Source organism: Mastigoproctus giganteus, chromosome 3, assembly GCF_048544385.1.
Source record: "Mastigoproctus giganteus isolate SK-2022 chromosome 3, ASM4854438v1, whole genome shotgun sequence".
Classification (NCBI taxonomy): Eukaryota; Metazoa; Arthropoda; class Arachnida; order Uropygi; family Thelyphonidae; genus Mastigoproctus; species Mastigoproctus giganteus.
Window position 1 is genome coordinate 224,403,210 of NC_143577.1, and position 284,087 is coordinate 224,687,296.

Here is a 284,087-nt window from a genome sequence, read left to right on the forward strand (position 1 = left end):
GATGTGAAAGGAATCTCCTCTGTGGGAAGTAAATAATCTGATAAATGTTTGATTTTTTAAGTTAGGTTAGGTTTTGAAAAAGGCTTGTTGTAACTTACATTTTGGGCACTAATGTATTTAGGATAACTATAAATTTCATTTATAATTTATTTATTATTGTTTGCTATAGTGTTTTCATGGTGAAATATGCAATGAAAATTATATTTATACTGTATACATATTAGGTGTATACAAATGAATCACTTATTTCACTGTAAAAGTTTAAAAATAATAATACAAAAAGGGAAATAAATTATTTATCAATTTCTTTAATGATTTCAAACGTAAAAATACAGAAGTACACATTCCCATTGTTAAATTAGACCCATTTCACAGTTCTTGACAATAACAAATACAGTAAGCAGGCTTATTATGCGGTTGCAGTTGTTGCTATTCATTGGACATCTGTTGCGTTATTGACAAAATGCAGCTTCAAAATAAACACGGGCTCACTTCATCGGTAATAATCACACACTTGACAAGATCTCGATAACGTATGGAGACGAATGCGAAGCATTAGTATTGCAGTGCAGAAATAGTCTTGGTTAAGTGATACGGTCATAATTACAACTTGCCATTCTCGTCTACCATCTTTATGTTAGCAATAGCATGGCAGTGACGGTACAGCCCTTGGTGGAATGTACATCCTTTTTAGAGTTCCTATCATCACCATACGTGTCTCTGAGAGAGAGAGAGAGAGAGAGAGAGAGAAGCGGACACTGTCCGTTATAATTCAGCAAAGAACCAAAGTTGTAATTTGGGTACGAACCTTGGCAATTCCAAAGAGGTTATTGTCCATTTATTTGGTATCCGGATGAGACCTCTTCCAGCGGTTGAAACCTGCCAACCGTTAGTGTACGCGACACTGCTGCTGCTCCCGTCGGTTCTTTGTGGCTCTAAAAGCGCTCTCCTGTTTCACCGTCTACTCTTGCTGTCTATATATAGACGTCGACGTGTGTGACTTATGCTCCATTGCGCCGAATGAAGCTACACTGACATTCTGTAGCTGTGCTACCAGTTGGTACACTTGGAAAACATTCAGGTATGTTTTAAGTATGAAGACTGCTTACTCTTTAAACCCAATTCTGCATAATCCATTACAAAGTCGTGGGCTGAATGTGTAATGTACACATCAATGATAAAACATTCTAAATTACAACATCACAGCAACACAAATACAATACCGGTAGCAAAAATTTAAATCGGACGGTTTACTTTCTAAAATCTGTTAATACTTCCAGCAGATAAAAAACAGTATGACTACCATGCTTATAACATAATTCTATCTTCGTGGATCTCCCAGAGAATACAGCGACTCGATCTCTGACAACACTGTGATTAGAAATAGCAGCTAAGAGCTGCTGCTGCCCTCCTCCAGGGCCTGCTGACATTTTGTTACAAAAAAATGTAACAGTAGCACACTTGTAACCCTCTTGAATCTCTAAAAGATCTGTTCGTTGTCATCAGACCCTCAGAATTGTGAAGAAATCTTATTACCTAAAGTAAACGGACTTCGCATTTCACTCACTTTCTTTAAAAGCATTGCAAGCATCCGTGGCCCGACGTAGGACTGCTTCCGTGCTTTCAACTTCTTCTGCCAAAGAGGATGTTATGTCAGTATTGTCATCCCCATATTTATTGGGCGGATTTACTGTTCTGTGCATTGATTCCTCTGTAGTTGTCTCATCAATCTCATCAAGACATGTTACTGAAGAATACAATCGTGGATTGCTAGTAAAGTTCGATGATCGAGGTTTGTATGAGTGTCTCCTTTCCATAATTTCTAGATGATCCAGATCTTGATATGACATGTCAACTTGAGGGTGGTACCGAGGTATTTTTAGGTGCTCTTCCTTTGCAATGCCATTGCTAGTGCACATCGAAGGATCCACAAAATGTCCTCTGCGCTGACGCATATCTGTCATATCTACAAGTTCTTGAGACTTTCTTCTTTGAGTTCTCGGTAGGGTTGCTGTTGAGTCGATAGTTCTCCATTGATCAGTAGAGTAGCGCTTATAAGATGGATTGTACAGTTCTGAATGAGATGGATCACCGTGAATTGGCCGCGTGGTATCACGAAATGAATTGAATTGGCGAGATGGCATTGAAACTCCTTTAGATAAAGATTTTCGGTGAAGTAGCCATTTTTCTTCTTTGTCAATATCGACAATTCTGTTAGCGGTGGTTCTCGGTTCTGAGAGATCAATATCTTTGAAGGTTGACTTTTTTCTCCATGATAACCGGGTGTCATTAAACCGTGGAAAGAAACTTTTTCTCCAAATTCGTTCGCTCACCGATTCTTCTGACTCGTCATCCCTTTCTCTCGCCTTTGTTTCTTTCTTGTATTCACATTTATCACCATCTCCAAATGATTGCGCTCTTGTTGTTTGAAAAGCATATATACTTCTTCTTAGCCTTTCCTCATCCAAAGATTTCCTCTGACATTTGTCCTTGAGTGATTTAATTCTCTCTGCTAATCTGTCTATAGCTGCCGTAGGATCTTCTTTATCTGTACGACTGTTCTCATAAGAATTAACTTCATTGTCAGCTTTTCCTGCTGGATTCTGATGATCGTTCACAATCTCATCTTCGTTTGTTTCTGATTTTTTTGAGCATTCCTCTGGATTTTCTCCTTTAGAGTTATTTTCTTGGGGAATTTCTGTCGATGTTGAAAGGTGAACAGAACTGGGAGGTTGCTTCTTAAATACTTCTTCATCTCCAGGATAAAATCTTTGATTCATGACACTTCTATATCCATGAGACTGCAAAGCTTCTAAAAGACTATCGTCTGGTAAATTTTCGGTCTTCGACAAAGTTCTTTCTTGTTGTTCCCATGTGCTCATGGGACACTGGGAATAATAAACTGGTCGCGGTGTCGATGACGCAAATGATACTCTTCTCTTTGGTCCCGTAGATTCAAGATTTCCGGTGGAAGCTACCTTATTCATTCTCCATGCATCTGTTCCAAGATTTGTCATCTCAGATACATTCAGACTGCTGCCAACTGACTTTGAATATCTTGAAGGTTCCCTTAAACGTAAATATTGAGGCAAGTACGCGGTACAGGGCTTACTTCGATATGTTCTTGGTAGTGATTCAGGGTTATAATTAACGTTCATTTCTGATGTTGCTTTATGCATTGGTTTGTATTTGTGTAGTTCGTCTGAGCCCCAAGAATCTTGGTACTCAACACTATCTTGAGAACTACTGTCGTACATCACCGCCTGATTAACATCATCTTCTGGGTTTAGGGTTGTTTGGTTAACATTTCGGTCATATCCAACAAGTTCACATGGTTTAAGAATTCCGTACATAGATGATCTGCGATAGTCCTGTTTTGTAGCAAACTGATTGTGATGGTGCTTTCCAGAATTGGTTTTAGAACCGACAGTTCCACCGTCTCCTGACCGTTGGAAATAAGTTGCAGCGAAATCTTCATGTTTTGTACACTTACCCTCTCTATAAGAATTCCTTCTTGAAATTAAAGCAGAAGGAGAATAACTACCTGGAACAATGCCTTTGTAGTAATTATTCGATCTCAGAGTTCCATATAAAGATACATCAGATCCTTCCTCGCCATAGATACCCGAATCCCACTGATAAAGATCAGCAAGACTTCTGTGTCTTCCACCTTGGTGAATGTGACCTTTGTTCAATGGAAATTCTTCATAAGAAGGCCAGTCTTCAAAGAATTCTTGAGAGGGTTGATCGAAATCTGAAAGCTGCCTCGTCGGTGAATTCTTGTACTCTGTCGGATCTGCCCGTTTGTCCTCTTTACTGAGAGAACGAGTTAATGTTCTTACACTACCGCTATGAGCAGGATTTCTAGCATCCTGACTAAGTGATCTCATAAAAGATGATCTCAAAGTTGCATTCTTAAGAGCTCTTAAATGAATGTCCAAGTCCTCATCAGTGGATTTCAAGAATTGCCACAGCCCTTCGGAACCACAGAAAGCAAGGGGGGAGTTATCAAAAAGAAGGTCAAGATCGTCGTCGTTGTCCGATGAATCCTTGTCTGTAGAGTGACTGTGCCACAAGTCAGCTCGATACCAGTCTTCTGCTCTTTGGCCACGACTAGCTCTACTTGTTCGCTTAGATGCCTCCTTTCCTCTGTGTTTTTGATGGCAATGGTGGCCGGTACTTTTTTTTTGTTCAGATTTTACGCAAGACTCTGGTTCTCCTGGCCAGTTATCGAATATTTCATCAGGAATATCGTTGGATCCAGAAGAACTCTGACTATCTGACTGTTTCAGTTTTGATAAGTCATAAAGTGCATTTTTCTCATTGTTTGCTGCTTCGTTTCTGACAGTATCTTGTAATAAAGGTTTGTGTTTTCTTTCTGACTTCAACTTTCCCTTCATACCAGTAATAGTCTCTGTGTGGTACACTGCCGTTCCATCTCTGGTGAATGTAATTTTTCTGCAGGAGCGAGATATAGGAGTTGGTCCAGAGTATTCAGATAATTCTTTAGAAATGGTAGAGTTGTGTGCCGACATTGATTTATCTTCTGATTCACCTTCTGGGGAAAGCCTTTTCATGTCTGTTCCATTGTCCTGTTTCCAGCTATTCATATCTGATTCCAAACTAGATGATAAGCTACCGTTTACAAATCCTTCGTCTGGAAGTTTTGGAAAGGTTTTTTCTTGCTTTCTTATCAAAGAAATATCTTCAGGTTTTTGCTCACTAGCTTTCTCATTTCGGTTATAATCATGACCTTCGTCTCTCTTAAGAGTTGCTTCAGACAATTCTAATTCTTTGTGATGACTGGAGGGAGCTCCATCCGGAGCAAGTTCAGGTGGAGTCCAATACCCGCTTTCAGAATCTAATGAATTTCGTTTTTCCATTTCATCATTGACGGGAGAGTTAGCATTGTTACTGCGTGAATCAAAATGCATTTCTTCATTTTCCTCCTTAGAAAAACTGTCCTCAAGAGTTTCTTTATTACTTCCAGGATTTAAATAATTTGAATTTTCTGTTGGATCGCTGCATATATTAGATGAAGCATCCTTAAAATTTTCTTCTTTTTTATCTTCCTCTATATTATTAAAAGTCGACATGGAAGGAGGTGGCGGTTCTGGAGAACCAAAATGCCTGTCCGCTTTCTGAGTTTCACTATTTTCAGCGAACGTTTTGTTATCAGTTGTCTTTACATCTTCAAGCTTCTCTGAATGCTTTGGTTCTTCATCTTGTTGGATGTTGCTCGGTGGGGGTTCAGAGAGAGGAGACGTCTCTGTTATAATTTTTTGTTCTTCAGGACTCGAAATTTGTTCTTCAATCTTTGTAATTTGTTCGGTTTCACTGATTTCTTTTGTAGGCATATCAAGTATATCATCTTTTGCATCCTCGTTGCAATCTTTGTTTTCCGGCAACTTCGAAATAAGACTTTCATCAAGCGAATGTTGAGCTGCAAGTGGAGGATTTTGTATCTTTTTAAAGACTGGCCTGGCATCTGATTGTCTGCGAGGTGGTATTATGACTTTTTCCTTTTCTATTTTTATTTGTAGAGCTTTTTTAGTATCTGACACGCTTCTAATTGGAATTATGGGAATGGCAACCTTTTTATCGGGAGTCGTTTTGGGCGATTCAGAGGAAGGATTTGACTCCAAAAATTTTGGAATCTGAATTTTTCCTGGTCGACGCTTTGGAGGATTTGGCGGCTTCTTTGGCTCTGAAAACATTTCCTCGATAGATGCTTGTCTTGTTCTGCTAAGAGACCGCCTCTTTGGCCTTGCCTGCCTGCTTGAATCATCTGTTTCCTGAGCTTCGCTTTTGTCAACGTTTGCTTCTGGATACTTCTGCTCTTCTTTTGTACTAAACGTTACTACTTCCGTTTTGGGTTGACTTTCCAATTCATTTAGTTTACTCTTCTGGTCGTTTTTGACGTCTTCTTCCTTACTCTGCACCTCACTAGATGAATAATTAGTTAAGATGTTAGATTCTATTTTAGATGTTACAGGTGAGGATTCGCACAGCTGTTTAGCGCTCTTATCAAAGTCATTTGAACCACTGACCTCTGGGGAATTTGAGTGATCTACTGAAGATTTAGTGTTTGGTTGATTTGCCTCTGATTTCAAATTTCTATGATCCCTTTCAGTCCCTAAATGGTCTGGGACGGATAAAACTTTGAAACCTTTTCCAGTATGCTCACCTTCAGGTTTGGAGGCGATAATTGTATGTGTCGTTTCAGCATGCGACGCTTTTGCTACCAAAACATCGTCCATGATAGTATTATGTGAAATTTGCTGTTCAGCATTACATTCCAATGATTCAGCTAAATTTTCTAAATGTTCTTGAGTGTTACCTGAATTGTTTTTCTCAGCTTCCTTAAGTTCGGATTTTGTGACAGTTTGTGAAAATTCTTTGGTCCCAAAGTTTGAATTATTTGTTTGGTTCTTTGTTTCAAGTTCCGGTTTCAATTTTTTCTCTACCGTTGGAGGAGGTGTTTTCAGCGATGCCACACTGCCAGTTGTGCTTTCTTTCCCGCTAATCAAAATACTGTGATCCGCTTTTCTTGTAATTGTTGACGGGCTAACAGTAGATGACGTAATTGAGCTTCTGTTCACTGTATGTGAGTCTTCTGTTCGCCGAAGATCTTTTTTGATATTCGACGTATTTACTTTAACTGTCTTATCCACGGTTGCTTCATCGAAATGAGAGGAAAATTTGAACGATCCCTTAGAGGTTGGAGAAACACATTTTTCTTTGTTTTCAGTAGTCCTTTTTGTTCGGAGCAGTGGAGTGCTGCTGATTACATCAAATATGGGCACAACAAAGCATGGCTGAGGGGAAGGAACAGGCGGGGATTCGGTTAAACTATTCAGTCTAGCAGACCTGGTGGGTGTTTTTTGTGGATTTTTGTCATCCTCGCAAATGTCCTGAGAGTCATTCATCGCAGAAGTTATTGAGGATATTGCGCTCGTTATCCTTTGAATGTTTGAATCTACTTTCTTTCCTTGGTTGGATGTCGGTAGAGCTGGCTTAAATTGATTCGAAATACTTTCACGATGACAGGTTTTCATTTTCATCACATTGTCGTTGTTTACAATTTGTTGCCTAATATTGGATTCTACTTTTGAAATAACATTTTCATTGTTTGCTTTGGTTTCTTTTAAGTTCATGTCTATTTCTCCAATGAGGTCGTCCATCAGTTTTGTCACTTCACATATGACTCCAGATAACACTTCTCTTTCACTTTTCATCTGTGGCCCTTCAGTGTCTACTTGTGAACTAACCTCTTGTGCCTTCCGATCTGGATCTGAACTACAGCTTGTGGTAGAAGTTTCACTCCTCTCATGGGAGAGGTAGGGTAAATGGTCAATTTTTTGACTCTGACTGTATTCTCCTCCACTTTCTTGTAGGGTTGTTTTCGTGTTGAATTTCTGTGAAGCAACGTCGCATGGCAACACATTTTTCGACAGAGAAGAAGAAAGAGTTGCAGACTTGGAAGAAGGCATTTGGAAAACTTTTGCAACTTGGGTATGACTTTTTAAATCACTTTGCGATACAGTGGAAGAAGGCGGCGACAGGGCCACAAGAAGATCTAGACGTACAGGACTTAGGTTAGCCATATCCTCGGCGACCTGAAGAAGGGAATGCTCGTATCCACGATTTACCCACTTATCGGTGCAAACATCAACAATGGTGGCACGCTTTGCAGCATTTACAGTGAGGAGATGGTTAATGAGCCCAGATGCCTCTGAAAAATGATTAAGATTTACTTTAATAATTGTGCATAATTGATTTAAATGATATATACAAAAACTAGAATAAAATAGAATAAGAGGTTAGATCATAAAGTAATGAGACTAATTTTGTACTAGACATACCTTCAATTGGAATACATCATTGAACTTTTATATTCTTTAAAATAGCTCCAAGTGAAGTTATGCACGATGCTGTCACACTTTGAAAACATTCCTAGAACTCCTTTTTTGAATCACCTATCACATTTCTTTTAATTTTATCAAGCATAATAGAAAACTTTTTACTTTCACTGAGTTTTCAACTGAGAAAAGAAAAAGAAGTTGCGAGGGTGTGGAACAAAATATGGTGATTGATACGTGCATAATCTCATTCTTCGTCAAAAACTGTTTTCATAGGAAGGAATTATTAGGGGTTTAAAAAGGCTTACCAGATTAAAAAAAAAATAATAAAAAAAACGAGATACTTATGCCGAACCGGCAACGCAACATGGGAGACTATCGCAGGTGATTCTGTGCATTAACTTATTGCTATTATGTATTACAAACTAGTGTCTGTTAGGAACAGATGATGAATTAGTAAACATTATTTTATTATGATTGATTTTTTTAAATACTGTAATTTTAACTAGAAACTTTATCCAAAATTTTATAAGTAATATCTTACTTATAAAACAAACATTACAGATATAGGAGATTAAGTGCTTTAGTCTGAACAGTGTCAACGATTATTTTCTGTTGTGCGGTCAACTTGACCAACATGTAGTAAAATTGAAAAAAAAAAAAAAAAAAAAAAAAGAAGAAAAAGAAAAAAAAAAGAAGAAAAAGAAAAAAAAAAGAAGAAAAAAAAGTTCTACTTACGAAATGCGTGTGTAACAAAATTTTCATATGATAAATAAAACAGCATTCTCGGATAAAAACGAGACAATCTGGCGTCCCTTTTTGATCAGACCTCGCTCAAAGGCAGCAGGATCCTAATAAAAACGCAGGTCTGGTAACTCTAGGTTAAGATTCCACTTCCATTTCCATTGAAAAAGAATTGCTTAAACTGTACCCAGACTGAAATCGAAAACTGTTGGAGATGAATTCCAACGGAAAAAATTTAGAATTTTACACCTCTGTAATTAGCAACAAAATAATCCACCTCTTGCATGAATATTTCTAGTCGACGATGATGCATGTCAGAACATTTATCTTTAAATAATGTGCTCCATCATTTTTCGTAGAAACTGCGCAATACAATCAGTCTCTTACTTTATGATCACATCTTTTTAGTAATTAATTACAAATGGGTATATTTTAAATAACATCAATATCAAAATGGATATCATCACAATTATGAAAGATTTTAACTAATGACATTCTTAGTAGTAGTACACTCACTGAAAAAATTTGTACAGGATGTTCCCTCTCTACCTTGAGTTTGTTTGATTTTTGTCATAGTAACTACACTGCTTTACAAAATTAATAGAACACATAGGAAACGTCACATAACTCGTGCGGTTTGCTATGAAGCTGGACAAAATTTGGTATGATGGTGTACCATAGAATAAAAATGAAATGAAGAGACAGCGAGAAACTTCGGACAGGTATAAGGGACATTTATATGGGTTGTACAAGGATTACGAAAAAGGTCACGTAAAGAAGTTGATACAAGGTGCTCAAAAATATGGTCACATGACAGTACGGCGTATGATCCCCTCCAACGGCTAAACTTCCCTGACAGCGGTGAGTCATGTTCGATATAAGGGTGTCTGTAAGATTCTGTGGCAACAAATCCCATTCTTCCACAAGCGCAGAGAGCTCATCAAGTGACCGAGGCTGTCGGCATGAAATATAACACCCAAGGGCATCCAACACATGTTCGATCGGATTTAACTCTGTTATTGTGCTGGCCACAACAGTCGTTGGATATTTTCAGTTTCAAGGTATTCCTCCACAACTTGAGCTTTGTGTGTAGTAGCGTTGTTGTGCATGAAAAGAAAATCTGGGCCAACCGCACCCCTAAAAAAGTTGCACATAGGGTTCGACGATCTGTTCTCAGTACTTCTACGCACTTACTGTACACCCTTACAAAAACATGAAGAGGGGTGTGGCCGTTGATCATCATTCCACCCCACAGGAGAACACCGTTTCCACCGTAAGTATCCCTTTCTCTGATGTTGGAGGGATGGTACCGCATTCCTCGTTGTCTCGATTTCTACTGGATACTCGGAATTCGCATTCCGGATATATACTGTATTCGCCTTCGGCGACGCTGTTCACAATAAAAGATTCATGAAAAACATTTTGTTCTGTTAATTTTGTCGAGTAGTGTATGTTCATGAAGCGTTCAGTGTAGTGTCTAAAACTGCGTATATTATATGGTTGCATTACCTATTTTCTGGATGAAAAAGCAGAGTTTCTGGGAGAAACAACCATGCAACCTCGTCAGAGACCGGCTAAGTTGGCTGCGATGTGTAATTTACCTTGTTTCATCCATCATTACACATCAGCCAGGATACAGGTGCGACCTAAATGACGACATCTACCAAGATAGCAATTCCAGGTACCAAGGTATTACCTTCTGTGCATAGTGTATAGTGTTATTTGTAATGCGACTCCGGGGGGTTTCCCCAACTCCACGTTTAACTCTGTGATGAATACAATCATTGTTAAAGGCCAGATATTGTAGGTTAGTACCTTCTGTGTAATATGAACTACACTGTTGTTATAGGGTTTTAGGCGAATATGGTGTTATTTACAAGCAACTTAGGCAATGTTGTGCCGTATATATTATTTTGTAAATTGCGTGTGTTTTGTGGTCGATCTATTTGCTTTGCTGGACGAAAAACCAGAGTTTCAGGGGAAAAACAAATAAGACTACCTTCGCCCGAGATCGACAAACTCAGCCAGAATTCAGATGTTTTCCACCAGGTGTGGAGAGAATGGTGATTATATCAACTTTAAACTCGCGACAGCTAACCACACTAATATGAAACTTTACAATAAATAAATAATACAAATTCACTGTTACATAAAAATTTACTTTATAGTCAATTTGTAGATATTTCATTTATTTATTTTTTTTTTTTTTTTTTAGAAGAAGAATTTTTGGCACCACATCAGTGTGTTTGGTGACGTGGATAATTTATCCAGCCTGCTTGGCTTTTTTCACAGACACATCCAAATTTAAGAGTTTTTTTTTTTTTTTAATTCTTGTTCTTTAAATGTTTATATACACCGATTAGCCAAAACATTATGACCAGCAAGTCGTTATGCAAATCTAAGCAATTGCAGGTGAACTGCAGCGCGTGCGCGGATCGGGACACGGTATAAAAAACACCTGATACTTAACTCCCTTAATCAGGTTACTCTTGTTCTGCAGATAGGAAAGGCAGCGGACTTAAGCGAGTTTGACAAAGGCCAAATTGTAATGGCCAGACAACTGTGTCAGAGCATATCCGAAACGGCGCGGCTGGTGGGATGCTCACGGACGGCCGTGTTAATACCTACCAAAAGTGGTCCGAGGAGGGGAAACCCACAAACCACCGCCGAGGTGTTGGACCACCACGGCTCATCGATGCTCGAGGTGAGCGAAGGCTCTCCCGGATGGTACGTGGCAACAGAAAGGCGACTGTGGCGCAACTCGCCGGTAATTGAAATGCTGGTGATGGGAGTAATGTGTCACAACACTCGAACCCTGCTGAAAGTGTACATCGAACCCTACTGAAAATGGGGCTGCATAGCCACAGCCCGCTTCCAGTGCCCTTGCTAACCATGGTTCACCGGCGACAGCGCCGACAATGGGCACGAGAGCATCGAAACTGGATCTTGAGTGATTGAAAGAAGGTCGTCTGGTCCGATGAATCACGTTTCCTGTTGCACTATGTGGACGGCCGGGTACGTGTGCGTCGTTTACCTGGGGAAGTGATGGCGTCTGGGTGCACCGTGGGACGAAAACAAGCCAGTGATGGCAGTGTCATGCTTTGGGCGATGTTCTGCTGGGACACCCTGGGTCCAATTATCCATGTACCGGGCATTCTGACGTCTACCACCTATGCTCTGCCCAAGCCTGAAGGCTTGGGCAAAGCATAACAAACTAAAGATATCGCGGAGAAAACCAATTCGATCCTACTAAAAGGTACCCATGAGCGAGAAGACCACCCCAAATCGAGGTCTACGGTGTTGCAGTCAAACTAAAAACAGAGCTTAAATATCTAGGTTTGATCTTAGATAAAAACCTGTCCTTCACCCCTCATCTAGACCAACTTAGGATTAAGAACAGGAATTATGCTGCCCAAGTCTCAAGAGTTACCCAGAAGGACTGGGGCCTGAAGAAGAGAACGCTCACCCTCTTTTATACGGCAGTTTTCATCCCAGTTATCGGCTATGCCTCTGGACTCTGGTACAAGAAGACCAATACTGTTGTAAACAGAACATGCCTAGGAACTATCAAACGCTGTCTTCTCCTTCTGTCCTCGAGTGTCTATCGCACTGTCCACACCCATGCACTCCAGGTCCTCACTGGATCCCTTCCCCTGGACCTGGAGATTGTTCATCATGGGTTGCTCTACCATTTGGCCAAAAGAAGAGCAGTTACCTGCGCCGGTTTGACCACTGACCCAGCAAATAATAGAAACACTGAAAAGAAGAGACTTAATGAACACCTAACAGACACCTGGCAAGAAAGATGGCAGACCTCAACTAAAGGCGCTATCACCAAAAGATTCCTCCCGGATGTCAGGGCCTCTTACCCCCTCACACCTGGCTGCTTTTCACCGGAACTCTCTGCTACCTATCTCCTCACTGGACATGGTTCCTTCCAGAAAAAACTACATGACTTCGGAATTACAGACTCACCCCGCTGCCACTGGCGAGAGGATCAGACGTGGGAGCACTTTTCTCACAGCTCTGAAATCTACGAGGACTTAAGGAGGATCCAATAACGAAACTACACTTCAACTACCAAAACCAAGAACACTTTACCATACAGAAAGAAGAAACTTGCCGAGCCCTCACTCAATTTGCAATGGACCTGTTCACCAGGCAGAAAGCGCTACCACCACCATAGTATCCGAATCAATAGGTCAAAACAACCATGGCTGCTAGTTGTTGCTGGGCTTCACTGAACCTTGGATGCTAACGCCTTGGACCAAACTTACACAAGACTTGACCAACAAATCATCCGGAGTACAGAACCCAACTTGATCCCTCACATTTCGAGCAGTCGACTGGTCTCCCAACTTGGATGGGACAACACAAGCGGTGCAATCAAAGACAGGGTCCTCACATATCTTGACAGATTCCTCATCATTAACTCTTGGAACAACTTCTCCCCACTGGATGTGACACATCTCATAAAGAAGAGACCTAACATGACCCATCCACCATAGCAGCACTCACGCACCTCGAGCCTCCACTCTGATTTCCACCAAGCTGTCAGCTGCTACTGACTGGTTGTGCTGGCTGTACCTACCCTGCACTTGCGGGATATCTCTCTTTTTTTTTTTCTTTTTTTTTTGCGTGGGGGGGATGGTTTTTATCCCGCCCATCACCCCACTCTTCCCTCAGGGGAAGCATTGGGCGTGCCACATTCTCTGCATGGGCCATCTTCCCTGTAGGCCTCTTCCTTCTGTTTCCTACCCTCCAGTCTTCTGCCATCCCCCTCACTTTTCTCTTACACAACGGTTTTTTGTGGGGGGATTTCGTCCCCCTGCCACCCCACTCTTTTCTCTGGTGAGGCATTGGGCATGCCACACTGTCTGCAGGGGCCACCTTCCCTGTCGGCCCCTTCCTTCTGTTTCCTACCCTCCAGTCTTCTGCCGCCCCCCCCCCTCACTTTTCTCTTACACAACGGTGGTTTTTTTTCTCATGCGCCACAGGCCTAAATCTAAATACATCAAAATTATTGCCCGACCTATTAGGCCCTAGAAAAAGTTATCAGCGAACAGCCCTACGCTCTGTTAAAATTACAACCGTTGCTCAAGAAACAGCGATCATCTCATTCTCAAATCTGGTCCTAGCCACTGAAATCCCAGGAAAGAACGAAGGGCACAACACAATATACTGCACATGACCCCACACACCTTCAAATCTCTGGCCGGACACAATGTACTCCGCGGAGATGGGAGAAATCCCAGGAGCCGTTAGACACCAACATACCTTACACCTTACCTAAACATCATTGCTGACCAGGTACACCCTTTCATGGCAACGGTCTTCCTCTCTGGCGGTGCCGTCTCTCAGCAGGATAATGCATCATGCCACACCGCCCGGATTGTTCGAGACTGGTTCGCGGAACATGAGGAAGACTTCCAGGTACTGCCCTGGCCTCCAAATTTCCCAGACTCAATCCCATCGAGCATCTGTGGTTTATGTTGGAACAGCAACTCCTTTCTGCGGCGTCTGAACCACGGATCTTACAGGAGTTAAAGGATCTAGTGGTTACGTGTTGATACCAGATACCACAAGACGCATTTAGAAGTCTTGTAGCGTCCCTACCTCGACGGGTACGAACTGTTTTGGCTGTACGTGGAGGACCAACATCGTATAGGGGTAGGTGGTCATGATGTTTTGGCTCATCGGTGTATAATTCCTCGTTTTAATTTTCCATAAACAAAGATTTTCCTGTACATTTCGATGAACCCTATAAAAAATACGTCGGACCTTTCAACAGCAAGACACAACCAGAGACAGAGCATGAACTGCACGTTAGCTGTAAGTTATTTTCGTAACAATCTCTTTTAACAATTTTTTTAGTGTTTGACGAAAATACAGAATTTAGCAATTATTTTAAAGCTTGTACAACAGCGCAATATGGCCTAAGCAGCCCTTGCGCTAAAAATAACAACAACAGCATGTATAATACATAATTGTAAATAATAAATGCACATTACTATAATTTTCTCTTATTATACTTTTTTCCTGCTTCTCTTTTATACTGTAATAGCAATAGTAATAGTAATAGTCATATAGTGCGAGGAAGCCACAAGCTTTTGCTGCACTGGCTGGGAAAAAAAAGTAGTTAAGAAAATACAAATTATTTGCTTCCCCCTCATATAGGAAACTATCCAGTTGACCTTTGCTTTTATTTAAACTATCAGCCTCAACTACCTGCGAAGCTGACAGGTATTTGAGGCTGACAGTCTGTAGATAGAGCGCATTTAAAATCAGTTATCCGAACCAACTACTTCTTTTTGGATTTCTCTGTTGTATCAATTGTTGTCCTTGACCTAACTTTTTTTTTTTGTTACATTTTAATTTTGTTCCTCCACTCTTTTCTGTCCTCCCAGTCCCCATTCTTCAATGACCTCTTTTCCATAGCCGCCCTCACCCCCTCCATCCATATGCTTCTAGGTCTTTCTCTCTTTTTCCTTCTAGGGGATATCCATTTCATCGTTTTTTTGGTAGTCTCTCTTTCCCCATTCTTATAACATGTCTATACCATTCTAGTATTTTCTGTTCTATTCTGTCTATGGTGTTTTTTTGAACGTCCATTGCTTTTCTTATATCTTCTTTCCTGACTCTTTCCAATTTAGATCTTTGGGCTGATCTTCTCCAAAAATGCATCTCGACAGCTAGTAATTTCTTCTTTTGCCTTTCCTTTATAGTCCAAGCCTCAGATCCATATAGCAGGATACTCTGGAAAATTGCATTATATATTAATCGTTTGGTTTTTGAAAGAATATTATTGCTACATAATACTGAGTTCAACATTCCCAAGACCTTTCTTCCCTCATTAATTCTTCTTGCAATCTCATCTTCAGATGAGCCATCCATCCATAGCTCTTAGTAGGAGCAATATGGCCTTAGCTGCTAATGCTCCTAAAAACCAAATAACAAACAAACAAACAATAGCTCTTAGATATTTAAACTGCTTCATATTCTTTATTGGTGTGGTGTTCCATTTAACTGACTATCTGAAATCCTCTAGATTCTAACTGTTTCTGGTAACCGGGAGTCTTACTGTACGACAATGTTTTATTATGCACCCAGTGGGGTTGCGGCACAGTCCCGATTTACATGCAAATGGTGTCCTGCTTTATGTTAAGCGAGACAGCGAAACTTTCGCTTTCAACTTTTATTGATCAGTTTAATTTGATGAAATTAACTAGTTATTTCTATCAGTCCACATTCTAATGCCATGACTGAACAAATATTTGGTTTAATAAAGAACGTATAGCGAAGTAAAAGAAACAGATTGACTCTAATTACGTTGCAGGTGGAATTAATGGTGAAACAGTTTGATTTTACTTGTACACAGTTCAAGAAATATCTGAACACACTTATGGGGAAACAAAAACTACTCAAAATATGAAATCAAACAGTGATTTGTAGTCCAATATATAGATTTTTTATGTTTTATATTTGTATAAATTAAGTATAAATAAATCGGTTGATTACAACGCATTAATAGATACTTTGACACACACCTAATTTTTATATACTGTATTTTAATTTCAAATATTATCGCGATTCATTCCATCAGTGTGTTTTTATTGTGTGCTTTCATTGGTTAATTTCATTGTTATATTATGCTTTTATAAAAGACCAAAAATATAAATTATAAAAATATATAAAAACATCAAAAATAAATAAATTCAAATTTCTACTGTAATATGTTGTGACGTCATTGTTCGGCTTTTTAATGTATAATGCATAATTGTCCCGCTATATATATAAAATTTAAATACTGCTTCTTGTAATTTTTATATTTTGAATTTACTTTCAATTAAGTATTTTAGAGTACCACTTGAGGGAAAAATTGTCAAAATAAAGTGATCTAGTAAATATGCTAAGTTAAATATGTCGGCTTATAATAAATGAATTCAGTTGTAGATTCTCCGTTGTATTTGATTAATTTCAGGAATGGAAAAATTCTGGAATATTACCAAAATTGTGTGTTGTATAGGAGACAATGCACATTTTGAAATAAATAAGAAAAGCATCTGTTCTATATAAGAAGTTCCTAAGTGATATCAACTTCCCTGAAATTGATCTGGCAGTTTATTCAGAAGTAAACTTTTCTTAGATCTCAAGAAATTTGCCAGTTATTATCCTCTCTTTACAGAATATTTTTTTTTTTCTTACCCTTTTATCTCTGGGGTTAGTTTGATTATCAAACTGGCACAGTAAAATTGCCCGCTTCTTCTTTTTATAATAATAATTATCCTGTACAAATTGGAAAGGCAAGCAGTATGCATTAATTCCAAACGTGTGATTTAAAAATTAACGAACAAAAAATATCGATAGCAGAGCGTGGTTTCGATCCACGGACCTCTGGGTTATGGGCCCAGCACGCTTCCACTGCGCCACTCTGCTACACTTAGCACTAACCTTTATGTTAGAGCTTTTCAATATATCTTGCGTTCTCTACATATGTGGATCGGTCGATTGGTTGATAATGTTTTCTTGCCTTGTCAAATGATAATACATTATAAACCCAGTTTTTGTTGTTGTCTGGAAAAACACATGTGCCTCTTTTACCTAAAACTGATATTTTAACTGCTTCTCCGCCCATCACACTTCCCCTTTGTTTATTTTAAACTATTTTATAGATCAAATGAAAACGATAAAGTGCGTGCATTTTTAAATTTTATAAAGAATTCCGTTCACTTAAATTGATTTTTCAGATGGAAATCAATTATGGATCCGTAAAATGCATATTATCTCTTTTTAGCACAGTTTGAATTCTGATCAACAGTCATTACCAAAAATTGTAGTGATCACTCTGAAGAGTTAAGAAATTCCTAATTGCCAGTGTGTTACCACACATTGTAATACACAAGAACAAATACTGTATAACATTTTCCCTATGCCGTTTAATCTTACTCTCCTAATCCCAGAGCGTTAATTTTGTTTTTCAAACCCTAGATCATTTAAACTAGAACCGAAAACACCACAGTGAATTATTATTATAGAGTATATTTTGAATGCTGTAGTGTCAGAGGCGTTTTAAGAACTCTCGGGCCCCCGGAGAATTTCCAAATGTGGTCCCTATTCAGTTTAAATTTTGTTTTAATTTTTTTCTGGGTCTCTCTTAGTCGCATTCCTAACCCTAAGTGGGGGCCACCAGTAGGCCGAGGCCCCTGGCGTCCGCCGGGTGCGCCCATGCGTTAAAACAGCCCAGTGTGATGTAATTTTTGATATGACAGACTACTGTTACAAGCCTGATAATGAAATAATGTACAGTAGGGAATAAATATATTAACTTATAATTAGGATAGAGCACAAGCAATTTAAAGTAGAAAACAATATTAACGTTGTATGCTATATCTTAATACTATTTGCCGAGAAAATTGATGGTGTATTCATCGGTGACATAAATCTCTTCTTTTGTGCTAGTGGTCCTTTTTTTTTTTTTTTTTTTTTAAACTCCCTCAAGTAATAATAAATAACTGGAACAGTGTACTATATTCTAATGAATGCATGCATCAAGATGGAAATTTTATTGAACCTGTACTTTCATGTGGATTTTTTTATTTTTGGTTACTGTTCACTTCAGTCATAGTTTATTCTTACTTTGAATGGTTTATCATTTTAATTTTACCACTGATGAAAGAGAAACAGAATTATTTATATAAAGGACGTCGTAGCCTAGTGGTCAGGCGCGCAGGTGTATAAGTACACTTGCCTTGAGTGACCGGGGTTCAAGCCCGTGACTGCTGAGTACGGTGCTGTTTCTTATATTATGTCTATCTTGGAGTTGCAATACTGTAATAGGCATACGAAGTGTATTATGCGATCATTGGTTGCTAAATGTCGACAATGCGGACCGGAAATAACTCTCTATAAAGGCCTGGGAGATATAATCACAATGCAGCAAATATTGAGAGCGGTACTCGTATACAGCCTACGTACACCTGCGTGAGACAGACGTTAAAATAGAAAAAGAAAACGACTGTCAGCAATGTGCCACGTTCAGCAGACAGATCAGCGTTCATTCAGGAGACAGTTGCACTGCGGGGAATGATTCCGAACACACAAATAACTTTTCCCGACATTATGGCGACAGCAATGACGACAACCAAAGCTGCTTGGCAATTTGATTTGCCTTCCCCTCGTGTTCGTCTTTACTTCAAACTATTAGTATTTTGGGATTCTTGTCATTTTTCACCTTTGTCAATTAATTTCTTCGCGTCGTGTTTGACTTTTCGATGGCATAGTATCAAACGGTCGCTGTCAAAGGCTGCTTAAAAATATGTGCTGTATGACAGAGGTGGCCAAACTTCATGATACATAATAGGAACCGCATATCATAATTACCACGGATGTTCGACAGCCACAACAGACGTGATCTGGGTAGCCATAATTAATAATTTCAAAATACATTTATGTGAAGAATTTTTGTTACAGATTATACATGTTATATATTTATTTTTATTTATACATTCGTGTTATCGTTCATTTTTCTTTTTATTTAACACAATAATAATTGAACTACTTGCTGCTAAAGGCTTCTTGTGTTTGTATCTTGATCGTGAGGCTTTTGAAATCCGGTTGATAGTTCGTGAGTGCAGTGAGAATTTGATATGCCAGGGGTAATTTGTTAGCTGCGCACGGTGTTTCGATTTTATAAATTTGATTGTCGAGTACAGCGATAGCAGTGCGTCGTACTGAAAATTGAAATTTGTCGATATCCATCATTATTGAGAATGGGAATACTTCGATTCTGGAACAAGTTTCCAGAATCCGATTGCAGATTGATTATTTATGGTGCACTTATAGATCCTTATCCTTCTAAATTTCCAATAATTCTATTTCTCCAGCAGATGCTAGGTTCCCAATCCTGCTTCCTGGTGCTGTTTTAGGAAGCAGGCTTTGGGAATCGGTAAACCGTCATTAATTATATCAGACTTGAGGATTTCAAACTCAACTTTGAAATCCTCAAACTATTCTTATAATATACCTCGTTATTCTTCGGGTTTCGACCTTCTGCCTCAGTCTCAGGTTATTATCCATCAGAGGGAAAGTGATTACAGTTTTTTGTGGTCTAAACCATCCTTGATGCTGGAAATAGTTGGGGAGAGGGTTGAAAGGAAATCCAGAGCAGTGGTCTTGGTTTCTTGTAACCCTACTGACATTTTAATTACAATGACAAATTTTATACAGTATAACAAAGTATACAGTACAAATTCTCAAACAGTGTAACATTGTATCAATTAGTTTTTATACCGCAGTTTTACTTAATGGAAATTGTGGAGCAAAAAAAAAACAGCCACGAATCTTGATTGCGATAAAATGTTATAGTGTTAGACAAGTTTAGTTTGTTGCTACCAGATGTTGTAACGTGTTTCAATCAAGAGTTTATTCTTCGACTGCAGCATAATGAAGCACTTGATGTATCTAATAACATTTCTAACTGCCTTGCGAGTAGCGTAGTGTACATAATTATAGTCCTCCCACACCGGCTGGAAAAGGCCGGGGCTCGAATTCCATCATTGATTCCAAGAATTTTTATGGGTTTTGTCACGACCTGGCTGAGTTAATCCATCTCAAGCGAGAGCTGGACGGAATTATCGCCCGGAAACTCGGATTTTTCATCCAGCAAACAAGCAGATCGACCATAGAATACAGACATTATATACTAAACATCATAATAGCCTAGCCTTAGTTGCTTTTGTTAACACACACACACACACACACACACACACACTAACGACAATCTTCCTTCCCATGATTATTATGCAACTCAAAATTACACATAGGAGTATACCATACTCCTATGTGTAATGAAAACATCATGAAAACAGCCTGTCTTAAAACTCCGATTCTAACATCCGCAGAGAGGTAATTAGTATTCGGAAGGGACGACCGAAGCGTGCAAGACTGGATTCGGCACATACCACACCCGCAGATCTCGGCTCTAGGAGTGAGGAACTTGCGTTTAAACAAAATGAAAAAGAACTGGCTTCCGTTTGAAAATTTGCCGCAAGATTTATCAGAATCTAAAATTTCGAAAGGAATTCGAATCAAAATGAAAAAGGAGTTGTGTAAAAACAATTTAAATTAGATAATAAGAAGCGAAAGATACTTGTATTTCAGGCTTCCACTTAGTTACCCATTACACATTTCCTCCAGCGCTGAACCAATTAACTTATACCTCGAGAGAATATTTTTTTAAACTGATTTCTGAACTATTCATGCAGCAACCTGGAGAGAAATTACGTTCTCCGTCTGACCAAAGGTGAAAATCACTCGGTGCTAAGTCTAGTGAATATGGAGAGTGGGGTTCAGTTGAGTTGGGTTGAGTTATGTTGAGTTGAGTTCAGTTTGGAACTTGCATTCGAGGCTGTTCAGGTTGTGAAGCGTCAGTGTATTCTGTCTGTGCGTTTCCTATATTCCATCGGTTTTGGTATTACGCGAGAATCGCATATATGAAAACCACCAAACTGTAATTATGATAAACTGGCATATTAGTTTATCATTTTGCTTTTTTATTTCTGTTTTTCCCCCTAGATTGTTTTTAATTGCACAACCATTTTTCTCTCTTCTGCAGTTAAAATAAAATATTATTTTATTTTATCTGTTAAAATAAAATAAATAAATTTAAATAATTTCTTTATATAATAATAATAATATGTTAATAAATAAATAATAAATAAAATTAAAATAAGTTTAAACGTTAACATAAATATTATTTTAACTTCCCGTATGTGTATCCATATTTATTTTTATTTGTAGAAGTGTATGTTCACGGTCCGAGTTGCACATTTTCTCTTTTAAAAATAAATAACAACAGTAACAACAACAAAAACAAAAAAACTTACCCGATTTTTTCTTGGGCTCATAGTAATCTCCTTCAGATATTTGCCTAACTAGCCGTTTAAAATTGCTTCCGTCAAATGGCATTGCACCGTACACTAACGTGTAGATGAGAACTCCCAAACTCCAGCAGTCCACCTAAGATACAAATAAAATAACAATTTTTTTTTGTTTTGTTTTCTGCGTTATCTGCATTAAATTTGTTTATTATCATTTACATATCACATTATTCATTATTATAATCGATTTTTAATTTGATTTTGTTAAACCTTACAATTGTTCAAGAATTTAAAATAAGTGAAGCTGAGGTTATTAATTAAAAAGGAAATTTCAGTTGACTGATACATAATACGTTTCAAGAATGAAAAAAAGTAAAATAAAACTATCGTCGTCTTGCTCAATAAGGTTATAGTAGGTGCTAATCTTCCTGCCTGATAAATCAGAAATTGTAATATAAACCGCGAGGAATTGAAAGGCGTCATTAAAATATTTCCAAATGACACCTGGATGAAATTTATGCTGTATGGAGTAAATATGAATACTGTTGATATGTCTGTAAAAGGGCCATAAAAGCAGTTGATCACAGAAAGGCAGAAAGTTTGTACTTAGAATAAGATGTATATTATTAATACATCTTATTCTAAGTACACAGTAAACAGAGCCTCACTGAAAATTTATCCTGTATTTTCAGTGAGGATCTGTTATCAGAGCAGCAATTCCTTGATTATGAGAATTTGTGAAAGATGATGCAAAGGATTGAGGTGAATGTTTTGTCTGTAGTTAGTGGCATAGGTCGGAGAATGTACGTTTTAAGCGATTGTTGAGATCGCCGTTGGTATGTGTCGACAGTATGACAGGCGGTCAACACTTGTCAGCAAGTGTTAGAGCGGTTTCGCCACAATTAAACATTTCATGGCCATCTGCTTGCGAAGTGTCACGAAACGTAACGCAGCAGATATCCCACGAATCTACCATCTTATCCACAAAACGGACTCTCTAGTTTCTGCCCAGAATGGAGGAAAATGTTCTGTGGACCGAGAAGGCACATTTCCAGCTCAAGGGTAATACAGCAATACCTCGCTTAGCACTGCTTCAAACAGCACGGATTTCACTATAACATGGTTTTCAATTAAGTTTAAGTCGAAAATTTACTGTACATATTAAAACTCATTCAATAGCCTAGACACATACTCTATATATATGCTGCGTTGTCGTAGCCGGTCATATACGGTACATATATGCTGCGGTGTCAACTGTATTGTCTCATATGCGCATGTGACAATAGCTCCCCTCAGGCTGTCAACTGCAACATGCAGCAGTGTTCAGTATTCTTAATTTCATCCTGTTTTTGAGAAGACGTGACAGCTTTTCAAACTTTTCATTTCACATTTTTTTTACCCCGTTAAATACGATCGAAAATATATCTGCATCTTGGATAGAAATCATTGTCAACAACATGCATTCTTTTGGCAGCATGTTTTCCCCGTTTGGTAAATGATTTCACTGGTTTTGAATCGCAAGTTCAGACAACTGCTGAAGACATTGTGAAGATCTGAAAAGACTTGGGATTCGAAACTTTGGACACTGTAAATGTATGTGACTGCATTGACTCGCATGCAAGTGACTTAGATGGCGCAACTCTCCTTGAAATTGATGAGCAAACTGCATATGAAGAAGAGGAAAACAATTCTGGAGTGGCACCAAAAGTATTTTCAACAGAAGATTGAAGAAAGTTTTTCGGGGGGGGGGGTTGACATGGTCTGCGAGGCGATTATGAATGGAGATCCGAATGTTGAACATAGAATCAAGATACGGCAATGCAAATTTTATAAGATCGGATTCGATGCTACAAAGACTCGAACGCCAAGAAAAAGAAGGGACGACTTCACCAGATTTCATTATCGAAATACCTAAATAAACAACTGCCTTTTTTAAAACTTTTTTCTCGTCTCTCATGATGTTACCTTTTCATTAAAAAAAATTTTGCAATATTTTTTTATTTCAAATCCTTTTAATTGGCTATCAAGTGCAAATTGTTTATAGATTGATTTTAATTTGTTTATAGACTGTTTCTCTGGTACGCATTAAATTAAAACCCATTATAATTATACCTCAATCAGCACGGTTTCACATAACACGGAATAGTTTCGGTACCATTTATCAGTGCTATGCGGGGTATTGCTGTATTAACACTTATAGGATATAGGATTTGGGATTGGTATCTTTGTATTTCGTCCACAAAATATCGTTGAATTTTCACCATGTAATTGTATGGTGCTGCTTTGTCACTTATTTTTCATTTGATCTGCTTCTTCATGGAGGTTCGCATTCCTGGTCTTGTATAAAGACGAATGCAGGTTACTAAAAATCTTCTCTGATCAACCGTCTTCATATAGGAAAAGGCACCACCCATGTTTGAAAATATTGCCTTTCCGTTGACATAGTTGCTTTGCTTTCATATACTTTGCTCAGCAAGATCATAATTTCCTCGCATCTCAATTCACTTGACTCGACCCTTGTTACTTCTGATCAATATAAACTGTGAAAATCGTACTGTACTATATTGTGATCTGAATAGATTTTTTGTATATCAGTTGCGACCTAGATAAAATTTATTGTATAACAAGTTGTAATCTAAATAAACGTTTAAAATAAATAAATAAATAAAATGAAATAAATTGTAGCTAAAGACAGTTTGAAGTAACATATACCATTGTCTTTTATACTTTTATATATGATATGACGGCACAATAATCACCATGATTACCATGGTGGTATTTTTTAATTTTCTCTTTGTTTTCCTGATAAAATAAAGTTGAACTCTACTAATTTATATTCTTTTTTACAATTTATATTCGAATATAAAGATTATAACTAAAATAAACGATTTCTCTGTGAACTTTTCACGGGTTTCGGTATTCGCAGAACCGTGAGTTGTGTAACTACAACTCACAGTTCTGCGGCGGGACTAATAATGAAATTAATTACAGCAATGAGAAATTTGGCAGAAAGCTTAGGACTTACTTCCGGTCCATGATACGGTGTGCCCTTTACAATTTCGGGAGAGGCATACAGAGGGCTTCCACAAAAGGTTCGTAGTTTTCTGTGCTCGTCAAACATGTTGGATAGTCCAAAGTCAGCAATCTGAAATAGTTCAAAATAAACTGTGAATAAATTATTAGTTAATATTCAGATTTAATTTATTAGTGTCTTAGTTACAGCAACAGTATGCTTTGCAGTACGCTATTTCAAGTAAATTAATTGATTTTTTTTTTTGCAAAATGTAATTAGGAAAACATGGCATTCAGGTATTTTAATAAAAGTTAAAAAATTCATACTGTGGTATGAATCCTACCCAAACGTTTATTCATGTTATTAGCAAGTCTTCTCAAAGTCATATGACAATCTATATGCTTTATAGCAGCAACACTGTTGATGTTTTGATCGCTTACTGCAGGAGCTTGGACATCTGGACTATCAATCTGTTATTGATTTGAGCCATTTCTGTAAATTATTATTATTAGTAGTAATAATAATATTATTATTACACTGTGTAAACCAGTGATCGGAACGCAGTGCCCGCGAAGCCTTTGCCCGCAGGAAAAAGACATGATGAAATAACATATACAATTGTATGCGATTCGTAATGAAGGTAGGGAACGTACATAAGAGTATAATCTGCTGACGAGGCTAGTAGGGGCCAGACGTGTTCAAAGCCGCTAAGTGGATTTTTCTTATTTATTGATTTGAAATTATTGTTTTTCTAAAACTTTTGATTTAAATTTAGTAGTATAGCATTATTTTGTGATATTTCTGATTAATCTGGTGTATTTATTCTTTACTCGGCCTTGTAATTGCATAAAAGTATCGGTAAAGGTATCAAATCCACGTGTTACAAGTTACAACTCCGCTGAACGAGAAGTTTTTTTAGCCAAATTTAGCCGCTTATTGAATATCTTTTACATCAAATTATTTTTTGTAAGTAGCTTATAGACCTAGTAAGGATCGTTGGTTTATTCTGAATTGGGACAGCGAGATTTGAAAGTTAATTAATACTTAAGTGTCCATAGATTACCGTTCGTAACTTCCGCCTTTGTCTTTGTCATACGATCGTTATATATCGAACCTAGATAGCGTTAGTATAGTATACGTTATAATATTTTCAGCGATCGGTAAAATCTATTAAACTTGTTCAACTTCGTTGGCATTTAAATTGCACTTTTAACTAAATACATATACCAACTTAGATTACAAACGTAACATAATTAATTAATACATAACTGATACGGAAGTTATATAAAGGGAACTCGGAGATAATTAATACTTGACTGATTGATTAATACTTGACGCTAAAAATATATATCCCGTTATAGCTGTGTTGGGAGATAAGTTAGGGTTATAAACTGAAATTGAAATTTTATTTAAATTAAAAGTAATCATGACTCAGACCAGAGCAGCAAAACAAAAGGCTCAAGCTAATGGAAGTGCTGTGGCTCAGAGGAGAACTGAGGGGGGCAGTTGCCTTCTGAGTCACAGCCTTCTAAAATGCACAGCTTGCATGATGTTTGTGGAGCATCAGGTACGGGACATGATATTGCCATGGGGGATGTCTTTGTGTGTGCACGATGCAAGGAGTGTATCGAAATCAGGCAACAACTCAGCGTTCTTATGGGCCTATATGAGAGCTTGAAGGACAGGGTGGATGCCCTCGAAGGAACTAAATTGAGGGGCCCATCAAGCTCTCAGCTGCCCACATCAACGCCAGAGCTTGCACTTGGTCATCGTGAAACACAGCGGCAACCCCCAAGGCAGAATGCGCTGGTCCCAAAGGAACTAGTAGTTGTTGGTGACTCTATTGTCAGGGAAACGGGGAACATGCTTTGTAAAAAGGATAGGTGGAACAGGACCAGGGTATGTCTGCCAGGGGCAAAGGTTGATGACGTTGTAGAGCAGATATCATCTTTTAAGGGCACAAAAGGTGATATAGTTGTACACGTGGGCACTAATGATATCAAGAGTAGGAGACCGGCAGAATTGCTTAACAAGTACAGGTCACTGTTGAAAAAAAGCCGTGAAATAGGGTTGAATTTGAAAGTTTCTGCAATTCTGCCCAGACACGATAGGAGGGAGTATATGATGAGAGCCTTGTCGATCAATTCGGCCCTGGAAAGATTGTGCAAGGCTCAAGGGGTAGAATTTTTTTCAGCCTGGACTGTACTTGTTAACAGGAGGGATTGCTTCTACAGGGATGGGATACACTTAAATAGAAAGGGTGCAAGAATATTTGCTGATGCTATCGAGGCAGTGTTAGGTGGGTCGGAAAACTGCTAGCTTGGGGGGATACAAAGACAAATAGATTAACAGTAGCCACTGGCAGAGGTGAAAGAGATTCTTGCACTGCTTCTATTGGAATGAGCAGAAGCCTGAAAAACAAGATTCAGGATATTTCAGAGACTGCTGGGAGTCATTGCGGTACAAGTAAACACATGGGTTGTGTTAGGGTAGCTAAGAATAGAAATAGGTGCATGTATACTTGCGTGTACACCAATGCTAGGAGTTTAGTAAATAAATTTGATGAATTTGAGGTATTGCTCAAAACATCAAAGGCAGATATTGTTGGGATATCAGAGACTTGGTGTCACACAGATATAAGGAATGCAGAACTGGAATTTGGGGAGTATAACGTCTACAGAAAAGATAGACTGGATAGGAAGGGAGGAGGGATTATGCTATTAGTTAAGAAATACATAAAATCCAAAGAAGTGAAGCCAGTGGACATCGCTGGACAGTGCAGTGTCGAGTCAGTTTGGTGTGACATAAGCATTGGGAGATCAAAATTGAGAGTAGGAGTGTGCTATAAGCCTAATGACTCTGATGAGTATAATAAGAAACTGTACAGGGAAATAGAGTGGGCCAGTAAATCAGAGATTCTTATAATGGGAGATTTTAATTTCCCAGATATTGACTGGAATTTGTGGGCTGGTCACTAACACACTAGCAAGGCTTTTGTGGATTTATTGGATGATTGTTTTCTACATCAGCATGTTCGGGAGGCAACTAGAGGGAGGAATACTCTTGATTTGATTATCAGCAGTGATTCTTCATGCATTAAGAATCTGCAGATAAATGAACCACTAGGTGGCAGTGATCACAGTGTGCTGAAGTGGGATTTACTCAAAGAGGTAACTACCATTAGGGGTAAAGGGAAGGGTTATTGCTTTCGTAAAGGCGACTACGATGGACTGAGACAGTATTTAAATTCTATACAGTGGGACCAACTGATGATGTTACCAACAGTAAATGCAAAATGGGAAGCATTCAAAGAACTTATCTTGGAAGCTACTAGACTTTACATACCAACTAAGAAATATTGTTCAAGGTTTAGGCCTAAATGGATGTCAGATGAACTGATGAGGCATATGGCAGAGAAGAAACATGCATGGGATACATACAAATTAACACATGACACAGAAGCCTATGATAGATACAAGTTGATCTGTAACCAAGTTACAAAGGAGGTTAGGCAGGCGAAGGCAGATTACGAGAAATCTTTGGCAAGGGATGGAAAGAAAAACAGCAAAGAGTTCTTTACTTATGTAAACTCTAGAAGGAAGGGGATGAATCAGATTGGTCCACTTGATATCGATGGGTCAACTGTTGATGATCCTGCTCAGGTAGCTAACAAACTAAATGAATATTTTGCATCGACATTCACACATGAGGAGTTATTTAGCGAGGGGAAAGCCAGAGGTGTATTCAACTCTAACAGTAAGCTAGAGAATCTTGTAATAACTGAGAGTAAAGTGGAGGAGAAATTGTTGAAGATAAACACAAGAAAGGCACCTGGGGTGGATGGGATCTATCCAGTTATATTAAAGGAGGCAGCAAAGGAAGTAAGCAAACCCTTAGCCATAATTATGAGAGCTTCCTTGGACTCAGGGGAGGTACCCATAGACTGGAGATGTGCAAATGTGACCCCAATTCACAAAGGAGGATCAAAAGCTGACACAAGCAATTATAGACCTGTGAGTTTAACTTCTGTTCCAGGAAAATTAATGGAGGCACTAGTTAAAGAAGCACTGCAGGATCATTTAGACAAGGCTTCAGTTATAGCTCGGACACAGCATGGTTTTGTTAAGGGGAAGTCTTGCCTGACCAATTTGATTGGATACTATGATGCAGTCACAAAGGAACTGGATGCAGGGAATAACTTTGATATTATATACTTGGATCTTAGAAAGGCTTTTGATTCTGTTGCACATGGAGGACTGCTGCACAAGTTGGAGCAGTGTGGCATTCGAGGCAAATTGCTGCTGTGGGTAAAGGGGTGGCTGAGGGGGAGAAGACAGAGAGTGGTAATCAATGGACACTGCTCGTCGTGGACTAATGTTATTAGTGGAGTCCCTCAGGGCTCAGTGTTGGGTCCATTATTGTTTTCTGTATTCATAAATGATATTGATGATGGTATATCAAGCTTAATGTCGAAGTTTGCAGACGATACAAAGGTAGGCAGGGTTGTCAAGGACACTACTGACACTATGCTGCTGCAACAGGATCTGGAAAGGTTGAGCAGATGGGCTGAGAGGTGGCAAATGAAGTTTAACATTGACAAATGTAAAGTACTACACATGGGAAACAGCAACCCCAGAGCAACGTATCAACTCTGTGGTACAACACTGACAGTGGTAGAGAATGAAAGGGACCTGGGGGTGGTTGTGCAGGCAGATATGAAGTTCTCTGAGCAGTGCAGACTGGCTGCAAGAGTAGCTCATGGTGTATTGTCAATGATATATAGGAATTTTTCTAGCAGGGATAAGGAGGTGATTATTCCCTTGTATAAGGCAATGGTCAGGCCACACCTAGAGTACTGTATACAGGCCTGGAGGCCTTATTTCAAGAAGGATGTAGAGCTGCTGGAACGAGTACAGAGAAGGGCAACAAGATTAGTGAATGGAACAAAGGGGTGCTCTTACGAAGAAAGGCTTAAGATTTGCAAATTACAGTGTCTGGAGACTAGGCATCAGCGAGGTGATCTGATAGAGGTGTATAAAGCATTGAATGGTTTGAGCATGCTCAATGCTGATGGGATTCTTCCTCTCGCTCCGAATAATCACCTGAGAGGGCATAAATTCAAATTGAGGAAAGACAGATGTAGGATAGACGTGCGGAAATTTGCCTTTAGCCAGCGAGTGGTTGGTTGGTGGAACAGACTTCCATCCCTTGTCGTGGAAGTTGATAGCCTAAATAAGTTTAAGGCTCAGCCGGACAGGTATTTTGAACGAACAGAGGGGTGAAGTGGGAGTGGTTTTTTTTTTTTTTTTTTTTTTTTGGCTGATGCTGCATAAGCTTGCTTTCTTGCATCAAATGCCTCTACTAATGCTAATGCTAATGCTAATAAACTTGCAAGGTGCATCAATACTATTTATCTGTTAAGGCATATCGGAACTTTTGTAAGCAGCAATTTTCTTCCTGGCGGGATGCTAGTGTCACATACATAATGTGCACTACGCAGTTGGTGAGGGATACTGCCTACCAGTCGTTACTAGGAAGCTTGCGAGAACACAGCGTGACTGTATGTGGATTGTGGGCTCTGCTACGATATCGTGATGTTGCTGTTTTCTGTGGCAGAATAAAATTACAAGTACAGTATAGCAAACTACTTGAAATTCTTCCCTTCACTAATTGTGATGTTTTGTCCCAAATTGAGTGGTTGGTGCTCGTCACTCTCCATAAATTCTCAAATGTGCCCGTACGAAAGGTTGGTGATCACGGATGTAAACCGCCATTAAGCTATATTACAGGGAAGCACGGATTTGCCGCAAGCTTACTGTAACATGAACTTCTATGCATATTTTTATTAACGATAGCAAAATTTAAGGGCATACTGTTCTCAGGTAATGTAAGCAGTCACTTTATTAGGTATATCTAACCTTTTAATGAAATGGAGCGCTCCTTCAGTACAGCATCACTTGTTCGTACCTTACGATATTTTATTTTATTTTATTTTTAACATATAATATACACAACAGGCATTCGCCCAGTTCAAGTGTATAACAGAGCATACACTTAAAATGTAAACAGTTAAAGTGTATATACAGCAGGTGTGCATCATATATGTAGGGATGCTGTGTGTGTGTGTGCGTGCGTGCGTGCGTGTGTGTGTGTGTGTGTGTGTGTGTGTGTGTGTGTGTGTGTGTGTGTGTGTGCGTGTGTGTGTGTGTGTGTGTGTGTGCGTGCGTGCGTGCGTGCGCGCGCGCGCGCTATTCTCTCCGATAATGGGCAAGACGAAACGAAAGATTTAAGGTAATTTGAACGTGGCATGGTAGTCGAGGCCAGCCACATTGATTTGAGTTTCTGAGAAACTGCAACCCTGCTGTGGTTTTCGCGTACAGTGGTGTCTCGGTATCGAACCTTTGTATCGAAACTGGAACAATAACTAAATAACAACCAGTAAATGTCGATCTTGAGGTCGGAGACAGTTGATCGATTCGAGAGACCAAGAAGAGCGACAAGATTTGTGCAGTGTAACAGAAAAGCTACACCAGTCAAACAACTTAGTACAACAGTGACAGCAACTTAAGGGGTATTTTATAGCACACAACTGGTCGTACCTTGTTATGGATGGGGTGTCGCAGTCGACGACCGAACTGAATTCAACTGTTGTACGCAGAAAACAAGAAGGTATAGTTAGAGTGGATTCAAGAACACTAGCATTGGACAGTGGATGATTTGGAAAAAAGCTGCCCCTCGTCTGATGTATTCCTGTTCGTGGTGTTTCGCGTTAATGAGAGGACCGAAATATGGCGAAAACAGCATGAACCCATAGACACATCCTGCCAGGTGTCAATAGTGCAGGCCAGCGGTGGCGGTGTAATTGCCTGGGGAGTGTTCTCATGATAATGCACATTGGGCCCCTTGGTATCAGTGGAGCAACATTTGAATGCCACAGGTTATCTGGAAATTGATTCTGACAAGGCTCGTCCTTTCATAGTTCCAGTGTATCCATCTATGAATGGTTCTTCCAACAAGATAATGCGCCATGTCACAAGGCTAGATTTATATAGATCTCGTTTAAGGAACATGGACCGAAATCATCCTATTGCAGTGGCCTGCCCAGTCATCATATCTCAGTCCAGCTAAGCTTCTGCTGAATGAGGTGGAACGAGCTCTTCGGAGCAGAGATTCGCAACCATCAAAATTTTTTTTTATGAAAGTCCCAAACACGAGAGGTATTAGAACCTATAGTACTTAGTACCGTGCAGCAACTGTGGGAAACAATTGAATCAGCATGAGCCAGCATCCCTTTGGCACGATTCTTACACCTCGTTGGCTCTATGCCACGATGAATCCAGGCTGTTCTGGGTGCTGAATGGGGCCCTATTCCCTATTAGGTAGATGCTGTTGTTGTTGTAGTAGTAGAGTTTAGGAGCATCAGCGACTAAGGCCGTATTGCTCCGTGTATATTGTCTATAAATTGCGTGTGTTCTAAGGTCAACTTTCTGTTTGCTGTACGAAAAACCCGAGTTTCCGAGAGAAAAAACCATGCTACCCTAGCCCGAGACCGACTAACTCAGCCACGTTGTGAAAAAGGCCCATAAAAATTCCTCTCGTCATCGACGAGACTCAAACTGAGGTCTTTTTCAACGGTGTGTAGTTGCCGACCGGGCTAGCCGGGTGGGTAAAGTGCCTGCCTGGCAACCCAAAGGTCGCGGTTTCGATTCCCGCCTCGGGCTTGGATCAAAGTACTGCAAAAACCTTGGGAGGTGCATTATGGCCACAGAAGCCTATGCGCCAACAACTACCAAAAAAAAAAAAAAAAACCGCTGTAGTTAGGTAGGTGCTCCTAATAAAGTAGTCACTCAGTATATGCCATCCATAGAGCTGCAGGCGAAAATTAAATTACAATAAATTATTTATTTATTGAGCGTCTTTGGGCTATTGCTACGCCAAACGCTTGTGAATTAAGGGACCACTGGGCATTTACGCGTACTTAGGTGAATATTAGTTCTACGCCAGTAAATTATAACTAATTGTATTTTTTTTTTTTTACCTTATGTCCATTAATTTTTGAATATCTCTCGTTCATATATAAGCAGCATATGTGAGATTGACGTGCTAAATTTGCAATACAATAGATGCGCTAAATAATGTGCTAAAAGAAGACAAAGTGGGTCTAATAATAAAGGATGTATCATTAGATAAGGAGCCCGGTCATTATTATTATGTTCATAACAAATGCCCAGAAATATATATATTTAAACACTCTGAATATGCTCCGTACTGTGTGGAATAGAATCAACTCATAAGCAATGCGAAAAATCTATATAAAAACGGAACAGAGTATACTAGAAACTTCAAATAGATGACGAATATGAGTTTGCTTCTTTTTTTCTTATCATTTACTTTCGAAAGTTCAATGACGCGTCTTGTAACTGTGGGGCATATAAGTATAAGTGCTTTCTACACTTATACACCCCACAATCCTACAACACATTATCCAGAGTAAAACTGGATGAGTTAATAAAATTAAATTGTTTATTATACGTGAAATTTCAAGAATGATCACATATTCCCTTCAGACCACACAGAAAACGCAATATAAATACGAGACACGGAGTGAAAAAAAGGAAGGATCTATATAAAGCTACTGCAGAAAACGAAAAGTACTAAGCGAATTCTAACTCCCACAGGCAGAGAGGAAGAGTGACTTAAAACATAAATATAACACATAAAGTACCTGAAACCGCTCTGACCCTGCTTTTCAGAATCAGGAGTATAAATAGAAAATTTATTTTATTTTTCATTTTTATTTTTTTTACATAATACACATGTGAGATTCCTATTGATGTATCCGCCTTACAAGGGCGATGTGAACTGAAACTCACCCGCCCATCCAATGCGGGGATTAGGGATACAATAAGTAATGCAGAAAATGTGACAACTGGACAAAATAATTGCCACAACCTGAGAATCTAGCTTGAAACTAGTTGCCATGAAAAGTTTTCAGACGGAAGGAGACACATGACGCACGCTAGAGAGAAGTGGCATTTCGTAGAAAGGAGGAGGGAGAAGCATGTTCTCAAAACAGCAAGAATAGCTTTTTGAGTACAGGGGCGTATATTCAGTGAATGTAAACATGTAATGTTATATTCTTATTATATTCAAGTATATACTGATATACTTTTACAGTATATAGATTTGGTTCTAATCCCGTCGGAGACTGGATGAATTCTTCAAGGCCTCTTTGATCGAGGCTATAGTTAGCGGATCTCAGGTGGATCAAGGAAAGCCCCTCTTCTCCATCACCTTTTCACTGGGCAGCGGCAATACACGGGGTAATGATTTCGGCTCTTAAAATTTAGCTCTCCCTACTCTGACCTTTATTTCGTGAGAAACGCTGCTCTAAAACTGGGCTTGAGACAGTTGCCTCGTTTTTTACTTCTACCTGCTTTTTACGCTAACACAGAGCTTGCAACAAAGAAGTAATTGTAGTTCGTAAATAGCCCAGAGAAAGGCATTGTCATATTGTGGAATTGCAGCTGTACATAGCCAAAGAAATACTCTGTTCACCCACGGGATAGGCAATGGCAAATGATGCAATTAAGCAAGCTGACACCATCATCAGCCGAATATATATATTCCTAACATTTCTCCATATACAGTGTATATAATAAATAAATAAATTTTCTGTTTATAATCCATAACGACCGCACGGTCAGAGTTCACAAGACAGAGAGAGAATACCAGAAACATCACTGCATTTAACAGTCATGTGGGCTTGAACCGTAGCCACTCAAAGAATGCAACCACGGGCCAGACCACTCGGCTAGCGCGTTTTTATTAATGACAATAAAGCTAAGCGCTGTCTAATCGTGTGGTTGTTGTTGTTGTTATTTTAGTTTTTAGGAGCATTAGCAACTAAGGCCATATTGCTCCGAGATATGCGGTGGTCATTCCCTGACCTTTCCGCATCCTCCGTATTTGGTGGTGACGGGCTCGAACCCCGGTCTAATCAAGAAGCGTGTGCTACGCACTGCTGCTCCTTCCCACCTGGCTACGGAGGCGCCTCTAATCGTGTGGAATACAAGCCAAGACATGTGCTTAGTTTCTGCTAGAATAAATAGGTGGGTTGCCATTAGATAACTACAACTCTGACTTTAAGAATATGGGATCAGTGTCTGTGTCCTCCTTCTTAACTATTAAATATTTGTTTGGTCTCTACTGGAGTAATTTTATCTACACCTACCATATTGAAATAAGATGGCTGCATTAAATTATTAGCATTATCAATTTAGAACACCTGCGTTCACAGTTCAATTCAGAACAAATATTTATTACATGGTGGGGAAGAGGGTAATGTAGGGTATTCTGATGAGGGGTATTTATTAATATCAGTCGCTACCAAGAAACACGATGGCCACCATTTAGAACCTTTGTGCATACATTCCAATAAAATTTTAATTGAATCTGCCATCTCAAAACAAGATGGCGGTTTTTACTTTTACGTTTATAATACGAACAAAAATGATTTTTAAAATAATACTTAAATATATAAAAATGAGGCGATTTTCATTTTGGTGAAAATTTGTTTTAAAAAATTAAGATACTAATATAACCCGATCCCAAAGACAGCTTATTTTATTCGCGATGTTATGTGATCTGAAAAATAATCATCCACTTTAATTGTGGCTGCCCTTCGTAAATTCGGAACTATTTCTATAGGTGTTCATTTTATGGCTTGAATTTACATCAGGAGCAGGATTTTATTTTTATACAGAGGGTTGGGAGACGGATAAGAGATTTAAAATTAGATTATAGGCTGGAGAAGTGGGAGAAGAGATTGAAGCCTTGTGAAGTAAATTTTGTACTTTTAAAATTGTCAGTATCTTTCAGTTATTGATACTAATAAACACTAGCCGATTTGTTTGAAATGTTCTAAACCCTTCAGATATAAATCAGAAATGTTCAGGATCAGATATAAATCGGAGTTTTCTAAGCGTTACAATGTACCCAAAACCTAATTGTAGACAAGTCACCTGCAACATCTTTAAGAATTAGTATCCAAGTGTTTGGAGCCATATAATAATTTAAAGTACGAAGAACGCAACTGAAATTTCACCAACTTATTTACTTTTTATAATTACCCACTTTGTCAAATTTTCCTTTAAAAAATAAAATCCGAAGGCTTCATTTTAGAAGAAACACGACAGGAAACAACCCCAATAGAATTTATGAAGGTATGGAGAATATTCGGTCAGTGTTTTCACACGAAACGTCAACAACCGCCAACTTCCTACGTGGACAAAACTAATTTAGAAACTGATAATAATTGTCCAGATTATTAGTAACAAAGTTCTCTAATCATACTTACTTTTGCATTGCCCTTTTCATCCAAAAGAATGTTTTCTAGTTTCAGGTCCCTATGGCAAATCTTATTCTGAAAGGGATAATAAATATATAAGTAAATAAAAAATAGTTTCTGTGAAAAATGAACTAGGAATTTTTGTTAATTTAATAGTTATATAAACTTCTAAATTGCGTCAAATGATCAGTAGGTATTTGCAATGGTAATGCAAACATAGTATTTGGATAAGTAAACTAAAGTTATTTTTAATTTTTACTTTTATAATACAGGTTCTTTGTGTAAAATATTTTAGCTAATCTGACATCGCAATAAAGAGTTCGGAAACTGAAGCAATCAGGTACAGTACTTGGAAACTTTGACAATGTCACTGTCTTTATAAACCCAAATTGTCAAGTTTAAACAGTTTTAAATGCACATTTCTTCCTAAATGAACCAATGGCTCTAATAGCATTATATTCTACAGTGTATTATTAATGACAGGAGTTGCACAAAAGTTAAATATGCTTTACATTATTGGTTATTAATATACAAAATGTCGTACATTCCACAGAAACCTTGTATATAGGATGTTTCAAGAGTATGTGCAAAACCTGGAACACTCTTTGGTACAAAATAAGAAAAACAGATAAAAATGCATCGAAACCGGGGTGTTTTTGAATTCTGAAAAATGGCTGCAGAATTTTCAATGCTAAAAAATTATAAAAATAATGACACGTACCTATAAAATGTTTATTCATGCTAAAGACGTGTTTGCCTATTCATAATTTTTTATTATTTTTTGCTATTCAAAACTCCATAGCTATTTTTAAAAATTTTCATATAAACAGCCATAGCTCCATAACTGTCCAGAATTGGACACATTTATTATAATTATATTCTTATTTTGTTCCCTATAATACGTCCTAGAATTTTTGCAATAGTTTTGAAACACCCTGTATGTTGTTCAACTATTACATCTTTTTGAAATCATTTGTCTTAAAATATTTAGAAATAACGGGCAGCGTAATCAGATGTGAAGTTAGTTACCTTAGCTCCCTCCCTCTCTTCTTTTCGTTCCTAGATGGTGTTGGTCATGAAACTTAGAACAGTGATGACAAACATACGTGAGCCGGATTCGGCCTGTGTATTAAATCAATCCAGCCGCACAAGATTCTAATAATACTTATAAAATTAGAAATATAGTTGTAAAATAAAGTAAAAAGACTATAAAACAACAATAACTGGAACCAAATATTGATAGATTAATTTGCATAAAAACAACGCTTCCGGGAAAACAGCAAATAATCGGTAATTTATAATGTTTTTTATTTGCAACAGGACAAAGGAATGAAAGCAAGCTCTGACCCTAGGGTCAGAGCTTGCTTTCATTCCTTTGTCCTGTTGCAAGGTTCATCTATCTTTAAACAGGTCTTTTAATACTGTTTCCATCTATTCTGATTACACCTTACCTGGATGCAGTTATTCCTGAAAAAACATTTCAGGTAAGAGATTTCTTGGCTTAAAATATAATATTTCAAAAATTTAATATTTCTTAATATCTTACATTTATTCTATTTTTATTTGGTTTAAATTCAAAATGGGGACACATTCTCTACAAGAGAAAATCACAATAAGTTAGCATTTGTCCGATTTTACTAATGTTAGCGGGTCTCGATTACAAAAGTTGTCTGTCCAACATGTCTAGAATAAAATAAATAATGACCATATATTTTTTTAGTTTTATCTTTTTCTTATCCTACGGTCCACAGTCTGCGTGGGTAGCACAGTGGTATCGTCACCGTCCTCCCCACACCGGGTGGAAAAGGCCCGGGTTCGAACCCGTCGATGACGCGAGGAACTTTAGTGGGCTTTTTTCACTCCGTGGCTGAGTTAGTCGGTCTCAGGCGTAGATAGCAAGGTTTTTCCCCTCAGAAACTGAGGTTTTTTCGTCCAGCAAACAGGCAAATCGACCAGAGAACACACGCAATTTACAGACACGGATACGGGTTAATGTAATCATTTACGGGTAACCCTAGTATAGTAATTTAATAATTTATCCTACAGTCCACAGTCAATCACAAGAATTTGGTCTGAATGCCGAATTAAGTTTGACACGTCTGCCTTAGAATGATATAAGAAAACACGTTTAGTTCTAGTAAATTACAAATACACAGCAGACTAAAGAGCACTTACCTTGTGACAATAGTAAATAGCTGCAACTATCTGCCTAAAAACACGACGTGCCTCCAATTCTGATAAATGTTTTCTGTCTCCCAAGTAATCGTACAGTTCCCCTCCACTGGCATACTGCATTATTAGAACTATCTTGTCTTGATTTTCGAAAACTGCAATAAACGACTGAGTTTAGTGCTTGTTGATACTGATGTTATACATGCCTAAACAAGCTAATGGTGGGCTTAATTTTGTCTGATATACAAGTCGGGAAAAAAAAAACATTTTAAATGTAATTTTAAAAGGAAAGTACATACGAGTGCATATGCTTTTCTTTGTAGTCGGAAGCCCACAAGATAGATCTATAGAAAAATATTTCAACTATATAAAATGTATAGGTGCAATAATGTAATCTTAGGTCTTCAACATTTCTGGATGTATTTTTATAATAAAAAGGTTTTGTAAAGTAATTAAATTAAACAAATTATTAAGCGTGATTTAGCAGTTTTCTGTTTTTCATTTTTATATAATCTGAAAATTTTGGGAGCTCTTGGAAGTATTGCAGGCCCAGTGGATGATCTTGCATATTTTTGCTAGAGCTGTTGTTCCAGCAATTGTGACACTTAATTATGCTCTGCTGAAACAATAAATATTGCAACCTTTCTCTGCGTAATGTAGAAACATTTGTAAGCAACTACGTTACCTTTCACACAAAACAAAACTTTCACCAATAAGGGTGTCATCTCGAATCTCTTTGTGTGCTACTCAGTGAATGCAATTCCTGTTGTACTGTAAACTTTTGATTGCTTTCAGCGTGATATAACAAAAAAAAAAAAAAAAAAAAGAAAAAAGAAAAGAAAGAAAGAAAAAACTGTTATTCGTTATTTTAAAATTATTCTATTTTTTCAGGGAGGGCCAATAGAGTCAGAGGAGTTCGTTATTTAATAATCCCATAATTAATTTTCTCTCATATGACGGACCATATACTTAGATCCTCTCTGTAAATTTTATTATTGTGCAGGTGGATAAGACACGAAAACATTTTGTGAATGACATACAGTGCCGTTTTTTTTTTACCTTATAGACTGGTTGGTTGTTTTTAGTTATCAAGTCAGACCACGAGGCTAAATGTCGTGCACTGATGCTATTGATAATGCAACTTCTTGATGATGGCACCTTCATTTTTTTAAGATTCCGCTTAATTTTATTAATTAAAGTGCATTAAATGTACCGTAAGAAATTCAGGGGGTTTTACGATCCACTATATACATGCAACCTGTATAGATGCATACAGGACTACCTCAGTGATAGGCAGGTGACAGTCAAGACCAGATACCAATGTATGACGCGAAGAGTGTCGAAAGAATGCCACCAGGGTTCGGTTCTGGGTCCCTGCTTTGGGAACCTAGTCCTAGATGAACTCCTGGGAATAAACATCGTTCCTACAGTCGAGTTTGCAGATTATCTTGTCTTTCTTGTGAAGGCCAAAACCCGACAATTATTAGAACAGCATACCAACTTAGCACTGCAGGAATAGATAAAAACCCACAAAATTGCAATATCAAATAATAATAAAAAAAACTAAATCAATACTCCTAAAAGGCAACCTGAACATAAGAAGATCACCTCAAATTAAAATTGTGGGAAAAACAGTAACTCTGGTTACCGAACTTAAATACCTAGGCATAATATTTGATCAAAGCTAACCTTCTACCCCCACCTTATGTATATTGTTAGGAAGCGAGAAATTACACTGGCATGACAGCAAGAATTAGCTATGCCAACTGGGGACTCAAAAGGAGAACCCTTGCTCTTATTTATAAGCCAATCTTCCTCCCAGTCATCATTTATGGTGCAGGCATCTAGTACTAGAGCAACCCTAGCCAGAAGCAGAGCTAAACGTGATTCAATCCAGCAAATAATTAATTAATTTATTTATTTATTAAACCTGTTTATTTCTCTGCTGAAGAGCCACCCCCTGGGGGTGATATTTACATTCAGAAGTTAAGGCAGGGACATGTTTCCGGCGGTTACATGGAACATGTATGCTTGGAACATGTAACCTGAAAGGTACAGAGCTTACAGTGTTTATTACTTTACATACTTGAAAATTGTGGAATACCGAAATGTCCCAAATTAAAGGATATTATTTTATCAAAAGTGCTGTAAATTACAAAAACATGAGAAATATGTACAAAAATATAAAGGATTGAGGCAGTCCATCACCGGTTGTTGCCCTTGGTATCTCTTCAATCTTGACTGTCTTAGTGCTCACAGCCAGGCGTCTTTGGACTAATAGATGCCAAGCGAGGGGACCAGTGACGGCTTCACTTTATTTTATTTTACATTCATCGTGTCATGGGAAGAATTGTCGTGGCAATTTTCCTTCGGTTGGTCTGTCATAACTAAGTTTGTATATGTGTCCGTTAGCTAATTGGCATCTGTATATATGCTGTTGGCAGAATTTATCCAGGTCGATGGCTAGATTGTTGATCAAATCTACCGTGTTTCCTGAGAACAATCTTCTCAAGCCTTTCAGGTTGTTGAAACAGATTCTGCGTGGGAGCCTTGGGTCAATTTGATTTCTTCTTGCAGTGCGGGGAGTTTTTATCAGATCAGTAATGTCAGGGGTGTCGAGTTGCCTTGTGATTAGTCTGGCAAGTGTAGGAAGGTTTGCTGCCACAATCTGTTGTTTCCATGGGGTGACTTCGAGATTTATGTAGAGTTGGGCTCTAAAAAATGGTGTATTGGTTGCCAGTCCTCCAGTTGAGCCATTTCAGGCGCTAGTATTCCATCCTGAGGAACCTGTTGAAGTGTGTTGTGGGAGCGGAGGACTAAATAGCTGCTGAATAGAGAGAGATATGGGATAGGGACATCGGAAAACATTTTCTTTACCAGTTCAGCGTCTGTTTCGCCTATTAGGTCTTCGTGACCAGGCAAAGAATTAATTTTCTGTTTATACTCCCGCACGACAACCAAGTCAGTAGAGTTTACAATAAATTGTCAATACAAATATTTATCGTATTTAGTAGTCACTGGCTTGAACCCCGGTCCACTCAAGGAACGCGTGCTAAGCACCCTCGCTCCTAACCACTCGGCTACGTCAGGCCTGTTTCTTACTGCAACCATACAAACCTTGCCTGTGACGTAACTCCGCACTAAGTGAAAAATCTTAGATGTCTAAAAATACTTGCGTTTCCTCAATCTTGACCTGAACGTCACCAAAATAACTGCACAAATTGATCTTGGGCCCTGTCTCTTTGTGTTCCTTGCCATAGGCTAGTGTGCACGGTCTAATACAACTGATTGAGTAACAGTAAGTTGAGAATATGATATGTGCATGTGTTTGTTTGTTGTCCCCACATGTGATCCGTATGCAGGCATGTTAAATTGTATAAGTGTGCATGTTACGGATTTTTAAATGTGCGAATAAATGTATATATTTGTTTTGTGGTGAGCTAACAAGCACATACACTCACCATGTGCTCGTTAGCTTTTGACCGACCACATGTGAGTTGTCTATATATGTTAAATAATGTAAGAGTGCGTGATAGGGATCTATAAATATATGAGTAAATGTGTACGTTTGTTGTGTCCTATGACAAAGAATCAATGGTAGTTGTGGGCAGGACTTCGTGTAAACTTAGCCTGTACAAAAAAAAAAGTGTGTGCGTAGTCTATTTTCAGAATGCTATGTCGAGTAAATGTCAATGTGTGTGATTGAATGAGTGACTGAAAATGTCAATTTTAAGTGTCAGAATATCATCATCAGCCATTTTCAATCCACTGCAGGATGAAGGCCTCTCCAGCAACTTTCCATTTCCTTCTGTTTTGTACAATGGCCATCCATTGTTGTCTTCCAGGTTTTCTTTTAGCTCCTCTTGAATGCCATACTGTTAATTTCTTAGCCCATCTGTCATCATGTCTTCGAGCTATGTGTCCTGCCCAAGACCTTTCAGTTCAACAGATATTTATTTAAAGTATACCCAGTAAAATAAAATAAAATAAAATATTTCCAGAAGCTTTCGGAACTCGTGTCCCTTTCTCAACTGACAGAATTTTTAAATACATTACAAGCAAACTGTGGCACGTTACTCATTCGTCATTGTTGTAGCACGGACGTGTGCTGCCTTGCGCCAGTGATCATCCATCAATAAAACGGTTGTCTCCAGGATTGGATGTATACGCATGCCTTTCTGGCGATTTAATGCCTTAGGGTTGTTCATTATGTTTAGTGACTCTAGCCATAGGCGGTGGCGAAAGTGTCGCGCGTGGTCCACTATCTCAAAGTCGCGCTTGGGGTCAAGATCGTGGTTGGTAGCCCAAAAATGTTCTGCAAGCGCGGACTGGTCAGTTTCGGCAAGCCGGATTGCTCTGTCGTGTTCCGTGAGGCGATCCTGGAGACGTCTCGATGTCTCACCTACGTAGCAACTGTTACAGGCCCTACAGGTGATACGGTACACTACATTGCTGCGTAAGACAGGTGTGACAGGGGTCTTCACACTGGAGACAAGTGAACGTAGGTTCCTACCTGGTAATTGTACACATTTTATGTTGTAACTTCTCAGGATCTTCGAGATACGTCCTGACACTCCTGGATAATACGGAATGTAGGCGGATGATATGCCGACTTGCTTCGGAGGTCTTGGGTTGGAAGTAAGTTCTTGTGCCTGTAACAAGCATCTGTTTAGTACATGGGATGGATAACCGCATCTGGTTAAGTCCGCCTTCACACGGGAGATCTCGTTACGTCTAATTGTGTCGGTGCTGGAATGGCTCCAGGCCCTGGAGAACAGGGTGCGGGCAGTGCTACTGAGATGGCTTGGAGCGTGGCCGGACCCGTAGTTGGTGAATTGACCGCACCACATGGGTTTGCGGTATACTGAGGTCTCTAGATGTGGGCCTACGCGATGCACTAGCACGTCCAGAAACGGGAGCGAACCGTCCACCTCTGATTCTACGGTAAACTTGATGAAATTGGATAGAGAGTTGAGGTATTCTAGTAGTACCGTTTCAGAACCACGTGGTATTATGGTAAAAATATCGTCGACATATCTACACCACGTTGTAATAGGTGTAGGTGGGTTCTGGTGTATCTGCTTCTCCAGATCTTCCATGGCGATGTTAGCTACTACGGAACTGACAGGGGCACCCATAGCAGTGCCATGTACTTGTTTGTAGAGTGAGTCTTCAAAGGTGAAGATGCTGCTAGAGAGGCATAGGTTGAGGGCGGTACAGATGTCATCAGTGGATAGTGACGTCCTGGATTGGAGGCTTAAGTCGCTCTCAAGGAGCCTTCTGGCGCAGTGCACGGCCTGTTGGACGGGAATCGAGGTGAATAAAGAAACCACGTCAAATGATGCCATGACAGAGTTATCAGGGATTGAAATGTCCTTAATGGTGTTAATGAATTCACTGCTGTTTTTAACGGTGTGAGATGTATTACCTATAAGAGGCGAGAGGAGGCTCGCGATGTGTTTGGACAGTTCATACGTTGGGGCACTGCAGCAAGACACTATAGGTCTGAGAGGAATACCCGGTTTATGGATCTTTGGTAATCCGTAGAATTGTGGTAGTTGGCAGCCAGTAGCACGCAGAAGATGGTGAGTCGCGGTCGGGATCTTCTTATCTTTAAGCCATGCGTGGACAAGTTTATTAACATTTGCTTCCAGACGTTTCAAGACTTTAACGGGAGGATCAGGTAGAGGTTCATATACGTTAGGATCGAGTAATAGGGCCAAGGCTTTCTCTCGGTAGGCTGATCGGTCCAGCACAACAGTCCGGCGCCCTTTATCAGCAGGAAGTACAACGATGGAGTTGTCTTTTCTTATAGATGACAGGGCGGCACGTTGGCGGTGGTTGAGGTTTGAGCACGTTTTTCGAGTGTTGCGGAGGACTGCGGCAGTCTTGAATCGGATCTCGTTGGCAGTTTCTTCGGGAAGGTTGGTAATACTGGCTTCTATGCCCATAGCGAGCTGTGTGATGGGAGGTTTCGATGGTATAACGGCGAATTTCATACCGTTTGATAAAACACTCAGCTGCTCATTGGACAGTTGTTTGTTACTTAGATTCAAGACGAAAGAAGTCGTGTCGTCTGAACGAGTGTTCGTCTTTAAGGAGTTAGTTTCTATGCTCAAGTTTATGAACTTGCGCTGTTGGCGTAAACGGTAGGTATCCGAGGTCTGACTAGCCCGATGGCAGATGGTATGTATAAGGTTTGTAAATACAATAGGCGAGACCTTACCTTGTATGTGTTGTAACAGTCTGGACTTGTTGTAGTCAGCGTTCCTGATTTCACGGTGGAGATGGGATATCCATAAATTTAACGTGCGCAGGCTGAAGTTAAAGCAGGCACGATCCATATGAGAGTTGTGGAACGGGGCTTTGTATCGGAACCCTTTAGGTATAATTCGATTGCTTTTGCATCTGTGGGCGAAGCGTAAATGTTGCCTGTAGCGAGCAAAAGCAATCGAATTATACCTAAAGGGTTCCGATACAAAGCCCCGTTCCACAACTCTCATATGGATCGTGCCTGCTTTAACTTCAGCCTGCGCACGTTAAATTTATGGATATCCCATCTCCACCGTGAAATCAGGAACGCTGACTACAACAAGTCCAGACTGTTACAACACATACAAGGTAAGGTCTCGCCTATTGTATTTACAAACCTTATACATACCATCTGCCATCGGGCTAGTCAGACCTCGGATACCTACCGTTTACGCCAACAGCGCAAGTTCATAAACTTGAGCATAGAAACTAACTCCTTAAAGACGAACACTCGTTCAGACGACACGACTTCTTTCGTCTTGAATCTAAGTAACAAACAACTGTCCAATGAGCAGCTGAGTGTTTTATCAAACGGTATGAAATTCGCCGTTATACCATCGAAACCTCCCATCACACAGCTCGCTATGGGCATAGAAGCCAGTATTACCAACCTTCCCGAAGAAACTGCCAACGAGATCCGATTCAAGACTGCCGCAGTCCTCCGCAACACTCGAAAAACGTGCTCAAACCTCAACCACCGCCAACGTGCCGCCCTGTCATCTATAAGAAAAGACAACTCCATCGTTGTACTTCCTGCTGATAAAGGGCGCCGGACTGTTGTGCTGGACCGATCAGCCTACCGAGAGAAAGCCTTGGCCCTATTACTCGATCCTAACGTATATGAACCTCTACCTGATCCTCCCGTTAAAGTCTTGAAACGTCTGGAAGCAAATGTTAATAAACTTGTCCACGCATGGCTTAAAGATAAGAAGATCCCGACCGCGACTCACCATCTTCTGCGTGCTACTGGCTGCCAACTACCACAATTCTACGGATTACCAAAGATCCATAAACCGGGTATTCCTCTCAGACCTATAGTGTCTTGCTGCAGTGCCCCAACGTATGAACTGTCCAAACACATCGCGAGCCTCCTCTCGCCTCTTATAGGTAATACATCTCACACCGTTAAAAACAGCAGTGAATTCATTAACACCATTAAGGACATTTCAATCCCTGATAACTCTGTCATGGCATCATTTGACGTGGTTTCTTTATTCACCTCGATTCCCGTCCAACAGGCCGTGCACTGCGCCAGAAGGCTCCTTGAGAGCGACTTAAGCCTCCAATCCAGGACGTCACTATCCACTGATGACATCTGTACCGCCCTCAACCTATGCCTCTCTAGCAGCATCTTCACCTTTGAAGACTCACTCTACAAACAAGTACATGGCACTGCTATGGGTGCCCCTGTCAGTTCCGTAGTAGCTAACATCGCCATGGAAGATCTGGAGAAGCAGATACACCAGAACCCACCTACACCTATTACAACGTGGTGTAGATATGTCGACGATATTTTTACCATAATACCACGTGGTTCTGAAACGGTACTACTAGAATACCTCAACTCTCTATCCAATTTCATCAAGTTTACCGTAGAATCAGAGGTGGACGGTTCGCTCCCGTTTCTGGACGTGCTAGTGCATCGCGTAGGCCCACATCTAGAGACCTCAGTATACCGCAAACCCATGTGGTGCGGTCAATTCACCAACTACGGGTCCGGCCACGCTCCAAGCCATCTCAGTAGCACTGCCCGCACCCTGTTCTCCAGGGCCTGGAGCCATTCCAGCACCGACACAATTAGACGTAACGAGATCTCCCGTGTGAAGGCGGACTTAACCAGATGCGGTTATCCATCCCATGTACTAAACAGATGCTTGTTACAGGCACAAGAACTTACTTCCAACCCAAGACCTCCGAAGCAAGTCGGCATATCATCCGCCTACATTCCGTATTATCCAGGAGTGTCAGGACGTATCTCGAAGATCCTGAGAAGTTACAACATAAAATGTGTACAATTACCAGGTAGGAACCTACGTTCACTTGTCTCCAGTGTGAAGACCCCTGTCACACCTGTCTTACGCAGCAATGTAGTGTACCGTATCACCTGTAGGGCCTGTAACAGTTGCTACGTAGGTGAGACATCGAGACGTCTCCAGGATCGCCTCACGGAACACGACAGAGCAATCCGGCTTGCCGAAACTGACCAGTCCGCGCTTGCAGAACATTTTTGGGCTACCAACCACGATCTTGACCCCAAGCGCGACTTTGAGATAGTGGACCACGCGCGACACTTTCGCCACCGCCTATGGCTAGAGTCACTAAACATAATGAACAACCCTAAGGCATTAAATCGCCAGAAAGGCATGCGTATACATCCAATCCTGGAGACAACCGTTTTATTGATGGATGATCACTGGCGCAAGGCAGCACACGTCCGTGCTACAACAATGACGAATGAGTAACGTGCCACAGTTTGCTTGTAATGTATTTAAAAATTCTGTCAGTTGAGAAAGGGACACGAGTTCCGAAAGCTTCTGGAAATATTTTATTTTATTTTATTTTACTGGGTATACTTTAAATAAATATCTGTTAAACTATGGACCCCAGTACTCCAGGCCCATTTGTCACCTTTCAGTTCTTTAGTTTTGATAAGAATGTCCTTTACTTGAGTTTTCTGCCTAATCCATGTGTTTCTCTTCTTATCTAACAGTCTGATTCCTAATATAATCGTTCCATTCTTCGCTGTGTAGTTCTCAGCTTCTCTTCCATTCTTTTGGTGAGTGCCCAAGTTTCACTTCTATAAGTCATGGTGGGGAGTATACATTTGTTCATTATTTTACGTTTCAGACAAATTGGGATATTGCTCCTCAGTATGTGACTATATATCCTGTGCTATCCATCCGAAATTTATTCTTCTCTTGGCTTCCAGCCATTTATCATTATTACAGCTAATGACTTGTCCCAAATAAGTATATGAATCCACCTTTTCAATTACTGCTCCTTCAATGATTATGTCCCTTTCTGTGGCATACTCGTTCATCATATATGTGTCAGAATATATATGCACTCTAAGAGAGAGAGAGAGAGAGAGAGAGAGAGAGAGAGAGAGAGAGAGAGATAATGTTTATTGCCCTTCACGGCCATGAAGCCAGGGGTTTACAGCCTCCAGCTACTTCCGGGATACTCGAACAAATATTTACAAAATGAAAAAAGGTAATTATACAAATGAAAACATATTTCAATACAAAGGAGAGAACTCCTCACGAGAGCTAGGTCTGATCGAGCTGGCTTAACATCGAGATAAGAGCACCAACTCAATCAGACAGGAGCAGATGCAAGGTACATATCAGTCATTGCTAATTAGTCCTGCTAGTCATAATTTTTTTCTGGTAAGTCCGGTCAACAACGAATTTGTTCAGGTCGACGTCAAGTGTTTGGGTTTGCTTGAGCATCTGCTGAGGGAGAAACCTGTCCGAGAGATGAAGTCCTGCTCAAAGCGGGTAGAGCTCAGGATTGGCCATAAGGGCAGCAGGAGGAATCCTCCAGCCATAGGTATCCCAGAATGAAGGTGTTGCAATTATGCTTGTTATCATCTTGACTGTTGCTAGGAGGCGTTGGTCGTCGATTAAGATGGGAAGTCGTGGAATCCCGAGAGGGTCGGCAAGCTGCGTGGTTCGAATCAGAGCTGGAAGGAAGAGCTGCTTCCTGTTGGCCCACTTGAGGAGCCAGAATTCTGTGGCAAAGAGTGGTTTCTTTATTGACGGTGCCGCTGACGCCTAAATTTCAGCAGCATAGAGTAAATGTGGAAAGATAACTCTTCTTATGTACTTCACGGTTGTCTTTTTATCTTTGATATGTAGGCGATGTTGTTTTGCTATCCATCGGAGTCTTGAAGCACGTGTGAGGAACATGTCTAAGTGGGAGTTAAATCGAAGTTTGGAGTCGAATACAACGCCTAGATCATGATGGTTGGACACAATTGGGATGGAGTGTTGCCGGCTGAAGGCTGGAGAGATGAAGGGGTTTGCTTCAGTGAATACACCATGAATTCGGACTTAGCAGGATTGACCTTGAGCCCAAACTGGCAGAGGTAAGATGTGACTGTGGTGAGAGTGTTTTTAATTTCCGCTTTTACCAGATCTAGGTCTTGACTGAGGATGATGGGAGTGAGTACATTGATATCATCCGCATATCTCAGTATACACCGAGAATGTGCAACCAGTGGGGTGATAATAAATGAAAACAGACGGCCCGAAAGGACCCCTCCTTGTGGGACTCCAGCAGTGACGGATCTTGTAAGGGTACGATCTCCTGTATGAAGCTTTATAACTCTGACATGCAGAAGAGAGGAGAGAAAGCATAGTATGTTTCCTGTAATCTGGAAGTGGCATTCCAGGAGAGTGAGAAGTTGGTTTACTTGGACGGCATCAAATGCGGCCTCAATGTCTAAGTAAGTAACAGATAGTTCTTGCCTTTTCTTAAATGCTGACAAGGTAGTACTCGTGATCGCTAACAGATTGGTGACTTGGTCTGTTTGGAAGGGAGTAGTGAATTTGGGCTGGATTACTGGGCAAGATCTGCTTAATGAGGATGGGGAGTAAGGCCTTCTTCAGGAGCTTCAGCAGGCTGGAAGAGTTAGGTCGGTAGTGTTTAGGTTTCGATGGCGACTGAACTTTAGCTAAAGGTTTGATGAGATAGTTTTTCTACTGCTGTGGGAAAACATGGTTCGAGAGTAATTGGTTGAAGATAAGTAAAAGTGGCTGAATAATGTACGGACTTGGGCATTTGAGCATGAATTGGGGAACTCCATCATCACCGGTGGTTGACGAGGCAGGTAGAGAATTGATGGCTACGATCAGCTGTTGTTTTGTGATCTGAATGATATTCAACACTTCGTGCTGGGTGGACTCTGTTGGTAGAGCCAGATCTGAGTTTGGCACAGGATTGCGGTTAATCCTGTGGCAAAAATCTTATGACGAAATCGAGCCAAAATTCAGGATCAAGTTGCAGAGAAAAGTGAAGGTTCACTTTCTTGTATGGAATTTTTCCTTTAGCCAGATCACGGTTACCGTACAATTTGATTGCCTCAGATTTCAGGCGGTCAAATTGAGCCCGTGCCCGTGAATAAACGATGCGGTCATTGACATTTTGCGACTGTTTCCATGTGCGATGGAGCTTTGCTTCAGCTGGAGACTCAATTTGAGTTCTGAATTCCACCAAAGTCTTGTATATGGACTGATTGTGACTTTTTTAGAGGCAGCATATTTGGCAACCATGTTGATCCAGTTTGTAAGCACGCTCACAGGTAGTTCTGGGTCACAAGTCTCTAAGGCCACCCAGGGAATGAGAGAGGCGGCTCTGATGCACTTGTCTACATCAAGTAAGCTGGGGCTAGTGATGTCAACCTTTTTATTGTCCTTCTGGCTTCTAACTTGGGGGCTGGCAGATATACAGTCACATGTATTGGGACATGATCCGAGTCAAATGACGTTTCTGCAATGTAATCAAGGGTGAAAGGGATAGAGGCTAGAACGAGATCTAAGAGGTTATTCCTCCTGGTTGGTGCTTCACTAATAAATAAATAAATTTTCTGTTTATACTCCGGGACGACCAAACGGTCAGAGGAGTTCACAAGATAGACAGAATACAAGAAAAAGCACCGTATTCAGCAGTCACGGGTTCAAGCCCGTGACTGCTGAATAAGGTCAGCACATCTCAAGTGTGCAAGAAGATCCTTTTTCAGATTAGATAGCTCAGGAGATAAATTGAAGTCACCAGAAATTAAGTGAGAAGCTGTGGGATGCAGCTGATTGATTAACCAGTTGGATACTTCAAGGATGATTTGCTGGGAAAGCGTTGGGGGTATATACACCACACAGACGTAAAACCACGAAGTTGTGTCCTAACGTAACGAGGATTGCTTAATAATTGGGCGAGTTGCTGGATTTATTATCCAAGAGCTTGAAAGCAGAATTCTTGTAAAATATTGCGACGCCTCCACCCTTGCGTGCAATCCGAGATGTGAATACGACCCCATAATCAGCTGGGGCAGCTGCCGCTAGGAAATCTTGATCATCATTGAGCCAGGTTTCGGTGATGGCGAGCAGGTCAAAATTTCCGGGGAGCAGAATTTTTCATCGTGTTAAGCTTGTTCTTAAGACTACGCACATTCTGATAAAAGATGGTGCAGGCAGGTACTCTAGGTACTTTGATGCGGACGGGTGGTCTCTGACATGGCACTACTCGATTCAGCAGGGTGTGTCTAGGATTGACGAAAACAGGGATCGGCATATTGGTGTTCTGTGTCTGTGCTTTTGGTTGCAGTAACGAGATCTGTGATTGCTATAAATCAGGGTACCACTGGTGGAAGTCCTTTCCATTACTTCTATATCGCTGCCCTTTGTGGCCGAGATATGGCATAACAAGAACTCAGCAGATCAGATTTCAGGATTGAAGAGTGCTTCAAAATCTGCAGCAACTACATCGATCTTAAAGGAGGAGTAGTAAGTGGGATATTTCGTGGATAGCTTGGTGACTCTACTATTCATTTTGAATGCATCAAGGTTTTTCACAACAGCTGTGGTAGCAGGGGACAGCCTACTAATGAAGACATTACGCGTCCGCTTGTCCATCGTTCCAGTGTTCGCAATTTGCATCTTGCTGAAGTGCGGATTGGTTCCAATAACTTTAAAATTGGGGCCCACTTCCTTAAGGATTGGATTACAGGTCAGTGTTCTCTGTTCTTTTGTTCCTTGGCTTGCAATCATTGCATACATCGTAGTGTCTCTATGGGTCTTTACATTTGATACGAACGTGGTCTCACTATAATGGTGACCTCTCGCGTTGTTTTAGGTGGGGCCACAGTTGCGATATACTTCAGCAGCCAAATCATTATCCGGTTTCGAGAGCGAGGACCCCATATCTGAGTTTTGTGATCGCGAGTAGGTGATAGCTTCATTGGGGATAGCTTCACAGCCTGATATGTATCTCAAAAAAATAATAATAAATAAATAACAATTGTACCTACGGGTAGAGATATGAAATGGTGGTATGAATGGTTGGTCATGTGTGTGAACTGTGGGGTGACCAAATGAAGGCCTGTGATCTGTTAAAAAAATTGTGTCTGTCATGAATGTCATACACGGAGGCGCTTGTGCTCTGTTCTGCATGCAAGATGAAGGATGACATGGGGCAAATGTGAGAGAAAGATGTAACTTGCTTCTTTGTTTACCCCTGAATATATGTGCAAAACAAGTGTGTTTGTGTACATGTAAGCATGACAGGTATGTGACTGACTGAGTACAAGTGAGTCAAAGGAAGTAACCCCTTAACTAAGCCCGCACGAGTACAAGTGATGTGCTTCGTTCACTGACAAGGCCACCATAACTTGACTGCAGTGGGGGATTGCTGACACTGGCTTCAGCTGGTCAGGCCAGTGCGGGATTTTCAGTGCACAAACAGCCTGATAGTGATCTCTCCCCAATACTCAGGGCTTCACCAACCATCTCCTCACCTCCCATCTCAAACCTTTTACCAGGTGGATGTAACCCACAATACTTTCACTGCTCTTACTAGTCCCCTCATTCTCCTGGAGAGTGGGTCTGCTTACAGGGTACCCCTCTGTCCCCTTAACTTTTGAATTTCTGGTGGGGAAGTCTCTATCATCCACCTCTTCACCTGTATTCCATAACTTCTTACACTACCCCTTAACTTTTGAATTTCTGGTGGGGAAGTCTCTATCATCCACCTCTTCATCTGTATTCCATAACTTCTTACACTATCCCTTAACTTTTGAATTTCTGGTGGGGAAGTCTCTATTATCCACCTCTTCACCTGTATTCCATCACTTCTTACACTATCTCCCTAGCGCTCTTTCCAACAAAAACTCTTTTGTTTGTTTGTTTTTCAGAGCTCTCTCTGGCAAGCTCAGTCGATACCAGGGTTCACCCAGCCAGAGAACTTGATCCAACTGCCTGGCACGGCTCCCCGCACCTGGTACGGTTACTAGGGGGTCGGTGGTGTTCCACAGACCCCTGGGATAAAAGACCAGATAGCCAACAGAACCCTACACTACACTACATAAACCACATATCACTCACACTATCTGGCCTATGTATTGTCCGACCACAATGAAAAGAACCCTGTCAATCATTCTACCCCCATTGAAACAGAAGAATTTTCATTTTTGTTTGGGTTCTGTGAGCGCTCGCAATGCAAGATTGCTGTAAACGCATACTGGTGGCGGAAACAATTTCGCAGAAGTAATACTAGCTGCTTGTACTCTTACCCAAACTGAAAAGAATTATTCTGGCTACAGAATGATTGACAGTACTCTTCACATGGTGGTCGGACAGTATTATGTATTATGTAAACATGCAACGAGACGGGGGTTTGGTGTTCTGTCGATGATTTATCAAACAACTGCATGTTGAGATAGAATGTTTATAATTTCCAGGGTATAAGACAGTTGTGAGATTGCAGTTGGAATACTTTGTCCAGGCTTGTATCCCATACCCAAAAAAAAAAAAAATATATATATATATATATCGAAGTTGAAAAGGTCCACAGTCCGGAAATTCGAATGATGATACTGACTAAAGTGCGCTCAGATAGGGAGAGAGACTTAAAGTATCTTGCTATATACTGGTAACCTGGAGGGGATCTAATGGACGTTTATGATGTTCTGAGAGAGAATAGTAAAATTCTAAAGTTCTAAAAAAAATTATTAAATAATTAATAATAGATAATTATTAATCTAAATTAGATAAAATGTTATTACATTTTAGAAGCTGGAACCAGAGAGCATAACTTTAGACTAATGGGAAAAAGTTAAAGACTGGATTGTTTTCCTTTACCCAGCGAGTTGTTAATTATCGGAATAAGTCATCACCATGGGTAGTTGAGGCAAATGACTTGGGAAAATTTAAAGGCCTGCTGGTAGGTTTATTTTGTTTTCATTAGGTTTATTATCATTTTGTTTATTTTTTATTTTTAACTGAAGTTTAACATTGACAAATGCAAAGTACTGCATATGGGTAGCAATAACCGAAGAGAAACGCACCAACTATGTGGTACTACACTCAGGGAAATGGAAAGTGAAAAAGACCTGGGGGTAATTGTGCAGTCAAATATGAAGTTCGCTGAGCAGTGCAGAGGGTCTGCCAGAGCAAGTCATGGAATCTTGTCAATGATATACTGTATAGGAATTTTGTTAGCAGGGACAGGGAGGTGATTATCCCGTTATACAAGGCAATAGTCAAGCCACACCTAGAGTGCTGTGTACAGGTCTGGAGGCCGCATTTTAGGAAGGATGTAGAGTTGCTAGAACGAGTACAGAGAAGGGCAACAAAGATTGGTGAGGGGAACAAAGGGGTGCGCTTACCAAGAAAGGCTTAAGTTCTGAAAATTGCAGCGCCTGGAGAGTACGAGGTGATCTGATTGAGGTGTATAAAGCCTTGAATGGGTTGAGCAAGCTGAATGCTGATGGGATTCTTCCTCTTGTTCAGATTAAGAACCAGAGGGGGCACAGATTCAAATTGAGGAAAGACAGTTGTAGAATAGATGTGCGGAAATTTGCCTTTAGCCAGCGGGTAGTTGATTGTTGGAACAGATTTCCATCTCCATCTTTTGTTGTGGAAGTTGATAGCCTAAATAAAAAAAGGCTGAGCTGGACAGGCATTTGGAACGAATGGAGGGGTGAAATGGGAGGGGGGGGGGGTTTGGCTGATGCTGCATAAGCTTGCTTTCTTGCATCGTATGCCTCTACTAATTCTAATGCTAATGATAAAAATAAAGAAAATAAACCTGTTAGGTTTGTTCTTCTTTTTTGTTTATTTTTGCAGCGAATGCCTGCCTTTCTTTCACCTATGCCCAATATTAATACTAATACTAAAATATTTACAGGTTTAATTTTTATATATCGTAATTATAAATGCCCCTCTTCAGAAAGGTCATAATATCATTTGCGATAAATATGACATATTTAAGATGGACTAGCTAGATTCACAAAAATTAAATTAGTGCACCTTCCCATATTTACTGTTTTCCTGAATATAGTTCAATACGGTTCCCTGAAATAAAAAAGGTGTAATTATCTGTATTAAGGGGCCCATATATATGTAACGTATATATGGGCCTCTATATATACAGATAATGAAACTCATAAAGTTTGCTTATCGCTTATAATTATTTGCCTATGCGGATTTTAACCCTAATGAAAAGTTGGAAATTTTATTTTTAAAATTTAGCACTTGGTTCATTCTACATTTAAGTGAACTACAGTAACTAATGAACAACAATTTATGCGCAAATTTCTCATGTACGATGATATATGAATCATTGTAAATTCCATGTGTTTGTCTTTCCTATCTCTAGCAGAACGTCTAATTTTAGCTGAATCGCATTTAAGAATACGAAAACGATCCTTCTGGCCACTTTTGTTTGTTTTTAAGCACTTAATGGTTTTTTGAAAGTTCCAAATGACTTGGCCGTTATTTTTCAGCAGAAATCATCGTCTGTGTGAAACGACCTTTGACGTTTTTGAAGATCGTTAAAATGTAATGTGACCTTGTGCAAACGTTCAGTAACTGCTGGAAGCACTTTCGTTTTTTATGAAACCTCCAGTAATAGAAACGACGTGTAGTAAAATAGAACCGTATACAAATATTTCTCTTATATCAAGAAGCAAATAGATGTTCCTATGTGTTAATAAATATGAAAAATTAATTTACAGTAAATAAAATGAGGGCGTCTTTGTTTTTAACTTTTACCCCCATGATAATACTGTCCTTGATTTCTGTGGAAATAAGCTGCTGACTGTGAAAGTCAGTGTCTATAATACAACAGTGACTGAAAAGAGAAGAAAATGCTTGAGCAATGCTATGACACAACGTGGTTTCAAGATAAAATAATAAAAATAAAAAAAAAGCTAAAGTTCTGCATCATGGAAGTGTGTTCTGCATCATGGAAGTGTATTAATTACATTATGGCATTCAACAACGAAAAGTTCGATTCGTACCCACCTTCATATATGTGGATGATGTGCGGGTGTTGAATAGACGACATAATCTGGATCTCTCTCCGTATCCGAATTAAGTCTTGTTCATTTTCAATTTTGCTCTTTTTGATTGTCTTGATGGCTACCTAGGAATGGAAAGGAAACGAATTATAATTAATAATGGACTAAGTTATTATTTGCTTGTGCTTAAAGGAGTATTTTAATGATCATGGGAATGCTGTGCACAGGTTCCTGCCTGCACAAACGCATAGTTTGTGTATTTTCCAATTTGTAGAGAGGAGGAACTTTCCAATTTGTAGAGAGGGGGAGCTCCGTTATTCATTCCCAATAGTTTGTAAAGTTTTAATATCCAGATTCAGATTCATATTGATGTGGGTAAATGCTACTTATAGTTAAATAATGTGTGCTAATTTTCATTTAATTTAATTGTTTGGGTTATATTTTAGAAAATAAAATTTATGATTAATTCAAAGTAATTATAAATAATTACTGATGAAATATTCGTGACATAAGTTTAAAAACCGGAGACATGTACAACAGGTGTCGTTAGACATAGCCTTGAATCTGGAGAAGCTTCACCTCCTGCACCAATAGGTGAAATTGAGATGCATTTTTATTGTCTTTTGGAATTTACTGCATAAATAGTCAAGTATTTATTTCTGATGATATTCTGATGTTCGTTACAAGAATTTTTTTGTGTTAATATACTTACAATGATTGGTAAGAATAAAGTGAACACCACTCAGTAATGAAATGGATTTTGTGTTGTGATACTTTGAAAAGCTAATGCGGAGAGTTGATTCAGCCTTTTGATAACGATTTTGACAGTCCTTTAAAACTACAAAATTCCGTGCTGCCACCACCGGCTGTGTTCTGTTTGTTTTCCTTGCTCATGGACTATCGCACTGCCTCGCAATTTCTATTGAAGTAAAGCCCGCTTCAAAACTGCCAAGTCGATCTTGTCCCATTCCTGTTGGCAGACTTTCCACAAACCTTCAACAGTTCTGGGACGGCAGTTTCCGAGAGCTCTTTTCAAAAGTCCGAATGCGCAAAAATCCATGGGTGCGGAGTCAGGTGATTTAACAGGTATATATTCAAACGTGATCGAACGAATACCTGTCACCGCTTCCATTCTCCGCAAAAAAGCACAGGTGGAACGTGACTGTGGCTGGACGCTTTATCCTGGTGCACCCAGACCTTTTCAGCGTCAGAACCGTACAATGTCGGTATTTCACGTTCAAACAACGGCTGTAGAACTTCAGTCTGGTAATACACTGAGTTTACTTTCACGTTTTTAGCGAATCTACGCAACTCAAATTTCCCGTTATAACAAAAACCGGCTACAACCATAAAACCTCGGCCAAAAATTTCCTTGCACTGATGCGCCCATGTTGGAAAGGACTTGTCACCTTGTGGACGGTAATAAATTGCTCGAATTTTGTTGCAATAGGAAAGGTACATCCACTCTTCGTCCAACGTTGCTACGAATTTCTGCCTTTTAGCTGCCCGATATTTTTCGGGGAGTTTTCGAGCACTGATCCGCCGCTCTGCAATGTGCCTTGCTCCTAGGTGGTGTACAAGGGCCTTGTGCTTCTTCTCCAATTACAAATTTTCGTTGATTATGCGACAAACGGTTGACTGAGATGTTCCCACACGTGACACTATAGCTCTTTGGGTTTTTGGATTTTCACCGACAACGAGCGACTGCACTTTTCGTACTACCTCCCTCGTTCGACTTGGAGCAGGCTGCAGTTTCTTCGGTGTTTTCCGCCCACTTGCAGCAGCTTCGCGGAATTTTCCTTTGCCATTCAAAACCTTATGGATACCGAACTTCGATACACTAAAATTTTTGGACTTGCACCTATCAATAATTTTCCCGTAACTGTACCCTTCTTCGGAAAGTGCGGTTATGTAACCTTCCAACCATGGGTCCAATTTCTGAGGTATATTGACATTAAAACAACTTCTACAACTGATACACCTATTCATAAGGTTTGGGACTGCGCCTGCGGGAAAAAAAATTACATTTCTGCCATACGTCACAAGCAGGATTAATGTCAAAATCGTTATCAAAAGGCTGAATCAACCCTCCGCAAAGGAGGTGTAATTAGCCTTTTGTATTTAGTATTTAGTAACGCTATAACGCTCTGAAATGTTCGGGCGTATGCTGATTTGAATCTGTTAGATTCAACTCACTATGTATTCCAATTATGTCCATATTTTTCTGATTCTTTGTTCTAAATCACAAGTCGGCAGCTTACGGCACCAGTGCTACGATATGATTTCAAAGTACTGCCGACAATTCGCTACAAAGATATATTAGATGTTCCCAGTTCTGAAAAATCCCGTTCAGTGTGTTTCAAAGATTCCCACTGACATTGGTTGCACCCATCTTTGCAAAACAGCAGTATGTTTTATTTTACATAACAGATTCTATAATTTCGGAAATTCATCATCAGCACCAGAGGCCCCGCACGCTAAAGTGAGAAACGCACCCGAATCTCCACACCAGAATGAATTGGTGTTCCAATTGAAGAAGAATTCCTCAAGAAACAGTTTTTTTCTTTTTGTCGTTATTGTGTGGTAATGAGATTCTTCAATGAAAGGTTCGAAAAATCTCCTGAGTATATTAATACTAACTTTTTCTTGTAGCTTTTGGTCAAGTGGAGTTTGTCCTGCCTCTTCTAAAAATTTTCGATCAAATCACAGATGACTGTACAGAAGCACCCGTTGAATTCATATTCAGTGACTGCACACGATCGAAATATTTTCATAATTTTGTTTTTTGTTTTTGTTGCCATTGTTTCCGATAGCGTTTATAAAATTGTAAATTTATAAAATTGTAAATTTATAAAATATTAAGATTTGATTTCTTAAATTCGATATTAATTAAATCATTAATGGTAATGTATTTCAAAAATACTTAATTTGAAATACCAATTGAATATATAATGTTTAGATTTTTTTAAATCTCTTATAATCTGCTTTTTAAAATATTCGTATAATATCCGCTTGTGAACCGGATGTTGCATTATGATCGTCTGCCCAAGGATGCTTATATCCTATTCTCTGATCACAGTACATTGCAAATTAAAACGATTAAATTTAGTCACCGAGAGTAAGCGAGTAACGTATTCCTTCCAATTTGATTGAAACTTAATTATTTATTATATTTATATATTAGCTAATTAATTTTCTATTAAAATTACTAGTTGCTGTTATTAGCGACATTCAACTTTCTGTTGTCGTTTTAAAAAGTTCGCATAATTTCCTTACATTTAACCTTCCAGGTTGACACGTAACATGAATTCTTTCAACACCTAGCGTCGGTAATCAGCTATGATGTAAGGAGGGAAGTGAGAGGAAAAAAAAAGGAAAAAGAAACAAAAAAAGAAGCCAGGAGTGCGATGTAGAATGCTTACATAAGAGAGTATTATGGCGACTGACTCGAAATCCTCATGACGCGAGACAGCGGACATAATATGGCACACAGCGTGTGCAGTTCTTAACGAAAGAGTTGCGAAATTTGGTACAAGTTCGGGGTCATATAAAAAAATCTCTTCCATACTTGTGGAGCTCTTTCAGCAGGTGAATATGGAAGAAAAAAGTGTTAAGCTGCGTTTAAATTCCGCAGAAATTCTTTAAAATATATTTTGTAATAACATTTGTTTAAGTACAAGCGTTAATTTATTTTAAAAGAGTTGGTATTTATTTAAAATTAGGAATTACTTAATTTTAAAACATTTCAATTATATAAACCCCGGGGGCTCATATCTGGTGAGTATGGGCTTGGCACACCCAGGGTCCTGAGCTGGATATCATCATTCTTCTCTTTCTTGATGATTCCTTTCTACTTTTGACTCTCTCTCTCTCAGGGTAACTCTGGAATTTTTTTTTTTTACTGGTGCAGCATAAGCTTCAGGCTTCCTTGCACCATATGGCTAATAATAATAATAATAATAATAATAATAAAATGATTCAATTATTTGGTAAATATGAGAAATAAATTATAAATTTATGAAACAGTATGTCGATAATACTACTGAATTTGAAAGACAAATTTTTCTAGCAGAGTTAACCAGATCTGTTGTGTGAAAAATTTTTTACAGTAAGGCTTAAAAGTTAATAGTTTTTTGTTTGTTTTTTTTCCCTTCATTCAAAATAGTTCTAGCGTTCACCTCCAGAGGACCGGATATACATATTAAGATGTTATATACTTATGAAATGGGGAAAGTAGAGTTTTACTTTACTGTATCGTACTAAACTATTTTATTACGGTCACCTGGATATGTAATTTCAACTATTGTATTGTGCCTATAAATTGCGTGGGTTCTCTGGTCGATTTGTCTGCTTTGCTGGACGAAGAACCCCGAGTTCCGGGAGAAAAAACCTTTTGCTATCTACGCCTGAGACCGACTAACTCAGTCACGGAATGAAAAAAGCCATAAAACTTCCTAGTGTTATCGGCCGGATTCGAACCCAGGCCTTTTCCACCCGGAGTGAGAAGGACGGTGGCGATACCACTGTATTATACTGTATATAGTGTTAACTGTAATGAGGCTCCGGAGTTTCCTCCAACTACGTGTCAAGCAATGTGACGGATGAATGCATACTCTGTAAATTCCAGATTTATGTAGGTTAGTGCGTGTTCGTTTGGGTTATATTGGTTGTTTTGTTCATCCGGCCTCAGCCTAGGGGCTTGTGTTTTCACACAGAAACCTCTAGTTTACGGTCCAGCTCCACGAGAAGGCGGGCCGGGCAGTAGGGAGTATAAAGCACTGGCGGGGCGAACCCTGTGGTAGCCAAGGCTACAAACAGGGAAAGCCCAATAAAAAAAAAGTGAAACTTAGAAGCGAATAGCAGGGAAATAGGAAGTGGGAGGGGGTTAAAGTGGTAGGGAGAAAGAAAGGGACAGTAGTGAAAGCGCCCACCTGATTGAAAGGGGACAGCAGATGGCTCCCCAGGGTAGGATGCCTATCCTGCTCTAGGGATGGGGGGTGATAGTAGGCAGTACGGGCGACCTACCAGGCGAAGGGGGAGGGTGACATCCAGTGTGGGGAGGGGGGAGTGAAAGAACAACCACCCCGGGTGGTAGGAGTGAAAGATCATAGGGAAAGATATCCCTATGTTGGAGCGTCTTTTTGGTGCTCTCTCCCACACTGACCAGTGTCTGCATCCCACACCACGCCAGCTAAGTAACCATGACATGATGTCTGCTTGAATGGGCATGGGGCCCTACTGGTCCACATGGACACTCCCCCATCCCACAATCCAGGTGGGGGGAGTGGGAGAGACAGACTATTTTTTTCACTCATGACCCTTATTCACTCTGTTTTCATTCTGATTTTATGCTTTTTTCTTACATTTTATAATATTTAAATTTTTTTGTTATGTTTTTTTTTTATCCATCCATCCTCTTTCTCACACCGGGGGGGGGGGGGGGGGCAAGCAGTGGTGTGTAGTGTAATTTAAGATAAAATACTTGCTTTAAGGTTAACTTAAATAAAATAATTAAAATGCAAGGAACAACTAAAATGAGGGTTAGTATTTATAAAACTTACTAAGAATTAAAATTTGTATTCTTTGAATTAGAATTTGTATTATTCCATTCATTTTTCAAATATTCATTTCACTTATTCAATTGCATTCTGTCTGCACTGCATTCAATTCCATTCTGTTTACACTGCACTGGGGTGCAGTCCTGGCTGCATGTCTTGCATTACAGGGAAGTATACAGTGGGTGTATTAGTATCGCTAGTAATTAAGTTCAATCGTGTTAGTATGTATACACTAAGATCATATATCTAACAAATATGTTTTCATACGCTCATTTGGATTTATACCTTCATTCACTCTCTTTTTACCAAAACTCTCATTCACTCTCTTTTGTTTCCTTGCTGGGTCACTCTCTTATACCAAACTTCATATTCTTTACCTTTCACCACAATTCTTATTCACCCTATGACATTCCTTACCTTTCACCATAATTCCTATTTCACCCTATCACATTCATTCAGTGCCCAGCACTTTCACACAGTTCTTTCGAATTCATTCATCCTTCTTTCATTCTATATTGCATCCCCTTGCAATAAGCTTGTTAATGTTATTTAGCTGGGTTGCTTCCCTGGCTGCTTGTACAACTCCCTCTCTTTTATAATTAGTGAGTGTGGGACCCTAGGTCCCTACTCATTGCAGGGTAACCCTGGGGGGGAGGAGAGGGCCAGTCATCAGTCCGGTTGTGTCTTGTCGGGTATCTTTCCGGGTGTGAGTACAGCTATCCTCTCAGATTTAAATGTCATCATCTAGGCGGGGCCGACCGGGCTAGCCAGGTAGGTAAAGTCCCTGCCTGGCAACCCAAAAGTTGCTGGTTCGATTCCCACCTCGGGCTTGGATCATAGTAAAATGGAAAACCTTTGGGAGGTGCAGTATGGCCATAGAAGCTGATTCGCCAAAAACTAACCAAAAAAAAAAAAAAAAAAAATCTAGGCGGGAGGCATGGGCGGCACTTTGGCTATTGATTGTTGCTTGGCTGTGGGAGAGGCCGTACGGCCTGTCTCTGCATCTTATCGTCTAATTTCAAATACCTGTTGTGTAAAGTTTGTGAATGCTTTGCATATATTTTCATGATAAACTGGTGTTCCTGTTTGAAGGGATCCAATTTCAGCTATTAATTGTGTTCTTTGTATTTCATAGATTGTACATTCATAAAGAATGTGTGCCCAGTCTTCACTCTCGCCACAGATATAATTTGGGTCATCAGTGACAACCCTAAGGAAGTTTGCTTTGCCTTTAAGGAGCCGTGACCTGTCAATATGAAGGTTGTAAATAGTCCAAGGGCATACCACTTTGGTGGCGTTGGACTAACCATTGCCACCTGTGCCAGAAATCTTTTGGTAACAGCACCTGTGGTTTCCTGCTCTCAATTTGATTGCCGCTTCTCATAGAGCCTTATGGCTATTCTCTTCCTCTCAGCCTTGGTGTTATTGGCTGTGTCTAGGGCTATCCCCAGAAATTCTGTGGGTATGCCCTTCTTGAGTCTATAATATAAGCCTCTTTTGACTATTTCCAAATAAAGTGGGAGAGCTTTAGCCAGCACCTGCAGTACCGGTGTGTTCACAGTGCAACATACCCTGGTTTCTGTATTGTACTATGTGAAGAAGGATTATGCGGACATGAGTTGTGTCTCTTTATGTAGGGGGGTTCTTGAACTTTACTTTGTGTGTGTGTGTGTTAACCGCTAAAGCAACTGAGGCAATGAGTCGTCAGTATATATTGTCTGTAAATTGCGTGTATTGTGTAGTCGATTTGCATGTTTGCCGGATAAAAAATCAGGGAGAAAAAATCAATGTAACTCTCCTGAGACCAATTAACTGGTCCAGGTTGTTAAAAATGCCGATACAAATTCTTCGTGTTATTGACGGCATTCGAACTCACAGCTTATTGTCCGGTGTGAGGACTGTGATAATGTCCACTTCCCTATCCGCCTGGGCCTGAACGGTAGTTCAACTCCGTCGTAATACACTGTGCTGATATATAACTTTTTTGTGTCACCTCTTCGAGGCAGGACAAAGTCAAGACTTCGTGTTGACTTTGTCCTGCCTCCATTCTCCGCTACTCTCTCTCTCTCTCTCTCTCTCTCTCTCTCTCTCTCTCTCTCTCCATCTTAAACCATCATCTAAATGGCGTCTTTGTGACATTTTTACAGCGGTAGTTATCTTGAAAAAAATACTGCAAGAAATAATCACGAAAAATTCAAAATTTACATATTTTCATGTTTATAAGGTTATGTGTGACTGTTTACAGGCTGAGACAGGGAAATGACGGATATTTGGTTCTAATTTTATTTGTAATTTGAAAAGTATTCGCGTTTTTGTGTTTATTCACAGGTTTCGGCTGGGTGCTATAACTAGCCGAAACCTGTGAATTTGAGAAATCATTGATTTCGATTTTAACCTTTTTGTTTCCAAAATTGCATCGCGCTACAGTCCAAATTGTATTAGATCAGAAAATAAAATAAAAACAAAGCTCAAGCGCCACTACAGTAAATTGAACCAAAGTAATGATATGCAGAATGCACATTTTCTTGTATAAAATAAAATTGTGGCCTAAATTGCTCTTACTGTCTTATAATGGGTTTGATTATTTTGGGGAGCGGAGTTTGAACTCTTCTTACGGAAACTTAACTTTAGAAATATATTCGTTCCATGAATATATTGCTTCATTATTTAAAACAGCAATTAATAATTGGTTATTTTGAATGTGATTAAATTAACATTAAACACTCTTTTACCAAAGCTAGTAACACGGAAATCCCCTGCAATGGCATTACTTTACCCTGTAATTAATCAGGAAGAACATGCAAGGAGCACTACAGGTGAATGCAGACACCTCATACAAGAAAATAAAAAAAATTGATGATGAAGCCATTCCTGTGGTTTTCTTTCTTTCATTTTCCTTTATTTTTCTTATGAGTGTTTTCTTTCACCCATGAAACTCCTTTGCGTAGTCTTCTTAATTCGTAGTCTGCTTAATTAAAATTTGCACTACAGTCATGGAGGGAATTCCGTGTCAGTCGCTTTCTGTAGTACAGCAATACCTCGCACAGTGCGGCTTCAATCAGTGCGGGATTCAGTATAGTGCAGTTTATAATCTGCGACTGATGATTCGTTTTATAATCTGCGACTGATGATTCGCCTTATAATCTGCGACTGATGATTCGCCTTATAATCTGCGACTGATTCGTCTTATAATCTGCGGCTGATGATTCGTCTTATAATCTGCGACTGCTGATTCGTCTTATAATCTGCGACTGCGATTGATAATGCGGTCATATATGGCTGACATTTTTCTAAAATTTTCTAAAAGGTATCATTGCGACGTTTAAAACATATTATTTGAGATGAACTTTTTCTCAAGCAATAAAGGCTACAACTGCAGAAGCTGCACCATCTTTGGCTGAATTCTGAAAAATTACAACATTAGAAATTCTATCGAAAGCATAAACGAAGCGTGGCTCGAAGTTAGCGAGAGTAACATGAGAGCAATGTGGAAACAAGTTTTGCCTCATTGCGCACGCGATTCCTGCGGGTTTAAGTCCGAAATTCAGGATGTTTCCGAAGACGTCGTCAAAATTGTACACAATCTTGGATTCGAGTCTTTGGAAATGGCTAATGTTCGAGAATGCATTGACGCATATTCTCAAGCTTTCGATAACGATACTCTCCTTAACTTAGACCAAGAACGTGCATATGAGGAAGCAGAAGAAAGTCCAGAGTGTAACGAAGGAGCTAGTAAAGTGCGAGAAAAAGAATTTCCCTTACAAGGACTTGAAAAAATGTTTAAGGCAGTGGAAACTGCTTCAGACATAATTATGAATCTTGATCCAGACGTAGAGACCTTGGTCCATTAATTCCCGACAAGCGTTAGAAAATGCCGTTCAATGTTACCGAGAACTCCACAAAGAAAGAAAGAAAAACATAGTGGTGCAACTTAGATTAGATATTTTTCTTTAATCAGTAAAATTTTCGAGCTTTCATTTTTTCAAAATAAAATTGTCGTTTTCCTTTTTCAAAATAAAGTTTATCAATTAATTTTGTTCTTAGTCTACCTCATTACTATTTGTATTTATTATTTTTCTAACTAACCATACATAATTATTTCTACTATAACAAATCCTTATGATTTTTTATAGTATCTGATTCAGTCAGCTGTAGTTTTTTCCACTGGGCGAGATATTGCTGTATATAGTGTTCCATGTCTTTATTTCTCCATTTCTTTAATTCCGTTTAATTTCTAGCCGTTAATCAGTTAAGTTTTTTATTTATTTATTTATTTTAGATGCGCCGCATATATAGAAATATGGCAGCTATTATTTCCTTTTCTTCTTCATTTATATATTTATTTAATTATTCAGTTCATGGTTTTATCCCTAAACAGCAGGTTGCTAGTGCGGCTTACATTCTTTTAATTAAATTTCACTTCTATTAATTAATATCAGAGAAAATTAAAATCCATTTAATTTAAGCCAAAAAAAAAAAAAAATCGGACACGCCTTAAATGTTAGAATTTAGAAATCTTTATTGCAATAATAATAATAATAATAATAATACAATGGATACATTGCAATAAGCCCTTCACGGCCACAAGGCCAGGGGTTAACAGTAATATTACAATATATAAGAAAAAGAAATTAATAAATTAAATATAAAAATGCATATGTGAACGAATAAAAGTAAATACAGCTCAACACTCGAAGTACAAATTTGTATAATACAATTATAAACATCACAATGTACAAAGAATATATAGGTGGAAAACTGCAAGGTTGGTTGGTAAGCCATCTTCATGTCATATTGCTGGATTTCGGCATTAAGGCGAGCTTCAAGGAGAAGGATCAGGGACAGGGAAGTACAATTTAAGGATGCGGCGTCTGTACTCCTTATCACAAGAAAACTTATTAAGGTCAATATCCAAAGACTGGGCACATGAAAGTAGCTGATATGGCAGAAACTTATCGGATAGGTGGAGACGGCTGAGATGTGGGCACAGAGTTGGAGTCGCTCTGAGGGAAGGCTGAGGGACTCTCCAAGAGCACAGGTCCCAGAATGATGGTGCCGAGATCTTGCCAGTGATCATTTTTACAGTTGTGGTAAGGCATTTCACCCTAATCAGCGTGGGAAGCCTGTGAATTTTTATCAAACTGGCCATTTCAGTTGTCCTTAACTGTGGAGGAAGTTTATGTTTGTTTATGGCCCATTTTAAGAGCCAAAACTCAGTAGAAAAGAGTGGTCAAATTGTGCTAAGGGCAGCAGATGCCCATACTTCTGCAGCATATAGAAGCGGTGAGTATACTGTGCTTTTTATATATCTTCTGGTGGTCGTTACTTCATTAATATAATGCAAATGCTGTTTGGCCATCCATCGGAGTCGAGCTGCCTGGGTGAGCAGCTTTTCCATGTGGTTACCAAAGCAGAGCTTAGGATCAAAAACAACCCCCAAATCAGTATGTTTCTTGACGATGGGAATAGGGGAATTGCATAGTGTTGGCTGAATATAGGAAGGCGTTTTCTTTAATGAGAATATCATAAATTCAGACTTTTCTGGATTTATTTTTAGTCCAAACTGGTTGAGGTAGTTTGCAAATTCCAGGAGTACATTGTTAATTGATGCTGTTATCATGAGATCATCATGTGGAGAAATCAGTGTGAGGAGGTTCATATCATCAGCATGACATGGAGTATCATGCCTGGACTCAACAAGCGGCGAGATAAGCGCTGTAAAGAGCCCAGATAAGACGTATTGATGCCCAGTTACGTATTTATGCATTACGTAACTGTTTTAATTAAGAAAAAGCCGAAATTTTAAGCATCATTATTTAAGAAAAATATTTTCCGGTCTTCTCTGTACGAACATTTTGTCTCGGCGGTGTACATATCATTTGCCTATGGCTCGCAAATTTATAAATCCGCTCTTAGCCATAGTAAGCCACTTTTTACGTCCGCGACAGTGTTGCTATACAACGGTGGCGCGAGGAACTTTTTTTGGACTTTTTTCACTCCGTGGATGAATTAGTCAGTCTCAGGCGTAGATAACAAAGTTTTCTCCCCGGAAAAATTGCGATTTTTCGTCCATCAAAGCAGGCAAATCTACCAGAGAACACATGCAATTTACAGACACAATACAGGGTAGTTGAAGGTAACTTTCCTGGTGACCCTAATATAAGAGTTTTCATATGGCGGAAAACCACTGAATCACTTGTGAATTGTGCAAATAATGTGTTTTGCACTGCACTGTGGGTTACAGAAATGATCGAAATGCATTTGTTAGATGAGATATATATCTCTGTGAATGAAATCCATTAAAAAGACTCCACCTGATATACCTAATTGCCATAAATATCTTCCCAAAGGGTAAAATGCGTAATTAATGGAAATATGAGAAATCATGCAAATGGAAATCATGACAACCAAACATGCATTTTATTGCATTTACGTGTACAAACTGAAATGACAAGTTAACGTAATAGTATTATGTACTGTAAATCAGCAAAATAAATCCTCGATATTTTGTTGTTCCTCTTCGAGCTGCAATTACAGCTTTGCAACGATCTGGCATAGAGTTAATCAACTTCTGGATATACGGTTGCCCAATTTCGTAGTACCACACCCTTATAATGCTCTCATGCAGCTGAATTTTATTTGTTGGCTTTTGAGCAATTTTAGATGACATTATGTACCAGAAATTTTCAATAGGGTTTAAATGTGAACTGTTGCCTGGCCAGTCCAACACTAATGCCAACATTTCTGAGGTATGACTGCACCTTAAGGGAGAAAAACATTGGTGTAAGTATGTGTTAAGCCTTGTGAGACAAGAAGACAAACTCATCATTAATCTAAATAGCCTAAAACTTATCAATTTTGCTGTGTGGCAGAGTGCTGAGTCCTGTTGAAAAATGCAGTTTTGGACGTCTGTATGGTGATCCCTAATAACGGGTTTCAGGCACTCTTCCAAGATAGTGGTGTAGGTTTCTGCATTCACCGTTCCGTTAATAAAATTAATTCGCCCCACCCCTTTGCTTGTTATTCATCCTCAGACCATCTGACCGGCGGGGAACTTTACAGATGGTGTTATGCATTCAGGATGGCATGCCTCCGATTTTCGTCTTCTGACATATCGCTTCCCATCCGAGCCATGCAGGTTGAATTTCGATTCGTCAGAAAAGATGACTGTGTCCCATTGCTCTTTTGTCCATGAAACATGCGTTTTAGCCCAAGCAAGTCGCTTCTTCTTGGGCTGATAGGCATGCAGACCACATTCCGAAAGCCGTCTTTGGATAGTTCGTGCACTTGTTTCCACACCAGACGTCATCTCAAAGTCCAGTTTTAGATCAGGAGCATTAGCATGGCAATTACGAAGGCATAGCCGTTTCAAATATCGACCTTGGGAAGGCGTAGTCACTCTCTTACGGCCTGATCCAGGTCTTCTCTTCACATCACCGGTTTCGCGCTTTAATTTCAGCACCCGGGATACTGTTCACTGGTGGCAGCCTATTTTATCAGCGATAGCACGCGTATACAGAATAACACTATACTTTTTTTTTCTTTCTTGGTGTCAACTGAACATATGGAGCCATGCTTACACCTTCGTAAAACAGGATACTAATGAGCGTGTATACCCTTCCAACGCCGTATTTATAGAAACGGCTGATGCAATACCTTGCAATTACTGTCTGATGCAATAGAAGCGTTATCTGACGCAATACCTTTGCTTTGCAACAAACAAAATGACTGTAATCAAACAATATGTTATACAGTTCATTACAAATGTTACTTTTTTTTTTAAAGGTGATGCAGTTTTTTGTCCGCCACTGTATATACCTGCCAAACGGTGGGTTCGTCCTCTAGCGAGAAGGGTGACAGCGTCGCGTTGCCCAGGAACCAGGTATCCCATGAATTCTGTCCTTTAAGTGTATAGTAAAGATTAATGGGAAAAGAAAGAGTATGAAAAAGGAATTAATTATGGACAAAGGCAGAAAAGACCTAACGACCATGGTAGTATAATAAGTAAGTAAATAAAGTTATAAAGATAAGAGAAGTAAGTAAATAAAGTTATAAAGATAAGAGAAGTAAGTAAATAAAGTTATAAAGATAAGAGAAGTAAGTAAATAAGATTTGTGAAGATGCGAAATAAGTAAAAAGTGAGAAAGAAGAAAGAAAAGAGGAAAGAAGGGAAAACATAATAATAATATTATACAGTATACTAATAGTATAGACATAATAATAATAATAGTATATACTAACAGTATAAACATAATAATAATAGTAATACTATTATTATTATGTTTTCTCTTCTTTCTCACTTTTTACTTACTTTGCTTATCTCCACAACACGTATTTCTCCTTACTTTACTTCTTTTATCCTTACAACTCTTATTTACTTACTCCTCTTATCATTACAAATTTATTTACTATATATATACGCGCGTGCGCCCACACACACACGCTTTGCATGTTCTACAAATTGAATAACCAGTTTTTCAATTTGCTTCCTTTTTTGAAATTGTACCAGTTGATGCCTTTTAAGAATTCTCCTGGTCTCCTCCAACAGGAATCGCATCGAGACTTCTCGAATGGGACAAATGCCGAAACCACTGTACTATCATGAAGGAAGAGAGAGAGAGAGAGAGAGAGAGAGAGAGAGAGAGAGAGAGAGAGAGAGAGAGCAAATAACACAGTCAATTATGGCTGGCGCAGTACAATGGGGCATAAAGCTTAAAAGTACGAGAATTATAATCATTTAGAATAATTTAATTTTTTACGGTTTCAATAATTCTCGCAGAATGCAAACCTCTTCAAACTATCTTTACGAAGTAGTCATTAAAATAAAACAAAAAGTGTCTATTTTAGAACAAATTCGATTTTCTATTCGTATTCGTATTCTTTTTCTATATATATTTATCTTTTCTCTTCATATAAGGAATACTTTAAATCCTCAGTGTGTAGACCCTGCATTGCCAGGGATAAATTTATTTCTGTTAAAGTTTCAGGCTAGAGAAATTGTTCAAGAATGAACCTAAGAAATAATTCATTATTCACGGACAGCTTTATTTGTGGCACGGGTTAAAAGTTAACAACTTTTCATCAATTTTAATAAGTAATTTTAATATTAAGAATTTTGTGTTAAATTCCTAAAAATTTGTAAATTAGAAGTTGTCATATATAACATTGACGAGGAGGGAACTGTCGAAGTTTCCTGATGATTTGAGAATAGGAACGGTGATTAACGATCAGAACTAGGCCATGTTGCTTCAAAATGATTCGGATCCGTTGTTTAATACACCTTAACTATTTTGCATCGACCTAAGTTGTCTGTAATATTAAAGCATCTAGAAAATGAAATCTTAAAAGTCTGTCATTGAAGAAATCACATTCCAGAGACTTCCTGGTCACGATTCTTTTTTAAATACTAATTTCAGCGATATGTTCGATTATGTAGTTGCGGAGAGGTCACCAGCCCAGAAGCATAGTCTGGAACATGTAAAGCTTTCGGCTCCAACATCCTAAGTGCCATGTCAGGAAGATGTATGGTTTCGGCTGTTTTCATCATTCATATCAACGTCTGTGCATGCGCGCGAGAGAATCACGTGGCTTAACTTGGCACAAAGTGCAAAAAACGTGTATTTATAAATAAAGAAAAACAATCATAAAATGCAATACTACGTTCAGTAGATATTAAAATTTGCAGTACTCGGATAATTAATTTTCTCCAAAAGGATCAATTATTTAATGATGATAATGTTGCAAATGTTTCAGTGATGTGTCGATTATTTGCCTTTGTTTGCCTGCATTTTCCTTTGTAAGATAACATACCTTTGGAAGTTCTTAATAAAAAGAAAAAGTGATCACTTAAGTCAGTTTTTCTCAACCATTCGAGTTACCTTAAGAAATATTGGACACATAAAGGGTTCGGTGTGTATGGCTTTGTATATTTTACAGATTAAACATGAAATTATGGCTGTTACGAACTTAGAGTATCTTCTGTGATCGAATGGTAAGAAAATTCACGCAGGTGCTACAAATTAGGTGAACATGGCGCCTAAATCAACATGATGAATCACTGTTTGCTTAGCTACTTCTCTGCCCTAAAGAAAACATCATTAATTATGTTCAAGACCTGGTACCTTTCCAGAGCTATTTCTAAAACATATAGTTCATTCATTCCTTCGTTAAAAATCTTACCAAAAGCTCCGATATTCAGTTCGAGCATTCGTCACCTTGTCTTTCATGTCATGAATGCTGGAAAGTTATCTTCTTTTCGTTGAGTTTTTAAACTGAGGAAAGAGAAAGAAGTTGCTGTGAAAAAAAAAAAAAACTAAAATGATTAATAAGGTGATGATTAGCTGTATACGTTTTACAAAAAGGCATCATCGATCGTTGGAGGAAGGAAAAACGCCAATTGTTCATGCATATACTTGTGGCCCATTTCGAAAGGTTTGGATTCGATTCTCTTCTGTGATTGCAAGAACTTTACAGAGGAGTTCTCATAATGGACTAGAGTTGCCAACTTTTCAGATTATGTAAGGAGGACATTTACTGATTTTTGAATTTTTTTAGTTAATATATATATATGTATATAAACTGCGTAAATGGCGACTCATTATGGAACGTTTCCAACATTTCTTTATCGGAAGTTAATAAAAATAAAATCCCTTTAATTGATCAGTGGAAATTAGAATAGTGATTTGGTTTTACAGGCCGAAAGATCGGTTATTGTTACTTCTAAATAGGTAATTAGATGAGATTTAATTATTATTAAGAGTTACGTTTCAAAGTATGTGATTAATATGCCATTACGTTGATTGTTATATTAGAATTTTTGCAATTTGGAATTAGGTACAAAAAGTCACTCACTTCTGGCACAGTTGCCAATTATGTCGTCAGTCTCTTATTGCATTTAGTGGAAATAAACGACTGCACGTGGGTTCATGCATAGAAAGTTGGCCTAAGCCCGAAAATTTTGCCGACTGACATTAAAAAGAAAGACACGGAATGAGGAAGAACGGAGCCCTTTCTAGACATAAACACGCTTACCGGTAGATCGTGCGCCTCCGTTTTTCCGACAGTTTGAAGTCACAGTGAGAGAAGATAAGTGAATTACTCAACGCATAAGAAAATAGAAAGAAAAACATGTCTAGAACCTCTAACATATGTACGCGAGCATCTCAAAGATTGGGGAAATAACCCCTGGGGATAGGAGGACTTTAAAAGCTGAAACTTTGATGCAACTTCAGCTGAAACTGCTGGCACCTATTTCAGAATTTAATACTTCCAATAATTAAACTATAACACATTTAGTTAATCAGTTTAGAGAGACATACACTACCCTACCAAAAGTATTCGGATTCCATCACGTTTGCAATTCAATTAACTGAACTGCAGTTAATAATTAATGAATGGTTAAAATGCAAAAATTTTAACCATTCATTAATTTTTTATTAAGAAATTTAAATTTAAAAAATCAAATTTTTTAAAATTAAATTCAATTATTTTTTTATGAAAACCTCAAACACAAAAGGTATTAGAACCTATAGTATTTAGTACCGTTTATAGGTTGAAAGTTGAGAACATGAAAGAAGATACTTGTTGATATTAGACTTGAATTTCTGCAGATTGTAATTTTTCAGGAGATACGTGGAAAGGAAGGTTGTTCCAGAAAACGGAAGTTGGAAGAATAAATGAGAAAGAAGAAGTTGGTTCTGTGAGTTTGAAGTTGGACAGTAAAAGGATGCTGACTGGCTGTGCAACATGTTCGGACTGGGTGGGAAGACAGAACGGGAATTATAAACACCAACTCAGAAGAACAGTGTCCATGGAAGTATCTATAGATAAGGCATGCAGCAGAAACAGAATGTCTATGTGACAGAGAGAGTGGAGATTTGTCATTAATTAACTTAACTGCCCTTATTAGAGATGGGGCATTAATTAACTTAACTGCCCTCTTTTGAATGGAGTCTAGAAACCTGAGAGAGTTTATGGGGGTACCACCCCATATGTGGGAACAATATTCTATGGTAGGCTGGATTTGAGATTTGTACAGAGTGAGCAGCTGTTTGGAAGAAAAGTAACGCCGAGAGTGAAATAGAAAACCCAGTCTTTTAGGTACAGAGGAAGCAATATTTGTTATGTGCCTATACCAAGAGATTATACTCACTCTTTTCCTCTCTTATATTAATGACCTTTTTCCATTGACTGGAAATCCTATCCACAGTTTTGCCGATGGCTGATGATAGCACATTGCATTCCACCTTCCAGTTTGAGAAACCTTGCCTTGCAGAAACAGTTAAACTTCTCGAATATCCACTACCATTTCTTTAATTGCTGATCTCCAGGTAATTCTTCAATGGCGCAAAGATAACTTAGTTAATTCCAATACCAATGATTTCTAATAATTGGTATTCGGATAGCTGGAATTCTACTCTATCAGTTTCGTCACTGATGGATAGCATTGCATCAGTGCGTTTCGTAGACTTTTTTGAAACAATTCTTCCATGTTATGCAATATGGTTCATTCTATCTCAAGAATAAGCACCTCTCTACAGTACATGGAGACTTCGCTTTAATATCATCTCATTTAAAAATGCATTTTAAGGAGTTTAAAAGAACCGACCGTTATTCTTGTTTGCGTTGCTGAATGCATTATAGTAAGCCAGTTTTCGATAGAAGCAAAATTTCTCGTCTTTTCATGAGTTTCATGCAAACAGAATTCCAAATATTAACAGGCACTTGCCTGTATTATAAAGTTATTATAACAAAAACTGTAAACGGTATTACTGTACACAATTTTTGCGTTAAAAAACTAATAATAGCATTCCACACTTTGGTTTTGCCAAATGTTTTTGCTAAACGAACTAATTGGGGTAAAGATTTTGTAAGAATTTATCTCGGTGTTAATAATAAAAAAATAAAACAGGAGCGGGATGCATACTTTCATATTTAGGGATCACTTTTATGATGAAGGATTCTTTTGCCACATGAATAATACAAATATACTTTTAATAGCTTAACACCTAATTGCCCTAAATTTTTTACAACGGTAACATTGCAGGACCCTTGGTGGATTTCTATTATCAGACCATAGATGGACTTCTCACATACAGCTCCTCAGCCCATCATTCCATACAGCCCATGTATGCTCTGATTATAGGATCCGGCAAGGGTCCTGAAACGTCACTGTTGTAAAAAAAATGAGTGCAATTAGGTCTTAAGCACTAATAAAACTATATTTGTATTATTCACATGGTAAAAGAGTTGTTAATGAAAAATAAAAATAGATTACCACGTAGTGTCATTCATATTTATGTCCGTATGAATGCATGCAAAATGCCAATACACAGGCGCAGCTATATTTATTGCGAATGTAGAGAATAGTCGTGCGAAACTTAAACAGAACTTAAAGTGAGTTGCCTAAAGGTTATAGTTTTCCTTTTGTGTCTCTTCATATCTTTAAAGGTTAAGCATGGATTACTAAGGCACAGCCGTCGACTGCATTATAGCATCAACTTACGCGAAGCGCAGCACATTATAAATAATTTTCAAAAGAGCGTGGTTAACACTGCCTGAAAAGAACAGACGCGAAGTGCTTACTGATATAATTCTGAGACCATTTCGCGCAGGTGGTCAAGGTCTGATCGCTTGCCAAGTCAAACAGCCTTTTTGCCTTTCTAAATTAGTCTTACGTTGGATGAAGGATTTTCCATTCCCGTATTAGTTAGACCCAACACCGCAGAGCACAAACAAATATATTTTCCACACGTGCTCTTTGAACGGGATTCTTTTGGAAATTAGCAATGAAAGCATTGAAGACACTACTGCACTGTACGTTCATTTCGGGAGTTTAATGTTTCTCTAATCGTTAAGGGATGATGACTTTACGCTCATTAGACGAATGACCTTATCAGACAATCATTGTGGCGTATGATTTTTTCACCACTCTATTCGGGTATCTTCTAAGCTGTTTCTGCAGTTCCTCGCTGGTTTTGAATATGTGAAGTAACTTGTGAATTTTAAATAAAACTTTCTTGTTAATAATACTAGCAAATAACTCGTTATTACAAAAAATATAGTTCAATTTTATCTGGCTCGCAAAAAAGATCCTCCATTTCCCCCAGTAACACTTTAACAGTTTTAACCTCCTTTTCCATTATTACATAACGAAATGTTCCAATTCGAGTTACGTTATACACTCAATACCCACTTATTGAACATTGAGCGTTCATTGTACTTCACTATGCATTCACAATGCACAGTGAAGTGTAGCAACCTGTTATTACGTAGGACCCACTTTCGCCTGCAACACAACGGCAATTTCTGTTAGTGTGGACTCCACTGACTTCCAAAAACGTTCTGGCAGTCCGCTAGTCTCTCCCTCAGTCAAGTGGAGAAATCGCCCCCTACTGGATCCGTCACTGGCAAAACATGCCCACCCGCCAGTAGCGTTGTGGTCATTCGTGATGATTCATGGCTTTACGTGTTGCCATTAATGCTGCCATCAACGCAATGCAGTTGGAAACGGGATTCGTCAGACAATTAGATCCTTTCCAGTTCTCTAATGCGTGCAATTCTGATTGTAGCCATAATAGGCGTTTCTTACGTACAGACAGCAGTGGTGTACGGCGAGATTATCTGTTGGAAAATAGGATGAGGTCACACTAAACGCAATTTCAGGCAAATTTCTCATCGCTCGAAGCCCGGCGGCATCGCTTGAACAATAAAACTTTTTATCATACGTGTACTGGTCACGCTGGAAGCAAGTTTATTGAGCGCAACTCACGACATCGCTAGTCTTTGTCTTTCAAACTGGCTTGTTTCAGATCGTGAAAACTGAGGACCTTGATTGGCGGGCTGAAGGGCATTCACCAGGTGGGGGACCAATAATAATCTTGACCTCTCAATACAAGGAACCGACGCTTACGGTGCTATCACTCCAAGTTCGAGCGTTCTGCGTTCAAAGATCATGAGGTCACATTGTTTGTCCATGTATTCGGGGCACACGTCACAATTACATGAGGTATCAGCCTATTTTCATTGTGATCTTACGGGTAGCTAATGAAGTGGGCACTGAATTAAGCTGTCATAAAAGGACAGGGAATGGTGGAATGCCGATGCAACTCACTGCAAACGTTAAGAAAAGGATGATTGTTTTTGGCAATAACCTAAATTGTTCATTTTCAATATTGTGTAAAATTCATTATTTATTTTCTTCCTTTTGTTTAATACAAGATCAATATCGAAATGTCCAAAACTCCCCTTGGTTTATCCGCTGTTCCAAATGTTTCTTAGAGTCAGATAGAGAAGTTTCAACTCTTTAGTTTTATCTCTTTAGGGTCCGAAACATATATATATACATATATACCGGGTGGTTATAAAATAAGTTTCCCTATTCAGGAAACCCTAGTGTCAAAACGGTTAGAGATAGCGCTGTGAAAATCGGTGGGTGTGTCATTTAGGGTATGGGAAAACGATTTGTAGAAGAAAAAAAATTAGTTCAAATTTCCGCCACCAGGGGAGAAATTGACACTGTAAACATGAGATGGAATACTTAAGATTAGATTTTAATATCAGAACTTGGAAATCTACAGATATTGTTCTATGTGCTTTCCTTCACTTGAGATAACATTCTGAAAACGGAGGACTGCATGCGACAATTTCGCGTAGCATCTCATTGGGGATGTTGGCTACATGCTGTTTAATGCTTGCTTTCAAATGGACAAGCGTCTGTATGCCGCCACGGTAAACTCTGTCTTTCATGTAGCTAGAAATCACAGGGATTGAGATCTGTGATCGGGCTGGCTAGAACTGCGGAAAGTCTCTAGAAATGCGATCATTTCCAAATGTTGAACGGAGAAGTTCCTTTACTTGTCGACCAACGTGGGGAGGGGCACCATCTTGCATGAACACTACAATCTCCAAGCATTGCCTTTCTTGCAGAGCTAGAATAATGTGATCTCTTAGAAGCGCGCAGTACCGTGCACTAGTTACCGTACAACTTATGGGGCCATAAGGTGCAGACGTTAAAAAAAATGGTCCGATTATAAACTCTGCTGTGAATCCACACCGTATGTAACGTATGGACTTTTGTAGTGGTCTTTCATGCACAGCAGATGGACGAGAAGTTCTCCATATTCGGCAGTTTTGTGCATTTACAGCCCCATGAAGAGTGAAATGTGCTTCATCACACCACAAGATCATGTATCATCAAGTTCCATACGAGCCAGAAATCGTAGAGCAAAGTCTATTCGTTGTTGCTGATCACAAGACTTTAGTTCTTGCAGTAAGTGAATCTTGTATGGGAACTAGCGTAAAATTATTCGAAGCACTTTACGTACAGTAGACCAAGGAAGGTTCAAGTTTCTTGACACACCTCTGGCACTACTGACTGGTAGTGTTTCGCATTCTGACCATTGCAACCACCACTTCATCCACTACCGTCTTTCCGATACGTGGTAGTCCCCTGCCTGGAATTACACTAACTTCCCGGTCGCTTCAAATTTCTTTATTAATTTTCGAAGCCCCACTGACGTTAAAGGTCCTTTACGCAAACCTCTAAGTTTCCGATATTCACGTAGTGCTGCATTATCGTTACTATTATTCTGGTAGAACAGTTTTACTAAAAGAGGCACGTTCCTTTTTGGTAAGAGCCATAAGGGCAATTGACGGTAGCGTTGGCCTTTCTGCTTTATCTAACAGAATGTCATTTGCGTAAGCAGCGTGTCTTGAAGTAAATGACAACTTTTACATATGTTCAGCGCCGTCTTCCCCTGGTGGCGGAAATTTGAATAATTTTTTTTTCTTCTACAAATAGCTTCGCCATACTCTAAATGACATACCCACCGATTTTCGCAGCGTTAATGCTAACTGTTTTAACACTAGTGTCTCCTGAATAGGGAAACTTATTTTATAATCATCCGGTATACGTATATTCTTCTTATATATATATTTCGTATACCGTTTCTCTTTCCCGTACGTACCAAGGTCGATTTTCATAGCGTTCACTGCTGCTAATGTATTTGCAGCAATGAATGCTGTGAAAATCAACCATTTATTTAAGAAACATTTTATTAGGCTACTTGTGGTTTCTCACAATTACGCCTAATTAATTAATTTTTGCCAGCTGACAATGTTAAATTCTTTGTGCGATTACTCTCCAATGCCTATTCCTTGGCCTTTCATTATCAGAGCTAGAATTGCTTTTATATGTAGTCTTTTTGCTATTGAGGAAGGTCAGCTGAGTGCAGAAAAACTTTGATTTTATGTTATACAGTGTTGCATTATTGAAACAACTTGAGTCTACCTGGTTCTATCCCACGTGACTGCTAAATGCGGATATTTTTGTATTCTTTCTCTCCGTCTTACAAATTTCTCGGTCCTATTGCCTGTTCCGGAGTATGAAGAGAAAATTTATTTATATATTCTTTTGAATGTGGCAAGCGCACTTCCCTGCAGCGTATTATAAGAGCGCATTAGATATTGCTAGGCCAATGCAATGTCGTCCCACAATTATCTAACTTATTTCAGATAGCTAAAAGTGAATCTGCAAGAAATGCCTCTTTTATATTGCAGGTTGTTGGCACAAGTGTGGAAAAACTATTTTCTCACACATGCAATATGAAAGGAATGATTAAGATAATTTTTGCAATAAAAAAATAAACAGAAATGCTCATTCGAATTGTGAATAATTTCTCATTAAGAAGTTATTCACAATTCTAACCTATTATTGCTCACACCCTTTGCAATCATATTCAAAGGAAACAAGCATACATAACAGAATGACACAGACTTGTAACATATATTATGATACATGGGAGCCATTCAGCGATATATTTGTTGCTTGTGCGAGCTTGAGCTATATTTAAAACTCCCATGCCAGTACTTGTCTAAAGGAAAAGGGAGTGACTCAACTTCGTCAAATGAGACTGTAATGAACACCTCATACATTCTGGAAGACATACAACAGTGTTTATGAATGAATCACTGTTTCACCTGGAGAATGGCATACACGTGCGGTTCTGCACAAGTCCAAAGATTTCTTTCTTTTTTCCTTCTTCAGACTGGTTTAATGTATCAAATCCTTAACCTTCTGTTCTTTAATTATGACCAGGTTTAAAAAAAGATTCAATTTTCACTCTTCTTCCAGGTGTGACTTTGAAATAACTAGTATATGCTTATGTAAGAGGACCATAAACGGATAACGAAATGCTGAAGTTATTTGTGTTTATGTAAATGTAATTAAATTTCCTATTAATTTCATATCAGATCTTAAATTTATGTTTTGAAAAATAAGACAATAATAATAATAAAATAAAAATATAGGAGCGTATCTCCAGCTAAAATACACTGCCCTACTATTAATATCCAGACACCTGCATAACTACAAATAACCTTTATTTACAGGTAGGCTAATAACATGTGCCGAAACCTTTAGCCTTTATGACAGCTTCTAGTTTCTGTGGAACACTCTCCACCGGTATTTTGTAAATGTCCTCCGATATTTTTCGCAATTCAGCCTTTAAAGTGGCGACCAGTTCAGCTCTGTTTTTTTAGTAGTTCTCCTCACACGCATCCGACGATTAGAATTTGATATTAGTGTTAGGGCTGGACAGTCCAACTTTTCGACGCTTATGTCCTCAAACCAGTCCGTCGTAAGGTGAGCATTATGACACAGAGCGTTGTCTTGCTCATACAAGTATGGGCCTTCTCCGACTTGTTATCAAATGTAGGTAACGCATTATTGTACAGGACGTCTAAATAGACGTTAACATTCATGGTTTTGTCCAAAACAACCAATTGTTTCAGGCGAAAAGCCTAGACCATCACGCTGCCATTGCCAAACCTCATTGTCGAGTTGATACAGTCCATCAGGTAACTTTCTCCGGGTATCCGCCACACCCTGGTACGACTCTCACACTGGTAAACCATGGACCGTAACTCATCACTCCAAAGCATAACTTTCCAACTTTCCTACGGTCAAGAATGGAGCGCCTTACACCTTACGTCTAGCATTAGTCAGTGTGGTTAGTAGCTTGTGGACGGCTGCACGACTGTGGCGACCCATATTATGCAGCGTCTTGCGTACAGTGGTGCTGCCATCTACTCCAATTGGCTCACTGAGGCCTGTGTGTATTGCGACAACGGAGACCTGCGTTTCAAAAGTACCATTCTTTGCAGAGCTCTCCTGCATCCATTTGCAGATAACATCACCAATCGTTGACCTAGGGATCTTCAGTGCCATTGAAATTCACGAACAGGCTGATTGCTTATGTGGCATCGTATTATCATTCCTCCCTGGAAGTCTTTTAACTCCATCTGTCCCGACATCTTGCATTCACAATCGTATTATATTACTGTCTCCTCGAAAGCCTACGAGCATATTAATAGTTGTGTCTGTCTGAAACATGGTGCTTGGGCACGACTTGACCAACTATCAGTAGAAGAGTGTCCGAATGTTAATAGTAGTATTAGTATTAGTAATGGCCACATGGTGTAAAGAAGCCTATAGCTTAAGCTGCACCAGCCAATACAATAAAAAAATAAAAATAAATAAATAAAATAAAATAAAATAATAATAATAAGAAGAAAAAAATTTTAAAAAGAAAAATTAAAGAAAAGGAAATAGACAACCTGTGCGTTTCCCTCTTCCCTTAGGTAATTCAGCTGACCTTTGAATTTCCTCAAACTGTCAGCCTCTACCACCCATGTAGGTAACCTATTCCAGTAATTTATAACTCGCTGGATAAAATAAAACTTCCTACAATCCAGTCTAAGCATCTCACCGTACTTGAAATTATGACCCCCTAGTTCCTAGAATCATTTATAACCGTGAAAATTTCGTCCTCATTCATTTTACTTATGCCTCTCAGAGCCTTAAACACCTCAATCAAGTCTCCTCTAATGTGCAGTTTCCAAGCTCTGCAACCCACATATTCGAAGTCTTTCCTCATGTGGACGCCCCTTTGCCGATCTCACCAGGCGAGTTGCCGTCTTTGGACCTACGCTGGTAACAGCGTGTCTCAAAAGTCTTTATTTCCGAGAAATTAAATATTAATCATAAATTTGCATTTGGTCCCATTACTATTATACGTATATTATACGTATTGTTAGATACGTATTATCAAAGGCTGCTACCTTCTGCCTTAAACTGGCCAGTGATTTAACTGCATGATTTGACATGCATCTGCTTGATGTCACCCACCAGCTGCCTGGCCATTGAGGTCTGCACGCACACGCACGCACACACACACACACACACACACACACACACACACACACACACACACACACACACACACACACACACACACACACACACACACACACACATTTTTTGCTGAATCTCGGCACCTTCATTCATCCATTGTGAATTTTCTCTAAGATAGATTCTCAACTCTCAGGGAATTATACAAAATTATCCGAAGTCATTTTTATTCTAATATATCGTGTCTTCCACGCCTGTGTGTATAGGTCTGTAACCTACTATTTGACTAACTGTGTAATATACTGCTTGACCTGCTGTTTGACCTATGTAACCTACTGTTTGACTGGTTGCGGTGAGTAAAACTTTGCACCTCCGTTTGAGATCGGCTAACATAAACCCGAATGAAAGGCCATCAGAAATTCCTGCGATCAATGAGAGAACATGAACCCAGAACTTTCCAAACGGTACTAAGTGGCTAATCTACTGTACTGATACGGTGGTCTTGGGCATCTTATGGACTAGATCAATCATAGAATTAACACAGAGCAAACGCTGCAGCGAGGTCATCGAAGTCCTCGGTGTTTCCGTGATTCTCAGCACTCTGTTTCTGGTGTCCCCTGTTTTTTTTTTTAGCAAATCGAAATCCTCAACCAGTCCATGGATTCTCTGACTTGTTGTAACAAGCTTAGTCTGCGTCTTTGTTTTAAACTCTGGTTTCATTCAGTACGGTACATCACGAACTCCCCCCCCCACCCCACGATATCCTTCGAGATCATTTTGGGAGTCGCGCCTAACCAGTTGAGAACCAGTGTCGTAAGTTGTCTCCACCGATTTTCTCTAATCAGTCTTCCTTCTTCTACAATGTACAATGTAAGGTGTTTTTGGTATGGACGGGTACACATTCGCCAGGTTTCGGACGCGATTCTGAGACAAGTAATTACCTTATGCGATAGTTTTTGAGACTGACTAGTTTTCGTTTCTACAAGAAAACATGAAAGAAAGGAAACATCTGCCGAATGGCCAGTTTATTAGGCATACCAACCTAATGGCGAGTAGCATTTCCTTTGGCCTTCGGCCAACCCTACCTCTTCATCTTCATAATCCTGGAATCTACTCCTGAAAGATACTTGCCTTCTGACTTGACGATTATCCTGCGGGAAGTAGCCGTTGCTGGATGGATAAATTGAGATATTCGTTGTCTACAGGATTGTCATTGGCTAGCTGTTTTCTTGTTGTTGGACCATTCTTGGTACACTAGAACTGTTGTACGTGAACACCTCAGCATGGCAGTAATGTTCGTGATACTCGCACCGGCACGTCTGGCATCGCGCTCAAAGTGAATTAGATTTCACTTGAAACACACACTCCTTCGGTATCTGACTACCTGCTTTATAGCCTTACGCGGGCTCTGTCTCTGACGAAGTGTCGATTTCTTGGATGATGGGGGTGTACCTAATAAACTGGCCATCGAGTGTACGAGTATGCAAGCAAGGAGAACGAAAAGTTTTTAAAATTACTGATTAATGAAATTTCGGATTTACGTATTAACATAAACATAATATACTCTTGGTTAATAAAAGTTTCGTTTCTAAAGTATTTATATAGGAAGTAGTTGATATAATGGAAAGCTTAAAAAATTGAAGTAATTTTTCCCTCCGTTTCTCTTCCTTTTCAGTGTTGATTACAGCTTTCGTCCATGGAGACAATATCATTATTTTTAACTACGTGAAAGTTAAAGGGGGAGAGGGAGAAAAAAAAAAACGAATAAAAACTTGTCCACTCAGCACATTATCTCATAAAGTAGGTCAATGAATAGGCCCATGACCTGATTGTTCTTGCTATCCGGATCACCACCTTGTCTGTGTGTATAAATGTACAATACCAACAAGACTGCAAATGTTTATGTCCGTGGGTGTATATCTTAAAACCACATCTAAAAATACTTTCCGGAAATAGTTGACACGAGGGAACAATTGCTGGGATTAGTGACATTGGGAGGAGTTTATTATGGCAACTCTTCAAGGCAATGTTTCGTTTTTTCTTTACAATACGCCTTTCGGTTTCATCAAAATACCTTTTTGATTTGTCCGAAATTGTTCAACCCAATATATATTCAAGATTATAAAGCAGTAAACTAGATACTCTAGTTTATTCCCTAGAAACATAATCGATCTAGAATTTACTCATTCGACAGACAAATTTACACTGAGAAACCACCTTTATTTATCTCAAATAGAACTAGGTATTAGGTGTAGAGGTTATGAATCATTAAATGGCTTTATCATCCCGAGATTTGAGTTTTTTGTACGTTAGAATCAAAATATTTTGGGTAATATGAAACTAGTGAGTTGTTTTCGTGCTTCACGTGTCAGGGTCAGTGGCATAACGGAAAATTGAGAAGACCCCCACAGGGCCAAATTTACAGAAAGGGGAAGGGATCTCCCAGCAAAACAAAGCCGGAGACCCCTTGAAAAAAGAAAAAGAAAAAAAGTGCATTCTTACCCCTAAGTAGAATGTACTATATTTATATTTCTGTACAATTATATGGCATTTTAAGATACGTGATTTACCCTGTGACATTTATGAAACTATTTGGGGATCCAGTCTACGTACCGGTTCCTTATAATTCAGGGTCTAAAGAGTGCATAAACTGAAAAAAAAACTGTATTTTAATTCCTTTTCCTGTGACATAATTTATGAGTACATCCATGTTTAAAATTTACGAAAACATTTGTTTTAATTTCGATTTATAAATTATGATTTATTATATTATGGACTGATTAAAAAACTTGCTGAAGTATTTGGGTTGGTTGCAACTGCAGTTAAAAATTCTGTTATTGGATAACTGCATTGGATGCCTTCAAATCCGCAACACTCCAGAGTTCTGCTTCTCTCTCTCTCTCTCTCTCTCTCTCTCTCTCTTAGTTGTGTTCTGGAGTATCTAATTTATCGAGATAATAAATTAGAAGAGAATGAGCCTAGAAAATAGCTTTATTTTGCTGTCACGCAATAAACGCTGCTTAAAATAGCCAAGGGATTTTATAGTCTAGTTTGTTTACTGTTTTTTTTTTTTTTTTTCAATTCCTGCGCGTGTGTATATAAACACCGGTTCAAACACTTCAAAGCATCATCAAGGAAAAGTTCTGCACGGAAGTCTGTGAGTGTTCAGGAGTGGAAAGAGGAATCAAATTTTGGACCGTTTTTAATAGAGTAAAACAGAGCAGAAATTATGATAAGCAGACATTGACACTGGTGCTATTACGTTATGCTGTCTATATTTTTGAGATTTTTTTAAAAATAAGTCTTATATTGTATGAATATACGCATTAAAGTGCCTACAAGTAGAATATGGTTTATTAGTAATTAATTACATCAATTCGATCTAGATCGTGCCTAGCATAAACTTCTGTGCAACGCTACGTTTGCCCGGATGTTTTCAGCAGTTACCATTAGTACCCAGGCGCGACAACATTCCTTACTTCATTCTAAAAATAAATAGTTCTTTCATTATTGATACTCCAACAGATATCCTTAACAGATGCTTAAAAGAGTTTCTTTTCCCACTCTTGGACACTGCACAAAGTCTTTTCCTTTTCGAAAGTCCAATAACCCTAAAAAGAAAAGAAGACTGGCATCCTGTCGCTATCTCCTGTTCGCTCTTAAAGCTGTTTCAAAAGTCAGTTTTGCCCATTCTTATCTTGCAGCTTCTTCCTTCTTATACCAATCAAATTTATTATAGCATTCCTATGCTCTCGACCACTTAGATTAGGACATCCCGCGGCCCGTGGACCTTGTTCATGTGGTTCGTGAAGATCTGGAGAAAAAATTGGCTTAAGCCTATATTTCTTGTTGGTTTATTTTTCTATCATTTGGAAGTAGGACCACACCCTGCCACGTAACTTCAATCTAATTTCTCTAAATGATTCAGATCAAAGCCAAATAGAAAAGATACCATGAGAATGACGGCGCCTGCCTTTTTTTTTTTTTTTGTAAATGTTGAAATTTGTTCTGTTTGTTTTGTTTTGTGCCAAAGGCAACTAAGACTATGAGGCGTCGGAATATTGTGTCTTTAGACAGTGCATATTCTATGGTCGGTTTTCCTACTTTATTGGATGAAACACTCTAGTTTTGAGGGATGGAAAAGTACAGTCCTCACCCACAATGTGAGAGAAGCCTATACACATTCCCATCCGCCTTGATAGGATTCGAACGCTGTCCTTCCACGGAGTGTTAGGATGATTGCAGCTACTCAGCTACACATAATATGTATACACTATCTTTCAAAATATATTGTGATGATACTAATTGATTCATTAAATAACTAACTTTTTCTCTTCCTCATTTATTTCTTCTGTTATTTGGAACAATCTTCCTTCCTTCGTATATATTTCCTGAAAATTACAGCTTAAAACAATTCAAAACCAGTAATCAAGTAACTATTGTTTTCTGAACTTTAACGCACACACGGTACTAAATACCATATGTTTTACAAGCTTTCGTGTTTGAGGTTATCATAAAAAGAAACTTTTAATATCGAATATGACCCCCATGTGCTTAATGACATTACTAACCTTTTAAGATCATCTCCTTCAAGTTTTTGGTACAAGGACATTGGAATCTTGCTTCACCCAGTAAGACCGAAGCTAGTTTTCTGCTTGAACTAGTACGTTTTGTTTCGGCTCTCGATTGTTGCTCCAAAGCATTCCAAAGGTATTCAGTTGAATTTGGATCTGTGCTCTAAGCTGGAAAATTAGAACTTCATCACATTATTCTTCAACCATTATTGTACTGATAATGCTTTGTGACACACAAATACGGTCCTCTTCAAAGAATTTTCACAATTGCAAGTAAGGCAGAATTGTTAAGAATGCCATAATAGACAGCTGCACTCATGATTTTATTGATAACAGTCAATGGCGTGGACCAAGTTCAAACTACGTAAAACAAGACCATAGCACTGTACTACCTTCACAGAACTTCCATCGTTGATGTGGTAAGTCTGGGTGAAACTACTCTTTGTTCATACGCCACAACTTGCTGTGTCCATCTAATGCCTTAGCTGGGTAGCATGATTCATCGCTCCACATCACAAGTCACTGCTGTAATATCATCAGTGCTTTCTTTTTTCTGTACCAGAATAGGCTGTGGAGTGCAGTGCTCAGAGATTTGTTTTACCAGCAGCTGTGAGGCCGCAGTAATCCACCATTTGAAGTGTTTCGTTTGATGGTTGTTGGTTCTACACATTCCAGTTCTGCCAACTGTCTCTCGAGTAAGCTCATTAAGGGCAACTGCCACTTCCTCTCACTAACCATTGCAACTATCGACACGCTCTGAGAGTTTTGAACGGTGATCTATCTGACTTGGAAGGAATAGTCGCGTTATCTTCTGCTTTCCGGGGTACGAACCTTTCAACAGTTGATTTTGGGTGTTCCTTCATTCTTTGTTAGATCTTGGGACAATAGTTCCAAGACCTAATTACCATTTAAACAAATCATTAGAAACGCAAGTAAAATGCACCCTCCTTTTGCACTTGTTGGACATGCCTGTAGTGAATTAGGAATAATGATTGGTACCACCGTACTAAACAGCCCATATCCTGTTTTGTTTTCATATTGAATTGATTTATACTCTGGTTGCAGGCATTTCAAACAGATATACGTGGCTGAGTTAGTTGGTCTCAGGCGAGGGCAGCATGTGCTTTTCTTCCGGAAACTCTGGCTTTTTGTCCAGCAAACAGAAAATCGACCGCAGAACACACGCAGCTTACAGGCATTATATACGGAGCAATAAGGCCTTAGTCGCTGATGCTCCTAAAAACCCTACTACAACAACTGCTTTCTTGAAATTTGAGAATTTCGTTGAACGAATGAACTTCAAGGTTATAGAACCTAAATTTGGAAAGGAACGATTTAGGCTTCTAATTGAACATGTCCATTTATACGAAGTCATCAAATTCGGGGACGAGAAGAGAAAGAGGATATCAGAATAGCAATGTTGGCAGTCATGTTTCATCCTACCCCAAAGCAGTAAACATAGCGTCAAAAGCCATTTGTCAATTGCCTTGACAGTTGAGACAGTTGTTGGGCATGTCTGTGATGAATGGAATAATGATTGGTGCCACGGTACTGAATAACACTGCATTTACAAATATTCTTAGTTCCAAAAAGAAGCACAATACACTTGCATTCGTTTCTGACCTGCAAGACCATATCTGCTGTTTTTATAAGTAAGTACGGTTATTGTTATCTTCCAGTGGATAATTGTTTCATTTTCATTTTTTTAAAGTATCTACCTTTCAACAAGACGATAGCAGCCATTAAGATTCCCATTAATCAAAAACGCAGATCAGCATGTCTCCTAACTTATAACTACATCGGATTCCAAAACATAAACAGCGATACCAAAGTGGAGTATAGAGTAAGAATCCTGAATAGAAATATACGAATTTAACTTCACGAGTGGGTGATCTTTATTGGGTACTATAGTTTGAAAGACAAAATATGACAATCCATTTCATTAATGACAATTAGTTACGTAAAATGGCAATGAAAAGACATGTACAAATCATGGGAGACAATATACGGGTGAAGAATTCCGTCTGGTTGGAATGTCATTTGCTAGTTAAAAGAAGAGAGTATGGTTCCCTCTGACTGCAACACAGAACACACAGAGATGTTCCATGCTATTAACAAAGCTACAAGAAATTCAGGTGGCAGTGGTGCTCACTGGTCCTCGAGAACACATTTCAACTTCTTGAGTGATTGTGAAGGTGATCTGTATGTGGACACCATGTGAACGAACATAAAACTGTGCTCATGACTTGGAGAAGTTCACAGATGTCAGTTGTATATCACCTGTTGAAGAAAACAGTAATTTTCAGAAGTGTAAATCATGTTCAGTATTTATGGTTAAGTTAATATCTTCATACCCCTTCTAGTACCTTGGTGAGATGACTATCTAAAACGGAGTAAAATTTATAGAACATCAGGGTTGTTAAAATTAAAGTATCCCTATGTAGAGGGCTCTGAAGCGAGTTCTAAGGGTCGTACTGAAGAGAAATTTGGACAACAGGTACAATAAAGAATGCGCTCGCCATTTATTGGAGAAAAAAAAAATTAGTTACAAAATCTGTCACTGTATGGCGTTGTGTCACTGTATGGCGCATAACTATCTTAGTTACGATTGTGTAAATAACGTAAGTTATTGCCGCAGCGTCACCAAAGCGCCAAATTTCTCTTCAGTATGAGCCTTAGAACTCACTCCAGAACCCTCTACATAGGGATACTTTAATTTTAACAACCCTGTACATTTAGGCTACCATTTTCAGTTATTCTGTTCTGAATAGATTAATAATGTAGGACCTCATTTATTATTTTCATGAGAAGTTGACGTGAAAATACACTCGTAAGTCAAAACATTATGACCGCCCCTGCCTCCACGTAGATAGCAGGGTAGCTACCCCGGAAATACTGGGGTTTTGGTCCAGCAAAACTGACAAATCGACTAGAGAACACACTCAATTTACAGACACAATACACACTGGTAGTTGAAATTAAATTTCCAGGTTCACGTACTTATTCAATTTCTTTGAATAAGTATTATGATTTGACCAAAACTACAAGTGTCTTATGACGTTCGTCCTCATGGCAGCATAGTTAATATAATCTCCGCCCTCCCCACACCGGGTGGAAAGTACCTGAGTTCGAATACTATGTAATGATAAGAAAGTTTTATAGGCCTTTTTCAGTGTGCTTGAGTTACTTGCTTTCAGGCTAGCGTTGAATGGTTTTTCCCTCCTGGAACCTTGAGTTTTTTGTACAGCAAACAGACAATTCGACCACAGAACATACTAACTTTATAGATGTAATGTATACGGTGCAATATTGTGAAACCCTACAACCACAGTAACAACTTATAACGTTTGGTAGGATAGTGTATAAAGTAAAGCGCAAGGTATTCAATCAATAAAGAATGCGCATCAAATGCAATAGCAATACTGTAAAATAGACAAGAAATTTGTTTTAGGCACCTATCCTCTCGTTATGTCATTGTATATTTGAAAAAATCGCGTCGGATTTGTGAATTTATTTTCAGAAACGCATGGTGCTAGTAAATCAGTTTTAATAATAGAAAAAGATGAAATGAAAGTGGTAGGACTTGTAAAAATGAAAAAATTCCAAAAATTAATTAATTAAATAAAATAAAAATTTGAATTCAACTTTGTAAACATTTTCCTAATATCAAATTGTAATATACTTAGAAGTAAATGAAATTTACTCTAAAGAAAAAATAAATTTTTAAAAAAATCTACAGTGGCGACTGTTTACCTGTTGGCGACATAAGTTTCTTTCTTTCTCTGTCTTTCTCTTTTTCCAAAGCTCCTTATTGTTTACAGTCGGAAGGTATTCACACCCAACTTTGCAGGCTGGTTCAGGCAAAGGGTTCAGTCGCTTCAAAAGTTTCTGAAAACTTTCTGCGCCCCCCCCCCCCCCAACCAAAAACGGAAATAGTATGAGTTTCAGCCAGAGAATCTTGAACTCTTTGGCAAGAATCAACGAAGCACATCGACCTTCGCAAGTCACAAACATAAACTTAAACGGAAGAGGTATTGCAGTGGTGTTCTTTCTATTATGCTTCTTGGGTAGTATTTGACAAGGATGCTAATTTTAAACTAGGTACATAGTTATGGCATCCGGGGATTAAAGAATGGAAAACAGGCATTTTTTATTTAGACGCAGTTATGTCAAAGAAAATTGGAAGTTATGCGCCTTGAGTATTTATAAACCAAACTAAATAAGAATATCGTCTTGTTGTTATTTGGATTTTAGGAGCATTAGCAATATGGCCTTAGTTGCTACTGCTCCTAAAAACCAAATAACAACTCCGGGGATATGCGGTGGTTATTTCCTGACCTTTCCGCATCCTCCATATTTGGTGTCTCACGGGCTCGAACCTCGGTCTAATCAAGAAGCGTGTGCTACGCACTGCTGCTCCTTCCCACCTGGCTACGGAGGCGCCGAGCAGCAGTGGTAGCACACGCTTCTTGATTAGACCGAGGTTCGAGCCCGTGAGACACCAAATATGGAGGATGCGGAAAGGTCAGGGAATGACCACCGCATATCCCGGAGCAATATGGCCTTAGTTGCTAATGCTCCTAAAAACCGAATAAACAACAACAACAAGCACTGCTGCTCCTGCCCACCTGGCTACGGAGGCGCCTAAGAAATCTCATCAGATGAGATCAAAAGTGAGGTAATATACTTAATTAAAAAATGTAATATACAGTAATTATAAATTACTTTAATTTAATCATTTTATGTAACATTACAAATAGATGTGCTGTGAAATTTAATTAAAATCCATTGAATATATCCGGAGATATGTATTTTCAGAATTATCGAATTTCTCTTTGTTCGATTTCATTTAAATTTAGAATAGTAGTAGTAGCAGTAGTAGTAGTAGTAATAGTAGTGGCATGTGCTGCAAGAAAGCAAGTGTACGAGCTTATGCAGCATCAGCCAAAAAAAAAAAAATCACACCATTCCCTCCAAATGCCTGTCCAGTTCCTCCTTATATTTATTTAACCTAGCAACTTCCACAACGCCACATGGAAGTTTGTTCCAGCAATTAACCACCCGCTGGCTAAAGGCAAATTTCCGCACATCTATTCTACATCTGTCTTTTCTTAATTTGAATTTATGCCCCATTAGGTTCGTAATCTGAACAAGTGAAAGGATCCCATCAGAATTCAGCGTGCTCAACCCATTCAAGGCCTTATACACCTCAATCAGATCACCGCGCAGGTGCCTAGTCTCCAGCCACTGCAATTTGCAGAACTTAAGCCTCTCTTGGTAAGAGAATCCCTTCATTCCCCTCACCAATCTTGTTGCCCTTTCTCTGTACACGCTCAAGCAAATCTACATCCTTCCTAAAATGAGGCCTCCAGACCTGTACGCAGTACTCAAAGCGTGGTCTGACCATTGCGTTATACAAATATAAGGCAATGGTCAGGCCTTATATTATTACCTTATACAAATAGGAATTTTGCCTGCTAGCAAAATTCCTATATATCATTGACAAAACTCTATGACCTACCCTGTCAGCATGTCTGCGTTGCTCAGAAAACTTCATATCTGACTGCACAATTACTCTCAGGTCTTTTTCATTTTCTACCACCTTAAGTGTAGTGCCACACAGTTGGTACGTTTCTCTAGGGTTACTTCTACCCATATGCAGTACTTTGCATTTCTCAAGGTTAAACTTCTGTTGCCACTTCTTAGCCCATCTGCCAAAATTTTCTAGATCCTGTTGCAGTACCACACTACCATTACTGTCACCAACAACCCTGCCAGCCTTTGTGTCATCTGCAAACTTCGACACTAAGCCTGATATACCTTCATCAGTATTATTGATAAACATACAAAACAACAGTGGACCCAACACCGAACCCTGTGGGATATACTAATAACATTAGTCCACGAAGAGCAGCACCCTATATATTTGATATCATATCAAATATATGATATCAAAAAATAATTTTGATATCATATATTTGATTACTATCCTTTTATCCATTGTAGCAACTTACCCTTAATACCATTCTGCTCCAATTTGTACAATAGTTTTCCATGCGCAACAGTATCAAAAGCTTTCCTGAAATCCAAATATATGATATCAAAATTATTTTTTGCATCCAGTTCCTTTGTAACCACATCATAATACCCTATAAAATTTGTCAGGCAAGACTTTCCCTTAACAAACCCATGCTATGTCTGAATTATTTCTGCAGTCTTGTCTAGACGATCCTGCAATGCATCTTTAACCAGTGACTCCATTATTTTACCCGGAACAGAAGTTAAACTAACTGGTCTGTAATTACTCGTGTCACCTTTTGATCCCCCTTTGTGAATTGGGGATACATTTGCACATCTCCAGTCCGTGGGGACCTCCCCTGAGTCCAAGGATGCTCTCATAATTATGGCAGAGGGTTTGCTTAGTTGCTTTGCCGCCTCCTTTAATATAACTGGATAGATCCCATCCACCCCATGTGCCTTTCTTATGTTTAACTTCAACAATTTCTCCTCCACTTTGCTCTCAGTTATTACAAGATCATTAAGCACCCTGCTACAATTTGATAACCTTCTGCCATTTTGAAACCTTAATAATTCCTCATGTGTGTGTGTGAATGTAGATGCCAAATACTTATTCAGTTTGTTTGCTATCTGAGCAGGATCATCAACAGTCGAACCATCGATGTCAAGTGGACCAATCAGATTCATCCCCTTCCTTTTAGAGTTTATATAAGTAAAGAAATCCTTGCTATTTTTCTTAGCATCTTTTGCCAAATATTTCTCGTAATCTGCCTTCGCCTGCCTAATCTCCTTTGTTACCTGATTACAGACTAGCTTATATCTGCCATAGGCTTCTGAGTCGCTTGATAATTTATATGCATCCCATGCATTTTTCTTCTCTGGCACGATTCTCATTAGTTCATTTAATAACTATTTAGGCCTAAACCTTGAACAGTATTTCTTAATAAGTATGAAAGTTTTAGTAGCTTCCACGATTAATTCCTTGAATTCTTCCCACTTATAATTTGCTGTTGGTAACATCATCGGTTGGTCCCACTGTACAGAATTTAAAAACTCTCTGAGACCACTGTACTCACCTTTACGGAAGCAAAAACCCTTTCCTTTACCCTTGATGGTAATTATATCTTTAAGTAAATCCCACATCAGTACACTGTGATCACTGCCACCTAGTGGTTCCTTTATCTGCAAATTCTTAATACACGAATGATCACTGCTGATAACCAGATCAAGAGTATTACCCTCTCTGGTTGCCTCTCGGACATGCTGCTGCAGAAAAACAACTGGATGCACTTCTTTTGAATAGCTCGACAAATGCTTCAAAAACAGCCAAATAATAAAATGTCATGAAAATCCATTCATTGGGGGGTCGAGTTTAATGTGGATGGACGGATATGTTGATGTTGATAGATGCATTACAATGTTTTTGAATATTATTGTTTATGAATATATTTTGAATACATAATATTGCATAATATTTATAATTTTATTTCGAAGGTCTGTTTGTGTCAGTTTCCGTGAATTCAGATAAAATGGATTGCGGTGATGTTCTGTTTGCAGAAGAGGAATTTTACGATTTTTTTAAAAAATGTTTTGATTATGTAGAAATAACGATTCAGACAGCGGTAAGGTAGTTGAGAATGTAAACAACATATGGTTTGTAAATAGGATCGCCTCTGTAACCGAGTGGTCAAAGGAAAGGGTACAAAAATGCATGCACTGAGAGCGACCGTGGTTCAAGCCTATATCACTACTATATACGCTATAAAGGTCTTGTATTCTGTCTCTCTTTCTTGTACACTCTTCTGGACTCTTCGGAGTATAAACAAGAATTTATTTAAATTGAGAACTGGTGAAGTCTCTGGGTATTGTTTTGAGGAATTGAAGCTTTTTGTAGTAGGTAATACCTTGAAAGCGTAATTTGAAGGATCATTCCTAGGTCGAACGCATTCCTGTGTCACTTTTAAGATGCATTCCTAGGTACGCCGTCTGTTGAAGAATCATAGTGTTGTCAAGGTTAAGAATTTTGATTTTATGTGAGTTAACGTACGTCATGACAGTTTATATGCAATTGGTCAATTTGTTAAATCTGTCTGTGGGATGGAAGAAAGGGGAGAAAGGCAGCAGTTGTAATTAAAACGTAAATTTCTCATTATATACTAAAGCATATAGTTGTCCGTAATACGTCAAGGTCATGAACAATGACGATGCAGCCGAGAACTGCTCGCGGACACAGTGCACCCTTAACCATCTGCTAAATGACAGTAACTATGTCACAAATAAATGCCGAGCACAGAAGAGTCTTTCAGTGTCTCTTCCTATAATTAGATGACAGAGTCACTAGTATTTATGTTTGAATGCCTCTATTAAGAGTTTTCACTCCTTGCATCCCAGTGAACTTTAGGTATCGGCAGCATCAGCCAGCACTAAATACGAAAATTTAAACGACTACAGGCATCTGGTTAACAACTTTTTTTTTTCTTTTTTTTTGCTTTTAAATTTCTGCAAGCTAAGTGTTAGACGCGACAGGCAACTGTCGCCTCGTTGCAATCATTCTGCTGAATGCTGCAATTAAATGAATGGACTCTGCTGAATGCGCAGTTGGGAATAGTTCTCATTGATTTCTGAAGGTGGCGTTAGGCATCTTTGTTAAAATGCGCTTCGAACGCATAGTAAAGATTCAGCGTAAATACTGTAAAAGAGAGTTGTGCAAAGTTAGTCAACATTCCGAAAAACGAAATTTTGATTGTGCTCATTCGATAATATTATTAACATTTTAGAGCTTATTTTTAATATAATTTCTGTCTTTAGATGTCAGCATGGCACATGTGTAACTCTGGTGTCATATAATACTTACAGTGAAAAAACGTGATTATTATTCACATTTTTGATAACAATCAGTTTATTAAAAAATTACTGAGTTCACCTTTAGGATTAAATAAAGGATACATTTTATCTTACTTTTCCTAAGCGCATTTTTCCGATTCTTTTCGAGTTGGGTCATTTATGGAGATTTTGACATCTGGGAGATCTCAAACTTTTGAGATATTGCGCTCTAGCAACAAGTTCATCCTAGTGGCTTCAACTGTATAGAAAATATTCATATATTTTAATCGCGTGTCACAAGAGAATGAGTTTCTGCATTTGGAATCGAAAATAGAACTTTCTTACAGAACTAGATATGGTTAACATGCATCAAATAACAGATGCTATAATAATTTTCTTCTAGATGAGACTAGTTTCGTTGACCTCATGCGATGTTCGTGGATTTATACTTATTGTGGTGAAAATCCATGCTTTTACGATTAGAACCACAAAACCAAATTTAAATTGTAAATTGTTGATGTAACAATTATTTACTAAGTGGCTTACTGGCTTACCTTTGTTATTTACTAAGGAAATTCTGGGCGATTTAGCCATTCTCTAACTGGGAGGTTTCGACTTGTCCAATTCTTTTTCCGTCTGTCTCTCTCTGAAGTAATCCACTTTTATCGTAATTATATGGCATTTATTTTTATTATTTTTAATTAGTCCACCATCTACTCATTTGGACTCATATGGATTTGGATTAACTGGTGCCGAAGTTAGAGAAGCGGCTTTCAAATTTTCAGTTAAGAACGAAGTTAATCATAAATTTAAATTTAAAATCTACAATCGTAGGATATGACTAGTTTATTCGTTTTTAGATAAAAAAAAATCTTCAAAATTTAAGCGTACTGAAGGCACAAGGTCTATTTTACTCTCTCTCTCTCTCTCTCTCTCTCTCTCTCTCTCTCTCTCTCAAAAACACTATACTCTCTCTCTCAAAAAAAAAAAAAAAAAAAAGACTAAATAAAGAAGCAGTTATCAAATTCTTCAATAACCTCATTTCGGTGTATGAAGACTTACAGCTGTGGAACGAGCCTTAAAATGTTCAGTGTTTATTAAATAAATAAGGCTGCAACTAATTTTCAAACTAGGCAAGTTATTTTTCTCACTGCTCAAGCGCAACACGACATGCTATACTACCATTTGTTATAATGAAAGAACAACAAAGGAAAATGGCATTTTATCATTATCATTTTACCTGTGCATTCTTATGAACACTGCATATTCCGCAACTTTATTAATAATATTTTGTACAGTTAATGTATTTTTATAGGAGATTTCAGTCTATTTAAATACATGATCTCCATGAAGTTAGCGAGAAGTAGACATTTTGCCTTCATTTTGTTTTCTCTTAATAAATCAGTTTTACTAGATGAATACATGCGTTTGTTATTTTAATATCAATTAAACACATCTGCATATAAATTATTAGATAATATGTGTTTCGCAACTGTGAATAATGCGCTTGTAATAAAATTGTTTTTCTTAGCTTGTCGAAATGTCCCTAAACGACTCTTATTTTTTTTCAAGGCTTTTAAGAATGGCAACTGAACCAAGCTTAGACGTTTACCGTCTATTCTGATCGCACCCAGATTGGCCAAATACTCGATCAAGAATAAATGGAAAGATATCTCGAACTCTATCTGTTCGTAGTATATTTTACGTTACAACTGCTTTACAACCGCAACAAATTATTATGTTTCCGTAGCTTATAACGTGGTATTTTAATATCCTTCTTGTCAAGTTATTGTTGTTGGTTGTTTTATGGTGCGTCAGCATCTAAGACCATATTTACAGATTTTCATGTCGTACCGGCTGAAAAACCCGGGATTATTCACGCGGAAAATCTTTGGAAAAATACTCCCTCCGCCCGAGACTGAAAACGCCTTTAACAATTCTTCCAATCTCCTACAGGATTCGAAGCTGGACTTCGTATCAAGTACTTACCCTTCTCATATAACCATACAAATCACGTGTCGATCGTTTACCTGATTGTGTGTTCATTTTATTCTGACCGGGCACTGTAAATCTGTAACCTGGTTCTAAAATGGCCAATATCAGTTTTTATGTATACATACCGTGTTTATAATATGACTTGAACTATTATTTTTCTTGAATTTTCTTATGCTAAAATTGCCAGTGTTTAGTTTTTTTAGTAACGGAAGAGAACTAGGCATTGGGAATTTTGGCATAAGGAAGGTATAACAAAAGAATTGCTCAATCATACTTTAAACACTATGCATAAAAACTGTCATTTCCCTTTAAGAATCAAGCCACAGAAATGTTTTCATATATCATAAATATCGTTAATTGGCATTTATACCTTTCTCGGATTGTTTTATCTTATATTATGACATTTTATATTTTCACTTTTTTCATTAGTGTGAACATCATACTACATTGAAGGTCGAGAAAATAAATTATGATTATATGATCGCTATCCAAATTGTACTTTTTGTTGGTTCCTCTGCGTTCACCCCGATCACTATCGGCTTGTTTGTGTTTTTTCATCAGGCATTTTGTTGGAAAAGCCTTTATAATGTGTTAACTAATAAAAAAATAAAAATAAATGATGAGATTTTTTTATTAAAAATATTTCAGTAAAGAATTTCATCTGTATTAACGAGAAGCGTTAGAAGTAATTTTCCTTTAGTTTCAAAAGGTTCATCTAACGTTACCTAAGATTACCTACCTTTTCTACGGTCTGCCTTTGCTCATTACGAATTACAAGGACATTTATTTTTTCTCATATGGAACTTTGTCTGGTACTTGCAACTTTGTTTCCCAAAATGATACGGGCTATTTCTTTTATCAACAGGAATTTAAGAAAGAAAACATATATTCAAGAAAGTAGAATGAAGTATTTTTTTAAATAAAAGATGCCTTGTGTATATCCTTGAGCGTAAAGCATTTGCCGGCCTCTGGAAAACAATTGATGTCTTTACCGTAGGGCTACAAATAGGTCACATATCCTGGCATCAGTCATTAGTTTTTTAAATAAATTCGGATTCGTTTTCTTTCTTTAATTGAAATCGTATATCCAAAAAAATGTGTGTCTTCAGGCCAGTATACAACTGGGTCGTAAGTCGTTTGTACTGTACAAGTACGTACGATTTGAGTACACAGTATGATTTGAGTACACAGCATTTCTTCATCTAAGAGGGTTGCAGTACAAAATAGTAGACTTCTTGTTTCTTATTTTTGTTTGTTTACAGAATTATTTGCGGAAACTGAGTCTCTTTTTTTAGTTGCAAAGCTTTAACAAGTGTAGTATAAATATTTCAAAAGAGGTCATTTAACATTTGGGCCCCTTTCATGAGTAAGCAGAACTATATTTTAAGTCCTAGGAAAATGTCGGCTTCAGTTCTCTGAAGTGGCTTTTTTTTGTTTTAATTACAAAGTTTTTATGGAACTTCAAAAAAACGTTACTTTTTTTAGATTGTTTGACGAATTCTACTGCGCCATTCTATCCGTCATTCCAGTGTTAGAAAAAAGGCTCCTGCTAATTAAGGAAAGCATTACAGGATATAAGCATTAGCCTTATCAAACAATTTAAGTTCGAAATCGCAACATTCTCCACCAATCAATACTCTTAAACTGTTTTATTTTCATACGGATGATAAGGAATAGATGTTCATCTACTACAGGAACTGGGGGGCTGGGTGAACAATCTGTACAAAAGTTCATTTTGCTAAATTTAAAGAAAGTAAATAAGTTATACAGGAAGGTTTATTTCTTTGTTATAAAGAGAATTTGTGCTCATCTTACCGTCCTCACCGTCCTCCCCACCCCGGACGGAATGGACCTGAGTTCGAATCCGTCAATGATGCGAGGAATTCTCCTGGGTCTTTTCACAACGTAGCTGAGTTAGTTGGTCTCAAGCGAGAGTAGCAGGGGCGGTTATAAGTATTTGGTGACCCAGGGATGGCGTTCTTAGTGGGCCCACTTTTAGGTATTAGTATATTGTTCATGGCACCATCAGTTAAATCAATGTGGTCACTTCCTGAATAATATAATCGGCCAATTAAGAGTAACTATTAGCGTATGAAGCCTCGCCACCATGCCCTGTCCGTGTACTTCTCTCCGTCGTTGATTTCACTCCAGTTTCCTCCTCTCTTAATGACATCGGTCTTTATCATGTCCTACCAGTTTATTCTTGGTCTCCCCCTTGGTCTTTTGTCTAATTGTAAATCAAACGTTCTTCTTGGAAAACGCCTCTCGTTCATCCTCTCGACATGTCCAAACCATTTCAAATGGGACCTTTCAATCCTATTCCGGAGTTTTTCAATCTGAATTCTCTCCCTAATCACATCATTCCTGATTTTGTCGCGTCTTGTCCTTCTAGCTATGCTCTTCACAAATCTCATTTCTGTCCCCTGCATTCTGCTTTCATCCTTTTGTCTCATGGTCCAAGTTTCAGATGCATACGCCACAACTGGTACGTAATAGGGCTGATATATAGCATTCTTACACTTCAATGGTATATTCTTGTTCCAGATCAGATCTCTTGTCTGCCTATAGAAATTCCCGCCTGCTTGTACCTTTCTACTTATTTCTTCATCTATCACTCCAGTCTTTGTAATAGTGCTTTTTAGATACTTGAAGTTGTTAACCATTTTAGCTCTTTCCGTACCACTGTAATGTATCTGTCAAGCTTGCCACTCCTCTTTAGAAGCATTACTTGACTCTTCTCCTGATTGAAAACCAGTCCAAATTCATTGGCCCTACCAGCCCAGATATCAACTTGACACAATCACAGGGTCGATACATAATATTTTAGGACCATATTTTAGAACGTTGTTAGACTATGAAAAGTGGGAGCTTGGTTCTACCAGGGTCGTGTCGGAGCAAGTGCAGTATCCACTACCACTGACATTCTAATCGTGAAAACCACTCTATTTGTAGAGGATTTTGGTTGAAAAGTTGCTTCAAGGTCGTAATAACCGTTAATAATTTAAAAATTCAAATGTCAATTGTGAGTAGTGTCTGTATGTACTCTAAATAATAAATAAAAAAAGGCTTACAAATTAATAATAATACCCTAACACAAAAAATACAAGTTAGGTAATTGAGGTCCCTGGACTCGAGGGAGCCAAGGGCTCAAGCCCTATTAGCCGTGCCTGGATCCACCCCTGTAGGGTAGCATAGTTTTATCTCCCGAAAACTCGAGTTTTTCGGAGAAAAAATTCCAGAAAATCGACACAGGACACGCGAAAATTAGGGACATTATATACGGTGCAATATGGTCTAAGTTGCTATGCGCCTAAAACACTACAACCAAGCCAACTAACTATCACAAACTGTTCCTATTTTCACACTGTTCTATGCTTTAGTATAAATAATCCACGGTAGATGAATTTGTATAAGAAACTTCCAAAGTACGCTATATTATTTATTGTTGTGATGTGTATTATAATTTCTTACTGTGCGTGGTCTTTCCTTTTGATTGTGATTGTGCAAACTGTGATACGGCGCCTCCGTAGCCACGTGGGAAGGAGCAGTAGTGCGTAGCACACGCTTCTTGATTAGACCGGGGTTCGAGCCCGTCACCACCAAATGCGGAGGATGAGGAAAGGTCAAGGGAATAACCACCGCATATTCCCGGAGCAATATGGCCTTAGTTGCTAATGCTCCTAATAACAAAACATAACAAAGCAAACTGTGATTTCGAGATAATCCCGCAGTACATATAAGCTTTGCCGAGAAGCATGATATACAGTTTGGTAGACTTATGGCGTCTACACTGTACAGCAGTGCTGAACATACTTTTGGGCTAGCCGGGAGCCTTTTGCATCTTTAAGAAGTTGGAGGGCTCCACCAAAAAAAATAAATAAATAATAAAAATAATAATAAACATATTAAATTTTTGCCAAAAGTAAACCTGATTAGCACTAATAAATTTACCACACAGGTATTAAAAATGTATAGATAATTTTTCATTAAAGCCGATTTCGTATATCAGCTTTCCCAGGTTCATACCGCTGGTTGGATACCAAATAGCATACAAGGAAAATTTTGCTTATCCAGTTTTAAAATCAATACAGTGAATCATGCAGTAAAATACAAATATATAAATGCAATTAAAATTCGCTGCATTTCTATCAGAACATTTATAACACTTGATTATAATGAAAGTAGGAAGTTTAGGGGATAATGAATAATAATATCGTCCTATAATTGGGCATATAAAACATTAGTTCTTTATGTGTCAGTTTAAAAAAAATTGTGATTGTTACATTCAAGGAAACCTTTGACTAATGGCTTGAGCGTGTACAGAGAAGGGCAACAAGATTGGTGAGGGGAATGAAGGGATCCTCTTACCAAGAGAGGCTTAAGTTCTGCAAATTGCAGTGGCTGGAGACTAGGCACCTGCACGGTGATCTGATTGAGGTGTATAAGGCCTTGAATGGGTTGAGCACTCTGAATTCTGATGGGATCCTTCCACTTGTTCTGATTACGAAACTAAGGGAGCATAAATTCAAATTAAGAAAAGACAGATGTAGAATAGATGTGCGGAAATTTGCCTTTAGCCAGCGGGTGGTTAATTGCTGGAACAAACTTCCATCTGTCGTTGTGGAAGTTGATAGGTTGAATAAATTTAAAGAGGAACTGGACAGGCATTTGGAGGGAATGGTGTGAATTTTTTTTTTTTTTTTTTTTTTTTTTTTGGCTGATGCTGCATAAGCTCATACACTTGCTTTCTTGCATCACATGCCACTACTACTACTACTACTACTACTAATAATAATAATAATAATAATAAATAATTTCATTTTTTGCATTAACAGCAATTTTCGATTACTTTCATTGTTTTAAGTTGCTGTGGTCAAAGCTTGGATTATTTGTTTGCAGAATGAAAACGCTTGAATAATCCTCAATAATTCTCCCCCTCCATGTCATCGACGGTACCTTTTCGAATTGGCAGGGTACGACAGTTCTCTTAGACACAGTAGGCTCTATTACAATAAGATTAAGGTTAATTAATCTTATTTATGCGAACGAGATCGTTAAGATTAGCAGTTGTAAAAATTGTGCTTCAGGCTCCTGTTCAGTTTTATGTTATAATGATAATTTTCTGCTTATTGTGCGCGAGCTTCAAGCTATATATTTATAATCTAGAATTAAGTGGCATTAGTTATTAAAGGACCCGGGCGCCTCCGTAGCCAGATGGGCAGGAGCAGCAGTGCGTAGCACACGCTTCCTGATTATCCCGGGGTTCGAGCTAATCAATACGGAGGATGCGGAAGGTCAGGGAATGACCACCGCATATCCCCAGCCTGGATAAAGGGTGAGGGTTGGCGTCAGGAAGAGCATCCGGCCGTAAAAATTTCATGTCAAAACAGTAAAAACGCTGACCTCATATATATAATGGGAAAAAGGCGAGGACAAAAAAAAAAAAAAAAAAAAAAGTTGTTGAAGGAACCTGAGTGCACGCAAGTATAGATATGAGCCCTGCGATCCATGAACCTTCCCTGTGCTGGTGTTATCGGCGGGTGGAACACTTTTGGATGACAGTGTTCAATCCTATGGGACCCAACTGATCAACAAAATATCGAAAGACGGGGGGGAAAACCAGGCCACACATTTCCTTGCTTGCTCCACCAACCTGAATCCCATCGATTTGGTCTGGGAAACCCTAGAAAGACGTACTGCAGCTCTTCCGAACTTTGCACTGATACTTAATCAGCTTGAGTGATCACAAGATACACGATAGTGGTTACTGATTCCGCAGTAACTCAACAGTACCTTGATTTTATCAATGCATTACATGTGCGAAACATGCCTGTTGGATGAAAGAAATGGCTTAAAAGGCAGCAATTATTATTAAAACATAAATTTCTTAAGTTCTGTTTCATAAATTTCGTTAAGTTTTGTGTATAGCGACGTACTGTACTAAACGGATAGTAGTCAATTAACCAATACTTTTCGCCAACTCATTTCAACAATTGCTGCATTTCAATGATCTATTACTCCTTAGAAACTTCATTTACTCAGCCACATAATCTGCCATTTTATATGGAGCCGAAATTTGGACCTCCACCACCACCACCACCACAATTGAGATTTACGCTAACGAGTATGGGCTGCTGCGGTGAATTTCCAATAATTTTCACATCCCTTCCCAACAGAGAACAACCCAAAGCGCAGTCTTGGAATTAAGAGACAGCCAGTTTTGCTCACCAAAACCACCTCACCTTCACAGTCACGATGCTCACCGGAATGATCAACTCTCCAAACTTCTGGGAATTGTGCTCATAGAGTATTTCGCAGGTCAACTTGAGAGCGACGCCAAACATTGAATCGGTAGTAACAGGCTTGTGCTAATCAATGGGTTTCTTTCAACCCAAACTTTGCCAACTCTTTTAGGCCCTCGACTGTAACTAGAGAAAGTTTCTGTTGGACAAAAAATATAGGCAGAATATCCTGAAAAGCCTTCCTTTTAGCTTAACATAATCTTCGGGCAAAATGTGACGACGTGGACAGTATAAATGACAGTATCTGCTAGATACTGTCATTTATACTGTCCTCTTCATCGAAAGAATTTTTGTTTTTTTGGTTGTTATTATTATTTTCGTTGTTGTGTGTTTGTGTGCGTGCGTGTGTGGCTGTGGCTGTTTCTATGGGTCCAATAAAGTTCTGAAATAAACAATTTGTACCCAATCTCTCTACCAGTCCTACCCAGTCTGTACCACTTAAACTTAATAATTTACACTTGGCAGGCTTATTTGTTTTTACCGTATATTTAATAGCCCTTTAGTGGGAAGCGCATTAGCTTCAAGCTGATGAATGCTTTCTCGCCGTCATTTACTGATTCATTTTGTTGGACCTACATTAAGAACACTTTTTCAGCTTCTGTTGGGATGGCACTCGCTAGTTGATAGTGGCTTCCAGTGATTAAATTCGAAAAACGGCGCAACTTGATCTGAGTAGCAAATTGCATGCCTAAGTACCGATGAGTATTATATAGCGAATATCGAATATATTCGCTATATAATGCGAGCATTATATAGCAGATGGCCCGAATATCTGTAAAAAACGTATACGTTATTTTACAGATATTCAGACCACCCGTAGCATTGTCCTTATATCTACAGTGTAGCACTAACCAGACGCAACCGAGATAAGCTATTCACTGTGGTAGGTTGGCAAAAATAGAATCTTCCCCTTTATATTGTTTATATTTTGTTGCATCTCGCTTGTCTTAATAACTAAATATTATCAACTACAATGTATATGGCACAAGAGCGTGCTTAAATGTGATTATTAATTAAAACCAATCCCCCCCCCCTCATTATTTTGGCGCTAAGTTGTCTAATGAGCGGTGACACCACCGTGTCATGATTTTCCAAGTCTTTATGGACCTCGGACACAAGTTCTTGAGAAGTGTATGTGTGGAGGTAATAAGTCATCAGCTGCTGTTTTCAATGTAAGAACAAGAGATATCATCTCTTCGAGACTGACTACAACAGTTACGGTGTCATTACAAAATAAGATTTCTCACGCGTTTTCTATTTTCATTTTAATAAATCGAAAATGCACAACTACAGATTTAACTACATGTAGTAATAAGACGTTTTTTTATACGTTATTCGTATAAAAAGTAATTGTTGTACCGAGGTAACTTAACCTTAATCAACAGTTGAAGTAAACTTCAAGGTCATCCTAAATATTCTGAAAACAGAATAATACAAGTCTAACACAGTTTGAAGGAAATCATGCAGAAAATATTTTTGATTTTAGTGGTTTTAAAATTTTTGACTACTGATATTCATTCCAGCTTAATAAATGTGCCATTTACGAATGATATTTAATAATAATATCCATAAATGTTCTTTTACGCTGTTAGAATTATAATTGATATGAAAACTTGGATTATTTTATTATAGTTTATATTTATAGCGACTCAATATTTGTAATAATCCAGGTAGTGTGTACATTAAACTAATTAAATATTTGCATCTGCATCTTTTTAAATATATATAACTACATAGAATGTATAAAACTCACTAAATAAGCATTTTTAAAAGGTTTGTTGTACCCGAAATATTTTGTTTTTCGCAAAAACAAAAATATAGGCCATCATTTTCCAATTACGTTACACTAGACGTCTAATAAAATTAAATTAGTAAGCTCCACATTCTTTTACTTTCTAACTACTGCCATTATTTTTGCAAACTAAAAAAAAAAAAAAAAAAAGGAAATGCAATTATTGTCGTAGCTCTAAAGTTGATTACTTCCATCTGTTTGCGTCTTTCAAATCTACCGGCAACTCCTTTTATACTTATGCTGAACAGACAAAACTAAATCGGGCAGCGAACCCAGACACGTTCAGTAAAAAGCCTCGGCCGTTCCTCTCGCATTTCAGTTAAATTACTTTGCTTGCTGATTAACGCTCTTGGGCACGCAGCCCTCCAGAAAGGGAAAGTCTCTTTGGAAATGATTAAAATTAAGGTGTTTATTTACAATTTAATTATCACACATATACAGTATACGGATGAATTAAAAATACTTTTATTATTAAGTAATTATTATATATACGTGTATTTATACTATAAGCATATTCAAAATTTACTGTTATCAATATTATTAACCACTTAATTTAATAATTATTTTCATATAATTCCCTCTATTGCTGAGAATAATTTTCTAGTTTGTTGTTAAAGAAAATGCATACGCCAGGGGCAGCTTTTTCTCTGACTGCATTTACATTTTTGTGCATATCCACTTTACGTCTGCAGGAGAGCTTTTATCCTTGAGATAACATTAAAAAAGCAGAAGGCAGCATTTTAGAGGGACACTCAACACTTCGTGACGGATGGCGTCCTTCAATCCGGCTAGAGTCTTTGGAAAGCAGTGCTGTAGGATACAGTGACTTGGGGGCAAAAGCTACTGCCAGAAATCTGCAGGCGTAGGTCGATACTAAAATAGATAAAATAGTGGACAAAATAGAAACTGGTATAAAACTATATCAAGACTGCCTAAAAATGTAACATAGGAAAAGAGCCTTGATTACAGATCTAGTGCCTTCGGCCTAGCAACTTTATTTTTTTTAAAATCTAATCTAACTGAAGGCTATATTTATGCAACATATATTTAAAAATATTGTTTTATTTTCCTTAAAATAATAAGAAACAATCGAAATGTTTAAGGTGTATAGTGTGCGGATTATGAATTGGAATATCCGAGGAAAATAGAATACAGTCAAGACATGCAATATATTTTTCCCAACTTCGTTTAAATTAATATAAACTGCAACTTTGATGCAGCATTACGCAGTGCGTTACATTTCATGCACATTAGAAAATAGTAATAATTCATGATTTATAACAAAAAATAAATAAATAACGCAACGACTTTTATGCCCGAACCGAGAACATTTCGTTTCTGGGCATCCGCCACATTGTCCATTCATTCCTCCAATCATTGCACTGCAAGGAACGTAATATCCATCGCTTTAGCAGCTACCATACGATATATGGATAGCCGTTGTGATATTTTATGAAAAAAAAAAATAATAATAATAATCTATTGGTCCAATTCTAGTGAAATTTATAAAATAAGACCCAAATAAAATAATAAGGCCCAAATATAAGATTTAACGAAAATAAATTCAGTGAAAGTCCAGTTATTACTTGCGGGGAGACAAAAAATAATAACTGCCAGATTTCTATTGGTACAATTTAAATGAAATTTGGCATGGCTCGAGAAATCTTTTTATAAGGTCCCTATATAAACTTGTATGAAAATCCATCCACAAGGAAACCAGTTGTTACATGCGGACGGACGAACGGACATGGTGATTACAATGGCGCATTACATGTATTCTAACGCGCCTAAAAACATGTTTTTATTTATTAAGTTTTTTTTTTTATAATTGTCAAAAACTAATGTAAAACTTTACTAAAGTTACAGCAGATTTTGAGGTCTTAATATTCCAGAGGATATTCCAATCGCAATTTTCACACTATGCACTTTAAAAACTTTCTTGTTAGTGTAAAGTAAATTAAAGGATTTTTAATAACGTTGCATCAAAATTGCTTTCCTTCCGCTGGACTACAGGATTACGTGAAGGGGTTTAAAGCAGTATTGCACAACATATAACCGATGGGGCAGGATTTGACCTGCCAATTTTTTTTTTATCCTAAATAATTTTTTTATGAAAATATTTAATTTTATGCTTTCATAAAAATAATCTATGAAGAAAATATCTATGCATGAACACACTTATCTGCCTACTCATTAAATCCATAACTCGTAGGCATGTTTGTTTTAAAAGTCTTACTTATTCATTTATACCTTTGACATATTTTTATATCTGTTAGTAGATTGACATAACCAGGAATACGGAGTGAGGGTGCGGCAAAAAATATTAATATAAAAAAACTTTATTTTTATATTCAACATATTACAATTTATAAAACTAAATTCAATTTTCTGTTTTTGTTTTGGAAGTTAAATATGCATATCCACACAGTTTTCTCTATTGGACAAAGTTTTGTACTGCGATCGATTTTGTTGGTATCCTGAGAAATTTATTACACGGCAGAAAAGAAATATTTCTTGTTCAGATTTTGTTCTATGATCAGATACTGTACTTAGATAAAAGTGCTGCAATGATATTTGTAATAATTCATTTCAGAGTTTTCCTTATTGCAGAGTATTTATTATACAGAACCTAATTATAAGATTTTATCATTATTGTTTTTATGAATATAGTAAAGTAAATATCCTGGAGTAAGTAATTACTCCAGGATATTTACTTTACTGAAGTCTATCCTGAAGATTCGTAAACAGTGGTTGGGCTTTGGTTTTGTGTGGTGAACTTGACACCTTATCCAACACGCTTCCAGTGTTCCCGTTTGTTTTGACTGCTTGATGTGTATCAGAAAGACTGCGACGCTTCCACAGTACACTAACTATCTTACGAAATTTCAACACCATTTTTAAATGCCATTCTTTTCTGGGAAGTTGTTCTTGGAAATAATCCTGAAATGAAGTTGTTTTCATTTTCAGTCTGAATCCGAGCTCGCTGCTTTTTCTCCTTTACTCAAAAACAACATTATTAACCTGTTTCGTACAGATGGTGTCCCCAATAGGAGTTATATTTTCATCTTATTATTTCTGGCACATATTTTATTATCAACAAAATTTCTGTGAGCCTTCTTTTTAATGTATTAAAATGTGAAATCGGTCAATCATATATGTTATTTAGGAATTCATACTGCCACTTTAATCTTAATTACATTTTAGAAGGATGGAAAAGAATTTTAATTAGAGTTAATTCTAATTGCAATAGTAAAAGCGTTAAAATAATGACTTTTATAAATGCAGAGATTAGCAATAGTAAAACCTTCGACCATTGTCTTTACGTATCTCTTCCAACAAACGTAAAATATTGGTCTTAGAATAATTTATAAACATTCATTTTAGCGATTTTAAAATATTACTAATAATAAAATATGAAATATGCAAATCATTCTGAACACACTTTTCCAAAGCCGGTCATATTAATTTGCCTAGTCTGCAATAAAAGTAAAAAGATTTGGGTAAGAGAGCCACATCGCCAAGTTATTGGACTGGATCGGTTCCAGAGACTTTCTGGTTCACGAGATACTACGTATTCACGTGTTTCCTAGACTCAACGAGGCAATACCCTCTTCTGCGTGTTCGCTGGTAACTTCAGACAGCACAGGAATTTAGTTCTGTAGGTAAGTGTACTAAACATTAACCTGAAAATACTGTTAAATGCCCTCAAATGCAACACTGCGTTCTGCTACTGCGTTTCACCCTCAAGAAACGTGTAAAATTTTTACATTTTTAGAAATAATTTGCTGAAATTAGTACATCAGATTGGTATTAGCATAAATTTTCCTTAATGCTTTAATTCAATTGAACTATCAAATTATAATTTTAAGACGAAGAGCGAAATACAACATGAAACAAGTTCTCCATGGCACTACCACTCACCACCTCACGCGAGTCAAATTTATCGAAGTAAATATGTCACTCTACAGAAAGGAGATGTTTGGAAATTTTATTTTAGAATGGCAAAGTTTTGCAAGATAAAGTAGATTATCAGAACGCCATCTCAGCTATTGTACTAAAAGAATTCTTTGTCTGTTACGTGCACAAAGTTTTGGTCTGTTTTATTTTGATACAGTTGCAGTTGACATCCGAGCTCGATATATTTAGAACATGTAATGTTGAGGTGGGTTTTAACCAACAAGCTAGTACAACAGTCGTTTGATGGCAATATCACATAATCGCAAACAAGGAACCCTAGGCTTTAAATAGAAGGACGCACCGTGCACGTGTTCAAAATCTTGAATATTTCTTTAGGCAGAGCGCCTCTTTATCAGAGTCTCCCTTGGTTTTCCTATCACATCACATAATTTTTAATATTCTAATTAGGTACATATGTATTTTTAGAGAAGTATGGAAAAAAAATTACTGAGAATTTTTTTTCTAATAGCTCAACATATGAAGTTCGTAAATTTCAGAATTTACTCTAAATCAATGGACTGATAAAAGAATAATAGTGTAATATTCAGTATGGACTGAGTGTAAGAAGTGGTAAACAAAAAGAATTTATTAACGTACAGTTCTTATCCCGATGATGGTAAATTTCTTTATCAGCTTGTGTTAATTATAAAAACATTTTCTGGGACACCTAATATACACTGAGTGATCACTGAATTATGACCACCTACCTAATACTTCGTAGGTCCTCCTTTTGCCCTCAATACAGCAGCTATCCGACGTGGCATTGATTCAACAAGATGGCGGAAGCGTTCTGGAGGTATGGCCAACCAAGCTGTGTGTAATGTGGCTAGCAATGCAGGTATGGAGGTGATTTGTGTATACAGACGCCTGATATGCCTTTCCATAGTGTCCCACAAGTGCTCTGTGGGGTTGATATCAGGAGTTCGGAGGCCAATCGATATGCTGGAAGTCAGAACTGTGTTCCTCAAACCATTCCTACAACAAGTGCCTGATGGCTCGGCGCATTGTCATCTTGGAAGACACCATCGCCATTCGGGAAAAAGTGTAACATAGCGGGGTGTACACAGTCAGCAAGCAGTTGACGATAGCGGAGACCAACTAACCCGACTGAGTACGCCCCTAACAATGCCGCCAAATTCTAATCAGCGTCAAAAAATTGAACCGCTTTCTCGTAAACCTCTTTCGGCCCTTCCAATTTCTAGTGTTCACTCCCCCCCCCTTTAGGCCTTGCCACTGAAATCCTCGAAAAATAGGTGGCGGAACCTGCCAGAGTACTTAAATAATCTACTGGATGCCTGACCTGCCTCCTCGTGGAAAAGTGTGGGCAACGGTGGGTCCCAATAGGGCCCCAACGGCTAAATGGTCAGAAAAACAACAGAACATAACACTACACAACAAACCACTCCCCACACACTTTAAATCTCTGGCCTCCACAGAGATCTGTGTCACTTACAAAGAATACAACGCGGAGATGGGGGGAACCCCCGGTGCCGTCAGACAAATAACACACTTAATCATAAGCGGCAGTGATACGTTGTTCCACATGCATCAGTTCCTGCCAGTGAAACATGCCCCACATCATACAACTGCCTCCGTCGGCCTGCACTTTTGATACCATGTGTGATGGATCAAGAGCCTCATGTTGTTGACGCCAAATCCATACACGACCATCCACGGTGTGGAGTAAATAACGTGACTCATCCGACCAGCACACCTTCTTCCGTGACTCATCCGACCAGCACACCTTCTTCCGTGACTCATCCGACCAGCACACCTTCTTCCGTGACTCATCCGACCAGCACACAGTCTTCTAACGTCCAACTTGCATGCTCTTTGCACCGGGCGAGCCTTTTACGCCGATGAACCTTGGTTAGGAGAGGATACCGTAGGGGTCGTCTGCTGGTATAGCCCATACATGCGAGCGTGTGACACATGGTCATGGCAAATATTGTTCCGGGTTGGCCCATGTTGTATTGGGTAGTCAACTCTTGAACAGGGCTGCGCCTGTTTGCCTGTAAGAGTCGTCGGACCCAGCGCTCACCTCCAACTTCAACTTCAACCTTTCGCTAACCTTTGCAGTTTTGCCGTCGGGTCGTTGTTTGACCATTTTGACGCCAGTCCTGGTACACTTTAACTACGGCAGCTCTCGAACACCCCACCAGTTCAGCTGTTTGGGAAATCGCGGCACCAGCTGGTCGAGCTCCCACAACCTGTTCTTTATCAAAGTCCGATAAATTTTACCCATCACGCTCGGAATTTTACTACCTACTGAACCACTGACACCTTATCTATGCTACGTAGGTCGACTAACTGCGCACTCTCGTACCTTACGTGGTCAACGGGTCGCATTCACTTTTCATAAGGGTGGTCATAATTCAGTGATCACTCTGTATATTTGCTGTTATTTAATAACGATTATGCATCAACGCTGGTCCCTTGCTCTAATATTTAGTTACTTAACAAAAATTAATAGCAAAATACTACAGTAAAAATAATTATGAACTGAATTATAGTTTGGGGTTGGAAAAAACTAATAGTTTTTTTTTTTCACTGTTATACGTTTATTTGTAACAACCAAGACTTGATAGCATTACTCAAAAATATAGTTCCCCCCATTCTCTGTCATTAAATCCAGTCCTTCACCAAATTTTTTTTATGGATGTTATGACTGTAAAACTCGAAAGAATTTAAAACAGACAAAAGACAGTTGTAAAGCAGTTTAACTGCATTGTGGTTGCTATATTTCTATATAAAAAAGTACAGGGATGTTAAAATTAAAGTAGCTACGTAGATACTCGTAAAACTTGTTACTACGTAAAACTAAAGTATCCAAGTAGAGGACTCTGGAATGAGTTCTAAGGCTCGTACTGAAGAGAAATTTGGACAACAGGTACAATAAAGAATGCGCTCGCTATTTATTCGGAAAAAAAATTAGTTACAAAATTTGTCACTATGTGGCGTTGTGGCAATACAAATCACTTGAACAGCGCTAGAATTGTTCAATGTGTCCTCCATTTTGGTCAACAATAGTTTCCATTCGAAGAACAGCATTTTCTACAGCAGAACTAACATGTCAACTGGAACAGCCAGCACATGTCTAATGCTGTCCTTCAGATGGCGCCTCCGTAGCCAGGTGGGCAGGAGCAGCAGTGCGTAGCAGACGCTTCTTGATCAGACCGGGGTTCGAGCCCGTGACCACCAAATACGGAGGATGCGGAAAAGTCAGGAAATGACCACCGCATATCCCTGGAGCAATATGGCCTTAGTTGCTAATGCTCCTAAAAACCAAATAACAATAACAATAACAATGTCCTTCAGATCTGCCAGAGTTTGACACCCTTCCCGATACACCTGGTTCTTCAAAAAATCCCCACAACCAGAAGTCGCATGAGGTGAGATCCGGTGATCGGGGTGGCCAAGATGTCTGGAAACAACGGCTGATGACCCGTTCGTCTGTAAAGTGTTGCCTTAGCAATCTTTGGACACAGCGGTGGATGTGGGGTGGCGCACCATCTTGCATGAATATGTTATCCTGAAGGCACCCACGTTGTTGCAGCTCTGGTATTGCGAAATTTGCCAACATTTCAGAATATCGCTGTCCAGTGAAGGAACAGGTGTGGGGTCCAGTCGGCGTTACCTGTTCAAAGAAATATGGCCCAATCGTGAATGTGGCAGTAAATCCACACCACACTGTCACTTTTGGAGAATGCAACGGGACCTCTTGGATAACTCGAGGGTTTTCTGTTGCCCAAATTCGATAGTTGTGCGTATTCACTTGTTCATTTAAGCAGAAGTGGGCTTCATCATTCTAAAGGATTTTCCATGGCCAAGTGATATCCCCTGTCATTAGCGCCAGAAACTGAAGTGCGTATGTGAAACGAATATCTGCATCACCATGCTTTAGCTGCTGTAGCATGCGCATCTTGTAAGGATAGTACCGCAACACCTGACGTGGATTTATCAAGTCAATCTCCATGTGGTAGCGCAAGGGCGTCCACTTCACGAGAAACAGCTGGCACACTTGCGCTACCACATGGAGATTGACTTGATAAATCCACGACAGCCATAGCCACATCTTCAACACGAGAGGAGTCCACTCGCTTTCGACCTCTACCTGGTTGAGCACCAAGGTGTCCTGTCGCTTCAAATTTCGCAATCATTTTGCGGACAGCACAAACAGTCATAGGTCCACGCCTTATGTGCTTCTGACGCCGGAATTCTTTGATAGCCGCGGTTGCATAGTTGCTGTTCTGATAGTACAGCTTCACTAATAGCGCTTTTTCCTGCAACGTTGCTGTTCTTTTAGTACAGCTTCACTAATAGCGCCTTTTCCTGCAACGTTGCTGTTCTTTTAGTACAGCTTCACTAATAGCGCCTTTTCCTGCAACGTTGCTATTCTTTTAGTACAACTTCACTAATAGCGCCTTTTCCTGCAACGTTGTTGGCATTGCTGCTGTAGTGCCGGAAAACATCTACTGTATGAATTTGAAGAGACTGCTTTGCTTTTATACAGTATAGTAGAAAATGAAAGTGAAAGTGTGTTTAGGGTCATACAGCACCAGGGGATTCCCCCATGCGATGAAACGGGACAGTGGCCATCAGATTGGAAGAAATCAATTTTTATTCCCTTACCAAAAAAGGGAGATCTGAAAATTTGCTCAAATTACAGGCCTAATTTCTCACGCTAGCAAGATTCTTCTTAAAATCATATTAAACAGAATCTCAAGAAAACTTGAAGAAGAAATGCCAGAAGAGCAAGCAGGTTTCAGAAGGGGCAGAGGTACGAGAGATCAGATCTTAAGTCTACGACTGATTATTGAAAAATGCAAAGAATTCAATGTTCCAGTCGTTTTGAGTTTTACAGATTATTCAGAAGCGTTTGATTGTGTTCAACATGAGAAACTATGGGAAACGATAACTAATATGGGATTCCCAATCCACATAATTCAGCTGATTAAGCTACTCTACCAGAAACAGGAAGGAACTGCGAGAACCAACATGGGAAACACGGACTTTTTCAAAATAGGTAACGGTGTCAGGCAGGGCTGTATTTTGTCACCTCACCTTTTTAATCTTTATGCCGAAGATATCATGCGTGAAGCTTTGGAATATTTAGAGACTGGTATCAAAATTGGAGGACTGAAAATAAACAACCTTCGTTATGCAGATGATACTGTGCTAATTTGCAATTCTAAGGATCATCTTAAAGAAACTGAGGAGAGTATGTGAAACAAGTAAGAAAAAAGGATTGTTTCTGAATGTGTGTAAAACTAAAATTATGGGGATTGGTGATAATCTCGGTTCCAGTAAAGTGAAGGTTAATGGGCAAGATATCGAAGAAGTTGATGAATTTGATTACTTAGGGTCAAGAAAAAATAAAAAAAATAGTGACTGCCCAAACGATGAAAGAGACGACAGGCAATTGCGAAAACGTTGGTCACTGATCTGACAAAATTATGGAGAGATCAAGATCTGCCCCTAAAGACGAAACTTAGAATAATTGATTCGTTAATTTTTCCAGTTGCCACATGACTATGAAGGATGGAATCTGAAAAGAGTTGACAGGAAAAAAATTAAGGCATTTGAAATGTGGTGTTACATGAGAATACTGCATATTTCTTACTTGGATCGAAGAAAAAATGAGTGGGTATTGAATAAAATGGGCAAGCCTTCTTCTTCATAGCATCAACAAAAGAAAACTCAAGTTTTTTGGGCATATAGTAAGAAGGGAAAATTTTCTGTTGAAGAATATAATGGAAGGAAAAATCGAGGGGAAGAGTTGCAGAGGAAGACCTGCAAGTAGGTGGTAGATGACTTTCAGTAGGTGGTAGATGACTTTCATCAACCGGTGAAATACCACCACTTTGCTTATTGGAGGCTTGAAGTGGTGAAACCCATGTTTAGTCTCTAGAGCAAAGTTTCCAGCACCCCCCTTCCCCCATACTTCTCCTTCAACCCATGCACGGTACTAAGTACTATAGGTTTTGATACCTTTCGTGTTTGGGGTTTTCATAAAAAAAAAAAAAAAAAAAAACTAGGTGGAAGGATAGGATCAGTGAACTTCTGGGCATGACACTTTGCGATGCCGCTCGTAGAGCACATGATCGATGCAGTTGGAGGAATTTGTTGGTGGCCACAATAGCTCCCCAGGGAACTATGTGTCTGAAAGAAGAAGATCTCGCGGCGAAAAATGAGCATGTATAAATTATTGAAGTTCTTTTGTCAAATAAAATGATAAATTCTCTTTACTTGAATCAATACTTGAATCTCGGAAAGAAATCGCTGAAATCAACGATATTCATGAAAAAATGTTTACATGCTACTTTACCATCACTAGGAAAGTGCCAAAATAGCGAGAACAAGTCTTAAAGACACTTTATTAAATATCGGTGGCTCTTAGAATATGACCTTAGATTTGGCCTACAGCAGTGACGTATCATCCTGTGGCGCGTGTACCATCTGCATCAAGGCCCTGAACTCGGGGGACCCAAAAGGGAAGAAGAAAAATAAGAGAGATAAAAATGAATAATAAATTACGTTGCACTGGGGCCCAAACTCTTGATTTTATGCCACTGTCCTATTGAAATTTCGGAGCACAATAAATGCAGTAAACAAAAAAGAAAGTGAACTTCAAGAAGAAGAAACCATGAATGAAAAAGGCCCACCTTCATAAAGAAGACCGTACTATTACGCATTACATGAAACCGTTAGTTTTCTTTTGCTTTTTCTGGCAGAAAATATTAATTGGTGGAAACCAATTTGTTGGGCCTTTTCCACGCGGTGTGTTAAAAAAGTAATAATGTTATCAACTGAGCTATTCCAAAAGCATCTTTTATGGGAAACATTTAGCTTTCCTAACCCCCTGCTGTAAGCTTTAGCATTAGTTTTACATAAATACTTAGTAATTTAAAGTTTAAAACTTATTAGCACGAAATTTATGCGACGCAACCTGAATTACTATATGCTGCAAAAAACTCAATAGATGTATCGGCTGCAGGTTCTTTCTTAAGTACATTATTAAACAAAATTAAACAAAAATTATTATTAAACAAAATTTGGGTTCTTTGGTCTTAGGTTTGGGCCTTATGTGCTGAAAGGTCTCAAGTAAAAATTGCATTCTTTCACGTTGTCATTTATCTTAGTCTTCCGTCTCCTGAGCTATTAGAGCATCTGAGAGGAAGAACATTTATTTTCTTCTCTTTTCCTACCCACTGTTTTTCCCTTACATTACACTGCAACAAACAGTGTTGTTGTACTGATTGGTGCGTACCCATAGCTATTTTAGTAAGTCAATCTGTCATTCCTCAGCTCTCTGGTCGCGGAGCTCTACCGAAAATGGTTTGTATCTGCCATTTAAGGACAACAGACTTGAAGAAAGAAGATAATACGATGTTTTAAAATGTTTTAGCCTGTTTTATAGTTATATGTGCACTCGTGTTAAAGTACTGATATTTCACTGCAGAATAGAAATGATGCAATTGCACTAACTTGTACGTCAGTACTGATATTTTTAAATAGTATATAGAACTAGTTTTATAGGTTCTAATTTTATCTGGATGTTTCTTATGTTTGTATTTTAATACAAATATAAGAATACAAATACAAACATTTATCACTAAGGATCGAATGTCAAATTTTCTTATCACAGGCAAAGTATTTCTTAAAGACTGGCCGAGTATATCTTAAGTATATTATGTTTAGGTTGACGCTTTTGTACATATGCATGTTGAATGTTTTTCGTTATAGAGGAAAGAAGACATGGTATTTTATCGCTTTGACCGCAATCCTAATCATAAATTCAAGATATATTCCAGTTATAATCATCTTTTACGTTGCTCAGGTTTTATGTACTGTATATGCTTTTATCTTTTACGTTACGTTGCTCAGGTTTTATGTACTGTATATGCTTCATCAAACTAGTGAAATTTCTTCAAAAGAAGGGTAGCTTAAATATGTTTTTAATGTTTAAATTATTTAGGACAATAACAGTGCTCTTAATTTTTTATAGTTTAAGAGACCAGATTCTCTGAGATTGATCTCTAATCGGTCAGGTCCATGAAAATCAGAAAATACAGGCCAACCAGAAGTCTGGAGGTTATGATAGTTCATTTAGCCCTCTAGCTGATATGCTATTTAGGAGTGGAGTCGCATTTGACTCAATGCCGATTTAAATAAATAAATAAACCATGTAGAAGTTTCTTTAGCTGGGATCGAGCCCTGTCCGTTTCCATTAAGTGTGAAAGAGTAGTAGTCTTAGCCACTGTGCTAGCCATGAGTCGAAAGCGAGACATCATTAGTTGAATCTTTAGAATTTAATTGAAAATTCAAACGGAAAATTTCCAAACAGTGGAGGATGCCATTCCACCACCATGGAGATTCTGAAAGTGCTCCTTCAGTCAATATGATTGCCCGACTTTCGAGAGAGTTGAATTATTTGCATTTTCATAATACGTGCTGCACTTTCTATGATCACAAAGATTTCTGATGAAATAGGAAAATGTGATATTATAATTTATTAACCAAAATTAAGCAAGCAACCATTCAGGAGAACATATCAATCCCATTTCGTAGATAAAAGGAAAAAACGAAATTTATTTTACTCAGTGCAGACTGCAGTGGGCGAATGTTTCGTTGTGCTTTGCCCAGCAAACCATAATTTCTCTACTGTTTTTTGATTTTTTGACTGAGTGACACTTTACCTGCTCAATGGCAGAAAGGTTAGCAGGGTGGTTAATGGACGTAATCGCGATATAGTACTGCAACAATATCTATAACAAGTAATATAAAAAAAAAAAAAATTAAGTCAATTCCTACTTAGGTCAACAACGAACTTTCTACTTCAAAAATTATCGATTTTCGCAAGAATTGAACTCGCATTCTTCACCTTCACGTGAAAAATACTGAAATCTTTCCATTTTACCGATTGAGCTACTGCCTGTTGATTTCAATTTTATTCCTAAATTTATATCCTGCTAAATATCTTATATAAGAGAAATTTTTTTCTCCCATATAAAACTAAAATTAATTAATTAAATTTAATTAATGAATTAATATTTTAAAAAACTGTATTAACATCAAGTGTCATCTACTACAAGTTTAAAAAAATGTATTTGAACTTGAGTGGATGAATAGAAAGTATTTTATTAACGATTGAAAATTTGAACAAGATATATAAATATATATAGGGAGAGTGTGAACTAATAGTAGGAATTGAAAAAATGAGGCGGATGAGGTGTGAAGCAATTAATGTTTAGCACGAACAAATGAAGGATATTTCATATGGGAGCAATAATCCCAAATAATATACCAACTGTGTGTTCCGCACTCAAGTTAGAGGAGAACGAAAAAGACCTAGGGTAATTGCTCAATCAGACGTAAAGTTCTCTGAACAGTACAAACAGGCTGATAGGACAGCTCATGGGGTTTTGTCAATGATATATAGGGATTTTTCCAGCAGGAATAAGGAGGTGGTTATCCTGTTTTGTAAGGCTATGGTTAGATCACATCTTGAGTATTACATACAGGGCTGGAAGCCCCACTTTAGGAAGGATATGGATCTGTTGGAATGGGAGCAGAGAAGACCAACGAGATTAATGAGTAGCAACAAAAGGAGTACTCTTACCAAGAAAGACTGATTCCTCAAATTGCAGCGTCTGGAAACTAGGCACCTGCGCGGAGATCTGATTGAGGTGTTTGAGGCTTTGAACTGACCGAGTAAGCAAAATATTAATAGCATCCTTAATCTTGCTCAGACAACACACATAAGGGGACATACATTTAAATTGAAGAGGGCTGGTTGTAGGATAGATTTTTTTTTTTTTTTTTTATGTGAACCCCAAACACGAGAGGTATTAGAACCTTTAGTACTTAGTACCGTGCTTGGGTTGGAGGTTGAGAAGACGAAAGAAGATATTTGTTGACATTGGACTTGAACTTCTGAAGATTGTAATTTAAAGGAAATACGTATGAAGGAAGGTTGTTCCAGAAAACGGCAGTTGAATGAATAAATGAGGAAGATGAAAAGTTGGTTCTGTGGGTTTGAAGCTGGACAGTAAATGGATGTTGGCTGGTGGCGGCACGTGTTCGGACTGTTTTGAAAGAGAGAGCGGGAATTATAGAAGCCAATTCAGAAGAACAGTGCCCATGGAAGTATCTGTAGAAGAGGCATGCAGCAGAAACAGTGCGTCTATGAGACAGCGAGTGGAGAGACTCTGTTAGAGATGAATCATTAATTAACCTAACTGCCCTCTTCTGAATGGAATCAAGAAGCCTGAGAGAGGTTTTGGGGGCACAACCCCAGATGTGGGAACAATATTCCATGGCAGGGCGGATTTGCGATTTATACAGAGTGAGCAGCTGTTTGGAAGAAAAGTAACGCCGAGAGCGAAAGAGAAAACCAAGTTTTTTAGATGCAGAGGAAGCAATATTTGTAATGTGCTTGTGCCAAGAGAGATTAGAAGTCAGGGTAATCCCCAAAAGAGATATATCTTTTTGCCTAGAAATTGGAGTGTCACTAAAGATAAGCATAGGAGCAGAAGAATCCTTTTTGCGAGATATAAAACAAGACTGAGTTTTAGAAGGGTTGAAATCAACTAAGTTTCTTTGCCCCACTGGAGAATTACCCGTAGATCGGCATTTAAGGAATTGGTAGCAGATTTTCGAGAAGTTGAAGCTGATTGAGCAGGACAAGGTTTCTCAAAATGGAAAGTTGAATGCAATGTGCTATCATTGGCAAAACTATGGATAGGATTTCCAGTCAATGGAAGAAGGTCATTGATATACAAGAGGAAAAGAGTGGGGGAAAGAACTGAACCTTGGGGGACACCGGCATTAGTGGAGAAGTTAGAAGACGGAGAGCCATCAACCATCACCCTCAGTGAGCGATCAGAGAGAAAACTGGATAACCAATTACTAAAAACAGTTGGCAAACCATAAGATGGAAGCTTGTTTAGAAGACCTTTATGCCAAACACGATCAAAAGCCTTTGAGATGTCAAGAGCAACTACTTGTGTTTCACCGAACCTTTCCATTGAATTAGTCCACAAATGGGTAACATAAGCCAGAATATCACCAGTGGATCGACACTGACGGAATCCATACTGGTGATCGTTGATCAGACGGAAGGTTTCTAGGTAGTTTAAGAGTTGGCGGTTAATTGATTTCTCCATTACCTTAGAAAGAGTAGAAGTAATTGCAATGGGACGATAATTGGATGGGAGGGATTTGTCACCCTTTTTAGGAACTGGCTGGATATGAGCAAATTTCCAAGCAGAAGGAAAAACACCTTTAGAATAAGAAAGTGAAAAAAGGCGGCAAAGAATAGGAGTAAGTTCAGGAGCACAGGTTTTGAGAACAAGTGGAGAAATACCATCAGGACCTGTAGCTTTCTTAGCATCGAGATTCATCAAAATCCTTCTGATATCCTTTTGACGGAAGACCACAGGAGGCATTGAATGGAGTGTGTTGGGAATGGTGGGAGGTGTTTTACCAAGATCATTAATACATGAGCTGGAAGAAAAATGGGATGCTAGAAGGTCAGCTTTATCTTTGGCTGAAGTGACAACAGAACCATCTGGTTTGGACAGAGGTGGGAGCAGAGATGGGCAAAAGTTGCAGCCAATAGCTTTGGCAAGAGACCAGAATGCTCGGCTACCATTAGGGCAAGAAACAAGTTTTCTACTCTTAGCCTGTTCAAACTCTAGTTTGGACTGATTAATAACTGCTTTACAATTGTTGCGAGCTTTGGTGTAGGCAGAAAATGAAACTGAAGAATTAGAGACAAGCCAATTACGATATGCAACATTCTTCTCTTGGACAGCCTTAGCACATTTATTGGAAAATCAAGGTTTAGATAAAGGACGAGATTTTAAAGTGGAATGTGGGATAAAGGATTCCATTCCTGCAAGAATAATTTCACTGACACGATCTGAGCAATCGTTGACATCAGAACTTTTGAAACAGTAATCTGACCAAGGAAAAGAAGAAGAAAATAAGTCTCGCAGGTCATCCCATTTTGCATTCTTGTAATGCCAAACAACACGAGGAATAGCCATGAGATAAAGGTTCCATTGGAGAAGAGACAATCACCAAGTTGTGATCTGAAGTGCCTAAAGGAGCTCTCACTTCGACCGTGTACTTAGAAGGGTTGTTTGTGAGAAAAAGATCAAGCGTATTGGCTGTATGATTAGGATGCCCGGTATTCTTGTAGGTAAATGAACAATCTGTGCTAGGTCATTAGTAATTGCAAAAGCCTCAGCATCTCGACCTGCTGGGTCGGTGTGACTAGAAAACGGAAGCCAGCTGGGGTTGTGAACATTAAAATCACCAAGGAAAATTACCTCACTGTTAGGAGAGTTGGACTGGAGAAAGTCAAGTTGCAACGAGAGGAAGTCAAAGAGCTCCAAGTGATTAGTCGAGTTGGGAGAACGGTAGAGACAACAGATGAATTTGACACAATGAGGTAGAGAGATTTTAAGCCAGAGAAGATCAAAGAGAGGAGATTCCAAATTGCCAAGTCTCTGACAGGGAATATCAGAACGGACATATGCACAAGTACCACCTTTGAGGCGAAAGGAATCATACAGCGAATAATTTGGGCATCTGAGATGAGCAGTAGTTGAATCAACCGATAACTGAGATTCTGTCAGAAAAAGTACATGGGGTTTGGCAGACTGCAAGTGGAAATGGACATCGTTGAGATTAGAATTGAGACCACGTATATTTGTGAAATGAATTAGGAAGTCCTTGGGCGGTTTAGATCTTTTCGCAGATAAGCTTGCTCTATTAGTTTGACAATTCATGGTGTATTCAATAATAAGAAAAAGTGGGTGGGACATGCTGTATGAAGTAATGAAATTTTTGGATATGGCGTACATGTGGTAAGAATATACCCAGATCCTTGACATAACGTGGCCTCGACAATGCTCCCCGCATACACACTACTCGGACTCCCTCCAGTCACTATCTGGCAGAGTAGAGGTAGCAAGATTATACACTAGCTGATCCGGAAGCCTCCTAGAGAGTTACCAATAGGTCCGGTCCGGTGTACTAACTAGCGGCCGGCCTGCGAAAACCGTTTTAGAGCTGTACCCTCGAAATGTAAGGAATATTGGATCTCCCCACGACGTTCATCATAACCTCAAAAGTCATCAATCATACTGCATGATGGAAGAGATAGGGAAGGGTTGTTCGTAAGATGTTCGTAACTTTGCTCTCAGCCAAAGGGTAGTTGATTGTTGAAACAAACTACCATCTGGGTCATGGAAGTGGGTGGTTTGAACAAAATTGTGGACAGATTATTAGAGGGGCGTGGGTAGATGATATGGGAACTGTTATTTTATTTTATTATTATTTTTTTACTATTTTTGACTGATGCTGTATAAGCTTGTTTCCTTGCATCATTTGCCAATACTTGTACTAACTCTAAAGGTAAATGAATAGTTCGTAATTCTCAGTGGTTACGATCATTGCCCTTCCACACCAAAAGCTAGGTTCGAAGTTTCTTCTTGTCGGGAAGAACTTTATGAGCTTTTTCTCACCACCGAATTAGTTGGTCTCGGAGCAGAGTGATATAGTTTTTCTGTCCAAAAACTGGGGTTTTTCAACGTACAAAAGAGCAAACCGAACTAAAGGATACACTCAATTTAGAGACTCCATGTATTGACGCCTCATTGAGAAGAAAACTAAGGCCTCATGGCCTTAGTTTTCTTAAAGCAAAATGAAAAACAACCGTGGTCTCAGCAAAATTAATCCACATTTCGAGAATAGAGAGGTCCATTTGTATTATAAAGTAATTATGTACTATGGTATTATTGAAGTCGGCTTGATCATTAATAATCTAAAAAAATAAATTTTACTAGGCAGCCCTGCTATTCGCTTTATTAAAAACTGAGGTACACTGTGTACATAGGCAGTAGTTTGCATATCACTTCTTAGTTTTCAAAATTACAAGGAATTCCTAAAACTAAGGAATTTTTTGACAATTTTCAGTTAGCATGATTTCTAACTTTTGGGAATAAGGGGGAAAAAGACGTGGGCATATAGAAGTTGATATAAATATTATTTGTTTGTTTAAAAATATACACCACGCACAAATGTATTTCTTTGTATTTTTTTTTCTGAATGCTAAGGCCTCCGAACAGGAAATAGAACAGTGACACTTGCCACAATTTTGTACAGGTTCCGTTTCTTGTGTAGATAACGTTGAAATGTATTGATGCTTACAAGCTGAGCAGACTTGTGCAGTCTGAGACGGAGATAAAGGATTTCTCCAAGGATTTTTCTCTTTTTTTTCTTTCAACAAACAAACTAGCCTTAGAAGACGCGCAATTTGCAGACACAACGTTACTGATGCTTGTCGCTTTGAGTTACCTTGGCAGTACTTCAAAAACAACTCTAACTGAAGGCTAAAATACTGCAAAGGCTACTTGAAGCTATAATAGACTGTAAGCGACTTCATATGCATACTGTAGTCAAACCTTCAGATGTAATATGCATACCAAATGAACAAGACCAATATTTTATCTGCTATTCTGTCACCTTTTTACCCCCAGATTTCAATAACAGGTAGCGCCAGCAGACAGGTAGCAAATTTAGACTTAAAAAACTGGCCAACATTCTGTTCATCTTGTAGTTCTTATTTTCTTCTTACTATTACTAAGGGAACTTCAACTCAGAGAACTAGTTGATTCTGTCATGTTAAAAATAAAAGTGTTTTTGTTTCTGTTAAAGGTACTACAGTTTCTGAAAGCAAACCGCTTGCTGCTTTTACGCAATACCAATGAGTAGCATTGCTTGGTGTTCACGCCCACTACTGCAAATCGCCTACCGCTACAAATATTCTCAAGGCAAAAGTTTCATCAAAGAAGTGAAACTGCAGTACTGAAAATATCTCTGATGCCACAAAAGAACCAGTCATCTCGTCCTCTCATAGTACCAGTTCATACTGTTTTGCAACTAGTAGGGATATAAGTGAAAGAGCATATCTCTTAACCATAAGAAGGAAATACAAGCTCTTGCGGCCATAGCTGGTTATTCAGTCATGCTCTGTAATAGATTAAAATACAATAAAAGCAATACTAGCTATTAATAATACTTAAGCAGTATTATTAGAAAAACTTCTTCCGTAGCCGAATGGTCAGGTGCGAGGGACCCTCGCACCTGACCATTCGCCGAGGGTATATAAATACTTGTGCTTTGAGTGACTGGGGTTCAAACCCTTGACTACTAAAAGGATGCTGTGTCTTGTATTATCTCTATCTTGTGAATTCATGGTTAGATAAAAGAGAAAAAATATTTATTTATTCATGATTATTACAATACTTTCGAAATACTGTTTTCACCAACTAAGGAAAAGCCGGAAATGAACCCCGGTGATCAAGAATTTTTAAGTTGGTGTGCTCTTTGGAGTATAAAATCTTTGCAAAACGGAACCCGTATTTAAATATATTTGGCTTTGGGTTTCTATGGGTAGGGTCACAAGTATGGGAAGATTAACCTTTCTGCAAGTTTGTTATCTGTCTTCATGAAAATACTGAGTGTAGTTCTTGGTTCTATGAATTCTGTTGGTTACATGTAGGTCTAATAATCTGTAAGTCTCTTTTCTATATTATTCCATCTCCAGTTTTACAACAAAAAAAAAATAAAATAATGATAAATAATAAATAGCAGTCAATTTTATATTCATCAGATTTCCTTCTGTAGCAGACTCATGTAACATGGAAACGAAACTTGGATGCGACCGTCTCCAAGCATCAGAAAAATTAATACAGTGTTACTGGGACCTTTTCATGTAATAGTCCTCCGTGACACTACAGTGATTTGGCCACTCTTCACTCGTTTGGAGAGGTCTGAATTCGAGTGCCGTCATAGACTGGAGGAATTTTTTTATTAATGATATTGGTGAAGATATATCAGGCTTAATGTCTTAAGTTTGCAGATGATACAATGGTTGGCATGCAACAAGATTTAGAAAATTTAGGCAGATGGGCTGAGAAATGGAAATTGAAGTTTAACGTTGACAAATGTAAGTACTGCGTATGGGTATCACTAATCCCAGATTAACGTTCAGTGTGGTACTACACTCAGAGTACTTGAAAATGAAAAAGATCTGGAGGTAAATGTGCAGTCAGATATGAGGTCTGAGCACTGCAGTCAGGACAGCTCATGGGGCTTTGTCATTGATATACATAAACTTTGCTAGCAGGAATAAGGAGGTGATTATCCCATTGTACAAGGCAATGGTTAGGCTACATCTTGAGCACTGTGTACCGGGCTGGAGACCTCATTTTGGGAAGGATGTAGATCTGCTGGAACCGATGCAGAGAAGGGCAATGAAATTGGTGAGAGGAACGGAGGAGTGGTCTTACCAAGGAAGGCTTCAGTTCTGAAAACTGCAGCATATGGTGAAAATCTGGATTTAAGGCTTTTAATGGATTGAGCAAGCTCAATGCTGATGGCATTCTTTTTCTTGCTCAGACTGCACACATGAGGGGACATAAATTCAAACTGAGGAAGGATGCTTGTTGGATAGATGTGCGGAAGTTTGCTTTCAACCAGTGGGTGGTTGATTGTTGGAATAAACTTCTACCTGTTATTGTGGAAGTGGGTAGTTTGAACAAGGAAGGACTAGACAAACTATTGTAATGAGGGATGGATAGGTGATGTGGGAAGTTGTTGTTTTTTTTGGCGGATGCCTTATAAGCTTGCTTTCTGGCATCATTTTCCTAATACTAATTTCTATAGGCCTGTTATTGTGGAAGTGGGTAGTTTGAACAGGAAGGACTAGACAAACTATTGTAATGAGGGATGGATAGGTGATGTGGGAAGTTGTTGTTTTTTTTTTTTGGCGGATGCCTTATAAGCTTGCTTTCTGGCATCATTTTCCTAATACTAATTTCTATAGGCCTCTTTAATCTGGGTTGTAGGTAGCCGATCACAGACGGAAGAAGTAGGGTTTTCCAGCCCGCACAGCCAGTGAACACACGCACACACTTGTACAGACAACTAAGGCATCAGTGTATTCTCTTTGTAAATTGCTTGTTTTCCTACGATCAGCTTTCCTGTTTTGCTAGCTAAAAAAAAAACACAAAAAAACCTAAAGATTTAGAGGGGGCCGTGTAAACCTTTGTTGGCTTCCAGACGTTAAAAGCCTTTATAAAGCTTATTCCTTAGTTCCTTCTTAATAAGATAAATGAATATTGTACTATATTGTATTAAAGTTTAAATTGTGGCGGGGAACAAACACAATTTAAAATATATATATATTATATTCACGAGTTGAACAACCAGAGAGGGAGACACGTGCCTGCTCCCAGGATTTACTACTGGCTGTATACTATACCATACCACACTAGTATCAGTTTGTCATACTTTAAATAAAAACAATTGCAGGTGTTGGCCGAATTCACATTATTGTTCAATACTTTAATGTGATATGGTAACAACGTTAATGCATAAAAATGTAACCCAAATATTTAATTGCCCTTGCAGTAAATATATTTACAAAATAGTTCTTTCATTCAATTATTATTCTTAAGATTTTTAAATAATCTCGAACTATTCATTTTTTTTTTCAGTTTCTATTTTTATTTCTGCTTTTCAATGGGATTATTACGCAATTTCAAAGGAAAACATAAATCATGCATAAATTTAACCTTAAATTTAATGTCTTTTGCATTCCATGGCATTTCCAAATACTGTGAGCATACATTTGAAACAAGATTTTTTAATTAGTTCGGTTATTATTTACATGATAAAAGATAAAAACGAACTTAGGAATCAACACTTCTGAAGTAGTGTATTCTCTGAGTGTTAAAATATCTGCTAACTGAACCCACTGATGTTTTGATATTTTTTGCATTTGCCAGATATAATTATGTGCAATTTTACTAAAAATTTAAAAATGTAAATCTCAAAATTTTGATTATGTTCTTCATTTCAACAGTCATTCCCCGGAATAGACAAAGTAGATTGATTACATTTTGTGCAGATACACAAACTCACATTGGCCGATTTGAATCGTGTCTTTGTAGGAGGACAAATCGGTCGGATTTCAAAGACATCTGGAAAAGTATAAAGTGTAATTTTTTCGTGCGTTTATCACTATCTTACTTCCTCTTTGATAAGCCTCGTTCGAAGTTCAGAAAATAAGAACAATCTAGAAACTGAACCAAAAATAATTAACAAACAGCTGTAATGGCTGCAGTTAATATTTTGTTTAATTGTACGATTAAAACATCCGTGTTATCATATTGACAAACAACAGAAAATAAATATTAATTAAAATTATAATAATATCAGTTAAGATATTGGGATGGAATTAGAAATTCAATGTTATTATAATTATTTTTATAATATTCTCATTTCCTACCTCTTGTTTGGTCTCCTTGTTAACAGCCAGCTGTACTTTCCCATAAGTCCCTTGCCCTAACTTCTTCACAACATCGAATCGCTGCTTCAGACGATGTTTACGTTCAGGTTTATCGAGTTCCTGAGTATTATCAATAAGTGGAGGATCTTCTGGAACCCCCATTACTACAGCGGATTTACAAAGCGATTAAAATTTTGAGGGACTACAGCTGCTTATATAATATCCTGATTGTTCATTTGCTAATCTTAGTTCCAGGAAGTAATTTCTAGGTCACAGACTACATGCCATTTTTATTAATTATTTAGACCTACAACCAGACTTCCATCGGTTAGTAAACTGATACTGAATAAGGTAAAATGAAATCGCGAATCGGCACGCACACTTAATGTTGCTTTTAGCATAACAAGAGGGCCAAACAAGACAATCAGAAGAAAGCTGGGATCTCACACCGAAGCCTCTCGCAAGGCTTGGAGGATAGGAAAATCCAAAACGTTCAGACGAATCGAGGCATCGGTAGAAGTGGCAGCAGCGGCGGGAGCAGTAGCAACCAAAGCACCAGAAGGATCTGCCAGCTTGCTGCAAACCTTATTTTACTCCATCAGTAACGTTTCTATGCCGCTTCCTCGTCTCATTGGTAAAGCGAGACTCAGGGCGTTATCCTAAATTGTCTAAATTTAGAAACTGCTCTTCAGCACTCATTTCTGCAGTACCGCTGTGAGACGTCCCGTTATTTACAATACCATCCTCGAGTACAGCACGCTGAGTGGAATGAAAGTAGAAAAATTAACGCTGAAACAGAGTAATGAAATTGCCTTTAGATTTGTGTGTCTTTGTTCGTGTCTGTACAGTCTACATGGACTATTTGTATAAATTGAAGTATATTTATATGATTAGAATAGCTACCCTCTGCAAAAAGCTATTTTTAACTCCAATATATACAGAGATATTTCGTGTCCCATGTAATTTCGTTGATTGTGCTAAACAACAATTTTATAGTGATCGCCTTTTATTATTTTATTTTTTAGGTCAAAAATGAAAAAAAAAAATAATAAAAACAGTACATTATAAACAAAATTTACAATAATAAATATGAGGGTAGTCGAATGAAAAGAAGAATTACTTTTTATCACTAACTAATACTTCATTTTTTTCAAACAAATCTCCACCACAGTTTGACATCCCATCTGTGCTCCAGATTTTTTTATACCCTGCTCATAAAAGTTTTTTGATTTACTGCTGACACCTTTGTTTGGCGGCTTCATCTTCCGTGTGGTAGTCGTTTGATCGTTTTACAGTCTTCCAATAACGTGAAAATCGCAAGACTGTACGAGCTGTACAGAGAAACTCAATCACTTTCCAAATCAGTTTCGGAATAAATGCCATAGGTGTTGTCGTGTGGGATCCCATTTTGTTGTAAAAAAAATAACATCATCAGTCAAATTTAGTATCTTGTTTTTAATGATACGTTGCAGATCAACTTTGTGAATTTGTGAGTAATTTTGTCAGTTGACTATTTCTTCTCTACACGTTAAATAGCACAGTTGCAGTTCGTGTGACTCGATGAGCAGCATGATATAACCTTTTGCAGGGCTCTCGGAAGTCTTGGATTTCTTTGGCCTTGAGGATAGCCGATGTTTTCCCCTCTATGGTGCCCCCCCTCTCTCTCTTGCTCTCTGATTCAAAGTGCCTGCACCGTGTCTCTTTAACAGTTATTTTGCGTTCCAAGATGTCAGCGTGCCTTTCCTCTTCATATCGCATTAGGTGCTGCAGACACCCGATTCGCAAACGATTCTGCTTGTCATTGAAAAAGTTGGGCGCACACCTTCCTATACTGCAATTTGCTATGGATGGTGATGCAGTCTACAGCATGATCGGTTAATTTCTAGTGGAGAGTTGAAGCCGTAATAATATAATTTTTTAAATAATAAAATAAATAAAAAACGCGCTTCGCTAGATATCGACGCACTCCTAACTGTGAACATCATATTGTCTTTACTGCTGTGCATCCTTCCCCACGCATAGAGAACGTTCCCTGTTGTTCAGAAGAATCGCTACCACCAATTCCTAAATTTAAACCCATTGAGATTTCCGGAAACTGTTTAATATTGTATAGAACCTAATTAGCACTAATTTAATCATGTTGTGTGAACTCTCGATCAGGGCTGTGTCAAGACGTTAAATGCTTGGATGCAATGAATCACATCCAAAAATAATACTGATACTGAAAACCTAAGGAACAAACCCAAACGTATATAAATCAAAAACCTTTTATTAGATTATGACAAAATGTTAGTACGACATACATTCGAGCCCACCCTACTGAACTGTCATCCCGAAATGGTTTTCTTTCCGTGATGAAATCTAGTCATTGTGCATAAAGACACTTCTCCTGAAGCAAGTTGTCATGCTATGAAGTCTCTAGGAGTGCCTTGCAGTTAGGGCCAAATAACGGTTATCTTGCGTGGAAGTGACAGGACTTCGACCGGACATGTCGTCCAAAAAGTAGTCTGCATGTTTGGCAGTTGGTTTTACTGCTTACAACATTGCAAGTTACATTAAGCTGCATGAGCAGTTCGGTTATTCTACCTACATTCTCCCTGATTTTCTGCCCCTCAGAGAATTATCGAAATGGTGTAACATCACTGCGATGACTAGTATGAATTTGATAGTGCGAGAAATAAACGTGAAATCGATTCTGAAACAGGCTGTTTTTATTTAATTATTTGATGTGCATGATGTAACAGGTTGTGAGCGACTTTGTGTATAAAAATTTTGTTTCCATTAATGGCTGAATATTTATTTCTACCTTTATTTCTATTTAAAAATGTGTTCGCATATTTTTTTGTATGCTATTAAGCTTTTGGGGGATAGTCACTATATTTATACCACCCAAAAAAGTAAAATTTTAATGAAAAGTTCGTATATAATTACTAAAGGAATTATGTGACAACTTTCGAATTATTTTAAATTAGGAGACATTTAACCTACGCGTTGGTAACAAATTTTAGTTTTATTAAAAGATACTAGAATATGAAAGCCCTTGACTCAGTAACCTCGATGTATTTAACTCAATGTTATATATATATATATATATATATAATTATTATTATTTTATTTTTTTTTTTGGTAGGCAACAATCCCATTAACAGTGATACATACTCATGCTTAACATGCTACATACGTTAAGGATAAGTATATATCACTATACAGTATTTAAAAAGTAATTACTAATATATTTGCATCTATAATTTAATATTTTTTCTGGTCCCTGACATCTCCTTGAAATGAAAAATTGGTCCGTGGTTTCCATCTCACATACGAGTATAAAAGTGGTCCGTATATGAAAAAGGTTGTTAAATATTGGTCTATGGTAGGTTTCCAAACTTTGTTTCATGAGAAGTTTTCGTTCTTTATCAAAACATGGTTGAATTAGACGGTTTCAGGCGCGGATAGCAAAAGAAAACAGGAAAATCGACCACAGACATTTACAGAGAGTATATAATGCGCAATATGGTCAAAGTTACCGATTAACCTAAAAGTCTACAACAACATTTGTCGTTTTGTGAGATTTTTAATCAGAGTAATTTTACGATCTTTGTTAGGTTCGTTTTTTTTTTTTTTTTTTTTTTATGAAAGAGGAGTAGATAATGTAGAAAAAACTAGGATAAATGTTTTTCAGATATATTTACACCATTTTAAAATGGATAATGAAATGTCCAATCTTCAGAACCGTCCAGAGAAGTGGTTGCAGTTTCCCCTATCTCACAAAAACTCGGGTGTTTTTCTTCCAGTAAATAGACAAATCGACTGAAAAATACAGCAATTACAGACAATATAATGATGCTTTATAGCCAGTATCGTCGTAAGACCAAAAAATGTTTGAAAAGCTCTGTTCTTAGAGTAACTGATGTTCTTAATGATCAGTTCCTCATTTGGTCCTAAGGAGGGTTTCATCGATTGTTTAATACCGAAACGTAGCCTGTAAAATTTGTAGAAATTTTTCAAGTACTGAGTCAAGTGTACTGAGTCAATAATACTAACATTTATTACCAGCAAGTGGGTTATGCGTCTCATTTCTTTGACAAGCTGTGTATTTTTCAATTCCGTTTTTAGACAGTGTACAATGTCAGATTTCAATCAGTGCTCTCACCAAATGGCTGGAGATAGATAAATCAATTCACCATAGTGTCTTTAGGTAGAGGTGGATGGAATCCCACTTATGAATTAACTATTCATTCATTGTGCTTATTTTACAACATAAAAGAATCGTTAGTCAAATTAACTAGAAAATCGCTGCACGTTTCATGAATTCCTGAGGCAACTTATTTCAGAATATCATAATAGAATGAACGCCGAAATCAAGATGGGGAGTGAAGGGGTGTAGCCTCATAGTAATGAGGTTACATATCCCTCCACTTCTCACCTTGCTTCCACAGATAGGGAGGTTTGTACTTTTCAGATTTGAGCCTGCATTGCTCCAAATCAAAAGGTTTGCATTTTCAGACAGTGAAAATGAGTGACCGTGGAAAAAATACAGATGCTAATATCTCTCCCCATCCAGTTAAACATAAGGGCTGTATTTAAACAGGGATGAACCTGCAAATTTTTCTCTTCTAGGGGAAAGAAGCAATATGTACGTAATCAGCAATAATTGAAAAATTGAGCTTTAATTTTTAATTATTGCTAGTTTTAATTAAGTTTCTCCATGGATCTGCCAGTATGTGGCTGTGAATCATTAGAACAGTTCAAAAGACATAGAGACATTGACTGGGGAGGGTTAGGCTGAATTACTTACACAGATGCCCATAATCGTGTTATAGATGCATATAGCTGTAGTACAGCATGCAAAGTGAAATCTATGAAATGTGTGTAACGAGCTGTATACATCGAAATGAAAAGCGTACAGAATGTAATTATTAGCTTCAGAAAGACTTCAAGGTGTGAAAAATTTTATCAGATGAAAGTCCTTTTTCGTAAAACACCTGCGATCTTGTTCATGTAACAAATGTGAATCAAATTCAGGCAAAATCATGTAAACCTGAACCACATGTAATCACGTATGAAATATTGGAAAGTGAACAACTGATATTACTGCTATTATATGAGTTCTAATTGTATTGGTATTAGTGTTGTTTTTCTCAAACTGTCAGCGCCCTCGTGGGTAGCAAAGTTGGTAGAATCGTTGTCCTCCCCGCACGGGTGGAAAAGACCCAAGTTCGAGTTCCGTCGATGACGTGAGGAATTTTTATGTGTCTTTTTCACAATGTGGCTGAGTTAGTCGGTCTTAGGAGAGGGTAGTATGGTTTTTTTCTCCCGGAAACTAGGGTTTTTCGTCCAGCAAACAGAAAATCGACCACAGAACACACGGAATTACAAACAGTATATACAGAGCAATATGGCCTTATTCGCTGATGCTCCTAAAACCTTACTAAACAACGTCAAACTATCAGCCTTAACTGTCCATTGAGGGATCTTATTTCAATGATTAACAATTTTCTGGCTTAAAGATTCAGTTCAATAATCCAGTTTATAATAATAGCATATAATCTACCATTGGAATAAACTGTCTTCCTGGGTTGTTGAGGTTGGCAGTCTGGTGTGATTTTAGCGGCAGCTGCACTGGTATCACCTGGAGGTGGGAAATATACGATAAATATACAGGTTGTATGTACAAAGTTTTTTTTTTTTTAATTCAGCAAATGTTTTGCTTCCTTGTACCTTTTGGCCACGTGCTTTTACTGGGACTGGCCCACCTTCCTGTGGTATTCACGAGTACCCAGAATCATCTCTCCAGGTGACTGATGCTTCAGGGTAGCCAAATGTCCAGAACACAACAACAGAACATGCACACTTCTCACACAAACCTACACCAATGACATTTCTGGCCCTTTTACAGTTGATTCTGTTCTTCACAGAGACACAAGGCGGGGTTGAACAGACGTTCTAGATGTCGCCCCTTACATGTACACATGTCCATGTATCTTTTGGCCATCCTTCGTGGCAGTGTAGTGTTTCACTCGTTTGCAGACGTCTGGGTTTGAGTCCCGTCGATGACTGTAGTCCTCTTCAATCGAGGCTTTAGCCAATCTCAGGTGGAGGAAGTAGAGTGTTTCCCAATGAGTTATTCCTGGTGTTTCAGGTCTCACCCATGAAAAACGGCCTTGAACACATACTTCTACAGACAGAATACACAGACATGGATATAGGTTATGTCCGGAGATAATTAAAATAATAAATACATATTATATATATATATATTTATTTATTATCGTACTATAATAACCCCAAAATCTCTTCTCTTGTAATTTGAATTGATGCTGTTGCCTAATCTTGCTATCATTTCTGGGCGAGGGGACGAAACCATTGTAGCCTCTCCTTAGACCAACTAACTCAATCACGTTGTGAAAAAGGCCAAGAAAAATTCCTCATTTGTCGACATGGTTCAAACTCAGATCTCTCTCCATCGTTCTCTCCACCGCGTGTGGAGAGAACGATGATTCTGCCAACTGTACTACTATCGGGAGGGCAGATAAACCAGTGACTCAGACCGGTGTGTAAGGAAAGCGTATGACTTATACAAGTTACTAGTTGCTCATATAAGTTAGGGCATGGCATGTACCATCTATAGCAGAGCTGACGGAACGGGTGTTATTTTCGGATGTCACATTTCTGAAATATCGATTGTACAATTTCTGACAGCCTACAGCATCCAAAGTCGACCGTTGGTGATGTTCGTATGAAATAGAAGTGTCACGGCACCTGCATGGTGGAGGTAATTACCATCACAGAAGCTTATGACGTCCTCGTAGTAGCACAGTTGGTAGAATTGCCGTCCTCCCTATACCGAATGGAAAAGACCTGAGTTCGAATCCTGTCGACGACGTAAGGAATTTTTATGGGTCTTTTTCACAACCTGGCTAAGTTAGTCGGTCTGAGGCGAGTGTAGCACGGTTTTTCTTCCAATAAACAGCACATTGACTACAGAACATGCAGTTTATATGGAGACACTATATATGGCACAATATGGCCTTAGTCACTGATTCCTAAAAACCCTATTACAACAACAACTCCGTATGACCAGAGGGTACAGGGAAGGATAGTACAACAATCTCATCAAATAACCCTGCAAAACGTCAATCAGGAGTTTTCATTGATCTTTTGCAGAATTTTGGATTGACTTTTTATAAACATCAATATGGCGCCGACAGGGGTTGAGACACGAACACACAACGTGTGGAGCACCAGGGCCTTGGTTTCCGTGGGAGAGCTGCACCACATAAGCCAAACGTCACCATCCGAAATTAGCAGTCTCGTCTTGTATATTGCAGCAAAGGCGGTAATTAGGCCATAGATTAGTGTAAATCACCATGAACCGACGAATCTACACCTTATTTGAGTCAGATGAGCAGGTGTCGATGGAGGATGCCTGAAGAACATCTGTCGACAGAGTGCATTGTGCCAATAATGAAGTCCCGATGATATGGAATTGTGGTGCATGGCTGTTTCTCGTGCTATGGCCCATGGCCTTTGGTGGTTTTGCAAGGAACACTAAACGTCGACCCCCTCCTTAACATTTTGAACAATTCTGAGTTTCATACGATGTAGTAGTTCTTTGCTAAAGATCAGTAGCGTAGCTACCCTTTTTCTGGCCCGAAGGCAAAGAACATGTTCGGGCCCCTACTTAATTAATGAAAATTGCAAAAACAGGAGACAGCCAAAGACGCTGGGCCCCTAAAGGGCCCGGAGGCAATTGCCTTGCCTGTCTACATAGTAGCTACGCCATTGCTACAGGTCCTTATTTGTTTCAACAGGATAATGCCCCATACCATACTGCCGATGCTGCGCTAGAATTGTTCCCGACATAAATGTACAAAATTTTGAAACGGCCGGCTCAGAATTCGATTCAAACCCTATAAAAAAAAAGCTATGGGATGAACAGAAAACTAAGGGCTATGGCCAGACCAACACATCCCATATCGGCACTTAACTGGTTACTGTTAGTATCAGTACTGGTGTTACTAATGGCAAATGATGCAAGAAAGCAAGCTTATGAAGAAGAAAAAAACTTCCTACATCACCGGTTCATCCCCTCCAATAATTTATTTAATTCTTTCTAGAATTTATTCAGACTCACCGCTTCCAAACAATACCTGTATTACTGTATCATTTAGGTGAAAATGTGTTCCAACAATCAGCCGCCCTTTGGCTGAAGGCAAACATTCGCACACCTAACTTACAACCACCTCCTAACTCTGAGCAAGAGGAAGAATACTATCAGTTTTGAGCTTGCTCAATCCATTCAAAGCCTTAAACACTTCAATCAGATCACCTCGTAGATGCGTGGTCACCATACGCTGCAGTTTTCAGAATTGAAGCCTTTCTTGGTAAGACCACTTCTCTGTTCCTCTTACCAATGTCATTTCCCTTCTCTACACCCGTTCAAGCAGAAATACATACTTTCTAAAATGAGGACTCCAGCCAGAGACACAGTGTTCCAAATGCGGCATAGCCATTGCCTTGTAAAATGGGATAATCATCTCCTAATACCTGCAATCAAAGTTCCTGCATATCATTAACAAAAACCCCAATGAGCTATCCTGGCAATTTGTTTGCACATTTCGGAGAACTTCATATCGGACTACACAATTATTATCCCGAGGACATTTCCAGTTTCGACTATAATACCAGACAGTTGGTATATTAATCTGGGATTATCACTACCCCAGTGGCGTAGCTAGGGGAGGGCGAGGGGGGCAGTTCGCCCCAGGTGGCACTTTTTTGGGGGCGGCACTTTTCACGTGAGACACAATTTTATTTTTCGATGATTCTTTTATTTATGTTAACTTAGTAATTTTTATTACTTAATTAACAGAAAAGCAAGAAAAATAAGATTTTAGAATGTTGGAATTTAAAAGTTTTACTTCAAAAATTAACATAGTGTTTTAATTCATTTCCCTATACGTCGTTTTGACTTTTTTGTAGTATTTCTGGTGTGTATTGAGAGGGGCGGCAAACTCAGGGACCGCCCCGGGCAGCAAAAGCTATAGTTACAATACGGCACTACCCAAATGTAGTACCATGCATTTGTCAGTGTTAAACTTCAACTGCCATTTATGCCGAAAAATTAGAGATCTAGAAAAATTACCCATTGGCTTAATTTTTCTAGAGTTTGTTGCAGTAGCTTACCTTGATTAGTGTCATTAACACCCTGTCAACCTTCTTAAAATCTGCAAACTTAGATATAAGCCTGGTATACCTTCATTAATAGCCCTTGTGGATAGCACAGTCGGAAGAATCGCTGTCATCCCCACACTGGGTAGAAAAGACATGAGTTCGAGTCACCTCGATGACGGGAGGAATTTTTATATACATTTTTTTTACACTGTGGCTGAGTTAGTCGGTCTCAGGGGAGGGTAACGTGGTTTTTTCTCCTGGAAACTCAGGTTTTTCGTCCAGCCAACAGAAAATCGACCATAGAACACACAATTTACAGAGAGCATGTACGGTGCAATATGGCCTTAGTCGCTAATGCTCCTAAAAACCCAGCAGAAACAACAACCTTCATTAATATCATTGATCAGCACTGAACCCAAGGGATTCCATTAATAACATTAGTCCACGAAGAGCAGTGTCCATTAATAGCCACTCTCTGTCTTTTCTCACTAAACTATCCATTTATCCATAGCAATAACTTGCCCTTAATGCCACACTGCTCAAATTTATACAGCAATCATTTATGTGCAACAATATCAAAAACTTTCCTGAATTCGAAGTACCTGTATATGATAGCTTTTTTTTTATATATATATACATTCAGTTCCTATATTACTGTATCATACTATCCAATCAGATTGGTTAGACAAGATTACTCCTCGACAAAACCATATCGTGACTGCAGTATCATTGAACTCCTGCCCAGATAGTTCTGCATTACTTTTTTAACCACTGACTACATTATTTTCCCTGGAACAGAAGTAATTTCTAATTACTCATGTAACCCTTTAACCCCCTTTGTGATTTGGAGATACATTCGCACATCTCCAGTGCATAGTGAATCATGATTATGGCTAAGAGTTTGCTCACCTCCTTTGCTTACCATCCAGGTTCCTTTTTTGTTTAACTTCAACAATTTCTCTTTCAGTTATTACAAAAGCATTTAGCTCCCTGTTAGATTTTTATAAACTTTTTGGCATCATCTTCCCTAAATACATCTTGTGTGGATATAGACGCAAATCTAGTTTGTCAGCAACCTGAGCAGGATCATCATCAGTTAATTCATTCATATCGAGTGGAGCAATGTGATTCAGCTCCTTCCTTCTACCTTTTATATAAGTAAATAAGTCTTTGTTGTTTTTCTTTGAATTCTTTTCCGGGGACTTCTTGTAATCTGTTCCAGTGCTGCAAATTGCATCGTCTCGAGACCAGGCACCTGCGGGTAGATCTGATTGAGGTGTTTGAAGCCTTGACTGGATTGGGTAAGCTGAATATTAATGGCATTCTTCCACTTGCCGAGACTACACAAGTGGGGCATAAATTGAAGTTGAGGAAGGATGACTGCAGTATAGATGTGTGGAAGTTTGCCTTCAGCCAGAAAATGGTTGATTTTTAGAACAGGCTTCCATCTGTCGTTGCGGAAGTGGATGGGTTGAATAAATGCAAGGGAGAACTAGACAAATTCTTGGTTGGTACGGTTGGATGAAGTGTTTTTTTTTTTTTTTTTTGGCTGATGCTATATAAGCTTCCTTTACATCATTCACCATTACTACTGCTACTACTACTTACCTAACTGCCTTTGTGACTTTATTACATGCTAGTTTATATCTACCATAGGCTTTTGTATCACCTGACAATTTATATGCATCCCATTTAATTTTTTGTTCTCTGGCTCAGGTCCCATCAGTTCATTTGACATCCATTTAGGTCTAAGCCTTGAACAATTCTGCAGAAGGAATGGAGGGCTATATCTGCTGCAGTTATTCGTTGGTGGCAGGGGCGTATTCAGGGGTGTGCAGAGGGGGCAATGCCCCTCCTTAACCAAAAATTTGAAATTAAAGAAACAGAACGCAGGAGGCGTTCTCAAAAAAAAAAACTAAAAAGCCTGGTCGTCATGCCCCCCTACGATGTTACCTGTACCTGGTTTCCATTCCCCTTCCTTAGAATTATACCTGGATACGCCACTGGTTGGTGAACAGCATACTCACTAAGGGGAAATGTTTCATAGTGGCCAACCTGTTATCAACACGCTGTTGAAGTGAGTGCATTAACGGCATTGTGAAACTGACATGTATGTCTCCAGATACTTTGTTTCGGAGGGTAGTGTAAATTTGTTATATCGAATATTTTTTTTCGTTAATGATTATGCTTGGGTCTCTTTTATCTTCAGAATTAAAGACTAATAGCTGTTATTTATGAATACGGTATTTTTTTGGATATTTTTTATTATTTTTAATTAACATTTTTGTTTTCATTTTTTTGACAAACTACTCTACTTTATTTTATAAGTTTTAAAATAATCAATTAAATAATAAATGCTGATAAGTGTCCTTGTACGTAAATGTCAATGAATAATGATAACGTTACGTCATTCGTGTAATGTAAACACTGGGAATGGTTATGCCAGAATATTACTTTGCATTCGAGTTCCGTTCTAGACTAGAGGAACATGCAGGAACTTTGCTAGCAGGGATAAGGAGATGATTATCCCATTATACAAGGCAATGGTCAGCCCGTATCATGAGTGCTGCATACAGGCCTGGAGACCTCATTTTAGGAAGGATGTAGATCTGCTGGAATGGGTGCAGAGAGGGCAGCCAGATTTGTCAAGGTAACAAAAGGGTGGTCTTATCAAGAAAGGCGTCAGCTCAGCAAATTGCAGTATCTGGAGATTAGGCTTCTGTGAGTTGATCTGATTGGGGTGTTTAAGGCTTTGAATGGATTGAGCAAGCTCATTGGTGATGGCATTTTTCGTTTTGCTCCGACTACACACGAGGGGACATACATTCAAATTGAGGATGGATGGTTGCAGGATAGATGTACAGAAGTTTGCTTTTTTGGTTGGAACAAACTTCCATCTGTTTTCGTAGAAGTGGTTAGTTTGAATAAATTCAAAGAATAACTAGACAAACTATTGGAGTGGCTAGACAGGTGATGTGAGAAAGTTTTTTTTTTGGCTGATGCTTTATAAGCTTGCTTTCTCGCATCATTTGCCGCTACTAATGCTAATACTAATATCTGATGGCCTTTCCTCTCGGGTTTGCTAGCCTACACATCATTAAGCGGCAGTACAGTGTTTTTTTTTTTTTTTTGTCCAACAAGCAGACTGGCCTTGAACACACTCAACTGTAAGCTCTTAGAAACAGGCCAGAGGTATTGACAAGCTATGCTACGTAGCTTATATGAATTTTAGCCTTACAGATCTACCTTAGGATAGAAGGCAGATCTGTAACGAATTATTATTTTTATTAAATTTTTGTTTAATAATTAAATAAATTTATTTTAATTTAGATTATTTAATTATTAAATGACAATTTAATAAAAAATTCATGAGAGTAAAGGCACCAAAATTCCTTGTTATGTTGGTTCTCTTTGTATCCTTTATTATAGGGTGACCATATTTTAAAATATAAAACAAGGACTCTAATGCATTAAGGGCTTATGCCTCAAGCTGCGAAAGAGTTAAATGACGCAAGTGCACTAAGGTTGTGCACTAAGATATACATAATATAAAACAAGTTAATGTACGCAGTGCATTACATTTCATGGGTACTGGCAAATAGTAATAATTCGTGATATATAACAAAAAAAAAAAAAAAAAAACGAGCAAAAAGCATCGACTTTTATGAGCGAACCGAGAACATTTCGTTTCTGCATATCTGTCATATTTCCCGTTCATTCTTCCGACCAACGCACATACAATACATGGTATAATGGATGGCCTGTGTGATATCTATGCATGAAAAAATATAATAATAATAATTGCAGAATTTCTGTTGGTCCAATTTTAATAAATTTGGAATGGGTTTACAAATTTTTCTAACATAGCCAAATCTAAAGTTTTATGAAAATCCAACCACGCGATGTCGAGTTGTTAAATGAGGATATACTGGGTGAAACACAATAGGCGTTTTACGCATACATGCCCGAAAAACACGATATGCATGTAAAACTACGTAGCGCATGGAAATTGCATACACATGACCGCCACGTAAGTTATATATATATTTTTTTTTCATGTAAGATATTTTAGTAACATACAGCGTGTTTCACAGATGTGGTACTCACTGTGCTTTGATTTATGTTTCTGTTTTGTGTTACAAATTCTTGTTTATTAGGAATAGATGTTGAATTAATAAACATTGCTTTATTATGACTGTTTTCTTTAAATACTTTTAACTTAAAATGTATTCAATACATAAGTATTTATGAGCTCATAAGTGTTTTTGTCTTAATATTGCCAATGATTATTTCCTGTTTTGCATGAACCTGACCAACATCTAACAAAAGTGAAAACAGAAATGTGCATAACACAAAATGTTTGTGACTTCTGAATAGATGGCACTATGGCGCCTCCGTAGCCAGGTGGGAAGGAGCAGCAGTGCGTAGCACACGCTTCTTGATTAAACCGGGGTTCGAGCCCGTCACCACCAAATACGGAGGATGCGGAAAGGTCAGGAGTATGACCACCGCATAACCCGGAGCAATATGGCCTTAGTTGCTAATGCTCCTTAAAAAAAAACCAAACAAACAAACATGGCACTATTGAATTAAAAAAAAAATTAGATAATTTTCATCTTTACACATATCTCAAAAACGCGACGTCTGGTCACATTACCTTGGTTTTAAATTTCAGACTAAAATTATATCTTCGAACACCAGAAGATTCATTTTATAGCTGGTGCTGCTCTCTGTCGGGTAATCGTAAGAAGCAAGCACATAAGCGCCACGTGGTTGAAGTGGCACGCTAAAAAATTACATCATCCAGATATTCATTGCATTTGAGGATGGTGTTAGACTTAGATTTATTTCGAGAAGATAAAGGCGGTGATCCCGCAAAAATTAGAGAAAATCAAGCTAAACGATTCAAAGATGTAACACTGGTTGATAAAGTTGTTGAATATGATACGAAGTGGAGAAAATGTAAGTTCACCACACCTTCCTTTGTAGAAAATGTCAACAAAACACATGTCATCTTAGGAAATTATCCAGTTTCAAAGTGTTCATTTACCACTGCGTTCCATTTATTAAATTAGTCTGTCATTATGATCGAGATATTAATTTAAATTAAAACTTAATTGCTTGAACGTACATAGCAAATGGTGTAAGGCAGAGTATTATAGATGTTACGCGGGTTTTGGAACTTGAATAGTGGCAACTTTTTAGAATATATTTTATATCAATTTACCCTTACCTTTTAGAGTCCTGTGTCAATTAATGCGAATAGAAAGATATTTTTCAAAAATATGTATTTATTTCATAAATCTAAGTGTGAAAACGAAAGAAACCACTTATTTTTAATGTTATCTTTATAACCATCTTTACTCGATTTGGTATATTATTATTAGCTATATGGTGCAAGGAAGCCTGAGGCTTATGCTGCACCAGACAAAAAAAAAAAAAAAAAGTCCCGAGTTACCCTGAGAGAGAATCAAAAGTAGAAGGAAATCACCAAGAAAGAGAAGAATGATGATATCCAGCTCAGGAACCTGGGTGTGCCAAGCCCATACTCACCAGATGTGAGCACCTGGAGTTAGAATTAATCAGATTTTTTTGCAAGATTCATTTATTTTTGCCTCATAGAACCACACCTTTGTCACAGCAGAAATCATCTTTTGTGCTGTATAGGGCATTTCCTTTTTTAAATCTGTCCTTATACACACAGATAGCCTATAGATTTTCAATGGGATTGAGGCCAGGAGAACTTCCATGCCATTCGAAGCACTTTATATTGTTTCATCTAAAAAATTTCGATTGGATGAATGGCAGGGAGAAAGGTTCAGCCAAAAAATTACATTTATAGTTGCACCTAGTTTATTCAATTCTAACATTTTTTGCTAAAATTAATATGTATTTGTCACCATTCATCATCCTATCTATAGGTACAAAGGATCCAGTACCTTAATATGGAAAAAAAATTCCAAAACATTTTTTTTAATAAGGTATTTAGTAGTCCATGTATATGCTTAGCAGATATACTTTCTCTTTCTGATATCCTTACATGTGAAAGTCCCATTCCATGCACCTCAAAATGGCTTTTGTCAGAAAAGAGAACTTTTCTTCCATCTTCTTTAGTCCAGCTAAAAGCCTGTTGGTCCAGTTTACTCTTTTTTTTTTTTTTTTCTTCATAGCTTGAGTTAAAAGTTGTTTTTGATTTGCTCAAGCTCTCTGCCAACCTCTAAAAAGTCTGCAATGGACTGTTGAATCATGTATTTTCATACCAGTTCCAATCACATCTTTTTGAAAGTCAGCTGGTCATATAAGCATCTGTTTTGCTTCTCTACTGATTATATAGGAATCCATTTTGGGTATTATTGTTTTTCTTTTCCATCCACATCAGCCTGTTATTTAAAGTGAAAATGAACTTGGCTCATGTTTCAGTTTGGCTCTTTTAACTGTTTTATTTAACAGTCCCCAAACTGACTTTGCATTAATCTGCCATCACCCTCTGAATAAGGGAAGTATGTTTGTGTATGGTTACAACTTTTGACCATTTTTCTGTGTCAAATCCATTTCTGCATTGAAAGATCTCTGAACACTAAAACTGAAGCACTTCTCTGAATTTCTGTTTAAAGGTAGAACTCTGCATAAATCATCCATTCCTTCCTTAAAACATGCTTGCAATAATGTCAAATACTTCTGTAAAGAAAATACAGTTATCAATAGCTATTAAAAGTTGATAAAAGACAATATAACAAAATTCCCATTTTGTTCACATTAATTTGCACAAGACTATGTCAGGATGTTAGAATTAGTAGAGGCATATGATGCAAGAAAGAAAGCTTATACAGAATCAACCAAAAAAAAAAAAAAAAAAAAACACTTCCCATTTCACCCTGCCATTTGCTCCAGAAGTTTGTCCAGTTCTTCCTTGAATTTATTTAAGCTATCAACTTCCACAGTGACAGATGAAAGTTTGTCCAATAATCAACTACCCCCTGGCTAAAGGCAGGTTAGCTGTTTATGCCAATTTGATTATGTTTAGTTGTTTATGTCAATTTGAGTTTATGCCCACTGAGGTTTGTAATCTGAGCAAGAGGAAGAATCCTATCAGCATTGAGCCTGCTCCAACCATTCAAAGCCTTATACACTTCATCAGATCACCTTGCAGGTGCCGAGTCTCCAGATGCTGCAATTTGCAGAACTTAAGCCTTTATTGGTAAGAGCAACCCTTTGTTTCCTTTACCAATCCTGTTGCCCATCTTAGTATTCGTTCTACCAACTCCACATCCTTCCTAAAATGAGGCCTCCAGACCTATACACAGTACTGAAGGTGTGGCCTGCCCATTTCCTTATACAAAGGGATAATCACTTCCTTATCCCTGCTAGGATAAGGAAGTGATTTGTCAATGATATACAGAAACTTTCCTAAGTTTCTGTATATCATTGACAAAACCCCATGACCTGCTATGGCAGCCTGTCTGCACTGCTCAGAAAACTTCATATATGACTGCACAATTACCCCAGGTCTTTTTACCCCCATTTCTCTGGGGTTGCTGCTACCCATAGCAGTACTTTGCATTTGTCAATGTTAAACTTCAGTTGCCACTGCTCAGCCCATTTGCCCAACTTTTCTAGATCCTGTTGCAGTAGCATACTGTTATTACTGTCATTAACAACCCTGCCAACCTTTGTATCACCTGCAAACTTCAACATTAAGCCTGATATACCTTCATCAATATCATTGATAAATATACAAAACAATTGGCCGAACATCAAACTCTGGGGGACTCCACTAATAGAGCAGTGTCCATTGATTAACACTGCCTTCTTCCACTTAACCATCCTTTAATCCATTGTAACAACTTGTCCTTAATGCCATACTGCCATATTATATCTTCTTGCTTGCAAATGTTTTGTGTCTGTCTGCTTGTAAGGGACAGAATTAATATTAATTAGCTGGGAAGCTGGTGATGAAATTTCCTAAAATGACTAACATTATAGTCTTTAAAGACATTTGATCACCATATCCCATTAAGAATTTCAAAATGAATTCATAGATTAAAGAACTGAAAGAAGGTATGTGCATTTATAATATGAACAGTTATATGTAGTGGTGAGCTGGAGGGGACTTGGGTGAGGAAACTTGTGTTGAGCCCTTTGCTAAATTTTTGGAGATTATCTGAGCCCTTTGTTAAAAAACATTGTTTGATAAAATTTAACCTGGGGATGGATGACCCTTAGCTGAAATTCTTTGTGTTAACAAATTGGCAGCACACTCCTGGCTATAGAATGTAATAGTACAGATATCACATTGCAGACAAACAATTTGCACAAAATGAAGATACACATTGTGTATTAAAACAGTCAAAAAAATATGATTTTAGATATTTTATTATTCTGATTTGATAGTAATATTTCTGATCACTATTCAATTGTTGGTACACTTCTAGTGAGAGTGAGAAGAATCTCTGGGTACAACCAGGCTGCCATGCATGGAGACTGAACTTGGCCTGTTACAACGTAAGATCGCTCATCAGTGAAGATAGGATATTAGAGCTGGAAAAGGAATTAGAAAATGTGAATTGGAATATCATCGCTTTGGCTGAAACAAGAAGAAGAAATAAATCACTTATAAGTTTATCAAGTGGAAATCTGCTGTACACCAATGGAAACAGTGAAAGGAGCGAAGGCGGAGTTGGCCTTCTGGTCCATAAAGGTATAAAAAACAACATTTTGGAATTCAAAAGTGCATCAAGACTACTACTCGGGATTTCTAAGTGGTACGAGCTAAAGGTTATAATGATTTATGCATCAACATCGAGCCATGATGATGAAGAAGTTGAAGAAATGTACACCAAAATTGAGTCTTCTAGAAGAGCAGAAAACCCACTACACTGTCTTCAAACACTGTGGGGGACTTCAATGCTAAGGTTGAAAAGAGACAAAACAGCACAGAAAGGTGAACTATAGGAAATTTTGGAATTGATGAAAGAGGTGAAAGACTTGTGTAATTTGCAGAATCTTGAGGTAGGTATGTCAGTGAAGAATACTTTTTTCAAGAAAAGGGTGAACAGAAAGTGGACATGGAAGAGCCCAAATGGATTAACAACTAATGAAATCAACTTCGTCCTCACTAAAAGAAAGGAAAAAACTGACTCGAGTAAATAATACAAGGTCTTTGAGATAACAGAAGAGGAGAAAAAGCAGTATGTACTGGAACTTAAGAACAAGTTTGAGCTTCTGCAGACTGTTCAGGACCAAGATATCTACGAGGAGTACTACAACTTTCTGAAAGTGATAAAGCCCAAGAAACCTATAGGTAAAAAGAAATTCAAAGAAGAAAAAATTAGTCAAGAAACACTTGTCATGATGAACTGAAGATGACAAATGAAGAGCAGGATAAACACTGACAAAGAGACAAAACAGCACAGAAAGGTGAACTATAGGAAATTTTGGAATTGATGAAAGAGGTGAAAGACTTGTGTAATTTGCAGAATCTTGAGGTAGGTATGTCAGTGAAGAATACTTTTTTCAAGAAAAGGGTGAACAGAAAGTGGACATGGAAGAGCCCAAATGGATTAACAACTAATGAAATCAACTTCGTCCTCACTAAAAGAAAGGAAAAAACTGACTCGAGTAAATAATACAAGGTCTTTGAGATAACAGAAGAGGAGAAAAAGCAGTATGTACTGGAACTTAAGAACAAGTTTGAGCTTCTGCAGACTGTTCAGGACCAAGATATCTACGAGGAGTACTACAACCTTCTGAAAGTGATAAAGCCCAAAAAACCTATAGGTAAAAAGAAATTCAAAGAAGAAAAAATTAGTCAAGAAACACTTGTCATGATGAACTGAAGATGACAAATGAAGAGCAGGATAAACACTGACAAGGATAAAATTGAGTATACTGAGTTATGCAGAGCCATTAGAAAGAGCCTCAGAGAGGACATAAGAAGATTTAACACAAGAAAAGTAGAACAAGCATTAAGGGAAAACAAAGGACTTAAATCAATAGCCATGAGCAGAAATACAGAAAGACAAATGATACTGAAACTGAAGAATAACAATGGTGTACTTATAAATGCAGAGAAGGCATAATTCAAATAGCTGAAGACTACTATGGAGAATTATACAAGGAGCAAGGGAATGATTCCAGCAGTAGGGTAGATGGATCACAAATTAGTAACACATATGACATACCCGATATCTTTCCTGATGAGGTAGAACATGCATTGAAGAAAATGAAGAATTAGAAAGCTCTGGTGGAAGATGAAGTTACTGTAGAGTTATTAAAATTGGGAGGAAGGGACATAACACAGAAATTGGCAAGACTCTTCACAAAATGCATTAGAAAAAGGGTGATGCCTATGGAGTGGAATAATGCAATCATAGTTTTGCTGCGTAAGAAAGGAGATAAATCAGAAATTGAAATTATAGACCAGTTATCTTGTTATCTCACACCTACAAGTTGTTCACAAGGGTCATTACTAACAGATTAGAAAGAATACTTGATGAGAATCAGCCGAAAGAGCAAGCTGGCTTTAGGACAGGATTCTTAACTATGGATCACCTTCACGTAATATCACAGCTAATGGAGAAAGCAAATGAATATAAAACACCATTATGGCTGGCGTTTGTGGATTATGAAAAGGCATTTGACTCCATACAGCATAAGGCACTGGAAAGACAAGGCATAGATATCCATATATTATGATTTTGAATAAAATATGTGAGAATGCTACCTTCTTTATTAGACTAGACAAAAACAGTAGCAAATTTAAAATTGAGAAAGGAGTTCGACAAGGAGACACAATATCTCCGAAGTTGTTTACTGGTGCCCTCGAGGAAGCTTTCAGAAGATTAGTCTGGTCGCAGAAAGGAATTGGTGTGAATGGAGAGTACCTAAACCATTTACGATTTGCAGATGACATTGTGATCATAAACCACGATCCCAAAGAATTAGAGGAAAATCTTAATCAGCTATTTAGAGTTAGTAAGGATTTTGGACTAAAGATGAATATGGCTAAAACAAAAGTAATGATAAACAAGTATGCCACGGAAAGGGATATAATGATTGAAGGAGCAGTAATTGAAAAGGTGGTTTCATATACTTATATGGGACAAGTCATTAGCTGTAATAATGATAAATGGCTGGAAGTCAAGAGAAGTATAAATTTTGGATGGATAGCATTCAGGAAATATAGTCACATACTGAGGAGCAGTATCCCAATTTGTCTGAAACGTAAAATAATGAACCAATGTATACTCCCCACCATGACTTATGGAAGTGAAACTTGGGCACTCACCAAAAGAATGGAAGAGAAGCTGAGAACTACACAGCGAAGAATGGAACGAATTATATTGGGAATCAAACTGTTAGATAAGAAGAGAAACACATGGATTAGGCAGCAAACTCAAGTAAAGGACATCCTTATCAAAACTAAAGAACTAAAATGGACTTGGGCAGGACACATAGCTGAAAGACATGGTGATATATGGACTTAGAAAATAACAGAATGGTACCCAAGAGGAGCTAGAAGAAAACCTGGAAGGCAATGACAGAGATGGACAGATGAAATTCATGAGTTTGTGGGTAGTAAATGGATGGCCATTGCACAAAACAGAAGGAACTGGAAAGGCTTTCAGGTGTCACTTAGGTGATCTCTTTGGATTGTGCACTGTATCAACAATGTAAATTGCACCTTCAAAGATATAGCATCAGATGTCTTTGGTGATCTAAGACCAAGGTAGTCTTTTTCTTAATTTTTGTTGGTTCCTGTTATATATTATAATCTGCTCCTTAAAAATGATTAGGTCCTTTATTTTTTATATTATCAGCAAGAAACAAAAAAAAATGTAATGCAGCTGTTGAGATTCTTTTGAGATAATACAACTGTTGTGAACTGCTTTTGTAGGATTGTGTTGAAGAATAAATAACATGATAATATAACATATACATCATATTAAAAATGAATGGAAGATATTTTGACTCCAGTTCTTTTTTTTTTTTTTTTCTTAAGCTCTCTTGTACTCTAACTACTCTATTCAAGCAATTGTTACTCATAATCACCTTTCAGTTTTCTTGGGTTGGAATAATCCCTATGCAACTATGAGTTTTGGCATCAGAGTATCAATGTTTATTAATGTGTTAATAAACATTGGTTGGCCTATTAATGTCAGTCTTGGGCAATGGTTGCAAAGTTTTTCAGGTATTCAGTGTATTCTATACATTCAGGTATACTGTGAGATATTTGTATAGACATCTCATAGCTTTAGTTGCTTTGTCACCAAAAATAATAAAACTGTTAATGAATATATCATTGATTATTTTTTAATTGGAAAAGTATGGCCATAGAAAATTTTGTTATAGCTTTGTGTTCATACAATAAGTGTGCCCCATGCCTGCTCCTATGCTAATTTTCCACTGAACTGTAGTTTCACCTTCAACTTTACTAGTTTCATTACTCTGATATTTTTCCATAGTGTTGGGAAGCATTTTTTCTTTAGATAACAAGACATGTTAATTCTGATACTTTATTAACCAATAGGGTGGCAGAATTAAGAAAAAAATGTTCAAATCCCCTATTTTAAACTGTTATCTTTTTTCCCAAACTGTTGGATATTTTGGCATGTCAGCTAGTTAAAAATTGAACTTGTGAACTAGAAAGCCCCATTCCAATATGTCCCAGCCCAATTCAGCACTGCATTTGATGCAACAGTTAGTTGGCTGCTGGTTATTTATTCAACCACTACTTGGTGCTCAAGTGCAGTAAGATTATGCATGTTGGAATTGGAGTTACATGTAAAACAGAATGTCAGTTATGCAAAACTTGGTTATCTGTGAGGTTGGATTCACTGTGATCCCAAATATTATTTTTTTAGCAATTACTTAAAAAAAAAATTGATGGAGTATATATAACAGATTTTCTAACAAAACAACATTTTTGAAAAATGTTTAGTTCTTTTTATCTGTTTTGGAATGTTTATATTTCATTCGTTTACATGATATACTGTTATTTTCTTTTTTACATGAATGTATGATAATTATAACGAAATATAATTTGGATTAACTGTGTTTTTCAATTATTCAAACTCACAAAACCAACTTTTCTTCTTCCTCATTTATTCATTCAACTTCCTTTTCTGGAACAACTTTTCTTCATACGTGTCTTGAAAATTACAATCTTCAGATGTTTAAGTCTAATGTCAACAAATAACCTATTTCGTCTTCTCAGTCTCTAATCTATGCACTTACTATAGGTACTATAAGTACTATAGGTTTTACTACCTCTTGTATTTGGGGTTTTCATAAAAAAAAATCTCAGTTCTAACTTTCCCCAATAACCATGAATAAACAGTATTCTACTATATTTTCATGATGTCATTGAGGGAAACTTGGCATTTTGGTCATAAAACTTAGTAAACCTCTGTCAGAAACCAATAAAAAAGCCTATAGAGAAACACTACAGTAATAATAATAGTGCATGTATAATAATGACAGGAGGTTGAGCAGAAGTGTTCATTCTCTGAAATTTTGAGTTTCCAAACTGGTGGCAAGCAACAGTCTCCATAGCATAGTGACTTAGTTATGTCTAATAATGGAAATACTGCCATTACTCAAAAAGTGTGTGTGTGTGTATATATATATATATATATATATATATATATATATAGTCAAAAGGCAATGAGAAGCATGCATTTCTGTGGTGCAAAAGATTTTCAAGGGTTTTTCAAGGAATTTGATAAGTATAGAGGCCCCCTTGTCAACATCTCTACACTGAACATGATTGTCCCTGTGAGACTATTTATGTGTACTGATTGCATCAGGGTGCTAGACAAGTAGTAAGGACTGGGAACATTCCAATGATTTGTGCTACTTAATCTTCAAACAAGATGTGAATGTGCTACACAACACTTGACCTTTGACCAAAAAAGAAAATGAAGATTGCCAGAGACATTGAAGCAGCAGTTGCACCTTGCCTTACTGATACCCCATAGCCATCAGAGTATCTATGACTACTCATCTTCCATATAGTGTGGAAAATGTATGGGAGGAATGTTTACCATATTTTTCCACACCATGGATGAGTTAGTTGGTCTCGAATTAGGGTTGTGCAGTTTCCCTCACGAAAAGTTAGGTTTTTCATTCCACAAACACATTGATGGAATAGATATAGTGATATCTCATGATGTTAACTGTCCCGATGCTTATTTTAAGCATCCCATCGCAGTGTTTTTGAGCAGGCTCATTGTCAATGGTGAATGTTGTTTCTTGTACAATCTGCAGACAACTACAATTATTACTTTTAGAGAACAAGTATTTACCTAATTTGAAGAAGTTTTGGCTAGACAGGTCTAAGGAAATTGTTGAAAGTTTTCTGCATAGCAAAATGAATTTGTGAATTCATCCATAAAATTAATATTTCCAACCAAATGTTATATTTGAAAATCTTGTGATGTCTGTGGGATGCTCTCTGATGGAATCAACTAGAATTGTAAACTAACAAGATCTGACTTTTATTTCATAACAGTGCAGTCTCAGTGGGCAGTCACAGTGAAGAAGTGCCTTTTAGGTACAGGTGTGTGTGCTACCACATACACTTTTTTTCGTTACCAGACTTGCACCTGCCTTTTTAAATGAATTAAAATGATGCTGTGAGAATGCAGATGAGAACAAATAAGCATGATTTGGCAACCAGCAGCATTCTAATAAAAGACATCTAGAAACTGTGCTGTTAGCCAAGTTCTTTGAAAGAGGCATTATGTAAATACACATTATTATTGCCATAATAACATGTATTAACATAATTCCTTCATTATCAAAAAATTTTTTTGCATCTACTTTTCAGTGAAAAAAATTAGGTATTGTATGATTGGCTACTGTTAGAGTATTGCCATGGTGATAATTTATTATGACAGATTAATTATTGTACATTTTAATTTTATCTATTTGGACATATGTATAAAATGTAAAAAAATCGCTGATCTAATTTTTTTTCTTTAAATTATAATAAAAAGATATTGTAAATATATATTATTTACTTGTGAATAATATATTCACAAGAAACTTCTTGGATTACTTCTGTTATTTAGTCAAGTCTGTTATATTAATAAATGATTTTCAAAAAAAAACTTTTTTTTTAAATATGAAATTAATTTAAGATAGCTTGAGATACAGCCATCAAAATTTGCACCATCCCAAGTATGACCTTCATTTGCATTAGCTTGTGGTGTAATGACATTTCATTTTTCTTTTACTGTTTAATTTATTTGAGAATTTTTCATTTTTTATGTGATTTATTTTATCCTGCATATTGTTTTCTTACAGTATAGTCCTGTAATGGGTATGACTACAGACTGAATTTTTCTACATTGCAAATGTATATTTGGAGAGTTAGTGTATAATACTTACGTATTTTTAATTTTAGTAACTTGGTAATACTTCTGATCAAATCACATTGTCACTATGCAATTTATTGAATTGTACAATTTACCACTGTACAATTTATTGAATGCATACACTCAAGTATGTCAAGCATGTATGTGATTTTCACCTATGTGATTAATGTCACAGTATTTGGTGTTCTAAGAATATTTGTTCTCTTTCTGTTCATTTTTGTACAAATATTGTGTAAGCCAAAAAGTAATAGATGAGTCAACTTAATATATTATATAATATATGTTATTATATTAAGGGTGTAATAAATATCTTTTTATACTTAGTATAATCACTAATTGACTAGAAGAATTTGCATCTTTGTAGTCTGTTTATGTCTGTGGCACTGACAAATACACCAGTGCCCCAGTTAATCTAATAATGTTCTGTGCAATTTATATTGATAAAACTATTGCAAGCCTTGACTTGAACGTTAAATAATTTAATTTAAAAATAAAAATACGTAGGCATTAAAATAAAAGAAACACTGCTATTACAAACAAGAAGGATATTACAAGTAAATAAATAAAAGAAATAAATTGTGATAAAATAAAAACAATACAAGGGAGCTTTCGAGGTGTATGAGCCTCTATTTCAACCTAGACTGAAGCAACGACATCAGCCATTCTTATACCCCAGAAGTTACAACCGGATATATGACAATATGTACATTGAGCCTGGTAACAGAAAAATAAATAAAGGAAGAGGAAGAAGCAGGCTAACATAGGTCAACATTCTTCAGCCATTCAATCATCAGTCTCTGAATAATGCAGTACGCCAACTACTTTTTTCAATATCTACCTGCTTCCTGCTTCTCTCATCTCTATGCAGAATGATGGCCTCCATAATAGGATATATGCAGGTCCCAGAATACGATTAATAATGGGACCCGCAACACCTATATGGAGGGCCTCTAATCATGAGATGTGGTGTGCATTATGAGCAGCACTGTAATCTTTACCCCCAGATGAACATTGAAATATTGGATGTGGCTCATAATGCATGGCATCTCTCATGGCTAGAGACCCTTCATATAGTGTCACATGTCCCATTATTAATCGTAATTCTGGGACCTGCATACATCCTATTATGGAGGCTGTTATTCTGCATGACCCATACACCTCAAAAGCTTTCTTGCATGTCATTTATTTTATTGTTTTTATTCTATTTGCTGTTTCATGTATATTTATTCTTATCATTTTTAATTGTTGCACCATGTATTTTATTTCTTTTGTTTATTTTATTTATTTACTTTTAATGTCTAAATAATCTCTACTATAATTATTATATAATTAAATTACATATATAATTAATATTTAATTTAAATTTAATGTTCAAGTCAGTGATTGCAATATTTTTATCCATATGAGTATACCTGACACCCAAGGTATCTCCTATTATATTCAGTTCAATTTATAACTAATATATGTAATCTTTAGGTAGGCTCAGAGCAATTAACCTAGTTTAAAAAATCTGAAGTTTTCACATCTTTCAACGTTTCATCTTAATCATCATTAGGTTGTCAGGTGGTGTATTAATGAAGTATCAGTAAGCACTAAAATAGTAATAGTAATCGTGGCATGTGATACATGAAAGCAAGCTTATGAGCTTATGTAGCATCAGCCAAAAAAAAAAAAATTCACACAACCATTCAATCCAGTTCCTCCTTAAATTTATTTAACCTATCAACTTCCACAACGATAGATGGAAGTTTGTTCCAAGCAATTAACCACCCACTGGCTAAAGGCAAATTTCCACACATCTATTCTACAGCTCTTTCCTCAATTTGAATTTATGCCCCCTTAAGTTCGTAATCTGAACAAGTGGAAGAATCCCATCAGAATTCAGCGTGCTCAACCCATTCAAGGCCTTATACACCTCAGTCAGATCACCTCGCAGGTGCTTAGTCTCCAGCCACTGCAATTTGCAGAACTTAAGCCTCTCTTGGTAAGAGAATCCCTTCATTTCACTCACCAATCTAGTTGCCCTTCTCTGTACACGCTCAAGCAAATCTACATCCTTCCTAAAATGATTCCTCCAGACCTGCACGCAGTACTCAAGGCGTGGCCTGACCATTGCCTTATACAGAGGGACAAGCACCTACTTTTCCCTGCTAGCAAAATTCCTGTATATCATTGACAAAACCTTGTGACCTGCTCTGGCAGCCTGCCTGCATTGCTCAGAAAACTTCATATTGACTGCACAATTACTCCCAGGTCTTTTTCATTTTCTACCACCCTAAATGTAGTACCACACAATTGGTATGTTCCTCTGGGGTTACTTCTACCCATGTGCAGTACTTTGCATTTGTCAATATTAAACTTCAGTTGCCACTTCTCAGTCCATTTTCCCAAATTTTCTAGATCCTGTTCCAGTAGCACACTGCCATTACTGTCATTAACAACCCTGCCAACCTTTGTATCATCTGCAAACTTCGACACTAAGCCTGATATAGGTTCATCAATATCATTGATAAATATACAAAACAACAGTGGACCCAACACCAAACCCTGTGGGACTCCACTAATAACATTAGTCCACGAAGAGCAGTGCCCATTGATTACCGCTCTCTGTCTTCTCCCACTCAACCATCCTTTTATCCATTGTAGCAACCTACCCTTAATACCATTCTGCTCCAATTTGTACAGTAGTTTTCCATGCACAACAGTGTCAAAAGCTTTCCTGAGATCCAAGTATATGATATCAAAATTATTTTTTGCATTCAGTTCCTTTGTAACCCCATGATAATATCCAATCAGATTTGTCAGACAAGACTTTCCCTTAACAAACCCATGCTATGTCTGAATTATTGCTGCAGTCTTGTCTTGATGATCTTGCAATGCATCTTTAACCAGTGACTCCATTATTTTACCCAGAACAGAAGTTAAACTAACTGGTCTGTAATTACTTGTGTCACCCTTCGATCCCCCTTTGTGAATTGGGGATACATTTGCACATCTCCAGTCCATGGGGATCTCCCCTGAGTCCAAGGATGCTCTCATAATTATGGCTAAGGGTTTGCTTAATTCTTTTGCCGCCTCCTTTAATATAACTAAATAGATCCCATCCACCCCAGGTGCCTTTCTTATGTTTAACTTCAACAATTTCTCCTCCACTTTGTTCTCAGTTATTACAAAATCATTAAGCACCCTGCTACAATTTGATAACCTTCTGGCATTTTCAACCCTTAATAACTCCTCGTGTGAATATAGATTCAAAATACTCATTCAGTTTGTTTGCTATCTGAGCAGGATCATCAACAGGCGAACCATTGATATCAAGTGGACCAATCTGATTCATCCCCTTCCTTTAGAGTTCATATAAGTAAAGAAATCCTTGCTATTTTTCTTAGCATGCTTTGCCAAAGATTTCTCATAATCTGCATTCGCCTGCCTAACCTCCTTTGTGATTACAGACTAGCTTATATCTGCCGTAGGCTTCTGTATCACCTGATAATTTATGCTTCCCATGCATTTTTCTTCTCTGCCACAAGTCTCATTAGTTCATTTAACAACCATTTATGCCTAAACCTTGAACAATATTTCTTAATAGGTATGAAACGTTTAGTAGCTTCCACGATTAATTCCTTGAATGCGTCCCACTTATAATTTGCTGTTGGTAACATCATCGGTTGATCCCACTGTACAGAATTTAAAAACTGTCTGAGGCCACTGTAGTCACCTTTATAGAAGCAAAAACCTTTACTTTTACTCCTGATGGTAATTATATCTTTGAGTAAATCCCATATCAGTACACTGTGATCACTGCCATAGTGGTTCCTTTATCTGCAAATTCTTAATACACGAATGATCACTGCTGATAACCAGATCAAGAGTATTACCCTCTCTGGTTGCCTCTCGAACATGCTGCTGCAGAAAACAATCATACAATAAATCCACAAAAGTCTTACTAGTGTGTGAGTGACCAACCCAAAAGTTTCAGTCAATATCTGGGAAGTTAAAATCCCCCATTATAAGATATTCTGATTTAATAGTCCACTCTATATCTCTGTACAATTGTTCATTGTACTCATTCGAGTCATTAGGCCTATAACACACTCCTCTCATTTTTCCTTTCCCAGTGCTTATTTCACACCAAACAGACTCAACACTGCATTGTCCCCCAACATCAATTGGATGCGCTTTCTTAGATTTTATGTGTTTCTTAACTAACAGCATAACCCCTCCTCCCTTCCTATCCTATCTATCCTTTCTGTACACATTGTACTCCCTAAATTCCGATTCTGCATTCCTAATATCTGCATGGCATCACGCCTCTGATATCGCAACAATATCTGCCTTTGATGTCTTGACCAACACTTCAAATTCATCAGATTTATTTACTATACTTTTACCATTGGTATACATGCGCCTGTTCTTATTCTTAGTTACCCTAACACATCCCATATATCCACCTGTTTCACGATGACTGCCATCATGAAACAGGTGGGTAGAAACTGTTTTCGCTTCTCTTTTTAAAGAAGTAGTAGTAGTAGTAGTATGTGATGCAAGAAAGCAAGTGTATGAGCTTATGCAGCATCAGCCAAAAAAAAAAAAAAAAAATCACACCATTGCCTCCAAATGCCTGTCCAGTTCCTCCTTAAATTTATTTAACCTGTCAACTTCCACAACGACAGATGGAAGTTTGTTCCAGCAATTAACCACCCCCTGGCTAAAGGCAAATTTCCGCACATCTATTCTACCTCTATCTTTTCTTAATTTGAATTTATGCCCCCTTAGGTTCGTAATCTGAACGAGTGGAAGGATCCCATCCGAATTCAGCGTACTCAACCTATTCAAAGCCTTATATACCTCAATCAGATCACCGCGCAGGTGCCTAGTCTCCAGCCACTGCAATTTGCAGAACTTAAGCCTCTCTTGGTAAGAGGATCCCTTCATTCCCCTCACCAATCTTGTTGCCCTTCTCTGTACACGCTCAAGTAAATCTACATCCTTCCTAAAATGAGGCCTCCAGACCTGTACGCAGTACTCAAGGTGCGGCCTGACCATTGCCTTATACAGAGGGACAATCACCTCCTTCTCCCTGCTAGCAAAATTCCTATATATCATTGACAAAACCCCATGACCTGCCCTGGCAGCCTGTCTGCATTGCTCAGAAAACTTCATATCTGACTGCACAATTACTCCCAGGTCTTTTTCATTTTCTACCACTTAAGTGTAGTACCACACAGTTGGTACGTTTCTCTGGGATTACTTCTACCCATATGCAGTACTTTGCATTTGTCAAGGTTAAACTTCAGTTGCCACTTCTTAGCCCATATGCCCAAATTATCTAGATCCTGTTGCAGTAGCACACTGCCATTACTGTCATTAACAACCCTGCCAACCTTTGTATCATCTGCAAACTTCGACATTAAGCCTGATTTACCTTCATCAATATCATTGATAAATATACAAAACAACAGTGGACCTAACACCGAACCCTGTGGGACTCCACTAATAACATTAGTCCACGAAGAGCAGCACCCATTGATTACCACCCTCTGTCTTCTCCCACTTAACCATCCTTTTAAGTGTTGCTTATTAGCAGTGTGATATGGGGCAACTTGTAGTGATAAGCCTTTCTATTTGAGAGATCAGTGCCTCAATGCTTATCATTAGACTTTTCATCTTTTTTCTCCTATGCTATGAAAAATGAACACAAGTCCTAATTTAGCTGAAATGTGTAATCTACACAGGCTCAGAGCAATTAATTAGCTTTAATTTTTTAAAAATCGTTACTTCCTCTTCGTAGTTTGGTGTTGGTGTTTTCTTTTAAGCATAATTGCAATGTTTCATTATAAGAATAGTAGAGATATGCATATTTAAATTTCTTTTATTGCAGTAAAAAGTTGCATCTTTTTTAATTTACTTCTGTGTGTGTGCATGTGTGTTTTTGATATTTTTTTATTTCTTTTCTTTCAGTAAGGCATCAGTTAGATAATTGGAATAAGCTGAAGAATCTCTGTAGCAAAGTAATAGGAAGTAAGATGAAGGTATATACATGATTATTTTCTGTATATTCTAGTTTATACATTTTTGGAATACATAATGAAATCCTGAATTCCCATACCATTTATAGATACAGAAGATGGAACTAATTAGATACAAAGTAGCGATCAAGAATAATGGTGGCTAACTGACAATGTTGGAAGTTTCTGTACTTAAAAAGAAAATAAAATAAAATAAGTAAACTGTAGCCATTATCAACCCACTGCAGGATGGAAGCCTCCTCCTCAACAATTCATGTTGAGGGAAATGGACCATAATCTGCCATGCTGGTCCAGTGTGGGTTGGCAGATCGACCGTATTTAGCAGTCAGGGGCTTGAACCCCAGTCTATTTCTCTGTATTCTGTACTTAATGCAGTTGCAAATAATTAATGGAGTGAGGTAAATAGTCTTTTCTAGATGAAAAATTACTTCTAGGAGACAGCTTTCAAACAGTTTCCCCAATTAATGTTTATTAAGAAATAACAGTAAATTAATTTACAGTTATTTCTAAAGAGTTAATCCAAGCATTCATATTCCCTTTAGCCTACAGTTCAGCTATTTTCTCCTTAGCTATCAGTTAACTCAGATTTTTAATTAGGGAATCAAAGAAAATACTTTTAATGGAAGGCATTTTGAGAAATGGAAGTAATTGAGTTACCATGTTTACTTCTGGCTTGATCTCTGATGAACCAAATTCAAAAATCAGTCTGGATTAGGGAGGACACAGATGTTTTTGGACTTTTTTCTCACTATGACTGACTTGATCAGTTGCTTGCAAAAGTCACTTGACAAAAATATCCGGGTTTTATTCTGGAAAATCAAAAGAAAATGGTTCTTAAAGTCAGGTGGTTTTTCATCCATATAGATTAAAATGCTCTTTGTGCATTTTGTGTCAACCAGCAGTGAATGTGTTAAGCTTCAGTGGATGCCTACGAAGCACTCATACACCAATTGATGGGCAGTTAAATATAATTTCATTAGCATTAGTAGAAGCATACGATGCAAGAAAGCGAGCTTATGCAGCATCAGCCAAAAAAAAAAAAAAATCCCACTTCACCACTCCATTCATTCCAAATGCCTCTCCAGCTCACCCTTAAATTTATTTAGGCTATTAGCTTCCACAACAAAAGATGGCAGCCTTTTCCACCAATCAACTACCCGCTGGCTAAAGACAAATTTCCGCACATCTATTGTACAACTGTCTTTCCTCAATTTGAAACTGTGCCCCCTCAGGTTCTTAGTCTGAGCAAGAGGAAGAATCCCATCAGCATTCAGCTTGCTGAACCCATTCAAGGACTTATACACCTCAATCAGATCATCTTGTACTCTCCAGGCGCTGCAATTTGCAGAACTTAAGGCTTTCTTGGTAAGAGCAACCCCTTTGTTCCCCTCACCAATCTTGTTGCCCTTCTTTGTACTCGTTCTAGCAACTCTACATCCTTCCTAAAATGAGGCCTCCAGACCTGTACACAGTACTCTAGGTGTGGCCTGACCATTGCCTTGTATAACGGGATAATCACCTCCCTGTCCCTGCTAGCAAAATTCCTATATGTCATTGAAAAGACTCCATGACCTGCCCTGACAACCCTTTGTGAATTGGTGATACATTTGAAAACACCTCCAGTCCATGGGGACCTCCCGAGTCCAATGAAGCTCTCATAATTATGGCTCAGGGTTTGCTTACTTCCTTTGCTGCCTCCTTTAATATAACTGGATAGATCCCATCCACCCCAGGTGCCTTCCTTATGTCAAAACTTCATCAATTTGTCCTCCGCTTTGCTCTCAGTTATTAAAAAATCACTTAGCTCCCTGTTAGCATTTGATAAACTTCTGGCACTCCCCTCATTGAATTACTCCTCGTGTGTGAATGTAGATGCAAAATACTCATTCAGTTTATCAGCTACCTGAGCATGATCATCAATAGTCAACCCATCTATGTCAAGTGGTCCAATCTGATTCATCCCTTTCCTTCTAGAGTTTACATAAGTAAAGAACTCCTTTCTGTTTTTCTTTGCATCCTTTGCCAAAGATTTCTCATAATCCTTCGCCTGCCTAACCTCCTTTGTGACTTGACTACAGACTAGTTTATACCTGCCATAGGCTTCTGTGTCACCTGATACTTTATATGCATCCCATACATTCTTCTCTGCCACGAGCCTCATTAATTCATGTGACATCCATTTAGGCCTAAACTTTGAACAGTATTTCTTAATTGGAATGAGAAGCCTAGTAGCCTCCAAAATTAAGTCCCTGAAGGCTTCCCATTTAGAATTCACTGTTTTAAACATCATCAGTTGATCCCTCTGTACAGAATTTAAAAACTGTCTAAGACCTCTGTAGTCACCTTTACGAAAGCAAAAACCCTTCCCTTTAGCCTTGATGGTAGTTACATCTTTAAGTAATTCCCACATCCTTTATCTACAAATTCTTAATGCATGAATAATCACTGCTGATAATCAGATCAAGAGTATTACTCCCTCTGGTTGCCTCTCGAACATGTTGCTATAGAAAACAGTCATCCAATAAATCCACAAGTCTTGCTAGTGTGCGAGTGACCAATCCACAAGTTCCAGTCAATATCCTGAAGGTTAAAATCCCCCATTATAAGACATTCTGATTTACTGGCCCACTCTATTTCTCTGCACAATTGCTCATTATACTCATCAGATTCATTAGTCATATTCAACAACAACAACAACAACAAAAAAAATGAATTCTTATTTTCCTTTTCATTTATCCTTCACTCATTAAAAAAATTAACTTCAGAAATAATTTAAATTTAAAATAATTATTTATTTCTAGAATAAAGAACCAGTAGGGGATGATGGTGATGCACTACCAAATAATGTTTTGAGTCAACTTGCTGAACTGACACAAGATATTTTGCAGGTGAGAAAAAATTATCTTAATTATATTCTCATTAATGGAATTTTTCAGGATCATCATGAATGATGATCCTGAAAGGCTTGGAAAGTTAATTTTTGTTCATCCTCACTAACTTATTTTTTATATATTTTATAGTTTAGTTCTCTATGTTAAATTTTATGTTTTGAACAATCGTCTTTTATTAAGTAAATTTTTCCCTTTTTTTGTAAAGACTTTGACTGTTAGTCAGATAAAAAAGATTCGAAACCTAATGGATAGTGAAATGGCACAGTGTAATAAAGAACTGGTGAAGTATGAAACAGAAAGGAAGGAAGTTCTGAAAGAAATAGCAAATTGGGTCCATGAAAGTGTTCCTGTTAGTAAGAATGAGGTAAGATTAGTAAGTAAGGATCTAATGTGTTTTGTTCTTTTAGCATATAGTAAAAGTAAGAAAGCAGTAAAATGGCTTATTATATCCATAGATAGGTAATCCAGAAATAATACTTGCATCTAAAATTATTTCTTGTGGAATAGTAGACCTATGATGAATGGGGTTTGTTGTTATAACTAAAATACACAGTTACGTCAGTGTTAGGTATTTCACTAGGTATTTTTTCCTGGGTTTTAGAAAACACTTGGTTCAAGAAGAGAAAGAGTCACAAAGTGACAAGGTATGGCTGGGATGGTCAACAGGAATCCCTCCTTGAATATATACTCGTGGATAAGGAGCAACACAGAAGCAACACTAATGGACGTCAAGGTTATTCTGGGTGTCTCCCTGGGTAGTAAAACTCCAAGAACTAACCTGATCACAGGTTAGTTATTGGAGTTTTGAGATTCCCTAAATTGAAGAGGATCAAATTAATGAGAGAGAAAACTACAGGTTTGGAAGTTGAAAGAAGAGGAAAAGGGGCAGTGTTCAGAGAAGAGTTCAGGAAGGTTGTACCTAAGGCGGTGGTGAACAGCGTGGAATCAGAGTGGAAAGCATTCAAAGACTGCATGGTAGGATTGACAGAGCAGGTATGCGAAAGGACAAGCAATAGAAGGAGATGGAAAGAAACCCCATGGTCAAATGGAAGGCTGAGAGAGGCTGTGAAAAACAAGAATAATGCATTCAGGACCTACTTCCAGAACAGAAATGATGAGAATAAAGAGAGATATGAAACTGTGAAGAGAGAGGCCAAGAGAATAGTTGATGAGGAGAGATGACTGTGGTTGGAAGAATGGAGTGAAACTCTACTGCAAGACATCAACAGTAATAAAAAGATGCTGTATGGCAAGGGTGGCCAACTTAATTTGTGATGCGATCTACTTTTTTTCTTCAAAATCTACTATCCGTGATCTACCATCTCAAGAATTTCATTGCACATGGTTAAAAAAGTTAATCAACACATATTGAAAAATGTTGTTTATAAATTTTTAATTTATGTGAAATTTGTGTCTTCATGTCATCTTCCAAGCTTTCAAAACGGGGATGTACTGTGATAAGGCCAACCGTAAAGAATCTTCTGTATGCAAGTCCGTAAGAGTAGAACGATTCTTTGTCTTTCTTTGTTTCGAATACGAAAATTCCGATTCACATAGATATGTGGAACCAAAACAGGAATTTAAAAGTTCACTGCATTTTTTGACATTTGGGTACTTTTCTCAGCAAACATATTTCCAAAAGTCCTTTTTTGATGATCTGGCTTTTAGGAAGATATCATTTTGCAATGTAATAATTTCATTTTCAAGGAATATTTTCTGCAATTTGTTTCGTATCTAAGTCGACATTAAATATATTGAAAAATGTCTTCAATTGTTTTAAAATCACTGACTCTGGTTTCAAAATCATCCACAACTTTCTCAATTTCAGAAACATATTTCTCACTATTAAATTCAAAAACGGATTTTTGCATATTTGTAAAACGATCGAATTTTTTTTTCTTTGAAATCCTTAGTCATTGTCAAAAATTGATATTTATATGCAGAAATACTACTAATCGTGTCACCCACATTTTTATTTTTCCTTGTAATTCCAAATTCAGATCACTTAATTTACTGGTAAAATCTGCCAAAAAAGCCAGATCACACAACCACTCCATATCTTGTAGTTGCTCATAATCATCGCCCTTTGATCAACAATTTTTTTAATTTCATTCAGCAAATTTCGAAATCTCTGTAGAAACTTACTCCAACTCATCTACATGAACCAGATCTGATATTACACATCTATGTGTAATATCAGATATTTGAAGAGATTGTCCTCTGATGGAATTCACGATTTTGAAAGATATGTCCATAACACTTTTAGTATTTAATCTTTTGCTGGCTAACACTTGTTGGTAACTCAAAAAATCTGGGAATTCATCATCTTTTTGGCACAATGCGATGAATCCGTTAAGATGCCCCGTCATTGCTTTAGCTCCATCTGTTGTTATTGATACGAGCTTAAATGGTGGTAATTTTATTTTTTCTAAAATCCCATTAGGTGGAAAATCCGATTGGTATTTACCATAGAGTGCGTTGAAGTGCCTTTCTAAATTTCCTTTTTTGGGTGTAACCATGGAAGCATTGCAAATCAAATGACAACATTTTTCTTTTATCATTAAAAAAAGTATTCTAGTTCCGACTCTTGATGAAAATGGTACATTTTACTCTTTTTTGTAGTATTCATTTTAAATCAAAGGGTATTAAATTAACGTATAAGTACTGTCCAGTTATAAGAATTCAACACATACACTATTGCTCTCCACAACATAACTGCGTGAATTTTCGTTACACAAGCCTAGCAGCTGCAGGGTGGCAAAAGTAGTCACGTGGTTCAATGGATTTGTAATAAGCGTATGCAGTGGCACGCATAACAATAATAACATTTTGACTAATCTATTTTCTATATATATTTAAAATACATCGTGATCGACCAAAATTAAAGCCACGATCGACTGGCAGATCGCGATTGACCTTTTGGCCACCCCTGCTGTATGGTATGGTGAGGAATAGGAGAAGAGATGGTGAGCAGACCAAATACTTTATGGATGAGAATGAGAACCTAATAACCAAAGATGAAGAGATAAGAGAAACATGGAAGAAGTATTTCGAAAATCTTTTGGACATGCATGACAGCCAGCTAAAGAGACAAAGGCAGGTTGATCATAAAAGAGGGGATGAAAGAGAAGATACGGAGAGAGATCAGCAGACATGACATGGAATGATGTAGTGCAGGCATGGAAATACATCAAGACAGGTAAGTCTACTGGTATAGATGAGATAAACGGAGAGATGCTGAAGGCTACAGCAAGGCAGGGATAATGTGGACATACAGGCTGTTCTGCAAGGACAGGGGCTGAAGGACTGGAAAGAAGGTTTGATCATCCCGTTGTTCAAGGAGGGGAATAGGAAGAAGTGTTCCAATTATAGAGGCATCACACTGACATCACATGTGAGTAAGCTGTACGAGAGAACGTTAGAGCGGAAGATAAGAAAAACGATTGAAAATAGACTGGCCAAGGAACAGTATGGCTTTAGGCCTGCCAGATTGATGGTGAATCTAATTTTCTGCATCAGGCAGCTGATGGAAAAATGTTATGAATACAATAAAGAATTATGGATGGTATTTTTGGACATAAAGCATTTGATGCCTTGAAGAGAGAGAGAGAGAGAGAGAGAGAGAGAGAGAGAGAGAGAGAGAGAGAGAAAGAGGTTTTGAGAAACTTGGGGATAAGGGAACATCTTGTTGGAAGAATTGAGAATGTGTGCACGAATGCAGTGAGCAAAGTAAGAACAGTGATGGGGTTGACGGAGAGCTTCGAAATAACATCGGTCATCTGCGAAGTTGATATGTGGGCTAGTATGGCAATGAATTTGGACTGGTTTTCAGTCAGAAGAGTGAAGTAATGGTTCTAAAAAGGAGTGGCAAGCCTGACAGATACATTACAGTGGTAGGGAAAGAGCTAAAAATGGTTAACAACTTCATGTATCCAAAAAGCACTATTACAAAGACTGGATTGATAGATGAAGAAATAAGTAGAAATATACAAGCAGGCGGGGAATTTCTATAGGCAGACAAGAGATGTGATCTGGAACAGGACTATACGATTGAAGTGTAAGGATGCTATATATCAGACCTATTACATACTAGTTGTGCCGTATGCATATGAAACTTGGACTATGAGGAAAAAGGATGAAAGCAGAATGCAGGGGACAGAAATGAGATTTGTGAAGAGCATAGCTGGAAAGACATGATGCAGCAAAATCAGGTCAGTGGTCATCTAAAATTCAATTTTCATCAGACTGTGACTGCCATTCTTCTGCCTCAGTGGTTACAGACTATTTTCTCCTTTGCATATCCCTTGAGCAATAATACTTTTTTTGGTGAATCCTTTTAATAAATTTTTCAACTAAAATAACCATTTGAATGTATTAAATTTATTTTCAAAGGTGTATCTTTTGTGTTTACAATAAAATATGAATTCCAGTAGCGTAGAAATTTAATCTTGACAGTTTTTTTTTTTTTTTTTTAAATCCAAAATCAGTTGAAATATACATTTCAGCTCATTTTGGATTTAAAAAAAAAAACGAAAAAGAGAAATGAATATTTATTTAATGAATAAATATTCATTAATAAATGAATAGTCAGTTAATTAGGTATGCAAATACATTTTTTAAAAAAAGTAACAAGACAGGAGAATTTTGTTTGTTTCTGTTTGTGAAGTACTTCTCCATAAATAGCATATTACAACTGGGGATGCAAATGAAAAGCAAATGAAAAACAAAAATTGATATAATCATTAGAAAACAGGCCTTGTGCGTTGGGTTGCATTATATCATCAAAGTTTCTTGTGACGACCGACTAACTGGTTAAAATAAATTTTATTAAAATAAAAATGATATATATATAAGATAAAACAGAAATAAAATAAGATAAAAGCGTTAAAATACAAGATAAGAGAGTTAAAATATATATAATAAAAGCGTTAAAATACATAGATAGTAGCTTTTGAAGCGGAGTGCCTCTTCATCAGCTAGTGCGTGAATGGTGTACTTCAGTATATATTAATGGTTGCAATAGCACAAGTCAGCTGGGCATGATTATGTATCACGATGCCTTGAAGCCACCAATAATAGTACTATGAATCGGACAAGGGGAGTACACTTACACCCTATTATAGAATGTACTGTATTGCAGTGCGATGGGCGCTGGCGATTATCAGGTGTACGTAATTCTGCTTTACCGATACCAGACTTGTGATACATGATCATGCCCAATTGACTTGTGCTATTGTAACCATTAATATATATTGAAGAACACCATTCACACACTAGCTGATGAAGAGGCACTCCGCTTCGAAAGCTACTATCTATGTATTTTAACACTTTTATTATATATATTTTAACTCTCTTATCTTGTTGTATTTTAACGCTTTTATCTTATTTTATTTCTGTTTTATCTTATGTATATATCATTTTTATTTTAATAAAATTTATTTTAACCAGTTAGTCGGTTGTCACAAGAAACTTTGATGATATTGATATAATCATTATATTTTCTTCTCTTGATTTTTGAAATCAGTGTTTTCTTAATTTTGATACTAGATGTGAGTTAAGAATGGCTGATTGCAATTTAGATGCTTTTATAGGATCATCTTGTGATGAATCCTTTAGGATGGTATAGTGGTTTTACTATTTTTCACTCTTTGGGATAAGTCTGAGTGACCAGAAAAATTCTTAAAGGCCTCTTCAATTGGAATGCAGTTAGCTGATCTTAGGTAGAGAGAGTAAGATTCCCTCATGATTTATTTCTGGATTTTCAGCCAAAAAAGCATGTAAATCAGCCCATGACCTGTTGGCCTATTGTATAAGTAGTGTAGATACATCAGAATGATGCATATAAACTTCTAGTACGATAGTCATATATTCTTAATAAAAATATACAGGGTTGTCCATTTATTGTACAAATCATAACTAGGTTGTTATTGGTTTTAGGAACATCAGCAAAAAATTAGATATTGCTTCATTGTGTATCATGTCCATACAGTTTGTGGTCACAGAGTGATTTACATGTTATGCCTGCTGCAAATCCCAGAAAAACCCTACAACCTCCACCTGATCTCAGGTGGAGGATGTAGGGTTTTTCCGGTCTCAATTGAAAAATTCCTCTGTTTTCAATGTATCTTTAACTTTTGAGTGACAACTGGCAAAACCACTATACTGTCACGGAGGACTTGTATCTACTTAAGGCAATAGTGAGTATATGATGGCATTAGATACGGAATGAGATATTTTTAGACAGAAGGCATTTTATTGTGACAACAGTGTAGTTGGGTACAAATACAGCATTTATTAGTGGAGTGTATAACATATGAGTTGTTCCCCAGAAGAATATATGTTTATTTTAGAAAATTATCTCTCTACTTGAGAATGTGGCTTGTGCAAGCAACTTAAATACTGTGAATCACTGGTCCCCAATGCAGTGCTTAGGGGCATCCTGGCACCTGCCAAGGCTTTTTTTTGGGTGACCACAGGAAGAACCCATGATTAATGATGAAGGCCATAAAATAAGGGAACATACGTAAGATTATAAACTTGCAAAGAATGTCAATTCTCTTCATGTGCTAAGGCATAACAGTGTTTGTAAGCAGTAGTTTACTTCCTGTTAGGATGCTATCATCTTGTAATGTGCACTACATGGCTGGTGAGGGATACTGCTTACCAGTTGTTACTAGGAAGCTTGCGAGAACATAGCATGACTGTGTAGAATGTGGGCTGTACTACCATATCATGATGTTGCTGTTTTCTGTTGCAATTTGTGGTTTGTTTTACTTGAAATTTGGCTCTGTGTTAATTGTGCTACTTGGAACAGTTGAACAGTTGGTGCTGGTTGCTCTCTCATAAACTCTCAAATGTGCCTGTAGACAAAAAAGGTTGAGGAAAACTGCTCTGATGAAATGACAAATATTTATCAGTGGTATACTTATACTATTGATAAATATATTTGTCATAGGGTTGAAACAAATACAGTAAACCCTCGCTATTCGCGGGGGTTACATTCCTGAGAAATATCGCGAATACTGAGTTATGGCTCCCATAGTAATAAAGGGGTTCCGTTCCAAAGTATGAAATATATAAGAAAAACTAGTCTAAAATTTTGTCTATGTATGTATTATATGTACCTTCATAATATGACTGTACATGACAGTACATAGTGAAAAGCAAGCATATGGCATCGAAATGAAAATAAGAAACAATTTAATATTAAATGTAATAGTTATTAGAAATTTCAAACAAATCTTTCAAATCAGCGCCTTTGCTAGCAAAAAAAAACATCCCGCCAGTGCTATCACCAGTTTCGCTATAGTGTTGATAAAGAAGTTTTGCCTTTTCACGAATGATGAGTGAACTTAACGGAATTTTATTTTGAATTCGGTCTTCTATCCACAGATTTAAAGCTTTTCCATATTTTTTTAAAATTTAACATCACGAGTTACAGAGCAAATTTTTGAAGCAATTAGCGTGGTTTCACGGACACTACGGCAGATTTTTTCTTCCGATTTCTTGATTGATCGTACTGTTGACTCATTGATTTTATAATGTTTTGCCACTGAGGAGACACTTTCACCATTAGAAATTTCGTCTAATAACTCAATTTTATTCGCTAGTGTCATCACCTTCTTTGATATTTTCACATTTCTCTTTTTATTCGTAGCCATATTTTTGTAGGGGTTAGAAAGAACTTGACCACAATAAAGTCACTTTCTTCCGTTAACGCACTCGAAAAAGTCTGTTTTACACTGCAAAACGGTAGAGTTATCATTTTTGTAAGCATATCAATTTATAAATTTATTCAATTTATAAACATATAAATTAAAATCAAACGACGAAACCTTCCATGACTAACACATACTGAACAAGGATTAGCGAGAAACATCCACGCTCGCGATTTTTTCACCCCTCTCCCCCCACCCACTGAGCGCTGTTTTGACCGGGAAAGATAATTTTAACCACGCCCATGTTTTTTATGGCGAAAAATATTCACGGCGTTTTAAAATTCACATTTTTTTAGGTTTCATTTTATATTAAATCGGCGATCGCGAATACGCGAAACCGCGAATACAGATACCGCGAATAGCGGGGGTTTACTGTACACTAAAAAGGGTAAATGTCTGTCTTGGTGAGCAAGGGCGACTCTTCCAGCATATTTTCTAATAGTTTGTTTATTCTATTCATTTTTAATAAAAAAAAAATTTTTGTATTGCAAACTGGGTTGCATTTGAAATGGATACCCCTGTTTTTAATTGAATAACCCTGTGGGTGTGTGTGGGGGGCGGGGTTATATATGTATTAATATATATGATATATATATTCTTAATAAATGTGCCTTTTTTTCCATTTTGAGGAAGAGAATGAGGTCATTCGTACTTGGGGAGATGTGACTGTACGAAAGAAGTATTCCCATGTTGACTTAATTCATATGATTGATGGTATGGATGGTGACAGAGGAGCAGTTACTGCTGGTGGAAGAGGATATTATCTCATGGTAAATTCTAAACTTTCATTTAAACTTCACTTGCCTAATAATAGCTTTTTAAATATGCATAATAACATACCACTCCAACCTAATAATTTCCTTTACTGCCTTTAAAATAAATGCATTATAAAATATATATTATTTCAAAACCTAATTAATAAACAAGATTGTAGTCAAAAGTAACTTCTCTTTTTATTAATTTTTTTTTATTATTTATTTATTTGAAGAGGTTGGCAATTCTGTAATGCTGATTGCTAAAATGTACTGTAATGCTATCACTAAAATATGCTAAAGTAATACTTTGCTCCTTAACTTTGCAGAAAAAGAGTTCCTGTATTTCTATATGATTCTAGCAAGATGGAACAATGTATCATGTATGCAATATGATGAATTTATTGTGCCAAAAATTTGATGGAAGGCTGATATCAAAGAGTGGTCCTTCCCTGCTAGATCATTTGATTGATTTTATTGACCAGATTTATTGTAAAAGGTTATGCATATGAAAACAAACCAAGCAATTCAGAACTTAAAGAAAGGCTTCATCATGGAATTGGAACTCGCAAGGAAACACTATCTGCCATAATGGACGGGGATATTGCAGTTAACAAAAATGTTCTGATTACAATATGATAATAAATGCTATTCTGCAATCAGTATTTCCCTCTACCTGGAGAAGTTTTGTGTCCTCTGTTGACAGTGACAGGCTTGACTTTAAGCTCACTTTGGAAACAACTTTATTATCCTTCGATTGACCTAAAATTACTAATTATGTCTTTAACTGAATAGCATCACCAAAGAGGCGATTCATTCAAAAACTGAGATGCTCTAAATAGTTTTGAGACTTCCTGGTCTCTTTTCAAGTGTTGGACAGCCTCAGTTAGTTGGCAACCTCCCTGAAGCATTGAATAACATTGAATTTAAATAATCAGTTAAGCAGTGTGTGGAGAAAAAACTTCTAATTAAATACATAACAAAAGATAAAAGTATATTGTAATCCCTATTACTGGGTTACATCAGCTCATTGCAGCAAATTGACTAACTAAAATATTCAAATTAATGATGCAGACCTCAAATATGTTATTTTTGATAAATGACTTCACAAATGACAGAAAGCAAATGACGCTAAACTCTCCAAATTATATTTGGTATATATATATGTATGGTTTATGTCAGTTAAAATATATTTAATTTTATATTAAAATCATTTTGTAACATAACCCAAAATCAGAAATGGCCTATTCTGTACCATTGTGATTTACCTCATGTTTTCCTTATTTTGAAGTGAATAATAGAAAAATATATCTTCTTGAAACAAATAATAATGTTGCTAATTGGGTACAGTACTAGTAGAAAACTTCAGGCTTTTTTTAAAGAAGTAGGAATAAATTGTATGTCAGTTCTGATATGACTAGAGGCTCATAATCATATTCACAGTAGGCATTGTAATTTTTAAAGCAAAGCAAATCATTGTCAGATTTATAAATAAGAAACAGTGTAATAATAGCCTGGAGAATTATGGATTTTTGAGCTTAATTTCTTAGGTTTCTATATTTTTTCATATTAAGATCATTTTAGAAGATTAATGAAAATACACTTGTTCACTGTAAGTAATTATTCTAGGACATTACATAGGTACTATGTGAAGTGTGAATAGAAAAGAACACAGTATATACTACATTATTAGTGTTAACCATATAGTGCAGGTAGATTACTGATTTTTGTTATGCTGGATAAAAAATTATAAATAAATAAAAATAAAACATAAAAATAAAATAAAAATAAATCTATAAAAGTAAAAAGAAAATAAAGAAGCTATGTGGTTTCCCTCTTCAAGAAGGTTAACTGTCCAGCTGACCTTTAAATTTCCTCAGCTGTCAGCCCCAACTACCCACAGAAGTAACTTATTTCAGTAATTAACACCTTGTGGGCTAAAAGAAAACTTCCTACAATCCAGTTTAAATCTCCTTCCCTGTAATTTGAATTTATGGTCTCTAGTTCTGGAATCACGAAAAATTTTCCTTCGTTCATTTTACAGCCCCTCTCAGAACTTTATAAACCTCAGTGAGGTTCCCTCTAAGGTGCCTGTTGCCAAACTGTAGCCCACATATTCAGAGTCTTTCCTCGTGCAGATTTCCTATTGCAAATCTCATCAAGCAGACTGCTGGTCTTTGAACTCTTTCAAGAAGCTCAATGTCTTTTTTCAGGTGTGGTCTTCATACTTGGACACAGTATTCAGAGTACAGTCTTACCATTGCCTTATATGGTGAGATTATGATCACCCTATCTTTACAAGCAAATGTTTAATAAACCATTGATGGAACACCACGGGCCTTCCTTGCCACCTGTTAGCGCTGCTCAGAGAACTTATATGTCCAGCTGTAGCATAACTCATAAATCCTTTCCTCTTCTGTTTTTAATGCAGTATCACCAAGTATATAACTTATTTTGGGTTGCTGTTCCCTAAGTGTAAGAATTTATATTTTGCTGTATTAAAACATAGCTGCCATTTTCTGACCATTCTTGAAATCCTTCCGAGTCACCTTAAGGACCACTGTTTGACACTAATCATTAACCACTCCTACTCTTTGCAATATCTGCAAATTTTGACATCATGCTCTCTCTCCCTTCTTTGATATCATTTATGAAAATCACAAACAACAGTTATCCCAAAACTGATCCTTGCAGGGAAAGGATCCCATTTTTAATATTAGATTGATCCGAAGAGCAAAAATAATGGCATTTGAAATGAGATGCATAAGGAAAATTAATAAAACCGTTGGAGAGAACATAAAATTAATCAACAAGTAAGAAAAGATCTAAAATTTGAATGCAGAATAATAGAACTAATATACAAAAAAACAACTTCAGTGGTTTGGACATGTGAACCGGATGAAACAACAAAGGCAGCCTAATGTAGTATTATCAGGAAGAATTGGAGATAAAGAGACCACCAGGAAGATCCAAAAGAGAATGGCTCCAATGTCTAAAGGAGAACATAGGCTTTCAGAGCTATTGACAAATGATGAGAGATTCAAGGGACTGACAACAACATAGATCAATATCCAAATAGAAACTCAACCAGTGGCAAATGGAAGAGTAGGATGATGAAAAGACCATTGAATTGACCTCTGCCTCTTTCCCTGCTGTCACCCTGCAGTCCATCTTAGAATGTTACTTGTGATTTGAACAAGTTCCAACTTATACAGTAGCTTTTTATGAAGAACTGAGTGAAATCTTCTGCTAAAATCCAAATAAACAATATCAAAATAGCTAATCAGGTTATTTAAACATGATTTTTATTTAATAAAACTGTGTTGTGTATCCTTCAGAATTCGGCGCCTCCGTAGCCAGGTGGGCAGGAGCAGCAGTGGGTAGCACACACTTCTTGATTAGACTGGGGTTCGAGCCCGTGCCCACCAAATACGGAGGATGTGGAAAGGTCAGGGAATGACCATCGCATATCCCGGAGCAATATGGCCTTAGTTGCTAATGCTCCTAAAAAAAAAAACAAAATAACAAAAAATAACCTTCAGAATTCCATTTCTTTTTAAATATCCCTGTATTGCACTCTTTATAATTGTCTCCCTGATTTTTGTACTCATACAAAAAGATAAAGAGACCACCAGGAAGATCCAAAAGAGATTGGCTTCAATGTCTAAAGGAGAACACAGGCTTTCAGAGCTATCGACAAATGATGAGAGATTCAAGAGACCGACAACAACGTAGGTCGATATCCAAATAGGGAGTCAACCAGTGGAAAATGGAAGAGTAGGATGATGAAAAGACCATTGAATTGGCCTCTGCCTCTTTCCCTGCTGTCAATATCCAAATAGGGACTCAACCAGTGGCAGCTCAACCAGAGTTGTGTATCCTTCAGAATTCCATTTCTATTTAAATATTCCTGTATTGCACTCTTTATAATTGTCTCCCTGATTTTTGTACTACTGAAGTCAGGCTGACTATTTTGTAGTCACCGACTGCACCGTTAGAACTGCCATTATGCAATGGGTGGTGCACTGGCACTTTTACAATCCAGAGGAATCTCTCCCAAGTCCAGGAGTGTCCTCATAATCAACCTTAATGCTCATTACACTTTCTTGCTGTCTCTTTCAAAATTACTGAGTATGTGCCTTTGACTCCAACAGCCTTACTTTAGAATCAAAAGTTTTTCTAATAAACATCTGTAATTTCAGTATCACATTTTGAAACAACCACAATACAAAGGGTACTAGGAAAGTTTTGCAATATGACGCAACAATGAATCACAGGAAGCTGCTTGTTGCTGCATGTTGAGACATGTTCATACGTGCATAGTAGCCGCCGCACCAAGTCGATGGGCTCAGTTATTCATTAGTAGTGAGAGTGTAAAGTGCTTGCGATGGCATCGTGGTCACGAAATGAGATAAGGACAGTTTTGCGGTATAATTTCGTGCGTGGTTTAACCATAGACCAGTGCTTAGAAGAAATGACTCTTGCACTAGATGATGATTGTCCACATCGTACAACGATATTCAGGTGGTATAGAGAATTCCAAAGGGGAAATTTCACTCTGGAGGATTCTGAGAGGCCGGGAAGGCCACGAACGTCAGTTACGGAGGAAAACGTTACTGCTGTGAGGAAAATGCTTGACGAAAACAGGCGAGTGACCTACCAACAGATAGAGGATAATTTGGGCCTAAATGCACCAGCAATTCGTTCGATTCTGCAAGATCATTTGCACGTGAAGAAACTTTGTTCTCTCTGGGTGCCGCATCAACTGACTGAAGAGCAGATGACACGACGTGTGACTTGGTGCCGGGAGATGTTAAAAAAGTTTGATAAGGGACAATCTCGGTATGTGAACAACATCGTGACAGGTGACGAGACTTGGCTGTACTATTACGATCTGCCGACCAAGGCTCAAAACAAAGTTTGGGTCTTTGATGATGACGACACACCCGTAATTGTCAGAAAATCCCGATCTGTAAAGAAGAAAATGATAGCTGTATTTTTCAAATCGAGTGGAATTGTGGAACGTGTCGTTTTGGACACGCAGAAGACAGTCACAGCTAAGTGGTATACTGAACAATGCCTGCCTAAAGTCATTGGATCTATGAAGAACCTGCGGCCAAAGTCAAGAATGGACACCTGGTACCTCCATCACGAAAATGCTCCAGCTCACCGCGCCAAAGCCTGCACCGAATATTTGACCACGACAGGGCTGAAACTTCTCGAGCACCCTCCCTACAGTCCAGACCTTGCTCCCTGCGACTTTGCACTGTTCCTGCATGTGAAAATGAAGCTAAAAGGGAGGGGGTTTTCCAGTGATGAGGACCTTCTACGGGCTTGGGACAACAAGTGTGCTTTACTCCCTAGTGAAACTTGGCAGAACTGGTTTAAAGATTGGTTTCGGAGGATGGAGAGGTGTATTGAATGTAGAGGAAATTACTTTGAAAAAATTAAATAAACAAAGCTGTATTGCAAAACTTTCCTAGTACCCTTTGTATTGCATAATAAGCAATAGTAGTAGTAGTAATTGAGCATGTGATGCAAGAAAGCAAGCATATGAGCTTATGTAGCATCAGCCAAAAAAAAAAAAAAAAAAATTTCACACATAGTTTCCAGCCACTGCAATTTGCAGAACTTAAGCCTTTCTTGGTAACAGGATCCCTTCGTTCCCCTCACCAATCTTGTTGCCCTTCTCTACACACTCAGGCAACTCTACATCCTCCCTAAAATGAAGGCTCAGGACCTGTACACAGTAGTCAAGCTATGGCCTCACCATTGCCTTATACAAAGGGATAATCACATCCTTTTTCCTATGACCCCATGACCTGCTCTGGCAGCCTGTTTGCATTGCTCAGAATATTTCATATCTGACTGCCCAGGTCTTTTTAATTTTCTACCACCCTAAGTGTAGTACCACACTGTTGGTACGTTTCTCTGGGGTTACTGCTACCTCTGGTTACATATGCAGTACTTTGCATTTGTCAATGTTAAACTTCAGTTGCCACTTCTCAGCCCATCTGCCCAAATTTTCTAGATCCTGTTGCAATACCACACTGCCATTACTGTCATTAACGATCCTGCCAACCTTTGTGTCATCTGCAAACTTCGACATTAAGCCTGATATAACAATACGAGAAATTATAGAGTTCTTAATTTTCCTGATATAACTTCATTAATATCATTGATAAATATACAAAACAACAGTGGGCCCAACACCAAACCCTGTGAGACTCCACTAATAACATTAATCCACGAAGAGCAGCATCCATTGATTACCACTCTGTCTTCTCCCACTCAACCACCCCTTTATCCATTGTAGCAGCTTACCCTTAACACTATACTGCTCCAATTTGTACAGTAGTCTTCCATGTGCAACAGTGCCATATATTGCTTTTTTAATATATGTAGTGTATATTGTGTTCCTTCCTATTTCTTTGTCATTTTTTTAAAAATCATTTTATAACAGAAAGGTTATTTTAAAAATGAGCGATAAAAGAATCTCCCTTAAAACATGATATGCAGTAACCAAACTAAATTCCTAACACTCATGTAAATTTTTTTGTTTGTTTTCCCAGAATGCAGCAGTTTTTCTAGAACAAGCATTAATTCAGTTGGCCCTTAGGATACTTCATAAAAAAGGATATAAACCTTTGTATACACCATTTTTTATGAGGAAAGAAGTAATGCAAGAAGTAGCCCAACTTAGCCAATTTGATGAAGAACTCTACAAGGTGTGGACATGTTAAAATTTTTGAGATACTTTGTTATTGCGTAAAAAATGTGTTTTTATTTTTCTTTAATTGATATTCTTTTGGATACTTTATGCTGTGGTTAACCTGTTAAAATCGTAACTTATAACTGAAAGCAATCCAGGCATTTCCCTTGAATATATAGATAAAAAAAATGCATTGTGATTAATCAGTTCACATACTGCTGTCACAGCTGTTCCCTTGTTTCCCCTTCATGCTGTGTGCGCTTTTCTGCCTATTGGATTGTGCATATTTATCTCTTATCTCGGTTTTTTTATTTTATTAAAGCATCATTTTGTCAAAATATCACTATTTCCTTTATTTTAGATGTATATTCATATTTTTCAGACTCCAAGCTTTGTATGTGCATTTTCAGCCTTCTAAGTTCATGAAAAGTTTAAGAATTGTGAAATAATATGGGCTTTCATGGACAATTGCCAGTTGTAGCCTTCTGAAAAGCTATAATTAAATATTAGAAGATGGCATGACAATGTTTTTTGATATTTATTTGCTTATAATTATTTGATGGTAATTAAAAGCAAATATAAATTAAACATGCCTACATGTTTCATTTATATTTGCTTTTAGCTTTTTTATAGTTATGTTCTATTTTTTAGCTTTGATGTAGTTATTTTGTATTTTTTAATTTTGATTCAGTTATAAATAAATAAAGTTTCTATTTATACTGTAGGTGACCACATAGGCTCAGAGGAGTTTACCAGATAGAGAGAGAGTATAAGAACATCAATGTATTTAGCAGTCGACTGGACTAGAATCACACTCTACTAAAACATGTGTATTATTGTACCCTTATGTTTGACCACTGACTACAGCAACCACATATCAGAATCAGTTATGCCCAGTATTCCCAGATGGTCAACCTCCCAGGTTAACCAGGCCTAATGCTATTTAACTTCTGCGATCAGACAAGAACCAATGCATTCAGCCTAGTATTATAGTGCCATATTTTATGAATTTAATCCAAATGCACTATACAACACCACTTTTCAATAGCCCAGGTTTTGGACTATTGAACAATCCTTTAAGTTGCATTACAGAAATTGTCGATAAGTGACAATTCCTGTAATTCAAGCTTGTTTCTTTGCATTCAAGTAATTCAATTTCTGTAATTCCATCTGCATGTTGACAATTCCTGTAATTCAAGTTTGTTTCTTTGCATCATTTTGTAGACACTAATTCTTGAATGAGTGTCTACAAAATGATGCAAAGAAACAAGCTTATGTAGCACCAGCCAAAAAATTAAATAAAATAAAATCACCAATCCCACCGTCCCTTCCTTTCTTTCATTTACCTATTTCAAATATTTATCCAGTCCCTCCTTAAATTTGTGTAAATTTTCAACCTTCACAAAGAGTAGGTGGGATTCACAAGCTGTCACTCTTTGACTAAAGGAAAATTTTCAGACATCCAGTCTACAATTATTACTTCTCAATTTAAATTTACGCTCCCTTGTGTATCAAGGGAGCATAAATCGTTGCCCTGCAGATACTTGCAGGGCAACCCAACCCAAACCATAGTTACAATGTCTACACACTAACTTACAAATCTCAAGCCTCTGTTGATGAAGATACCTCCTGTGTGCCCTTAACCAATCTTGTTACTCCTCTCTATACCCTTCATCATCAGAACCTTTAATGACTCCAACCAACAGTGTACAAAGTTTTATTTTTATTTTTATCAAGTTCAGATGAAAATAAAAATAGGACAATGTATGCTTAAAAACTATTGGTTTAAAAAAGGTAAAAACAAAATAAAAAGTAAGGTAGAGTATAAAAGTTAAACATAAAAGCAGAAATAAAACGTGTGGCTTTTGGCCTTCCAGGATGTTTTTGTCAACCATTAAAATTGTAAAGTAAAGCTAAAACAAATGATTGAATGAAGTGGTATTGGGGCAGGATGGGAGGGTCATATGACTGGTAACTAATTGTGCAATATCCTATGATTCCAGCTGTGATCCTTCTGAATTATGACTTGTTCACAAATGGGGTTGATGCAAAGGCCTGAATTGCGATTGAAGCAAGCAGGGGTGGTGGTGGTGGTAATATAAAATTATTACAGCCAACAGCAGTGATATAGCTGACACCATGATCTACCACATAAACTTGATTAGGGTCAAGTGCATGTTCCATAATCCAAAAATGTGTAGCCAGTGGGGAATCCTTCCCTTCATGGATAGAAGTTAAATGTTCATCTGTGAGGTCCAGAAACCACCATTTAGTTTGGCTCATATAACATTCATTGAAGCCAGGACAGTCTATGTGATAAACCACCCTGCTCTACATAAATAATGGCAAGGGTGAGTTCACCTGCAGGGCAACTGACAAGACATCGCAGGCTGGAAGTTGGATGCACTGGATTCCTACTCACAAGATCCTTGTGATGATATAAGAAAGGCCTGGATAGAAGGGAATAAATACCATGGCTGATGGTGGAGGATTTTGAGGGCACAAGTCTGGGGAGAGGAGCTGAATCTGTTCAGTATCATTTCAAGAAATGCACATTTGCAGAGATCGGGTCTTATGTGATCAATCTCTTGTTGTCTGGATGTGTGAGTACTGCAGTGAGACCAGACACAGTGTAATAATGCTTGAGCAATGGATGCCTTGTGTGCATATGCATGGGCTGTGGAAAAGTGCATAAATTGGCCTGTACACATTGGTTTCCTGTACATGGATGTCATTGTGGTGGCCTATGTACTTGACTATGTAATATGTCTAGGAAGTGGAGGGAAGAATTTTCTCTGTACCCTTTCAGGTCCACATCTTTCCTAAAATGAGGTGTCCAAGTCTGTTTGCAAATTCAAGATACAAACTAACCATTGCTTTATGTAATGGAATAATCAACTCTTTATGTCTACTGGAAAAGTTTTTGTATTTTGATAAAACTGCATGTACTGACCTAGCAGCCTGCCTACACTGTTCAGAAAACTTTATAATCAGATTGTATTGTTACTCTAAAGTCCTTTTCATTATCTGCAACGTTGAATTTGGTGTTACTTCTGTGGTATATTACTCTAGAATTACTGCTAACCAAGATGCAAGACCTTTCACCTAAGCTAAGGACCTCGTAATCTGCCTTACCATGCCTAATCCCCCGAGTAACTATTACATACTAATGTATATTTACCATAGGATTTTCCAATATTACACATCAGTTGCCATTTCCCAGCCCATCCAGACAATTTATCTAGGTCATATTGAAATAACATACCGATTACTTTCATTAATCACCCTGCCCACCTTTGGGCTATCAGCAAACTTAGATGATTAAACTTGTAATACCTACATCAATATCATTAATGAATATTAGAAACAGTAGGGGACAATAAATCAACGCTATGAAACCCCCACTCGTGTAGATCAAAAACCATTTATAACTATTTTCTATCACTATCACTTAACCATCCCTTTTATCCATAGTAGTAACTTGTCTTTAATGCATAAATTGCTCCTGTGCAACAATTGTTCATGTGAGACTATATCAAAAGCATTATTGAAATCTAAGTAAATGACATCAAAGTTATTCCTTCTATCCATTCTTTACTTATAATCTTAGTTGTTAATTAGATTAGTCGAACATAATCTGCCCTTAAAGCCAAGTTGTGATTCCTTATAATTCCATACCTGTCCAGTTGATTGTACTGTATTGCATTCCATCCTTAACTAAAGACTCCATAATCTTTCCTGGTACAGAAGTCACATTTACAGGTCTGTAGTTGCTCATCTCACTGTTTGAACCACCTTTTTTGAAGAGGGGACACATTTGTACATCTTCAATTTATAGAGACATTATTTGAATCAAAGGATACTCTCTCATTATGACAGGTAAAGATTTGCTTCCTTCAGTATAATCAAATACATTTTACAGCCGCTCCCCAGCTGTAGAATGTGGATTGCTAAGGCAACACTTTACAGACGAACGGGTGATCAGCCTTTGTTTCGAGACATCTTGGCCACCCCGATCACCGGACCTCACCCATGCGACTTCTGGTTGTGGGGTTTTTCGAAGAACCAAGTGTACCGGGAAGGATGTCAAACTTGGCAGATTTGAAGAACAGCATTGTGCTGGCTATTCCAGTTGACATGTTATGTTCTGCTATAGAAAATGCTGTTCTTCAAATGGAAACTGTTGTTGATCAAAATGGAGGACACATTGAACAGTTGTAGTGCTGTTCAAGTGATTTGTATTGCCACAGTGCCATATAGTGACAAATTTTGTAACTAATTTTTTTTTCCCAATAAATGGCAAGCGCATTCTTTATTGTACCCGTTGTCCAAATTTCTTTTCACTAAGAGCCTTAGAACTTGCTCCAGAGCCCTCTTCATAGGGATACTGTAATTTTAACAACCCTGTATTAATGATAAACTCAAGATTCTTCATGATGTTGACCAGGGTTTTAAGAAAAAAGATGTTGCAGAGAAATATAGCATACCTGCAAGCAGTTTATGTACGATTTTAAAAAATCGAGAATCAAATTTAAATGCAATTGAAGGAGGAGCAGACAAGAAGCGAATTAAGTTGTGTATATACGAAGATGTTGATAAAGCTATTCTAAAATGGGTGCAAATGATATGTGAAAAGAATATACCAATATCAGGTCCAATAATTAAGCAACAAGCTCTGAAATTTGCACAGTCCCTTGGACACAGAATTTAATGCGAGCACGGGGTGGTTAGATAAATTTAAGAAGCACCACAGAATTGTGGAAAAGGTTATTTGTGGAGAAAGTGTTACTGTAAGCGAAGAAGATTGCAACAGTTGGAGGAACAACATCTTAAAGAAGATTTTGGAAGAATATGAACCTAAGGATGTTTTTAATGCTGACAAAATGGGTTTATTCTTTAAATGTTTACCTAATAGACCACTTGCTTTTAAGGATGATAAGTGTTTTGGTGGGAAACAAAGCAAAGAAAGAATCACTGTGTTAGTTGGAGCCAATATGGCAGGAAGTGAAAAATTAAGACTTTTAGTCATCGGAAAATCAAAAAACCCAAGATGTTTTAGAGGCACAAAATCTTTGGATGTTTGCTGCACCTTTAATAAAAAAGCATGAATGTCAAGTGATATTTTCGAAGAGTGGATATTAAAACTAGACAAGCATTAAAACTGACAACTGTCCGGCACATCCTGCCAGTATTTCTGCCAAACTTAAGTGTGAAGTTGTTGTTTTTACCACCAAACATAATGTCAAAACTCCAGCCATTGGGCCAAGGCATTATTAAAAATTAAATTTCATTATCAAAAGAGAATAATAATGAAGATTGTCAATGTGTTACAAGAAAATAGAAACTTGGAGGTTACGATTAACCTTAGAGATTGCATCTCTGAACTGGCAAAAGTTTGGACAAACTATGTCACTGAATACACTATTCAAAATTGTTTTTTCGAAAGTGGGATTTGCATTGCACACAGAAGTCGGATGAACAAGGTGAACTACCCCTTTCACAACTGAAAAACTTTTGTACATTATTAGAATCGGCTGGAAACATCGAAAATGAAATTACACTGGATGATTATGTTTATATAGATCAAGATCTGGCTACAACAGGACATCCAAATGAAGATGAAATACTGTTGAACAGTGCTAATAGATACAACCATGTTCATGAAGAAATTAACTATGAAGCTGAAGATGCATTGCAACAACCCATAGAAAAGCCAACTCACAAAGAAATGATTCATGCTTTTAAAATGGTTTGTCTGGGTCTATAGTTTTGTGAAAACTATAATAATGTTCCTGATAATGTTTTTAATGCTCTGAATAAATTTTTTTAATTTGTGATACTTACGGTGAAAATTGTGTAAACGTAATTTAAATAAATTTAAATGTGCAGACTTTAATTAGGTTTTTAATAAGCTTTAGTTTTATTTATTATTTCATATTACTTTTATGGGAAGAGAGGAGAATAGAGAACTAGCACATGAAAGAATGGGATTTATTTTTAATAGATAGTTTTAAAATAAATTAACCTGTAAACTGCACACACATCTTTCTGATTACTATGAAAACATACTTTGACTTGGTAAAACAAGTTTCTTCAATTAATTTTTCTTGGTCTACAATTATTTCTGTTACCTAAAATATTCTAATAGTGTTCCCTTGTTTTGTAAATATTTCCTTGTGATTTTATAGTTTTAATATTTTTAATTAATATCAATTATAACTTAAAACTAAATATTTTAAATCAAACTTGAATTTGTATTTTTATAGGTCATTGGAAAAGGCTCTGAAAAAGGTGGAGATGGTGTCTGCGAAGAGAAATATCTCATAGCAACTTCAGAACAACCCATAGCTGCTTTTCATAGGGATGAATGGATAGCAACAGAATCCCTTCCAATTCGATATGCTGGGTTGTCAACTTGCTTCAGACAAGAAGTTGGATCTCATGGTCGGGATACTCGTGGAATTTTTAGAGTTCATCAGTTTGATAAAGTAAGCAAATGTTTTTATTAGAATCTCTCTCTTCTCCCCACTCCCCCCCTTTTTATAAAATATTTTAATAGTGTTCTTTTGTTTTGGTAATATTTCCTTGTGATTATTTCCTCCTTAGATTATAACAATAAAATATTATTACAAATAATATTTTATTGTAAATTATTACAAAATATTACAAGGAATTATTTTCCTTGTAATATTTCCTTCTCCCCCCCCTTGTGATTTCAGGCGCCTCTGTAACCAGGTGGGAAGGAGCAGCAGTGCATAGCACAGGCTTCTTGATTAGACCGGGGTTCGAGCCCATCACCACCAAATACGGAGGATGCGGAAAGGTCAGGGAATGACCACCGCATATTCCCGGAGCAATATGGCCTTAGTTGCTAATGCTCCTAAAAACCAAATAACAACAACAACCTTGTGATTTCCTTGTGACATGTTATGTTCTGCTGTAGAAAATGCTGTTCTTTGAATGTAAACTGTTGTTGATCAAAATGGAGAACACATTGAACAATTGTAGCGCTGTTCAAGTGATTTATATTGCCATGGTGCCATATAGTGACAAATTTCGTAACTAATTTTTTTTTTTCCAATAAATGGTGAGTGCATTCTTTATTGTACCTGTTGTCCAAGTTTCATTTCAGTACGAGCCGTAGAACTTGCTCCAGAGCCCTCTACATAGGGATACTGTAATTTTAACAACTCTGTATTAATGATAAAGCAAGATTCTTCATGATGTTGACTAGGGTTTTAAGGAAAAAGATATTGTGGAGAAATATAGCATACCTGCAAGCAGTTTATCTATGATTTTTAAAAAATCGAGAATCAAATTTAAATGCAATTGAAGGAGGAGCAGACAAGAAGCGAATTAAGTTGTGTATATACGAAATTTTTGATAAAGCTGTTCTAAAATGAGTGCAAATGATATGGTTATAGTTTATATATTTTTACGTAATATCTTTTCCAACTTAAAATTAGTTATTCTAATGTTGGATTATATATTACATATATAATAATAGTGCACCCTTGATATAACATTTGTTGGGGGACAACTTTAACATTTACATTATAAGTTAACCAAGTTGTCAGTTTTTTTATACTGACTGTAGTGCACTGTCTGCTAAACAGTGCACTTCTAGGTTGTGCAAGAAAGGATGATGGTGGTGATTTTGATAAAAATTATTTACAAATATTCAAGGTCAGTACTGAATATTATGCTGTAGAACATCAGTCAGTCCTTTGTGAATGCCAACAAGTTCAGTAGTAGGCATAAATTTGAATACCTTTAATGACCCAAATGTCTTTGCAAAGCAAATATCTTTTTATTACCTTTCAGCTCCCTTTCTTCTTTCAGTAAAGTATTATTGAAAAGTAATATAATTTTGTATTATTTCTTTCAGTTGGGTAACTGTTATGGGTACATTTTTCATAGAACTGTACAAATTGTAGAAAAAACTGTAAAATTAAAAATCATTTACAAAGATGAGAAAACATACTTACCCTTTGTCCCTCCACTTCCACAAAAGGTGGTGGTGTATTTTAAACAAATTTTCAATGTCATTTATTTGTCCTTTTTATTCATATATTCTAACAGGTTGAACAGTTCTGTATAACTTCACCTCATGATGATAAATCGTGGGAAATGTTCAATGAAATGATTTCAAATGCAGAAGAATTCTGCCAAACTCTAGGCATTCCTTATCAAATTGTAAATATTGTTTCAGGTAAGTATATTTTGATTGTTTTTCTTAGCAACAGTTTTTCCATTTTTAGAGTATATAAATTTTAAAAGACATTCTAAAAAATTTAACTACTAAAGATTTTTATATGATGAAATTTTGTCAGTGAGATGCCATCTTTGATGTGAATCTGAATCTTAGGGGAGGCCTTGTACCAAAGCCACTGGTAACCATGATTTTATATACAAAGCATCTTATTTACAGTTGTAATTTAGTTGCACCTGTCAATTATTATATTATTTTTGATTATTCACTGAATAAAATATTTCCAACCTAAATTACCAATCTAGAATGGTAATTTAGGTTGGTAATATATAATTTTGTATAAATAGCAATTTTATATAAATAAGGAATGAGCAAACTTAAATTAGGCATTATTGGCCTTGTATGTAATAGTAATAGTATTTGCCATGCAGTGCAAGGGGGCGCCTCCGTAGCCAGGTGGGCAGGAGCATCAGTGCGTAGCACACGCTTCTTGATTAGACCGGGGTTCGAGCCCGTGACCACCAAATACGGAGGATGCGGAAAGGTCAGGGAATGACCACCGCATATCCCCGGAGCAATATGGCCTTAGTTGCTAATGCTCCTAAAAACTAAATAACAAACAAACAAACAAAGCAATGCAAGGAAGCTACAAGCTTTTGTTGCACTGGCAAAAAAAAAAAAAAAAAAAAAAAGGTAGATAAAATACAAATTATATGCTTCCCTCCTCACATAGGTAATTATCCAGTTGACCTTTGGATTTATTCAAACTGTTATCCTAAACCATCTGTGAGAGCAACTTGTTCCAGTAAACAATGGCTTGCTGGCTAAAAGAAAACTTCCTTCAATCTAATCTAAACCTCAACCCCTGTAATTTGAATTTATGGCCCCTAGTTCTGGAATTATTTATAACAGTGAAAATTCCACCATTTGTTTTACTAATCCCTCTCAGAGCTTTATAAACCTCAATCAGGTCACCTCTGAGGTGCCTGGTTGCCAAGCTCTATAGACCACATAATCAGAGTTTTTCCTCATACAGTTATCCTTTTGCAGATGTCACCATTCGAGTTGCCTGTCTTTGGACCCTTTCAAGAAACTTAATGTCTTTCTTCACAGTATTCCAAATGAGGTTTTACAATTGCCTTGTAGTGGGATTAAGACCTCCTTGTCTCTACACCATGGGCTTTCCTGGCTGCCTGGTTACACTGCTCAGAAAACTTCATATTTGCCTGTATCATAACTCCCAGCTCCCTTTCTTCTTCCCCTGTTTTAATTCAACACCACCAATTGTATAATTTATTTTGGGGTTGCTTTTCCCCAAGTGTAAGATCTTGCATTTAGCTGCCACTTCTCTGACCATCTTTGAAGTCTGTTCAAGTCATCCTGAAGGAGTGCTGCTTGGCACTGATCATTAACAACCCTACCAATTTTTTTTACGTTGTCTGCAAATTTTTACATCATGCCTTCTATCCCTTTGTCAATGTGATTTATGAAAATGAGAAACAACAGTGATCCAAGAACTAATCCTTGGGGGGCCCCACTCCCATTGTTATGCCAATCTGAAGAATATCTATTAATCAACTTTCTGCTCTGCAGCCATTCAGTAATCCATCTTAGAATCTTTCCAGTAATCTCAACATGTTCCAACTCATACATAACCTCTCATGAGGGACTGAGTCAAATGTCTTACTAAAATCCAAATAAACTATGTTGAAATTGTTCCCTACATTCAGCTCATGAGTAAATTTGCCCAAGTAGCTTACTAAGTTCGATAAACATGACTTTCCCTTAACAAAGCTATAGCATTCTGAAGGACACACGTCTATCAAAATGTCCCTGAATTGCACTTTTAGTCATTGCTTCTAAGATTTTCTTTACCACCTAAGTCAGACTGATATGTAGTTACCAGCTTCACTCCTAGATTTGCCTTTATGTGTTGGCCATACATTGACACTTTTCCGATTCTGACCTCACTCATTTCATATGGTTCGGCCTCACTTGCGCAGCTTCTTCTCAGCATGAAGGGTCTTTAGTCAGTAAAGACAGATGCAAAGTACGTGTTCAATTCATTTGCAACATCAGCTGGGTTATCTAAGTCTTTCCCACACCCAATGCACAAGAGTCTGATCTGATTTGCTTTTTTCTTCATTGTATTCACATGCATGAAAAATTACTTGTTTCTATTCTTTGCTCTCTTAGCCAATGCTTTTTCATACGCAGCCTTGGCCTCCATAACCTTGTTTGTGGTACTATTACAGATCAACTTGTAACTGTTGTAGACTTCAGTACTTTTTATTGCTCTGTAACTATCCTATTCTATCTTTTTCTGCTCTATTTGACCAGCCAGCTCCACAGTCATCAATTTCAGCATCCTCCTCCTGCAATATTTTCTTAATGGTACGTATGTGTTCATGGCTTTTATGGTTTTTGCTTTAAAAGTATTCCATAATTCAAATGTATTCGCACTCGCTCGGCAGTCTGCCCAATTAATAGATGCCATAAAGTGCCTTAAATTGTCAACGTCCTCTCATCTAAAGTTAAAACCCATTACTTTACCCTTTACTTTTAACTACTGCAACATCTTTCTTCATCTTCCAACTGATGATTGCATGCTCACTTTTTGACAATGATTCCTATACTTTAAGCCCTGTGATGTCATATGATTCATTAGTAATGATGAGGTCAATTATATTTTCACTCCTAGTACTTTCTCTAACGTACTGGTACAAATAATCTAGGTCATTTAAAAAAATGAACTAGATTATTATTTTCCCCAAGGTGAATTTCCTTCCCACTTATTCGAATCTGGGGCAGATTAAAGTCATCCATAATAAGACATTCATGCTTGCTTGCTTGTCCATTCCATCTGCACCTAGAGACACTTGTCATACTCTTTACAATCGTCTTGTCTGTAGATTACTCCCACTTTCATTATACCTTTGCTTCCAACTAACTCATACCACACAGATTCTGTGCTGGTAGACAACTTCAGACTCATCAAAAGCTCTTTTCACATTCAGTCTACTTTTGACAAGAAGCACAACCCCTCCACGCCTTCTATCATCTCTCTTTCCTAAATACATTATACATACTATAGTGGAACTTGTCATCACCAATTTCTGAGTGGTACCATGTTTCTGTTAACTCTATTATGTCAGCATTAGTTGTCCTAACCGGGAATTCAGATTCAGCCATTTTATTGACAACACTCCTGACATTACTGTGTGCACAGTTAAGGCTAAGTATCTTCTATAGGTTACTACCCTGACATGCCCCTTGAAGTTATTTAGGTTTGTTTCCCTATATCTTTACCTTCCCCCTCACTTGAAATATTGCTACCCTTAGAGCATTTTATCAACATCAGTTGTTGCAGCAAGAAACAAGAATTCTTGAGGTGAGTGCAAGCATTACTTTGATCCATATCATCAGATAAATGCAGATTTACATTACCCTTCTCCTCCTTAATTAGCAGTTTCCCTGAACCCTTAAGGTATCTTCAATGATACTGGAAAAAATTCTTGCACCACCTTTGTTCAAATAAATATCATCTCTAAAAAATAGATTCCTTCTACCTACAAATGTGGGCCACACTGATAAAAAATATCCTCCTGGAGCCATTCAGATTCTCTCAAGTCTTGAGTTAATCTACAAGGCTCTCAGAATATAATCCCTCCTGTCTTGTCTGGCAGAATTGCATTCTGCCCTAACGTTGGACATTTTTTCAGCAGAGTCCTATATTTGTTCAACAGATAGCCAGGTCATGTATATTTAATATCATTAGTGCCCACATGAGTAATAATTCTCTCTTTACCTCACTTAAAATCTGACATTCTGTTGGTAACATTATCAATTGTTGCTTCTGGCAAACACACTCAAGTTCTGGTCCACCTATCTTTATTACAAAAAATGTTATCCATTTCCCTGACAGGAGAGTCTCCCAATAAAACTAGATCACCTTTGACCAGAGCAGTCTACACATAACTATTCTTTTGTGGGACCTGAATCAGGGGTGCATCGCTTGATAGGTCATGAGATACTCGAGTCCCTGACAAGCTCCCAGTTACACTTTTTTCTAGAGCAAGCACCTGTTTCTTCAGTGACTCAAATATTTTTGTAATGCACAAGTTCTAATTTGAGATTGGTACACTCCTTACATTGGGTGCAAAGAAAAGAATCGTCAGTTCAGCTAATTCTGTCTACTAGACCAACCTTAGAATATATGCCACAGGCTATACAAGTGAAGTCACAACACACTGGAAATGCCTGCAGTCATTTCTGTCTGAGTCACAATGTCCTTGGACTTTTGCATTGAAAGTGAACCTTGTAACAACCATTATTTAAGTAAGATTTGACCTTTAGAAAGATTATGAAATTTAAATTTACGGTATATTATAGAGGAGAACGGGCCTGTGGTACTGGATTCCATGATTTAAGAGAGTAATACCGCACATCCAGTGGAAACAGTAACTAGATTTTAATAAGTAAGTTAAGTTAAGATAATACAGGAAGCTTTCAGGGTAACAAACCCCTTCTTCAGCAAGTGAAAATAAACGCATACAGAATACTAATAAAATATAGACATTAGAGATAAAATAAATACTAAATGAGCTCTGCATGCTCATATGACTTTGAGAGTGTGCACATGACTGCAAAATTGTTCAAACATTCATTCACTAGATCGGCACTCATTGTTGGTGCACAGACATGTGTGGGATTGCTGCCAGCGTTTGTCGAGTTTCAAAACTGTTGATTCTAAGATAGGGTGTAGCCTTGTACCCTTGCAGCGATTTAAGGCTTTTGGACAGCTTGATATATTTAACGATTCTAACCAAAGGTGGTGACGGTAGTGTCGGGATTAGTCAATCACTTCACAATCGCGTCTGGGATTGATTAAGGTCATGATGAGTTGACCAGAAATGTTCCGCAATTGCAGAGTGTGCATGTCACCTAGGTGAATCAATCTATCATGTTCTGCGAGGCAATCCTGAAGGCATCGTGAGCTCTTCCCTATATAGCAACTGCCGCAATCGTGACACGTTACACAGTATACTATTCCACTACTTAAGAGAGGGGCGATGGGAGTTTTTACATTCAAGACCAGAGAATGTAAGCTCCTACCAGGGAGTTGTATGCATTTCATGCAGTACTCATGTAGGATCTTAGAAATCTAGTCCAACATGCCCGGATAGTAAGGAATATAGGCAGTGGGTACACTGTCACAGGGAGGGGGATGGCCTTGGATGAGTTTCAAGTTCTTGTGTTTGTAGCAAGCACTTGCAACTCAAGTGGCATTTGTAGCATGGTTTGGGTACCCACAATTGACTAGGTCAGCTTTTACTCTGGAAATCTCAATGAGGTGCGCCTGGCTTCCTCTTAGCTGGAATGGCTCCAAGCTTGAGAGAATAGAGCTCGTGCAGTGCTGTTTAGATGAAAAGGGGCACGGGCTGATCTGTAGTTAGTAAATTGCCTGCGCTACATTGGCTTACAGTACTCCAAGGTTTCCAGGCGTGGGCCCACTCGCTTCACTAGAACATCCAGAAAAGAAAGGGATCTGTTCACTTCTAACTCTAAGGTGAACTGGATGAACGGAGATAAGGAGTTAAGGTACTTTAACAGTGTTGCCTCTGAACTATGTGGGATGATGGTGAAGATATCAACGTATCTGCACCACATTGTAATCGGTACAGGCGGTTTTAGGAATATCTGTTCCTCCATCACAATGTTAGCAACGGTGGAGCTAACATCGCAATGGAACTTTATGTTAACAAAATATTACAGAAATGTTGCAAAACTTTAGCCCCTAAAGAAGTTAAATTTTAGCTACTTGGCAAAAGTTAGAGTTCCTGCCAAAATATTGATAACAAAAGCCATCTGAATATTAAGCTGCAGCTATCCAAATACTTCACAGATTTAACTACAGTATACTGTAGAATTTAAATTAACAAAGTATTACAGAAATTATACTGCTGACAAAACTTTTAACCACTGGTGAAATTAAAATTAAGCTACCCAATGAAATTTGCTTATTTTTTTTAATGGAAACCCCAAATACAAGAGGCATTAGAACCTTTAGTACTGTGCATGAGTTGGAGGTTGAGAAGATGAAAGAAGATATTTTTTGACATTTGACTTGAACTTCTGTAGATTGTAATTTTCAGGAAATACGTATGAATGAAGGTTGTTCCAGAAAACAGAAGTTGAATGAATAAATGAGGAAGAAAAAAAGTTGGTTCTGTGAGTTTGGAGTTGGACAGTAAAAGGACTGCTTTGAAAGAGAGAGTGGGAATTATAGAAGCCAATTCAAAAGAACATTGCACATGGAAATATCTATAGAAAAGGACTGCAACAGAAACAGAACATCTATGAGACAAAGAGTGAAGAGACTCTGTTAGAGATGAGTCATTAATTAACCTAACTGCCATCTTTTGAATGGAATCTAGAACCCTGAGAGAAGTTTTGGGGGCACCGCCCCAGATGTGGAAACAATATACCATGGTAGGGTGGATTTGCGGTTAGTATAGGCATGAACAGCTGTTTAGAAGAAAAGTAAACATTAGCCAGTATATCACCAGTGGATCGACACTGTCAGAATCCATACTGGCAATTGTTGATCAAATGGAAGGTTTCTAGATTGTTTAAGAGTTAGCAGTTAATTGATTTCTTCATTACTTTAGAATGAGTAGAAGCAATTGTATGGGAGGGATTTTCCACCCTTTTTAGCAACTGGCTGGATATGAGCAAATTTCCAAGCATAAGGAAAAACACCTTTGGAATAAAATAGTGAAAAAAGGTGACACAGAACAGGAGTAATTTCAGGAGCACAGTTTTTGAGAATAAGTGGAGAAATACCATCAGGACCTGAAGCTTTCCTAGCATCAAGATTTGTCAAAATCTTTCTGACATCCTTTTGGTGGAAACACACAGGAGGCATCGAATAGAGCGTATTGGGAATGGTGGGAGGTGGTTTACCAAGATCATTAATACACAAGTTAGAAGGACAGTAGAATGCTAGCAGGTCAGCTTTATCCTTGGCTGAAGTAGCAATAGAACAGTCTGGTTTTGACAGAGGTGGGAATAGAGATGGGCAAAATTTGTGACCAATAGCTTTGGCAAGAGACCAGAATGCTCAGCTACCTTTTTGACAAGAAGCAAGTTTTCCACTCTTAGCCTGATCAAAATCAATTTTGGAGTGATTAATAACTGCTTTACAATTGTTTATGAAAGTTACGAAGTTCCCACCAAAATATCAAAAGCAAAGGCTATCTGAATATTTAGCTGTAGCTTTCCAAATACCGATCTAAATAGAAAAATAAACTAACCAATGTGACTAAAAATTCAGACTATGTATTAACTACAGTTTAGTATATTGAAATTAAAAAAACCTCAATTATTTCAAAAACTAATTGCTATGAAGAGCTTCGGAAATACGCAGCCACATACACTGTAGCCTCAGTCCTAGAATCCAATGTGAGGAAGGGTTAGTAAGTCAGTCACATAGCAAGTTAATAAAAAGAAGCAGTAAACTGACCTGAACACACATTTATTTTTCAATATAATCATCCAAAACATTTATACACTTATCAGTTCATAAAATTCTGGAAAAGCACTGTATATAAAAAAAAAAAAACTGTTGGTTGCAGTTGTAACTAGTGACATACATCAGTGATGCTCAGTCTTTTATGTCAAAGAGCTGCAATCAGGATGTTCTGAGACTCCACACACTCTGTAAGTAAAGGATTGGTTTAATGCTGTACTGTTTTGCTCCATAAGAACTAATGAAGATGCATGGTGTCTTCCTCAAAAAATAACTTGAATAAGCTGCAGCATTGAACTTAATAAAAAATAATTTTTAAACTTTACATCGAATTATGGATATCAATAAAATAAAAGAATTTACTATTTAAACTTATAGAAATTACCTCGAAGCACATGTAGCTGTGACGTGTATACTAAAATGTTGGTGTCCATATGTCTAATTTGACTAGCAGTATAATTTTCAAAATTCTTTCTTGGTCTGGGTAAGATCTTGCCAAGAGTCAGATTACCCCCCCCCCCACACACACCATCTATACTGAGCGCCTCTGCCATCCATTATTTGCAACCTCTGCATTATCAGAAATACATTTGCCACCAAGCTGTTTTTTAAATGGTCCAAATACATGTAATAGTTTCAGAAAATAATGTTGCACTGTGTTATGTTTTCTGTCGTGACTGTCTCGAGATACAGTTGTCCCTCTAGTGATTTTTAATCAAAGGACATCATCCATTAGGTAGTTGGATCTGTTATTCATTAGAAACTTGAGTGCAGTGCTGTGACCAGTTTTGGAACTATTTGGGTCCATCAGACAGCAAATAGCCTCAGTCCACAACCTAGTACTCTACTTTATTAAATTTCTGCTTTGGTTGTATGTGGCCTACTAATATGGGTTTATTTTACATGCAATAAAAGTTACATTTCCAGTAAGTTTTTCTTCCAAATACCAATTAGCTGCTTATCTAGATTCTGTGCATTTATTCACTGCTTAGTACAAGGTTGCTAATTGAGGCTATCTTTCTGGTAATGTAACCAGATAATTCTGAAACAAGTCACAAGAGTGCCTTTGAGTTTTTAATGAATAACAGATTCAATGTTGTTTGATGCTATTCGATTGAAAACAATGTTACTTTAGATCAACTCGTGGATCAACTCGTTAGTTGGGCGTCTCCGTAGCCAGGTGGGAAGGAGCAGCAGCAGTGCGTAGCACACGCTTCTTGATTAGATCGGGTTTCGAGCCCGTCACCACCAAATACGGAGGATGCGGAAAGGTCAGGGAATGACCACCGCATATCCCCGAGCAATATGGCCTTAGTTGCTAATGCTCCTAAAAACCAAATAACAAACAAACAATAACAACTCGTTAGTTATTTATAGAGGGCCTAAACTCAATCTGAGTTACTGTCACTGGAGGGACAATAGTGTTTCCAGACAGTCATGATAGAAAAACATAATACAGCATAGTATTATTTTTGGAAACTATTTCAATACCTGCATTGAAATAATATTCCACTTTGTTAAATGAAAAAATTTAATTGCTGGGAATGAGGTTGAGGCTGTGGGGCAGGTCAAGAAGTTCCCACCCATAGCATTAATTGTCTCTGGGGTTTTATGGCCATGCATTGTTGTATAACAGCAAAACTCCACATCTCGATAACCCAGGCTGTTTTCTGAGAATTGAGTCCTTAAGGATTGAACTCCAGAGGTACCTTCCTGGTTGTAGCACCGTTGGTATAATCACCGTCCCCCACCCACACTGAGTGGAAAAGAACAGAGTTCGAATTCTGTCGATAAACTGAGCAATTTTTTAGTCTTTTTCACAGCATGGTCAGTTAGTCTGTCTCAGGCGAGGGTAGTTTTTTTTCCTCCCAAAAATTCAGGTTTTTTTGTCCAGCAAACAACCACAGAGTACACTCAATTTACAAACATTATATTCTGCACAGTATGGCCTAAGTTGCTGATGCATGTAAAAAACCCCTAAACAACAACAACATCTGGAGATACCATGAATGCTGTAACATGATGCAGCATTCATGTTATCTCTGGGCATTTTAAAAAATGCATAAGAAGAAAGCCATGACAGTCCCAAAAAACAGTCACTATTATCTTCTCTGCTGACAGTGCAGCCTTGAACTTCTTGTTGGGATGAGGATGTATCCATTGCATTGATGCACTTTTGGATTCAGGTTGAAAGTAGTAGTAGTGGCATGTGATGCAAGAAAGCAAGTGTATGAGCTTATGCAGCATCAGCCAAAAAAAAAAATCACACCATTGCCTCCAAATGCCTGTCCAGTTCCTCCTTAAATTTATTCAACCTATCAACTTCCACAACGACAGATGGAAGTTTGTTCCAGCAATTAACCACCCGCTGGCTAAAGGCAAATTTCCGCACATCTATTCTACATCTGTCTTTTCTTAATTTGAATTTATGCCCCCTTAGGTTCGTAATCTGAACAAGTGGAAGGATCCCATCCGAATTCAGCGTACTCAACCCATTCAAGGCCTAATATACCTCAATCAGATCACCGCGCAGGTGCCTAGTCTCCAGCCACTGCAATTTGCAGAACTTAAGCCTCTCTTGGTAAGAGGATCCCTTCATTCCCCTCACCAATCTTGTTGCCCTTCTCTGTACACGCTCAAGTAAATCTACATCCTTCCTAAAATGAGGCCTCCAGACCTGTACGCAGTACTCAAGGCGTGGCCTGACCATTGCCTTATACAGAGGGATAATCACCTCCTTTTCCCTGCTAGCAAAATTCCTATATATCATTGACAAAACCCCATGACCTGCCCTGGCAGCCTGTCTGCATTGCTCAGAAAACTTCATATCTGACTGCACAATTACTCCCAGGTCTTTTTCATTTTCTACCACCTTAAGTGTAGTACCACACAGTTGGTACGTTTCTCTGGGGTTACTTCTACCCATATGCAGTACTTTGCATTTGTCAAGGTTAAACTTCAGTTGCCACTTCTTAGCCCATCTGCCCAAATTATCTAGATCCTGTTGCAGTAGCACACTGCCATTACTGTCATTAACAACCCTGCCAACCTTTGTATCATCTGCAAACTTCGACATTAAGCCTGATATACCTTCATCAATATCATTGATAAATATACAAAACAACAGTGGACCTAACACCGAACCCTGTGGGACTCCACTAATAACATTAGTCCACGAAGAGCAGCACCCATTGATTACCACCCTCTGTCTTCTCCCACTTAACCATCCTTTTATCCATTGTAGCAACTTACCCTTAATACCATTCTGCTCCAATTTGTGCAATAGTCTTCCATGCGCAACAGTGTCAAAAGCTTTCCTGAAATCCAAATATATGATATCAAAATTATTTTTTGTATCCGGTTCCTTTGTAATCACATCATAATATCCTATCAAATTTGTCAGACAAGACTTTCCCTTAACAAATCCATGCTGTGTCTGAATTATTGCTGCAGTCTTGTCTAGATGATCCTGCAATGCATCTTTAACCAGTGACTCCATTATTTTACCCGGAACAGAAATTAAACTAACTGGTCTGTAATTACTCGTGTCACCCTTCAATCCCCCTTTGTGAATTGGGGATACATTTGCACATCTCCAGTCCGTGGGAACCTCCCCTGAGTCCAAGGATGCTCTCATAATTATGGCTAAGGGTTTGCTTAGTTGCTTTGCCACCTCCTTTAATATAACTGGATAGATCCCATCCACCCCAGGTGCTTTTCTTATGTTTAACTTCAACAATTTCTCCTCCACTTTGCTTTCAATTATTCCAAAATCATTAAGTATTCTGCTACAATTTGACAACCTTCTGCCATTTTCAAACCTTAATAATTCCTCATGTGTGAATGTAGATGCAAAATACTCATTCAGTTTGTTTGCTATCTGAGCAGGATCATCAACAGTCGAACCATCGATGTCAAGTGGACCAATCAGATTCATCCCCTTCCTTTTAGAGTTTATATAAGTAAAGAAATCCTTGCTGTTTTTCTTAGCATCTTTTGCCAAGGATTTCTCGTAATCTGCCTTCGCCTGCCTAACCTCCTTTGTCACCTGATTACAGACTAGCTTATATCTGCCATAGGCTTCTGAGTCGCTTGATAATTTATATGCATCCCATGCATTTTTCTTCTATATTACGAGTCTCATTAGTTCATTAGATAACCATTTAGGCCTAAACCTTGAACAATATTTCTTAATAGGTATGAAACTTTTAGTAGCTTCCACGATTAATTGCTTGAACGCTTCCCACTTCGAATTTACTGTTGGTAACATCGTCAGTTGATCCCACTGTACAGAATTTAAAAACTGTCAGAGAGCACTGTACTTACCTTTACGGAAGCAAAAACCCTTTCCTTTACCCCTGATGGTAATTAAATCTTTAAGTAAATCCCATATCAGTAAACTGTGATCACTGCCACCTAGTGGTTCCTTTATCTGCAAATTCTTAATACACGAATGATCACTGCTGATAACCAGATCAAGAGTATTACTTTCTCTGGTTGCCTCTCGAACATGCTGCTGCTGAAAACAATCATCCAATAAATCCGCAAAAGTCTGACTAGTATGTGAGTGACCAACCCACAAGTTCCAGTCAATATCTGGGAAGTTAAAATCCCCCATTACAAGACATTCCGATTTACTAGCCCACTCTATTTCTTTGTACAAGTGTTCATTGTACTCATTCGAGTCATTAGGCCTATAACACACTCCTACTCTTATTTTTGCTTTCGCAGTGCTTATGTCACACCAATCTGACTCAACAGTGCACTGTTCATCTATATCAACTGGATGCACTTCTTTTGATTTTATGTTTTTCTTAATTAACAGCATAGTGGTGAACTCATGTTTCCATTTTTGAAACAGTGCAACAGTTGAAAGTTAATGCAACAGAAACGATAGAAACTGATAGAAAAGATGGGAAACTTTTAAGGCCATAAATTTTTCAGAAACTTTCCAATTACAATATTTTTTATTTTATAATTTTAGGTTGGCACTACATCATGGTTGTCAGGCCTATTCATCTCTTTTTATTCTCTGCCTGAAACTCAGGGGTTTCTCAGTTGAGTAAATTTATCACTTTCTATCCATTTGAAAAGACAAGTTCATATTCCATCATTCAGGGAATTATCAAAGTATTTTCAAGGAGAGCTGAGTTGATCTGTTTAAACAAGATCTTAGTTTCCCAAATTCTGTCACTTTTCAAGCAGACAAACATCCTTAGAATGCACGCATGCACACTGTACTAACACAGTTTTACAAACAATTTTTGTGTCCACTATCAGTTTTGTGTTTGATAATGACCTACTACCATAGGAGGCATGTTGCTATTTAGATTATGAAGTCAAAATTTTGAAATAATGACTGTTTTTTTTTTTTTTAAATAAAATTCAAGAACAAAATGCTTTATCACATAAAATTAGTGCAATCTACTTTTAAAATTAAAACTTCCCAAATTATTTTAATATATACTTTGATTTTTTTTATATTATGTTCTTATTTTGTAGGAGAGTTAAATAATGCGGCAGCAAAAAAATATGACCTTGAAGCTTGGTTTCCTGCTTCTGGAGTTTTCCGTGAGTTAGTTTCATGCTCTAATTGTTTAGATTATCAAGCTAGAAGATTACTCGTCAGATATGGGCAGACGAAAAAGATGAATGCACAGGTAATTTTTTCATTTTGAGATTTTCCATTATGCGTAGCTTGGCCGCACTCTCTGGAACTGATAGAAAATATGGGAAACTTTTAAGGTCATTAAATTAAAATTTATTAAATTAATTATACTGTTGGCAGTATCCAAGAGATCCACACTGTAGACAAGTTTGTCCCTTGTAGCCATCCTGTTCTAGAAGTTTTTGATAGGAGATGAGCTTTTGTCTACACTTTTCTCTCTGGGAAAGATAAAAATTTTTTCCAGTTGATTCAGTAGTTATTTTAGAGACTTTTTAATTTAAAAATGTTTTTAAATAATTTTTTATATTTAAAAAAATTATTTGTAATCTGGATTTCTATATAATATAAAAATGCAGGTTATGAATTTTAGATTAAAATATAATATATGTAGATAATATGCCTGCATAGTGTTATTAATAAATTACATGGTGCACAGATTTGATTGGTCCTGTATGACTGGCCAGCAGTTAAAACAGTTTGTGCACCACTGCTTTTAATATCTCCTTTTCTTTGTCAGCCTTGTACCTGCCTGCACAGATGCCAACTTCCTGAACTGCAGATTTAATTGCAGTTGTACTTGTGTGAACAGTGTTAGTTTAAATTTTACTCTTTGGTTAATTTAATTTACCTAGCCCCTGAGGAATGAACAAAGAATGGTTTTTAAATGTGTGACATTGTATCTTTTACTAGAATATCTTAACAGTTGATAAATTATTGCCTAGAGTGCAGAGAGTAGTTATTTTTATACTGTATTTTTTTAATGTTTAATATAACTTGCTCTACTATAAAATCAATAATCATATGGTGTAAAATATAATAAAAAATAGAATATAGTAAAAAATTCTTTATTATAAAATTATAATAAAGAATTGTAATTAAATTAACATATTGATGAATTTAATAATCACAGGATGTATGTCTTCCTGCTATAGTAGGCTCACAAACCAATACTTGCAGAGCAAAAAAGTTTTCTTCATGTTATCATCAGTCTTCATGTTATCATGGGCCCAGTATTGGATTACAAATAAATAGTATTTTCCCTTTTGAAAAGTGTTACTGCCAGTGATATGTAATAAAACTTTTTTTTTTTTTTTTTTTCAATACAAACTTTGTTATTAAAAGGTACTGTTATTATTAACTTAGTTAATCTTTTCATAAGTATGAAACTTTTGAAACTCTTTTATTTTTAAAGTTTTTACAATGTGAAATTCTCTTACACTGCAAATTTATATCATTATAGTTTAATCAAATTTGCACTGATCTAGCACTTGCCTCCCTGCCATCAAGTGCACTAAACGTTTGCCAACCAAACATTAATTACCACTTAAACTTGTGTAACTTTTGCTGCATTATGTTCCTGAATATTTGCTTATAATTTGATTTGTTTAAAATTAAATATGAATAAATACAATTACTATAGATACTTGATAAACTAACCCTGTTCGAAAACTTCAATCAAAGAAAGGTAGCAGGTTACATTCTTTTGATCATCAAGAGTCTGTAGCAAATGATGACATCATGAAGATCTCTTTCGATATTACTGCTTATTTCAACATTGTGATTAGAATCCTCTATGATTCCTATTGTTTCTTTCACCTACATAATGATTTCTCTTAACTGTTCGAGGTTCAGGCTCTTTGAAGAGGTATTGGAGATTTCATAATCACCATCATCCCTTTCATTTTGCATTTTTGCCTGCAACTCATTCAAAATTGTTTGTCATCATGGCTTTTCTATGAGACTGCAACATCTCATTCACATCCTCACTATACATTTCCAGGTTAAGGTGTTTTGCCATGTCTAAAATTTCTTTGTGGCCTTTTATTGCCTTTTTTTTTGGAAATCTCCACAGTCACAGACAAACTGTAGGCAAAGTTTTCTCCAGCTTGCTTTCTTGTATCATTTGCTACCACCACCACTGCTACTACTATTAGCTTCTAATTTCATTAATATATAAATAAATTTTCTGTTCGTACTTTGGATGATTGCAGTAATCAGGAGTGTACAAAGGAAAGAGTTTTTGCTTCCGTAAAGGTGAGTACAGTGGTCTCCGACAGTTTTTAAATTCTATACAGTGGGATAAACTGACGATGTTACCAACAGTAGATTCTAAGTGGGAAGCATTCAAGGAATTAATCGTGGAAGCTACTAAAAGTTTCAGACCTATTAAGAAATATTGTTCAAGGTTTAGGCCTAAATGGTTATCTAATGAACTAATGAGACTCGTAACAGAGAAGAAAAATGCATGGGATGCATATAAATTATCAAGCGACTCAGAAGCCTATGGCAGATATAAGCTAGTCTGTAATCAGGTGACAAAGGAGGTTAGGCAGGCGAAGGCAGATTACGAGAAATCCTTGGCAAATGATGCTTAGAAAAACAGCAAGGATTTCTTTACTTATATAAACTCTAAAAGGAAGGGGATGAATCTGATTGGTCCACTTGACATCAATGGTTCAACTGTTGATGATCCTGCTCAGATAGCAAACAAACTGAATGAGTATTTTGCATCTACATTCACACATGAGGAATTATTAAGGTTTGAAAATGGCAGAAGGTTATCAAATTGTAGCAGGATACTTAATGATCTTGTAATAACTGAGAGCAAAGTGGAAGAGAAATTGTTGAAGTTAAACGTAAGAAAAGCACCTGGGGTGGATGGGATCTATCCAGTTTTAAAGGAGGCGGCAAAGCAACTTAGCAAACCCTCAGCCATAATTATGAGAGCATCCTTGGACTCAGGGGAGGTTCCCACGGACTGGAGATGTGCAAATGTATCCCCAATTCACAAAGGGGGATCGAAGGGTGATACGAGTAATTACAGACCAGTTAGTTTAACTTCTGTTCCGGGTAAAATAATGGAGTCGGTGTTTAAAGATGCATTGCAGGATCATCTAGACAAGACTGCAGCAATAATTCAGACACAGCATGGGTTTGTTAAGGGAAAGTCTTGTCTGACAAATTTGATAGGATATTATGATGTGGTTACAAAGGAACTGGATGCAAAAAATAATTTTGATATCATATATTTGGATTTCAGGAAAGCTTTTGACACTGTTGCGCATGGAAGACTATTGTACAAATTGGAGCAGAATGGTATTAAGGGTAAGTTGCTACAATGGATAAAAGGATGGTTGAGTGGGAGAAGACAGAGGGTGGTAATCAATGGGTGCTGCTCTTTGTGGACTAATGTTATTAGTGGAGTCCCACAGGGTTCGGTGTTAGATCCACTGTTGTTTTGTATATTTATCAGTGATATTGATGAAGGTATATCAGGCTTAATGTTGAAGTTTGCAGATGATACAAAGGTTGGCAGGGTTGTTAATGACAGTAATGGCAGTGTGCTACTGCAACAGGATCTAGATAATTTGGGCAGATGGGCTAAGAAGTGGCAACTGAAGTTTAACCTTGACAAATGCAAAGTACTGTATATGGGTAGAAGTAACCCCAGAGAAACGTACCAACTGTGTGGTAATACATTTAAGGTGGTAGAAAATGAAAAAGACCTGGGAGTAATTGTGCAGTCAGATATGAAGTTTTCTGAGCAATGCAGACAGGCTGCCAGGGCAGGTCATGGGGTTTTGTCAATGATATATAGGAATTTTGCTAGCAGGGAAAAGGAGGTGATTATCCCTCTGTATAAGGCAATGGTCAGGCCACGCCTTGAGTACTGCATACAGGTCTGGAGGCCTCATTTTAGGAAGGATGTAGATTTACTTGAGCGTGTACAGAGAAGGGCAACAAGATTGGTGAGGGGAATGAAGGGATCCTCTTACCAAGAGAGGCTTAAGTTCTGCAAATTGCAGTGGCTGAAGACTAGGCACCTGCGCGGTGATCAGATTGAGGTGTATAAGGCCTTGAATGATTGAGCAAGCTGAATTCTGATGGGATCCTTCCACTTGTTCAGATTACGAACCTAAGGGGGCATAAATTCAAATTAAGAAAAGACAGATGTAGAATAGATGTGCGGAAATTTGCCTTTAGCCAGCGGGTGGTTAATTGCTGGAACAAACTTCCATCTGTTGTTGTGGAAGTTGATAGGTTGAATAAATTTAAGGAGGAACTGGACAGGCATTTGGAGGGAATGGTGTGTTTTTTTTTTTTTTTTGGCTGATGCTGCATAAGCTCATACATTTGCTTTCTTGCATCACATGCCACTACTACTGCTACTACCACCACCATTACTGTACTCGTTCTGTACTGATGCACCAAAGATGAGATACTATAGGTAACATTGTATATATGTTTGTGTATTAGACACATTTTATTTCACTATGGAATGTATCTATCTTCACATGAACGTTAACTGAAAATATGGCAACTAATCATTAGGTATACTATCAAAACAAATATTGGGATTGTCACATCTTGCTGAAAAATTAATCGTAATAATACTTCTCAAAAAGGAAGTGGTTTATTTGTAGTGCAGTATGAAAATAATTCAGGGTGAAGGCATTTTCTGTGAGAAGTAAGTGACATTATTGAAAAAACACACTTACTATTATATTTAATTTGTTTGCAATCCTAGGCATGAAACATCTTATTTTGAAATTCATAAGTAATAAAATAGATTTTCTATCCTTGGACCAAAAGTCAATAAGTATAGCATTAAGCCACCATGTTCAGCTAGGATGACACTGATATGGTATAGCACAGAATCCACAGGAAGCTTAAACTGTTATATGGGGATTTGGCACCATTCATCCACAGGGAAAGTTGTCGATTAATGTAAATTGAATGGTAATAGAAGGCTAAGTTATAGGTCCTGCTTCAGAAATGCCTACAAATGCTCTTTGGGATTGGTGTCCAGTGATTGGGAGGGCCAGTGAGATAGATAACTTGATCTTCGTAATCTTCAAACCATTGTTGATAGTATGGCCTTGATAGGTGTATTGTCATTTGCTTGTATTGTCATCCCAGGAGACACTTATCCTGGATGGGGAGAAACAGGAGTGCAGTAATTGCGTGGAGTGCAATTACTGATTCAAGATGATTGAGTATCTTACTCTCATAATTATTCTGAGCAATCTCCTGGGAAAACATGCCCACACCATTATGAAACTCTGAACCCTTGGCTGTTGGATGCAAGAACTCCTAAAAGCTAGCTGTCACTATATGTTTTCTCATCATGAAAAGAGTAAAGGGCAACTTATTCAATCATAAGGGATCCTTCCATGAAATCTTCAATCATACAGAAATGCTCAGACTCTGGTGTCTGAGCATTTCTGTTATTCTGAACACCACTTGTATATACATTGCAGGGTAGAACAAATTTTGATTAAACACTGGGGCTTGCTTGGCTTATATTGTTACTGTCTGGTCCATGGTCTATGCCAGTCACATGCAAACTTATTTTCACTAGTGACCCCCTTTATTAAATATAAAATTGACGCGACCCCTCAATGTAAACCCCAAGGTAGGATGACCAGATTTTTAGAGAACAAAAATGGCATTTTATAAATTGTGTAGTAGAAAATTATATTCAAGTATTGAGAAGGGAATAAAAAAATTGTCCCCTTTTAATTTACACATTAAAATAATTGTTTAATATTTTAATTGAATACAGTACAGCAACAACAACAAATCAAATTCTTATTCTTCAATTAAAATTACAAAACAATAAAAAATGAACAATTACAAAACAATAAAAAATGAACAATAAAAAAACAATAAAAAATGAACAATTACAAAACAATTAATGAGAAGGATGAGCATAGATAACCAGTAATATTTGGTCCATATTTGGCCCGGTACAGTCAGTTCTGCTATAATGCACATTTTTGCAACACGAATTTGCTCCAATGCGACTGATATATTAGGGAACAATGCAGTATCATATCATGCGATTTTTGCATTGGCTCATGCGTGATTTCGCCTGCAAGTAACACGTAACACCAGGTGAACGAAAACTCAGCACCAAGTTGAATAGCGACCTGCACAGCAATACAAGTTTATGAAGCTTAAAAAATGTCAAATGTGTGAAGGCTATATTTCCCATTTACTGTAGTTGTATTGGTCGGAGACACACTTGTCATTCGCTGTACTCGTTAGATAACATGTGATATTGTAGGCTGACTCACGTTTTCAGGAGCTCACATTTTTCTGTTCAAACAGAAATTTCGTGAGGTGGGATAGCGTGAGTGGAGGAGCACATTTCTGGAGGTCAGTACTATAAAACAATAAAAACAATTTGCAGTTCCCAGTTTATTGGGCTGTTCTATTAGCTGTTAGTTACTGATAGCTGGAATTGTGTGGGTTTTACATTATTATGTTGAAATATGCTATCCCTGCCATGAAATCTTCAATCATATAAAAAACATAAATAAATTTTTCAGAATCTTCTCTTCATTCCTATTTTTTAGGATTCCTCAACTTGTCTCACTTGTGCAATTTTTTGTGCATCCCGTATTTGTCGTCATTGATTGCTTATCTTTTTTACTATTTTAAATTTTACAATCCAAAAAAATAAGAAAATGTCAGTGAAGAAATATCAATCAAGCAAAACATATCTTGTCAAGGTAAAGTGCTATATTTACGGTAATATTTATTAGAAATTCATGATATTTAAACCTGTGTTAGCAATTTTATTGGGTTTCTAATTTTTTTTACTGTTTAATTTACCAGACTGAACTTTTTTTTTTTTTTTTTTTTGAGTGCTCTGCCCCTATCCCTATTTTTCCCATAAGCCCTGTTGTTTTTAATGTGCAAAATACCATAATGCAGAGATTTTTAGGAACACGTGTACCACATTATAACGGAACTGACTGTATTTGAGACTGCTAATCTCATGTCATCTTCTGGATCAAGTCTGGAACATTGTTTTGCTTTTATAGCTGTTAATTTTGAGAAGTCAACCTCACATAAATATGTAGACTCGAAAGGTAGCAAGTTTGTATCGCCATTTTTGATAATTGTGGATACTCGTCTCGAAGAGAAAGCCAAAATTTTTCACAAGTTGTAGCCTCGAAATGAACACATTATGATTCGCCAAAAGACAGGTCGATAAGTTCTTCCTTTTGCTCAGTGGTAATTTTGGGGCACAAAGAAATTTCAAAAGCAAAGGGATCACGAATCTAATACAACTTTTTTTCTGGAGATGCATTGAATCGTTTGGAAAAATTCTTAATTAGCATTGTTAGGTAGGTGGTAATGATATCCCTAAATTGTAAAATGTCAATATTATTGCTATTAACAAAATCAGAAAAACAAGGGAACATTTCAGTATTATGCTCCAGTTCAGTTTTCCAAAGATTAAACTTCTTTTTGAAAGCTTCTGTTTTATCACTGATTATTAATATGTTAGTTCCCTATCCTTGAAGACTTAAATTTAAATCATTAAGTTTTTTCAAATATATCAACAAGGTGACTAAGTTTTCCAAGCCATTTTTAATTTGTAAACAATTGAGCAAGGTTCTGATTTTTATCTGATAAAATCAATAAAGCTTCATGTTTGAAGTCAGAAAGACATTGCAACACTTTCAACATTTACCACTGGACAACCACTGTTACTTTCGTACAACCTTACTTTCATTTATAAAAGAAGCGTTTCATAAGCGGATCCCATTTCATTACAAAGTATAGTGAAAAGTCTGCTATTTAAGCTTCCACTTTTAATAAAGTTGATCACACTTACTGCATCTTTCAAAACTTCATGCAAATCAGTTTGCATTTCCTTTGCTATTAATGCTTCCCTTATGTATAATGCAATGATTAAAAACTATTTGGAGCAATTTCCTTTTCTTTGCCTTTTAAACCTTTATTTTCTCCCATTAATGCAGCCATGGCATCAGTACAAATCGCAACACATTTGTTCCCCATTAGATTATTTGTTTGAAAGAAAATATTTATAACATCAGAAATCTTCTTGCCATCATTCTTCCATCGAAAGCTTTGCAAAATAAAAAAAATCCTCCAAAATATCTCCCTCATATCAGTATCTGACATACAATAAGTTGAGCAAGATTGGAAATATCTGTGGATTAATCTAACTCTATTGCAAAAATTGGACTTTCTCTCAATCAATTGAATAAATTGAATTTTATGTTGTCCGCGATAACTGTAACACGCCGCAAGACTGTCTCTGGACAGGAATGGTTTTTAAATCGTTGCTGTACTTTTCTCCATGCATAATTGAAATCGTTTTTGTTGCAGCAGGGAGAATAAGAGATTCAGCAGTAGTATGTGATTTCAAATTTTTTCCTATAAAATATGAAACTTCCAACAATGCTCTTAAAGCTTTGCAAGGAACTGCTGTATGTTTCTTCATGAAATATTTCTGACCTTGTGTGGCGTCAGCTTTTCTTTTGAAAAAGGATTCAGTTTTTTTTTCATTAGCCCTGAATGTTTCATATGTGAGTGTCTTTTTAATTTAACAGGTTTCATGCTTTCATTAGCCAGTTTTTCATAGCATATTACACACACAGGATGTTGCTCATCATCAACAACACTATAAGTGAAGCCATACTTCATAAATTCCTCTTGATATTTTCTACTCTTTTTCATTCCTTTTGATTTGGAATATGATGGCTCTCTACCAGAAACTGGTGGTTGCCACTCGAAATAACATTAATGTCCAAATTTTCACATGATATATTTCTTACCTTATTAGTTTCTGAACTACCTGTGGCAACATTATTGTCATCACTCCTCAGCCGTTTTGTTCTGATTACCCAATTGTCCATGGTAAAATATATTTTTTCTTCTTAAAAATAACAATAATAACAATGAAACGTGCAATATAAAAAGTAGCAGAAGAATGAAAAACGCATCCAAGTTGATATGAAAGCACCGAAATACGAAGCAGAATAAACCAATTTCTTCATTATGTTTCAAATTATTTCAAGTATCTCATATGGTCAATATCTAAGCAGAGTGTGTATAAATTCAGTGATAGATTTGGGTCAATTGATTCCGGTCCTTAGGTGATGGAGTCTGCTAGTATTAACAATATGAGTCCATATTGTCCATAACAATATGGCTCCATAGCCAGTAAGCAAATTAAAGCATATTCCCAATGTGGTAGGCAGTAGGGTTCATTCGTATCTCAGACTTAGTTCAAGTAGTAAGTTCTCTATACCTACAGTATTGAAAAGGTAATTTTAACAACAGGTTTTTAGCTTTTATGTATACCAAAAATAAATTTACTGATCATGGAGATGGGCATACTTGACCAAAGGCAAAGTTTTTCAGTTGTATTTTTTTTTTTTTTTTTTTTTCTCTTTCAGAAAAAAGGATTGCCTACTTTCTGCAGTAGGACTCTGGTGTCTGAGCATTTCTGTTATTCTGAACACCACTTGTATATACATTGCAGGGTAGAACAAATTTTGATTAAACACTGGGGCTTGCTTGGCTTATATAAGCATCACTATTATTTAAAGCACAAATGAACTTCTTTTATAGCATACCTAAATTCAGCATAAAGTGTAAATCATAAAAAATGTTAAGATAAAAAGCTATAATTTTGCACTGGACTACTTAGAAAATTTCGATTCCTGACTAATGCCAGCTTTAGAAGAAAAGAAAATTATTGTTCATATGTAATATTTCTTTCTGGTATTTGTCATATTAAATGATAGATTAAATAATATTAAAATCATTTAATATTTTATTATATATTTAAAAAAAATAAATAATTACTTCCTTGCAGGTAGATTATGTTCACATGTTAAATGCTACTATGTGTGCAACGACCAGAACCATATGTGCTATTTTAGAAAATTACCAAACAGAAACAGGCATTAAAGTGCCTGAAGTTCTAAAGCCTTTCATGCCACCAGGTAATAAAATGTTATACATTACTAATTATAAATACTTTTTATAATGGTTACTTTATGCTGTATATAACAGTGGCCTCTAGAACAAAGGCATAGTTTTCTTTTTTTTAATGCTTTTTTTTTTGCCTGAAGTTGTTTCTTTATTAAGTTTTCATTTATAATTTATTCCTTTGCAAACTTATCATTTTTTATAGAAAAATAAATTAGTAGGCATTGTTAAACTGCATTTATATCATGATATATCAGCTGATACAAATTGTATAAGATGCCACTTGCACTGACATTTCTAGACACATTTTATATATAGTAGTTTTACCATATTCTTGAAATTGCACAACTCAACTGACATGCATATATGCAGTTTATACTTTTTTCAGAACAGAACTGAATTATGTTTCCCTTCATATGTTTAAAACATTTGTGGTACAGAATTGGATATATATATTATTTACTTTTGTTTTCGTGTTTTAAGCTAAAATGGTGTGGACAAACGAAAACAATACCTCTTGTGGTTAAAGCTAATTAGGGAAAGCAATGTTTGGGACATTAAAGTAAAGAATATAAGGATGCTGTAACAGGCACAAAGATATTTTCCAAGAAATTGGCAATAACCTCAAATGCACATCAAAGGAAATGGAATATAAAGAGCCAGTTTAGTAGGGAGGTGGAGAAAATGAATGCCAGCATCAAATTTGGATGTACATTTGATATTTGAACTTGTATATAAATGTAAACTCTTGATATACTTTTTACATTTATCCAAGTTGTATGATTTGTGCCAGTATCGGTTCCGATATAAGTACAGGTATGTGTGTCCAGCTGTAAATGAGCTTTAGTTTAAAAGAGTGTATAAATGATTCTGTTAAAGCATAGTACACATTTGCAAAAGTATTTTATTTGCACAAAAGGCAAAACAGTAATCTAACAATGGTCCTCACATTGCAAATCAGATATACTGGAGTATCACTTGCATTTGTTGTTTATAGACCACATTATTTTTTCCTCTGTATATAAAATCCATCTGACACCGTTAATATTTGTGTGTGGACATTATATAGTTTTGTTTTCCATCTCATGCTAAGTTTTAGATAGAAAGCAAGACCATTGTTCCAGTATATTTTATCCATTGGTGGAACAAGTACTTTTTATTTTATTTTTTCAAATATCTGTTTTGTCAGTTTTAGCATAGGGCAGAGGTTCCCAAAGTGTGGGGTGTGTTCTCCGTGGAGGGGACACACTTGGTTTTGTGGGGATCACTTGTTTTCATGAAGCACTTTAATTTATAAAAGTATGTATTGATTCATAGCTAAATTTAAGGTCAAATCTCTTTTATTTGCACATATTTTGGAACTTGATGGGAATGTGAAATTTATGAAAAATTTTAAGGGGACTCGGGTTTGGAAAGGTTTGGGAACCTCTGGCATAGGGCACAGAAATTAGTTGAATTTACTAGTTATGCATTGTTGAAATGAGTATTTTTTTATTATTATGAGGAAATCCATCCTGGTAAGCCGGTTGCAGGTTGTGGGTTTTTTTTTTTTTTTTTTTTTTTCTAACTCTGCAGATATATTTTCCAATATCTGCTCACTGGTTACTAGGATATGATTTGCCTAAGTAACCAGTGAGCAATAACCTGCTCACTGGTTACTAGGCAAATCATATCATTTGCCTAGTAACCAATTCATTTAATCATTTTGATGTCATTTAATCATTTTGATGCATAATTTTATTTGTTGAAGTTATAAATTCATGTTACAAGTTCTTCTGTGCCTTACCCTTTCCCCTCATGACTGCTTGGGTATAGCTAAATTTTTTCTTACGATCTTAAGATATATTATTTATTCTTGTATTATTATCACTCCCATTAATTTTCCCATTGTGTATCTGGAGATATGTGAAATAACAAGATTAGATAGTGAAAAAATGCATTTTATGAAAAAGAACAGATAATTTGTTTACTTCTGTAATATTTTAGTTGACGTATTGTGGACAGTCAAAAAGTTCCCATATTTGCATATTAAACAGCAGCTGCTCTCAGAGTAGTTTCCTTGAGTAGTAATGCACTTTTGCCAATGTACATATAATTGCTATTAGCACTTATGGAACTGTTCTGCCTGGATAGCATTGAGAGTATCTTAAGCTGCATCAATAACTTGTTCACTGTTTGTATAGGCTGCCACTCTGATAACAGATCATAATCAAAATGGCAGCCTATGACCATTTCATTTTAAGGAAAAAATTGCTTGGCAAATAAATGAGGCATGTGGTAACACAGTAGTATTGTGCTCTTTTTTTTCCCCCTTCATTTCACTATAAATGAGCGTTGTGCAGGTGTATTGTCATGAAACAACTTCCCACTTTTCTATATCTACCATTCAGGGTGCTTTTGACGAATTGTATTTCACAGTGAGTGCAACAACTATGCATATTTTTTCTCATTCACCTCCAGGAATGAATTCATAGTGCACAATAATAATGCCATGATAGCTAAAAAAACTTCTAACATCACTTTCGCTTTCAACATGTCTTGCTGAAATTTTTGTGGGAGCAATGAATCATCAGATGCCATTATGAAATTGCCACAAATTGTCATCTATCATTGCGCTGTTTGTCAGTAAGCATCTGAGGCATCACATGTTTAGAAACCCAACACATGTTCAAATAGTAGTTTTGGTGCACAAGTTGTCTGGATGTTTAAATTTTTTTGGCTATATGAGCAGTTATAAAGGTCTTTTGCCACTTTCATATTAAACTTTCTCTTTGGATCTATGATTTAATTCAAGCATAGTAGTGCCTGGATTAAATGGGAAGTCCTCTCTGTAAACTTGATGCACAATTTCCAAAGTTACAGAAGCACACATCCCTAAATATTGGCAAAATTTCAAGTTTGCACAGAGTTCCATTTCATATTTTTTACACTCAGAAATCATGATGAAATGAATGTGTTTCTAATCCACACAGCTATGAAACATGTACAGGCAACCCCCATATAACAGTACTTCTACCACACAGTTTTCTCTAACACGTGTGATAAATTGCTGCAATCTTTGCTCTAACACAGTTAGAGAGTTTTGGTGAATCTTGCATAATGGTACTTTTGTGCGGGGGAAATCCTGCTATTATGTTGGATGTAATTTTTCAACATTTCCACTCTTTTTAAATCCCTGCTGTTGACTCACTTGTCAAAAAATAATAATAATAATAATAATATTGAGAAATCTCTGTATTTTATTTTGTTGGGAAGTCCCTGTGTTACATTCTGTGCTATTGAACTTATGGAAAAATCTAGATTTCAAAAGTTTTACTATTGGATTGCACACCAGGCCATTCAAAAGATTTAAGTCATCCAAACATTGAAGTTTTGTTCCTACCACCACAGTTGTACTAGGTTAATACAATTTCTTTCATTCAGCCATTAGATCCAGGCATTATATCCACCTTTAAAACTCATTTCATCAGAAAATTGTTACAATGGATTTTGGAAAACTGATTCTGAATCTATTGAAGTAATGGATTATTTCTCAATTGTGGACTGTATCAGAACCATAGCTTTATCGCTGAAAAAAGTAAAACCGTCAACATTAAATGTGTGTGGAAAATTGTATGGCCAGAGTCAGTTCATTCAGGAAATATAGTTGAACCACAGAAAACGGAATCGGTGCGATAGTAGAACTTGCTACATCAGTAGGAGGGGAAGGTTTTGATGATATGACTACTGAAGCCCTCATGGGTAACACAGTTGATAGAATCACCCTCCTTCCCACACTGGGTGGAAAAGACCTGAGTTCGAATCCCGTCGATGATGGGAAGAATTTTTGTGGTCTTTTTCACAACGTGGCTGAGTTAATCAGGCTTCAGGCAAGGGTAGCATGGTTTTTCTCCCGGAATCTCGGATTTTTCGTCCAGCAAAACAGAAAATCGACCTCGGTACATGCAATTTATAGACAATATACGCAAAGTAACATGGCCTTAGTCACCTGTGCTCCTAAAAAAATTAAAAAATTATATGATTACTGAAGACATTCAAGAATTACTGGTAGAAAAAGAGGCTGGAGAAGCAGATTTAGTGGAAATGGCATCGGAGATAAAACCAAATCAATTCAGAGGATGATAGCGCAGATGAAAATTCTGAACTTCCAAATTTTACACTAAAAAGCATATGGGAAAATTAGCTGAGGAATTAGAATCTTATTTTTTGAATGCAGATTCTTGAATAAAAGGAGCACAAAGTTCAAAAGGGAGCTTCAAAAAATGCTTAGTTCCATATGATATTTCATCGTATGGAACTAAATTCACAAATATTTATCAAGATTTAACCAGGAAAAACAAACAAACCTACATTACTGATTTTTTTAAGAGTAGAAGATGCACGAAATCTAGAATGGTGTATTTTTGTTAGTTTTGTTAACATTTTTGATAACAAAATAACATTTTTTGTTAGCTTTTGGAACGTAACCCCCTTGTACTTTTTCTTAGTCCTGTATAGCTCAATTTTGAACAACACGACATTTTATAGGAACCTAACTACCGTGTTATACGAGGGTTACCTGTACTGAATTATTGACAAACTTCTGTGTGTGCAACTTGCAATTTGGCAGCCGACCAGGCTAGCTGGGTGGGTAAAGTGCCTGCCTGGAAACCCAAAGGTTGCGGGTTCGAATCCCGCCTCAGGCTTGAATCAGAGTACAAAATGCAAAAACCTTGGGAGGTGCATTATGGCCACAGAAGCTGATGCACCAACAACTAACAAAAAAAAAAGAAGCAATTTGACAACAGGAGCTCAGTTTGCTTATTGATTGCAGCATTATGTGGCCATTCCAGGAACTTCTTTACTGTGCTGTGTATAAAGGAGAAAATGAATGGCAAACAAATTTCATTTGTTTGCCATTCAGCCATCTGTTTGCTTCCTCTGTTTTTATATTGCATGTGGCGTGTTTCATATGAAGTTTTGTAACTGCATAAACAGATCATGTTTAATGAAAATTAGAAATCCTCTGTATATCATATTTTCTTAAAGCAAGTTTTTTCCTCAATAGAATTCCAAGAAGAAATACCATTTGTTAAAACAGCACCAATTGAAGAAATGGAGACGAAGAAACAAAAGAAACACAGAGAAGGAATGGAGAAAAAGAAGATTAATAAAGAAGAAGAATAGCACAAATCAAGTCATTCATTAAATTAATATTTTTTATTTTCATGCAATTGAGTGCAATTTAAATCGAACCAAAGCTGCAAAGCCTTTTTTTAATCTTTACTATCAACTCTTTCGCCAAGCTGACATAGGCTTACACATGTAAGCACACTGTAATTAAATTTTCCTCCTCAAAAAAAATCCCTGTAAATGTCTTTTCTTATGTTAAATTTTAAAATTATTTACAAAAATTTTGACTTAAACAGTTTTCAACTGATTAGCAAAGCTGTTTCAATTGTTTAATTATCAATTAAGCAGTGCATATAATAACATTAGTAATATATTATTGAGATTCCTATATGTTCCATTTATGACTTATAATTAGCAGATAATTTCAACACGTAAAAAAAATTTTGTCCATATCAATTATGAATTAGTATTTTTTTTTGACAAGGAAAATCAATTAAACATTAACAAAATTGTTAGCCTCCACATGATGATGCTAGCCTTTCTTCAGTGATATCAGTTTTGAAATTAGAATAGGGAGGGAAGCATTGCTTAATATTGCCTCAATTTAAAAAAATATATTTGAAAACTTAAAAAAAGGAACTAGATGAAAATATGAGTGCAGTTATCCTTTTCTGGTAGGCAACAACCAAAACTGGAGGAAGAGGGAGGACTTGAAAATTTTAAGGAGATTATGACTATGTATATAAAGTGCTTAGCATCATAATACACAGCCATTTCTGAATAAACAGAAAATTTTTAAGGTGGCATCGTTTTAGGTTATATCTCATATTGTGAATACCTTCACAACGAGTTGCCATGATATTGCACTACTTCGAATAAGTAACGCTTCACCTAAGGAGAAGACTAATGTTACTTATTCTCAGATAGGTACCACCACCCAGACAGCACCGATTCAGGGCTATTTGGCCCTTCTTCAGTGAGTGGGTAGGTACCCAAGTGATGCAATGATGGCAAAAACAGTTATGAAGTATAACTCCACAATATGAGAGATGCCTGTGGTGTATGATGTATTTAGACTAAGGCGCATTTAGGGCTAGAGCCTCAAGCCGCGAACAAATTTGGACTATGTATATAAAGTGCTTAGCATCATAATACACAGCCATTTCTGAATAAACAGAAAATTTTTAAGGTGGCATCGTTTTAGGTTATATCTCATATTGTGAATACCTTCACAACGAGTGAAGGTATTCACAATATGAGATATATTGTGAATACCTTCTGGTAGGCAACTTGTGAAGGTATTCAGAATATGAGATATAACCTAAAACGATGCCACCTTAAAAATTTTTCTGTTTATTCAGAAATGGCTGTGTATTATGATGCTAAGCACTTTATATACATAGTCCAAATTTGTTCGCAGCTTGAGGCTCTAGCCCTAAATGCGCCTTAGTCTAAATACATCATACACCATCAGGCAGCTAAAGTCTAGATAAATAAAGTCTAATCTTGTATGAAGTGAATGAAGAGATTTGTAAAAAGAAGGAAAGCTACAAAATCTCGGGTATGGTAAGTCTATTCTTGTTCGTGGTGAATGAACTCATGCACAGGACAATATGTGCATCACAAGTCATGCAAATGGAATTATATTAACAGCAGAAAATGTCTACATCCTTCCTAAACAGGTTTCCAACCTGTGTGCAGTACTCAAGATGCAGCCTAACCATTGCATTGTACAATTGAAAAATCTTGTCCCTGAGGGCAAAATTCCTATATAATATTGACAGAACCATGAGCTGTCCTAGTACCCTGTTTGCACTGGACTAATTGCTATTTTTTTTTTTTTTTTTTTTGTTCCACACAACCATGTGTTACTGCTCAATTGGTAGGTAAATCTGATTACTACTGTCCATATGCACTACCTTGTGTTTATCCGTATTATACCTTAATTGCACTTCTCAGTTTTATCTGCTTAATTTCTCTAGGTCATTGCAATAGTGTAGCCCAATTCCTGTCAACAATCCAACCTTCGTGTCATGAGCAAACTTAATATGCCTTCATCAATATTGTTTATAAATATTAAAAAACTGTTGTGCACCAAGCCCTGAGGGGTTCTGCAAATAACTCTAAGGAACGGTGGTTTTTAATAATTACTTTTGACTCCTGCCACTCTGTCATTCTTTTATCCACAGCAATAAGTTTTCCCTACTGGTGCACTTCAAACTTATACAAATTGGGAAAAAAAAAAAGTGTTCTTGTGTGCAGCACTGCAGAAGAGGATTGGGTTTGAATCCAAATAAGACTAGAGGAATTTTATACTTTTTATCCCACACTGCTGAGTTAGTGTGCATCTGGCAAAGATTGCATAGGTTTTTCTCTTCCGCAAACCGGTGTTTCATCTAGCAAAATTGCAACATGAGCATGAAATAATGCAATTTATAAATATATTGGTTCCCTATATGGCCTTAAAAATTATTAACCAGCTTAATGTAACTAGCAAAGGCTTGGTGCTGAGAGTGCTCAAAAATGGCAACCTTTTGAGAATTAGAAATACAGTAAATTTAAAACCTAGCTTATACTGGATTGGATTTTTGAAAGTTATATACATAGCTTAACTATTCAGAAGAGTCATTTTTATTAGATAATATAGCTCTGATCCTATAACCTTCACAAAGTGATAATCAGCTAAGAAAATGTTAACCTTTACTGCCAGAATGGTCCAGTGGGTAATGTACTTGTCTAAGAATTAAAGATTGTGGGTTCACATGCTTCTGGTATGGATGTTGCCATTGTCCGATAATTTTAGGTATGATGTCTAAATAGTGCAATATCAGTAATGGAGGAACTTTCATGGGCTGTTTTACTTTGTGGATGAGTTTGTTGGTACCAGATGAGAATAGCAGCGTGTTTATCACCAACCCTGTACACTCGGATTCCAAGAGAACATGCAATTTACAGCATGGGTGGACAAGGTAATTCTCGAGTGACCCTAATATGATAGTTTTTTTTTTTTTTTTTTTTTTACTGTAAAGTGAACGTGGGAATTGGTATTGAATGTCATAAAATTGCCTGTGCAAGTAGCACAGTTAGCAGAATCGCTGTCTCCCCACACCTGGTGGAAAGGACCCAAGTTCGAGTCCTGTCAATGATATAAGGAATTCTTATGGGCTTTTTTTTTGCAGTATGGCTAAGTTGGTCTAAGGTGAGGATAGCAGATGGTTTTTTCTCCCGGAATCTTGGGTTTTTCATCTAGTAAGTAGAAATCGATTGCAGAACACATGCAATTTACAAACAGTATATACGGGTCAATATGACCTAATGTTGATGATCCTAAAACCCTATAACAGTTAATAGAATTGCCATCCTCCACACTGGGTGGAGAAGAAAATTCTACCAACCTGACCTGGGTTCGAATGATGTAAGGAATTTTTGTCGGCCTAAAACCCTATGAGAAACAAATCCCACAGAATTAAGTGTTTTATACGTTGCAAAAATGTGGTAACAATGACACACAATCTGGGAAATATGTAAAATAAAATCAGTGGAAATAGTTAATGGAAAATAATGCATAAATATAGCACCTTTGGTATTTTTATTTATTCATTCTGGCTAGTCTATTTCTGTCCTGCCCTTGTAAAGTCAACCCATTCTACCGTATTAAAATTTCTTATACTGTACTTCACTCTGGTAACAAGAGGAGTTCCCAACTTCATCATAACTATGTGATTGCAGATTATATAACACAGTGGGCTAGGGCTATGCAGTTTTGTAGCAGTGTACAGGGGTGATCTTGCAAAGTGGAAGTTGTTTGTTGCACCAGGACTGCAGCCGAAAACAGACATCCTATCTTACACTAGTAATCATCAGTTCTGCAGCACCACATGCAACCAGAACTCAAATGTTTAATCTTGGATCCTCCTCTAAATGATCAATGCCAAAGATGCAGATACAATGTTAGCTGTCAGTAGCAAACACTACTTTTGTGAATCTTATGAACAGTCATGATCAATAGCGAGTAAACACGTGAATTTCCACTCTCGAGACTTCTCAGCTAGTGATGAACTTTCCACAATACCAAAGAGCTTAACTTACTGTATCCCCAATTTTAATTGCAGAAAGCAAACGAGCATCTAGTTCCGATTATTCTCAGACAGTGATCTCTCCAGTCCAAGAGTTAATTCTCTAACGGGAGATAACCCCATAGATTGGAGAGATCATTCCACCTTTTTTCAGGCGCCTCCATGGGCAGGAGCGGCAGTGCGTAGCACACGCTTCTTGATTAGACTGGGGTTCGAGCCTGTGACCACCAAATATGGAGGATGCGGAATGACCACTGCATATCCCCAGAGCAATATGGCTTTAGTTGCTAATGCTCCTAAAAACCAAATAACCACCTTTTTCTATTAGGATTACGGAGAACCAGAGTTCTGTTCTATCTCTTAGCCTTCTCAGTCTATTAACAAGCTAACAGTTTCTAGTGATAGTTTTTCACTAAGAATCTCCTTACGGCGAAGATCTGTAAGAATTGCAATAAAGAAATTTTGACTTTATTAACCTTACTGATTAGCTCAAGTTTTCTGTAAATCGTGTATAGGCTGACTGTTGAGCTCTCTTTGCTGCTGTTAATGAAGAGCCAGATTATATAACATTATTGTTTTGATGCAAATTGACTTGGAAGTAACAGACAGACCTTTCCCTCCATCCCACTGTGAGCAGAAATTGCACCTTTGAAGAGGCACTCACGAAATGAATTATCCCTCATACCTACAACGTTGTATTTGCTGTCGCACAGTGATATAATCAATCTTCACCACACAATGGAAAAGACCAGGTTCCAATCACGTGAATGATGCAAAGAACTTTTATGGGCTTTTTCACTTAGTGGCTGAGTTTGTCAGTATCATGCTAGGACAGCAAGGTTTTTTTTCTCTCGGAAATTTCGTCTATCAAAATGTGCAAACCGACTAGACAATACACACAGGTGGAGAGGTATTTCTAAAGTGGCCCTGATATGATAGCTTTAGTTTTTTATCCATAATATGATGGTTTCAGTTTTTTATCCATAACCGTTGATCCCACCTTCTTTTCCCATTTACAATAATTTGGAATATGGAATTAAAGTCTTATAAATGCATATTATGCATTTATAAGTAAAGTTCATTTTGTTTGAAGTGTAACCAGTGTTGCAGGCTAGGGTTGCATGGATTTTTTCCTCTCAGAAATTAGGATTTTTCGTCCAAGCATAGGAAAATCGACAACACAACACATGCAATTTACAAACACGATATACTCTCGACTCATAAAAAGGGCTATGTTATTTGTCAATGTGTATTATGTCCATAAATGGCGCATGGCCTGTGATCGATGTGCTTCTTTTTCAGACGAAAAATCCGAGTTTCTGGTGGTAGCTTTGCCATCCTCGTCTGAGAACGACTAACCCAGTCATAGAATGAAAAGCCCATAAAACGTCTTCTCATCCTTAATAGAAATCAAACCCAGGCCTTTTTCAGCCTGTGTAAGGGACGACAGTGTCATAACCACTGTGCTACCGCAAAGACACTGTTGCCTCATTGCCTGAGTTGCTTTGGCAATAACACGCACATGCACACTGGTTTATGATTTCATATTACTGCTACTGCTATTACACCTACTGCCATCCCCGATAAAGAGTTCAGAGATGCTAAAATGCATATTATACTATAGATGATCACAATGTATCCAGGGTTCGTTTGATGTTCCTCAGCCAATGCGATATCGTCTAATTTAATAAAAGCCAGAAATTTGGTGAATGCAGGACCTGAAGAGGCTTAAAACGAAGTAAACTATATATAGCTTCAAATGTCTCAAGTGAAATTGCAGGCATTTGTTGACCAATATTGATCAACAAAGATACTGACTGACCTGAGACTTCACCACCTATAACGACACATTCGGACTGACTGCTCACTAGATTGGACTATTGATCCACTACATCTCACCCGGATTTGTTAATTGCTGACCCCTATCTCCAGGGGTGGGAACTCTGCAAGAACCAGTTGCCCCTGATTACCCAGCATACCAGCAGGGTTTGGATCTTTGCTGGCTATGATGCTTTGCTCAGACCAGGAAGACAGGCAAGCCTCTTAAGGACCAGCTGACCATGGTGAGCCGAGATTGAACCCTTCTGTTGACCCTTTCGGGGGTGTGATTATCAGATGCCACTTTCCAGACTTTCTTTACTTTTATTTTCCTTCGTTGATATTCTAACTTCTACTTTTCTTGGGGATGCCTCCTTTCTACCCCTACCTTTCTGTCTGTTCTCCCCCTCCATTTAACCCACTCTTCACCAACTATTTCCTCTTCTGTTCAATGATTCTTTTGGAACACTACAGAATTTTCTGGAAATTCCGGTGCGATACCCCTCCTGGATAGTTTCTAGCGCTCCTCCATGTGGCTGGGGTTCTGAGACAGGGGACAGCCGACCACGTGTCTGTTGTCCCCTGGTTACGAACTCGTCAGGAACCAGCACTCAACACTCAGCACTCAGCACAACAAACATAACACTTACAACCCTACATTACACTTATACGGCCGGCTTTGGCATTTGTCTAGTACAGACGATACAGCAGCGTACGGAGTGAAACCCTGGAGACCGAAAACAAGAAACAAGACTGTAAACATCATCCAATCTACAGGGATGGGATACACTTAAATAGAAAGGGTGCAAGAATGTTTGCCGATGCTATCGAGACAGTGTTAGGTGGGTCGGAAAACTGCTAGATTGGGGGGATACAAGGACTAATAGATTAACAGTAGCCACTGGCAGAGGTGAAAGTGCTTCTTGCACTACTTCTATTGGAATGAGCAGCAGCCTGGAAAATAAGATGCAGGATATTTCAGAGACTGCTGAGAATCATTGGGGTACAAGTAAACACATGGGTTGGGTTAGGGTAGCTAAGAAAGAGAACAGGTGCATGTATACTTGCGGGTATACCAATGCTAGAAATTTAGTAAATAAATTTGATGAATTTGAGGTATTGCTCAAAACATCAAAGGCAGATATTGTTGGGATATCAGAGACGTGGTGTCACACAGATATAAGGAATGCAGAACTGGAATTTGGGGAGTACAATGTCTACAGAAAGGATAAACAGGAGAGGAAGGGAGGAGGGGTTATGCTATTAGTTAAGAAATACATAAAATCCGAGGAAGTGAAGCCAGTCGACGTCGCTGGACAGTGCAGTGTCAAGTCACTTTGGTGTGACATAAGCATTGGGAGATCAAAATTGAGAGTAGGAGTGTGCTATAGGCCTAATGACTCTGATGAGTATAATAAGAAACTGTACAGGGAAATAGAGTGGGCCAGTAAATCAGAGAGTCTTATAATGGGAGATTTTAATTTCCCAGATATTGACTGGAATTTGTGGGCTGGTCACTCACACACTAGCAAGGCTTTTGTGGATTTATTGGATGATTGTTTTCTACATCAGCATGTTCGGGAGGCAACTAGAGGGAGGAATACTCTTGATTTGATTATCAGCAGTGATTCTTCATGCATTAAGAATCTGCAGATAAATGAACCACTAGGTGGCAGTGATCACAGTGTGCTGAAGTGGGATTTACTCAAAGAGGTAACTACCATTAGGGGTAAAGGGAAGGGTTATTGCTTTCGTAAAGGCGACTACGATGGACTGAGACAGTATTTAAATTCTATACAGTGGGACCAACTGATGATGTTACCAACAGCAAATTCAAAATGGAAAGCATTCAAAGAACTTATCTTGGAAGCTACTAGTCTTTACATACCAACTAAGAAATAATGTTCAAGGTTTAGGCCTAAATGGATGTCAGATGAACTAATGAGACATATTGCAGAGAAGAAAAATGCATGGGATACTTACAAATTAACACGTGACACAGAAGCCTATGATAGATACAAGTTGATCTGTAACCAAGTTGCAAAGGAGGTTAGGCAGGCCAAGGCAGATTACGAGATATCTTTCGCAAGGGATGCAAAGAATTCTTTTTTATGTAAACTCTAGAAGGAAGGTGATGAATCAGATTGGTCCACTGGATATCGATGGGTCAACTGTTAATGATCCTGCTCAGGTAGCTAACAAACTAAATGAATATTTTGCATCGACATTCACACATGAGGAGTTATTCAGCGAGGGGAATGCCAGAGGTGTATTCTGCTCTGGCAGTAAGCTAGAGAATCTTGTAAGCTCTGAGGGTAAAGTGGAGGAGAAATTGTTGAAGATAAACACAAGAAAGGCACCTGGGGTGGATGGGATCTATCCAGTTATATTAAAGGAGGCAGCAAAGGAAGTAAGCAAACCCTTAGCCATAATTATGAGAGCTTCCTTGGACTCAGAGGTACCCATGGACTGGAGATGTGCAAATGTAACCCCAATTCACAAAGAAGGATCAAAGGCTGACACAAGTAATTATAGACCTGTGAGTTTAACTTCTGTTCCAGGAAAATTAATGGAGGCACTGATTAAAGAAGCACTGCCAGATCATCTAGACAAGACTTCAGTTATAGCTCGGACACAGCATGGTTTGTTAAGGGGAAGTCTTGCCTGACCAATTTGATTGGATACTATGATGCAGTCACAAAAGAACTGGATGCAGGGAATAACTTTGATATTATATACTTGGATCTTAGAAAGGCTTTTGATACTGTTGCATATGGAAGACTGCTGCACAAATTGGAACAGTGTGGCATTGGAGGCAAATTGCTGTTATGGATAAAGGGGTGGTTGAGGGGGAGACGACAGAGAGTGGTAATCAATGGACACTGGTCATCGTTATTAGTGGAGTCCCTCAGGACACTACTAACACTATGCTGCTGCAACAGGATCTGGAAAGGTTGAGCAGATGGGCTGAGAGGTGTCAAATGAAGTTTAACATTGACAAATGTAAAGTACTACATATGGGAAACAGCAACCCCAGAGCAACGTATCAACTCTGTGGTACTACACTGACAGTGGTAGAGAATGAAAAGGACCTGGGGGTGGTTGTGCAGGCAGATATGAAGTTCTCTGAGCAGTGCAGACGGGCTGCAAGAGTAGCTCATGGTGTATTGTCAATGATATATAGGAATTTTTCTAGCAGGGATAAGGAGGTGATTATTCCCTTGTATAAGGCAATGGTCAGGCCACCCCTAGAGTACTGTATACAGGCCTGGAGGCCTCATTTCAAGAAGGATGTAGAGCTGCTAGAACGAGTACAGAGAAGGGCAACAAGAGTAGTGAATGGAACAAAGGGGTGCTCTTACGAAGAAAGGCTTAAGTTTTGCAAATTACAGTGTCTGGAGACTAGGCACCAGCGAGGTGATCTGATAGAGGTGTATAAAGCCTTGAATTTACCTATATGATGTTTGTGTGACCCTATCGAGTTTTGCTCTCATGCTGTGAATTGACCGAACCTATGGTAGCGAGAGAGCATCTCGATTATTGCTTCTCTATTGCGGAGACAAGTCAGAGCAGATAAAACAACTTTCAACAAGACCAAAATACTTTACACATATAGTGATGTTAAAAGTAATGGGTGACTGCTCATGGGGATGTATCACGATGTAAAAATGTTAGCATTTTTATAGCATAATGAAAAATTTTTAATTCTTTTCATCACTGCCATCAGTGCTGAAAGCAAAAGGATGTGCAGTTTCCACATAGCCATTTACCAAAAAATTTCTAAAATTAGTTATATTATGAACATTTTTCATAATACTTTTTTTCTCAATTAATTTTATTTATTTATTATAATATTATTGGTTGGTTTATTTTAATTTAAAGGTAACTACAGGTATTCCCCGACTTACGTAATACTCGACTTAAGGAAATTCGGCTGTACGTAAGTTTTTGCCGGCCTTCCTTCCCCTTCATTGAAATCTTCAATCATATAAAAAACAAAATTTCAGAAACTTCTCATCATTCCTATTTATTATTAAAATGGTGAAGGGAAAGCGACCAACGAAAAGTGCAAGTGGTGGAAGTGCCAAGAAACGAAACAAAATTGATTTAAAAATGAAGATGAAAATGATTAAGAAGTACGAAGCAGGACAAAGTTTGTCATCTATTGCAAGAGAATTAGGTCTCGCTTCTTCAACAGTGAATACTATTTGCAACGGGTGGTTTAATAGGTTCAAGCATCGCGCTGTTTTTCACAACGTTAAAGTATGTGGTGAAGTCGCCAGTGCCGATTCTGCAGCTGCAGAGAAATTTTGTGATGTGTTTTTCAAAAATTATTGATGAAGGCGGCTATTCAACGCAGCAAATTTTTAAGGTTGACGAGACTGCTCTGTATTGGAAAAAAATGCCGTGTCGAACAAACAATGTCAGGTTTCGAAGCGTCAAAAAATCGGGCCACGTTCCTGCTTGGGATAATGCAGCGGGAGAGATTTCAGACTAAAACCAATGCTTGTGTACCATTCTAGAAATCCACGTGCATTTAAGGGCATCAATAAAGCCATCATACCCGTGCATTTCCGATAGGACCAGAGAGCATGGATAACAATATCTCTTTTTGAGGATTGGTTTAAATGCTGCTTCGTTCCCGAGGATGAAAAATATTGTAAAGACAACGACGTTCCTTTCAAGGTTTTGCTTCCATTAGATAATATTCCTAGACATTGTACGCATCTAGATTATTTCAATTCGAACGTGAGAGTCTATTTCTACCGCCAAACACGACTTTACTAATCCAACCTATGGATCAGGGTGTTATTTCGAATTTAAAAGCATACTATTTACGCACAACATATGCTCAGGAATTGTCTACAGTAGATGATGAGAAAAATTTTATGTTAAGAGACTTTTGGAATTCTTACAATATTTACCACGCCATCTTATAGATTACTAAGGCCTGGGCGGAAATTACTAAAAGTAGATGAAATGGCGCATTAAGAAAATATGCCCACGGCACGCAAAAGGCTTCGAAGGATTTGAAAAGACGAATCATATGAAGAGGTTTCAGGTAAGATTGTGAAGGTGGCAAAGCTACTTCAGTTGGAGGTTGATGCCAAAGACGTGGAGGAGTTCATAGAGGAAGAAGAGAAGGAATTATCTAACGAAGAACTTATTGACTTGCAGGCAGCGACAGTGAAAGAAGAAAAAAGCTGACGAAGCTCAGCATTTTCTGAACCAAATGAGGATCCGAGGCGCTTCATCACCAGAGATATGGCAATGGCATTTCGTGAAATTTATTATTATTATTATTTATTATTATTATTAGCCATGTGGTGCAAGGAAGCCTGAGGCTTATGCTGCACCCTGTGTGTGTGTGTGTGTGTGTGTGTGTGTGTGTGTGTGTGTGTGTGTGTGTGTGTGTGTGTGTGTGTGTGTGTGTGTGTGTGTGTGTGTGTGTGTGTGTGTGTGTGTGTGTGTGTGTGTGTGTGTGTGTGAGAGAGAGAGAGAGAGAGAGAGAGAGAGAGAGAGAGAGAGAGAGAGAGAGAGAGACAGAGAGAGAAGTAGAAGGAAATCACCAAGAAAGAGAAGAATGATCATATCCAGCTGAGGACCCTGGGTGTGCCAAGCCCATACTCACCAGATGTGAGCCCCTGGGGTTAATTCATCGGCAATGGCGAGGTTTGAGAAGATGGATCCCGACAGCAAACGGTTCTTAGTAGTTAACAGAGGGGTGAATGATATGCTTGTTTGCTACAAAGAAATCTACGATGAAAAGAAAAAAAGCCACCGTCCAGTCATCCATTAATATGTTCTTTAGTAAGGTTGAGTGCCGACCCCTTCTAAATCTCCACATCCCTCCACCTCCGCAGCGGCGTATTTATCAGCTGAAGACGTCGATTCTGGCAACGATGCTTGAGAGGTAAAACTTACTGACATTATGCCTGTCTCCTCATTTTTTTGTAATTTTATAATTTTGAAATTTTTTTAAATTTCTAGAAAAGATATGGTTGCGCGATTTTTATCCCGGTAATAACCTATGACTCGCCTGTATGGTTTACCAAGGCAGTTACAGCCGTTAACAAAAGAATTCTTGACACCATCCAGAGAAATATTCTACTAACGAACCCCAGGGGCTCATATCTGGTGAGTATGGGCTTGGCACATCCAGGGTCCTGAGCTGGATATCATCATTCTTCTCTCTCTCTCTCTCTCTCTCTCTCTCTCTCTCTCTCTCTCTCTCTCTCTCTCTCTCTCTCTCTCTCTCTCTCTCAGGGTAACTCGAGAATTTTTTTTTTCGCTCGTGCAGCATAAGCCTCAGGCTTCCTTGCACCATATGGCTAATAATAATAATAATAACTATAACTCGTGCCTGCTGTACAGTGAGCACCCATGCATTACAAACCGTGGCAGGTAGTAGTAGTAGTAGTAGTAGTGGTAGTAGAGGCATGTGATGCTAGAAAGCAAATATATGAGCTTATGCAGCATCAGCCAAAAAAAAAAAAAAATCACACCATTCCCTCCAAATGCCTGTCCAGTTCCTCCTTAAATTTATTCAAGCTATCAACTTCCACAACGACAGATGGAAATTTGTTCCAGCAATTAACCACCCGCTGGCTAAAGGCGTTCCGCACATCTATTCTACATCTGTCTTTTCTTAATTTGAATTTATGCCCCCTTAGGTTCGTAATCTGAACAAGTGGAAGGATCCCATCAGAATTAAGCGTGCTCAATCCATTCAAGGCCTTATATACCTCAATCAGATCACCGCACAGGTGCCTAGTCTCCAGCCACTGCAATTTGCAGAACTTAAGCCTCTCTTGGTAAGAGGATCCCTTCATTCCTCTCACCAATCTTGTTGCCCTTCTCTGTACCCGCTCAAGTAAATCTACATCCTTCCTAAAATGAGGTCTCCAGACCTGTACGCAGTACTCAAGGCGTGGCCTGACCATTGCCTTATACAGAGGGATAATCACCTCCTTTTCCCTGCTAGCAAAATTCCTATATTCAAGGGGAAGGTGTGCTTCCCCTTGATCTAGAGGTGGTGCGTTGTGGGCTAATGTACCTGCTCTCTAGAGGAATCCAAACGACCTTCATAGGGAACACAACATATCCGGCGAACAGGAAAAAACGCGGCTGGTGCTGCACCTGCGGTAGGCATGGCAAGAGAGATGGTCAAACTGTTGTAAAGGAGACATCACAAGAAAATTGGGTTCACTTGACTTGAATGTCACCGGAATAGCAGTTTCACCAGTGTTTTTGACTTCCAGGTAGCAAGTTCACCTTGTCTGGCATAAATGAGAGCATGTCTATGGCGACCTCAATGATCCAACCCTACTACAACAATAACAACAACTACTGCAGGTACGGATCAATTGTGTATTCCCACCCGATTCTAACACACTCAGTGCAGAAGGATTCTTAATTTAATTGTTGTTAAATCAGCCAATGAATCGTAAAGAATATTTTTAGACCAAAGTTGTCTATTATTTTAATAAGTTTTTTTTTTTTTTTTTTTTTTTTTTTGAAATGTAGCCCTAAAGATTTTCGACATTAGATATTGTGAATCTTGGGATGACTTTTTGGCCACCAGGGAGTGCATGAATAACTGTTTCCCTTCATTTTCCTGCTTTATCGTATCGGTGAAGTATTGTTATTTGATCGTAAGTAATCTTTTTTCATCTATTTATATGTTTAATATTTTGCTTTGTAGGGTGTATAATTGTGTGTTTTATTGGTTGAGAAATACAGTTTAATTATTATTATTATCCAAAGTGACAATGGGCTGGGCATGTAATTGGTAAAATAATAATTCTCATAATTGTACTTAAACGAGAACTAAATATATTTTGCCCATATGAAAGTGAAAATTTTTTTATAGAATATATATAACTAGAATAGAATATAACTACTTTATAGAATATAAGTAGTTTCTGAACAGTTGTGTTCGTCTTCCCTACATACCAGAGAAAAATTGTAGATGAGAAAGATGGTGACACGGTAAATAGATAAGTATACTGATATCCTATTGAGCATAGTATGTCTGTATATATGAATTGGGTGCACCTCCCTTTTAATTGCCATGGTAGACAAAAGTGCAATGCTCGGCGTAATGGATACAGGTTGTTGAAACTTGGAATGGGAGTAAATTGCTCTGTAATTGTACCATTATAAGTATTGTATATCAAAGGAAAATCATGGTATTTCAGAAATTTGTGGTTTTTCAAAATTTGCAAATTTTCTTGCTTAATCGAAATTGAGGTTAAACTTCAGTAAGACACCCTTGGATCTTTGCAGAATCAGATGATGTAGCTCCACCCCTCTGCTTCATGCTGATTAGCTGAAAACTTCTACTACACGTAGGAGTTTTCTTAAATTTTCTGTCATATCATTCTAGAAGCGAGTAGAGCCACAGGAATGTGCCGTTTTGTAGAACGGCACTCGAACTCAAAATTGTCGTCATTAGCAGCCAGTCAGCATAAATCAGTGGGCAAAGCTACATATGAACATCATTTGCTGTCTCAAAGCTCCATTGGTAAGTCTCTTACTTGAAGTTTAACCAAAAATGAATATCCTGCAGATGATCTGCGACTTTATGCATCCGTGCTACTAGGTAACACATGGGAACATTTTCAGCAACATGCTGCTGGTGTGTTTCTAAATGTTCCTATACATTATATTTAGATTAAACATTTCAAAGAGACACAGAGGTTTCTATTATTGTGTAATCCAAATTCATGTAAGGTTTTGGGGTAGAGAACTGATAACTCACTTGTCTTTCCAGAGCATTTTGTGTGCCCAGTAGGGTTTAGGTCAGGAGACCTGGGCCACTCCACTCATGAAATATCTTCATTCTAAAGAAAGTTCATTTCACTGTATGGTGGAACAGCATCTCCAAATACATTTTCATTGCAAGCTAAGAGCAGACAACAATAGCTAATTGAGTGTCTGATATGTATCACATTTCTTAATTAGCCATTTTTGAAGATGTTTAGTGGTTTTTCTGCCCAGGAACAATTCTATCAACATCCCCCATTGAAAAATATGGTAATACTCCAGAACGGTGTGCATCCTCTAAAATGGAAGTGAGCAGAATGGGAAAGCGGTGATTGACAAGTTGACTCCACCCACTCACTGTTCCCCCTTTTCCTTCACATTACACGCGTGTGTCAAAATTCACAAAATGATTACACATGCACTAACAATGAAATAGCTCTTTCTCAATCCACAAAATGTCTAAATAAATAAGTTTCAAAACAAAATATTCAGGATTCCTGTCCCCAAATCCCCACTTTTGCAACCCACCAGATGATGCCACATGCGTTTACAATGAAATTACTCTTTCTACACACAAATTATCTAAAAAATGCTTTTTCGTGAAACTCCAGAATTTCATGGCTCCCTTTACTTCAGCAATAAAATGGCTTCTCTTGCTTCAATCCGTCCCAAATTACTACCTCAACATAACCTAACTAACCTAACCCAAAACAAACAAAAAAAAAAAAAAACCTTACATTTGTTTTGCTTGAATCTGCTCTGAATTTGGCCACACACAAAAATCACCTCATGAGTCCTACCCACAGCCAAAGATTTTTTGCTTGAATCCCTCCTGAAGTCGTGTAAAAACCTAACTTTTTTTTGCTGAAAACTAAACGAAACCTAACCTTTTTTTTTTTCTCAAAAAACTAAACAAAACTAAGAAAATTTGCCTCATCAGTCCTGGCTTAAAAGCGGGTATACTTTGCTAAGTGCATTCAAGAATTCCATTGTTAGATTTTCACTACCAGAGTGCCTATGCTGCCACATATATTCTGCGAGGTAGGAGTCAAGGTGACCATCTACAGTCCTCGATGGCAGTTGCCATTCAATAGCACCCCACGTTCCCTCGATACTGTTGATGTTAGCACACTAGTTTCAGGATCAGTAAAATGAAGAGAGTAGTTTATTGCTATATGCTTAAAACCTTTGTCCCAAGACAATCATAAGACTTCCAACAGTCCAATATTACAGTGGTACCGGGCAAAATGGAAGTCTTAATTATGTCCTGTCCAACACTACTTTACTCCGATTTTCCACGACCCTCAAAAAAACACACCATGAAGTGTCTTGTTCAACTTCACTAAACACCCAGTACTCGTTCCATCTTTTACCTCTTTCATACCTAATTTTTTTATCACACTTACTCATCAATTTCAACAATAGCACCCACCTGGCCTATCATACTCCTTTCTTGCAAACACAAATCCACACAAAACTCTACAAAAACTTCTCCAGTCACTCACCGTGATTTGACTAGCACGCTTCCTGAAAATAATAATTTCGCATTTACTGCTACAATCTCAAACAACCACATACATCCACCTGTCAATCACCGTCGTCTTCCTCGCTTTCGTCGAAGTACCTGGGGGTCACACTATTCTGGATATAGCCAAAAGTATTTATGAAATCATCAAAAATACTCCAAAGAAAGCAACATTCCATTGCAAAATGATGAGACACCTGCGATGACATCTTGAAAAAAAAAATTGGATTTATTGCTGTATAAAAATAAAAACAAATGAGGAATAAATGAAAATACCATGGTGTGTTCCTGAATATGGTGACCTCTTACAATAGAAGTAAGCTGGCACATGGTTGGAAAAATACTTGGCTAGATCTCTTGGTTATATTGAATGAACCAAATTTATGAATGCAAGGGAAACAATCAAATTTATTGTGGAAATTCATAATCTCATTATCCAAATTAAAAAAAAAAAAGTTGGTATGGTAAAAATGTTACAGGAAGGGTTTAATCTAGGTACTCCTTACTTCAGTTTTCTGAATTGGATGAAATTTAACATTAGTACAATGGAGATTTGAATTGGAAATAATATACAAAATTTGATCATAATGATGGTATTTTGTTGATGAAAATAGTTATCCATTATTAAGAAAATATATATGGAAAATTTATCCTTACTGTGCTCTGATATATTCTTGTGAGTTGGTTTTTTTCAGTCACAAAATATTTGAAATTTAGATACTGGTCATGGCTTGCCAGTTCACATTTAGACAACTGCCTAAGAACAAGCAACTTGAGTTATGTACCAAATTGCATGTTGACTGAAAACAAGCACCATGCAAAGTTCCTCCCCCCCCTTTCCTCCCATAATAAATTCATTCCCTAATAGTTATATAGGTATCGTGGGGGGGCTATCATTGTAATGTCCTTGCTAAAAATTGTTATGCCAGTGCTTTGTGAAACTTTCGTACAATAATTTAAAATGTCCACATACATAAAAATGTTGTTGAACCCTGAACTATGCTAATTAGAATACATATTATAGCAATAGCAACAAATTTACTTGATAACAGGAATTTTGCAAGACGGGAGAGAAAAGAGCAGGGGAGGGAGACTAGCTGAGGAATTTGTAGCAGTGAAGTTTTCATGAAATCCGAAGTTTGAGTATAACACAGCTTCACAATAAATGCAAAATTATTATAGTTTCTGAGTTCGTGCAATTCCTTTGTACTGTTTTAGCTTTTCATTAGCTGCACAGAATGTTTAATTAAATTTTTATAATTAATATCCACTTACACCAATGATATGCTTGTGGATTGTGACTTTCTCATTTATTCCTTCCACTCTCTGTAACAACCTTTCTTCGTGTGTATTTCCCACAAATTACAATCTACAGAAATGTGTTTGGGTTTTCTTTTAAAAAAAATAAATGTTGGTCAGTCTTTACAACATGGTAACCCTTTTGATCGATTGTTGTGAGTAACTGGTTGAAAGGTTTATGTTGCCCTTTGATCCTCCTTTGTGAATTGGGGTCACATTTGCACATCTCCAGTCCATGGGTACCTCCCCTGAGTCCAAAGAAGCTCTCATAATTATGGCTAAGGGTTTGCTTACTTCCTTTGCTGCCTCCTTTAATATAGCTGGATAAATCCCATCAACTCCGGGTGCCTTTTTTATATTTATCTTCAACAATTTCTCCTCCACTTTCCTCTCAGTTATTGCAAAATCATCTAGCTCACTGCCAGAGTTTAACTCACCTCTGGCATTCCCCTCCCTAAATAACTCCTTGTGTGTGAATGTAGATGCAAAATACTCGTTTAGTTTTCATCCCTTTCCTTCTAGAGTTTGCATAGGTAAAGAACTCTTTGTTGTTTTTCTTTGCATCCTTTTGCCAAAGATTTCTCATAACCTGCCTAATCTCCTTTGTGACTTGGTTACAGACCAGCTTATATCTATCATAGGCTTCCATGTCACCCATTAATTTATATGTATCCCATGCATTTTTCTTCTCTGCCATATGTCTTATTGGCGTCTCCGTAGCCAGGTGGGCAGGAGCAGCAGTGCGTAGCACACGCTTCTTTATTAGACTGGGATTCAAGCCCGTGACTACCAAATACGGAGGATGTGGAAAGGTTAGGGAATGACCGCCGCATATCCTCGGAGCAATATGGTCTTAGTTGCTAATGCTCCTAAAAACCAAATAACAAACAAACATATGTCTCATTAGTTCATCTGACATCCATTTTGGCCTAAACCATGACCAGTATTTCTTAGTTGGTATGTAAAGCCTAGTAGCTTTACATACCAACTAAGAAAAATTCTTTGAATACTTCCCATTTTGAATTTGCTGTTGGTAACATCATCAGTTGGTCCCACCGTAGTCACCTTTACGAAAGCAAAAACCCTTCCCTTTACCCCTGATGGTAGTTACCTCTTTGAGTAAATCCCACTTCCCTCAAAATGGAGGACATGTAGTGAACTCAGGAGAGGGGAGAATACGTATTGATGAAAAAAAAAGCAATGTTGTTTCTTTTTTACCGAGGTAGATGACATTCTGAATGTCCCGCACACTGTGATCATTGCCACCTAGTGGTTCCTTTATCTGCAGATTCTTAATGCATGAAGAATCACTACTGATAATCAGATCAAGAGTATTACTCCCTCTGGTTACCTTCCGAACATGCTGATGTAGAAAACAATCATCCAATAAATCCACAAAAGTCTTGCTAGTGTGTGAGTGACCAACAACCCACAAATTCCAGTCAATATCTGGGAAATTAAAATCCCCTATTATAAGACTCTCTGATTTAAAGGCCCACTCTATTTCCCTGTACAGTTTTTTTTATTATGCTCATCAGAGTCATTAGGCCTATAGCACACTACTACTCTCAATTTTGACCTACCAATGCTTGTCACACCAAACTGACTCGACACTGCACTGTCCAGTGATGTCGATTGGCTTCACTTCCTTGGATTTGTTTCTTAACTAATAGCATAACCCCTCCTCCCTTCCTATCCTTCCTGTACACATTGTACTCCCCAAATTCCAGTTCTGCATTTCTTATATCTGTGTGACACCATGTCTCTGATATCCCAACATTATCTGCATTTGATGTTTTGAGCAATACCTCAAATTCATCTATTGGTGTGTTTCATTGCACTATCCCTTGTAAACACTTATTGCACTAGTGTCCATGTTGCAGCTGTGTATGAATACCTGCTAATGTTCCTGTGAAGTGCAATATAATATTCTAGAACCAAGGTGTTTCTGTTATTTTTGTAAACCGTTTGAGTCAATTTGTTCTAACATTGCTAAAGATGTAACTATATTAGTCCCAAGTTATAAATGATACATTAAATTATCAGAATTGCTCATTCTCTCTGAAGGCCAATTTGAATGTGAAAAACTGCACAATGCATAATTAAATTATTTGTAATTATTATCATCTTAGATAAATGGTTTATCTGGTTGGATGTGTGATATAACTATATTAGTCTACCTATGATAAATCATACCTTTTATCAGAGTAAGTCTCCATTCTATAAAGTCTTGTGAATGTGGCAATGTAAGCTGCTCAATGTACAATTAAATCATTTATAATTAATATCCACTTAGATAAATGGTTGAATTGGGTGTGTTTCATTGCTTTGTAAACCTTTTTGCACTAGTGTCCATGTTGCAGGTTTGTATGAATACCTGTTAATGTTCCTGTGAGGTGCAATATAATTTTAGAACAGAGGTGTTTCTTCTGTTTTTGAAAACCGTTGAAGTCAATTTGTTCTGACAGTGCTAAAAATGTAACTATGTTAGCAGCAAATTTTGATAAATTATAAATTTCATTTTCAGAATAAGTATCCATTCTCTCTGAAGCCCTTTGTGAATGTGTAGTGTGTACTGCACGATGTATAATTAGATTTATAATTAATATCCACTTGGATAAATGATTTACATGGTTGAATTGGGTGCATTTTATTTCGGTATTCCCTTGTAAACCTATATGCACTTGTATCCATGTTGCAGGTTTGTCTGAATGCAGCCACTCCTCGATTAGTGTAAGGTTGCATTTAGGGGAATGCAACACAACTATGCATGCTGAATTTGACAGAAGCCAAAAAAGAAATGTTCAATGAACATGTAAATAAAATTATTCAATTTTTTTTATCCCGTGCACGGGAAAAATTTTAAAAGTGTACAGAATTACAAAAAGAGAGAGGAGACAGGCATAAGTCAGCAAGTTTTACCTTTCGAGCATTGTTGCCAGAATTAACTCTCCAGCTGATAAGCATTCCACTATGGAAGTTGAGGGCTGTGCAGATTTAGAAGAGGTTTTTTCCAACACATCAGCTGCAGCTGCAGAATCGGCACTGGTGACTTCACTGCATACTTTAATGTTTTGGAAACCAGCATGATGCTTGAACCTCTTAAACTACTCGTTGCTTGCCACAAACTTGGCTTGGGGTTTTCTCTACTTATCACTGTCTTCATAAGTACTTTTTGCTTGAATGGTCGTTAGATTCAGGGGCACTTGCTTCTGAATCTGATTTTCCATCTTTGATATAGCACCTGAATGCTGTATCAATTTTGTTTTGTTTCCTAGCACTTACACTTTTCGTTGGTCCCTTCACCGTTGTAATAAGTAAATAGGAATGAAGGGAAAATTCCGAAAATTTATTTATGCTTTTTATATGATTGAAGATTTCAGTGAAGGGGGAACAGATTTCACCATAATAACGTAAAAACCCACACAATTCCAATTATCAGGATTATTGCAAATGCGATAACAGAAAAGCCCAATACACTGGAAAGTGCAAATTTTTTTTATTGTTTTATGGTAGTGACCTCCAGAAATGTTTTAGAAAAAAATATCACGAAGGCATTCAAAATGTAGTTTAAGTTTGCACTGGCCGGCAAAAACTTTTAAAGCGTAAAGTCAAATTTCCATATGTCGTGGAGTGACTGTACCTGTTAGTGTAACTGTGAATGGGTCAGGACAAACCCTTCCCTCTATTAAAGTGCAAGGTAGGACAAAGTCCCCTTAAAGTAAAACATGACAAAAGCCCCCATATTTAAAATAATTTTTAAGAGGGGGTGGGGGGTCTTTAGAAATAGGAAAAACTAAAATTTAAGTAAATTTAATAATGTAGTAATCCTGAAAAATATAATCTTTGTCTGTGTTGGTTCACTCTACTTGATCATTGTTTTGTCTACCTGAGTCAGCTGCTTTGACCTACACTGACAGTGGTAGAGAACGAAAAGGACTTGGGGGTTATTGTGCAGGCAGGTATGAAGTTTTTTGAGCAGTGCAGATGGTCTGCAAGGGTAGCTCATAGTGTCTTGTCGGTGATATACAGGAATTTTTCTAGCAGGGATAAGGTGATTATTCCCTTGTATAAGGCAATGGTCAGGCCACACCTTGAGTATTGTATACAGGTCTGGAGGCCTCATTTCAAAAAGGATATAGAGATACTGGAATGAGTACAGAGAAGGGCAACAAGATTAGTGAATGCAACAAAGGGTTGCTCTTACGAAGAAAGGCTTAAGTTTTGCAAATTAGTGTCTGGAGACTAGGCACCGGCGAGGTGATCTGATTGAGGTGTATAAAGCCTTGAATGTTTGAGCATGCTCAGTGCTGATGGAATTCTTCCTCTTGCTCAGAATAATCATTTGAGAGGGCATAAATTCAAATTGAGAAAAGACAGATGTAGGAGAGCTGTGCGGAAGTTTGCCTTTACCCAGTGGGTGGGTGAGTGGTTGGTTGGTGGAACAGACTTCCATCCTTTGTTGTGGAAGTTGATAGCCTAAATAAATTTAAGGCTGGGCTGGACAGGTACTTGGAACGAACTGAGGGGTGAAATGGGAATGTGTGTGGTTTTTTTTTTTTTTTTTTGGCTGATGCTGCATAAGCTTGCTTTCTTGCATCATATGCCTCTATTAATGCTAATGCTAACAGGGTCAAAGCAGCTGACTCATTTGCAGATGCCATAAGTCAACAACTTGAAGTCTGTTGTGCTATTGGTCGACTTTGACTCCTTGAAATGTAATATTTGACATCTACTGAAAGGAGCATTGCCAAAGGACCCAGCATCCCTAGGAGATCTAGGGCAATGGACCTGAGTCAACAGAGAGAGTTAGTGTTTGCAACCAAAACAGGCATTTGAACATTTAGCCGCAGTACCACGTGGTTTATGGATGGGACTTTTGCAACAGCTCCAAGACTTCCAGCAATTATACATCATCTGAGCTCCTCTTGGGCTATCTGCTGTAATATGTGTGTACGCCTTTCTGTGTGCAGTCTCGATCAACCTATGAAGGACTCCTCCAGGTAATCTTGGATAAATGTGATAACTGATTTTGAACATGCAGTGATCATTGCTATTTCTATAGTCCTGTGACCACGTGTCATCTCATGGCTGTTTCTACCATCTGACCCAAAGTACAGTGGAGAAAGTTTAGGACTGACTGCTGCATACAGCAGTGGTGATCGAGTGAAACATTTTTGTTGCTTTACTACCTCTAGATGAAGTGGCCAATGGGGTGGATTATCTTATGGAGAATATACCTAATATTGAAGGACTGGCAAGCCTAGTGGACTGTTTGGCACTTATTGCATGCAGCCATCAGCTCTTCCTGGTGGAATACTTCCAGTAGTATGCACAAGAATGATTCCTCCAGTTTCCACCACAGTTATGAAATGTCTGTCGGGCAACCATTGATGAGGAGGATTGCACCAACAACCTATGCGAGAGTTGTAATTTTTCTTTCCATGAGCTTGTGGAACATTACCACCCGCCCATTTGGAAGGTATTAGAAAGGATTAGGCTATTGTATCAACAGCCCTGATTAAGGACTGATGTGGTGAGCCTCCAAGAAAATGAATCAAATGTGCCACAAAGGAGTATCAACAGCATTTGAAGAACTGTGTCTGGAATATGTGAATGAGAGGAAGATTGGAGTAATTTATGAATGGCATATATCATGGCATTGGGTGGTAGTAAAACGAACTTTAAATGAACTATCTCTTAAGGAGATTTTCAAAATTGTGCTTTATTTGTTTGAAGAAAGTGCGATGTTCCTTTTATTATGTTCATTTTTATGATTGTGTAAATAATTTTTTTCTAGTGTAAAACAGTGAGCTATAAATTTATGATGTTATTTATAAAGTTCAGAGAAGTGTTCATAAACTACAAATAATCAGAATAAAGATTATGATGTTAAAATTTTGTATTTGTCCCAGGGGGTTTTGTCCTGCGCTGGTGAATGTGTAGTGTAAACTGCACAATGTATAATTGGATGCATTTTATTGTGGTTTTCCCTTCTAAACCTTTATGCACTGGTATCCATGTTGCAGGTTTCTATGAATACCTGTTAATGTAACTTTGAAGTGCAATATAAAATTTTAGATCAAAAGTGTTTCTGCTGTTTTTGTAAACCGTTTGAGTCAATTTGTTCTGACAGTGCAAAAGATATAACTATATTAGTCGCAATTATCAGAATAAGACTCCAATAAAGCCCTTTGAAATGTGGAATTGTAAAGTGCAGAATGTATAATTAAATTTATAATTAATATCCACTTAGATAAATGATTTATCGGGTAGAATTTGGTGTTTCATTGCAGTTTCTCTTGTGAACCTTTTTGCACTGGTGTCCATGTTGCAGGTTTGTGTGAATACCTGTTAATGTTCCTGTGATGTGCAATATAAAACTTTAGAACAAAGGCATTTCTGCTGCTTTTGTAAACTGTAGGAGTCAATTTGTTCTGACATTTATCTTCAACAATTTCTCCTCCACTTTACTCTCAGTTATTACAAGATTATCTAGCTTACTGCCAGAGTTGAATACACCTCTGGCATTCCCCTCGCTGAATAACTCCTCATGTGTGAATGTCGATGCAAAATATCCATTTAGTTTGTTAGTTACCTGAGCAGGATCATCAACAGTTGAACCATTGATATCAAGTGGACCAATGTGATTCATTCCCTTCCTTCTAGAGTTTACATAAGTAAAGAACTCTTTGCTGTTTTTCTTTGCATCCTTTGCCAATGATTTCTTGTGATCTGCCTAGCCTCCTTTGTAGCTTGGTTACAGACCAGCTTATATCTATCCTAGGCTTCTGTGTCACATGTTAATTTATATGTATCCCATGCATTTTTCTTCTCTGCCATATGTCTCATTAGTTCATCTGACATCCATTTAGGCCTAAACCTTGAACAATATTTCTTAGTTGGTATGTAAAGCCTAGTAGCTTCCAAGATAAGTTCTTTGAATTTGCTGTTGGTAACATCATCAATTGGTCCCACTGTATAGAATTTAAATACTATCTCAGACCATCGTAGTCGCCTTTACGAAAGCAAAAACCCTTCCTTTTACCCTTGATGGTAGTTACCTCTTTGAGTAAATCCCACTTCAGCACACTGTGATCACTGCCACCTAGTGGTTCCTTTATCTGCAGATTCTTAATGCATGAAGAATCACTACTGATAATCAGATCAAGAGTATTACTCCCTCTAGTTGCCTCCCGAACGTGCTGATGTAGAAAACAATCATACAATAAATCCACAAAAGCCTTGCTAGTATGCGAGTGATCAACCCACAAATTCCAGTCAATATCTGGGAAATTAAAATCCCCCATTATAAGACTCTGATTTACTGGCCCACTCTATTTCCCTGTACAGTTTCTTATTATACTCATCAGAGTCATTAGGCCTATAGCACACTCCTACTCTCAATTTTGATCTCCCAATGCTTATGTCACACAATACTGACTCGACACTGCACTGTCCAGCGATGTCGACTGGCTTCACTTCCTTGGATTTTGTGTTTCCTAATAGCATAACCCCTCCTCCCTTCCTATCCTTACTGCAAGCATTGTACTCCCCAAATTCCAGTTCTGCATTCCTTATATCTGTGTGACACCACATCTCTGATATCCCAACAATATCTGCCTTTGTTGTTTTAAGCAGTACCTCAAATTCATCAAATTTATTTACCAAACTCCTAGCATTGGTGTACACGCAAGTATACATGCACCTGTTCCTATTCTTAGGCGACAACTCAGCGTTGTTATGGGCCTATATGAGAGCTTGAAGGATAGGGTGGATGCCCTCGAAGGATTACAAGTGAGGGGCCCATCAAGCTCTCAGCTGCCCACACCAATGCCAGAGCTTGCACTTGGTCATCGCGGAACACAGCGGCAACCCCCAAGGCAGAATGCGCTGGTCCCAAAGGAACTAGTAGTTGTTGGTGACTCTATTGTCAGGGAAACGGGAAACATGCTTTGTAAAAAGGATAGGTGGAATAGGACCAGGGTATGTCTGCCAGGGGCAAAAGTTAATGACGTTGTAGAGCGGATATCATCTTTTAAGGGCACAAAAGGTGATATAGTTGTACACGTTGGCACTAATGACATTAAGAGTAGGAGACCGGCGGAATTACTTGACAAGTACAGGTCACTGATGAAAAAAAGCCGTGAATTAGGGTTGAAATTGAAAGTGTCTGCAATTCTGCCCAGACACGATAGGAGGGAGTATATGATGAGAGCCCTGTCAATCAATTCGGCCCTGGAAAGATTGTGCAGGGCTCAAGGGGTAGAATTTTTTTCAGCCTGGTCTGTACTTGTTAACAGGAGAGACTGCTTCTACAGGGATGGGATACACTTAAATAGAAAGGGTGCAAGAATGTTTGCTGATGCTATCGAGGCAATGTTAGGTGGGTCGGAAAACTGCTAGATTGGGGGGATACAAGGACTAATAGATTAACAGTAGCCACTGGCAGAGGTGAAAGTGATTCTTGCACTGCTTCTATTGGAATGAGCCGCAGCCTGGAAAATAAGATGCAGGATATTTCAGAGACTGCTGGGAATCATTGGGGTACAAGTAAACACATGGGTTGTGTTAGGGTAGCTAAGAAAAAGAACAGGTGCATGTATACTTGTGTGTACACCAATGCTAGGAGTTTAGTAAATAAATTTGATGAATTTGAGGTATTGCTCAAAACATCAAAGGCAGATATTGTGGGGATTTCAGAGACGTGGTGTCACACAGATATAAGGAATGCAGAACTTTAATTTGGGGAGTACAATGTCTACAGAAAGGATAGACAGGATAGGAAGGGAGGAGGGGTTATGCTATTAGTTAAAAAACACATAAAATCCAAGGAAGTGAAGCCAGTCGACATCGCTGGACAGTGCAGTGTCGAGACAGTTTGGTGTGACATAAGCATTGGGAGATCAAAATTGAGAGTAGGAGTGTGCTATAGGCCTAATGACTCTGATGAGTATAATAAGAAACTGTTCGGAGAAATAGAGTGGGCCAGTAAATCAGAGAGTCTTATAATGGGGGATTTTAATTTCCCAGATATTGACTGGAATTTGGGGGCTGGTCACTCACACAGTAGCAAGGCTTTTGTGGATGTATTGGATGATTGTTTTCTACATCAGCATGTTCGGGAGGCAACTAGAGGGAGTAATACTCTTGATTTGATTATCAGTAGTGATTCTTCATGCATTAAGAATCTGCAGATAAATGAACCACTTGGTGGCAGTGATCACAGTGTGCTGAAGTGGGAGTTACTCAAAGAGGTAACTACCATTAGGGGTAAAGGGAAGGGGTATTGCTTTCGTAAAGGCGACTACAATGGACTGAGACAGTATTTAAATTCTATACAGTGGGATCAACTGATGATATTGCCAACAGCAAATTCAAAATGGGAAGCATTCAAAGAACTTATCGTGGAAGCTACTAGGCTTTACATACCAACTAAGAAATATTGTTCAAGGTTTAGGCCTAAATGGTTGTCAGATGAACTAATGAGGCATATGGCAGAGAAGAAAAATGCATGGGATACATACAAATTAACACGTGACACGGACGCCTATGATAGATACAAGTTGATCTGTAACCAAGTTACAAAGGAGGTTAGGCAGGCGAAGGCAGATTACGAGAGATCCTTGGCAAGGGATGCGAAGAAAAACAGCAAAGAGTTCTTTACTTATGTAAACTCTAGAAGGAAGGGGATGAATCAGATTGGTCCACTTGAGATCGATGGGTCAACTGTTGATGACCCTGCTCGGGTAGCTAACAAACTAAATGAATATTTTGCATCGACATTCACACATGAGGAGTTATTCAGCGAGGGGAATGCCAGAGGTGTATTCAACTCTAGCAGTAAGCTAGAGAATCTTGTAATAACTGAGAGCAAAGTGGAGGAGAAATTGTTGAAGATAAACACAAGAAAGGCACCTGGGGTGGATGGGATCTATCCAGTTATATTAAAGGAGGCAGCAAAGGAGGTAAGCAAACCCTTAGCCATAATTATGAGAGCTTCCTTGGACTCAGGGGAGGTACCCATTGACTGGAGATGTGCAAATGTGACCCCAATTCACAAAGGGGGATCAAAGGCTGACACAAGTAATTATAGACCTGTGAGTTTAACTTCTGTTCCCGGAAAATTAATGGAGGCACTGGTGAAAGAAGCACTGCATCTAGACAAGACTTCAGTTATAGCTCGGACACAGCATGGTTTTGTTAAGGGGAAGTCTTGCCTGACCAATTTGATTGGATACTATGATGCAGTCACAAAAGAACTGGATGCAGGGAATAACTTTGATATTATATACTTGGATCTTAGAAAGGCTTTTGATACTGTTGCACATGGAAGACTGGTGCACAAATTGGAGCAGTGTGGCATTGGAGGCAAGTTGCTGCTATGGATAAAGGGGTGGTTGAGGGGGAGAAGACAGAGAGTGGTAATCAATGGACACTGCTCATCGTGGACTAATGTTATTAGTGGAGTCCCTCAGGGTTCAGTATTGGGGCCTTTATTGTTTTCTGTATTTATAAATGATATTGATGATGGGTATATCAGGCTTAATGTCCAAGTTTGCAGACGATACGAAGGTTGGCAGGGTTGTCAAGGACACTACTGACACTATGCTGCTGCAACAGGATTTGGAAAGGTTGAGCAGATGGGCTTCGAGGTGGCAAATGAAGTTTAACATTGACAAATGTAAAGTACTACATATGGGAAACAGCAACCCCAGAGCAACGTATCAACTCTGTGGTACTACACTGACAGTGGTAGAGAATGAAAGGGACCTGGGGGTGGTGGTGCAGGCAGATATGAAGTTCTCTGAGCAGTGCAGACGAGCTGCAAGAGTAGCTCATGGTGTATTGTCAATGATATATAGGAATTTTTCTAGCAGGGATAAGGAGGTGATTATTCCCTTGTATAAGGCAATGGTCAGGCCACACCTAGAGTACTGTATACAGGCCTGGAGGCCTCATTTCAGGAAGGATGTAGAGCTGCTGGAACGAGTACAGAGAAGGGCAACTAGATTGGTGAATGGGACAAAGGGGTTCTCTTACGAAGAAAGGCTTAAGTTTTGCAAATTACAGTGTCTGGAAACTAGGCACCAGCGGGGTGATCTGATAGAGGTGTACAAAGCCTTGAATGGTTTGAGCATGCTCAATGCTGATGGGATTCTTCCTCTAGCTCAGAAAAATCACCTGAGAGGGCATAAATTCAAATTGAGGAAAGACAGATGTAGGATAGATGTGCGGAAATTTGCCTTTAGCCAGCGGGTGGTTGGTGGGTGGAACAGACTTCCATCCCTTGTCGTGGAAGTTGATAGCCTAAATAAGTTTAAGGCTCAGCTGGACAGGTATTTCGAACGAACAGAGGGGTGAAGTGGAAGTGGTTATTTTTATTTATTTATGTTACTTTTTTTTTTTTTTTTTGGCTGATGCTGCATAAGCTTGCTTTCTTGCATCAAATGCCTCTACTAATGCTAAATGCTAATGCTAATGCTTAGCTACCTTAACACAACCCATGCGTTTACTTGTACTGCAGTGACCCTCAGCAGTCTCTGAATTATCCTGTATCTTGTTTTCCAGGCTGCTTCTCATTCCAATAGAAGCAGTGCAAGAATCAATTTCACCTCTGCCAGTGGCTACTGTTAATCTATTAGTCCTTGTATTCTCCCAAGCTAGCAGTTTTCCGACCCACCTAACACTGCCTCGATAGCATCAGCAAATATTCTTGCACCCTTTCTATTTAAGTGTATCCCATCCATGTAGAAGCAGTCTCTCATGTTAACAGCAAATTTTGATAAATGATAAATTTCATTATCAGAATAGGTCTCCATTCTTTCTGAAGCCCTTTCTGAATGTGCAATGTAAATCGCACAATGTATAATTAGATTTATAATTAATATCCACGTAGATAAATGATTTTTCTGTTTTAATTGGATGCATTTCATTGTGGTTTTCCCTTGTAAAACTTTATGCAATGATATCCATGTTGCAGGTTTGCATGAATACCTGTTAATGTTCCTGTGAAGTGCAATATGAAATTTAAAACAAAAGTGTTTCTGCTGTTTTTGTAAACTGTTTGAGTCAATTTGTTTTAACAGTGCAAAAGATGTAACTATATTAGTCGCAAGTTATGATAAACTCATTATCAGAATGTGTCCATTCTTTCTGAAGCCCTTTGTGAATGTGTAATGTAAATTGCACAATGTATAATTAGATTTATAATTAATATCCACATAGATAAATGATTTAGCCGGTAGAATGGGGTGTGTTCCATTGTAGTTTCCCTTGTAAACCTTTTAGCACTGGTGTCCATGTTGCAGGTTTGTATGAATACCTGTTAATGTTCCTGTGAGGCGCAATATAAAATTTTAGAAAAAAGGTGTTTCTGCTGGTTTTGTAAACCCTTGGAGTCAATTTGTTCTAACAGTGCAAAAGATGTAACTATATTAGCGCAAATTATGATAAATTCATTATCAGAATAGGTCTCCATTCTTTTTGAAGCCCTTTGTGAATGTGTTGTGTAAATCGCACAATGTATAATTAGATTTATAATTAATATCCACGTAGATAAATGATTTTTCTGTTTTAAATGGATGCATTTCATTGTGGTTTTCCCTTGTAAAACTTTATGCAATGATATCCATGTTGCAGGTTTGCATGAATACCTGTTAATGTTCCTGTGAAGTGCAATATGAAATTTAAAACAAAAGTGTTTCTGCTGTTTTTGTAAACTGTTTGAGTCAATTTGTTTTAACAGTGCAAAAGATGTAACTATATTAGTCGCAAGTTATGATAAACTCATTATCAGAATGTGTCCATTCTTTCTGAAGCCCTTTGTGAATGTGTAATGTAAATTGCACAATGTATAATTAGATTTATAATTAATATCCACATAGATAAATGATTTAGCCGGTAGAATGGGGTGTGTTCCATTGTAGTTTCCCTTGTAAACCTTTTAGCACTGGTGTCCATGTTGCAGGTTTGTATGAATACCTGTTAATGTTCCTGTGAGGCGCAATATAAAATTTTAGAAAAAAGGTGTTTCTGCTGGTTTTGTAAACCCTTGGAGTCAATTTGTTCTAACAGTGCAAAAGATGTAACTATATTAGCGCAAATTATGATAAATTCATTATCAGAATAGGTCTCCATTCTTTTTGAAGCCCTTTGTGAATGTGTTGTGTAAATCGCACAATGTATAATTAGATTTATAATTAATATCCACGTAGATAAATGATTTTTCTGTTTTAAATGGATGCATTTCATTTGGTTTTCCCTTGTAAAACTTTATGCACTGATATCTATGTTGCAGGTTTGCATGAATACCTGTAAATGTTCCTGTGAAGTGCAATATGAAATTTTAGAACAAAAGTTTTTCTGCTGTTTTTGTAAACCGTTTGAGTCAATTTGTTCTAACAGTGCAAAAGTATATTAGCAGAGGCTTTTGAGGCAAGAAAGCAAGCTTATACAGCATCAGCAAAAAAAAAAAAAAAAAAACCTTTCCATTTGTCCCAAAGGTTAAGTCTTTCTTGCAGAACTTAAGTCTTTCTTCGTAAGAGCACCCCTTTGTTCCCCTCACCAGCCTTATTGCTCTTATCTGTACTCATTCTAGCAACTCTTCATCCTTCCTAAAATTAGGCTTCCAGACCTGTATGCAGTACTCAACACATGACCTTGTACAAGAGGATAATCACCTTATCCCTAGCAAAATTCCTGTATATCGTTCTCTGGCAGCCTGTCTTCAGTGCTCAGAAAACTTCATATCTGACTGCACAATTACCCACAGGTCTCTTTCATTCTTGTAACCCTCAGTATAATACCCAGATGGTTATTTTTTTGGGGTTACTGCTTTGCATATGCAGTTCTTTGCATTTGTCAATGTTAACTTCAGTTGCCATTTCTCAGCCCATCTGCTCACAACTAGATCTCTTGCAGTAGCTTACTGTCATTAACAACCCTGCCAACCTTTGTATCATCTGCAAACTTCGACATTAAGCCCTTCATCAATATTATTGATAAATATACAAAACAACAGTGGGCCCAACACCAAACCTCGTGGGACTCCACTAACAACATTAGTCCACAAAGAGCAGTGTCCATTGATTTCACTCTTCTCCCACTCAACCATCCTTTTATCCGTTGTAGCAACTTGCCCTTAATGCCATACTGCTCCAATTTGTACAATAGACTTCGATGCTTGACAGTATCAAAAGCTTTTCTGAAATCCAAGTAGAGGAACTCAACTTTACTTAAGTACTTTACTAAAAAAAAACTTTACAACTTTACTAAAAAAAAAAAACAAATTTAAAAAAATCAAAAAATGTCGTGGAAACGTATTTTGCATCCCCGTAGGAATAAATGGAGGTATTTGAAAATATCATAATATGAACCCAATAACACATTGTGTTTTTTTTTTTTTTTTTTTCCTTGTAATTCGTTCCAAGACTTTGGAAGTTGAAATTTTCACTGTATAACTAAGCTATTTATCTCTCTAAAAGGTCATATTTATAATGGAAATTGAACTACACTTTCATCGTTATCGTATGTTCTCGTTTTAAGAATCAATTTTGAACACCTTTGTGATATTTTTCTAAAGGACGTTTCTGGAAGTCACGACCAAAAAACAATATGCACTTTCCTCCAGTTTGTTGGGCTTTTCTATTAGTGCATCTAATTATAAACTGTTAGTAAACTATCTTATTGCATTTGCGATAATACCGATAACTGCAGTGTGGGGTTTTTACGCTATTATGGTGAAATGTGTTCCCCTTCACTGAAATCTTCAATCATATAAAAAACAAATTTTCAGAAATTTGTTTTTTAATAAGATTGTTATGAAAAATTTTTAATAAGATTGTTATGGTGAGGGGAAAGTGCAAGTGCTGGTAGGGCCAGGAAACGAAACAAAATTGATTTAGAAATGAAGCTGAAAATGATTAACAAGTACGAAGCAGGACAAAGTTTGTCATCTATTGCAAGGGAATTGGGTTTCGCTGCTTCGACAGTGAATACTATTTTAAAGGACAGTGCACATATAAAAGAACATGTCAAATGATCAACATGCTTGTGATCAACAGCTATATCGAAGATGGAACAGCTGTTAATAATATGGTTGGAAAATCAGATTCAGAACTGAGTCCCCCTGAGTCTAATGACTATTCAAGCAAACGCTACAAGTATTTATAAAGATATTAAGGATAAGTACGGCAAATCTCAACCCAAGTTTGTGGCAAGCAACAGGTGGTTTAATACGTTCAAGCATCGTGCTGGTTTCCAAAGTATGCAGTGAAGTCGCCAGTGCCAATTCTGCTGCTGCAGCGAAATTTTGTGGTGTGTTGGGAAAAAATTATTGATGAAGGTGGCTATTCAACACAGCAAATTTTTAATGTTGACGAGACTGCTCTGTATTGGGAAAAAAATGCCAGCTCGAACATACATTGCCAAAGAGGGAAAAAATGCCAGGCTTCAAGGCTTCAAAAGATAGGGCCACACTCTTGCTTGGGGCTAATGCAGTGGGAGATTACAGATTAAAACCACTATTTGTGTACCATTCTGGAAATCCTCGTGCATTTCCAATCGAACCAAAGAGAATGGATAACAATATCTTTGAGGATTCATTCCCGAGGTTGAAAAATATTGTAAAGACAATTACGTTCCTTTCAAGATTTTGCTCCTGGACATGCTGCATATCTAGATGATTTCAATTCGAACATGAGAGTCATATTCCTACCACCAAACACAACTTCACTCATCCAACTTATGGATTAGGGTGTTATTTCGAATTTAAAAGCATACTATTTGCTCAGCCATTGTCTGCAGTAGAAGATGAGAAAAAATTTGTTATTAAAAGACTTTTGGAAGTCTTACAGTATTTACCACACCATCTTAAACATTAATAAGGCCTGGGCAGAAATTACTAAAAGTTGTTTAAATGGCACATGGAAGAAGATATGCCCACGGCATGTAAAAGGCTTTGAAGGATTTGAAAAAGACTAATCATATGAAGAGGTTAGAGATAAGATTGTAAAGGTTGCAGAGCTACCTCAGTTGCAAGTTGATTCTAAAGACGTGGAGTAGTTAATAGAGGAAGAGAAGGAATTATCAAATGAAAAACTTATTGACTTGCAGGCAGCGAAAGAAGAAAGTGCTGATGAAGCTTGAGATGAACCAAATGTGAGGAGCCAAGATGCTTCTCTGGGAGGGGGGGCAATGGCATTTCATGAAATTGCATTGGCAATGGCGAGGTTTGAGAAGATGGATCCTGGCAGCAAATGAATCTTAAGAGTTAACAGAGTTAAGAGGGGTGAATGATATGCTTGCTACAAAGAAATCTATGATGGAAAGAAAAGCCACCGTCCAGCCATCCATTAATGTGTTCTTTCATAAGGTTGAGTGGCCGACCCTTTCTGAATCTCCACGGCGACATACTTATCGGCTGAAGGTGTCAATTCTGGCAATGATGCTCTAGAGGTAAAACTTACTGATGCTATGCCTGTCTCCTCCCTTTTTTTTAAATTTTTTTAAATTGCACACTTATATTTTTTCCTGCACATGAGATAAAACATTGAATAAATACAATAAATAATTCTATTCACGTGTTCGTTGAACATTTCTTTTTTGATTCAATCAATTCAGCGAGCACAGTTACAAGTGCTGCACAAGCATAGGGGAAATTCCGACTTGCGTAGTGTTCCGCAGAGCGCAACCCTTATGTAAGTCGGGGAGTTCCTGTATATGATATCAGAATTATTTTTTGCATCCAGTTCCTTTGTGACCTCGTCATAGTATCCAATCAAATTGGTCACACAAGACTTCCCCTTAACAAACCAATGCTGTGTCTGAATTCAGCCTTGTCTTGATGATCCGGCAATGCTTCTTTAACCAGTGACTCCATTATTTTCCCTGGAACAGAAGTCAATCTAACAGGTCTGTAATTACTCATGTCACCATTTGATCCCTCTTTGTTTTCTTGGTGCAGTATAACTGCAATCGTTTTTGGCCAGTTAAATCAAAGCAAAGCAAAGATCCCCCCTTTGCGAAGTGGAGATACATGTGCAAATGTACTCCCCGAATCAAAGAATGCTCTCATAATTATGCTAAAAGTTTGTGTACTTTAATGTAACTGGATAGATCCCATCCACCCCAGGTGTCTTTCTTGTGTTTAACTTCCACAATTTCTCCTCCACTTTGCTCTCGGTTATTACTAAATCATTGAACTCTCTGTTAAGAGTTTGATAAACATCTGACCTTCTCCTTGAATAACTCCTGATGTGAATGTAGATGTAGTATACTCATTTATTTGGGCAGCTATTTTAGAATGGTCATCTATAGTCGAACCATTGATATCAACTGGACCAGTCTGATTCATCCCCTTCCTTTCAGAGTTTATGTAAGTAAAGAAGTCCTTGCTGTTTTTCTTTGCATCCTCTGCCAAAGATTTCTCATCTGCATTTGGTTGCCTAACATCCTTTGTGACTTGATTACAGACTGTCTTATGTCTACCAAAGGCATCTGCATCTCCTGAGAATTTATATGCATCTCGTGCACTTCTCTGCCACGAGTATCATTAAGTTCATCTGATATTTGGATCTAAATCTAGAACTGTATTTCTTAGTTGGAAAAAAAAGTCTAGTAGCTTCCAAGATTATTTCCTTGAATGTTTCCCATATAGAATTCACTGTTTTAAACATCATCAGTTGGTTCCACTGTATAGAATTAAAAAAAATCTCTGAGACCACTGTAGTCACCTTTATGAAAGCAAAAACTCTTCCCTTTACTCCTAATGGTAGTTACACCTTTAAATAAATCCCACATCTGTACGCTGATCACTACCACCTAGTGGTTCCTTTATATGTAAATTCTAATGTGTGAATAATCACTGCTGATAATCAGATCAAGAGTGTTACTCCCTCTGGTTGTCTCTCTAATATGCTGTTGTAGAAAACAATCATCCAGTAAATCCACAAAAGCCTTGCTAGTGTGCAAGTGACCAACTCACAAGTTCCAGTCAATATCTGGGAAGTTAAAATCCCCCATTATAGGACATCTGATTTGCTGGACCACTTTCTCTGTATAATTGTTCATTGTGCTCATCAGAGTCATTAGGCCTAGAACACACTACTGACTCAACATTGCACTGTCCATCTATGTCAACTGGATGCACTTCCTATTTTCTCTGTACACATTGTACTCCCCAAATTCCAATTCTGCATTCCTTATATCTGTGCGACACCACATATCTGATATCTGAACAATATCCACCTTTGATGTCTTGACCAGCACTTCAAAATTCATTGAATTTATTTACTTGTTTCACGACTCCCGGCACTTCTTGAAATCCTCAGCAACTTGCTTTCCAGGCTACTGCTCATTCCAATAGAAGCAGTGCAAGAATCACTTCCACTTCTCCCTGCGGCTACTGTTGCTCTATTAGTCTGTGAATCCCCCCCCCCAAAGCTAGCAGTTTTCCAACCCACCCAATATTGCCTTTATAGCATCAGGAAATATTCTTGCACCCTTTCTATTTAAGTATATCCCATCCCTATGGAAGCAATCTCTCCTGTTAAAAAGCACAGACCACTCTGAGAAAAATTCAACCCCATGAGCCTTTCACAATCTCTCTGGGGGCAAATTGATTGACAAGGCTCTCATCATATACTCTCTCCTATCATGTCTGGGCAGGATTGCAGACACTTTCAAATTTAACCCTAACCTGACTTTTTTTTTTTTTTTTTTTTTTTTCAATATTGACTTGTACTTGTTAAGTAAATACGCAGATCTCCTACATTTACTGTCATTAGTGTCAAAGTGTATGACGATATCACCTTTTGTGTCCTTGAAAGATATCTGCTCTACGTCATAACTTTTGCCTACTGGTCCTATTGCACCAATCCTTTTTCCACAATTTATTTCCCATTTCCCTGACAATTGAGTCACCGACAATAACTAGCTCCTGTGGGACCAGTGCATTCTGCCCTGAAGATTGTCGCTGTTTGTCTGGTGCACAAGAGTGAGCTTTGGCATTGAGTTGGGCAGCTGAGAGCTTGATCGACAGCCCATTTTAACCTCTTTGTGAGGGCAACTACCTGACTCTTCAAACTCTAATAGATGCACATCAGAAGGCTGAGTTTGGTGCCTAATTTCTTAACATTCTCTGCACCTGGCACACACACACACACACACACATACACATCCTCCATGGCTAGATCATGTTCTTGTTCCAGAAAGTCTGCAAATGTCACATTTTGAACATTTATTTAGACTGATTCATTGGAGAATCGCCCCTTTCAGTTCTCCCCCAAACCACAGCACTTCCGCTACTTCGTGCTCGTTGCTTTGCTGCTATAGTCTGGGGCATGATTTCTGTTTAAATACAATTTAACAATAAAATTTAATAAGATTTATAAATTAATTAATTAATTGACAATACGGTACTAAGCTAACAGATTCCTAATACAGTATTACGCTATCTAGTTTTGTTATACCATACGCCAGTGGTTTTCAACCTTTTTTTAATAACGGCACCCCTACTCAATTTTCTGCCTGTTAGATCCAATTTTCTGTGTGTGTGTGTACTCATATATCTAATATTAAAAAATATATATGTTATATGATAGTTATTACAATAATATAGTTAGAAAAATTACATTTCATAATACAAATTATATATACAGTATATAATAATTTTATTCTTTATATAGAGGTACTAAGTAAAAATATAAATTAAAAAAAAAATAATAAGTTTAAGTAACTTAAACCCAAATTACGTGGCGACACCCTAAGGTGCCGCTGCACCCCGGGTTGAAAACCACTGCCGTACGCTATCAAATTCGAGATATACATTACACTATTCCGTATCGATCTAATATACTACAACAATGGCGGCGAGTTTTGAATGGTAAAAGTTTTACCGATACTAAGTAATAACCTACAAAATCTGTATCTGAATTCAAAAACGAAGTATCGTAACTTGGAATATAAAGCTACTTCTAGAAAATAAATTAATATGCCGATTAAGTCAATAAAATGGAAAGATTTAAGAAAAACTTCTCTATTAGCTGGAGCCACAAAAACTTCGCCTGCACGGAGCTACTCTCATTCCCCAACTGATATATTAGTTGCAAGTTGTGATAAATTCCATTATCAGAATAAGTTTCCATTCTCTCTGAAGCCTTTTGTGAATGTGGCAATGTAAACTGAAGAACGTATAATTAAATCATAATTATTATTCACTTAGATAAATATGTTTATCTGGTTGAATTGGATGTGTTTTATTTAAGTTTCCCTTGTAAGCCTTATTGCACTAGTGTCCATGATGCAGGTTTTTATGAATACCTGTTAACATTCCTGTGAGGTGCAATATAAAATTTTAGAACAAAGGTGTTTCTGCTGTTTTTGTAAACCGTTTGAGTCAATTTGTTCTGACATTGCTAAAGATATAACTATATTAATAATTTTCAAATAGATATTTACAGTATACCCAGTATAAAATAAAAATATAAGTACAAATTCAGTAGCTTTTGGAACTCGTGTCCCTTTATCAACTGACAAATTTGAATACATTACAAGCAAAGTGTGGCACGTTACTCATTCGTCATTGTTGTAGCACGGACGTGTGCTGCCTTGCGCCAGTGATCATCCATCAATAAAATGGTTGTCTCCATGATGGGATGTATACGCATGCCTTTCTGGCGATTTAATGCCTTAGGGTTGTTTATTATGTTTAGTGACTCTAGCCATAGGCGGTGGCAAAAGTGTCGCGCGTGGTCCACTATCTCAAAGTCGCGCTTGGGGTCAGGATCGTGGTTGGTAGCCCAAAAATGTTCTGCAAGCGCGGACTGGTCAGTTTCGGCAAGCCGGATTGCTCTGTCGTATTCCGTGAGGTGATTCTGGAGACGTCTCACCTACGTAGCAACTGTTAGAGGCCCTACAGGTGATACGGTACACTACATTGCTGCGTAAGACAGGTGTGACAGGGGTCTTCACACTGGAGACAAGTGAACGTAGGTTCCTACCTGGTAATTGCACACATTTGATGTTGTAACTTCTCAGGATCTTCGAGATACGTCCTGACACTCCTGGATAGTACGGAATGTAGGCGGATGATATGCCGACTTGCTTCGGAGGTCTTGGGTTGGAAGTAAGTTCTTGTGCCTGTAACAAGCATCTGTTTAGTACATGGGATGGATAACCGCATCTGGTTAGGTCCGCCTTCACACGGGAGATCTCGTTACATCTAATTGTGTCGGTGCTGGAATGGCTCCAGGCCCTGGAGAATAATAATTTCAGCCATTCCGAGCACCGACACAATTAGACGTAACGAGATCTCCCGTGTGAAGGCGGACCTAACCAGATGCGGTTATCCATCCCATGTACTAAATAGATGCTTGTTACAGGCACAAGAACTTACTTCCAACCCAAGACCTCCGAAGCAAGTCGGCATATCATCCGCCTACATTCCGTACTATCCAGGAGTGTCAGGACGTATCTCGAAGATCCTGAGAAGTTACAACATCAAATGTGTGCAATTACCAGGTAGGAACCTACGTTCACTTGTCTCCAGTGTGAAGACCCCTGTCACACCGTTTTACGCAGCAATGTAGTGTACCGTATCACCTGTAGGGCCTGTAACAGTTGCTACGTAGGTGAGACATCGAGACGTCTCCAGAATCGCCTCACGGAACACGACAGAGCAATCCGGCTTGCCGAAACTGACCAGTCCGCGCTTGCAGAACATTTTTGGGCTACCAACCACGATCTTGACCCCAAGCGCGACTTTGAGATAGTGGACCACGCGCGACACTTTCGCCACCGCCTATGGCTAGAGTCACTAAACATAATAAACAACCCTAAGGCATTAAATCGCCAGAAAGGCATGCGTATACATCCCATCATGGAGACAACCATTTTATTGATGGATGATCACTGGCGCAAGGCAGCACATGTCCGTGCTACAACAATGACGAATGAGTAACGTGCCACACTTTGCTTGTAATGTATTCAAATTTGTCAGTTGATAAAGGGACACGAGTTCCGAAAGCTACTGAATTTGTACTTATATTTTTATTTTATACTGGGTATACTGTAAATATCTATTTGAAAATTATTAAACAATGGACCCCAGTACTCCAGGCCCATTTGTCACTATAACTATATTAGTTGCAAGTTGTGATAAATTCCATTCTCTCTGAAGCCTTTTGTGAATGTGGCAATGTAAACTGAAGAACGTATAATTAAATCATAATTATTATTCACTTAGATAAATATGTTTATCTGGTTGAATTGGATGTGTTTTATTTAAGTTTCCCTTGTAAGCCTTATTGCACTAGTGTCCATGATGCAGGTTTTTATGAATACCTGTTAACATTCCTGTGAGGTGCAATATAAAATTTTAGAACAAAGGTGTTTCTGCTGTTTTTGTAAACCGTTTGAGTCAATTTGTTCTGACATTGCTAAAGATATAACTATATTAGTTGCAAGTTGTGATAAATTCCATTCTCTCTGAAGCCTTTTGTGAATGTGGCAATGTAAACTGAAGAACGTATAATTAAATCATAATTATTATTCACTTAGATAAATATGTTTATCTGGTTGAATTGGATGTGTTTTATTTAAGTTTCCCTTGTAAGCCTTATTGCACTAGTGTCCATGATGCAGGTTTTTATGAATACCTGTTAACATTCCTGTGAGGTGCAATATAAAATTTTAGAACAAAGGTGTTTCTGCTGTTTTTGTAAACCGTTTGAGTCAATTTGTTCTGACATTGCTAAAGATATAACTATATTAGTTGCAAGTTGTGATAAATTCCATTATCAGAATAAGTTTCCATTCTCTCTGAAGCCTTTTTTGTGAATGTGGCAATGTAAACTGAAGAACGTATAATTAAATCATAATTATTATCCACTTAGATAAATGTTTATCTGGTTGAATTGGATGTGTTTTATTTAAGTTTCCCTTGTAAGCCTTATTGCACTAGTGTCCATGATGCAGGTTTTTATGAATACCTGTTAACATTCCTGTGAGGTGCAATATAAAATTTTAGAACAAAGGTGTTTCTGCTGTTTTTGTAAACCGTTTGAGTCAATTTGTTCTGACATTGCTAAAGATATAACTATATTAGTTGCAAGTTGTGATAAATTCCATTCTCTCTGAAGCCTTTTGTGAATGTGGCAATGTAAACTGAAGAACGTATAATTAAATCATAATTATTATTCACTTAGATAAATATGTTTATCTGGTTGAATTGGATGTGTTTTATTTAAGTTTCCCTTGTAAGCCTTATTGCACTAGTGTCCATGATGCAGGTTTTTATGAATACCTGTTAACATTCCTGTGAGGTGCAATATAAAATTTTAGAACAAAGGTGTTTCTGCTGTTTTTGCAAACCGTTTGAGTCAATTTGTTCTGACATTGCTAAAGATATAACTATATTAGTTGCAAGTTGTGATAAATTCCATTATCAGAATAAGTTTCCATTCTCTCTGAAGCCTTTTTTGTGAATGTGGCAATGTAAACTGAAGAACGTATAATCAAATCATTTATAATTAATATCCACTCAGATAAGTGGCTGGAGTTGCACTATCGCATACTTTCTCAGCCTGTTTAGTGGATGCATCAAACCTGGGTGCAATTGGTTTGTGGCATAGTCTTTAAACTGAAATTTTAATACAGTATTAATTTGAAAACACAAACAGGACATACACGCAAGAATCAACACTAAGTGAATTTATATATTTTTCTTTAGTGACGGGGAAAAACACAGTAGAGCATCGATTATCCGGAATAATTAAAGTCAGACCTCTTCTGGATAGCAAAATTTTCCAGATAATCGAACACAAGGTAAGATTAAATAAATTCTGTTATAATGTAATAAAGTAAAGGAAAAATAATTTAGATATGAAAAAAATGAATTTATTTAATTTAAAAAATTATAACTTATACGTAAATTTGTGCATTTACATGTTTATTCAGTTTGGTATTTTACTGCAAATTTTATGTGGGAAAATTTTTAAAATGTTCAATTGTTTTTTGTTTCATGTAAAAAAAACGGAGAAAAATAATTGCATGGTTTCTGGTTGATATTATTCTTACCAAATCTGGAGCTAAACTAAACATAATGTGAAATGAAGAGAACAAAATATGCCATGGAAAATTGGGTTTACAGAAGTGAATGACTAAACTATCACTCAGTGGTTTCCTAATCCAACATTCACCAGGTATACGAAGTTAAAAAAAAAAAAAAACAGGCATAAATACTCAACATAATAAACATTTTTTTTTTTTTTTTTTTTATGTGAACCCCAAACACGAGCGGTATTAGAACCTATAGTACTTAGTACCGTGCTTGGGTTTGAGGTTAAGAAGGTGAAAGGAGATATTTGTTGACATAGGACTTGAACTTCTGTAGATTGTAATTTTCAGGAAATACGTATGAGGGAAGGTTGTTCGTTGCAGAAAACGGCAGTTGAATGAATAAATGAGGAAGATGAAAAGTTGGTTCTGTGGGTTTGAAGTTGGACAGTAAATGGATGTTGGCTGGTGGCGGCACGTGTTCGGACTGTTTTGAAAGAGAGAGCAGCAATTATAGAAGCCAATTCAGAAGAACAGTGCGTCTATGAGAAAGCGAGTGGAGAGACTCTGATAGAGATTAATCATTAATTAACCTAACTGCCCACTTCTGAATAGAATCAAGAAGCCTGAGAGAGGTTTTGGGGGCACCACCCCAGATGTGGGAACAATATTCCATGGCAGGGCGAATTTGCGATTTATACAGAGTGAGCAGCTGTTTGGAAGAAAAGTAACGCCGAGAGCGAAAGAGAAAACCAAGTTTTTTAGATGCAGAGGAAGCAATATTTGTAATGTGCTTGTGCCAAGAGAGATTAGAAGTCAGGGTAATCCCCAAAAGAGATATATCATTTTGCCTAGAAATCGGAGTGTCACTAAAGATAAGCATAGGAGTAGAAGAATCCTTTTTGCGAGGTATAAGACAAGACTGAGTTTTAGAAGGGTTGAAATCAACTAAGTTGTCTTAGCCCAACTGGAGAATTACCTGAAGATCGGCATTTAAGGAATTGGTAGCAGATTTTCGAGAAGTTGAAGCTGATTGAGCAGGACAAGGTTTCTCAAAATGGAAAGTTGAATGCAATGTGCCATCTACCATCACCCTCAGTGAGCGATCAGAGAGAAAACTGGATAACCAATTACTAAAAACAGTTGGCAAACCATAAGATGGAAGCTTGTTTAGAAGACCTTTATGCCAAACACGATCAAAAGCCTTTGAGATGTCAAGAGCAACTACTTGTGTTTCACCGAACCTTTCCATTGAATTACTCCATAAATGGGTAACATAAGCCAGAATATCTCCAGTGGATCGACACTGACGGAATCCGTACTGGTGATCGTTGATCAGACGGAAGGTTTCTAGGTAGTTTAAAAGTTGGCGGTTAATTGATTTCTCCATTACTTTAGAAAGAGTTTAAGTAATTGCAATGGGACGATAATTGGATGGGAGGGATTTGTCACCCTTTTTAGGAACTGGCTGGATATGAGCAAATTTCCAAGCAGGAGGAAAAACACCTTTGGAATAAGAAAGTGAAAAAAGGCGACAAAGAATAGGAGTAAGTTCAGGAGCACAGGTTTTGAGAACAAGTGGAGAAATACCATCAGGACCTGGAGCTTTCTTAGCATCAAGATTCATCAAAATCCTTCTGATATCCTTTTGACGGAAGACCACAGGAGGCATTGAATGGAGCGTGTTGGGAATGGTGGGAGGTGTTTTACCAAGATCATTAATACATGATCTGGAAGAAAAATGGGATGCTAGCAGGTCAGCTATATCCTTGGCTGAAGTGGCAACAGAACCATCTGGTTTGGACAGAGGTGGGAGCAAAGATGGGCAAAACTTGCGGCCAATAGCTTTGGCAAGAGACCAGAATGCTCGGCTACCATTAGGGCAAGAAGCAAGTTTTCTACTCTTAGCCTGTTCAAACTCTAGTTTGGACTGATTAATAACTGCTTTACAACTGTTGCGAGCTTTGGTGTATGCAGAAAATGAAACTGAAGAATTAGAAACAAGCCAATTACGATATGCAACATTCTTCTCTTGGACAGCCTTAGCACATTTATTGGAAAACCAAGGTTTAGATAAAGGACGAGATTTTAAAGTGGAGTGTGGTATAAGGGATTCCATTCCTGCAAGAATAATTTCACTGACACGATCTGAGTAAACGTTGACATCAGAAGTTTTGAAACAGTAATCCGACCAAGGAAAAGAAGAAAAGATGTCTCGCAGATCATCCCATTTTGCATTCTTGTAATGCCAAACAACACGTTGGGAATAGCCATGAGATAAAGGTTCCATTGGAGAAGAGACAATCACCAAGTTGTGATCTGAAGTGCCTAAAGGACCTCTCACTTCGACCGTGTACTTAGAAGGGTTGTTTGTGAGAAAAAGATCAAGCGTATTGGCTGTATGATTAGGATTGTCCGGTGTTCTTGTAGGTAAATGAACAATCTGTGCTAGGTCGTTAGTAATTGCAAAAGCCTCAGCATCTCGACCTGCTGGGTCGGTGTGACTAGAAAACGGAAGCCAGCTGGAGTTGTGAACATTAAAATCACCAAGGAAAATTACTTCACTGTTAGGAAAGTTGGAGTGGAGAAAGTCAAGTTGCAAAGAGAGGAAGTCAAAGAGCTCCAAGTGATTAGTGGAGTTGGGAGAACGGTAGAGACAACAGATGAATTTGACACAATGAGGTAGAGAGGTTTTAAGCCAGAGAAGATCAAAGAGAGGAGATTCCAAATTGCCAAGTCTCTGGCAGGGAATATCAGAATGGACATATGCACAAGTACCACCTTTGAGGCGAAAGGAATCATACAGCGAATAATTTGGGCATCTGAGATGAGCAGTAGATGAATCAACTGATAACTGAGATTCTGTCAGAAAAAGTACATGGGGTTTGGCAGACTGCAAGTGGAAATGGACATCGTTGAGATTAGAATTGAGACCACGTATATTTGTGAAATGAATTAGGAAGTCCTTGGGAGGTTTAGATCTTTTTGCAGATAAGCTTGCTCTATTAGTTTGACAATTCATGGTGTATTCAATAGTAAGAAAAAGTAGGTCGGACATGCTGTATGAAGTAATGAAATTTTTGGATATGGCGTACATGTGGTAAGAATATACCCAGATCCTTGACATAACGTGCCTCGACAATGCTCCCCACATACACACTACTCGGACTCCCTCCAGTCACTATCTGGAAGAGTAGAGGTAGCAAGATTATACACTAGCTGATCCGGAAGCTTCCTAGAGAGTTACCAATAGGTTCAGTCCGGCCTGCGAACACCGTTTTAGAGCTGTACCCTCGAAATGGAAGGAATATTCGATCTTGCCACGACGTTCATCATAACCTCAAAAGTCATCAATCATACTGCATGCTGGAAGAGATAGGGAAGGGTTGACCGGAACTTAGCTCTAGAGACTAAACATGGGTTCCACCACTTCAAGCCTCCAATAAGCAAAGTGGTGGTATTTCACCGGTTGATGAGAGTCATCTACCACCTAGTACTGCCTGGTAACATAGAGGGGCGGCGTTTCTCCATGTGGTGTGGGCACCACACCTCGACACCTGCTTACGTTGGTTCACACCTGGGTGGTCACCCACCGTGTACTTGTGCATGGAGGTTATACCCAGGATTACTAACAGTCCCACCATCGTGAAGGTGCAAGCAGAGGATTTGGCTGTCACAGACCGTCTGGACTTCGCCGAAATTGGGTCCACTTGACTTGAGTGTCACCCGAATATCAGTTCCATCAGCGTTTTAGACTCCCAGGTAGCAAGTACAGCTTGTCTGGCATGTCTGAGAGAATGTCTGTGACAACCTAAAGGACCATTTGTCAAATACTACTGTTAATAATAAAAAAAAAGGAATAAAAATCAGCCTCATCAAATTATTCCTGATAACCGATAGTTCTACTGTACAAAACATATAATATTGAGGTTAAAATTCGTATAAAAAATTCAGAAAAGGGAAATACAAACATTGCACGATGTTTGTATTTCCCTTTTCTAAACATGGGTGTCGTGGAATGTGCAAGCACATATTTGCTGTCACTATTTCTGTCCCTTTTTTGAAAACAGGTTTACTTTTTTAATAATTTTTCCATATTATTAGTGTGGTAGTGAGTGGCTGGATTAATTTTTGTTCGGTATTATTTGAGATTGCCAGGTATGCCGCTCATTCATCGGGAACTGTTATGCTGCCAGCAGCAACTGTTTTTTTTTTTTTTTTTTTTTTCTCCCCCTCTCCTATCGACCATGCAAACAAATCCTGCATTTCCAGTTAACATTGTACGCTCTGAAAACCCATTGCTGTGTTTCCGAAATCTGCCTTTATGATACTTTGGTTTTGTCTGGAAAGATTGTTTAATGTGCCCGATTTCACCATTCCGAGCTGAATTGACTTGGTCAGTAACTTCCAATAGCTTATATCTAGGAAGTATTGATAATAACTGACTGCCACGTGTTTTGCTCATAGAGACAAAATCCATAACGGTCATTACTGCTACTTTGGCTGCCAAAATCTTGGCTTCTTCCAAAAAAAAACTTTTTTTCAGAGTGACTTGGATGTTTTGCAGGATGAACATCTCCACTCATAGCCCAGCTAATTTAGACTTGATGTGAACATGCTACAATTCTCATCGTAACTTCCACATTTTCTTAGCTTAAATTTTCTTCTCTTATAAATACCTGATAACATAACGTGTTCATGTTTTCTTGCCTCAGCCCTACATGTTCATGCTTTCATGCTGCAAACAAACTAAACCAATCAAGAAGAGGAACAGAGATGCATATAGTGCTTTTGTTCTGTCCATAAGTAGGTGGAGCAAGTATGTGGAATAGTGCGCTGTTACCAATAAATGGTTTATCTGGCTAAATTGAACGTGTTTCATTGTGGTTTCTCCTTGTAAACCTTTGTGCACTGGTGTCTGTGTTGCAGATTTGTATGCATAGCTGTTAATGTTCCTGTGAGGTGTAATATAAAATTTTAGAACAAAGGTGTTTCTGCTGTTTTTGTAAACTGTTTGAATCAGATTGTTCTGATGGTGCTAAAAATTTAAATATACTGCAAGTCTTGATAAATGATACATTTCATTATCAGTGTAAGTCTCCATTCTCTATAAAGCCCTTTGTGAATGTGGCAGTTTAAATTGCATAATGTATAATTATCATTACATTAACATAATATATAGTATTAGCATAATGTATAATTATAATGTACAATTAATATCCATTTAGATAAATTATTTATCTTGATTGAACTGAACATGGTTCTTTATGGTTTTTCCCTTGTAAACCTTTATGCACTAGTGTCCATATTGCAGGTTTGTATGAATACTTGTTAATATTCCTGTTAAGTGCAATATTATGTTTTAGAACAAAGGTGTTTCTGCTCTTTTTGTAAAGAGTTTGAGTCAATTTGTTCTTACAGTGCTTTATATGTAACTAGTATACAGTATGGTTGGGCATGAAGTTCTCCAAGCAGTGTAGACATGTGATAAGGAAGGTCCACGATGTCCTATCGATGATTTAACATAGGTTTTTCTTGTAGAAATAGGGATGTAATAATCCTACTGTATGATGCAATTTTAAGACCACACTTGCAATAATGTGCTGAGGTATGGAGGCTGCATCTAAAAAAAACATTGAGCTTCTTGAAAAAGTCCAAAGACAGGCAGCATGCCTCAGAAGATCATGAGAAAAGACTGATATGTTGGATGCAGAACTTGGAACCTAGACACCTTTACAGGAGACATTGATTTTGAGGTGTTTTTAAGTAAAATGAATGAAGTTGGAATTTTCACTGTTGTAAATGGTCCAGAACTAAGCGGTCATAAATTAAAATTACAGGGAAAGAGGTTTAGGCTGGATTGCAGTAGGTTTTCTTGCAAAGTTAATTATTAGAATAACTTAGCTTCATGGTTGGTCGAGGCTGGCAGCTTGGAGATCAAAGGTTAGTGGGAAGTGAGGTAAGCAGTTCATTTTATTTTTTTTTTTTTTTGTCCAGTGCTGCAAAAGCCTAGGACTTCCTTGCAACATATGGCTGATACTAAAAGTAGTAATATATATATATATATATATAAGTGACATCAAAACTGTTGTCTTTCTTGATTAGATGCCTTAGTAACTGTTCAAAATATATAATTAATATTCACTTAACCGTTGTTTAGTGAAAGTTTTGAATCAAACGCACATTTCATTGTCCTTTTCTGTTAGTAAACAGTATGCACTAGTGTCCACGTTTCAGATTTATATGAATACAGTAAACCCTTGCTAATCCAGATGTTGGATAATCTAGATCGAAATATGAAAAATTCTGTTCACAGTTGAGTACTTTGAAAGACACACAGGATTTAGGAAGGCAAATGAGTAATTCTCTTTAAGTGCACAACATACATTAAATTGTCTTGCATGTTGTTCAATATCATTGTTGACTCTGAGTCGTACTTCTTTATACGTATATATGTACATAAGTTAACATATTTCATATAATTATGGGTTATAAAGAATTAAAGAGTGAAATAAAAAGAAAACACTTTAGTTTAACTATCATTAACAAGCCTGAAGTGATAGAGCAACTTGAAAATGTTCCTGGAAAAAAATAATTGCTGAAGAATTTGGTATTGGCCAACAGGCTGTGTCAGATTAAGAAACAAAAAGAATCTATAAAGACATTTCCTTTAAAATTCGATGTAGGGAGTGATAAAAGCAGTGTATCAAATAGACAGCATTAAAAAAGCTAAAAGAAGTGTTGCTGGAAGTTGTATTTGCAGTAAGGATCAAGTGGCATTGGCATGCGATGCCAGTGCCACCTTATAAATGTATTCTCTTATTATAGTTTTTAAATAAAGGCTCTACAGTGATATATATTTTTTTTTTATTTATTTTCATCAGCACTATCTATATCGTTTTTCCATTTATGTGTGTTCTAGGTGTTTTTTTTTTTTTTTTATCTTTTGCTTTACTAATCCAGATTATCGCTTAATCCGTATGACCTCTCCCCAATTACTGTGGATTGGGGGGGGGGGTTACTGTACCTGTTAATGTTCCAGTGAGGTAGAATGTGAAAATTTAGAACAATGGTGTTTGTACTATTTTCATAGAAGCATTAATTTGTGCTGACATTATAAAATAGCATAAAAGTGCCAATCAAATTGAAGTAATCAACCACTGTTTTTCATTCCCTGTTAATCTAGTCATTAAGTATGCGATATGCAAGTCATGTCTGGAGTTAAAAGGTTTTCATTTGGTGAAAACTTTTGTTAATGTGGTTTTTGTTGCAAATTTTTATATTTTGTTAGTGTTACTGATACTAGCTAAAGCTGCACAAAGACTTCTCAGTTTGACCTCTGTTTTATTTCATCTGAGCAGCTTACTAATGAACTGTACGAAACTGTACCTTGAGTACTGCGTACAGGTCTGGAAGCCTCATTTTAGGAAGGATGTAGATTTGCTTGAGCGTGTACAGAGAAGGGCAACAAGATTGAGGGGAATGAAGGGATCCTCTTACCAGGAGAGGCTTAAGTTCTGCAAATTGCAGCAGCTAGAGACTAGGCACCTGTGAGGTGATCTGATTGAGGTGTATAAGGCCTTGAATGGGTTGAGCATGCTAAATTCTGATGGGATTCTTCTGCTTGCTGAGATTGTGAACCTAAGGGGGCATAAATTCAAATTGAGGGCATAAATTCAAATTCAAATGTGTCGTTGTGGAAGTTGATAGGTTAAATAAATTTAATGAGGAACTGGACAAACATTAGAGGGAATGGTTTTGTGATTTTTTTTTTTTTTTTTTTTTTGGCTGATGCTACATAAGCTCATACACTTGCTTTCTTGCATCACATGCCACATTACTTGCTTAATCTGCCAATTGGAGGAGGTTTTTTTATATATACATATATATAATCCCTCTAGTTGATGTATCTGTATTAAAGAAAATATACTTATGGTCACACCAGCTGATTTTCAGTATTTTCACCTTGCACCGTAACGGCTATATGGTGCAAGATTTAAGTTATAATTTTATTATAAATAGAACTTCACTGAAATTTGGCTTTCTGGTTTGAACTGCTATGATTACTTCGAAAATAAAATAAATTCATAATGCAAATAGCATAGCTTTTTAAAAAATAAACTTAAAATCTTTTATAATAATATATGGATATAAAATATTGAATTTTTAGCAGTGATGATTATTTTTTAATTTCTTAAGTGCTTAAATGTTAGCTGTTTTTCACACCCCAGTATTTTGGAATTTATAAAGTAATAGCAATAAAACTTATTTACATTTAATTTTCTGGTGAAAACCAAAGGAGTGGGTAATTGAATTAAATATCCTTAAAGCAGTGTTTCTCAACTGGTGTTTCTGCAAACAATGAACGAGTGTTCCATGCATTTTTCCCAAAAATCAGCACCTGCACCTGCCAGCAATTCATTATTCTAGTGCATTTTAAAATAAAAAATATATAAATACTTAAATATGCCTAATATTTAAGTATAATAGTAAAAATGTTTAAATATATCTAATTATTGTGTAATAATAATTAGATGTAATTAGTATTTGTTTTATTTCTAGTCATGAAAATTTTTATGCAAAAGCTAACTGAAGGAAATAAAGTTTATAGATTGTTTTGCAAGTAGTGAACACCATATATAGTGGGCCACGATTTAATTATTCCAAGGTGTTCTTTTACTCAAAAAGGTGAAAAACACTGCTTTAAAGAGGTCAAAGAAACATCCATGTGATATGAAAGACTGTTTATTACATATTTTACTATACAGATAGTTTTCATAAATTACATCTTGATATAAAATTCTCTAATTTGAACTGTTCTGGACATTCTAGGTTAGGTAATCAGTGTAACTAATGGCAAAATCAAAGAACCATACTAATCATAACCAGAGTAAGTATATTTTTTGTATGTATGATGGTTCTTAGTTTAAATCTACTTAATACATTAATGCCCTAAATTCAACTTAATACAGTAAAGTTGAAACTTTTTTTAAATGTAGTTACATAGATTTTTACATAAAATTTGATGTTGGTATAATTTAATACATCCAAATATTATGTCAATAGTTTAAGCTCTAGAGCAGTCATTCCCAATATTTTGTCACTCGAGCCACGCAAGTTAAAAGATGAATGTTAATGGCACACTGAAATAGTGATTGCAATTGAACTCAATGGAATTTTTCCTAATCACATAGCATACTTGAAAAGGGTTGAGGCACACTGGTGGGAACCACTGCTCTAGAGCATGCAAATCAGACTGGTTATAAAAGTTCATTATGACAGTGCCACTTCTAATCTAGCAGCTTATAATACTCATCTGACTAGGGGTTTTACCCCTTTTTTGAAGATTCAGGGGTGCTTGTTCGCAGGAGAGTTGCAAGAGCTGTTTAGTGTACTTCTTTGAGGTCAGGCTCTCACAGTGATCACGGGAATGTCTGTTTCAGGGTAAATTCTATATTAAAAAAATATTTTAAGTAGCATCAGTAGTAAACTGCAGTATTGTGTAGGCTGCCTCAAACTTGGGCAAACCCAAGTCCAGCTTGGGTTTGCCCATGATTTTTTTTTTTTTTTTTTTTTATGGGGCATTCACAAATAACAACATAATGGGGATAAATGTTGCAATGCATTAAGAGAGGTATAATTTTATGAGTGTTATGAAAAAGATTTTATTAAAAATTAGTGGAAAGGGTGGTTATAAAAAACGTAATTTCTCTATAGCACTGGTTGATTTACAGGAGAATGCAATGCAAGAAAGGCAATTGTGGATCTTGTGTGGGAGTTAGAGTTTTACTGTCATTGCACAAATATGCAAAATGTGGGGCGCTTTGCTTGCATGTGGTAAGGATGGATTTATTAAAGTTTTGATAAAAAAACATTAACACTGGAGTACATTTAAATGATCTCTTCTTTACCTTCAATTGTGGAAAAATTATCAAAAATAAATGCATTTAAACCATATGCAATGAAGTATCTCTTTCCACATGATTATGAATGTAACCAACTGTTTAGTTTATCATTCGGTGTACAAGGGGAAACAAATGTGCTACGTACTGCATTTAAAATCAACAGTGTATTGCATGACCATCATAATCAAAGAAATTCTGTCCTTTTGGTTTTTTTATTGGTTTGTTGCTTTTACAAGGTACTTTTGTTGTGGCATTTTCCATCATCATATGATTTCTGGATTTTTCTGTAAACTGGTTTCGCTTTCATTTCATATGATGGTTGAAGAAAATAAGAGGTGAAGTAGCTAATTATAACAAATAGTTCCATCAAGAATTAAATTATTTACAACTTATCCTAATAAATCTACTTTTCTCCCAGTGTTGTGAGAATTCCTCTAAACAGTGAGCAGGATTTATGTGAGATTCACTTGATCAGCCACCGCAAGCACTAGCACTTTGCTTCTTGGTAAAGCTGTTTTGTGACTGCTTTTCATTTTGCTTCATTTATGTAACAAACGTCTGCTTACTCAAAGCAGTTATTAATGTATTGGTCTGTCTTCGGTCTTAATGACTGCTGCTTTAATACATCATTAGAAGGCTTTATACTCATTTTTTTGTAGAAACTGGTGATATTAGCCTTCCTTTAAAGCATTTGTAAGTTCCACAAACAGGAGGCTCTCTTGAGCTTGGTGATGGCTACTGCAGTATTCGGATGTTCTCTTCAAACCATGCAGCATTCACATTCTTTGTTCATGATGTGGAATGCTTCATGTTGGAAGGTGTCAGGGGTAGTTTCTAAAATATCAATGTAGAATGCAGTGTTCATAGTTTCCATGCACTGAAGTCAGTGTACCTAGTGCCATGAGAAACAACATCAGAACATGACAGTCTCCTAACTTCACTGTTGGGACAACACATTCAGGTGGAATTTTCTGGTTTTACTTCATAAGCAAAAACTCCAGGACTAATTTCCATTGATCCACAATCTGCTTTTTGTGTGGGCTGTAGCTCTGTGAGAATTGATAATATGCAGCTGTTATTGTTAAAAATTATTCAAAAATCAGTAATGAAGCTAAACATGCAGCTTCCAGCTGGGATTTGAGGTTCATATTTTCAACCTTTTAGTGGTGTCAGTGAGCTCCCCACAATATTGATTCTATATCTATAAGGAGGAACAATTTTCTTAAATCAACTCCTGAAAATACTTTGCAGTTACCTGGTCATTTCTTCAGCTTGTTAACATGTGAATGTTTGTCCTGAATACTAGCATGCACACGTTCACAGGAATTTCTTTCCCCACATGACATCCAGCTGTTATTCTCTGAAACTGTTGGCTGTTTCTTAAACTGCATGTTTAAGATGTGAAACCAACAACAAAAAAATTTTTATTTTTATTTTACTTTCCAGTGGCTTGGGAGCATTAAAATAAATTCCTGCACCTATGATTAAAAGAGAGATACCCACCTATGCTGTTAATCACATGTGAGATAAACAGGTGTTTTTATTTATCAAATAATTTGGGAATTATGATGCCGCTTTCTGTGTGGAAAGCAAGCAGCAGTAGACGCTTCTTGATTAGACCGGGGTTCGAGCCCATTACCACCAAACACGGACAATGCGGAAAGGTCAGGGAATGACCACTGCATATTCCCGGAGCAATGTGGCCTTAGTTGCTAATGCTCCTAAAAACCAAATAAACAAACAAACTTGATTATGATGAAGTTATGACCTATATTAGGATGTTTTTACTCGAAACCTAAGGTTTGGATCTAAAGCAATTTGATTTAATGTCCCTAAAATTACACCCATTTTATTTTGCTCTTTATGCTTGACTGCCATAATATTTTCTCTTATATGATGGCTCAGATTGCTTATAAATAAACCTTTTAACTCCATCTTGATTATTGGTTTTCTTTCAGACCGCAAAGATCACCGGAATGGAATTCATAAGCCTCCTCGATATCGTAAACAGTCCATGAAGGGGGTAAGCAAAAAATGCTTTTTTGTCTAATTTTTTAATTGATTTGGTGTTTGAGATTTTATAGAATTTAACTTATTTTTCATCTTTGTTGGCAGGTTGATCCAAAATTTCTACGAAACCTTAGGTTTGCTAGGAAGCATAACAAGAGACCAAAGCCCCAAGTTGCAGATGTTGAAATGAAACCTGTACCAAATGTAAAATCATAGAAGAAAAATCTCTTTTCAGCACTGATATTTACATTAAATTTTTGTTCAGTACAAGATCACATTCATTTTATCTATGAAACTTGGCTCCTTTGCATTTAATTTTCTTTTTTTTTTTTTTTTTACTCCCACATCCAGTTGGTCTCACAAATAGTTCCTTGTTTAATCCATCCCAACAAACTTTATTTAAGCCCCTCAGTCTTGCTTGTCACTGTAATTTATGCAGTACTTTAATATTAAGACTGCTTCTACAGGGATGGGATACACTTAAATAGAAAGGGTGCAAGAATATTTGCTGATGCTATCGAGGCAGTGTTAGGTGGGTCGGAAAACTGATAGCTTGGGGGGGATACAAGAACTAATAGTTTAACAGCCGTAGGCAGAGGTGAAGGTGATTCTTGCACAACTTCTATTAGAATAAGTAGCGACCTGGAGCGAGGGGTGTTGTGGGGTTTCACGGACGGATGGCAGTCATCCAGAAATAGGTGAGTATATGGGATGTGTTAGGGTGACTAGGAATAGAAATAGGAGCATGTATACCAATGCTGGAAGTATAGTAAATAAATTTGATGAATTTGAAGTGTTGGTCAAGACATCAAAGGCGGATATTGTTGGGATAGCAGAGACATGGTGTCACACAGATATAAGGAATGCAGAACTGGAATTTGGGGAGTACAATGTGTACAGAAAGGATAGAAAGGGAGGGAGAGGGGTGTTATGCTGTTAATTAAGAAAAACATAAAATAAAAAGTGCACCCAGTTGATATAGGTGAGCAGTGCACTGTTGAGTCAGTTTGGTGTGACATAAGCACTGCAAAAGCAAAAATAAGAGTAGGAGTGTGTTATAGGCCTAATGACTCGAATGAGTACAATGAACAATTATACAGAGAAATAGAGTGGGCCAGTAAATCAGAATGTCTTATAATGGGGGATTTTAACTTCCCAGATATTGACTGGAGCTTGTGGGTTGGTCAGTCACACACTAGTGAGACTTTTGGGGATTTATTGGGTGATTGTTTTCTGCAGCAGCATGTTCGGGGGACAACCAGAGAAAGTAATACTCTTGATCTGGTTATCAGCAGTGATCATTCATGTATTAAGAATTTTCAGATAAAGGAACCACTAGGTAGCATTGATCACATTGTACTGATGTGGGATTTACTTAAAGATATAATTACCATCAGGGGTAAAGGAAAGGGTTTTTGCTTCCGTAAAGGTGAGTACAGTGGTCTTAGAAAGTTTTTAAATTCTGTACAGTGGGATCAACTGACGATGTTACCAACAGTAAATTCTAAGTGGGAAGCATTCAAGGAATTAATTGTAGATGCTACTGAAAGTTTCATACCTATTAAGAAATATTCTTCAAGGTTTAGGCCTAAATGGTCATCAAATGAACTAATGAGACCAAGCGACTCAGAGGCCGATGGCAGATATAAGCTAGTCTGTAATCAGGTGACAAAGGAGGTTAGGCAGGCGAAGGCAGATTACGAGAAATCCTTGGCAAAAGATGCTAAGAAAAACAGCAAGGATTTCTTTACTTATATAATCTCTAAAAGGAAGGGGATGAATCTGATTGGTCCACTTGACATTGATGGTTTGACTGTTGATGATCCTGCTCAGATAGCAAACAAACTGAATGAGTATTTTGCATCTACATTCACACTTGAGAAATTATTAAGGTTTGAAAATGGCAGAAGGTTATCGAATTGTAGCAGAATACATAATAATTTTGTAATACCTGCAAAAGTGGGGGAGAAATTGTTGAAGTTAAACATAAGAAAAGCACCTGGGGTGGATGGGATCTATCCAGTTATATTACAGGAGGTGGCAAAGCAACTAAACAAACTCTTAGCCATAATTATGAGAGCATCCTTGGACTCAGGGGAGGTTCCCACGGCCTGGAGATGTGGAAATGTATCCCCAATTCACAAAGGGGGATCTAAGGGTGACACGAGTAAATACAGACCAGTTAGTTTAACTTCTGTTCCGGGTAAAATAATAATAAGGCGCCTCCATAGCCAGGTGGGAAGGAGCAGCAGTGTCTTGTAGCACACGCTTCTTGATTAGACCGGGGTTCAAGCCCGTCACCACCAAATACGGATGATACATAAGGTCAGGGAATGACCACCGCATATCCCGGAGCAATATGGCCTTAGTTGCGATTGCTCCTAAAAACCAAACAACAACAACAACCGGTTAAAATAATGGAGTCACTGGTTAAAGATGCATTGCAGGATCATCTAGACAAGACTGCAGCAATAATTCAGACACAGCATGGGTTTGTTAAGGGAATTGTTGCATTTGTCTTGTCTGACAAATTTGATAGGATATTATGTGGTTACAAAGGAACTGGATGCAAAAAATAATTTTGATATATATTTGGATTTCAGGAAAGCTTTTGACACTGTTGTGCATGGAAGACTATTGTACAAATTGGAGCAGAATGGTATTAAGGGTAAGTTGCTACAATGGATAAAAGGATGGTTCAGTGGGAGAAGACAGAGGGTGGTAATCAATGGGTGCTGCTTTTCGTGGACTAATGTTATTAATGGAGTCCCACAGGGTTCGGGGTTGGGTCCACTGTTCTTTTGCATATTTATCAATGGTATTGATGAAGGCATATCAGGTTTAATGTCGAAGTTTGCAGATGATACAAAGGTTGGCAGGGTTGTTAATGACAGTAATGGCAGTGTGCTACTGCAACAGGATCTAGATAATTTGGGCAGATGGGCTAAGAAGTGGCAACTGAAGTTTAACCTTGACAAATGCAAAGTACTGCATATGGGTAGAAGTAATCCCAGAGAAACGTACCAACTGTGTGGCACTACACTTAAGGTGGTAGAAAATGAAAAATACCTGGGAGTAATTGTGCAGGCAGACATGAAGTTTTCTGAGCAGTGCAGACAGGCTGCCAGGGCAGGTCATGGGTTTTGTCAATGATATATAGGAATTTTGCTAGCAGGGAAAAGGAGGTGATTATCTCTCTGTATAAGGCACTGGTCAGGCCATGCCTTGAGTACTGTGTACAGGTCTGGAGGCCTCATTTTAGGAAGGATGTAGATTTACTTAAGCATGTACAGAGAAGGGCAACAAGATTGGTGAGGGGAATGAAGGGATCCTCTTATCAAGAGAGGCTTAAGTTCTGCAAATTGCAGTGGCTGGAGACTAGGCACCTGCACGGTGATCTGATTGAGGTGTATAAGGCCTTGAATGGGTTCAGCACGCTGAATTCTGATGGGATCCTTCCACTTGTTCAGATTACGAACCTGAGGGGGCATAAATTCAAATTAAGAAAAGACAGATGTAGAGTGGATATTCGGAAATTTGCCTTTAGCCAGCGGGTTGTTATTTGCTGGAACAAACTTCCATCTGTCGTTGTGGAAGTTGATTTGTTGAATAAATTTAAGGAGGAACTGGACAGGCATTTGGAGTCAATGGTGTGATATTTTTTTTTTGGCTGATTCTGCATAAGCTCATACACATGCTTTCTTGCATCACATGCCACTACTACTACTATTAATTACATTAGAAATAAGTAGCACTGTGCATGCTGTATAGTGGTAAATATTTCTAATAAGTATCAGCTTTTTATCAAAACAGCTTGTGATATTGAACAAATGCTGTTGTGCATGTGTGATTGCCACATATACATAGTATTGCAAGGAATGGTGTTTTACACTATTGCTTAAATCAGATTCCTGATGAAAAATACATTCGGTTGGGAAATTATATTAAGAATAGTGAAGGACAGTTATTTCGGAATTTTCATTATGAGCCAGGACAGTTATTTCGAAATTTGAAGTAACAAAAACAGTGCAAACTCTGTGATCCAGTACTTTTTATGTATGGTGACACGGTATTCTTTGATTAACATTAATCTTCATCCTTTGTAAGCACAGAAGTAGGTGGCTTGAAGGGCTTCATATTGAGAGCCTGCATCAAAATCAGGCCCACCTTCAGTGCTTGGTGTAAACATCACAAATGGACATTTCCCAAAACCCCACTGCTATCAACAGACATTTTTATAGTCTTAAATTGGTGCCATGTGCAATAATACTAATTGTAAGGGGCATCAGTTTAAAAAGAGCTGCAATCGCTTCAACAGAGTTGCAACCCAACCCCTTCAACTAAGGAAATTTCTGACGCCTTATAACCACCCAGAAACTAGGTCTTGAATTATATCCAATAGTTGACTAATCCTCTAGGACAAACTTTACACCGAGTGGGCAGAAATCATGGGATACCTACCTAGTAATCAGTATGCCGACCTTTCACCCGGTAAGAGCAGTCACATGGTGAGGTGTTGAGTCCACTAGTTCACAAAAGCGTTCCACTGGTATAACCATCCATGCTTGCTGCGCTGGTGTCCATAATTCCGTTGCATTCCTGGGTGGAGGATCCAAAGCTCGAACAGACCTTTCCACATCGTCCCGAAGATGCTCCACAGGGTTTGTGTCCGTTGAATGGTGGTAAGATCTGCGGAATTCTCTTTGAACCATGTTCTGCTCACAGCTCTGTGGTGAGGCGCATTGTCCTGCTGGAAGAGTCCATTCCCCCGTGGGTGCACGATGACCATGAAAGGATGCAGATGATCTGCAAGGATGGACACAACCTGGACTGTTCAGAGATGCATCTAGACATACCAGAGGTCTCGATGTGTGCCACTTGAACACGCCTCAGACCATTACTGTGTGTCCACCTGTCTGAACAGTTACTTGTTGACATGACTGGTTCATAGCTTCGTGCAATTTCTGCCAGAAATGCACTCACCTGTATGCTAAAAATAACTAGGAATGGAAATCGGGCCAGGAGACCAGTCTCCAAAGTCCACTGCCAATGTTCTCTCACCCAGTTGTGGTACAGTCCTGTGTCTTGGTGTTAGCAATTGGACTCTTGTAGGTCAGCTGCTCCCATAACCTATTGCATTAGCCCTGCTAATGTGGTGGAGACATTTCTGGCACTTCCCTCATTGAAGTCAGCAGTGATTTGTGCCACTGTCTCTCTGGTTGGCTGAAACAATGCGAGACACGTTGAATGGCACATTTCTCCACCCACAGTGCTGCCCGTGATGAGATTTTATTCTGGAAATGGCATATTCTCTATACTGTCAAATGGGGGTAGTGCAATTTCTGTACCACCTCCACAGTAGAATGACCCATGCGTCAGGCACCTACTATCATCCCTCTTTGAAAGTCTTAACTCATGACATTTATCCCCACCAACCGGATTACGGCGTACGTGAATGCAGTGTGCCTATATACCTGCCAGGCGGTGGGTTTTTCCACTAGCAAGAGGGATTACAGCATCACGTTGCCCAGGAACCAGGTATACCATGAATTCTGTCCTTTCAGTATATATACACTTGGTATGAAAATGAAAAAAGGAAAATACTGTATTAGATCATATGTCAAGCTTTTGATTATTGTGTTCTTTGTAACAGTGGAGTTGCAGTAGGTAACTCATCGACCAGTGCAATACCACCACTTTGCCTATTGGCGGCTTGAAGTGGTGAAATCCATGTTTAGCCTCTAGAGCCAAGTTTCTGGCATCCTCCCCTCCCCAATACTTCTCCTTCAATCCATGCACGTTACTAAGAATTATAGGTTTTGATACCTTTTGTGTTTCGGGTTCTCAAAAAAAATTACATATTTGCAGAGTTTAATGAAAATCTAACCTTAACTGAAATACAGCTAGGTTGTGATTAAGCACAGCTAGCCTCGCATTACATGCTACTACACTTGTTTATCTTCATGTGTGCACTGCCTGTCGTAATATACGTTAGTTTTCGTATTTCGTTAATTAAGAAGTGCCCTTAACAGAATGGACAAAAGGAAGGTTCCTTCAGATGAAAAGATTGAGCACAAAAAACAAGGCTCATTATTAGATTAAAGCAAAAAATTGATGTGATTGAACGATATGAATGTGGTCATAGCAACTCTAAAATAGGACAATGTGTCGTAATGCCTGAATCCTTGGTACAGAATATAAAACATGCAGGGGAAATAAAAGAAAAATGTAAAGTTGCATCAGCTTTTTGTGGTTTGCAAACATCTACAAGGAATAGAAGTATTACTATGATAGAAATAGAGCATCTTTTAACTATATGGATTGAGGATTGCAATCGAAAACGCATTCCCCCTCAGAGCAGCCATTCAGACAAAAGTTTTACATTTGTTTAAGAGAGTGAAAGGGGGAAAAAAGTGTTTAGTGTGAGTGTTTGTTGGATTGATCGATTTAATTCAGGCGCTGCGCTGGACATATATTGCTGACACCCACTGTTTCGGTGGGAGCTGCGTCTGCTGTATAGCACTGCTGATTGGAAATTCACATTATTTTTGAAAAGCATGGCCTCCAGTGTTACATGTGATAAAATTTGCATGGCGCTATGAGAAAAAAATAAGCAAGTAACTCATTATTTAAAAATTCTTTTTTTATTATTATTACAAAATTATGATTTGTGGTGTCGTCCAAAACACATGAAAGACTGATGAATACAGTCTGGGCAATATGTCTAAACTCTTTTCCCCTTTTTGCTAGCAACTGATCTTCCGACTTTCAATTTTGTGTAACAAAAAATGCACATCCTTCTCACTTTCTTGTTTGTGTTGATTTTTGTCAGTATATGAATGTTACCACATTTTGGCTTTTCACTTTTCTCGTTCCATTCTATATTTAGGAAATCAATAACTACCTCTTCCTGAAGGCGTCTTATTTTTGGTTTTGCGTGGCACCCTTGTATACCACGTACGCATTGACAACTGATGTTCCGAGTGTATATTCTATCCCTAGTTTCTGGTACCACTTTATCCCCTTTTTTTATTTGCTCATAATGTACCAACAACGTGAGTTATTTTTACGAAGAAGCGATAAAATGGTAGCTGGTATAAAAGTTGTCTATGTACAAGGTGTGACCTTCATTTAGAAGTCCTGCGATAACTTCTCAGACCTTTGCAGCTAAACCTATGGATTTTATATAATTTTCATATTTACCTCAATAGATCTTGCTCGACTAGATCTGCTCCTCCAAGGAATAAGAGTTTCGTCAATGATGTCTTTGCCGGGGAAAAATATTTTCTGATATTTCAGCTGCAAAACATCTATCAGGTGTTGTCTTACTGAGTCTGTCCCCTGGAATAGTGGGACAGAATTATTTTTATAGATAGGTTTTGTTGACCAGTAAGATGCACTGCTGTCCAATCTTACTAGTCCCATCCACATAAGAAGCCCGAAAAACTTTCATCTCATCAGCAGTTGTTGAAACTCACTTTTTTTAGATGACTCTGCCGTGATGCTCAGGTACTCTGAATTTTCTGTTTGTTTCTGTTACAATAAGATTTATTACTTCATCAAAAAATAATCAAAAGCCTCAAGATGAGTGAGTTTCTTGATACATCTATTTGCAGTCCCGATTTGCCTGTAAAATCTTTTTTGGCATCCTTTGTATTCAGTCCATTCAATAGCGTCATTTGTTTCAGTTGCTTCAATCTCGGGTTCTTCGGTATTTTCAAATTGCTCACCCGTGTTTTCTTCTTCCATCCAGTCTTGAAGAAATATCCCAGTCAGGATCTTGTTCATCATCAGAACTATTAAGATTTTCAGCAATTTCTCTTAGCCCTTGCTGTTTGGATTTTTTTGTTTTTTTTTTACAACACACTTGTACAAACTTGTGAAGAAACGCAACGCAATAGTGGGGATAATACAAGTGTGTTAATGAACTTGTTTTCACAAAATCTCTGACAATACTGACAAATTTATTGCGACCTTTGAGAGTATTTTATCACAATTAGTTTTATTGCAGCATGCACAATAAACTAATCACAAACGACCTTCATATGTATGCCGTAATAGTGTCACATATGTGGCCAACACGGCATCTCAAGAAATAAAGTAACCTACTGGGCCATGCCAGCTACAAATATGCGACAAAAAAATATTTTAAGCGAAAAAACTGCATAACACTGACATTTCAATATTTATTTTAGAATTACTAATCAAATTATTTACTAAATATTTTTTGGTCCCCTAGGAATTTTTTTTCTTCAACTAGCTTTGCAGTCAATTTGTTAAAAATAGCTGCATAGTGTTAAAATTACCAGTGAGGTGGCCAGTTCAGATGAGGGTGCAACATCTAAATATCCTGATGTTTTAAAAAAAAAATTGAAGATGGTGGATACACTGATCAACAAATATTTCATGTGGATGAAAAAGGTTTATTCTGGAAAAGGATGCCTTCCAGAACTTACATTTCTGAGAAAGAAAAAACTCAACCTGGATTTAAAGTGTCTAAAGAACACCTAACACTTTTATTGGAAGGCAATGCTCAAGGTGATTTTAAATTGTAACCGATGCTTATTTATCAGTTTTCAAATCCACACACTAAAAGGCTGCAACCATAAATCACTTCCAGTTATTTGGCAATCAAATAAGAAAGCATGGGGGTGACCCAAGCTGTATTCACTGACTGGTTTTCTAGCTATTTTTTCCCAGCTGTTGAAAAATATTGCAAGGAAAGCAACATCGCATTTAAATTACTACTAATTTTAGATAATGCTCCAGGTGATCCAACTACACTCAGTTCATTGTAAAAATATTTTTTTTGCTGCCAAACACATCTTTGTTGCAGCCCATGGATCAACAGACCATTGCAACATTTAAGGCCTACTATATAAAAACATTTGAACAGGCAATTGCTAAAACTACAGGAGATGGTGCAGTTTCCTTAACAGAGTTATGGAAAAGAAAATATTCAGCATGCTTGGCAACAAATAACTGCAAACAACATGTGGAGTGTGGAAGCACATTTTGCCTTGTGCAAATAGTGGTTTCGAAGAAAAAAACTTAGAAGAAATAAATATTGGAAGAGAGCTTGGATTTGATGAACTAGAAAATGACAATGTTTGGGAACTGCTCAATTCAGACTTGAAGAATTCACTGATGATGATCTACTTTTAGATCAACAAAGAGCATTTGAAGAAGCCAACATTGATGCCGAAGAACCAGATAATGTGCGAGTGAAGGAGTTCACTCTCGAGGAATTCAAAGATATCTTTCAAGATGTAGAAGTCGTGGAGCAAAAAATTGTGGATGCTGATCCTAACCTCGATCGAAGCATGCAAATTCGCTGAGATGTGGATAAAGCACTGCATCTATCAGCATATGTACGGAGATTTAAAGAAAGAACAGTTCAGTGTACACTTTTAAAATATTTTGAAAGACAATAAAGGTGTTTTCATCAGTTTAGTAACTTTAGGAATGATATTTAAAACTTTTATTTTGATTTCTATAATTACAGTACCCTCTGACTTTGTTAATGATAAATTTAAATTAAGTATATTCTTTTTATCCTTTACTGTTATATTTCGTTAATAGACAAAAACTTGTGTTTAAAATTTTTCATTACCTATTTCCATTGAGCTTGGAACCAATTACTACATTTTACACAATTATAACTTTGAATAATGCGACTACTTCATGGGCTTCATTAGTCCCACTAATCACGGCTTAGCTGTATACATTCATTTTAGCTTTATGTAAATAAAATGTTTAACAATTTCACTCTATTTCTGTTTGTCTTTGCAATCAACTGATTATTATTACTTTTTTTTTTTTTTTGGCTGGTGCAACATAAGCCATAGGCTTTTTGCACCATGCAGCCGTTACTAATACTAAATACTAATTAATTGGTAGGAATGGTACCATAAAACATCTGATTATCATCTCTATAATTTCCAATTGAAAATATGCATATTTAGATCTCACAGGTTAAAAGTGCTTTATTTCCTTTAATATTTACATTGCCTGTGCACCATCTTCCCCAAGCAAAATCAAAGATGTTCTGAGGGCAAAAACTGTCTGTGTACTGTACTGTACTGTACTGTGGTTTTTTAAATTGTGTCCATACGTTCAAAAAGTTTTGAACCTATGAACAGAAATTCAGTTTGCCTGGTAAGAACAGTAACTAATTTTAATGTTAAATATTTGTTTTTGAATCCCCCCCCCCTTGTATAGGCATTGGATGATACTTGTAACCTTGTGAATTGTCACTTTAGTGTTTACCTAGGGATTTTTGCAGTTGAATGTCGTGCTTAGACAATTAGATTTTGATGTGTTGAATTCCCGTTTCAATTTTAAGCTCTGAACTGGGGTCTAAATGCAGGAGCAAGATGTGATCACTGTTTTAGTGACCGCGAACCTAAACTCCATCTGGAGAGTATTGTGAGTCACAGGTGGGCTTTGCTGTGCGTTGATTCGCATTTACGTGGTAGGAGTCCGTGTGACATGGATCGTGCGGTACGTGGCCCAAAGTTTGCAGTATCGTGGTAAATCTGACAGCCGTAGTATGTACTTTGGCGAGATTGGATTTATAGTGTCATCGATTTCATTCTAAGTGATTGTTATCAGACAGCTGTTTCGTGGCACTTTGCAGTTTTACGGCGATCAGTCAAAATTTAGCCTCTACATTTTACCTACTTTTATATCACTATGTATTTTTAAACTCAGCAGTTCTCGGAAACAGTGGACCCCCGTTAGTCGCCATGTGTCTTTGCTGGTGACAATGTCAGTGTGGGTTTCCAAGTTGAGTGGAAAGTGTCTTCATTGAGTGAAGACTTTCATAGGAGTACGAAAATTAAGAGGCATTGACGATATGGTTTCTTATGTTGACATGAGAAAGATCATGACAGAAAAAATTACGGATTTTGTGAGCAAGTCAACTTCAAAAGCATGTTCGCCTATTAAAAGTTATTTCATTTGTTGTACTACTTTTTTCAGCATACAGTTTTATTTTGAATTTAGGTAGGAATTCGTTTTGATTCCATAATGGAAGTGTATACCCGATTAAGTTTCTGTTGTTTTTTGATTTTTTTTGGGTTTGTTTTCTTTCATCATATTTTATTTTTACATTTACGTTAGGGGCATGAACTCGCTGGAGGAAGTCAGTCTCGCCGATCATTTTTGAAACCCCCATTCCAGCAAAAATTAGCATAGAAAAATATTCCATATATTTTTGTTTTTAGTTGGAATACATTTTAAACTATAAAGTGACATAAATTGTATCATTTGTAATGCATGGTTTTAATATTCTACAATAAAAAGTTTCAGAACCTAACCCCCTTTTTCCCATAACATACCCGCCAAACGTGGAATCTTTGTGAGCGGACATTGGTGGGAACGTGATCCCCATGCTCGGCAAGGGTCACCTGTATTTCCTATGGAGGATGCAACAGCAAGCATGCTGTGGGTCGGGGAACTTTGACAGCTTTTCATAACTTTGGGTACATTGAAATTCTTTGGTAGTAGTACATATGTAGCAATAGGTTGGTGTGACCTGTATAAACATTGCCAATATCTTCGATCTGGTAAAAGGAAGTGGTGGGGCACAATGAAGATGTTGGTCCTCTGGTAGGTAGATTGTGGGCTTCAGGTCGAAGAGTTGGAAGATAGTATTCTGTAACTGAGAAAGTATCAGAGGCAAGACTGCATTAGAATGAAAATGTTCCAATTCTGATTAGCCAGTTAATGTCTGATGGAGTTGATAGATAACATGGTTGGGTGAGTCATTTTTAATGATGGCTTCCACTGATTGTTTAATGAGAGGAGTGGATGAAAGAATAAGGTAATAGTCAAAGATTGTGCATGTCTGTGATCACATGAAACAGTGTAAGTCTTTCCTCATATGGACACCCTTTTGCCGATCTCACCAGGCGAGTTGCCCGTCTCTGGATCCTTTCAAGAAGCACAATGTCTCTTTAGGTGCGGTATCCATGCACGAACACAGTATTCCATTGTAGTCTAACAATAGCCTTATATAATGGGATTATGACGTCCTTATCTCTACTAGCGATTGTTCGATACGACACCATGGGCCTTTGTTGCAACCTGTCTATAATGCTCAGAGAACTTAGTCTGACTGTATCGTAACACCCAAGTTGTTTTTTTTTTTTCGCTGATTATACATAGCTTGCTTTCTTGCATCATATGCTAATGCTAAAGCAGTTTTATCAATAAAATCTGCAAAGGTAGAAAAGACCTGAGTTCAAATCCTGTCAATGATGGGACGAATTTTTATGGGTGCATTTCATAACGTGGCTGAGTTAGTCGGTGTCTGGCGAGGGTAGCATGGTTTTTCGTCCAGCAAACAGAAAATCAACCTTGGAACACGCAATAGACAATATACATGGAACAACATGGTCTTAGTTGCCAATGCTCCTAAAATCCAATAAATTAGTGTTTGTAAATTGTAGTTACCCAACCAGCAGCGCCAGTGGCATCAAACATCCAATTATCTTTCCCCTTATTTTTCAAAACAGGAGGGTTTCATTGGGTCTGTACTTGTCTCTTTGAACTGGTAAGTGTAAAGCGTATTGATGTCTAACGGCACCAGGGGTTTCCCCCATCTCTGCATTGCTTTCATTGTAGGTGTACCAGTTCACTGGGAAGGCCGGAGATTTAAAAGTGTGTGGATTAGGTATGAGTGTAGTGTTGTGTATCGTTGTTCATCTGGCCGTTTAGCCGCTGGACCCCTACTGAGGCCCAACGTTGTCCACACTTGGACTCGTGGAGGCAGACCAGGTACACAGAATGAAGTTTTACTCTGGCAGGCCCTGCCACCTAGTTTCCTGAGATTTCAGTGACTAGGGCCTAAAAAAAAAAAAGATTCGGTAGGGGTGAGCGCTAGAATTAGAAAAGCCAATTGAGGTGTATGCGGTTTAATTTGGACGAAGTTAAGTTTTTGCAGTTTGTGTGGGGTTATACGCTGGCAGAGTAGGGGGGAGACTGAAGGCTGGGGGGAAAAGAGAAGTATGGGGACGATAGAGAAGGCTACCCCAGGATTTTCAGTGAGGCAGGCCCAAGCCCCACCAGGGGAAAGGGAGCAAAGGTACCAGGCAAGGGAACCCGGTACAGATCGCCATTAGGCATTGACAGTTGTGAGCACGTGGGGGTCCATGGGATCTGAACCGGATCTTCTTTGGTGTTCTTTTTCAATATAGGAGTCAGATCCCAGTCGCACGGTCATACATGAATCAAGTCCTGTGTCAGGTCTGGTTCAGACGTAGGTCTTCCTGGTTGTCAGTTCCCTCGTGAACAAGGCCAAATGATGGTCATGTTCGTGGTTGTGGGTTATTTGGTGCAGTTTTCTTGTGTGTTCCGGTTTTCTCTAGTCCTGGTTTTAGGATTCATCATCAGCTTCTGGGTGCTGTGCATGGTGGTTTGCTATAAATGCTCGCCTTCTAGCAAAGAGTTTCTGTGCAAAAATGGTAAGGGCTTTGTATGCTTGTTCCGAGTCGACAAGATGCTGTTCCATGTTCCGCGGGAAGTAGGTGATAGCAGTGGTGAGCCTGCATCGCTGGTCCTCATACTGGTCGCAGTCATACATGAGATGTTGCCATGTTTCCTCGTGGCCACAGGCAACGGGGATCCTCAGTGATTCGGAAGCTAGATAGTTTTGCATTAAATGGCCCGTGCCCTTCGAACTGGTAGGTGAAAGGTCATTATTATCATTTAGTTAAATTTCGTTGAATGACGAACGTAGTTTTTTAACTAGTCCACGTCTCTTTTTATCCGTGGAGACTTTTTTTATTACTAAACTTGTTCGTTACCAGAGGGGGGCCAAAGCCCTGGAAAAAAGATCTATCCCTGAGGCTAAAGAAGTAATATGGGCTTTGAAAGCTTTCTAGAGGTTAAAAAGTTACGTACCTTACTCAAAGAAATGGAGCAAAATAATAATGACCTTTATCCTACTACTTCGAAAGTATAGGCAGGCAGCCAAACCCTCTTGTTTTGATATATCACTCCTCATTAACTAAGTAAAAGTTCTTCCTTTATCCAGCGATACTGGAAGAGTGCTATAGGCAATCTGGAGATCTTTTGCGTAAACAACTAGAAACGTCGAATTTCTGAAACCCATCCTAGTAGAGCTCACATGTTATACTACAAGCAACACCAAATAACTAAATTACTTTAGTATTAAATTATGTTATGTAATCAATTATATTAAATTACTGTAGTATTCAGGGGACCATGAATACTACAGAACTAAAGTAATTCGAATTAAACGGTCTAATAAAGAAAGGTGGCATTCTAGTATCTACACGAAATATCCTTTTCTGTAAAAATCGAACCGTACCAAGCTCAGTGAAAGCTGGCTATCAAAATTGCCAAGTACGTCCTTATGTTCCCAACCCACTGATATGCCAAAAATGTAGCCACTCCCAAAAAACATGCCGTGGAGTACCGTTTGCACAAGTGTGGATCAACAGAGCATAATCACACAGAATACACGTCAGAAATAATGAAATGCCCAAATTGCGTTGGAATTCATGCAGCATTTCCAAAATCTTGCGAAAGATTGAGTTTGGGGGGGGGGGGGTCAGAAATGTATATGCTGTATCTCTTCAGAGGAAAAAGACCGACACAAATCTTTCTGTCACACCCCGACGCTTACAGTTGTTTAGATACCAAAACAGCCCACGAAACAAGGTAGCAACACAATCTATCAGTCCCTTCAGGAAGTAGGTCTTCATCAAATGCAAAACTTAGAGCAAAATAAAATTAAAAAAAAACGGTATCGGCAAAAACTATTGATCACAAATAGATATTGATAACCAACTTTAAAGAACCTATACTTGAGACAACTGATATGAATTCAGAAAAACTGAAAGGAACTGGCTCTCTAGAATCGCAAGCAGAATACTACAAAATCAATCAGACTCAACTTTCTACGCCCAAGAAGAATTAATGACACATGTCATTCGACGAAATTGCAAAGGCTTCCAAAGCAATATCAACCCGACTAACTATTTAATAGCCAAATACAATCCTGCTCGCATCATGTTTACGCCCTCGTGGATAGCACAACTGGTAGGATCGAAGTCCTGTCCATACCGGGTGGGAAAGGTCAGAGTTTGAGTCCCGTCACTGATGGGAAGTACTTTTGTAGTCTTTTTCACAAAAGTCGGTTTCAAGCGAAGGTAGCATGGTTTTCTCTTCCAGCAAACAGAAAATCGACCTCAGAACACACGCAATTTACTGTATTAGGGGCATAATAACCTACAACAACAACACTGTCTGTTTATATGAATTCTACCTCACTCCCCAAGTCAACCTGCGATAAATAGCTATACCTTATATGGAAGAGGCAGATATTTAGCATTAGTAGATGCATATGATACAAGAAAGCAAGCTTATGCAGCATCAGTCAAAAAAAAAAAAAAAAAAAAACACTCCCATTTCACCCCTCCGTTCGTTCGAAATACCTGTCCAGCTGAGCCTTAAATTTATTTAGGCTATCAACTTCCACAACAAGGGATAGAAGTCTGTTCCACCAACCATCTACCCGATGGCTAAAGGCAAATTTCCGCACATCTATCCTACATCTGTCTTTCCCCAATTTGAATTTATGCCCTCTCAGGTGATTATTCTGAGCAAGAGGAAGAATCCCATCGGCATTGAGCATTCTCAAACCATTCAAGGCTTTATACACCTCTATCAGATCACTTCGCCGGTGACTAGTCTCCAGACACTAATAAAAACGAACTATTTTATTACGGTCACCAGAAAAGTTATTTCATCTGACCATGTGCATTGTGTCCTCACTCTATTCAAACTTCAAATGGTCAGTTTACCAGAAGCGCAATATGGTAAACTGATCAATTGAAGCACCCCATGAGTCATTAAACCCTATTAACAACAGTTTACTAGGATCATTAAACAGTGATCATTTCCCAATAATCTTCAAGTTAACAGCGAAACACTATTACAATGAAGCTTGCAAGAAGTGGCAGTTTCCAAAGACAAACGTTTTGGTCAAGTTTAAGTATTAATATGAAATTAGATCAGAATTTTACCCAGTCCCGACCGACCGATGCAGTAAATGATTATATGTCCAAGCAAAATAAGAGAGACAGCAAGGGCTTTCATTCCACAAATTTCGAGGGTTCAGCTCTAAAATGGTGTTTGCAGGCCGGCCGCTAGTTAGTACACCGGCCAAACCTATTGATAACTCTTTAGGAGGCTTCCGAATCAGCTAGTGAATAATCTTGCTACCTCTACTCTGCCAGATAGCGACTGGAGGGAGTCCGAGTAGTGTGTATGCGGGGAGCATTGTCGAGGCCACCTTAAGTCAAGGATCTGGATATATTCTTACCATGTGTACGCCATATCCAAAAATTTCATTACTTCATACAGCATGTCCCCACACTTTTTCTTACTATTGAATACACCATGAATTGTCAAGCTAATAGAGTAAACTTATCTGCGAAAAAACCTAAGCTTCCCAAACACTTCCTAGTTCATTTCACAAATATACATGGTCTCAATGATATCCATTTCTGTCTGTACTTTTTCTGACAGAATCTCAGTTATCGGTTGATTCAACTTCTCATCTCAGTTGCCGAAATTATTCGCTGTATGATTCCTTTTGCAACAAAGGTGGTAATTGGGCATATGTTCGTTCCGATATTCCTTGTCAGAGATTTGGTAATTTGGCATTTTCTCTTTTCGATCTTTATGGCTTAAAATCTCTTTACCTAATTCTGTCAGATTCATCTGTTGTCTCTACCGTTCTCCCAGTTCCACTAATCACTTGGAAGTTATTGATTTTTTCTCTTTGCAACTTGACTATCTCCAGTCCAACTTTCCTAACAGTGAGGTAATTTTCCTTGGTGATTTTAATGTTCCTAACTTCCAGCTGGCTTCCGTTTTCTAGTCACACCGACCCAGCAGGTCGCGATGCCGAAGCCTTTTGCAATTACAATTGACCTTGCACAGATTGTTCATTTACCTACAAGAATACCGGACAATCCTAATCATACAGCCAATATGCTTGATCTTTTTCTCACAAACAACCCTTCTAAGTACACGGTCGAAGTTAGAGGTCCGTTAGGCACTTCAGATCACAACTTGGTGATTGTCTCTTCTCCAATGGAACCTTTATCTCATGGCTATTCCCAACCTCGTGTTGTTTGGCATTACAAGAATGCAAAATGGGATGATCTGCGAGATTTCTTTTCTTCTTTTTCTTGTTCGGATTACTTTTTCAAAACTTCTTAAGTCAACGTTTGCTCAGATCGCGTCAGTGAAATTATTCTTGTAGGAATGGAATCCTTTATTCCACACTCCACTTTAAAATCTCGTCCTTTATCTAAACCTTGGTTTTCCAATAAATGTGCTAAGGCCGTTCAAGAGAAGAACATTGAATATCGTAATTGGCTTGTTTCCAGTTCTTCAGTTTCATTTTCTGCCTACACCAAACAAACCTCGCAACAATTGTAAAGCAGTTATTAACAGTCCAAACTAGATTTTGAGCAGCCTAAGAGTAGGAAACTTCCTTCTTGCCCTAATGGTAGCCGAGCATTCTGGTCTCTTGCCAAAGCTATTGGCCACAACTTTTGACCATCTCTGCACCCACCTCTGTCCAAACCAGATGGTTCTGTTGTCACTTCAGCCAATGATAAAGCTGACCTGCTAGCATCCCATTTTTCTTCCAACTGATGTATTAATGATCTTGGTAAAACACCTCCCACCATTCCCAACACGCTCCATTCAATGCCTCCTGTGGTCTTCTATCAAAAGGATGTCAGAAGGATTTCGACGAATCTTGATGCTAAGAAAGCTCCATCCTGATGGTATTTATCCACTTGTTATCAAAACCTGTGCACCAGAACTTACTCCTGTTCTTTGCCCTCCCTTTTTTTCACTTTCTTATTCCAAAGGTGTTTTTCATTCTATTTGGAAATTTGCTCATATCCAGCCTGTTCCTGAAAAGGGTGACAAATCTCTCACATCCAATTGTCGTCCCATTGCAATTGCGGTACTTCTACTTTTTCTAAAGTTATGGAAAAATCAATTAACCGCCAAATCTTAAACTACCTAGAACCCTTCCGTCTGAGCAACTATCACCAGTATGGATTTCGTCAGTGTCGATCCACTGGTGATATTCTGGCTTATGTTACCGATTTATGGACAAATTCAATGGAAAAGTTCGGTGAAACCCAAGCAGTTGCTCTTGACATATCAATGGCTTTCGATCGTGTTTGGCATAAAGGTCTTCTAAAGAAGCTTCCATCTTATTAGTTTGCTAACTGTTTTTTGTAATTGGGTATCAAGTTTTCTCTCTGATCGCTCACTGAAGGTGATGGTAGATGGCTCTCTGTCTTCTAATTTCTCCACTAATGCTGGTGTCCCCCCAAGGTTCGATTCTTTCCCCCACTCTTTTCCTCTTGTATATTAATGACCTTCTTCCATTGACCGGATATCCTATCCACAGTTTTGCCGATGATAGCACATTGCATTCCACTTTCCATTTTGAGAAACCTTCCCGTGCTCAATCAGCTGCAGCTTCTCGATTATCCGCTACCAATTCCTTAAATGCCGATCTCCATGTAATTCTCCAGTGAGGCAAAGACAAGTTAGTTGAGTTCAGTCCTTCTATAACTCAGTCTTGTCTTATATCTCGCAAAATGGATTCTTTTGCTCCTATGCTTATCTTTGGTGACGCTCCGATTTCTAAGCAAAATGAGATATCTCTTTTGGGGATTACTCTGACTT

General features: G+C 37.7%; 3 protein-coding genes across 6 annotated transcripts; 2 read left to right on the forward strand and 1 right to left on the reverse strand.

Moving 5' to 3' along the window:
* Positions 1 to 349: 349 nt before the first annotated feature.
* LOC150088787 (uncharacterized) lies at positions 350 to 127,464 on the reverse strand. 3 transcript variants are annotated; one of them, XM_090369655.1, is made up of 8 exons: positions 126,929 to 127,052; positions 94,648 to 94,771; positions 55,353 to 55,473; positions 38,023 to 38,174; positions 35,857 to 35,922; positions 24,510 to 24,629; positions 21,491 to 21,623; positions 350 to 7,735 (listed from the first exon to the last, which is right to left on the reverse strand). In XM_090369655.1, the coding sequence occupies exons 2-8, from the start codon at positions 94,660 to 94,662 to the stop codon at positions 1,560 to 1,562; spliced, it is 6,783 nt and encodes a 2,260-aa protein (XP_090225781.1). In that variant the 5' UTR covers positions 94,663 to 94,771; positions 126,929 to 127,052; the 3' UTR covers positions 350 to 1,559. The 3 variants fall into 3 exon arrangements, with proteins under 3 accessions (XP_090225781.1, XP_090225780.1, XP_090225782.1); XM_090369654.1 differs by lacking the exon at positions 94,648 to 94,771 and having other exon boundaries at positions 126,929 to 127,464; XM_090369656.1 differs by lacking the exons at positions 55,353 to 55,473; positions 94,648 to 94,771 and having other exon boundaries at positions 126,929 to 127,002.
* Positions 127,465 to 140,926: 13,462 nt separating this feature from the next.
* On the forward strand, positions 140,927 to 212,040 carry SerRS (Seryl-tRNA synthetase). Its single transcript, XM_090370899.1, has 11 exons — positions 140,927 to 141,064; positions 157,444 to 157,514; positions 160,313 to 160,399; positions 160,608 to 160,766; positions 168,750 to 168,890; positions 175,445 to 175,600; positions 181,851 to 182,072; positions 183,667 to 183,796; positions 196,830 to 196,987; positions 206,642 to 206,771; positions 211,805 to 212,040. The coding sequence occupies exons 1-11, from the start codon at positions 140,929 to 140,931 to the stop codon at positions 211,921 to 211,923; spliced, it is 1,509 nt and encodes a 502-aa protein (XP_090227025.1). The 5' UTR covers positions 140,927 to 140,928; the 3' UTR covers positions 211,924 to 212,040.
* A 13,301-nt stretch (positions 212,041 to 225,341) lies between these two features.
* RpL29 (ribosomal protein L29) lies at positions 225,342 to 265,600 on the forward strand. Of its 2 annotated transcripts, XM_090370897.1 has the most exons (5): positions 225,342 to 225,418; positions 253,088 to 253,182; positions 262,246 to 262,303; positions 265,277 to 265,341; positions 265,434 to 265,600. In XM_090370897.1, exons 3-5 carry the CDS (start codon positions 262,267 to 262,269, stop codon positions 265,542 to 265,544), a joined length of 213 nt encoding a protein of 70 aa, XP_090227023.1. In that variant the 5' UTR covers positions 225,342 to 225,418; positions 253,088 to 253,182; positions 262,246 to 262,266; the 3' UTR covers positions 265,545 to 265,600. The 2 variants fall into 2 exon arrangements, with proteins under 2 accessions (XP_090227023.1, XP_090227024.1); XM_090370898.1 differs by lacking the exon at positions 253,088 to 253,182 and having other exon boundaries at positions 225,344 to 225,418.
* Positions 265,601 to 284,087: the final 18,487 nt, after the last annotated feature.

What these genes read in the sequence shown, in the direction of transcription:
- RpL29 (XM_090370897.1), top strand. Translation starts at nt 262,267, where the DNA reads ATGGCAAAATCAAAGAACCATACTAATCATAACCAGA. An exon ending in CCATACTAATCATAACCAGA is followed by an intron (nt 262,304 to 265,276) that starts GTAAGTATATTT and finishes GTTTTCTTTCAG; the next exon opens with ACCGCAAAGATCACCGGAAT. An exon ending in GTAAACAGTCCATGAAGGGG is followed by an intron (nt 265,342 to 265,433) that starts GTAAGCAAAAAA and finishes CTTTGTTGGCAG; the next exon opens with GTTGATCCAAAATTTCTACG.
- LOC150088787 (XM_090369654.1), bottom strand. Translation starts at nt 127,090, where the DNA reads ATGGGGGTTCCAGAAGATCCTCCACTTATTGATAATACTCAGGAACTC. An exon ending in ACAAGGAGACCAAACAAGAG is followed by an intron (nt 55,474 to 126,928) that starts GTAGGAAATGAG and finishes TTCCATTCCTAG; the next exon opens with GTAGCCATCAAGACAATCAA. An exon ending in CACCGTATCATGGACCGGAA is followed by an intron (nt 21,624 to 24,509) that starts GTAAGTCCTAAG and finishes TTTGTATCTTAG; the next exon opens with GTGGACTGCTGGAGTTTGGG.
- SerRS (XM_090370899.1), top strand. Translation starts at nt 140,929, where the DNA reads ATGGTGTTAGACTTAGATTTATTTCGAGAAGATAAAGGCGGTGATCCC. An exon ending in TTCCTGTTAGTAAGAATGAG is followed by an intron (nt 160,767 to 168,749) that starts GTAAGATTAGTA and finishes TTCCATTTTGAG; the next exon opens with GAAGAGAATGAGGTCATTCG. An exon ending in CGAAAAAGATGAATGCACAG is followed by an intron (nt 196,988 to 206,641) that starts GTAATTTTTTCA and finishes ACTTCCTTGCAG; the next exon opens with GTAGATTATGTTCACATGTT.